Here is a 253,628-nt window from a genome sequence, read left to right on the forward strand (position 1 = left end):
GGTCATGTTGCCCTGCGACCAGGGACAATTGTGTGGACTCTAGCCAGTAGGCTGTGCTGCCCTGTAATGAGGGCTTATTCTATGGACTCTGGCCACTAGGCCATGCTGCCCTGTAACCAGGGGCAAGTTTATGGACTCTGGCCACTAGGCCGTGCTGCCCTGCAACGAGGGCTTATTCTATGGACTCTGGCCATTAGGCCGTGTTGACCTGTAATGAGGGGCGTAAACCCTCACAGTGCCATTCCCCAAATGAGAGAGACTAGTATTTAGTTGTGATGCTCTCATTTAATGCAAGTTGGGACAGATGGTTAAACAGAGTCTTATGGTTAACTTGTATTAACTTGTATTTAGCTGTGACATCCTGGTTACCTTCTCCAGACTTAAAGAGGAACTCTGCAGCTCAAAAGCTTGTGCTTTCCACCAACAGAAGTTGTTCCAGTAAAAGATATTCCCTCACCCCATCTTGTCTCTGTAATATCATGGGACCAACATGGTTACCACAACACTGCAAACAATATTCGCCAAATATCAACATTTCTACAAATTCTAAACTTGTATTAAGCAATAGCCATGAAGACAACAGGCGAAGCACTACTGGGCTATTATAGGTAGGTACAGGCAAATGGAGGAGTTAAAATAAGAACAAGACTGAACTTTTTCCTGTCTCTCAAACCAGTTGTCTGCCTGACTTTGTTTCATTTTAGGTAATGAACCTAATCTTCCCCCACGTCATGATCCTCTAATAGACCTTACCACTTTTTTTAAGTCATATCCTTTAGCCTGATCCATGCACAATATTCTCATAAAACCCCAGACCATGTTAAATAAGGAACCCCAGGAGCGGCTTCCACTGATGCTAGGCTCAATGTTGTTGATATTCTCTTGAGAAGGAAGGGGGAGAAAAGTAACTGATTTGCTTTAGAAGATGAACTAGTAGAAGAAGCATTCAGCCAACTACGTGGCCTCCCACCACAGAGGAGATCCTGGGTGGATGCGGGACAAGGAGAGATTTGAGTCAACCTCTAAGTCATCATAATTAAAGGACATTGAGATAGTGGCATCTCCATTTGCTTCGGGAGGAGGCATTTATTTTAACCAATATGATTTATACTCTGTAGTGACCATAGGCCAATTGGTGTTGCCCTTATGGCCATTACATACTCTTATTTATAAAAATCTAAAGATCTGTTATGCTATTTTTATTTTCTTCCTTCTGAATAGTGTTTTCCTCTCACCTTCATTTCATTAAGAAAAAAATCAGGATTATGAAGACTTCTTATCAGTTATTTTTTAAATGAGTGCTCTATTTCTCTTTCAAAATCTTACAAGTGGCTAAGAAAATTTTAGCCCTAACTTAAGGGAGCGGAATTCCAAGTCCCCTAGGAGAATTTTGAAAATCTCAGAGGAGAGAAGCAGTGGAAGATCTGATCAGTCCTAAAAAGGGAAGGAGTTGAGTGGGAAAATGTTATTAAGTAATGGGGTTTGAAGTGTAACAATGTGGAGAATGGAGAGCTCTTAAAAGGTTAACCAGGAAAAGGTGGGGCAGGAGCAAAGGTGGTTCACTTTGGCCACCAGTCTGGGGTGTTTATTTGGCCTATGATCCAGTACCCCTACTCACATGGAGTAGTACCTTATCCCATGAGTAGCCCACTTAATTTTAAATGGGACCACTTGGTGAGAAAGGTACTACTCAACACAATTAAGAGTATCACAATCTGGCCCTAGGTAATTAAATAAAATAATTGGACTAGATGTTAAATGATAGATAGCTTCATTAACAATACTAGCACTTGAAGCTATGCAAGCATTCAAATCTCATTACTTTGGGAGCATGCTTAGTCACTGAAAAGCTTGGGAAGGCATTTTTTACCTTCAGTGATTTCTTTTAAGCTGGTAACTTTACGCTCCTGCTTCAATTTTTGGTCAGTAAATCTAATTCTGCCTGTTTCTAGAGCTCTCTTCCTCCCTTGGCCAGAATAATGAATTTATGACTCCTTTCGTCCCTGTACCCAGACTAATGCATTTATTAATCTGCTCTTATGGTATTTTACAACACCAATTTCCTGGGAATGCTGTTACTTACACTGCCTTCCTGAGGTGTGGGTTGTTTTTGTTTTGTTTTTTGGTGCTTTAAAGTTTATAACATTGGATCTTCTGAAAATTCATTATTAGTTTTCCATTTTCTAAATACCCTGACCACTGTGTTATCTGGCCATATTATTGTTAGTGGTATATAGGAGAACCTTGTTCCTATTCTTAAATGGTTCTCAAACAATGGTAAATTGATGGGGTTAAAACACAATGATTTAGTCTATTTTTGCTTATATTTGTGAATAAAAGCAAAAGAACAAAACAATCCCTGAAAGAGGGATTTAGTACTTTCTAGGCATCTAAACACCTATTCTGAAAAATACTTATGTATATATTTAATTTGAAACATCCTTACATGTAATAGAAGTCAACATTAATCACAAGCGTAAGGGCTTCACTGAACTGGGGCCCAAGTGAACAGATATCTGGGAGTGTTTTGCCTGAATTAAGATCACTGCCCTGTTTACTATTCGATGTGGGTGTTTGTTTTTAAATGGTTTAATATACAGCTGGAGTCCCATCCAGACAACATTACCAGAAGTAACATTTTTTTTTCTTTCCTCACTGCACATGGATGAAGCTTTTTGTAACTTTCTGCCATTGCAGATAGACATAGGTCTCATCCTCCTCTAGTCTTAAGAATTTCTTCTACTGTACAAGTGAGATTTCCCAACCAGAAGGGCCATCACCATCTTTCTTTGGCCCTGAAGATACCTAAAATACCTGTTGATACAAACAGTTGGTATAAAAAGAACCAGTAAAATAAACTCAAGTTTCTTGCCTAAACACAATGAGCCTGATTATCCCCTCCACCTCCACGCACAAAGATGATGAGCACTGGGTAGATCCAGATCAGGAGGGCATGGAAGGATGTATGCTGGCTCCTGGAATTGTTCCCCATTCCACTGACCCCAGGTAGCCCCTTTGCAAGGACTGTGTTGTCCGCCCCCAAGGTCTACTGAACTGTTTTAAGCAATGCAATGCTGAGGCTCATAGCATTAATATAATCATTATCCTCCTTTGCACTGTGAAATGCCACCTGAGACATCTGGGAGCAGCAGCCATGTTGCCAATAGGCTGGAGGGAGACAAATGGGAGCTGGAAGCCAGAACAAAGGCGGATCCTGGGAATATCCTGGTATCGGGCCCAATTCCTTTGCTGATTCTAAGGATAATAGAGCATGATCCTCTTCCAGAATCTCCTTATCTTCTCTGCAGGAGTAGCTCCGTCTCAGCCCTAGTCAAGCTTCCTGTGCTGGACGCTCACCAGATTACTATGTTTGGATCCCATCGCACTGGACCCGTGTGCTCTTAAGTTTCTTGAGTCTTAATAGAGTCCAGGACTGCCCTGGCTAGGGTCTCCAAGGCACATTATCAGGGTACAGATCGTCTGTCTAGCACCTCCCTGTGAGCACTAAGACCCTGCAGTCCAACTGCCTATGCCCAGCAACTAGTGTCATCTTTCCCAGCCTCCCTACTAAGCTAGCATACCCTGTCCTAGCCCTCCAACTGTGCAGGCACTCTGGTTTACAGTTTACCTCTTTAGGGACAAATGATAGTTGAAACCAACAGACACAGGTGTTGCACAGTTTCTAATAGAGCTGGACAGAAAATTTCATTCAAATCATTTTTTTCCGGTAAAAAAATGCAGCTTTGGGTTGACTGAAACAGCCTGAAAATGTAAGTCAATTTTGGCAAATTGTTTCAGTCAAAAGAAAATGGTTTGACTTTTCATTTCAGAAAAACATTTTGTTTTGGAATGTCCCTCAATTTATGTTGAAGCCATCTTAAAAAAAAACAAAACAAAACAAAAGCCACACACTGCACCTCAACCAAAATAGTTAATATGGACTGACCAAAAAATTTCAGACAACACAAAATGAAATGTCGACATTTTGTTTCTCCAAAAAAAGTGAAATAGTTTCTTTTAGGGTCAACCTGAAAAAAATGTTTTCAATTGTTTTGGACCTGAACTGAATATTTCGTTATTCTCACAGCCCTCATTTCTAACACAGTTACTCTTTACTTCAGAAAGCACAAGAGACAGACAGAGCTAGGCAAAAGCCATAAAAAACCCTGTCTCAGTTTCTCACTTTTTAGACATACCATAGGACTGATGTCCAGGATCACCCTACTATAGCTCATGGTGTCGCTTCTGAATCAGGACGTTTACTCTCTCCCTCCTCCAGACAGCATCCTTTGTCTTTGGCTGGCCTCATGTCAAAATAGTTTTTCCCCCCACCCCAAAAAAAAAAGCCTGTGTCTTTTTCTTTTGAAGTTCCTGCTCTGACACCTGTCCCCCACCTTTGTTCTCCTACATGGGGATTTCCCACTTGCCATAGATAGCCATTTCTATCACGTTTATCTTCCAACTCAGGCATCATCTGTGGCATATCCTTTGTCCTGCCAGAGCACTATCATTAAGGGCAACAGCTTTTTTTGTTTGTTCTGTAGCTTTTTCTAGACAAGGAGGGTGATATGTGACAGGGATCTTGTCAGCCCATAACTGACTCACTACACACTGAAGCATTCAATGCTACAGCTACTCTGGTTAATTTTATGAATTTGTAGGTTGTAGAGTCATTCACAGAAGGCAATGGGGATAAGTGTTTGGGTGCTCTTTTAAACTAATCATAGCAATGCCTTTTTCATTTCAATGGGTGATTTAGGTCTAAATAATAATGGATATACATTACATATAGAGCCACATGGTATCATGGAAATAAGCAATCTTGTTTCTATTCCCATTTACCTATTCTACATTTTTCTTGTCTCCGAGTGCTTGCAGGAGGTTGGGGGGGGGGTAGGAGGAGGGCACTCCTGACTGTGTGTCAAAAACGAATATTTTTGTCAGTCAAAAACATTTTGTTCATTCCCTTCCCCATCAATAAGACATACATTTGATTTTACATCCCCTACAAATAAAATTAATACATGTATTGTGTTCTGCCCTTTCTAGGTGTAACTTACTAAAACAAGTACACAACACCCCAGTTCCTCTGTGTCCTTTTATTTCCTCTGTTTGAAAGTGGTAAGCCATTTCCCTTCTGTGCATTTTGCCTTTTCTTGATTGAAGTTAATGTACCTCACATTCCATTCTGCCTCTCCATGACTCAAGTTATGAAACACTTTATTCCCTTTCCTTTAAAAAAAGCAACCAACAAAACAATACACAATAAGCGTCATTCCCCAGAGTTTCCCTTCCTGGGATTTAAGATTATAAACTTGGGATCTCTTCTGCCTTTCCTGGGCTTAACATAAGATTCAAATGACATCTTATATTTTTTTTAACAAAATAATGGCACAGGAAAAATGACATCCAAGCTTTGTTTTTCCCTCGTAAGCCCATTGCCCTAAACAAATGTAGACTATAATCTTCAAAAAAAATTCTTCTTGGTCTTAAGCCAAAACAGGGCTACCCCCGATACTAGATTAGATAGTATCCTTGGTATTTAAGTAGCTAAATCTTTGTTTCTAAAGCCAGTTGATGTTTTTAGTTGTCATTTGAAAAACAAAGCTTTTCAAATAAGTCTTTTCCCCCAAAGTTTTCATTTTTTTCAATAGACGGGGGAGTTAGGGGGGAGAACTGGTTTTCTCTCCACCACCACCCTTTTTAGTGACAAAATAGAAAAAGGAAAAAAGTGGGAAAGGGAATAAAGTTGGGGAAAAACTTCCATACACCTTTTCCATGTGAAGATTTGAATTAAACATTTTCAAAATTGGTTACATTTTTCAAATATTTCCTGTTTTTGGCCTGCTCAAATAACTTCTATTAAAGAGATGTGGTGAATTACAAAGCATTAGTTAATTGTTGTGAACTAATTCTAGGCACGCTAACTACATGCATGTCCTTGAGCTTTTCTAAGCTTAAAGATCTAAATCTTATTTTAGTTACTCATTCAAAACTCTTATTGAAGTCAGAACCACCCTGGAGATAGGCCTGTGCTTATTAAAATGTTGCTCCATTTTCACTGGAAAATGAGTCTTGGTTATGCTTACAAAATAGACAGCAAAATGTCTCACGAAAACTGGCCCATTTTTAAGTTTACAACAACTTTTATTGTTATTTTTAGGTGGGGGTGGGGTGAATAGTGTGCACACACATCCCAACCCCAAATGCCATGCTCAGGGAAGAAAGTCCAGAAGAAAAAGATAGCAATCAAATGAAACAGTTGAAAGTCACTGAGTTCCATATCTATGGGGTGTGGGTGTGGGATAGGGACACACACACACACACACATACACACAGAAGGTCTATTGCACATTAATGTAAAGAATATAATAAATTCTTACTTAGCAAAGTTGTCCTCACTAGCACTTTTCTTGTCCAAATTGTCTGATTAAAATTTCATCCTTAGACAAAAAGGAAAAAGGAAATCTCCCTAGCTTAAAATGAGAATTATCTAGCTTCTGTTTAGCCCTCATCACTGCACATATAGACTGTACTGCGGAATGCCTTGCAAAGATCATAGGGCCCCAATTCTTTATTCCACTAGTCGTATGTTAGTGTAGCTCCATTAAAATTAAGTTACACTTGTGTAAAACTAGTATACAGAATGGAGAATCAGGTCTCTATTGGCTTTATTTATTGCAAAGCTAAATCTTTTGCTAGTTTAGTTATAAAGCATCCAGAATTCATTACTTCCAGATATCTTTCCAAATGATTCTGTTTAACCAAGAGTCTGCCTTCTGAAATACCAATGCAATTTATCCTGTATACAGTTCTTCCACTTCAACTATAGTATTTTAGTGGAGTGCTACAGTACATCACTCCAGCATCCAGAAAAGCCTTTGGACAGGTAAATGTGGCGCTGCGGACACTGAAGAGGTTTGTTTTTGTTTTTGCTAAAGATGAAGCAACGTAATAGGATGTGGAAGGACAGAAATACTGCAGTCATGGTTAAACTATCTAAAACCTCAGTTGATAGTCACCCATTTACTTGAGATTCCCTTAAATATCTACTTTTATTTGGCCCCAGAGAAACTGTCAGAGATGAATTAGAGGCTCAAAAGAGATTCCTGTTAATTAACTCTTCATCAAGGTACACATCACATAAATATCATGGAAGGAAATGACTTGTGTGTTCCATTAGATGTTGAAGTATTTCTAGGGGGACTGGCAGGAAAACCCATGAGTAAATAAACTCAAACTGATATAAACTGTGCCTCATTGTAAAAAGTGATTTACTTGTGGTTTTTCTCTGCCGATTCCACCTGCTAAGAGCCATTAGAAAACCTCAGAGCTGTTCACACTGACATTGCTTCAAATATACATTATGCTTATGGCACTGGGTGAGAATTTTGGCAGTTAAGAGAATTCAGTGTGTGATCTTCCATACTAACTCCCCTATAGCCATTTCTAACAACTGCAGAAATACCCATCAGGGATTCATTTTCTTTAGCTGTATTTCCAGCTCTACTGCCATCAGCCGATTTCCAGTACTGCACGACAGAGCTTCTTCAGAGATTTTCAGATGAAAGAGGTTCAAGATAAATTTTACATAAGAACCCACACTTTGAGGCTAAGTGGCGATTATCCCTAAATTGAACTGAATCTAGGTGGAGTACACCTAAAATGGCTTCCATATTTTTATGAAGGCAATGGAACTTAAGCTTGTGCTTAAGTGCTTTGCTGCATAGGAATGAATTTAAGCATGCACTGGTCTGCTTTGCTGAATTTGGGACCATAGTGATTGGGGGGAGGGGAAAGATAAGGCTCCACTGTATATAGTATTATATATAGTTATATTTGTTCGTTTCCTTCAACAGGAAATTTTAAGGACGCATTTGTCAGTATTGGCTTATGTTATTTTTATACAAATAATGTCACAGAAAAACAGTAATTTTAATGGCTGTGTATTTACTAATTCAAATAAATACCAACTGATTCAAATCCACATTGAAACAGTTTCAAATACATACACAGCATAAAACCCACCCATCCCAGAATGTCATGAATGGTGCCAATAATGGCACTGCTATCATGTGAGAAGGGGGGAATGGAGAACTTTAAGAGCTGCCCAAGGCAGCTCAGGTTATTATATAAACAAGCTCCTGGATGGGGATCAAAATGGTGCAACAGAAAAGAGACAATTGTCAGGAAAATTTCAATAAAGAGCATGAAAGGTTGCCTGGGGAACAACCCCCCCATTTCAAACCCTACAAATCAGAAACAACTTCAAATATTTTCAAAGTCATTTCCCCAGTTTCTGATCAGCTCTAATATATTCTGCACTTAGATGGAACAACAAGGTTGCTAACACTTTCTATATGAAAGCAAAGATTTCTGATTAACTTTGAGCCAAAGCAACATTTTTTTTGTAAGTGTTCATAAAACATTAGGTGAAAGCAACCTGGGAGACACAGTCTGCTTGAATTTCCAAACAGTTTTTGATATGATCCCAAATAAGACTATTAAAGGATATAACTAAACGTTAAAGGGTTAAAGTATGGATTTAAAAATGACTAAATAAACAGAAGGCAAAGAGGAATAATGAATGTCTGCTCCTCAGAATGTAGAGGGAAGTACCCAGTGGTCCATTATTAGGACCAATATTACTTAATATCTATTTATTTTGAGGAGAAAGTGAACAGTAAACTGATGAAGTTTGCTGTTGACAATGTTAATGGGGGCAAAAAAACTGATGTGAGACTCTCTAGATAGATTTACACGCATTAACAGTGTGATGGGGCACCTGCCCCACACTTGGCTTTAAGGGGTTAATAGAGCCCTTGGGAGGCTGTGCAGGAGGCAGCCAATCAGAGAGGGGCTGATAGGCTGGGTTGGCCCAGCCTATATAAGAAGGGCTGCAGAACAGAGCAGCTTCAGCCACTCCCTGAAGCTTGAGGAGGGAGGTGGACTGGCTGCCTTGCAAGCAGTGGTGTATTATCTCCTAGGCCGACAAGGCCTAGATCAAGGGCGGCAAATTTATAATAGCAGCATTTTTGTAATGCCACAGTTCTACCACGCATAGGCACCAACTTTTCCCGGCGCTGGTGGGTGCTCGCCCCCACCCCCATTCCAACCCCTTCCCCAAAGTCTCTGCCCCAACTTTGCCCCTATTGGACTCCTTCTCCAAATCCCCAGCCCCGCCTCTTCCTGGAGCGCGCCACGTTTCCCCTCCTCCCCCTCTCTCCCAGCACTTGCTGCCATGAAACAGCTGTTTCGAAGCCAAGCGCTGGGAGCTAGGGGGAGAAACGGGGATGCAGCGCGCTCAGGAGAGGAGGTGGAGCGGAGGTGAGCTGGGGCAGAGGGGGTGGGAAGCTGCCAGTGGGTGCAGAGCACCCACCAATTTTTCCCCAAGGGTGCTCCAGCCCCGGAGCACCCACGGAGTTGGCACCTATGATGGGGGGGAGGGATAGCTCAGTGATTTGAGCATTGGCCTGCTAAACCCAGGGTTGTGAGTTCAATCCTTGAGGGGGCCATTTAGGGATGTGGGACAAAAATCTGTCTGGGGATTGGTCCTGCTTTGAGCAGGGGGTTGGACTAGATGATCTCCTGAGGTCCCTTCCTACCCTGATATCCTATGATTCTATGACTGAAACCACCAATGACGGCGTTATGCCATTTAGTAAACATACTCATGAGAATTTGTAAAAAAAAACCACTAAAACAAATTCATATGTGGCCGGGGGCAGCAAATATTTCAGGGCCTAGGAGTGGCAAAATCATTAATCTGCCACTGCTTGCAAGCTGAAGGCAGCAAGTTCGGTGGACACAGCAGTGTTGCTGGCAGAGACCTGGGGAGCTAAAGGCAGCTCCTGATGGACTGCTGGGATCTACAGGCTGAGGCCCTGAGGCAAGGGCAAAGAGGGTGCAGGAGTCATGAGAAGTCAGAGGGGATGCCACAAGCAGTGGCCATCTACAGGGTCCCTGGGCTGGGACCCAGAGTAGTGGGTGGCCCCGGGTTCCTGCCCCCACTCACCACTGAGGAAGCAGCTGGACTAAGGGACTGCGACATTCCCCCGGAAGGGGGAAGCACTGCATGAGGCACAGCTGGTGGGCTGGGCCACCAGAGAAGATGCCACGGTCCTGAGAGTGAGGTGGGTCCCAGAACAGAAGTGATGGTGATAAGGCATCACCAGAAGAGGGCACACTGGCAAGAAGAGCTAATTCCCATGGCCGCTGGCAGGAAGCGCCAGAATGATTAGTTCCACATTGTCACAAGCAGACTGGACACCATAACAGATGAAATTTAACTCTGATATATGCAGCGTCAAAAGTGAACGAAACTCACATGCATCGATGGGCTTTGAGCTTGAAGGCCTTGCCAAGGAAAAGATCTGGAGCTTTATCCTGCTCAGAAATGGGAATTTTGGCACAGACTTCAATGGGAGCCAGAGCAGACCCTAAAGAGACATTATGAGTATCCTCAGTGACAGTCTGTTCAGCACACCCCTGTGAGTTTAAAGAAAAACTAAGAGAAGCCACATACACAGAACAAGATGCTTGGGTGAAATAAAGAACAGGCACATTTCATCACAGAGCCTGTTGGCATCAACCCCCCAGACGTAGCGTGTTAGTTAGGGATGTATTACATAATATATTTGAAGCTAAGCGCACCTAAACCACATTTTAAAACAAAAAAAGAAAGAAAGACGGTACAAGGAATTTCATGACATGCATATTTATACTAAGGGGGTCTCAGCCACAGGAAACTGACAATACACTTTACAAATACAGCTTCTGGTATTGAATTACAGTCATTCTCAAAGGGAATCATTTTTCCTCTGATGGCAAAAAAAATTCTGGACATCTTTCAGTGTCTTCAATCAAATTTGCATAATTATATAATTGTTACATCTATCGTGAGTCAGCTATTTAAATCTTGGATGTTAATTTTTCTCCCTTATGGCTCAAGCCTTCATTCAGTGGAATTTTTGCCTGAATAAGGACAGGGTATTTAATAGTCAGGATGCAGACTACAAACACTGGTTACAGAGCAGCAGATCTCACTCTGCTGCAAAACAGAGGCTAAGCCTGCAGTCCTATTTTATGTCTAGAAAAGTAGTTGTAATATAAACAGAAGCTTACGAAGAAAAAGTAGCTAAAGATTTATGCCATGGTGGCATAAAGCATGGCATTGGTTAAGCTGGAGAAGAGTACAGACTACAAAGGGGTGACAGGGAAAGGCCATGACTGACAAATTCTGAAATCACATTGTCTATTTGGTCTTAATGGGAGACATCTGAATTTATTGTACCTTGCAAGTTCTTGCTTATTCTTATACTCTTTCCCCTTTCAAGTCCCTTAGATTATGGATTACATTGGGAAGAAATCCTCAGTACAAATAAAATCATCCTTTCTTCAATTGCACAATTAGGGCAGAGACTGCTCTTAGCGATCCCACCACTCCCCCAGTGATCTCTCAACCTGGCCTTAGCAGTATTTAATCTTTTCCTTCCGCTTTGTCTCAACTCAGATTACCTCACGCTCGAAAGGCTACCTATATGATCTGGTTGCTTAGAAACCACTTTGTAGTGGATATCTAGGAATGAGGAAAACTTGTCTTCATAACCACCACATTTTTATTCTCTCACCCCTTTTCTCACATCATGCAACTGTTTTGTGAACTACAGGTAATTTATTTTCCTCTCCCTTAATTTTCTTTAACACCACAGTTAGTGTGTTAGTTTTCCTCCACTGTTAGATTAATCATATCCACTCTGTGGCTGTTTTTTCCCCTTCCAGCTCAGAAGGTCAATGGATCTTTAATCATATCCTGTAATAGTGTTTCCAATGGGCTATACTGCCTCATAGCTGTGGCTTTACAGCACCCGGTGCATGCACTACCCTGCATGAAGCCACAAAGGCATCAGACATGAGCCAGGCAAAATACCTCTGGAAATGCTGGGCTAGAACCAGCTTGACTATATCCTTCTGAAGGCTTGTCTTTAATGCAGAGTTCACTTGGGCTCTTACTCTGATGTTTCTCCTAACTCAGCTCCTGTACATACATCAAAACCTCTCAGAGTGTAATGGTGCTTTACACACAAGCTAGCTAGCCTATGTGGAGCTATAGGCTAATACCTGAGAGAGTATCAGAGGTCAGATTCAGTTCATTTAAGGCCTTGTCTACACTTGCAGGAGCGTGTAGGGTACATGTAGCTATACAGAGCAGTGAAAGACAGGCTGTGTCCACACTGCAGTGTCTAGCTACATGCAGCAGTAAAAATGCTGACATGGAGGAAGAGGAAGCAGCAGGGACGCTACAGTACTAAAACTAGCAGTGTAGATGGGGGAGCACTGCATGGGCTGGTAGAGAGGCATGTAGGGTATACACTCTAGGCTTCTAGAGTATCTTTACTCCACTTGCATAAGTAGTGTCTCACTATCTACACTGCTATACTGTGCTAGCTGGGTGTGCAGCATCTGGTTGCCCACCACTGGTCTGTAGTCAACACGCCGCCCTAAGCGTAGACCTATCCTAAGAATCCAAGTTTGGAAGCTGTTATTATAGCATCCAAAATTGTGCTTCTTGTTTCACAGTGCAATTGAAGAGACAATCTCTTCCCTGAAGAGCTTACAGCCTAGAGCAGGGGTCAGCAACCTCTGGCACGCAGCTCGCCAGGGTAAGCACACTGGCGGGCCGGGCCAGTTTGTTTACCTGCCACGTCGGCAGGTTCAGCCGATTGCAGCTCCCACTGGCCACAGTTCACCGCTCCAGGCCAATGGGGGCGGCGGGAAGCCACGGCCAGCACATCCCTCAGCCTGCGCCACTTCCCGCCGCCCCCATTGGCCTGGAGCGGCGAACTGCGACCAGTGGGAGCCGCGATCGGCCAAACCTGCGGACGTGGCAGGTAAACAAACTGGCCCAGCCCACCAGGGTGCTTACCCTGGCGGGCTGCGTGCCAGATGTTGCCGACCCCTGGCCTAGAGTATAGACAAGGAACAATGAGCAAGGGTGATGAATGGTGGAAGTGAATTTATTTTTAAACATTTGTCCTCATCTGGTAATTTAGGTTTGTGTCTTGAAGGCCTTAGTGGGCGGGCAAGAACATGTGCACACACATTTGCCAATTTTGACCATAAGAAGTGTGCAATCTTGGGTGTCTAAGTTAAGCTACTAAATCTAAATGTAGGCATGTGAATAGAAGTGGCCTGATTTTCAAAGGTGCTGAATAGCTTCAACTGCCACTGACTTAATTTGGGAACTGAGATTGCCCATAGATTCAGAAACATGGGGCTGAAAGGGACCTTGAGAGATCACCTAGTCTATCTCCACGCACTGAGGCAGGACCAAGTATACATAGACCCAGGATATGGGAACTAAGCAGCACTCCCTAGCTTGAAGTAATAAAATCCATGGCTTCCCTCATATGCAGGATTTCCAGTTTCTCGAATTGTTCCAGATCCCCTGCCTAGACCCTCCGTGAGATATGTTTGTCTAACCTGTTCTTAAAAACCTCCAATGATGGAGATTCTACAACTTCTCTTGGAAGCCTATTCCAAAGCTTAACTACCCTTCTAGGTAGAACATTTTTCCTAATATCTAACCTACATCTCCCTTGCTGCAGTTTACACCCATTACTACTTGTCCTACCCATAGCCCTTCACATATTGTGTAGAAAGAATAGTAAATATGGCAGGCGACCAGCTTGGCTAAACAGTGAAATCCTTGCTGATCTTAAACGCAAAAAAGAGGCTTATAAGAAGTGGAAGATTGGACAAATGACCAGGGAGGAGTATAAAGATATTGCTCAGGCGTGCAGGAGTGAAATCAGGAAGGCCAAATCACACTTGGAGTTGCAGTTAGCAAGAGATGTTAAGAGTAACAAGAAGAGTTTCTTCAGGTATGTTAGCAACAAGAAGAAAATCAAGGAAAGTGTGGGCCCCTTACTGAACGAGGGAGGCAACCTAGTGACCGAGGATGTGGAAAAAGCTAATGTACTCAATGATTTTTTTGCCTCTGTCTTCACGCACAAGGTCAGCTCCCAGATTGCTGCACTGGGCAGTACAGCATGGGGAGAAGGTGAACAGCCCTCTGTGGAGAAAGAAGTGGTTCGGGACTATTTAGAAAAACTGGACGTGCACAAGTCCATGGGGCCGGATGCGCTGCATCCGAGGGTGCTAAAGGAGTTGGCGGGTGAGATTGCAGAGCCATTAGCCATTATTTTTGAAAACTCATGGCGATCGGGGGAGGTCCCAGATGACTGGAAAAAGGCTAATGTAGTGCCCATCTTTAAAAAAGGGAAGAAGGAGGATCCGGGGAACTACAGGCCAGTCAGCCTCACCTCAGTCCCTGGAAAAATTATGGAGCAGGTCCTCAAGGAATCAATTATGAAACATTTAGAGGAAAGGAAAGTGATCAGGAACAGTCAGCATGGATTCACGAAGGGGAAGTCGTGCCTGACTAACCTAATTGCCTTCTATGATGAGATAACTGGCTCTGTGGATGAGGGGAAAGCAGTGGATGTGTTATTTCTTGACTTTAGCAAAGCTTTTGATACTGTCTCCCACAGTATTCTTGCCACCAAGTTAAAGAAGTATGGGCTGGATGAATGGACTGTAAGGTGGATAGAAAGCTGGCTAGATCGTCGGGCTCAACGGGTAGTGATCAATGGCTCCATGTCTAGTTGGCAGCCGGTTTCAAGTGGAGTGCCCCAAGGGTCGGTCCTGGGGCCGGTTTTGTTTAATATCTTTATTAATGATCTGGAGGATGGTGTGGACTGCACTCTCAGCAAGTTTGCAGATGACACTAAACTAGGAGGCGTGGTAGATACACTAGAGGGTAGGGATCGGATACAGAGGGACCTAGACAAATTAGAGGATTGGGCAGAAAAAAACCTGATGAGGTTCAACAAGGACAAGTGCAGAGTCCTGCACTTAGGACAGAAGAATCCCATGCACTGCTACAGACTAGGGACCGAATGGCTAGGTAGCAGTTCTGCTGAAAAGGACCTAGGGGTCACAGTGGACGAGAAGCTGGATATGAGTCAACAGTGTGCTCTTGTTGCCAAGAAGGCTAACGGCATTTTGGGCTGTATAAGTAGGGGCATTGCCAGCAGATCGAGGAACGTGATCGTTCCCCTTTATTCGACATTGGTGAGGCCTCATCTGGAATACTGTGTCCAGTTTTGGGCCCCACACTACAAGAAGGATGTGGAAAAATTGGAAAGAGTCCAGCGGAGGGCAACAAAAATGATTAGGGGTCTGGAGCACATGACTTATGAGGAGAGGCTGAGAGAACTGGGATTGTTTAGTCTCCAGAAGAGAAGAATGAGGGGGGATTTGATAGCAGCCTTCAACTACCTGAAGGGGGGTTCCAAAGAGGATGGAGCTCGGCTGTTCTCAGTGGTGGCAGATGACAGAACAAGGAGCAATGGTCTCAAGTTGCGGTGGGGGAGGTCCAGGTTGGATATCAGGAAAAACTATTTCACTAGGAGGGTGGTGAAACACTGGAATGCGTTACCTAGGGAGGTGGTGGAGTCTCCTTCCTTGGAGGTTTTTAAGGCCCGGCTTGACAAAGCCCTGGCTGGGATGATTTAGCTGGGAATTGGTCCTGCTTTGAGCAGGGGGTTGGACTAGATGACCTCTTGAGGTCCCTTCCAACTCTGATATTCTATGATTCTATGATTCTATTTGAAGACTCATCAGACCCACCATCCCTCAATCTTCTTTGTAACGGGGCACACTCACCTCTTGTGAACACCCCCTTGGCCAAGTGCGTGTGCCTGCACGCTCTCAGATTGTCCCTGCCCTGGGATAGAACAGTGACTCAGGGCTCCCTCCCTTCGCTCTCTGGGGCTTCCTGGCTACAGGCCTCCAGATGGGCCACTACAGTTCAGTTACCTCTCTGGGGTGCCTCCGTGTCCAGGCCACTTCCCCTCAGTGGCCAATGGGGGGTGGGAAGGACCTGGGCCAACCCACTACTCTGGGTCCCAGCCCTGGGACCCAGTAGGTAGCAGCCATCTGCTATGTCCCTTTAACTATGTAGCACAGCTTCTCTAATTCCCTGTGCCACTTCCCCGTGGCCCCGCACCGGCTTCACCCTTACTTCAGGGCTTTGTCCTAATGAAGTCCCAGCAACCAGTTCAGGGCTCCTTCTCGCCCTCCCCAGCTTCTGGGGGCGCTGCCCTGTCTGGGGTTCTGTAACTCCATCAGCCAGCCAGCCAGCCAGCCAGCCAGCCAGCCAGCCAGCCAGCCAGCCAGCCACACCTCATCCATACTCCTACAGCTCCAGCAAGGAACTGAACTCCCTCTGGCCCTGCAGCTCTTCTTATACTAGACTGCTGGGACCTGATTGGCTGTGTTCCACACAGCCACTCTAGGCAGCTTGGAGCACCCTCTCCACTGCCCTTTTTTGGGGCAGGTTGTGGCAGGGCCATGAGGCCTCCAGTAGGGGGCCTCAGAGGGTCTGGTATACCCCATCACAATTCCTCATGTGAAGTTACTGATCATGTAGGAATGGAGGGGCAAATTTTGCTAGGCATGTACAGTACATATATGATCTGCATACCATACTCAAGTCTGATGAAACCTAGAGTATTTCCATGTCTCCAGAATATTATTTCAAAACTAAATTTATTCAAAACAAGGAAAAGGCACCATTCCTCACACATGCCAACTTACAAGTTTAAACATATATTTCAGTCTTTTTTTAAAAATAACCCAGTGACAAAAAGCTTCTCTTTGAGTCGTATTAGCTGATAAACTAATATTTTTGCCCATTACAAAGATCATGATTTCTGGCATCCTGTGAAAATACTATGAAACTGCAAGTTGTTATTGAAAGAATTTCCTCTGCATTGGCCTTAGTGCAAAAATAAACAGTTTCACAGCAGTTTTGTGATCAGCTCCAAAGAGAACAACACAATAGCTACACCCAATGGCAACTAAGTTAATTGCTCCTTTCCAAAAGAAAGCTGCCAACATTTTCTGAACCACACTAGAACAATCAAGGTCAAACACAAGTACTCAATGAAAAAACAGCTATAAAAATGACTTAAGATGCATTTATTTTTGAAGGTCCCCTTGTGCATTCTTTCCTTTTCCCAACTCAACTTTTCATTGCAATTAATCTTTTAATACACAGGAAAGTTATTCTTTTGAATGATTTATTATCCATTCCCAATGGTGGCATTGGACCAGCACAAAGCATCTTGTCAAGGCAGAACTTTTTCCTGGGACTGCCATTTTGTGCTGTAGGCTTTTATTTAATTACGGTTGCATACAATTCCTTGTCTGAAGGTTACTTTTGCAACTAGTTGTAGTGACACATACCTGCATCTGCAGAGACGCTGAAATAGAAGCTCAGATAAAAATGCAAGCTGCTTCTGTTTGTATAAATGCAGCATTAACTCTGAAGACTATATATAGTGCTCTTAACAATGGCCATTGTTTTTCCACAGGATAATTTAAAAAAAAAATGTATCTGAAATTTTGATTTTTTTTGCAACAAAAATAGTCAGACATGGTTTGTTTATAAAAAAACAACCTGAATTATTCTTGATTAAAAAAATAAAGACCTAAAAAAAACCTGGAAAAAACTTTGAAAGAAACGTTTATTTGCAGAAAAATGTCATTTTGTTCAAAAAGTCATTTTTTCTTTGGAAAGAAGTTGTAATGAAAATATCTTCAGCCAGCTCCACCTATATGATTAGAATTTAAGTGTCTACACTGATGAGAGTTTCACTGCTGATCAAAGCAGGCCAGGAAGCAGAGAAGGACAATTATGTTATGAAGGTCTGCAGATTCTACTGTGAATGACAACTGATTTTGACATCACAAGTGGGTGGAGCTTGGGAGAACAATAATCTCTTACACAATGTTTTTCATCCATAGATCTCAAAGTATTTTACAAGAGAGATCAGTACCATTCCCATTTTACAGAGGGGGAGTGACTTATCCAAGGTTACCCAACAAGCCAGTGGTAGCGTCAAGAAGTGAACCCAAATCTCCCAAGTCCCAATCCAAATTCCCCATTCACTAGGCTGCACCAAGTCCACTTACCACTGCCATGGATATTTTCCATGCTGACCTCTTTCCAGTCTTATAAAAAAATATAGTTCATTCTAAGGGAGTTGACTATATTATGTCAGCCCTGGAAGCACTTCTATTTAAGGATCTGAACACATTACCCATAATAAGCCTGAAGTCTCATATCTTTATAAATGCTAGAATAGTAGCTATTTTCCAAGATGTGCAGCATGTGTGGATATGCAGCATGCACTAATGTGAGGCTAGAACGGACCTTTTCCCACAGGAAAAAGAGGTCTGGCTCTCAAAGCAAAGGTAACAACGCAAAGAAAGACAAAGAGCAAATAGACCTGCCACAGGTACATTGGGGGAAATTGAAGGTCTTTGCTACAGTTTTTGATGTCTGACATGTCAGATGAATGATTGGTGGATTCACCTCAGGTAATGTAGCAGAATTTCAATTCCCAGGTAACTATACTTACGGGGAATTTGGGATATATTCCTAAGACAAAAAGAAATTGAAGAAAAAGAATGTACAGCTCTTTCTATTCCTTCATGGTATCTCCAACTAGGATTTTACTTTCTTGGTATGAATTGATTGTATAGCTTTTGAAACATCATATAGTTACGTTATGCAGTGTTGTTGTAGCTATGTCAGTCCCAGGATATTAGAGAGAAGGGGGGTGCGGCAATACCTCTTATTGGACCAACTTCCGTTGTTGAGAGAAAACAAGTTCTTGAAAAAGATCTCTGGGTAGCTCAAAAGCTTGTCTCGCTCACCAACAGAAGTTGGTCCAATAAGAGGTATTACCTCATCCACCTTGTCTCTCTAATAGTTATATTTTTAGCAGTGGCATATAGTAATGATACAGTAGTGCTGCAGATTATAAATTTCACCAGCAGGGTGCCAAAATAACTTGTGATATACTTGCTTGGTTTAAAAGGCAGAAATAACTATGTACTGGTGAACCTCAGAAGGACATCCTGAGGAAAATAAAATTGAATTGAATAGAGATCTCCACTTCCTCTCCATGGGAACACCCATCAGGTAGAGTGGGGAATGGTTGTAGAACATTAACAGTGGTAAAAGCACGAGACAGCAAAAGTCTTTTGAGACGTGGAGAATAACACAATCTGGGGGAGACAGTTTTACTGTTATTGAATATGAGATATTACAAAGACTGTTCCACAGCTAGTTCTTGAGATGACAGAAAAGAGCAAAGCTTCCAGAGGGAAATCCGGGGCATGCCAGTGCCCTATATGCCAAGAAGCATTGCTGCCTGCCTAGCTACTTCTTGGTGGGGATATGAAATTAGAATGCACACAGGAAATAATATAATTCATAACATTTATGAGGAATTACAAAAATCACAATGAGTGGATGTGATTCATAGTGAAGAAGATTAAAAGCAAATGCTTAAAAGCATGTGAAGATAAGAGGGATTCCTCTTAGACTAGATTGGAAACATGAATCCCTGCCCGAGGCAAGTGAGAACTTCTCTGGCATATGGGTCAGTTCAGGTCTAAGGGCACGTCTTCACTACCCACCGGATCAGCGGGTAGCAATCAATCTATTGGGGATCGACTTATCGCGTCTAGTGAAGACGCGATAAAATCGATCCCTGATCGCTCTGCCGTCGACTCCAGAAATCCATTGCAGCAAGAGGCGGAAGCGGAGTCAATGGTGGAGTGGCAGCGGTCAACTCGCCGCCATCCTCACAGCCAGGTAAGTCGACCTAAAATACACAACTTCAGCTATGCTATTCACGTAGCTGAAATTGCGTATCTTAGCTCGACGCCCCAGCCCCCCGTAGTGTAGACCTAGCCTAAGCAGCAAGGGAGATCCAATGCTGGATTGCTCTGCGGTGGGGGTAGGACTTTAATTGAGAAGAAAAAGAAAAAAAATCTTTAGTCTAAAAGCAGATACTGAAAGAATGCACCCACAGAACAGATAGGGACACTAGCATAGATGCGCTGTATCATCATCACACCTCAACAAGACGTCTACACTACAGCCTATATCAGCAGAACTTGTTGCTCAGGCGTGTGAATAAACCACCTCCCTGAGCGACATCAATTACGCTGACATAAGTGCTCCTATGCACAGCGCTATGTCGGCGGGAGAGTTTCACGGAGCTCTCTCCTGTCGGCATAGAGCATCTTCCCCAGACACGCTGCAGCTGAATCGGTACTGCTGCAGCACTGTACGTGTAGACATGCCCTAAGGATGTTGGAAACCTAACTTTGAAAGATACCAGCTGTTGTATTTGTATTTGTTTTATTGCATATGTTTACATGTATGCCATGACGCAGTGAGAAAGCTGAAGATGAATATCACTAGCCTCTATGTTTGATGTGGACAGGAAAATAAAACACTCACTGCAGATCCTCAGCCCTCCATGCATTTTCTCCTGCACTCCCTAAACAAGCACTTTCCTAGCCAACACTTGCCTTCCTGTTGCAGCCCTCCCCACCTGCACCAAACAATGGGCACCTCCTTTACACCACATACTACCTACCCATCACTCAAGTCAGGAACCAGCACCAGAGAGCAGAGCTGCATGGCGATGAGCATGTCTATTGGATCAGGATGGGTTTCTGGCAGAGGGGGAAGATAGATTCCCTCCAGGAAAGAGTTTCCTGCATCAGCCATAATTAAGGTCACTGCCACCACACTACAAAAAAGGTCAGGAAACGAGAATCAAAGTTTGAGAATCGCTACATCAATAATGCGAAGGAAGAGGAAAGGAGTTAACTCAAATCTTGATCCTATGCCATTCAGGTTTTACACTCCTTACCAGCAGCAGGCATTCCCTGACAAAGCAAGCATGTCTGTACCAGCACTAGAATCAGGTGCCTTTGTGCCTGTACCTCTCATTCTTCTTTAATGACTGTAACTGCTTTATCGTTTTTCATAGCACTACGAGTAAGGACAGCTCAAAACCCGCTAGGTGGAAAACAAAAATCCACCTCCAATTGCCTGTTAGTAAAGATCCTCGCTGTCTGGAGGCCCTGAATGTTGGATTACACATAGCTCGTGGTTGTGACTCTTTTCCAAGTTGAGGTTTTGCTATGACTAGTCACACTAGTGGTAAGCTGCTTAAAGGAGATCATAGATGCCTTCCTGGATATTGCTGAATCAGATTTAAAGACCCATCATAAAATAGGGAATAAAGCAACTAGAAAGATCCCATCACACAAGGTATTTAAACCCAAATAGGTCACTAAACTCCCAAAGCAGCATACAGAGTTTGTATAGAGCAGGGTTTACGTCTCCATTCCCACATAGCAAGGCAGGCTGATCCCAGAAAAGGCAGATTTTCCATGAGATCTCGCGATTTCTATATCAGGACCATTAGGAATCTTGGTGAGGGGGACTGCTCTTTACAAAGTGATATTACCACAAGCAGCAAAAGAAAGATCAGAAGCGGCTGTGTTTGGCTGAAAGTTTATTCTTCATCTTCAGAATAGATCTTTTTTTTGTAATTTAGTTATAAAAACCTATACCAACATAGTGGCCAAATAGTGCTCTTTTACATCAGTTTTACAATCCAGAGTAGTATAAAGTTTCTCTGGATTCATGGCAGGGAAATGGAGAGCAGAATTTAGCTCAATGGTCTATCATTTTTTATATCCTTAGAACCAGGTTCGTGGAAAGGACTAGAAAACTTTTTTGGCTCATTACGTATCTAGGCTGAAGTTTTCCAGACCACCTGAGCATGGTTAAAATGAATGGGAATTGGGATCTGAATCTCCAAAGCGGCTCGGAAAAATCTCATTCTGCCTGAATGGCTAATATCTTACACTTTACAAGTGTTCTAGGTTTGAGAAAACCCTATTTAACCAATACAGACAGGAAGAAAAATGGAGATTGAAGGGGAAGAAGTGAAAGTCGGATAGAAAGTTTAAAAAAAATAAAGATGGGTGAGGAGGACAGAACTGAGAGAATATGTAAGAATAAGGCTCCAGATGAAATAACATATGAACCCTGTCATAGTCACCTTGTCTCTGAAGTTATGAATTGTTAATTAAATGCTGGCTTCATAATATCCCCATAAACCATTCTACATTATTTCCTTTGTCATGTAGCTAAACAAAGTGTCAAGGAATATTTTGTTATACTCTGCAGTATGCACTTGGCTTGTGTCAGGACAACCAAGTGCATGAGGAAAGACAGACATCCAAGCAATAGTAGTATAGATAACTGGAGGCTTGGTTTTAATCTTCTAGGAATATATACAGTATGACGGTGTGGTGCGTGACTATCCTGACATCATCACCATTTAACTTAACAAATATAATTTCATCTTTAATATGCGAAAACATCTGAATGGTTATTCTGTACTCATTTCATTTTAAAGGTGTATTCATTTTAATGACTCGTTGAGACAGTTCTTTATACTCCCAGCATCTTGAAATCTTGTCAGTCAAATGAGCATGTCAACAAGTCAGTTGTTCATCTTGCTTATCCAAATTATCCCTGAGCCACTAAGTGATGAGTCTGACACATACAGCAGGGCATTTTCACAACTTCGTGAATTAATTCACAGAATTAGGGAGTTAATTTATATACACCAAAAAAGCCCAATACTGCGCTTCTTGCAGTCCAGGTCAAAAACCACCATTAACATCAACACCGGTAGAATCTGCCCCTTAGAGACCATGTGATACATTAGGTCTGTAGTTCTCAACCAGAGGTATGTGTATCCCTGGGGGTACGCAGAGGTCTTCCAGGGGGTACATCAACTCATCTATATATTTGCCTAGTTTTACAACAGGCTACATAAAAAGCACTAGCTAAGTCAGTACAAACTAAAATTTCATATGGACAATGACCTGTTTATACTGCTCTATATACTATACACTGAAATGTAAGTACAATATTTATATTCCAAATGATTTATTTTATAATGATACGTAAAAATGAGAACATAAGCAATTTTTCATTAATTATGTGCTGTGACACTTTTGTACATTTATGTCTGATTTTGTAAGCAAGTAACTTTTAAGTGAGGTATAACCTGGGGTACCCAAGACAAATCAGACTCCTGAAAAGGGGTACAGTAGTCTGGAAAGGTTGAGAGCCACTGTGTTAGGTCATAAAAGGATTGTATTTAAGTAATCCTATCATTATAGTATCTTTATTTTTTAAGTACATTTATCCTATGATATAAGGAAATGCTATTTTACAAACAAGATTCTGAGGCACAGACAGACAAACAAAGATTTTAAGGCATTGAGGCATGTCATGTCTATTGAGTTCAGTATCAAAACAACAAATTGAACCTGGGTCTCCTGCAATGCAAGTCTAGCACCCTAACCTCTTGGCCATCCTTACATCTTAGGATTGGTTAAGACGCAGTGCACCCATATGCTAGTCCCCTGGGCATGGGATCTTTTGTTAGCTATTTAAGTATCTCCCTGTCTCTCATTTATATACACCAGATCATTTTGTTCATATGTTGCTTCAACTTTCCACACACACATCCCCGCCCCCTAGTTTTTTAGATCGGAAGATTTTCAGGACACGGTTTGTGCCCTCCATGTCGGCATGCACTGGAAGCTATTTTGATAGTAGGTCAGCCTAGGCAAGAACATGATTTTCTAAATACTGTTCCGGGGTGCTGGAAGAATTTGTATAGTGGGGGGCGCTGAGAGCCATTGAACTAAACTGTAAACCGTGTCTATAACAGAAACCACTTCAAGCCAGGGGGTGCCGCAGCACACACGCACACCCCCGCAAGCCTAGTTCCAGCACCTATGCACTGTTCTCATATGGTCAGCCCCTCAGTGCTGGCTAGTGAAACCATGTAAGAATTCTTTGGCTATGAATGAGTGCTTTCTCTTTATTCGCTGAGCTCCGTGGGCACACATGGTTCTTTACAAACACATCAAATGACAACTCCACACTCTGGAGGCCTGACAATTAAGCTAGGCTTTATATAGCAAGAATGACAGACACTTGCAGGAGTAGGGAGAGCAGGAGAGGACCAGGGTTACAACAGTGAAAGATAATCAGATGGGCCCGGTATTGCGTGCAGGAGTTCAGGAAGAGAACACACCGAAACTTACACCTGTGCTTAAGGTGGCATCAAGGATTCTTTCAGACACAGACTACATTTGCAGTGCTAATCCTTCAAGGTACATCTAACATTTCCTCAGTTAAAAATGCAAAGGGTTTGTGATGGGTTGGATTACGGAAACCCCCTTGGGAGCTGCCACCTGACATACCAAGACTACCCCTGCTTCTGTTTTCCCTGGCAGCTCAGGACTCCAGCACCCTGTCTTGCTGAGCCAGACACTCCCATCTGCTCCAACACAGACCCAGGGTCTGAATCACTTGTCCCAAAGCTGCAAGTTTACCTGAAAACAGCTCACAGAAGTGTCCTTGTCTTTAGCACTCAGATGCCCAACTTCCAATGGGGTCTAAACCCAGACAAATCCGTTTTACCCTGCATAAAGCTTATGCAGGGCAAACTCATAAAGTGTTCGCCCTCTATAACACTTATAGAGAGATATGCACAGTTGTTTGCTCCCCCAGGTATTAATACATACTCTGAGTGAATTACTAAATAGAAAGTGATTTTATTAAATACAGAAAATAGGATTTAAGTGGTTCCAAGCAGTAACAGACAGAACAAAGTAAGTCATCAAGCAATATAAAATAAAATGCGCAAATCTATGTCTAATCAAACTGAATACAGATAATCTCACCCTCAGAGATGCTTCAGTAAGCTTTTTCTCAGACTGGACACCTTCCAGGCCTGGGCACAATTCTTTCCCCTGGTACAGCTCTTGTTGCAGCTCAGGTGATATCTAGGGGATTCTTCATGATGGTTCCTCCCCTCCTGTTCTCTTCCACCCCTTTATATATCTTTTGCATAAGGCGGGAACCCTTTGTCCCTCTGGGTTTCCACTCCACCTCACTGGAAAAGCACCAGGTTAAAGATGGATTCCAGTTCAGGTGACATGATCACATGTCACTGCAAGACTTCATTGCCCACTTGCCAGCACACACATATACAGGAAGGCTAACAGGTAAACACAGCCATCTGCAGACAATGGTCCTTGTTAATGGGAGTCATCAAGATTCCAAACCATCCTTAATGGCCCACACTTTACATAATTACAATAGGCCCTCAGAGTTATATTTCATATTTCTAGTTTTAGATACAAGAGTGGTACATTTATACAAATGGGATGAACATACTCAGTAGATTATAAGCTTTGTAATGATACCTTACAAGAGACCTTTTGCATGAAGCATATTCCAGTTACATTATATTCACTTATCATATTTTTATAAAACTATTCCAGTTACATTATATTCACTTCTTATTATGTTTTTATAAAACCATATAGACTGCACAACATCACAGGGTTAACATGTTAGCCATTTAATTCAGTCACTGAAAAGGGTAATTAATTCATATATTATACTACCATTTGCCCCAGGCTATTCGTTAGCATGCAAATAATATGTTTGGTGTAGTTGAATAAGCAAGATATTTTCTCTGAACTGTATTTAAAGAAAAAAAACTGAGTCAGCCACATGTATCACTGCCAACTTCATTGGATTATTTTGGTTTTTGTGCATGTTTGCTGCGGGAAGTAACATCCTCCTTTGTTTAAAAAGCATTCAGAATAGATTACTCAAAAGCAGGTGCTCCTGGCAAAGTCACCTTCATGCCTTGTAACCCACACTGCACAAGTGCTACAATTCAAGAGGGGGGGGGGGGGGGGAATTTTCTAGCCTGGAAGCTTGTTATTGCATCATAGTATAGGTTTATAGGGCTAGATCCTCAGCTGGTGTAAATCGGCTAGCTCATTGGGGAACTAGTGGATTGTGGTTCAGATTTTAAAGGCAAGAGAGACAATTATGACCATCTAATCTGACCTCATGAATACCACAGGTCGCAGAACTTTGGGCAACAATATCTATATCAAGCCCAATAAACTTGTGATTGAATGAAATCTCTTTTAGAAAGATGTCAAGTCTTGATTTGAAGACTCCACGTGATGGAAATGTATCACCACCCCAAAAATAGGAAGTTTGCTTTCAGAGTGGCATCAATCCAGCCTTCACTTTCTACCTGAAGGCTTCTGAACAATACAGTTTAGGCTAACTGCATTTTTGCTTCCCTCACATTAGTTCCATATTTTTTGGTGAAGGCTGTGGCATGGCTGAAGTCCAACCTGCCTGCATTTGAGCCTGCAGCACATAGCAGAACAAAATGAAAGCAGAGGTTTTTCAGATCCATATGATTCCCAGAACAACGAATAGCAGAAAGAAAAAAAAAAAAAAGAAAAAAAACAGGGAAACACTTGGCTACATGTTTGCACATGTTTGTTTTTTCTGGCCCCAGTTCTGGGAATCATATGGATCTGAACAACCTCAGCTTTCATTTTAAAAAAGCTTTTATCTCTCCCGGTTGTGGAGAAAAGCTTGGAACCATGAACAGAGGAGCAATCCTGAAGCTTCAGAAACCTGAAAGCAAATAAAATAAACTCCAAATTTAATATTTTAAACACTCTCATGATTTTGGGGGGCCTAACTCATCTTTGAATACCTGGGGTCGACAATCATGTAAGTTGACATTTCTGGGCTAGAGTCATGGGCATTTGTTGTTGCTGAAGTCCGAGAGATACAGCACATATTTAAGGAGGATTCTAGAACCTTTGTTAAGAAAGTTCAAAACCAAAATGAGTTGTTTAAGAGAGAGATGTCAAATTTGAAGTTTGTGTGTATGTCATACTAAAACTTTGCATCTTTTATTGCAGGTCTGAAAGCATTTTACAGTGGCATTATCCATCCCAATTTCACAGATGGGAAAACCGAGGAACACAGTAGTTAGTGTCAACATATTCAGAAGTGGCCTTTGATATGGGATCCCTATAGAAGAATGGACTTACTGCTGGAGCTCCCTCTCCTGGCTGAGCTTGGCATAGCAGGCTCTCATCTCAAGCCTCCTACTGATAGCAACTACAGCCCTGTAGTGGGCCCATCTTCTTCTGACTCAGCCCTCTGGCCAGATCACTTTAACATCTCTCCCCTGCCAAGTTAGTGTCCCAAAAAGTCTCCAACCACTGGTCATCAATCTGACATCCTCTGCCCCTCCAGGGCTCCTCTTCCATTCCATTCTGCTGCTAGAGTAGAGGCCCCCAGGCTTCTCCTTGGAGGCTGAACCACATTCAAAAGTGACACACAACCCACAGTGAAAGCAGCTTCTGGCCTCTCCCTCAGGCTTAAACTTGTAAACCATCCTGAATCTTTCCTGGCTCTCCATTCTTCTGCAGGACACTGACTCTCAAGAGTTACCTCCCTGGAGTCTTGCCCCTAGTCTGGCTCCTCCACTTCCACCTGTAGTTGGCCTTCTTTCAGGTCCATTCCCAGAGGTCTTCTCCCAGGCTGCCTTCTCCCATCAGGGCTAGTCCCAGAGTGGGAATTCCCTCCTGATGTTCCTCTTCAGCTGAATGCCTCCCTGGGCAGTCCAGGTCCTGCCTTTTAAAGTTGCTTCTCTATATATCTCTGGGATACTCTCTCTACTTTCCCTCTCCCCTTGTAGCTCGCTTCCCCAATTAGCTCCTTTCCTACTTGGGCTTCATCTTTAATCAGGCCTGGCCCATGCTCCAGGTGCAGCCAGGTGGGTTAATTGGCCTCTCAGGAGCAGTAATGGACCAGGATTGCACCACAATTCCCCCCACAAGACACCTTAGGACTGTTTTTTGGGGGGCAGGGGGGATACTTAGCTCCCAGTTATACATGGAATGACCTCCCTATGCCTGTCCCCCTCTTCACTCACTTTTGCTCTGTCACCTATGAGAAGAGAGATGGTGTACAGCCTGCCCCTCTCCCCTCCCGCACACTCTTAATGGAAAGGGACCAGACCATGTACATGCCTGTGACCAATTACATGATCTTTCCCAGTTCTCCCCCTTCTCAACGTTCATTTGTCATGTGCAAATTACACTGCATAGACAGAGCCATGCACTGCCTCACTGAAGTCAGTGGAGCTCCCTGTAGACTCAGGGGTCTTCTTACACAGAGTAACCTGCAGGATGGAGGCATTCAGTCGTAAGCTCACAAAAGTCAGTCATTCTGTAAAGAAAACTCTACCAATCTTCAAAGTAAATTTAAATATAGATCAGCTGAAAGTGTAATGAGAGAAAGTACAGACAACCCCAAGCACTCAAAATATCACGAGTCAGCACCCCCTTTCCCCCCCCCCCCAAAAGCAGCCATGAGATTTACAAAGAAATAACAGTTGGGGCTGTTTGTATTTGGCACCTACTTTTTCAGCTTTGAGGTTGCACTTAAGTCACATTTCAAACTCTAATCCACAAACATGAGCACTAGAAACACTTTTCTTTAAATGAAAGCTGAGATTCTCACGTAATCATCTCCTTCCAGAAGCTGGGGCTTAAGACAGACACTAAAGACCATGAGCCTCACAATAAAATCATGAGAGTTGGTAAGGTTGAGTTTACCTACCCAATCACGGGCTTCAGAAGTAAGTTACGCTGAGAAGGTTTTTCCAGCGTGAACACCCAATTCAGTTCTGTCAAAAGTTTTCCTTTTGGCCTGGAACATCACACCCACGGCCTCAACCCAAATATGAGTTAGATTCTAAATGTGAGCATCTTTTTGAGTCAAGAAGTTATGAAAAAATCCTGTAGTTCAAGAGTGACTTTTTTACCCTCAAATAACACAGGATAAACATGAAAGAGTTTTGTTTTGTGCATATACATAGTTCTCCTGAGTGAGGAACACAATCATGACTCACTGAGAGGGTGGGGGAGGAGATCAGAAATCATGGATTTGTGCATGCACAGTATGTTGTTTACTCTCAGTCCACTACAGTAGAACCTCAGAGTTATGAACACCAGAGTTATGAACTGACCAGTCAACCACACCTCATTTGGAACCAGAAGTACACAATCAGGCAGCAGCAGAGGGAAAAAAAGCAAATACATACAGTACTGTGTTAAACATAAACTACTAAAAACAAATTAGCAGCATTTTTCTTCTGCATAGTAAAGTTTCAAAGCTGTATTAAGTCACTGTTCAGTTGTAAACTTTAAAAGAACCATAATGTTTTGTTCAGAGTTAAGAACTTTCTGAGTTATGAACAACCTCCATTGCCACAGTCTTTGTAACTCTGAGGTTCTACTGTACCCTAAAGTATCATTGTAAGGTACCAACTGCACACATGCAAGTGCTGGCATAGAAAGTTGGAGGGATGAAGCATTCTAGTCATTGTGCAAGTGCCATTATCTACACTATAGACTAATACTGACATACTATTGCTATAGTAAGTTACGAAGCAAAATCCTATCCTACTCCCATTTCAATTAACATGATCATATGCTGCCAGTGACACAGGGCTAGCAGTGAAGTGACTATTACAAATGCAAATATCCACTTGTGAACTTATAAAAAAAGCTTTGTTAAATTAATCAAGGTAAATGCGTAGTTATTACCATTATACAGTGGGCTCTAGTTGTAGTCAGAGCAGCAAATCAGTTCAACTCATAATATTCTGTAGCTTTGAGGCAGCATGGTGTAATAAATAAAGCACTGCATGGGAAGTCTAGATACTTGGGTTCTATTCCTGATTCTGCCCATGGCCGATTTGGTGACCTTAAGCAAGTCAGCATCACCTCGCTGTCTCAGTTTCCCTATCTGTAAACAGGAGATAATGATACTGATATCCCTTGTAAAGCACTTTCATATCTACGGGCAAAGAAAGCTAGGATATAACTACAGAAAAGTACGTCAATCACTAAAGTAGTTACTTCTATAAGGCTATGTCAACACTATGTCGACCTACGCTATGCAACTCCAGCTACGTTATAGTCGATGTACCTTAGGTCAAGTTACCACTGGGCCTACACCTGTCGACTTACCTTACTCTTCTTGTCAGGGGTAGAATACAGGGGTTGACTGGAGAGTGAGCTGCTGTCGATTTGGCGGGTCTTTACTAGACCTGCTAAATCGACCGCCAGTGGATCGATCTCAGAGTGTCGATCTCTGCCGTAGTGTAGACCTGCCATAAGTATAAGCAAGTAACAGTTTTATCTGAGCTTCCAGTACTTCTTTGCAAGACATTATATACCAATGCCTATCTTGTAAAAACCTACAGCAGACTACTATCAAGAGCCACATATGATTAATTCCTAGATAATCCCTTCTTTCACACTACCAAAAATTTCCTACTAACCAAAGACATATCAAGTGCAAGGGATGGATACTGGAATGTCAGTGGCAAGAGAATCATCGCAGTCAACTACCGCAAAAGGAAAAGCCCATCTGACCCCATGAAGTAAAGAGTCTTCTTCTCCCACACCTTAGGATCAATCAAGTCCTGCCCAGTGGACATGCCTTCTGTGGTGGGCAGCACAGCCAACCCAGAATACCTCCTACAATGATCCAAATAGCTGCCTGACACAAAGAAGTTCTATTCTGCAAATATTATTGTATTTGGTGAAGTGATGGGTTGGTGAGTTAGGTGGGGTGAGGCTTAGGTGGGAATTTTGTGCAACAAATTAGTTAATATATTAGATTTTTTGTATTTATCATTATATTAAATTTTGTGAAATGCCAAGAGACAGATTGCTGCTATAAAAATCCAAACAAATAAAGTAATAGATGAAACCAGACAGTCACTTCAATGCTGATGAAAGCAACATCAGATGGAAGAGAAACAGCCAGGCCCTCATACTGAGGGAACATGACCCCAGCCTAACAGGCACTTCTGTGGCAATTGCTACTGATTTGCTATAAATTGTTCACACAGCTAGCCTATGCTAATCGACGCTGGTACCTTTAATTGCCCCATCCCTGCACCCACTTGCTTCACCCATCTCTTAGCACTTGTCTGTAGATCTCAAACCTGCAAGCACTTAAGCAAGTGTTTGACTTTATGCACTGCAAGCAGCCCTATGGAACGGTTTGTCACCTGTCAAGTTAAACAGCGGCATAAACCCGGCCAAGCTCAGGGTCTCAGACTGTAACAAACTCTTTGGGGCAGGGATGATTTGTTTGTACCACTCCTAGCATGATAGGGTCTAGGGTTACCAACCCTCCAGGATTGTCCTGGAATCTCCAGGAATTAAAAGATTAATCTTTAATTAAAGATCATGTCATATGACGAAACCTCCAGGAACCAAAATTGGCAACCCTGGTCTGGTTACTGCTAAATAATAATAAAAGCTCCAGAGATGGTGACTCTTACAAATGGAGGCATGCACTAAACAAGAGGATTGTGGGATGTAAGTCTGCTACCTTCCATACATATATCCTGGCCAAAGTTTGAACAATAAATGCATGTTCACTCCCACAAAACACACAGGAAAGTTTCACCGTTGGCTCTTACAGTGGTTTTATCTTGATCCTCATTAATATTTGAAAGCACACTGCATAACATTTTTAGCTGTCATCACAGGACTTTATTATGTAGTTCTCACCAGCATTTATATACATAATGAAAGCGACTAGTTCAACTGTATAACAAGAATATAACAATAGTGACACCTACTGGCAAATGAGATAACTGTCTGTTTAATAGGACAAGTAAATTCAAACAAGTGCTCACAAAAATGGAAAGAAACAGCAAAAATTGAGGAAGATTAATTCATTATAAAGAGTTACCTAATATTGTGCATATTTTGCAATATTAGCTGATCTTTGCTTTTACGTTTTTTTTTTTTTTTTTACATTTTTCATGGTGGCATGTGCACCCTCTGTTGAGGGCATCTAGCCCCACCCCTTCCACCCAAAGCCTCACCCCATTCCTCCCCTTCCAACCCCCCAAACCCTGGCCTGCTCACCAGAGCCCAGAGCAGCCCCAAGCCCCGACTGGCCCGCCAGCACCCGGAACAGTCCAGAGAAGCCCCGAGCCCGGGCCAAGCCCTGAGCCCAGGCCACACAGAGGAGCTCTGAACCCTGCCACAGCCCAGCCCGGGCCCAGGGCTGCAGCAGGGAGCAGTAGCAGAGGTTTGGGGAGGCTGAGTCTCCACCAGCCTCCTTTACCCACTGCCCAGGACATATTTTTCTTTTTGTTCACAGCAATTAGATTCCTTTTTACTGGTCCATCTTTTTAATACTAGCTCATTGAAAAGTGCTAGCTGGTGTTCTGTTGTGTTATACCAGCCTCAGTAACACTTCTGTCCTTTAACACTTGCCTGCACTTCCAGTGATAATTCCCAATATGCAGGGCTGTATACGTGCGAGAGCACTGGCGCTGGTTTTCCAAATAAATTGTGTACTTACTTATATTTCTGTTAGGTGCCCAAGAGACAGATAGCATGATGCCCTCTAAATGAAAGAGAGAGATCTAGTAAATACATGTCCAGGCATGACATACCAAATGGACATGGATCTTTACACAGGGTGGGTCTGGCTGAACGGAGGCAGTAGGGATAGTGTGAACTAAAAGGAGAATGGACTTGCCACATTTTTTTTTTTAATACCGCTGAACAGAGGATGATTCTGAACTCCGAAGTGTGGCCCCAAATCAAACATTCCAAAGGAAATTCAGTGCAGTCCATAAGTCTAAATAAGCTGTTCAGTATAAGTAGCTACAGCCAGGAGGCCAGCTGAGAATACTACTACTGTTTGGCTTATTCTACCTTTGCGTTGCACATCCAGCTAGTCTATGGCATAGCCAGGAACTGTGCCCCGCTCTCCTGAGGCCTGGTCTACACTGGGAGAGGGGGAACGATCTAAGATATGCAACTTCAGCTACGAGAATAGCATAGCTGAAGTCGACATATCTTAGATCGAATTAAAATTACTTACTTCGTGTCCTCGCGGCCCGCCACGGCTCCCCCATCAACTTTGCTTCCGCCTCTTGCTGGGGTGGAGTTCAGCAGTTGACGGAAGAGTGATCAGGAATCGATTTATCGTGTCTACACTACACGTGATAAATCGATCCCTGATAGATAGATCGCTACCCGCCGATCCAGCGGGTAGTGTAGACATACCCTGAGTCTCAGTACAGTCCCTTAGCCATAGGAACTTCTGCTTACTGCTTTATTTCTGTCTCTCTTCTCCATTTGTCTTTCCCTCTTTGATATTACCAACAAAGGAAGTATGAGAGGTAGAAGGGGAAAAAACAGGGGCTTGGAAGAGGCATGAAATCCACACTCCCAGGAGGAAGATAAAAGGAGTAGAAGAGACAATGGATGGGTTGAGCTCAGTGCTTAATTTGTAATAAAAGAGATTCTGGGGCTCTAGCAATTTTTCTACTTTCATAACTGACACAGCAAGCCCAGAAATGCCAGAGCTATGAACTCCCAAGCCTGGACATGCCAGAAATCAGCCCTGGCACAAATTAAGCACTGGTTGAGCTACATATAGCAGCTGGACGCAGTGCAAAGAAAGCAGAGATATCTTTGTCTATCTCTATGAAGGATGAGGACAGAGAGGAAAAACAAAAACTCTGAGGCCTGGTCTACACTAGTCGGTTATTTTGGAATTAGCCGACTTAATTCGGAAAAAAAAAGGATTCCGTCCACACAACCAAACCATTTTTTTTTTATTTAAAGGGCTCTTTAATACAATTTCTATAATCCACCTCGGCAAGTGGAGTAGTGCTTAAATCGAGATCGCAATCCCAGGTTAAAGGTATTGTGGACACAATTTGACATTATTGGCCTCCGGGAGCTATCCCAGAATGCTCCCTTGTAACCACTCTGCACAACACTCTCAACTCTGATGCACTAGCCAGGTGGGCAAGAAAAGCCACAAGAACTTTTGAATTTCATTTCCTGTTTGGTCACCATCAGCACAGTCCACCATCACAAGAGATCACGCAGTCCTGGATTCGCAGACGAGCTCCAGCATGGTCCGAATGGGAGGTACTGGATCTCATCGCATGTTGGGGGAGATTAATCTGTTATGGCAGAACTACGTTCCAAAAAAAGGAACGTAAATACGTATGCTAAAGTCTCCAGGGCCATGATGGAAAAAGGCTACTCCAGGGACACAGAGCAGTGTCGTAAAAAATGCAGGAGCTCAGGCAAGTGTACCAAAAAGCCAGGGAGGCAAATGGGCACTCTGGGTCACAGCCCCATACATTCTGTTTCTACCATGAGCTGCATGCAATTATGGGGGGTGACGCCACCACTACCCCACCACTGTCCATGGACACCTGCAAGGGGGGAGTTGCATGGAGCAAGGAGGATGAGTCATTGGAGGACAAAGAGGAGGAGGAGGAGGAGGACAGTGCACGGGCGGCAAGTGGGGAATCCGTTTTCCCCCTATCCAGGAACTATTCTTAATGCTGGAGCCAATAGCCTCCCCTCACTCCCAAGGTGGGCTCCCGGACCATGACCCTGGGGAAGGTACTTCTGGTGAGCGAGAGCCTGATTGGTGTCATGCGTTGGGGGTTGGGGGGAAACCCAGCCACGCTGGGCTGTTTGCGTTTAGTTTAAAGGGCTCATCCCTGCTCAGAGCCTCATTGGAGCCACGCGGTGGGGGCGGGGAGTGGGTGGGTGGGTGTTGTGTGCAGCGATCATCCCAGAGAGCCTGCAAGCCCTCCTTTTGTATGGCAAACCCACCAGGCATTGCTTGCTATGGGAAAGGGGGTCTAGCAGTTTGAAAGCATTTAAATGAACGTGGAAGAAGCAGAATCCCGCGTGCCCTTAGGCTGCCTGCAAGCTGATTTATGTTGCCCATGTGTGATGGCTCCAGGTGCTGCTCTGAGGACAGCATGTTGTCTGCTGGGTAGAGAACTTCAGTATAATTCTCTCTATACAACTATGGGCTGCATGTGTTTTATGATTCAATGTGCATAGCTATAAACTTTAGATGGACTTTCCTGATTGCTAATTTTATGATTTAAATGGTATATATTGTATAGTGCTGAGAGCCCCAAGTCACATTTTTTGTCTGCTAGGCACTTTACAGTCACAAAGGTAAAAATGTCCCCTCTTACAGAATGGAAAATACAGTGTAAAACATTATGGTGTTATATATGAATTACATGGCTTGCTAGAAATACTTCTCTTGTGAATCAATGGCTTTCTGAACTCATCAGTGTACGAATTACAAGCTCCACCCGAGCTGGGAAGGTCCTTTTGGTTTTATGACAGTAAATATTTAGTCAGAAGTGATCATGCAGACTAAAGTAATGGTAGGTTTGTGCGTCCGTTTGCAGTGTGCTTTTAAATGCTGGCAAAGCAAGATCATTTCCCACTTGCATCTCATGGGTAAGAAAGGGGGAGGAATCAATGCAACATTCTGCACTACTATGTTATGAGGCTTGGCAATAGCCTTGCTAGGTGCTGTTGTGTTGTGAGTAATGTGCTCTGCTCTCATTTGTGTCTTCATAAACAACTATCGATACTGTCTTCAGTGAACATGAACACAATCACACAGAGAAAGGGATGTTGAAGACTGGGAGAGGTGACAATGATGAGTTGATTCAGGGTATGTCTACAGTACGAAATTAATTTGAACTTATTCTATTCGAATTTTCAGAAGCGATTTTATACATTCTGTGTTGTGTCCCCACTAAAGCGTGTGAATTCGGCAGAGTGCATCCACAGTACCGAGGCTAGCATCGCATGTCGGAGTGGTGCACTGTGGGAAGCTATCTCACAGTTCCCACAGTCCCCGCCGCCCATTGGAATTCTGGGTTAAGCTCCCAGTCCATGATGGGGCAAAAACATTCTCGCGGGTGTTTCTGAGTGTGTGTCGTCACTCGCTCCTCCCTCTGTGAAAGCTACGGCAGATGCCATACTGCAAGCAGATGGTGCAGTACGGTGCACTGCCTGTCTCCTGGTACTATGAATTGCCACCTCGCCTATCCTCTCGTCTTTCTATCTACTCTTTTATCTAACCATTTCCCACCTTTTTTCGGCCACCATGAACCGAGCAGCACAGCTTCCGCACACAAATTCTGCTCTCCCGCTCTTGCAGCTCTAGCGAGCTTCCTGCCTCCGTGAAAGCTACAGAAGACAACCGTTTACCGCCTTTTATCGGCCATCTTGAATCGAACAGCTCTCCTACGTTTTGCGCCCTTTTTCCATAATTACCCATGCAGGCGCCATAGCGCAGCAAGCATGAAGCCCACTCAGATCTCCTCTGCAGTTTTGACTATTATAAATACCTCACGCATTATCCTGCAAAACCGGGAGTCAGCGCTATTTAACTTTATTTCCAGCTCCTTAATCACCTTAAGACAGTTCAGAGTAAATGAAATGTTTTTCCATTGTAAGCGACTGCTACAGTAGCCACAGGAGTGTTACATGATCACAAATGAGAAAGAGAATGGGGCATGTGATTCTGAATGAGAGGGGTCCACAAAACAACCTGTGAATTAAAAAGTGGCCTACACTGTGAAAGAGTTTAGGAATGCCTGGCCCACGCTTTTTGCAAATTTCATTGAAATGTGCTTTTATAGTGACCTCTTCATATGCAACCAACCTAGACCGCCTCCTTATTAGCCCTTTCCTGGCTAGGTCTTACTCATTAATGAAACACTTAGACCCACAGCTAGTTTCTCTGCAATCTCTCTCTTGACTAAACCCAGGTTGCCCTTATACCTCCCAGCAGGCCTGGTTCTTAGTCACATGATCCCCAACACATGACTTCTGTACTCATTGCCTTCATCTGGGGAGGCAGACTAAAGTGCCAAACCCCACCCTGACCCACCCCACCCCACCCAAAAGGGTTAACTCAGCCCAGGCCAAGATATTTGAGGGATGACATCCTTCCAGAAAAATTATCCTCCTAACTTTCAATACTCAAGATCAGTTGATACTCAGCTGGAATAAGAGTTTTTATTTCTTCCAAAACTCCTTTCCCCCCACCCCTTGTTAATGCTTACTACAGCAACTTTAGTTAGTATAATTATCAGTCCTGACAGCACCTCCACCAACATATGGTGCTGTATTTCTGTTTTAGGGTGAAGCTGTAGTCTTGTATGTTATGTGTTGTGTCTGATCGGGGGGTTAATGGGCAGTCAAGTCCTGCCTGTATGTGCTAGAGTTGTTACTTTCAGTGTTCCAGGAATTCCTTTGCTTTGTATAAGTGAGTATTACAATACTCTTATCTATATAAAAGTCAACTCCTTTTCTGGATCCTGCTAAGCTCCTGGCCTCAGTGGTATCCTGTAGAAATGAGTCCCACAGGCAGTGTGCGGGAAAGTACTTCAGGTGATTAATTTTGAATTTGATACCTTTCGTTATACTGACTGTCTTCTTGTTGCTGTGGTTTGAGACTGAATTAAGAAACATTTGAAGAAACTGAAAGATGGCAAATCCTGACATGAGAGTTCACTTCCTTTACACTGTAGAAACTTTCATAGAATCACAGTGCATCCAACAGTGATGTGCAGTTTATATTTGCAAGAAGAAAGCTGAGTACAAACCAGACCAGTCAGACATTATGTTAAACATGCAAAGAATGGAAAAGTACAAAGTCTGACAGCATAGAAACAATGTATAATGCAAGGAGTATAAGATTTCCACATGCTATTTCTTGTGAAATGTGTGTTAATTACTTTAGTCCCCCATTTACAGTCAAGAGCCAAACAAGAGTCACATTCAAAATAGCAGATCGTCAGTCCCTGCAGCAGTCGTGACCAAACGTACTGACCCTCTGAGCCACATAACACAATCTTCAGACGTTCGAGAGCCAGGGTTCACAAGCCGGGCCTTGGAGCTTCAGCCCTGTGGGATGCGAGGTCTCAGGGCTTCTGCCTCGGAGGAGGCGCCTGCCAGGGCTTCAGGCCGACTCCTGTTGAAGTGCTGAGCCCCAGCAAGCACACCCCTGGGGCTGCAGCCCCGAGACCTCCCTCCCTGCTGGGCAGAAGTCAGAGTCAATGCATGGGAGGGGCACCGGGGGGTCATATGCCCACCCAAATTTTTGCCAGGGTTTGCTGGCCCCACGCAGTCACATGATGTCACCAGGGCTCCTCCCTGCATGGCAGCTGATGGAGCCAGCAAGCTGGAAGCTGCAGCCATGGGAGAGGCAGCAGCGAACAGCTGGGAGCTGCAGGGAGAGTGCTGCTTTTGCTGCTTTCTCTCCCTGCAGAGCTAAAGCAGCGGCCCCTCCCTGTTATCACCTGGGAGTTGCAGGTGGGTATGGTAGGTGGAGAATGGGCATGGGGGCTAGGGTGACCAGACAGCAAGTGTGAAAAATCAGGACGCGGGTGGGGGGTAATAGGAGACTATATAAGAAAAAGATCAAAAAATCGGGACTGTCCCTATAAAATCGGGACATCTGTCACCCTAGGGGGGGCCCACATGAGCCGCACTTTACTGTAAAAGAGCTGCATGTGGCCTGCATGTAGGCTCAACATACATAATGAGTGAATGTTCTAGCAGTGTATTGTTGTACAAAGAAAGTGACAAGGTAAACTATGAGCGGGGTTCATTGATGCAGTCTAGTAAAACCTGATCTCTTCACTGCATGTACACATCTAACAACAGGCAAGAAAGAAGAGACAGAATTATTTTCTTCCTAAAATGGCATAATAGAGCTTTCCTGTTTTCTTGACCTGAATCTCTCTGAAACCAGCTGCAGTGAAGAGCTTGCTGTACTCGGCTGGCGTTCGTTCTTTTCCTTCAGTTTGAACCAACATCATCAGATTGAAGAGCTGGGCTTCAACAGGCCCAGTTTTGTCTTCATTCAAAAGTGTTTCAACCAACAGCACGCCGCCCCCTGGTGGGATAAAGAGATTTAAAAACATGTTGATTTGTCAGAGAAGGACACTAAAGCTGATTTTTCAACAGCATTTTCAGGTATTTCCATAACCTTGGAGATCCCCTTTATATTAAAAGAAAAATCATGTTATATTGCTTCAGTAGTTAATGAAATAGCAAGAGGGATTCTATGCATCAATTAGCTATTATTTCCTGTACTTCAAAGTAGAGAGTGAAGGGGAACCTAGTAGCTGTGATTGAAACATTTATTTACTCCAGCGGAAATGCACCAGAGATGTGGCTGCTCGGCATCTCTGAAAATCAAGCCCCATGGCTAGAGTTTTAAAATAATTTAGGCATCTAAAACTGCACATTGGCAATTTTCAAAAAATTGAATGGGTGCCTACCAACATCATAGGCACCTGAATAACTTTAAAAATGTGGCCTTGCATGTCTAAAGTGTATGCCCAAACCTAGAAGCTAGAGTTGCCAAATTTGGATGGATGTATTCATGGAGGTTTTGTCAGATGTCATAATCTTTAATAAAGATGAATCTTTAATTCCTGGAGATGCCAGGACAATTCTAGAAACTCAGCAATATTGCTAGAAGCAAATTTTCAAGTTGGCCATTCTTACTGATGGGGTCTGGATGCAAATCACTAATGTAAAAGGAGAAAGTCTTTCATTGAAATGGCCCTTTAAAAAAACCCTGTCCAAACCAAATGATATCTATAAGTCTGTATTTTGCAAAGAGGAAAACATACCAGGCTTGCAAGCCTTGTGGATTTTTGCTAGTAGCTGCATACACTTGTCATCTGCCCAGTCATGCAGGACCCTCGCCAGAATGTACAGGTCAGCTTCTGGTATTGGATCTTTAAAAAAATCTCCTGTAACAAAAAGAAAAAGAATGCAAAAAACAGGCCTGAATAAGCAAACATTTCCAATCTGGTACTGGGAAAAGTACATGCTAGCTCCAAAACTGTTTGAGAGACTTGCTGGCAAGCTACACTCTTCTGGCTTGTCATGCTGCGTATTCACAGCCCACTTAGGGGGCAAATCTCCCAGTATTGGATAATTGGTGATGTGCTCTTTATCCATCCACTTGTATGCCGATTTCATTTCTCTCTCTCTCTCTTTCTCTCCGTTTCCTCTCTGCTTCAGCCATATAAACCAGCTGTCACACTTCTCTGTCTTTGCTTTTAGGTCATCCCCCGTCCCCTCCACTTCTTCCCCTGCTTCACTGCTGGGTCCCCTTTCTCTATCTCTCCCCTCCTCTCCTGACCCCCACCCTCCAAAATTGACCCTTTATTTCTATTTAAATAGTAAAACTAAACACCTAAAATCAACATACTCCAACACTGGTGTGATGGATGATGCTATATGATTGAGGATAACTATATTTATCATAGCTGGTATCACTATTATACAATTGCAACAAACTTTGTACAAAGTATGTCATGTAAGATAACAATGGAAAATGCTAACAAATCCTGTTTAAATCTATGTATCATCACTGTATGTGAAGTTATGATATTGGCTATGTATTTGTATCTCAAATGTGTTTGTTCTTGGAGTGACGCCCACAAGGATGTTTACATCCGGTCTCAACAACCCATTGTGAATGTACTATCCAAGTGTGGAAGGGCTATTAGAAAGAATCATCTTTCCAGATAGCCTCTTCCTGAGGATGCCTCAGATAGCAAGGAGCCAATGGCGTCTAATGTGATTCAGCAAAACATGTATGGACATGTGGTGGGGACATGTGGCCTAAGAATCCATGTTGGCCAGTAACTCTCCATGTACCTGTATGATGGCCTTGGCTTGGGACAGTAAATTTCCAGGCACATGGCAGAGGGTATAAATTACAGCGGAGAAAACTCCATCTTGCCTCATTCCTGCTCCAAACTTCTCTGCACTGTAGATTTATAACAAAAGAAGTATTCTAAGCTAGGGACTGAGGCCCTTCCAAGCTTTTGGAAGTTTGCCAGAGAGACTTCTGCAAATCAACAGACTATTACATCAAAGCTACAAACCTGATCTCAGGACTTAGCAATTTTTTTTTGTAATGTACATATCTTTTGCCTATTTTAGAACTTTCTTCTTTATTTTTAATACATTCTTAGTTAGTTTACTAAACATTGACTGGCAGCGTGATTTTGGTAAGATCTGAAATATTTATTGACCTGGGACCTGTGGCTAATCCTTTGAGATTGAGAAACCTTAATGTACAGGTTTCAGAGTAGCAGCCGTGTTAGTCTGTATCAGCAAAAAGAACAGGAGTACTTGTGGCACCTTAGAGACTAACAAATTTATTAGAGCATAAGCTTTCGTGGACTACAGCCCACTTCTTCGGATGCATATAGAATGGAACATATATTGAGGAGATATATATACACACATACAGAGAGCATAAACAGGTGGGAGTTGTCTTACCAACTCTGAGAGGCCAATTAATTAAGAGAAAAAAAAACTTTTGAAGTGATAATCAAGATAGCCCAGTACAGACAGTTTGATAAGAAGTGTGAGTTTGTTTTTCTTTTTACATTGCTGTTTAATAGGGATTATGCTCAAGGACATGGAATATATTTGCATCCTCGGCACCTAATAGCTCAGCTTCATCAGATGAGTAAACAAGTTCAAAGGGTATACATTGCTCATGAGATTCTGTTATAATGAAACACGGTCCCTTCAGCACATTTTTCTTTGCATATGAGCACACACAAAATGAACCAAGTTTACCTTCATGGAAAGTGATCCGACGTTCTTCTGGGGGTACAAAACGCTCCTTTGCCACTTGCACTACTTTAGGTAGGTCATAAATTGTGACGGTAGAGTTTGGGTACAAAGAAATACATTCCTGGGCCAAACCACCTGCACATCCTTATAGTGAAAGTGAAATACAGGGTAAATGCTCAAATATAACAATATTGGTCATTTTTATAACATCTTGCATCTAAGAAACTTTCATAGATTCTAGGACTGGAAGGGACCTCGAGAGGTCATCGAGTCCAGTCCCCTGCCCGCATGGCAGGACCAAATACTGTCTAGACCATCCCTGATAGACATTTATCTAACCTACTCTTAAATATCTCCAGAGATGGAGATTCCACAACCTCCCTAGGCAATTTATTCCAGTGTTTAACCACCCTGACAGTTAAGAACTTTTTCCTAATGTCCAACCTAGACCTCCCTTGCTGCAGTTTAAACCCATTGTTTCTGGTTCTATCCTTAGAGGCTAAGGTGAATAAGTTTTCTCCCTCCTCCTTATGACACCCTTTTAAATACCTGAAAACTGCAATCATGTCCCCTCTCAGTCTTCTCTTTTCCAAACTAAACAAACCCAATTCTTTCAGCCTTCCTTCATAGGTCATGTTCTCAAGACCTTTAATCATTCTTGTTGCTCTTCTCTGGACCCTTTCCAATTTCTCCACATCTTTTTTAAAATGCGGTGCCCAGAACTGGACACAATACTCCAGCTGAGGCCTAACCAGAGCAGAGTAGAGCGGAAGAATGACTTCTTGTGTCTTGCTCACAACACACCTGTTAATGCATCCCAGAATCATGTTTGCTTTTTTTGCAACAGCATCACACTGTTGACCTATATTTAGCTTGTGGTCCCCTATAACCCCTAGATCCCTTTCTGCCGTACTCCTTCCTAGACAGTCTCTTCCCATTCTGTATGTGTGAAACTGATTTTTTAACTTAGACTGCAATGAACTCAGATTCATGCCGCCTTGCGAGATAGGTTAATGTTAGTATCCATTTTTACAGAAGGAGACACTGAAGTACAAAAAAGGTAAGTGATTTGTTCATGGTCTCCCAGCCTATCTCCGAAATAAGACCCAATTCTTCTGTTTCCCAATCCTGTGATCTAATCACTGGACCATAAAGGGTATTGCTTTAAAACAACATAGTATGATGCAACTACAGCCGGCTGGAAATTTTCAAAGGAAGAGTGTTTTCTTTCAAAGAAATGGCCATTCTGAATATGAAATTTTTGTGCAATATTGATTTTATCTAAATTTTAATTTTCATGAAATGTTTATGACTTTTTTTTAAATAAAATATATAACTAGAAGTATTTTTCACTGAAAGCCTGTATTTTGGTAAAGAGGAAATGGAGATCACCATTTTATTGTTTTCCATCAAACATGAGAATTTAAACAAATAAAATTGGGTCTGTTTTGAACACTGGAAAACAAAAAGGTCAATTTTTTGGTGAAAATATTCTGAAATTTTTTCCACCCGCATTAGATTAAACTAAAAGCCAAAGTACAAGTGACCTACTACAACAGATAGTCCCCTTAGCTAAAACTGACGGACCATTCCTCTGTTTTAAAGCTCCCATCTTCAGTCATTAGGATGGCATGTAGCATAATAATAATACTTAGCCTCTTATATAGTGTTATTAAATTAGCACCTGGCCTTAAAGTCTATAGTGCTATTAATCTACAAATATCAAAGCACTTTAGAAAGGAGGCACATTTTGTTATCTCCATTGTTCAGATGGGACAACAGAGGCCCACAGAGGGGAAATGACTTGCCTATGGTCATCCAGCAGGCCAGGGGCAGAGCTGGGATAGAACACAAGTCTCCTGTGTCCCAGCATAGTCACAATCAGCACAGTCGCTGCAGCAATGCATTAGAACTCAAGGCACCCTTCCCTACAAGCTGGATTTCAAAAGCCCTTACCTCCTCCCATTAGGGTTACACCAAAGCCAGGTCTTGGTATATAGAAAATGCCACACTGAGACATGAGCAAAATAACTGAATTGTTAAAAATGGAAAAGATTCACATCCAGCATCCAGTATTCACCATTCAAAACATTACCATACAGTTAATGTCCAGGATGGGTTTTGTTTCTATTGTAAAAAAAAACAAAGCCCAGAGGGGGAAAGAAACTGGTGAGGAGCGTGACTTGAGTTATTTTACATTAAAAGGAAAGCATATGTTAAGGTGATTTTTACCATGATATTAAATTCATGTTTTTCTCACTGTTTAAAACAACAAACTGAAACTGACCTGGTTTCTCTGCATAAGATTGCAGGCAGTGAGCATTCAACAATGGCCTGCTCCAAAGATCAGTGGAGTCAATGGGACAATTCCCATCAACTATTTTAGGGTTTGGATTCAGACCAAAAAGGGCACCAAAAGATTTTCTGTACATAGACTTTGCAAACAGAAAGAAGGATGGGAGGGAAGCAAGTGGTCCAAATTTTGAGACTACCAAAGTGAATAGTGGCTCTTCAGTATTAATTCTATACAAACAGCCACCAAGAACACTTTTAAATCCCTTGTAATAAAAACACTGATTCCAGTCTGAGAAGCACAGAAGAAATCTCAAGACAACCAGTACATTGGTCTTGGGGAGAAGGCAGGAGAGGGGGAAAGGGACTTAAGTTGTGTTCAAGTGACGAGTGGGGCCTGGGACAATCTGGAAAGATTCCATGGCTATGAATACATTAACCTTCAGGATAACTTACTTACTTCCAGCTTGCCTGCCCTACCTTGCCAGCAACGCATCTGGTGAAAAGTTTTCTGGGATACCCCAGCACCCTGGCTCCTCAGGAGCTCCTGTGGTGGGGTTGCTACAGAGCAGAGCTCCCTCCAAGAAGCATTTTTCATTTGGGAAACTTTGAAATATTCCGTCTCCAGGAACACTTTGGTGTTTCCAAGATGAAGTATTGAAGAATTTCTCTTCTGCAAAAATGTTTGAAATTTTGGCTTTTCATCCCAATTTCGGATACAGTTTATTTCTAAAATCTTGAAACAATTGCAGTGTGAGATTCATTTTCCCAGCCAAATCTACTTAAAATTAAATAGTTGGAGGGCAGAACAGAGCATGCTTACGGACCCTGATTCACCCAGGTGTTTAAGCACAGGCCAATCCTTAAATACATGATAATTCCAATTGAGGCTGAATCAGGGCCGTGGACATGGAAATAACCCAACAAATGCAGTCAAGAAAACCTTGAAATAATAATACACAACGCTGAAAACATTACTATCATATGTAGCAGATTTTAATACATCACTTGGCTCGCAGAAGTGATTGTGGTGTGACTGCAGAATTTTGACATCCAAACTGTAGGGCTATATTTGCTGCCATCAAGGACATACAATGGCAGAGGCTGTTCTAAGGCTATGAATGGCTCCAGCGGAAAATTGTCATCAATATTTGTCAGAAAATCATAGGTAAGGCCATTGCAAAGAAGAATAAGACACAGCTGAGGCATACTGAATGCCCTTAGGGGATGAGAAGTGAAAATGGCCAGAGCAGATTAGCCAGACTTCATTTCTGCTTTCTGTGTTTTAGAAACTTGGGAGAGCAAAACAGCAGGGGAGATGTAGTAATGGAGATTGCATGGTGCTATAAATCCTGACAGGATTGAAATACAGAGACAACGGTAAAGCTGTTTAGGGGTAAGAAGTATGCAGGCAATTCACCAACCTAAAGTCACAGAATGAAGTGAAGAGTAGCCTGGAAGCTGTTCTGGTAGAATTTCTTAAGCAATGGCAGAAGAAAAACCTACCAAACCAGTGAGAAGGAAAATAAGCAGCTACTTAGATCTATGGGGTTCTTTAGACTCAGGAAAACATTCTGCATTCTAATGCTTTTATCATTTTCAAATTTGTATACGACTTTGGCTCAAAATGTAAAATGCTTCCTTTGTGATTGATCCTGGCCAGGTACTCTGCCCTGTTTTTCCATTACTCACACAGGTCGTAGAACAAGTGCAGTATTTATCCATAGCTTACCAAAGAAAACAGTTCAACGTTCTGATGACACTTACCTCCCAGATCATAAATGACAGTGAAAGGTGAAAGGTCAAATGCAGCAATCACATCTCTGCCATACATCTTCCAAAAATCATTCAAGAAATACATAAATTTGATCATCTCTTCTTCTGATCTAGTGATTTGAAAGAACATTATTTGTAGCACAAGGAAATTATGACACATTCATTGATGGCTAGCATCATATAACTCTTGTGCTTTTAGCTGAAATACTATATTAAACCCTGTTTCTCTGCCAGCATGCACAATCGTCTCTTTTGATCACTATTAAAATAAACGTACATTAGCAGACATTCAAAATATTAAGAATAAATCCACCCTGTTTCATATCCTACATTTTAATGAGACTTATTGTAAGTTACACTTATCATCTAGCAGTGCGCTATGATGCTAGGCCTAAAGGTCGCCAGCTGTTTTTCATTGAACAGAATTTTCCATTCTACCAAATATTCTACATAGCAAATTGTTCATGATAGGCTGCCAGTAAGAACTTGATGCTTAGATACCAAGGTGATGAGCACCTTAGACATACCAGAGACTCAGCACTGGATGCCATTGAAATGACGGGGTTATCATGTGAATAGGACTAATCACCGTATTTCACAGTAGAAAATAGAAAAGTCATCCACATAAAAGAAAAGCATAAAACTCCCAACACTAAATTGATTATTACCTGTAGAGAGCCCCAAAGAGGTCTTCTGATGAAATACCAAATGCTCGATCATACTGGTTTTTCCCATCCCTTAAAGAAAAATAAATATGGGATATTTCTGCTTTAGCACCTTACTGCATTGGTGACAATTTTGGCTTATTAAGGTACTCATTTTATTCTACTTATTAAGGTATAAGTGTTACCCTTTGTATTATTGCTTTGATCAGGGATTCTGAAATGCGGCCACCAACCGCTTTTCCTCCAGCCATGGGGATGCCTGCAGCAGGTACTTCGGCCCTGGGGTGGCAGGGCTTCAGAGGCCCCAGCGCTTCAGGAGTCAGGGCACAGGGTCCCCTGGGGCAGCCAAGCTCCCAAACCACATCCATGGGGAAGCGAGGCCCCCCGGACAGTGGCAGCTGCAAGATTCCCATCCCCCATCTGGTGGCAGCGGGGTCCCCTCGGGTAGCCGGGCTTCCAGCCCCTGGCCCTCAGGCTATCGGACTCCAGCCCCCATTACTGGGACAGTGGGGCTCTCAGGGCAATGGGGCTTCAGGGGCCCAATGCTTCGGCAGGTGGTGCAGTACAACCCCTTTGGGGCAGCCTAGGTCCTGGCCCCTATCCATGGGGGAAGTGGAGCCCCCAAGGGTAGAGAGGGCAGCTGGGCTCCCAGTCCCAGGGCACCTGGGATCCCAGTCCAGGGCCCCCAGTGGGACTTCAGGCCCCTGGTGGCCATGGAGCTCCTGGCCCACAGGGCAGCATGGCCACCATCATGAGTTGGCTGCATCCAGAGGCCTCAAATAAAACTGGGTGTGGGGAGAACCCCTGGCTTGTTCATTCTGAACGCTGTTTGTGCCACACCAGAAGATTCAGAAAGGAAATCAGTCTCTTCTTTGTTATTATTTTATGTTCATTATTGGACACCACAAAGAGGAAGGAAACACAACTGCTATTTGATGTACCAGAGACAGGGCTCAGATCCTCAGCTGGTGTAAATTGACACAGCTCCATAAAGAGCTGTGCTGACTTGTACAGGCTGAGATTCTGGCCCAATATACACTGACTTCCTTCCTCACTTTCTTCTGCCTTTGGCAACAGAACCAGTTAGGATCCCTGCAAGCATCCCTCAGTCACTATTCATCATCATTTGCCTGGCCGACGGCTTCCCTCCACAGAAACTATTATCATGATTAAATGTTCCCCGTGAGACACACCAAATAAGCATAGTATAGAAGTCTGTTTCCTGACTCTGCAGTGAATTCATCCACTGAAGCACTAGCAAACATAAGTTCGTGTAGTAGTAGTTCAACATGCTTCCTAAACAATTACCAGTCAGTGTCACCCAGGAGGTGTGTGGGTTACATATCTCATCATTTTCTATTGTTTCCCCGGAGACACGCCTCTTCCTGAGCAGCTTCATAAATGTAGCAAAGTGCTTTATTGCAATAGATGTTGGCACATGAATTTTGTACAAACGACATAAGATTTCATCTCCTTACCTCACAGCATCTGTCAGGTAGTGCCAGCAAAAATAGATGGTTTTGGAGTAGTACATCAAACAATGATACTGAGACTTGGGACTTGATTTTGTAAGGTAGAGGTTGGAAAGCTCTGTGTTCCTGTAAAAGGCTAAAGGGAAAAAGAAGGTAAGTTAACATTTACAAACTTGTCATTGTGCAAAGCCTGTTTTACAGCATAATCCGTGTAACAAGAACAAGCTGTAGGAATGCAACCAAAGCAACAAGGAAACTGCAGGAGATTCCCCACTCTAGATAGACCAGAGATAGAGGAAGGTGTGGGAGCACGCATGCATAGCATACCATAGCTACCCATCAGATTCTGCAAGATCTGGAATGAAGGATTCCAGGATATAAAAAGCACACCCCAGCACCCTCACCATTTCTTTGTGAAAGTGTATAAGCCAAACGCCTGTAGTGTCATCTCTTTCCACTATGCTTTTTAGTGTAGGTGCTCAAAAGCATCTTATTTCAGCAATAATACCTAACATACCAGTCTTTTTTCACCTGATGAGGAAACCAAGAGGGAGAGTTAAGTCCCCAGGACATAAAACCACCCATTATCCCTAACTTGAGTAGCTCACACACTTCTGAGGCCATCTACTGCTACTGAATTTCAACATTCTCACTGGCTGATTATGGGAGTCATCTGACAGATGCAAAGTTTTGGGCTCTTACTATGCTTAATATATGTCTTTCATGGACAGATATATGGGCTGGTATAGAATGTGTTCTCTCTCTTACAGCACAGGCAAACTGCCACTGAATTCAATGAGAGTCAGATTAGGCTTTAAATCTGTTTCTCAACTGTGTGTGATGGGAAGACTGGGGTCTGGGCAGTTCCAGGAGAGTCGCTGTGTGGGCTCTACACCCAGGCAGCTGCCACAGCGGAGAAAAGTTCCTCTGAAGCATCCAGCTGAACTTCTATTAGCAGGGTGGATGCTGCCTCATTTGTGCTCCTGCAGCTGGCCTGGTTGCCATGGAAAGGGTGTAGGTGTTTTCAGAAGAGGCCACAGATTTCTAAATGCTTGTCTACATGGTGAAATGGACTGGAATAGCTGTTTGGTAAAAGCTCCCCATGTTGACAGCTTAGTTTAATCCACCTTGGAAGTGGATCAAGCTAAACTGGAACAAGCCAACTGTTATTCCACTGTGGAATGGCTATAGCACTTTAAATTCCCCCATCCTTATTCCAAAATAACTTCCCCTTATAGATGTGGCCTAAGAGAAGAGAAGGTATGTGTAAAAAGGCCACTCTTCTTGGATGTGGAGTACCTTAGAGACTAACAAACGTATTTGAGCATAAGCTTTTGTGTGCTAAAACCCACTTCATCGGATGCATGCAGTGGAAAACACAGTAGTGTCACCGAAACATCGGGTCCACCTAGCTGAGAGCCAATTACAGCCAGACAGGGATAAGGAAGAGTTGCTTTATTCTGCAGAAGAAAGGAGAACCTTGCACCTTGGTACAAAGACTCTGTCTTACACACATTTTACCATTCCTTTATACACATTCAGACAAAGGCCCTTGCCGTGTTAACATTTGATTGGTGGTTGTCAGACCCGTGCTTTTGCTATCTGGTCAGTGAAAACCGGCTTGGGACCAGCTTCAACTACCTTAAGGCCTTGAAAGGGAAGACAGTTGAAAAGTTCAGGCTACTGTGTATTTAAGGTGTTTGCTTTTATCTAATGGCCGCTGGCTGACATAAGGGCAATTCGGGCCTGACAAGTTTAAAACTTGTTTAAAACTTGTCAGGCCCGTTATGCAATTTGCGATTAAGCTGGAGGGACAGATACTGGGTTTTTTTATGGACAGCAGAGCTTTTGATTATAGCATTACACAGGCATTTGGCACATTGTATTATTATTTAAATAACACATAGAAAGAAAAGAAAGAAAAGAATTTATTTAACAATTGTTTGAAAGAGCCCCATAAACCATGACCTAAGGTTTGGAAGGAGGTTTTTAAAATTAAAGGTGTGATTAAGAGATACAGCATGGAAAATAACAGCAGCATTTTTAATGGTGTGTAAATTTTGCTTAATTAAGCTGGAATGATTAAGATAGAAATAACATTTTTTTTTATGTGAGCATAAGCGCCCCCCCAATTGGTTTATATGCTTGGAAGGAGCATTGAGAACGTCTGCATTTTTACTTAGAAAGTTTTTAAGTATGTTTTTATGGCCACAGATTAAATAGTATTTTTGATGTGTTTGTAAGGGCAGTGGGCCAAGCCTGAATATGCTAGATTTTATTGCAATGCTTTTTTAGCTTTAGTGATATTTAACACCATTTTTGTTAGCAATTTTGGGGTTATAGAACTAAGGGCGAAGATAACATGTGACTTACTAATTTTAGCTTGTACTTGGGTTAGCTGTGCTCCAATTTTTTATTATGTTTTTGGTTTTTAAAAATATTTTAAACTGCTGCTGCATTATTGGCCCCATCCCAAAGGGATTCGGTTAAGTTTTTTTTTTTTTTTTTTTTTTAGAGGAAATAACCTAAGCTTTTTGTTGTGCTAATTTAATGGCAGCCCCTTGTGAGCAATTTGGGTATGTAGAGGTGATCTGGAAACTGGATAAGGGTAATAAAAATTTAACAGTTTTTAGTGTAGTGTTAATTACAGTCTATTGATATTTTAATACATTTTTTGGTGTAGTATTATACCATATTTTTAAGCGTGGGTTTTATAAGGTTTTTTTTGCTAGTGTATAATTTTTTGTTTTTTTATTAGGGTTAGTTTTTAATGTTTTTTGTAGGCAGGAATTTCTGGATTTTGGTGGTTTTAATGAAGCAAGTGTTTTTTTTTCTTTTGTTTGTTTTTTGAAATAGTTATGGTTTAGTATTATATAGGGGAGAGGTTACTAGCACATTATTCTAATGGTTTTGCGTTTTTTAAAAAAATTTAAAGGCACAGTAGGTTTGTCAGTGGACAAGGGAGAAGTTACTAGCACTTTACCTTGTTTTTTTTTGTTTGTTTGTTTGTTTGTTTGTTTTTTGCTGTTTAAAAGGCACAGCAGAGCTAGGAGGAGAAATAGGCTTATTAGTTGGAGAGTTTTTTTGAGGTGGAGGGGTCTTTTTACAGTGAGAAGCATGGGTTTAGGTAGGCAGTTTTTGGCACTTTACAGCGGTGTTGGTGGTTAACAGGACTTGGAAAGGGCCTTTTTAGCATAGAGCCAAAGCAGGTTTTTGTTGGTGGATTTTTACATAGATTTAGGTGTTTTGTTTTAATGAATGGCAGGGCTGCTAGGGTTTTTGGGTAGCACTTCTTTTATTTGTGAGAAAAAAAACCTAACTATTTTATTAATGCCTGGCAGTGTTTTGCAGATTTTATAGTTGCTTGGGCACATTTAGGCCCCCCTTTTCTTGGCAGTTAGCCAAGTTTTAGCTGTGGGCAGTGTTTTTGAATGGGGCCAGCATTTTATTTTTGGACTCAGCTTGCTAGCGATTTTTTTTTAATTTGTTTTTTTGTTTGTTTGTTTTGGGTTTTTTTGGCTTTTTTTAATTTACAAAGGAAATTTTTATTTTTTACTTATATACTTTTTTTAATAATGAACACATACATATTGCTATTATACAGTACATTAGTTTTATTACTTAATGTATGCTATGTATACCCTTTTAGTAAAATTACTTTATTATAGAGCTTTGGAGCAACAAACCAGGACAAGCACACCCACTTTTGAGGAGTCCACTCGGTACAACCTTTGGTGTTTAATAGCTTTTTTTTTTTTTTTTAGCCCTTTGGCTAGAAATTTGAGGTAGCCAGAAGGATCCCATGGGCAATATGGGGAGTGGGTTAATTTTTTATGTTTTTGCATTTAAAGACTGTTGGTATGCAAATGTTAACAATAATTTTGGCCATGGAACACAAAAATAATTTTTATTGCGCCAGTAAATGCATGGTATGTTGAATGCTATTTAGCTGGCATTTGTTTTTGTTTTTTGATGATTTGAAAGACAAAAGAACAGAGGTTTACTGTTTTGGGGCAGTTAAAATATTTTTTTTATATACATATATTTTTGTTGATTTTAGACAAAACAGAGGAATTACTTTATATTTTTTTGTATTTGTTTTATAGGCAGCCCAGGTTTTAGTGGCTTTTGCCTTATTAGTTAGAAAATTCCATTAATATAGATGCTTTTTGGCTTGCTTTTAGATTTAAAGCTATTTATAGCTTAACAAATTTTACTTAAAAAGGGACACAATTAACTTTTTTAGATTTTTTATTGCCTTTTACAGTTGAAGACAGTTGAAAAGTTCAGGCTACTGTGTATTTAAGGTGTTTGCTTTTTTCTAATGGCCGCTGGCTGACATAACGGCTACTAGCTATTAAGGGGGGTCACTAGTAACTTTCACAGTAGGAAGATATATATATATACAGAGGACATGAAAAAATGGGTGTTGCCATACTAACTATAATGAGAGTAATCAGTTAAGGTGGGCTATTATCAGCAGAAGGAAAAAACCTTTTGTAGCGATAATCAGGATGGCTCATTTCCAACCGTTGACAAGAAGGTGTGAGTAACAGTAGGGGGAAAATTAACATGGACAAATAGTTTTTACTTTGTATAATGACCCATCCACTCCCAGTCTTTATTCAAGCCTAATTTAATGGTGTCCAGTTTGCAAATTAATTCCAATTCTGCAGTTTCTCGTTGGAGTCTGTTTTTGAAACTTCAAACACTGCTTGATTTCCATGGAAGGACTGGGGAGAGGATCTCCTGAGAGCTTGATAGCTGGGAGGGCGTGTACGTGTGTGTGATCTATGAGGAGCAATCTGAGGTTGCAAGTAAGTAGAACAACTGTAAAGAGGTTTGTATGCACGGGGCCTGGCATGAACGCTGAATACATTTGTCATTCACTAATTTAAACTGCTCATTTGGAACTGTGGATTTTTGAAATTATCCAAAGACAATGTTACAAGTTATGTATTGTTTGAAAACCCCTCTCACAACAACATTTGTATGCTTCCTGTGTTTAATTCAAAATTAAAAAAAAAAAAAACAACAATGTTCTTGTTTGTTTAAAGCATGCTACTGCTGCTTCCGTCAGCAAAATGTGTGAGTGGAATTTACAGAAAGATCTACCAGCGTTTGCTGCATATGGAATACAACAGATTAGGAAGAGTAGATGTATCTGGTACAGTCTTTTCCTGCTGTCTGTGGGCTTTTCTCCTCATTTGTGCCTGCTAAATAGTGTACTGAGGGCACAAATGAGGCATAGCTCTGTCAATTTCAATGGAGTTCCACCCATTTATACCAGCTGAGGATCTGACCTCTTATCTTTAGCTCAGGAAATCTGAAACTGCACTTTATGTAATAAAGATAATTAATATAAAGATATAAAGACAATTGGCCAAGTTAGCGGGAGATCTTAAAGAAGTCTAAATTAGTTTAACTAATACCATCTTCTGGCCTCCAGACTATATATTCATTACACATCTTACAATATGCTCTTAGATTCCCTTACAGCTGCTTAGACTCAAATTCCCTTACACATGGGTAATTACTATTGCTTGTGAATTTGGTCCAATGAGTTAAATAGGTTCTTAGGAGAAGTGGAAAAGTATCTGTTTTACTCTCTTACTCCTATCCAGGTTCAGTTTTTGTAAATCTGATGCTTTGAGATTTCTCAAATCACATTGTACCTCTTCCCTCATTCTGGCATTTTTGCTTTTAATATTATAATTCAGTCACACACATACTATTTAATGAGGCCTTAAAACCAACAGTGATTTAATTGTTAGTCTTCTCCCTTCCTGACAACATTACCTCCTTCACTTTTCATTTCGACTCCCAGGAGCTTTAATCCCACACAGGCATCAAGCAACCGTTCCATTCCGCTGGCGCTGGTGCCCAACCGTTCAGCAATGGCATCTGAAGACAGGGGCCCTTCTGACTCCAGCAATAGATCAAACACTCCCAATTCACAGGCAGTAAACATAATCTGAAAGCAAACAGGGATGGAGCAGTGGAGTAAGAGAAAGTGCAGATGCTCCCTGATGAGTTTTAATATAATTTCCAGGCATTATTTGTAATCTTACCTTTGAGACTAAAAACCCATTCTTGTATTGAAATAAGAGCTGAGGATAGTCAAGGTCTTGTGTGGAGCTCATTTTCCTTCAGCGCACTGTGAGAGATCCTCTTGCCTTTCTTGTTCAAATAACCTTCGTTTCTACTAGATACAGATCACACTGGGCAGTTCACTTAATCTGATTGGTCAGGAGTGTCCCTAGCCTCTTCCCCAGGGGAGTTGGGATGGAGGTGTGTTGTTCTGTCCCATCTAGTGGCACAGAGAGCACTTAAAGGGAGAGAGAAAATTAGTCCACGCTACAGCCTTATCTATTAGGCAGTTGGCTTTTAACTCATGCAGTAGAGGCTCATGCACTAAACCAGGGGTCAGCAATGTTTGGCACGCGGCTCGCCAGGGTCAGCAGATGTTGACTGGGTACCCAGCTCTGAAGGTGGCGCCCAGCAGCAGTACAGAAGTACAGGTGGCAATACCATAATATGCCATTCTTACTTCTGCACTGTTGACTTCAGAGCTGGGTGGCTGGAGAGTGGCAGCTGCTAACTGAGGACCCAGCCCTGTAGGCAGCAGTGCAGAAGTAAAGATGGCAATACCATATCATGCTGGAACACCCCCACAATAACCTTGCGACCCTCCTCCCCACAAGCAGTGTTCCCTCTAATTGTTGACATCCATTTGCGGAATGAATTTTGTTATGTGAACCAATATGGAGGTGATGAGTGACACAAAATGGAGGTGATGACTGTGGCTGGGGGTGTGATCTCTGGGGTGGGGCTTGGGATGAGGTGTTTGGGGTGCAGGAGGGGGCTCAGGGCTGGAGCAGAGGGTTTGGTGTAGGGGGTGAGGGCTCTGGCTAGGGGTGAAGGCTCTGGGGTGGGGCCAGGGATGTGGGGTTTGGGGTATGGGAGGGGGCTCAGGGCTGGGGCAGAGGGTTGGGGTGCAGGGCGGGTGCAATTGGACCCACATCTGCTTTCCCTGAAGTCTCTCTCTTGACTAAACCCAGGCTGCCCTTATATCTCCCAGTAAGCCTGGTTCTTAGTCACATGGTCTCCAACACATGACTTCTGTACTCATTGCCTTCAGCTGGTGAGGCAAACTGATGAGTGCCACAGATGAGGCTGAGTCCCAAACCCACTCCGCTTACCTCACCTCAAAAAGTCAACTCAGTCCAGGTTAAGGTGTCTGAGGGATGACTTGCTTCCAGAAAAATTATCCTCCTATCTCCCAATACCCAGGGATCAGTGTTAATATATAGGTCGGTTTGTTAGCCTGGAATAGAATTTTGGGGTTGACTTTTTGATACTTATACTAATCTGTGTAAACAAGGGACAAGGACACTGTGATGTTGCTTCTGTCTAGTCAGCTGGATTTGTTAGTACAATGGGAACAGAATAGAGCAGTTAAAGTGTTACTCAGAGCACACTTTAAGATTGCCTCAACCACTATCTCAAGGCAAAATCAAGCAACCGGTTGGGAGGGGCAAAGGTGTGGAGGACGGGGAGGTATAAAACACTAAAAGACCAAAGAAATACTGACAAGAGCACAACCTCACTCCTTACCCCACCCATGGGGTACAAAAGGGGTGGGATGAAGACCCCAGGCCCAAAATGGAACATGACCCTAAGCTGTAAGGGGTGGGACTGTGGGAGTGCATTGCAGGCATATTTGGGCCTGCTAAGAAGGAGGAGGGAACAGGAGGAATAGTCTTATCTATATAAAAGTTGACTACTTTTCTGGATCCAGCTAAGCTCCTGGCCTCAGTGGTATCCTGTAGCAATGAGTGCCACAGACAGTGTGGGGGAAAACACTTCATTTGGTTAGTTTTGAATCTCATACTTTTCATTATACTGACTGTCCTCTTGTTGTTCTCACGTGAGACTGAATTAAGAAACATTTGAAGAAACTGAAAGATGGCAAATCCTGACAAGAGAGAGTTCACTCCCTTTACACTGCATCCAACAGTAATCAGTAAAGTGATGTACAGTTTATATTTACAAGAAGAAAGCTGAGTACAAACCCAGACGGGTCAGACATTATGTTAAATATGCAAAAAGTGAGGAAAGTACAAAGTCTGACAGAATAGAAAAAATGTATAATGCAAAGAGTATAAGCTTTCCATAGTGTTGCTTTCACATGCTATTTCTTGTTAAACATGTGTTAATTACTTTATTCCCACAGTTAGAGTCCAGAACCAAACAGGAATCACATTCAAGCTGGCACTGTCAATCCCTGTAGGCTCAACATACATAATGAATGAATGTTCTAGCAGTGTATTGTTGTACAAACAAAGTGACAAGGTTAACTATGAGCAGGGTTCACTGCTGCAGTCTAGTAAAAGCTGGTCACTTCACTGCATTTACACATCTAGCAATAGGCAAGAAAGAAGAGACAGAATTATTTTCTTCCTAAAATGGCATCATAGAGCTTTCCTGTTTTCTTGACCTGAATCTCTCTGAAACCAGCTGCAGCGAGGAGCTTGCTGTACTCGGCTGGCGTTCGTTCTTTTCCTTCAGCTTGAACCAACATGTTCATAGAGTAAAGCTGGGTTTCCAAAGGCCCAGTTTTGTCTTCATTCAAAAGTGTTTCAACCAGCAGCACTCCTCCCCCTGATGGGATAAAGAGATTTAAAAACAAACACGTTAATTTGTCAGAGGAGGACGCTAAAGCTTATTTTTCAACTGCATTTTTAGGTATTTCCAAAACCTTAGTGATCTCCCTTAAATGAAAAGAAAAATCATGTTATATTGCTACAGTATTTAATGAAATAGGAAGAGGGATTCTGTGCATCAATTAACTTATTTCCTGTACTTCAAAAGTAGAGAGTGAAGGGGAACCTATTAGCTGGGATTGAAACATTTATTTACACCAGCAGAAATGAACCCCAGAGGTGTGGTTGCTCAGCCTCTCTGAAAATCAAACCCCATGGCACCTAGAAACGCAGATTAACAATTTTCAGAAATTGAAGAGGTGCCTGTCAACATCATTAGGCACCTAAATAACTTTAAATATCTGGCCTTCCATGTCTAAAGTGAAGTGCCCAAACCTAGAAACCAATTGTGAAAAATGTCACATTGGCCATTATTACTCACATGGCCTGGATGCAAATCACTGACTGAAAAGGAGAAAGGTTTTCAGTGTATGTTTCTTTACTTAATCTTTCATTCAAATGGACCTTTTAAAAAAAGCACAAAAACCCTGTCCAAACCAAATGATATCTATAAGTCTGTATTTTGCAAAGAGGAAAACATACCAGGCTTGCAAGCCTTGTGGATTTTTGCTAGTAGCTGCATACACTTGTCATCTGCCCAGTCATGCAGGACCCTCGCCAGAATGTACAGGTCAGCTTCTGGTATTGGATCTTTAAAAAAATCTCCTGTAACAAAAAAGAAAAAAGAATGCAAAAAACAGGCCTAAATAAGCAAACATTTTAAATTTGGTGTTGCAAAAAGCACAAGCTAGCTCCAAAACTACTCAAAAGACTTGCTGGGAAACTACACTCTTCTGGCTCGTCATGCTCACGGCTAATGCTAAGCAGTGACTAAGAGTGTATGGCAAAAATTCTCAGTGCTGTGTGGCAGTGTGAAGGGGGTTTGTTCGTGTTAAGTGTGGAAGAGGCCTGAAAAATGTAAGCAGCCAAACATTTAAGAGACATATCTGATTCTTTGGAAAAATTTTAGTGCTTCACAATTTCTCCGAAGAGACAGAAATGAACGTACACGTAAAAGAAAGGGATGGCGAGAGTTCTCTAAACAAACCAAAAAAAGTTACTTTTCACCTTCTTCTACACCAATTACATTTAAAAAACCTCCTCCAATCTAGGTGAGACCACAATACAAGTAAAGAAGATTCACAGCCCACTTAGGGGGCAAATCTCCCAGTATTGAATAATTGCTGGTGTGCTCTTTATCCATCCACTTGAATGCCAATTTTGTTTCTCTCTCTCTTTCTCTTTCCTGTCTGCTTCACCCATATAAACCGTCTGTCACACTTCTCTGTCTTTGCTTTTAGGTCATCTCCCCCCTCCACTTTTTCCCCTTCTTCACTGCTGGATCCCCTTTCTCTGTCTCTCCCCTCCTCCTCCGACCCCCACTTCCCCAAAACTGACCATTTATTTTTATTTAAACGGTAAAAATAGACATCTAAAAGCAAGATGTCTCAACACTCAATTTATATCGTAACAGGACCCCAACAGCATTTATCCCTTCTAATGTAACATGGGCTTCCTTAGGGGCCTTTGTTGCTAGTCACATTGCACTAATCTACACAACCTACTGTTTTCAACAATTTTGCACACTTTGGACCTCCCCACAATTGTTCAGTAAAGCCGCATCCCCACCGCGTGACACCGAAGGGCTAGGAGGCACACAGCATGGAGTTTGGTTTTTAATTTTTACGTTGCTGTTTAATTGGGATGATGTTCAAGGCCTTGGAATATATTTGCATCCTTGGCAATTAATAGCTCAGCTTCTCCCTGGTCAGTAACCAAGCTCAAATGGCGTACATTGCTCATTACACTTATTATAATGAAACATGGTCCCTTCAGCACATTTTTCTTTGCATATGAGCACACACAAAATGAACCAAGTTTACCTTCATGGAAAGTGATCCGACGTTCTTCTGGGGGTACAAAACGCTCCTTTGCCACTTGCACTACTTTAGGTAGGTCATAAATTGTGACTGTAGAATTTGGGTACAAAGAAATACATTCCTGGGCCAAACCACCTGCACATCCTTATAGTGAAAGTGAAATACAGGGTAAATGCTCAAATATAACAATATTGGTCATTTTTATATCTTCCATCTAAGAAACTTAGACTGCAATGAACTCAGACACATGATGCCTTGTGAGGTAGGTTAATGTTACTATCCATTTTTACAGAAGTAGAAACTGAAGTACAAAAGAGATAAGTGATTTGTTCATGGTCCGCCATCCTATCTGTCATCTCTGAAATAGGACCCAATTTTCCCTGCTCCCAGTCCTGTAATCTAACCACCAGCCTGTAAAGGACATTGTTTTAACAACACAGTGTGATGCAGCTGTAGCTGGCTGGAAATTTTCAAATGAAGAGTTTTCTCTTTCAAAAAATGACCAGTTTGATTATGAAAACTTTATGAAATATTGACTTTTTCTAAGTTTTAGTTTTCATTAACTTTTTAGGACTTTTTTTTTTAATGGAAGTTTATTTCACTGAAACCCTCTATTTTGTTAAACAGGAATGGAGATAACCATTTCAGTGTTTGCCATAAAACATGAGGTGTTAAACCAATAAAATTGGGTCTGTTTTGAACACTGGAAAACAGAAACCTCAATTTTTTATGAAAACATTCTGAAAAAATTTCAACCAGCATTGCATGAAACTACAAGCTTCCCCTTATCTAAAATCGATGAACCATTCTTCTGTTTTAAAGCTCCCATCTTCAATATTTAGGAATGCATATAGCAAATAATAATACTTAGCCACTTACATAGTGCTATTAAACTAGATGATCACAGTGGTCCCTTCCAGCCTTAAAGTCTATGAGTCTATAGTGCTTTTAATCTATGAATATCAAAGCACTTCACAAAGAAGGCACATATCATAATCTCCATTGTACAGATGGGACAACAGAGGCCCACAGAGGGGAAATGACTTGCCTAAGGTCATCCAGCAGGCCAGGGGCAGAGCTGGGATAGAACACAAGTCTCCTGTGTCCCAGCATAGTCACAATGAGCACAGTCACTGCAGCAATGCATTAGAAATCTAGACACCCTTCCCTACAAGCTGGATTTCAAAAGCCCTTACCTCCTCCCATTAGGTTTACACCAAAGCCAGGTCTTGGTATATAGAAAATGCCACACTGAGACATGAGCAAAATAACTGAATTGTTAAAAAATGTGAAAGATTCACATCCAGTATTCACCATTCAAAACATTACCATACAGTTAATGTCCAGGATGGGTTTTGTTTGTATTGTAAAAACAAAGCCCAGAGAGGGAAAGAAACTGGTGAGGAGCATGAGTTGAGTTAGTTTACCTTAAAAGGACAGCATATGTTGAGGTTATTTTTCCCATGATATTTAAATTCATGTTTTTCTCACTGTTTACATCAGTGAACTGAAAACTGATCTGGTTTCTCTGCTTCGGCTGCTTTTGCTCCATCCCACAAACACATGGATTTGTTCCTGCAGAGCTAATCATTTGCATAAGACTGCAGGCAGTGAGCATTCAACAATGGCCTTCTCCAAAGATCAGTGGAGTCAATGGGACAATTCCCATCAACTATTTTAGGGTTTGGATTCAAACCGAAAAAGGGCACCAAAAGATTTTCTGTACATAGACTTTGCAAACAGAAAGAAGGATGGGAGGGAAGCAAGTGGTCCAAATTTTGAGACTACCAAATTGTATAGTGGCTCTTCAGTATTAATTCTATACAAACAGCCACCAAGAACACTGATTCCAGTCTGGGAAGCAGAGGACTGAAATTGCAAGACAACCAGTACATTTGTCTTGGGGAGAAGGCAGGAGAGGGGAAAAGGAACTATAAGTTGTGTTCAAGTGATGGGTGGGGCATGGGACATTTTGGAAAGATTCCATGGCTCTGAACACATTGAGCTTCAGGATAACATACTTAAAATAGAGCTGGTGATCAATTTTCCACAACACATTTTTTCCATCAGAAAATGCTACTTCGTCGAATGCAAAATATTCCATGGGAATATGTCATTTTCAACAAATCTTTCAAAAGGAAACCAGACGAGTTTTCAATAGAAGCCTGCCTGGTTTCCTGCCAGCTTGCCTACTCTGCCTCACCAGCAGCCCATCTGGTGAGCAGTTTTCCGGGATCCCCCAGCTCTCTGGCTCCTCTGCAGCTCCTGTGGTGAGGTTGCCTCAGAGCAGGGCTCCCAAGAAGCATCTTTCATTTGGGAAACAGTGAAACACTTTGGTGTTTCTAAAATGAAGTATTTCAGAATTTCTCTTCTGCAAAAATGTTTGAGATTTTGGCTTTTCATCCCAAGTTGGGATACAGTTTATTTCTAAAACCTTGAAACTTTTGCAGTGTGAGATTCATTTTCCCAGCCAGATCTACTTAAAATGAAATAGTCGGAGGGCAGAACAAATCATGTTTACGGACCCTGATTCACCCAGGTGCTTAAGTACAGGTCTATTCCTAAATACATGATCATTCCCATTGATGCTGAATCAGGGCTATGGGCATGCAAGTAACCCAACAAATGTAGCCAAGAAAAATTTGAAATAATAATACACAACACTGAAAACATCATCATCATCATAATCTGCAGCAGACCTTAATCCATCAGTCGCATCACGAAAAGCACAGACGTGATTGCTGTGTGACTGAAGATATCTGCAGAATTTTTACAGCCAAATTACAGGGTAGGGGTCGGCAACCTTTCAGAAGTGGTGTGCCGAGTCTTCATTTATTCACTCTAATTTAAGGTTTCGCGTGCCAGTAATACATTTTACCGGTTTTAGAAGGTCTCTTTCTATAAGTCTATAATATATAACTAAACTAGTGCTGTATGTAAAGTAAATAAGGTTTTTAAAATGTTTAAGAAGCTTTATTTAAAATTACATTAAAATGCAGAACTCCCCAGACCGGTGGCCAGGACCCGGGCAGTGTGAGTGCCACTGAAAATCAGCTCACGTGCTGCCTTCAGCACGTGTGCCATAGGTTGCCTATATTTGCTGCCATAAGAGAACTACATTGGCAGAGGCTGGTCTAATGCTATGAATGGCTCCAGGAAAAATTTGTCATCAATATTAGTCAGAAAATCATAGGTAAGGCCACTGCAAAGAAGAATAAGACACAGCTGACGCATACTGAATGGCTTTAGAGGATGAGAAGTGAAAATGGCCAGAGCAGATTAGCCAGACTTCATTTCTGCTTTCTGTGTTTTAGAAACTTGGGAGAGCAAAACAGCAGGGGAGACGTAGTAATGGAGATTGCATGGTGCTATAAATCCTGACAGGATTGAAACACAGAGACAACTGTAAAGCTGTTTGGGGGTAAGAAGTATGCAGGCAATTCATCAACCTAAAGTCACAGAATGAAGTGAAGAGTAGCCTGGAAGCTATTTTGGTAGAATTTCTTAAGCAATGGCAGAAGAAAAACCTACCCAATCAATGAGAAGGAAAATAAGCTGCTGCTTAGATCTATGGGGTTCCTTAGACTGAGAAAAACATTCCACTTTCTAATGCTTTTATCATTTTCATAATTTTATATGACTTTGGCTCAAAATGTAAAATGCTTCCCTTGTGATTGATCCTGGCCTTGAAGTCTGTCCTGTTTTTCTATTGCTCACACAGGTCATAGTATAAGTGCTACTTATCCACAGCTTACAAAAGAAGGCAGTTAAAAGTTCTGATGACACTTACCTCCCAGATCGTAAATGACGGTGAAAGGTGAAAGGTCAAATGCACCAATCACATCTCTGCCACATATACTCCAAATTGCATTTAAACCATACATGAATTTGATCATCTCTTCTTCTGATCTAGTGATTTCAAAGAACATTATTTGTAGCACAAGTAAATTATGACACATTCATTGATGGCTAGCATAATATTACTCTTTCACTAACCTTTATCTCAAATACTATATTATTAATTATTATTAATACTTCTCAGCCAGCATGCACAATAGACTAGACCACTAGTAAAAAGAACTTACACTAGTAGCTATACAAAACATTAAAAATATATCCACCCTGTTTCCTACACTTTTATGAGACTTACTGGAAGAAAAACATGTTACACTTATCATCTAGCAGTGTGTTATGAAGCTAAACCTAAGGGTCCCCAGATGTTTCTCATTTAACAGAATTTTCCATTATACCAACTATGGTACATAACAAACTTTTCATGATAGGTTGCAAGTAAGAATTTTTTGCTTTGATACCAAATGACAAGCATATTTGAAATACCAGATATTTCTCAACACTGGATACCATTGAAATGACAGGGTTTTCATGTGACTAGGACTAATCATCATATTTCACCATTGAAGTAGTAATACAAAATAGAAAAGTCATCCCAACACTAAATTGATTATTACCTGTAGAGAGCCTCAAAGAGGTCTTTTGATGAAACGCCAAATGCTCGCTCATACTGGTTTTTCCCATCTCTTAAAAAAAATTACAAAATTGTGAGCATATTTTTGGTTTAACGCCTTGCTGCATTGGTGGCAATTTTATTAAGGTACCTATTGAATTAAACTTATTCAGGAAAAAGGGAATCACCTTTGGCATTACAAGGGTTACTCTTTGATTGCTTGAATCATTCTGAAAACTGTCTGTGCCACACCAGAAGATTCAGAATGGAAATCAGTCTCTACTTTGTTATTATTTAAAGTTCATTATTGGACACCACTAAGAGGAAGGAAACGCAACTGCTATTTGATGTACCAGAGACAGGGCTCAGATCCTCAGCTGGTGTAAATTGACACAGCTCCATAAAGAGCTGTGCTGAGTTGTACAGGCTGAGATTCTGGCCCAATATACACTGACTTCCTTCCTCACTTTCTTCTGCCTTTGGCAACAGAACCAGTTAGGATCCCTGCAAGCATCCCTCAGTCACTATTCATCACCATTTGCCTGGCCGACGGCTTCCCTCCACAGAAACTATTAGCATGATTAAATGTTCCCCTTGGGATACAACAAAGAAGCATAGTATAAAAGTCTGTTTCCTGACTCTGCAGTGAATTCATTCACTGAAGCACTAGCAAACATAAGCTCATGTAATAATAGTGATACTTTGCACTTCAACATGCTTCTGAAACAATTACCAGTCAATGATATAACGCTGTCCTTGGGAGCCAAAAAATCTTACTGCGTTATAGGTGAAACTGCGTTATATCAAACTTGCTTTGATCCACCAGAGTGTGCAGCCCCCCCCCACCCCCCCCCGGAGCACTGCTTTACCATGTTATATCCAAATTCATGTTATATCAGGTCACGTTATATCGGGGTAGAGGCGTATGTATCATCAGCAGGCAGGATTGAACCTGGGACCTCTGGAGCTAAATGCATGCCCCTCAAGTCACATGGCTGTTAGCTAACACTGTAGCACATTCATTAATCTCCAAGTGGTCTCAGTGCTACTACATGGGACAGAGCACCACACCCATGAGGTGTGTGGGTTACATATGTCTTCATTTTCTATAGTTTCTCCAAAGACACATAACCTTCCTGAGCAGGTTCACAAATATAGCAAAGTGCTTTATTGTAATGCATCTTGGCACATGAGTTTTGTACAAATGACATAAGTTTTCATCTCCTTACCTCACAGCATCTGTCAGGTAGTGCCAGCACAAATAGACAGTTTTGGAGTAGTACATCAAATTATGATACTGAGACTTGGGACTTGATTTTGTAAGGTAGAGGTTGGAAAGCTCTGTGTTCCTGTAAAAGGCTAAAGGGAAAAAGAAGGTAAGTTAACATTTACAAACTTGTCATTGTGCAAAGCCTGTTTTACAGCATAATCCGTGTAACAAGAACAAGCTGTAGGAATGCAACCAAAGCAACAAGGAAACTGCAGGAGATTCCCCACTCTAGATAGACCAGAGATGGAGGAAGGTCTGGGAGCATGAATGCATAGCATACCATAGCTACCCATCAGATTCTGCAAGATCTGGAATGAAGGATTCCAGGATATAAAAAGCACACCCCAGCATCATCACCATTTCTTTGTGAAAGTGTATAAGCCAAACACCTGTGGTGACATCTCTTTCCACTATGCTTTTTAGTGTAGGTGCTCAAAAGCATCTTATTTCAGCAATAATACCTAACATACCAGTCTTTTTTCGTCTGGTGAGAAAACCAATAGGGAGAGTTAAGTCCCCAGGACATAATACCACCCATAATCCCTAACTTGAAAAGCTCAGACACTTCTGAGGTCATCTAGTGCTACAGAATTTCAATATTCTCACTGGCTGATTATGGGAGTCATCTGACAGATGCAAAGCTTTGGGCTCTTACCATGCTTACAATATGTCTTTCGTTGACAGATATATGGGCTGGTATAGAATGTCTTCTCTCTCTTACAGCACAGGCAAACTCCCACTGAATTCAATGAGAGCCAGGTTAGGCTTTAAATCTATTCTTCAACTCTGTGTGATGGGAAGACTGGGGTCTGGGCAGCTCCAGGAGAGTCGCTGTGTGTGGTCTACACCCAGGCGGCTGCCATGGAGGTGAAAAGTTCCTCTGAAGCATCCACCTGAACTTCTATTAGCAGGGTGGATGCTGCCTCATTTATGCTCCTGCAGCTGGCCTGGTTGCCATGGAAAGGGTGTAGGTGGCTTCTGAAGTGGCCACAGATTTCTAAGGGCTTGTCTACATGGTGAAATGTACTGGAATAGCTGTTTGGTAAGAGCTCCCCATGCTGACACTATTATTGTGGAAGATCAGTATCTTCTTCCAATTTAGATTAATCCATTTTGGAAGTGGATCAAGCAAAACTGGAACAAGCCAACTCTTATTCCAGAATAAGAGTATCCACACGGGGAGCTACTGTGGAATGGCTATAGCGCTTTAAATTCCCCCTTCCTTACTCCAAAATAACTTCCCCATGTAGACGTGGCCTAAGAGCAGAGAACGTACTTGTAAAAAGGCCACTCTTCTGGATGTTTATTATAGCAGTATCTATGTACCAATGGGTTTATATTAATCCTTAGAACACTGCTTGATTCCCAAGGGGAGAACACCTACTGCAGCTTCTGTCAGCAAAATGTGTGAGTGGCATTTACAGAGAGATCCACCAATGTTTGCTGCATATGGAATACAACAGATTAGGAAGAGTAGATAGATATTGTATCTGGTACAGTCTTTTCCTGCTCTCTGTGGGCTTTTCTCCTCATTTCTGCCGGCTAAATTGTGTACTGAGAGAACAATTCAGGCTGAAAGCAGAGAACACACAGTAAAGAAGTTTCTTTGTATACATAGGATTTTCGATCAGGGTTACTTTGTCTGAACACATCTCTTTCTAAGCTCTCTCTAAATATTTCTAAAGTACACTTCACACTGCAGAGGTTCAGACCTTCAGACAGGGTAAAGAGGCATAGCTCTGTCAATTTCAATGGAGTGCCACCCATTTATACCAGCTCAGGATCTGACCTCTTGTCTTTAGCTCAGGAAGTCTGAAACTGCACTTTATGTAATAAAGATAATTAATATAAAGATATAAAGACAATTGGCCAAGTTAGCGGGAGATCTTAAAGAAGTCTAAATTAGTGTAACTAATACCATCCTCTGGCCTCCAGACTATATTCGTTACACATCTTACAACATTCTCTTAGAGATTCCCTTACAGCTGCTTAAATTCAAATTCCCTTACACATGGGTAATTATTATTGCTTGTGAATGTGAGTTAAATAGGTTCTTAGGAGAAGTAGAAAAGTGACTATGCATCTGTTTTACTCTCTTACTTCTACCCACGTTCAGTTTTTGTAAATCTGATGCATTGAGATTTCTCAAACCACATTGTACCTCTTCCCTCATTCTGGCATTTTTGATTTTAATATTATAACTCAGTCACACACATACTATTTAATGAGGCCTTAAAACCAACAGTGATTTAATTGTTAGTCTTCTCCCTTCCCGACAACATTACCTCCTTCACTTTTCATTTCGACTCCCAGGAGCTTTAATCCCACACAGGCATCAAGCAACCGTTCCATTCCGCTGGCGCTGGTGCCCAAACGTTCAGCAATGGCATCTGAAGACAGGGGCCCTTCTGACTCCAGCAATAGATCAAACACTCCCAATTCACAGGCAGTAAACATAATCTGAAAGCAAATGGCGGTGGATACAGTGGAGTAAGAAAAAGTGCAGATGCCCCCTGATGAGCAGCTCCTTAGGTGAAAATTTTTTACAAGAATTGTAAAAACCACCATTAAAGTGTTTTTCAACCATCAAAACGCTGCAGTTGCTTTTAGCACTGAGACCGTTGCTTAAGATTGCACTGCTTTTTTCATTTCTGTTCCCTGCTGAATTACCCATTAAATGATCACATATTAAGGCCAGGTATTGTGTATGCATTTTTTTTTGCCTTTATAGTTTTAGAACAGACCCTTACAATACCACATTTTAAAGGCACTGTGCTATGATTAAGGGACTGATGATGTGACATATTGTTTAAAAAAACAATAAAAGTCTCATGCATCAAAGCCAGAAACAATCCTAAAAGCTTTGGAGCCCTTAGATAGATCTGATAGCCTATCCCCAAATTGTAACAAATGTCTTTTTATTTATGTCTTTCTATCTAGCATGGAACGCATAATTCTAGATTGCATATTTTATTGTTGTCATAGAAAAAGTTCACGAAAATGCCAAATGTGGCAGTTCTAATCTCCTTCTTGCCATGATCCTTTGTAAACCTTCACAGAGTTCCCCCTCTCCCTCTCGGAGATAAGATAACACTATCCAGCAGAATAAAAATTATCTTCAGATTATCTTTCAAAAATATATTTTAAGAGTGCGAATTTGAAAAATGTTGGCCATCCACTGCGTCTCGGAGTGCTTAAAAAACTGTTATTTTTTGAACTACCCTATATTCTCTCCACAGTGGAAAGGAGACTCATTGGGCATTTAATCCCCCCCCCCCCCCCCCCACCCTCCACACACACCTATGAATGGTATTTCTTGTTTTGCTGTGTTGGATTTTGACAGAGCAGGAATATTAAATACTAATTGGAACACATGGTTTGTAAAAAAAATCTTCAAAGAGGGAAATGAAATCTCTGGGTTTCCACCTTGCCTTACTACCACTACTACTGTTTCTTGAAAGACAGTCATTAAACTAGATCTGTTCCCCCCCGCCAACAGATATAAATTTGCCAAAATAAAACTAAGCCACTGTGTTCTCTTTTGCAGCACAAGGTAAGTACAGATATGTAAAATTCACTGCATTTGAGAATATTTTTGCAAAACTGTGTTATCTGGGTTTGGATTTTTCAAAATCAAAACCAAGGATCATTTGGATCTGTGGTCTGTTTATCTGAAAAACCCAAAATGTAGAGGTATGTGGAGATATTCTATTAGCAAAACAGACTGGCATGATTGTGGGTGATTTTAATTTAGCAAAGCATCATTTGGAAGACTTTATAATAATACAACTTGGTTCAGATCTGGGTTCCCTTTACCCAAAGCCCCTAAATTCCAGGAGTTGGATAAATTATCTCAGAGTTGGCCCATCCTTGAAGGTCTCTTACGGGGTTTTTTTCCTGCAAACTTTCATCATGCCTATTTCAAGTTAAAATCTGACAAATTACTAGGAGATTGAGATTAAAATTGGGACCTCTTGTATTGAGTCTGTTCCTTTCTCGAGATTTAAAATAACCATCTAAATTGAGTTTGGAAATTTCTACCTACCTAGTTTTAATATAATTTCCAGGCATTATTTGTAATTCTTACCTTTGAGACTAAAAACCCATTGTTGTATTGAAATAAGAGCTGAGGATAGTCAAGGTCTTCTGTGGAGCTCATTTTCCTTCTGCGCACTGTGAGAGATCCTCTTGCCTTCGTCATTTAAATAAGCCTCTTTTCCACTAGATACAGATCACAGTGGGTAGTTCACTTAACCTTATTAGTTGTGAGAAAGACGTTATTAAAAACACACACATATTGGTTGAAGAATTTGAATCAGCTAGTTACTTCTATTAGGTTTCTTGCTGTGCTTTGGCTCTCTGTCCATAAAGTACAGGCTGGAGAATTACTATGAATTTATGTATTTCATCAGCCAAAATGGCATTTAAAAAGCTAATGAGAAATTATAGAAAGCAAAATAAAAATGTTTAGATGATAGTGTTTACAATGTCGAAAACCTGAACAGGGGATGTTACAGTTTATAAAGACATAATAAATCAGTTACATTAATTCAAGGTCTAATCATAACCATGGTACAACGACAAACTTTTATCCTAGTTCTATGCTATTCTGAGCGGTGATTTTGGCACCAGTGTGGAACTATAGGATCCTTAAATATAGATCCTTATTTATCTCCAAGCAAGTTTATCAGACAGTGGAATTATGGAATTGCTTGTGTCAGTTCAACCATACAATTCTAAAGTAGAGTTTAAAAATTCGGGAAAATGAATTATCAAACGATCCCCAAACAGCTCGAAATTACCTTTTCCAGGTATATATAGCCAAGCTTTGCCACCTATACCAGCACAAGACTATCTCCCATTATACACAAAATACAATATGCAGGTGTCATTTTGAAACTTTTTTAATTTTTCTGGAATTTCACCAGTATTGTAAGCCTTATTTTAAGTAAAGGTACAAGTGATGGGAAAATCTTTAGTTTACAAGCCAGTTCAAAGCTTCTTCCTTTTTGCTTTTTTTCTCTCTAAGAACTATCAATTCTCTTGACCATGAAAAAGATATGTGATTTCTAAGCTAAACTCTTTGAAACACTCAGGGTTTTTCATTGTTCACTTTTGCTGTGGATAAGCACAGTTTCCTATAACAAATAGTAGTAGCAGGCTTAGTTAATGTAATTAGTTTCTCCAGCCTCAGTACTCTCAACTACTTACTGATTTAACATAATTTCTAGACAAGACTAAACTTGTAAGTGAAATACAGCTCACAAAACATCATGCATTTTAGTCACTTGGGCCTTGTCTACACAGGGAAATTGACCAGCATAGCTATTGCAGAATAAGCGTTTCCTCAATAGTGCCTTATGTGGAGAACTCTGTTCCAAAATAAAAGTATACCCCAATTATCCAAAGGTTGTTGGAGACACTCGGCCTAAATTTAGGCCTAAATTATTACAAGCATTCTGGCCTATGTATGGATGTACAGAATGTTATTATTTAAAATGCCATATTTTCTCTGTCTTCACTACATAGTGCCACTACAAACATGTTACATGCACTTACATTACCAGTGTACTGTATTCTCTGAGCACGTCTGCCATGAAACAGAGAAACCGTCCACCAGCATGGAAAGGGTTAAGGAGAGCCTTTGGGCCCAGCTAGACCTGCCCCATTATACCTGCAGCCAGTGTCAGGCCCAGAGGAGAGAGAAAAAGAGAGAACCTGGCTCAGTTTGGGGCTGATTGGCAAAGAGGCAGGAGCTGGCTGCCTCCCTACCTGAGGGGAAGGGTCACTATCCTGGCAGCGAAGGCAGACACCAGGAAAGAATCAAGGGAGTCTGAGGAAGAGGCTGAGGATCACCCAGCCTAAGAGAAACCCAGCTGACCGACGCACAGAGACCTTGTGGGGGTCTGACCCTGCCAAACTTATGACTGCCCTGCCCAGAGGAACCTGGGACCATGGCAGGGTGCCACTCATGGTCCATGAGGGGGCACTACTAGAGACAAGCCGCCACAGTGGCTTGGACTATAGGGGTCACACCCCAAATTGAAGGGACAGTGGTAGGAAGTAGCCCTGGGCAGTGGATGTAGGGAGGTCCCCTACTCAGGAGTTGACTTACACAGGGCCCTGGGCTGGGACCCAGTGGAGTGGGAAGGGCTGGAATCCCCTGTCCCACCCCCGCACCTCCACCCCGCCTTAAAGACTGAGGCACCTCGACCAAGTAGGATGCTGGAAATCAAGAGCCCCAATCAAGAACTCCAAGCAGCCCAGCCCTCCAGTGTCTGTCTTTACAGGCATGTGCTGCCTCTTTGGCTGAAGTCTAAGGAGAGTAGATGAACCCCCTGAAAAGGTCAAAGCCAGAAGTCAGCATTGAGAGAGGGGGGTTTACATTGCACTGTCCTTCTTTAAGAGAATGCTATGCTTGACCATTCAGAAGTCATGGTATGACTATTGCAGATGCACTCACAACCTTAAGGCTGCTCATTGTGTGTATGTACAACGCAAACTCTAATTACATACACCTCTAGCCCGATATAACGCGACCCGATATAACACAAATTTGGATATAACGCGGTAAAGCAGTGCTCTGGGGGGGGGGGGCTGCGCACTTCGGTGGATCAAAGCAAGTTCGATATAACACGGTTTCACCTATAACGCGGTAAGATTTTTTGGCTCCCGAGGACAGCGTTATATCAAGGTAGAGGTGTAATTAGCTGTTATTTCTCAGTAGCACAGTATATCATACATTTTTTTACAGTGTTAGATACACATATCATCTTCTGCACAGTGTACCACACTGTGTATGCCAGATTCCCTACAAGTTATTTATGTCCAAGATATTGTAGAATCTTTCCCTCAATCATAGAGTGATAAAGTTTAAATCCAGACGGGACCATTAAACCATCTACTGTGACCCATGTATACCACAGGCCACCAGCATCACTTAGCACACTTACACACTAAACACAACCACTGAAGTTAGATCAAAGTATTACAGCCCAACAGAAACTACACTATTATGCATCACAGGCAGAAACTAGGAGGGATCTCCCATTTAATGAGCCAGGTTTCTATGGTGCACTGCCCACATTCAGTCCACACTATTATAGATGACAAACCTGGACAATATTTTTAATCAAGGGCAGAGCACAGCCTACTTGCCTTTGCAAGATTGGGTGATTATAACTTAAAGAAACAAACGTTGGCATGTGCAGCAAGTGTGATTTGGAAAGACATAACTTGCCAAATGGCTTCTTTAATAAGTTATTTCCTTCCCAAATGTCATTCAATTCTGTCACCACCTGTCAAGTGTCATTCATTCCATTGGTATTAGAGTTGTTCAAAAGAAGTCATTTTTTTTCAGTGGGGAAAAGGATTTACTCCTTCCCCCTACTCTCTGTCTATTCAAATCAGATCCACCATTGTTGCTCAAATTGCATTTCCTCCCCATCAAAAAAAAATAATTGAGAGAGACAAACAGATGCCCACCATAGAACAGCCAGCAGCCCACTGATTACGACTTGGAAGATCAAGTCCCTGCGCTAAATTACCTATTGAAGGCATGGGAAGGTGGGGGGGGGGGCGCAAGCCCACCCACAACTGAAGGCTCCTCCCCTAGCCCAAAGGGAGAAGCCACTAAGCCCAGGGTTCAACTAAATTTGGGGGACAACAAATGATCAAACAGGAATGGGAGTGAGCGTTACAGGGCCAAAAACAGGGATCCTGAAGGGGACATCGAGCAGAGAACTCCGGACAGCACCTACTGCTCCTCAAAAATGTCTAAGGACCCAGCACATGCGCAGCCCAGAGGAACTCTGCCTGGATGTGTGATTGAAGGGAGGGATGGAAATAAGCCCCACAGTCGCAGAGTGCCTCTCTGTCCAACATCCTCCTCCTGATTTTATGGATGGCCACTTTGGCCAGTGCCGGGAGGAGGTTGATGAGGAGATCTTGTGAATTCATGGGGCCATGGACAGGGTGTGGGTGGAAATCAGGAGGTGCAGGGGGAAAGTGCAGCCAGAACCTTAGGCGAAGGTTCTGGAGGAGCTGAAAAGGGGGCTGCAATCTGGTGCACTTGAGATAAGTGTGCGCCAGAGTCTCCCTCATGCCACAAAAAGGACAAGTGTTGCAGGGATGGGGTGAACCGCGCCAAGTACACGCCCATGCTCACAGCTCCATGAAGGAGCAGCCAGCTGATATCCCTGGCAGGCCATGGAACCAAGGTGGAATACAGGCTGGCCCACCGGGGTTCCTCACCCTCCACAAATGGCAGAAGGTCCTGCCACTGCATATCAGGGCGGGACACAAGGGTGAAGAAATAGAACATGTTCCTGAGCAGGAACTTCAACCGGAATCTCCCACTTCCTGGATGAGTGCCTTAAAACTGAGCTAGTGGCTATTCTAGGGTGGATCATTGTAGTGAGTCGGTGTGGCGCCCCTCCGTCCCGCATAGGGCCGAACTTCCCCTAACCCCAACATGGGCGGAGCCATCGGGTCCGGCGCCCGCTCCTCTGAGGTCACGGCCCCGACCCGGAAGTATAAAAGCCCGCCTGCAGAGCTCAGTGGAGCCCAGGCCGGCAGAGAGAACAGACGTCCCGCTTGGGAGACAGCCACAGGCTGCGAGCCGCCTGCTACCCCACCGCGCCGGTCGAGCCTATCTCTCACCAGGTACCCCGAGGAGGACTGGACAAGCCTGCCCCGGGCCCGCTACCCTGGTGGAGAGCTGCCGGACCTGCCCCCAAGCCCTGCACCAGAAGAACCGATGCTGCTGGACTGGCCCGAACCCGGCGTCACCAACGAGGTAGGCCCCGAGGGGGAACATGGAAGTAGCCCGGGGGTAGCCGACCCCGGTCAGGCTGCAGAGACATGTGAGCCGATGTCAGTGTGTTTCGGTCAGGACACCCCACTGACCAGCAGCGGCAGTAACCGCTGCTATGGCCCCGGGCTGGAACGCAGTGGAGTGGGTGGGCCTGCGTCCGTCCCCCCCCGCCACCCCCGCTCACGGGTGGCAGGCTTCTCCCTCACCCAACGCTCAGTTAGGAACCTGGGCCTCGCCCAAGTCTATTGTTGCTCAGCCCCTGCACCAGAGGGCCTGAGCCCCTTAGCTGAGTGTTTGCTCAGCACTGCCTGAGGGCCTGAGCTCCCAGAACTGTGGGTCGCTCAGCCCCTGCGTAAAGTGGCCTGAGCTTTGACTGTCTGTGCTGTAGTGAGTTGGTGTGGTGCCCCTCCGTCCCGGAGGGTAGAGCCCCGGCGCGAACCTACTACAATCATGCTCTCAAAATTCCATCCTGGTGTTGAGATTACTAGGCCTGCCTAAGCCAAAGTTCTTCCATGTTTAAACTCTGTCCTTCCATAAAAACAACAAGGAGTCTGGTGGCACCTTAAAGACTAACAGATTTATTTGGGCATAAGCTTTCGTGAGTAAAAACCTCACTTCTGTCCTTCCATGTTTAACAATAATCGACCTCAAAAGCCAAGGACAGGAATTGGAATGTGTAAACAGCCATTTAGCAATTACGACCTTGCTCAAACCAGGTACCAAACGATAATGATGAGGTTTGCATGTTTCTAGCTGGGGAAGGGGTAATAAACTAAGGGTAAACAGAACCAAATAACAGTTTAGGGAGAAGTTACTAACAAGCTAGATTTATACCACTATTGCTGTCCTCGGGCCCCTGTGCCGGCAACACTGGACCTGAGAAACTGAACATTTAAACTGAGTTGTTCCACAGAAGGTTTTGGTTTTGATGAATTTGCATTTTCTGATAAAAAAACCATTTGGGCTAAAATTTCCCAACCTGCTCTACTTCCAGCATTGCGGCACAGACTTCTGCCACTTGAACTAAAAACAATAATTCCATTAGCTGGCAGCTATTATCCTCCAGCTTGCAGGCTGCTTGCCTCCATCCGGGTAGAGCAGTCTCTAGAGGTGAATGACACCTTAGTATGAATTACACTTTGGTTAAAGGTTCACCACTGTGAAAATGTTTTTTGATGTTTTATTCTTGCTGTAGCTTTGGCTGCATAGCCAGACATTTAAGGGCATAATAACTAACTAAACTGCTGTGTTGCCACAAGACTGACTGACATTTTATTTCAGTCCCAGCAAAGGACAGAAAAGACCTGGGTAATAAAAAGGCCATACAGTTGATTAAACCCACTTGGAGAGCTTTTGTACCATGGCTACCAAGATTATTTTGAAGGACACCAGAGATAATCATCTTAGAAGATTACTAGAAGCAAGGAGACCGAGGAGTGATGATGAGGTTTGCAGATAACTGCACTAGCCTGATAGTGTTTTAAACTCTAAGCTCCTGTTAAGATATGAAGGAACTCTAAAAAATAAAATTAAGGATGCTTTCGTTCTCTGGAAGCACCATCAGACATATTAGCACAATGCCAAAGAACATGTGCTATGTAAAGCTGTTACTTTGTTAAATCTGCAAGGAGTTGTCCATGCGCTTTTGATTAATGAACCTCTCTTTCCACAAATCACTTGCTGTAGACAAAGATTACAACACAAAATAATTACAGCCACAAAAATGTCATACAGAATAGGAGAGATTTTAAAAAAAAGATATGACTGAATCAGATTTGAGAATAAAATGTGATTACATATGAAAAAACAACAAAGCCGCCCATGAAAAATGAGGACTGATACCAATTTACCATGTAATATATACACTTGATAAGGATAGATATGTTACTAGTATGGAAGTGACTAGGCTAGTGAGATGATGTAATGCTAGTATGGCAGTAACTATGCAACTGTTGGTATGAAGGTACAGAGCACACTCAATATAAAATAGATGTCTTTAGAAGCCTGAGCAGACGCAGAGTGAGCTGAGGGCTTATGAAGATAACACAGTGCTGTGCTTTTTTTGCCTGACTCCTGAGTGCTTATTGAACATTGCAGTATATGTCTGTTTGAAGGAATATGCAATATTGATATGCAACAAGCTTTTTTTCCTTGTGTATTGTCTTTAGCTTCTAGACACTGCAAAATAAATCCAGTTCCCATCTGCATTTAGCAAACTTTTTGCACAACACACCAGAAATGGTGACCAAAATGAGTTTCCCTGCTTATGTTAGATTAACTATTAGCAGACACTTGGAGTATATGGAGTTCCAGAGATTCCCACCACCTCCATCTCCAAACAAAAAATCCACAGTTTCAATCTTCCTCACAGCTCTAGGAGGTCTTTAAGAAATAAGCCTTTTAAGAAGAGAGCTGGGGACCAGAAGCCATTGTTGCTCCATTCAGTTTTGCAGAGACACTGTCTGTCAATAACCCACTTGAACTCAGACCTTGCTACCAAAATGAAGCCCCAGAAAAAAAAAATTGCTTTGTGAGGCCTGACAGATTCAGAGCATGAAGCAGTGCGGCTGAAACTGAAACAAAGGAGAGAGTCAAAAAGGGGAAATAAAGGGGATAGTGACTGGTGCAGGCGTGGCTGTAGGGAATGGCTTGCTCCAACCCTCATCACAAATGTAATAGGTGAACACATGCCTACTGGCTACCCTATGCAGATCTTGCCATTACCTGACCTTCTCTCTCCCTGTCTGCTGTACAAACTAATCTTCAGCAAAAACTCTAGCTACAGCTTCATCATGATGTTGTAGAACCACTGGAGTCTTCTGTTTTGGGGTCCTTCACTCTGTGTGAGTGGGGAAATTGTATATAGAGGGGAAAAGACTCAGAATGGTGGACCTTGAACGCCTGTACTCACTCTCTCGGGAGAAGCACCTCTTCTTGCTGAGAACTGCTTTCCATGTCACCTGTTGAGAGTTAAGGCAAGCAGGCATAAATGAAGTTATAGATTGAAATAAAGATGGTCTCTATCTACAACAAGACTTGTGGTAGCACCTCCTAGGGTGGTCATTTTTTTGACAGGTGGGAGGAGGAGGAGAAGAAAGGGGCACTGTTCCTCCCTCAGCTATCTGGTTGGAAGGGGTTGGGGGAAGAACCATTCCCAGTCCCCCAAAGAGTGTTGAAGAGACTGATGGTGAGGTTGGAAGGGAGAAGAGACAGATGGAAGTATAGCAGGCTTCACTTCATGAAGAGCAAGCGGAAACTCAGTCAGCTGGCTCCACCGCACATGACTAGCCCTTCTGTTCTGATTACCCCTCCCAGCACCAGATGCCCTAGATGGTTGGAGCTGGAGCAGAGAAACTCCTCTCTCATCACTCTGCTCCAGTAGAATTATGCTACCCTGTGCCACTGATAACTCTGCCTAGTTTTACTAGACACACTACATTCAAGCACCCTCATATTTCTGGATTCTGCAGGAGCTGAAGAAGTGTGTCCGTCCCCTGTTCGCATGTTCCTATTCTCATTGGAGGACTTTCTCTATCATAATTTTCAGAGGAATCAGAGAATTTTTTTTTAATGGTCGATGTGAAGTATTTGCCCTGAGGTATCAAGAGCTGTATTTCGGGAGTGGAGAAAGGCAGTGCCTGACTTTGTAAAATCTCAGCTCCTTTGCCTGTATTGGCTCTAATGACTATATTTCCCAAAGGGAAAATGGGACACCATGTGGGGCTTACCCAACCTTCCCTGGAGCTGGCCTGAACTGCTCACCTGAAACCCCCCATCTTGCACAGGGCTGGCCTTAAAGGGTCCCCCTTCCCATGTGTGGGGCAGGCCTGAGTTGCCTGATGTCACTGCTCGCTTGAGCCCCACTGCATGGGGCATTGCTGCTCACTCACCCCTCACCGCAAGAAAGGGACAATACTGTTGTACCATGGATTCTTCTAACACTGTATCTTACCTGCTCTGTTCTTTTTTTAGATGACTTTTCTTAAGAGGAGCATATCACATAGGCACACTTTAACTGAGTTTTCCCGGCAATAAGAATGGTTGTCATTAGCCTTTCTGTGTATTTTTACTAATTTTGCTTCTTGCTGCTGTAGGTATGCTTCACACACAACATACAGTTTGGAGACTAAATTAGTCTGTTACCCTCAAATTAGGTAAAACCTCCAGAGAAAGTCTGCAACTGTTAGTCACAAGATTTTTGGCAGGGGATGAGGGCAGGGGAGTACAGTGAGAGATCAAACAGCATTCCTGAACTGGAGTCAGTTATCTGGGCATGTGGCCAGGAATACCTCAATTACTCAGGATCCCCTTGTCTTTAAGTGTAAAGGGTGCTTTTCCCCACCTCTACCCAGTACATCCAACATTGTTGTGAATTAACTGAGATATATATGCTAGCATCCAGGCAACCTCAACTATTCCAAATACCAGGAAAAGATACAGTTCTTTGTCTAGCTGGATCCTTCATTCTCCAGCTACTTATCTTCTATATAGACATTGCTAGCTATTTACAAATGGATGACAGATGGAAACAGGGAGACAAATAAGTCCTGGAAAGTGGGTTCAGGGTACAAACTAAGGCCATGTCCACACTGGCATATGTACAGGCATACATGAGCTTTGTTGTGCCATACCCCTCCCTCTCCCCCTCCCACTGTCAACATCTGAACCCCTGAAACACGTGTGAAGGAGACCGCCTGGTGAGAAAGCTAGCATGCCTGAGGGGTGTGAGTATGTACACGCCTCTGCTGTGGCATGGGTCTGTACCCATGTTACCATGCAGTGTGGACGGGGGCAAGGAACATGCACTAGGTCCTGAGTTTCAATAGTCCTCCAGGCCCATTCCCACAATGCATTGAAGCCTTTCCTATCTGACCCTTACCCATTGTATGTCCCTGCCCCCCCCCCCCCCCCCCCCCCCGCCCCATCGTCAGTGGTAGTAGCAAGCTGCACTGCCCACTTCAGAACACTTTTCTGCTATCCTCTGGCCAGTACAGGTTAACATGAATCATGTTCCAAGAGCCGCTACCTGATCCACCAAACACATCCAGGTACTCTTCAGTGGGTTCGGAGTACACCATCCTCCACAACTTCACCCAGGTCAGCAGGAACATTCAGCGGTACTGGGAGATTTCCTGGAGGCTGGAGGAGGCATGCATTTACTGAACTCCATCCCAGTGCTGGGAACCTGAGGCTCCTATGCTGGAGGGTGAAGGCCTCCAACAGTTGCTCTCCAGCAGTCCCAGACCCTGAAGTGATGCATGACTCCTCTTCATCCTCAACCCTGCTGGCCTCATTATACAACAGAATGCTGATGAGGGCCAAGAAGAGCATATAATTTTGCACCACTACCTAGCACAGCTGGTTCAGCAGCATTCTCTCTCTCTGCCCCCGAGGAGGACTCTGACTCATGGCAGGAACCAGAATCTAAGGCTGGAAAGTTTTACAATTTATCCTCTCTGTCCCCACCAGTACCCCTTCCTGCTTTGTTGTTACATGCCTGAAGCCCCGCCCTCCTGCCACTCCATCCCAAAATGCTCCAGCAGCAAGATACATCTACAGAACAATTTTATTGAAAACCCATGAACCACTGTTACACATTCTGTGGAAGCAATAACACAGATCATTAATGAACTATCATTGTGACCCTGTGTCTGTGTATTTCCCAGTGAGCATGTTGGATGTGGTAGTCCCAAGGCCATACAGGAGGTGGGGATGGATTTGGCCAGGGACTGGTTTTGGGGATAGGACAGGTTTAGAAAATGTAGTTGTTCAAAGACCCCACAGCCTTGCCTTCCCCCCTTTTCCCCATCCCCTTATAAATGGGAGCCACACAGAAGTTAGGGGAGGAGGGTACATGAGTGGGTTAGGAATGGGCCCACTTAGGTTTGGGAAGGGAAAAGGAACCCTTTGCTCACATCAGCTCTTTCATTGGAAGTATTTTATACCATTCCCAATCCCTGGTGTCTGACCGCTCCCTGTTCTGTGGTCCATAGCTGTAGACTTTGGCTACAGGGGATCAAAACCCAAAGATACACAGGCACACAAGTAAGACCCAATGTCAGCCCACGCTTTTCTTGCAGCAGCATAGGGGGATATGTCCCTTGGCATGGAATCAGAAGTTACCTCCTGTTCCAGGATGCATGAGCATATGGCATCCCAGATTTCTCTTGCCCACTGAGAACTAGGACAGGGTGCACACAGCTGAGCTCCAGCTGTCTGTACAAGCTTTGCAAACCCATTCTGTCCAGTGCCCACTTGGTACAGAAGTACTCTGCTTTTTCTTCACAAACATTGTGGATGGCACAGTAAGCCACTATAAGCTGAACCACACTGACCCCAGTGGAAGCTAGATGGGTGCGCAGGCATTGCCAATGAGCGTTAAGCCATCCAAACATGTACTCAACAACCATTCTGAAGCTACTCAGGGTATGTCTACACTACCCGCTGGATCAGCAGGCAGTGATCGATCCAACGGGGGTCAATTTATCATGTCTAGTCTAGATGCGATAAATTGACCCAAGTGCTCTCCCATCGACTCCTGTACTCCACCACCGTGAGGGGGCAGATGGAGTCAACGGGGGGGCAGCAGCAGTCAACTCACCGCAGTAAAGGCGCCACGGTAAGTCGATCTAAGTATGTCGACTTCAGCTACTTTATTCACATAGCTGAAGTTGCGTAACTTAGATCGATCCCCCCGCCCGCAGTGTAGACCAGGCCTTAGTCTGTAGTTGAATTTTTGTCTGGGTCACTGCTGTCAGGGTACAGCTTCATAAGCCAAGTTAGAATCGGGTAGGCAAGGTCCCCTACAATAATTGTTGCCCTGAGACGCTGTGCAGAGCTATGTTGTTTCTTGGGGAATATAGAATCATAGAATGTCAGGGTTGGAAGGGACCTCAGGAGGTCATCTAGTCCAACTCCCTGCTCAAAGCAGGGCCAATCCCCAGACAGATTTTTGCCCCCGATTCCCTAAATGGCCCCCTCAAGGATTGAACTGACAACCCTGGGTTGAGCAGGCCAATGCTCAAACCACTGAGCTATCCCTCCCAGAGTCCCTTTTTCCTTCTGCGAGTACAATCCCAATCTCCTGAGCACCCTGGCGTCATGAACCTTTCTTGTGTGTCGGAACAGAACCATATCATTCATGACCTGGTCCATGTCTTCGGGCAGAAGGGAGAGGTGAGTGGGAGCTGCCATCACTGATGTGTGAAGGCAGAGACCAATTCCAACCATATGAATCAAAGCTATTCCTAGAACATCTCCTGTGATGCACGAAACTCTGGGATATGGATACCACTCTTGAAAACGCAGTGTTAACATCTCATACCAACAAGGAGCAGTGACCTACAGGCCATGTCCTGTATATTAAGCTAAGGCTATATTAGCAAATCTATGTCTGGAACCTTTCACCCAGATAGACATAAGTGTGGGTGCTGACTTTGCTAAGACCTTTCACCTAGATAGATAGATAATGGTAGAATGGCATAGGGGGTTTCCAAGTCTGTACCCTCAGACTTAACAGGTACACCACAAAAAAAGAACCAAAATAACCGGGAGAACAAAAATAACACCTGTGTATAATCTAATGTCATTAATATGTATGTACATGTAATCAATACATACAAACATACTAGCCTATGAAGTAAGTGTAACCTAACATTTTTGTGGGTGAAAAATAAAGTTTGGTTATAGAAAAAAAGATTTCAGGCACCTGTGCCCTATAAAAGAGGTAACCCATCTTGCTAGAGTAAATTAGGAGGCTGTACTTGTTTTTCTTAAACTTTCTAAGTTCCAAGGGAACTAGGCTAAGCTTGGTTTCCCTAAGCTTTTCTTAGTTTTATTAGGTTTTAATTTTAAGGTTAAGTTAGTTAAGTAAACTCTAAGTTACCTTTGGTAGCTCTTAGCTCTAGCTTCTTCTAAGCTTTGCACCTCTCACTCAAAAATTAAGCAACCTAAATCACCAAAGGCGAGGCCAGTCCTGTCTCTCTCACCAGCGGGTTATCAAGGAAGGGTGTGAGTATATTAACCAAAGCTTTGTATCATATAATTCTATAATATCATATGTATCTTTTAAATAGCAGCAATACAATTGTAACTTTGTAATGCTAATTATTTTACCATTTAATTACTACTTCATTTATCTTAATAAAAAGTCTTTAACGCTATATCTGTCTCAGTATAAGCTTCCTGTCATACCCCGTAGGGTCCTTTCTGTGAAGGAAAAGGTAAATTCTGTGAAGCCTAATTCGGAACAAAAAGCTCATCTTCCAATCAAACAAATTGGCAAGCCCCCCATACTATCCAAATTAATATGATTAACATCCTAAATCAGACAACAGTTTACAGTTTGCTTTATTGCAGTAATGCATCTCTTTGACATTGAAACTCCCTGTCCCAAAGTAGTAAGTTATTTATATTTTAAATTTAAATTGTTTCAAAACTGATTTGCAACTACTTGTTAATTTACAGACATACCTGTAGTGAAAGCTAAAAAGATCCATTACTCTTGGCATTCTTGACATACCAGTACCTCCCCCAGCAATGTTCATTTCACATTTTAAATGGAAAAAAACTACAACAGTGCTTTGGAGTGTAAGCAGTACATGTTAATTAGGCTAAGAGCCTGTTGATCAGAGAGATTAAACCTCAGTGAACAGGAGTATCTGTTTTAAAGCCACTACAGATGGCAAAGGATAATAGATTAAACAAATATCTTTCTGATTATATGACCATGAAGTCACTCGCCAAGGCTACTTTAATTCAGTAGAAAATCATAGAAATAGTACCAGATTTTAATCAGACTGCTCTTGGAAGTCAGTCTTGCCTGTTAAAGTGATGAGATTGTCAGTGATTTATTTTTAAAAAAATCTGTAAGATTTCACATAGAACAACTTATCTATTGCCACCAAAACACTTTTAGTGGATGCAAAAAATTAGTCAAGTTTTTAAAATTCAGGTACATGATTTCCAGAACCTGTTTTAGTTTCCATTGGGATCCAATGACATCTGATTTGAAAGCTAAAGACACTACGTCACCAACAAACATGTTGTGATACACAACTGATTCTGAGCAAAGAAGAGTTACTTATCCTCTAGTAAATGTGTTTATTCAAGATGTTATAGTCAATGTGGATTCCAATGTAGATGTGCATGTGCCTTATGCGCATGAGATTGGCATCTTTTGAAAAGCAGTCTCCTCAGGACCACACATTTACCCCGTCTCCTCATACGCTTGTAAGAGGGTATAATGGGGAAGCTGCAACACTTACAGGGACCACAGGAGTAGTTTGGCAAGCGGTGTCACGGATATACACATTGACCTGTTGCCTAGTAGACGGAGGCAAGTATTCAACATCATAGTCAGACTTGACTTTAGGTCATTTTTTAGTGGCTGGAGAGACTGGAACTTGTCCTCTGGAAGGTAGGCTTTCACTGACAGAGTTGATCATGGTCCCTCTGAACTCTTATTTGTGATGGGGTGAGAATTTTTCACAGCACACAAGGAGACCTAGCTGGTGAACAAGGAGAGGACATACTCTAGGGCTGTCTGTCTCCTGCTGGGACCTGCCTCAGATCAACCAATCATCTACGTATGGGTAAACAGTGCTACCAATGCTAGGCCTTTTGTGAAAACGCTTGCTGATGTGGAGAATCTGAATGGCTTGCATCCTGTACTCGTCATGACTACCTCAGGTACTGTGAATCTCAGATACTTCCTGCGGCTAGATGGATGGTTATATGGAAGTACGCATCCTGGAAGTCGAGAGCCATGAAACCGTCCTGAGCTTGAAGTGACAGAATAATGGGAGGGAAGGGGTACCATCCTGAACCTGAGAAGTTGTATGTAGTTTGCTCAGATCTAGAATAAGATGAAGACATAAGGAAATCAGAAAGTAGAAGCCTCTTTCCTTGTATTCAATTGGCATCCCTTTTATGGCTCCTAGATGAAGCAACAAAGCTTCAGACAGATTACTTCAGACAATGGGGCAATGCTTTTGTTTCTACTCATGTCTTTGCCAAGCATCAACTATTGTTATCTTTCACTAGTGCTAATCAGGAGTTGGATAGTAGTTAATCTGACAAGAACTGCAACATTTACTTTGATAGCTGGGGAAGCGAAAAAGCTAACCAGAGCTGAGCATATATTTTTTGGACAAAACTTCTTTCACCAAAATATGCAGATTTGGGTCAACTGAAACATTTTGGGAATCTGTATCTATTTTGGTGAATTGTTTCAGATAAAACCTTTTTTTTTTTTTTTTTTTGAGATGTCAAAATTAATCTTTTTTTTTTTAAGATAGCCTCACAAGGGGATGTAGGCATCGGTCACAAAACCACTGGTAATAGTAGCAGCACCACTGCCCCCCTTTTAACCTTTAGCCCACGCATCTGCAATGTTGAAGATTCAGGCTCGAATTTCTGCTTAGGAGCAGGCACTTGAATCCAAATCTCCCCTGACACTACCACCACCACCACCCACATAGATTAACCTAATCCCCACCCATCCACCCACTCTTTTGAGTACCCTACTCACCAGGCTATAAGAGATTCTGGAAGGGTCTTTCTCGACCTCCTGTTGAAGCTGTTCCACTCTGTATAAATAAACATTCTTTGGCACAGGAACTGGAACCCAGGTGTTCCCCTTCCCACCTAAGTGACCTAACCACCAGACTATAGAATCATACACACACACACTCTCTCTCTCTGCTCCTATCACTATTGAAGTATTTTATGCAAAGTGGAACTGCTTCAACAGGAGAGATCGAGAGACTCACCCCAGAATAACCAATAGCCTGGAAGTCAAGGTGCTCATCTGGGAGAGGGAGACTTGGGTTCAAATCCTGCTCCGGAGCAGGGATTCCAATCTCCCCCAACATCCTTGGTGAGTGCCCTATCCACTGGGCTATAGGTTATAAGGGGGGCACCACTGCTACCACTGTTTTTGAATCTAGGCCATTTTTTTTTTTTTTTTTTGCTTTAAAAAAAAACACACCTTTTTAAAATGCCCCAAAACAAAATGTTTCATTCAACCTATGTGAAATTTTTTCGATCCACCCAAAATTTAAAAAAAAAAAATCCGTTTCCATTGAGTCTGAACTATTTTTTATTTTATTTTTCAGAACTCCCAGAGAATGAAAAATAAAATCAGTTATTTTCCCAGCTCTAAAAACAGATGACGAAGGTACAGGAGCTATTCAGAGGGAAGGAAGTCTTAAAAAGCCTAGGGGTGGGGTACAGTAGCCACATGCAGAGGGTTGGGGAAATGCTCCTTTTTCAGCAGCTAGAACTGAGGGGAAGGTGAAAAGTTTTCAGCAGACTCAGGCTATAAGAAAATCTTACCCCTTACACAGAGATCGGCAACAGCAGGTTGGTAGAAACCACCAGTTGGGGGAAGTCACTGGGCTGCACACCAGTGTCCTCATTTTTTGTACTGACTTCAGGAAGTAGCCATATATCATAAATTCTGACCCAAAACGAACACTACAAAGTTAGTGATCTCATATTCAATATAGTGGGGAATTACAGGGATATCTCAAAAGATGGGTCAATTTCATTAATGAACCACGACTTCAAATATTTTTTTCAAAACAAATGTCACAAACAAAGCAAGTTTTAATATAGTACTTTTGCAAATTTTTAATGTACTGACATATGAAAACAGCAATTTGGGTTCTCTGGAAATAGATTTTTCAAGTTTACCATAAAAATGAAAACTACACTGTTCTTTCACCTTCATGTTACAAGCTGTTTAAGATTCCTGAGCTTCAGTTTTAGAAGCAACATGTTATAAAAAATTATTTAACTAGATAAATTGCATCCTTGAATCTGAACATTGCAAGTAAAATATAATTTAGCAAGAAGGCCCCTTTTCAAAAAACAACATATCTGTATGTACTTGAAACATAAATTTAACTGTTTCCATACCATTTTAAATAATTAGAAACAGCCAAAACATTTTAAAGACATGACAGAGCAGCTTTGTGGTCATTTTTGAATATTTCCTGGTGTTCTAAAAGCACAACAGTGCACCTATTCTGAAATAGAAAAGAATTCTGAAATATATAAGTGGCATTAGATGCCATGATCATTTGAGCCCTGTGGTTTTCCACAAAGTAAATACACCTCAAAGAACAATGGAGGCATTGCAGCACAGTTTAAAAGATATTCTGTAAATGTTCTGGTCACTTCCAAATTTCATACAAAAATACTGCCCCCTGGCTCAATTAGCAAAAATTCTGCTTTGCTACATGTTTTTTCATTGAGTGCATAAGGAAAGGTTTGTAGTCAAATATTTTGTACACAATAACTTGCCAAGACTGGAATCCTGATAACTGACACCTATATCTCTCCTAATTCAGAGGATGTTATGATTGCAGACATTAGAAACTAAGTGATCTAATCAAAAGATTCAGAAAATGGAAACTAATGAAAACCAAGTTAGGCTGGTTATCAGCACTGTAGAAACTCAAGCACGTACGGTTATATCTACAGCACTGTCGTAATGTAAAAAAGGAGACAAAACAGATCATAAAGAAACCTTAAAATCTAGTTATCCGTATCTTGGGTCCATGAACTAGATTCAAGTTAGATAATTCACCAAACAGCAACTTCATTTTTCCCCCACAGTAGTCACACAGATGAGACCTACTTCAGAACTTTCTGGCCTTGATCTGTCCTGTAACAGCCTTTTTTGAAGGCAAATTCCTTTATTACCTACTCCGAGGACTTCTTTGCTTATTCAACGATCTCTTTCGGTGCTTTCGTTTCTTGCCCAAGCTTTTGTGACCATGACTTCTCTCTTTCTTATCTTGTCTGCTCTCAACACTCAAGGCCCGCTTATGCTGGGTGCGATCTGGGCTTAAGCTTCTTCGGTGAGGGCTGCGACTTTTGCTAGGGTATTTATGGAGTCTGCTTTCTTTCCTATACTTTTCATCTTGACTACTCAAGTCTCTTCTGTGTTTGCTCCTTTCCTTTTTATCTTTGCTATTATCAATACTTGTGTCACTACATGAATGGCTCCTCCCCTTACTTGGCTCTCTGTTACACTTGCCTTGCTCAGAGGATAAGTCCTTCCTGCACACATTCTGGTCATAGCTTGGCGTACTCTTGTGTTGCTGGTTATTGGCAGGAATACAAGAAAGCACACCTGAACTCCTTTTATCAGAAGAACTTTCAGTGCTATTGAAATTAAGTGTCTTGCTTTCCTTAACATTAGCTTCCTTGTGAAGGTTTCCATTTAAATATTTGGATTGAGAGTTCACACTTTCAGTGGATATTACTTCCCTCTGATAGACCTGATTTGGTTTACCCATCATGGACTGTACCGAGGTAGATGTTATACAGCTGGATGACACAATCTGTGGACCAGCCACAATAGTTTTCAACAGGCCAGACTGAGATGCCTTAGTTTCCTCCTTACTCTGATGTGTGTCATCTGTTTTCTTGCTCAGGAGATTGCTTAATAGCTTCTCCCTTAGCTCCTTCTCTTTTCTTTGCAGTCCAAGTGCTCTCTCTTTTTCCTCCTCTACACGTCTGAGTTCAGCCTCTTGCAGCCTTCGTCTCTCCTCCAATTCCTGAAGACGGACTCTTTCTTCATTATGTTCCTGCTCCAGAAGCTTTACTGCCTGAAAGACATTGAGGGGGAGGGAGGAAATGGATGAGAAAGAAAGTTTATAGATGTGCTTATGTCTCCCAAAAATCTCTCTGTTAAAGAAATCAGAATTTGTCATATACAAGGGAAGCCTGTAAAAAAGGAAACCATTTCCAAAAAATAATTTACATAACTCTGTGCGCTAAGACTATTGGTCAACAAATAATGCTGAAATGAAAAAGCAGCCAGCTCAGTTTAAGGAACTGGTAATGGGAGTTGGTACGTTTCGTCTCCAAGTTACTCATCAGAACCCAATAGGAGCAAAAATCATTACTAGCCAACAATTATTCAGGAATCTATATCAAATAAGTTGAGCTCAGTCCAGTTCCCAGTGGACAGGTGTCAACGTTATAGTAACCAGCATTAGGATTAGTGTTTTTGTTGGCAATCAAAACTCCATGATTGAATGGGTTTAAGATACTTCAGGTAAGTTAAAAAAAAATTGAAGTTTTTATTCTGTTAAGTATGTAAAATGTCTAATACAATCAGCAAACTATTGTGTTATATTTAAATATTACATTTACCTTGCTTTGCCGCTAAACAAAAGAGGCTTAGTTCAGTCCTTTGAAAGTTTTACCCTAGGCGTGAAGGGAAAGACAGCTATCCACAGAAAATGGTGCAATAATTGATATTCTCAGGTATTGCTTCAATGCACAACACAGTAGTATCTAAACAACTTTTTATACCACAATGATGAACATACTATAAGAATCTAGATTTATTTATTTTTTTAAAAGGAAAATCTTATAAAAATTCTCTAAGCATTATTTTCCTTGGAGTGAGAGTATTTAATTAGACTCTACTCAATGGGGATCAAGAACTCAGGAATTACTAGGGTGATGCACATATGACGATGTGATGGATAGAAAGGCATGCTGTGTTAAAATGTTATCACTACATTTATGCTAATATACAGATTAAAACACCCCGATGCACGATGGCAGCAAGAGACAAAGCTGTGCATTGCCACGGACGGTTGCAATACTGCTTACTTAAAACAGTTACTAAACATTAGCCATTAATCCAAAATACCTGCGATTACGACTTTTTCAAGAAACAAGAAAATATTGTGTCCTGTTTAGGGAACATATGGAAACAATGTTGACGACTGTAGACTTAGACATGATTTGACACGTCACCATCACTGTCAGTGGATAACAGATATTTGTATTTTTGTAATATTGTTACACCTGCTTTTTCAAAAGTACTTTTCAAACATTAGCAAAAGAAACCACAATAATCCCCACTTCATAAATGGGAAAGAGAACAGTTAAGTGAACTGCTCAAGGCCACAAGTGATGCAGTGGCAAGCCAAAATTCAAACTTGGCATCCTCTGTCTTAGTCCCTTGCTCAGTTCTCTATGCCATGTTTTCCGCACATTTCTTTCTTGGATCTCAAAGTAGTGGGCAGGCCTCTTTTCTCAACTCATGCATAATGTTATTCAGGTCAATAATTTCAGGCTCTCTTTTTACTCCACTCCTGCCTTCCTAGGGAACAGATGCCTAGGCAAACATCCTATGGCTTCAAGACAGGCTCTTATGAGTTCACAATCCATACTATTCAGAGGGCTGACTGTTGGCACATGTAACAGCTAAGTGGTCTGGCTTATGAACACATAAGTCACTTAAAATTTTACTCTACCAGTTTTCATTTTTGTTAGCTCTTGAAATAATACGAAAAAGACAGCTTTCCAAAGTTACCTTTGCTCTGCTAAGCAGTTCTGCAATTAGTCTAATGGACTGAAGATTTCTTTGCGCTAACAGGAGCTTCCTCTCTTCTAGTCTTATTTTCTCTTGCAGTTTTTTCTGCTCTTCTGCTTGCATTTTTTCAAGTTTCTTTTTGTTTCTACGAACTTCACGATCCTTCTGTTTCTGTTCTCTTTTGCGTAACTTCTCTTCTCTTTTTCTCTCTCTCTCAAGTTCTTCAAGTTCTTTCTGTTTCCTAAGAGCAATTAATTTGTACATTAGCCATGACAGGAACAATTTTGGATTTTGACTTGTATTACAATTTAAGTTAAAAATACAGGATTTTGTTATTTTTTTCAAGAAAGACAGGTCTTATTGATTGCTGACATAGACAGAAGCAGGAAACATCACATATGCATTCAGTGAACACCTTTAAACATTTCCCTTCCCACACAAAACTAAACTGACATCAGATAGACTGTTCTAGGGATAAGCAAAAATTTAAATATGAGATGTTTTAGGAACCAACACAAGTAAGATCATAGAGCATTTTACTGATCAAATTAGAAATACAGTCATTCTGAGTCAGTTGGCTGGGCAATCCATCCTTCAGAAGAAAAACGTTGAGCAGATATTAATTTAAGAATGTGCAGATAGTAGCAAAGGCCAAGATTTTCAAGAGAATACGTGCCTAAACAGTGGCATGATTTTCAGAAATACTGAACAGGCAGCAGCTTCCACTGAAGAATTCCACTTTAACCACACAAAAGTAAATGGATCTAGACAACCTAGCTTCCTTACTCAGGAAAAATTTCTGTTCAAGTCAATAGTTTTGCTTCATTAAGGAGTGAAGAACAGTGCTCTTGGAGAGTTATTTATCATCTAAATGATAAAAGAAGATCACTGATGCACGGGCTCCAGTTTCCTTAACATACAATTACTGAAATGATTTGCTATCCTCAGATTTATGTTCCATATATACCTGGCATCCCTGAGATATTGTATGTATACACATACTTTTTTCCTAGTAATACATTCTAAAACTTATAGCCCATCCCTGAAAAAAACCTATCTTTGTTAAAGCAGAACCATTTCAATAAAATGATTTACTTGTACAATTAGCACATGGTCTTCCAATTTTCTATCTAGAAAACAGATTTTAAAAACTTCATGATCCAAGCTAAACCAAATCATTGTAGTTTAAACATTTCAACTATCCAGTTCTAGGAAGCACATTTCCACCAAAATATCAAACTAGCTCACTTTATTTTTGTGTCGCTCACTGCCTGAACCTGCCTTCCTCAGAACTAATGCATAATTATCATTCTGGTCAGCTATCTTCTAGGAACAACAACAGCACAACAACTGGGGCTTAGAGGAATGACTGCGTCTAGCACGAACATGTAAAATCCACCACAACTGAAAATCTTGTTGGTGGCCTCAAAAGCACTAAGGACTGGATTGGCCATGGAAACTGAACTACTCTCACCCCTAGAGGTGGTCCCTCCAGGTCAGAGTTGAGGCACCTTGGTGGGACGATGTGGGGAAACTTGCCCAGGCTGTACTTTTCTGTGGATAGAAGACTTAAGTCTTCACTGCTGTTAATCCGGAACAAGCAGCACTAACCTCACTTAAAAAAAAAAAAAAAAGAAAAAAAAAAGAAAAAGAAAAAGAAAAGAAAATCGTATCAAACTATATACAAGTGTCATGATATTTTGTCATTTAGAGCCAACAAGTTTCTGTGAGATCTGTGTCATCAGAACAGTTAGTTTGCTTTCTAATACTGTCAGTAGTTGGGAAACATTGAAGTCTGAACTAGCTGGGCACTAGAGTAACGAAAACCACAGCTTCTATCATCTTGTTTGTAAAGAATCTCAAAGCAAGGGAAAATAAGCAGACTGAACACGCAACACAAATCAAGAAAGTCATTTCCACTCTATGTAAGACTGCAGTAATACAGTTTATAAGCAAAACGGAAATTCACAAAAGAAGTCTAACAAATTAGCTGGTTCTTGTAATAAACACTGGACAGAAATTAAGTTAGCTGAATTTAAAGTGAAGAGATGCTCTAATGGGATCAACCATGCAAAGCAAAAATCAAACATAACACATTACCTTATCACTGTTAATTGCCCATGTAGTACTTTTGATGTGAATGAGGATTTTCAAAGGTGAAGATGTTTACCCACTATCTTTAATAGTAAAAGCTTATATGTCTGTTACCAGCATTGGTATACATTTTACCAAAATCATCCATTTTAGTTTAAACGCTTTTTAAAAATAGTCCAGAAGCAATAATTTTGTGCAGAATTATAAGAAATTATAGGTATTATAATAAATTTACCAAACTTTCAACTTCAGTGATGGTCATCTCAGCTCCAGATTGCATTGCACAGGATCAAAAATTAAAATCTGCAAGTAGAGTAAGGATCTGCCATAGTTTCTACCAGTTGAAGATAATTTATAGGGAAACTGGTCTTAAAACAAAAGATTTGCAAAACATAACTAACTCTTGAAACAACTGAAAAACTCTGCCTTTTATTACTAAGGTATTTCAAAATTAGAAGAGCATTAAGAATTTGGAATCTGATTTGCTCACACCACTAATGTAAGTGATCAAAATATATTTAATAGAGAGTTGCATGATAAAAAAAAAATCTAGAGAGAGAGAGAGAGAGAGAGAGAGAGAGAGAGAGACCGATCTCATAGAACTGGAAGGGATCCCAAAGGGTCATCAAGTCCAGGCCCCTGCCTTCACTAGCAGGACCAAGTACTGGCCCCCTCAAGGATTGAACTCACAACTCTGGGTTTAGCAGGCCAATGCTCAAACCACTGAGCTATCCCTCCCCCAAAAGGGGATTTTAATACTATGTTTGGAGAATTCTGTGAAAAATAGGATTCTGATTTAGAAGACTGAATAGGCTTAAAGCTAACAATATATTTTGAGTCAATTAATAACAGACTTAAAGACCATTTAATATCTTCACTGAACTAGTTAAAACACTTTGTAACTGACTGCGTATGTCAGTTTTAATATAAGATTGGATTTTTGTTTCTATATGTGGAAAGAACTTGCCCATAAAATTAACTTTTTCTTGGTTAGAAATATGATTGCTAGTGCATGAGGGGGAAAAAAAAGTACAGTAAAACCTCAGAGTTACGAACACCGTGAAAAAATGGAGGTTGTTCGTAACTCTGAACAAAATGTTATGGTGGTTCTTTCAAAAGTTTACAACTGCACATTGACTTAATACAGCTTTGAAACTTTATTATGCACAAGAAAAATGCTGCTTTCCCTTTATTTTTGTAGTAGTTTACATTTAACATAGTATTGTACTGTATTTGCCTTTTTGGGGGAGGTAGGTGAGGGGGAGGAGGGGGAACTGCTGCTGCCTGATTGTGTACTTCTGGTTCCAAATGAGGTGTGTGTTTGATTGGTCAGTTTGTAACTCTGAAGTTCTACTGTATATGAAAGTGAAGTTACAATATGATCAAATTAAACATTGCTAATTTTGAATGGAATGAAGAAATGTGGGGACCCAAAATTTTAGCCCTGCAAGAGACTGAGATTTAGTCAAATTGCTCATTCATTCCTAATGTGAGGGAGATAAGGGGAAGGAAATGCAGTTTTCTTGTATTTTATCATCGTTATTAAAATTAAAAAAATGTAGATATAAGTTAGATCTACCTTTCCTCCTCCTTTTTTTTCTCTTCTGCTTCTTTCTCTCTGCGTTTTTGTTCCTCTCTTTGTTGTTCAAGCTCTTGAAGTTTTTGACGTTCAAGCTGCCGTTTCTTAATTGATGCATCACTCAGGTGTTTTGTTGAGTCAAAGGAAACCTTTACAGAGCACAGTTAAGAAACAATGAGTTTAAGAGGTCAAAAAACAATTCTAATCTAGTACATTTAAGTGGCAGCTTTGCATTCACTTCATCCCGACTTTTGGATTTTTTTATGCTTGCTCTTGCAAGTCTTGTCATGTGAGAAAAAGTAAAATTATTTTACTCATGAGTCCGGGGATTTATCCAGTAACAAGTATATAAACAATTTAATGTGTAGCTCCAACACATTCAAACTTTTCCCCTGAACCTTAAAGGATACTTTCTGAACTGCACAGTGTTGACTGACTTCCTTTTCATAACAAAGCCCACGTCGTACTCAATTAACAAATCGTAAGTGCATGACTTAAAACATGTCAAAGCAAATCTTACTAAGCCAAATTAAAAAAAAGAAAACTAAATAATATTTTCTTGTGCTCCACGAATTTAGATTCTGTCTGAAATTGAACTTATTCATGTTTTTCTATTCAAAAGTAGTACTGGTATTTGTGATTTGAAAAAGTGAATCCTAGAGAGCTTAGCCTAAAATAATAAATTTTAGGTACTCCTACATGATTTTCAATTTTAAATACTCTTATGAACATAAATCCCCAATAACTGCAAAGTAGGAGAATATTATACTTCATTATATAGCCAGCAGATTAATGTTTAAAACACTGGCCCTAGTCTCTATAGACTTCATACACCCATGATACAACTGTTATCTGATATTGTGGCCTATCAAATTTGTTATAATAGACTTGTTATTCTAACTGAGGAGCAGTGGCTGCAAAAACTTAAGCCCTTTATCATGACAGAAGCAGTAAGATACGTATGCCAGATTTTCAGGTATTATGGAAATGTATTTTTATTAAATTTTCAAGTACAGTTTAAAAACGGGTTGAGATCACACAATGCAACAAATTTATCATAAATTTTGGTTATATCTGCACTTCAAATACAATTCAGATGTCTGCTCAGTTGTATAAATTGAATTTATTTTCATTCTACAGGTGTTTGCTGATTTTTTTTTAATATTAATGTTGTATCTTGTTACCCCTCTTTAAAAAAGGAACTCTCTCTTAAAAGTTTAATTTTGTTTAGTTTTCTTATGAATGTGTTGAACAAATATATAGTCTAGGTTCAGCATGGGACTTATATTCGTAAATATATACACACACACAAATATACTGGCGGTGTGGGCTTAAAAAGTTTTATCAGTAAATCTGTGATGTACAGGCAGCACAGACACAAAGAAATTAGATGATCAGAGCTAATCTGGAGAAGAGAAAGGTGTTCTGTCTTGTGATGGGGTATGCTCCCCACACTCATGTTGAATAGGTTAACGTAGGCCAGAGGGGACAATTAATCTATTAGGCTGCAAGATGGGGGAATTCAGGCTGAGCGGAAACTCAGTTGTGGAGGAACAGGCAGGGCATTTATAATGCCAGGGAGTTGATAGCAGAAAGAGGCTGCAGGAAAATTGTCTGCAGTCACTCCCTGGGACAAGGGAGGTGTGTTTGGGACTACAGAAATTAGTTTGCATTTACTCAGTGGAAGAAGGGAGAGTGTGCTAGCAAATCCAGAGATGGGGGAGCTGTTAGGATATACATATAGAGGCCGGTCTGTAAAGGCCTATACTTTAAAAATTTAGGTGTATTCTTATCACTTAGCTAGTTATAGAGGTATAAAAGAAAGAATCAAAATCACTTTCTGTCTGTGTAAGGGACAGTCTGAGGCTCTGTTCTTAGGCTAAGTAAGGCCTTTGGCTAAGCAGCAGAGGCAGCCATAAACTGAGAAGTGAATGGTCACATCCTCACATCCCAAACTAGTCACATGGAAATAAGGGGCTATTGGGCTGTTAGGAATACAATCCTGTCCTGATATTCCTATCACCTCCAGAGAAAGAAAAGAGCCTAGAACACGTAAAAGGAAATTTAGTTTAATCAATAAACACAGCTGGAAAACCCTTAGTCTGTATAAATGTAGTTGTAAAATCCTCACTTCTGTATTGTTTTGTATGTTTAGTTGCATGGTCTCTGTCTGGTTCTGTAATTGTTTCTGTCTCCTGTATAATTAATTTTGCTGGGTGTAAACTAATTAAAGGTGGTAAAATATAATTGGTTAAATAACCATGTTACAGTATGTTAGAATTGGTTAGTTAAATTTCAATAAAATGATTGGTTAAGGTACAGCTAAGCAAAACTCAAGTTTTACTATGTAATCTGCAGTCAATCAGGAAGGAAGGGGGGAATGGGAGTGGGGAAATTAAAATCATGTTTTGCTAAGGGGGGAATGGGAACATGGAATGGGAACAAGGATGGCTCTGTGGTGTCAAAGCTGGGAAGGGAAACACTATTAAAAAAAGCTAAAATCATGCTTGCTAAAAGTTCACCCCAATAAACATCAAATTGTTTGCGCCTTTGAACTTCGGGTATTGTTGCTCTCTGTTCATGCAAGGAGGACGAGGGAAGTAAAAGGGTAAAAGAATAAGCCCCCTAACATCTTGGTGCCATGACTCGGATGCATCACATTAAATAGGTAAGTGGCAGCCTGTAAGTCCCCCTCCCCAACAGTCCACGCAGCTGCTTGGAGGGGGTATAGTAAACTCTCGTAATGGTAGTTGCGGGTTCTGGCAAGCCAGGGTAAAAAATTTTTACAATAAATAAATAAATAAAAACCAGTGCCCATACCAGGTGCAGGGTCAGCCTGGGATGAAATTAAAAAAGGAAATGGAGGAAGTGTTAGGAAACCCAGAAGGATGAGGGGTGGCTGAGAAGCCCACTCTCCTTTAGTATATGGGTAGTAAAAAAAGGTCCCTGCCCAATAAAACTAAATGCCTTCCAGGAAAAGGAGGCACTTCAGTCCACTTGTGAAAAGTTTGAAGTAAGGGCAGCATTATGGAAAGCTGCCAGTAATCTTTCAAGTTTGGTGCTGTTTCAGCAAGGGCTGCTGAAGGGTTGTAAATTAGTTAGGGGTGGTTAAAAATAATTTGGCACAACAGGGTTTAGAGTCAAAAGCAAAGTTAACAAACCACTTTTAGAGACAGGAGCTGGGACTTGGTCCTGGGGAAGTAAAGAAAAAAAAAGGTTTCAAAGTGACAGGGTTTGCAGGAGCAGGTAACAACCCCCACTCTTCTCCCAGAGCCAGGATAAAAACCTGGGGGTAAGGGTTCCCAACTTTTCAACCCAAAGAGCCTACTTTTGGTTCAAAGCTAACTATATCCTTTTCTTCTTTTCCTTCTTCTTTCTCTCAGTTTACTTAATTTGCTGCTGGTAGCCTGTACTTTAAACTAACCTGACAGGCTTAATTGGTTTCTTTCCACCTCTTTCCCCACCTCTCCCCCTGCCTTTCCACACTTTTGTTTTTCTAAAGTTTTAATAAAGGGTACTTTAAATACTTATGTAAAATGTTTTTGGTGTTTTGTTTAAAACAAAGTATAATAAAGGTCTGCTAAATTCCACTGGAATTTTTAAAGTAAAAGATCCATGGGCAACCACGAAAACAAAAGTTTTACTGCCTTTTAAACAGTCTCAAGGTAAAAACAGCACAGGTTAAGGCAGCTGTGTGGCAATAATTGTACTTCGTGGCTAAGTTATTAAAAACAAAGTGCACTACCTTAAAAAAACTAAATGTAGAAGTAAGTAATTTTAAAAAAGTAAGTAAAAAGGTATAAATACCTTTTGCAAAAATTAATACTACGGGGTTTGGAGGAAAGTAAACATTTTAAAGTTGTAAAAATGGTAAAAATAACAGTTGTAAAAATGTTAAAGTTAACAGTTGTGGTGTTACAAAAGCAAGTTTTTGGTTTAATAATAAAACCCAGTTATATAAATGTACCTGTATGTGCAACTCTGTGCAGTCACATTAAATAAAAGCTTGGTAATTAAATTATACCAGGGGGTCAGGAAGAGTGGCTACTACCACCACTATGCTTCTGTCCCCAGAAGCCTTTACAGCTATTCTTAAAAAAGGGCCCTTTTCCCAAAAAAAAAATGGTCTATAGGAGCCTGCTGCAGGCAGCAGGCGAAAAAATAATCTAATCAAAATTATTTCACTATTGGGTAATGTAATCAAAATCGCTAAAGAAATGTCAGGGGTTTCTATTAAAACTTAACTGCCCCTGGCTGTCTCTGGTTGTACAAAATGAAAGTGTAATCAGAGTACAGTTGTGTAAAAAAAATAATCACAGTGCAAAAAACATTAGGCAAAAAATAATTGTGTGTGCACACGCACAGGGAAAGGAAAAGGGGAGCAATAATAAAAACATTAAGCCTTGTGGTGGCTCTAAAAAAATCAAACTGTCACTTTGGGGGTGCATAAAAACTCTGTGGGCATAAAAAGGCAGTTACACCTTGTGTAAAATTAATATGGCTAATATAATGTTATAAAGGTTAAACTATTTCCCAGAACATATGCAGTGTACATTAAAAAAGGGGTAAAAAAATGCAAATAAAACATGATATTTAATTAAAATCCTGTTAGGGCTCCAAAAGGAGCCACAATAAATTGTGCTTTCTTTTTCAAATCTCTGTGTTTTAAAGCAAAAAATAAAAGTAAAAAGTAATCAAAACTCTGGTAAAAGTAAAATGTGTCCCTTTTAAAACAGTCTCTAAGCTGCTAATAGCTTTAAATTCAGAGGCAAGCCAAAAAAGCCTCTGTGTAAATGCAAATTACCTAGCTGATGGGAAAAGGAGGAAACTACCCATAAGTAGCAGCACAAAAAATCTAAAAATAATAAATACATCTGGTCAGCAAACAAGCTACTAGAAAACTCAAATTATGGCCCTCCAAAAAAAAAAAAAAGAGAGATAAAAAAACAAGTCAAGCCTAAAAGTAAGGAAAATAGGTTACCCTGTGGGGAGGGGTGTGTGTGTGTGTGGCAAAAATCTAAAGCTGTCTCTCAGCTATTACCTAAAAATAAACTTAAAGCTTGGTACAGCAAAAAAACTATTAAAAACCTGATCTGTTGTACAAAAGGAAAAACTAAGGCATACCACCTCATAAATTTCATAAATAACCAATAAGTGGGGTAATTCACTAACCTAACTATAAAACAAAATAAAAACAGTCTAAAGGTAATTCTTCTGTTTTTCCTGCAATTAGCAAGAAAATTTGTAAAAAAAAAAATTGGTATTATTATTAAGCAATAATCTGTCCCCACTTGGGGGGGGGGGGGTGAAAATTGTTTTTTTTGTTATGTTTTTCAAACACTCTACAAGCACGCTGGCGCCAGCAAAAAAATAACCCAAAATACCATACATCTAGGTTTTATGTGTTTGTCTGTGGTGTTTGTCTTGTTGTTAGCATGATGTGGGTGGGGAATGGCTTCAAAAGGCTAACCTTAAAAAAAAAAAAAAAAAAAGTATAAAAATGCAAAATGCTCAACTAAAAGGCCAGCACCTGTGTAATAGCTACCATGGTGCCTAAAAATAAAACAGCAGCTAAGGTGGGCCCCACAAGCCCTATAAAAATAATAAAAAGGGAAGAAGCTCACCTTCCACCTTGATGCCTGGCCCTGGAATCCCCCCCCCCCCCCCCCCCCCCAAAAAAAAAAAAAAAGGGGTGGAGTGTTAGGATATACATATTCAGGCCGGTCTGTAAAGGCCTAGATTTTAAAGATTTAGGTGTATTCTTATCACTTAGCTAGTTATAGAGGTATAAAAGAAAGAATCAAAATCACTCTCTGTCTGTGTAAGGGACAGTCTGAGGCTCTGTTCTTAGGCTAAGTAAGGCCTTTGGCTAAGCAGCAGAGGAAGCCATAAACTGAGAAGTGAACGGTCACATCCTCACATCCCAAACTAGTCACATGGAGATAAGGGGTTATTGGGCTGTTAGAAATACAATCCTGTCCTGATATTCCTATCACCTCCAGAGAAAGAAAAGAGCCTAGAACACGTAAAAGGAAATTTAGTTTAATAGTTTTCTATCTGGTAAAAACTTACTTATCAATAAACACAGCTAGAAAACCTTTATGTCTGTATAAATGTAGTTGTAAAATCCTCACTTCTGTATTGTTTTGTATGTTTAGTTGCATGGTCTCTGTCTGGTTCTGTAATTGTTTCTGTCTGCTGTATAATTAATTTTGCTGGGTGTAAACTAATTAAGGTGGTAAAATATAATTGGTTAAATAACCCTGTTACAGTATGTTAGAATTGGTTAGTTAAATTTCAATAAAATAATTAGTTAAGGTATAGCTAAGCAAAACTCAAGTTTTACTATATAGTCTGCAGTCAATCAGGAAGTAAGGGGGGAATGGGAGCAGGAAATGGGAACTGGGATGGCTCTGTGGTGTCAAAGCTGGGAAGGGAAACAAACAAATGCTAAAATCATGCTTGCTAAAAGTTCACCCCAATAAACATCAATTTGTTTGCGCCTTTGAACTTTGGGTATTGTTGCTCTCTGTTCATGCAAAAAGAACCAGGAAAGTAAAAGGGTAAAAAAATAAGCCCCCTAACAGGAGCCAGGATTAGGAAAAGTTCAGGGAAAAAGCAGAAAGGTTCAGGAAGATGCAGACTTTGGCTGTTGATTAGAGGATCCTTCAGCTGGAACCCAGAGTAGAGGATGTACCTGGGTTCCCCTACCAGCCACATGGAAGTGGCACCATAGGGGCACTGAAAAAGAAGACTGCCTAAAACTGCTGGTAAGGAAAGTGATATTCCAGAGGGGAAAACATGCATAGTGATCTGGCCAGAGACCCACGTCACAAAAAGGGAGCACCCTGGGTTGCACAGAGTGAGAGAGAGCAAAAGAGCGGCAGCAGGGCAGGCAGCGAGCAGCAGAAGGGGGCCTCAGACCTGGAAAGAGCTAATCCGCACAGCAGCCAGAAAGAGGCACCATATGTGGTGAGCTGACCCCAGCACATATCTCTGGTTGCTAAGATACGGGATGTGGACCTTAGGCTAAAAGGGATCATAATGGGAGCAGGAAAGAATCCACTCATTGTCCTTCACCTGGGAACAAATTATAATGCTAGATTCTCATTGGAATGCATCAAAGGAGACTACGATAGGCTGGGGGAAGACTATGATAGACTTAAAGAAATGGAGGCTGAGGTGATCTTCAGTAGGATTCTGCCTGTCCCTAGAAGAGGAGAACGAAGGCAAGACAAGATTATGATGATCAACAGATGGCTCAGGCCGTGCTATAAGGAGGGCTTTGGAATGTTGAACCACTGGGAGTCATTCACGGAGAGAGGACTGTTCTCGTGGAACGCCCTCTACTTGACTAGGCAGGGAAATGGATTTCTGGGGTGGAGGCTGGCACAACTGATTAAAAGATTTAAACTAGGAATCTGGGGATATAGTTGGGAGATGCTCATGTAATATCCATGCCTAATACTAATATTGAGCAGGAGGAAAATCAATAAAGAAGATACAGCAATGGAGAGAGAGTAGGAGAACGGACATCAAGAGAAAAGATAATGCCAATACCAATGACGATAGTATCGCCTATCTATCTGCTGACAGTAGAATGACTGTACCCAATCGGGTGAGGAATCTGGGCGTAGACAAGCAGAAACAACTTAAGATGTTTGTACACCAATGCAAGGAGCCTGGGTAACAAAATGGAGGTATTAGAATTAATGGTGCAGGAAGTGAAACCAGATATTATAGGGATAATAGAAACATGGTAGAATTGTAGTTATGACTGGAGTACAGAAATTGAAGGGAATGTGCTGTTTAGGAAAGACGGAAATAAAGATAAAGGTGGTGAAGTAGCATTGTATATTACTTATGAGTAGACTGTAAAGAAATTAGAAATGATGGAATGGATAAAACAAGAGTCCGTTTGAGCCAAAACCACTTTGGGGAAGAAAGTGACCAGATGGTTCCCGGGGACAGCACTTGGGGTATGCTACACACCCCCAGGATCCAATTTGGATATGAATAGAGACCTCCTTAATATTTTTAATGAAATGAATACTACTGGGAATTGTGTGATTATGGGAGACTAATTTCCCAGATATATATTGGAGGACAAATGCTACTAATAATGGTGGAGCCCACGTTTTCCTGGATGTGATAGCTGACAGATTTCTTCACCAAATAGTCACCAAACCAACAAGAGGTAATTCCATTTTAGATTTGCTAATGGTGAATAGTGAAAAGAACCGGTTGCAGGGGACAACCCTGGTTTGAGTGATCATGAGCTACTTCAGTTTAAACTAAACGGAAGGATAAAAGAAACAGGTCTGCAACTAAGGTCCTTCATTTCAAAAGGGCAAACTTAAAAAAATAAAGGGAAGTTAGGGAAGTGGACTTGGCTGAAGAACTCAAGGATCTGAATGTGGAGGAGGCTTGGAAAAGTTGCAGAAGCTATCTGAAGCCAGCATCACAAGCAAGGGGGGCTGGGAGGGATTGCAGTGAAGAGCGGCAGACCAAACAGGATGAACAAGCGTCTCAAACAGGTTATTAAGAAAAAGCAGAAAGCCTACAAGGAATAGAAGATGGGCTGGATCAGGAAGGAAAGCTAAGTATTGGAGATCAGAATGTATAGGGGGAAAGTGATAACTGACAAAATCCAAGCAGAGTTGGACACTGCAAAGGAAATTAAAACTAGTAGTAAAAGGTTCTATGGTCATATAAATAAGAAAACAAGGAAAAAAGAATTGGGACCACTAAACACTGAGGATTTGGGGGGGGATTAAAGGTAATATAGGCATGGCCCAACACCTAAATGAATACTTTGTCTCAGTTTTTAAATAAGTGTAATGAAGAGTTTAGGGGTAGTGGTGGGGTGGCTAATGGAAATGAGGATATGGAATTAGAAATTAATGAAGCCAAGCTCAAACAGCTTAATGAGACCAAATGGAGGGGCCTGGATAGTCTCCATCCAAGAATACTGAAGGAACTGGCACATGAAATTGAAAGCCCAATGGCAGGGATTTTTAATGAAGCCATACACTCAGGGATCATATCCTATGCCTGGAGAATTGAAATATAGTACCTATTTTTAAGAAAGAGAAAAAAAAGTGAGGAAGGAAATTACAGGCCAGGTATTTTGATCTCAATTATATGCAAGGTGTTAGAATACATTTTAAAAGAGAAAGTAGTAAAGGACCTAGAGGTAAACTTCAATTGGGATAAAATACAACATGATTTTACAAAAGGTAAACTGGACCTTGAAAACTGGAGTAATAGAGACTGTTTTTATGCTGTCACTTCATCAACAATCTGACTTGATATCAGTATAAAATGCAGCTGTAGAGTTTAACATGTTAAACTCACACATGGAAAGGACATTCAACAGTATTTTTTCCCCTTAAGGTCTATTACAGAATAACTCTGCAGTTCCTCACCTTTACATTGCAAGCCACTGCTTTGCCATCATCACCTTTGTACATCAGTTTCATCCCTCGCAGGGCATTCATGGCCTTGATGAAACCTGCATACTCATGATATTGAATGTAAGCTTCAAAATTCAAATGGCCTCCAAAACTGAAGGTGTGAAAGTTTCTACCAGTCATTTCTTCTCTATATGGGTCCAGCATGGGTATGTCCACATTACGTATTTCCCCAAATTTCTTAAATACTTTTATAAGGACTTCTTCACTTGGTTTTTCTGAGCCAGAGTCCTTCAGTGCAAACCATTTGCAAGGTAACCCCTCTAAGTGAATGGTGTCTGGTCTCTCCCCTGGCAAACTTTCGTTCATATCTTTGGCATCACGAAAAAAGGAGTCCCAGTCATGTCTAGTAGGAAAGTCAATTTTATATTCTGCAGCACGAACTTTTAAAATGTCAGAGAAACCACTAAGTTTTATTGTTTTGCCATCAAGGCATGCTAGAAAGGACTTAACCAAACTCTTGTTTTCAACTTCTCCTTCAAAACGGATGAAATCCATGGTGCTTTTGGAAATCCGTAGTGTGGAAAACTGATGAGTTTGCACCATTCCCTTTAGTCTTTCCATCACTTCCCAGTTGGAAATGGATTTTCCTGGTTGCTTGAGCTGAGGAAGTGCCACACTGATAGACATTTTTGTAATGGGTTTAAGGTACAAGCCATAGGAAGCACAGAGCTCTACTGCTTCTGATGCATCATGAACTATTGTAGCAGCCGCCATAGCACAAAAAAAGAAGTATAAAACCACTAAGAAAAATGTATACTCAACTAACTTGTAGGCGACACTAACTGAGGAAAGTGGTCCTTATCTGTAAATAATTGACTGGTTCTGAGATTTAAACATTACCAAGTAAAACCATTGATTCTTGGCATGAGAGTCAATTAGGAAATTTAAAATTAACAGCATTGCCATTATAAACTGTTTTCTAACCATCACAATATATAAATTCAGTTCCAAGACTTAAATACTACAGTCATAAGCAGTACAATTACGTCCACAGGGAAACTGAAAAGCTGATGATATGAATAAGTGTGGTTTGCTACTCAATGGCTCAACAGAAAGCTATGCTTCGTGAGGAAACACTGTGGAAGTTATGTCGTCACCCAATGTTAACATGAGCAGAATTACTAGAGTGCCAACTAGCAACAGTTATACTGCAGCAGCTTCAACTGGACGACTTTATTCTGGAAGGGAAATAAAACAGATGTCAATTTAAAGGAAAGAATTAGTCTTATAACTCTTGCTCAGACCTGAACAAACTACACAAGGTGTATCATCAATATTGTGAGATCCCCTCTACATGATGGTAAACATCAACTGCAAATCCCCATTTGATTACTAGGGCCATAAATGGGGGAGGTGAAAGGGCTGGTAGAATTAATAGGCAACAGAACATACTTCCTAAAATCACATTTGTGAGTTTTAGCCATAACATAAGATAATTTTAAAGCTAGAGCTCATACATATAACCATCCACAGATTTGCCATTGATTTACAAACACAACCATTATAATTCATAACATATAAACAGACTTGGAAAAAGTTGCTTTTTATCAGTAAATGTCAAACACCTATTTCACCTTGCACACACATACTTATGAAAAAAAATATTTCCATCGATGATAAAACAAATTTTCAGACAGGCAAAAGAAGAAAAATGCTAACTGAAAACCTATTAGGTTAGTCCCCAGTGGGACTAGCACACATGTGACACAGGCCAGGTTAAATAAAATGAAGGGGATTTGGAGCAGTAATATTACATCGGGCCCCTTACAGCTGGCATCACTGACTGGGCCGTTAAAAGTCCTGTCGGAGGAGCAGTGGGGCTAAGGCAGGCTCCTTATTAGAGTTTGTTTCACAACTAATTACTTCGTATATTTTGACATATGATATTGAAAATGTCTTTTAACCATGATAGAAGCTTTAACTTTTTGAATCAACAGCTACTATGGTCAGTAGATAATTATTGTGTGATTCTCTTCCTCCCCACCCCTGAATTCTGCACAAAGGTGAAATAACCACGGAGTGTTTCCTTCCACAGGACACGCAACAGCCGCGCACAGGCGAGTGATGCGACACTAGGGTGACCGGATGAGAGGAAGAAAATATCGGGACACGGGGGTGTCCGCCAGCGGAGCAAAAAAACAAAACACCTCGCCCCCCCCATCCCCCGCCCCTACGGGCTACGCAGCCTCGGCCACCAACTGCTACTCCCTTCCCAGCCGCCTGGGGAGCCCCCGCCCGCGCAGCGCCGGGCACCGAGCAGGGGGCTCTCGCCTGACTCTGCCCCCCCCCCCCCGAGCCCCGACCGCGCGGGCGGCGGGAGCCACAGAAGGAGCTGGGGAGGGGAGGGTTGCGAATATTTACGGGGTCAAAGGTCACATTTATCCCCTGTGTTCCCCGCCCCCATACGAACGGAGGGTCACGAGCCGCGGCCCCCGCCCCCTGGACTGACTCACCCGCCACGTCGGTCTCTGGCCTCCAAACCGCGGCCGCTACCACCGCCGGCGGCTACGTCTGACCCAAAAGAAAACAGAACAGCCGTCCTGCTCCCCGGCGTCCCAGAAACCCCTGCGGGGGGAACTTCCGCTTCCGGGTTGGCTTAACCAGAGGGAAGGGGGGCGAGGGATTCCAGAGCGTCCTGGAAGTGGCCGGGCTGGGCCGCTCCTCCGAGTCTATGGTTCCAGCAGGGGAAAAGAATCACACGGGCCCGGCGTGGATTGCGGCCGCGCGCCCCCTGGCGGGGGGAGAGGAAATGGCAGCGCCGCAGAGGCCCGGCGGGCAGGCGGGGCTCGCGCACTGCGGGATGTTGGGTCCCCAGTGGGGCTAGCACGGGTGTGACCAGGGCCGGCTCCAGGGTTTTTGCTGCCCCAAGCGGCGGGGAAAAAAAAAAAAGCCACGATCGGCAGCAGCTCCAGGGCGCCGCTTTCTTCTTCGGCGGCAGGTCCTTTCCGCTGAGAAGGAGCGAGGGACCCGCCCCCGAAAAGCCCAACATGCCGCCCCTTCCCCTTGGCTGCCCCAAGCACCTGCTTGCTGGGCTGGTGCCTGGAGCAGGCCGGCCCTGGGTGTGACACAGGCCTGGCCCAATCCAGTGAAGGAGTTTGGAGGCAGTACTATTACAGCAGGGCCTATAGGGTTGCCAGGTGTCTGGTTTGCGCCCAGTTGATAAGGGACCCTGGCAGCTCCGGTCAGCACTGCCGACAGGGCCATTAAAAGTCCAGTCGGTGGCGCAGCGGGGGCCCGAAGCTAAAGCAGACTCCCTGTGGTTCCGGGAAGCAGCAGCATGTCCCCTCTCCAGCTCCTACGCGTAGGGGTAGCCAGGGGCTCCATATGCTGCCCCCACCCCAAGCGCCGGCTTCACAGCTCCCATTGGCTGGGGACCGTGGTCAATGGGAGCTGTGGGGGCGGCGTGGGCAGCATAGGGTTACCATATTTCAACAATCAAAAAAGCGGACGGGAGGAGCCCCGCCCCTGCCCCTTCCACTCCCTCCCACTTCCTGCCCCCTCAGAACCCCCAACCCTCCCCCCCATGCCTTGTCCCCTGACTGCCCCCTCCTGGGACCCCTGCCCTTAACTGCCCCCCAGGACTCCACCCCTACCTAAGCCTCCCTGCTCCTTGTCCCCTGACTGCCCCTTCCTGAGACCTTCCCCACATCCTAACTGGCCCCCTAGGACCCTACCCCCCTACCTGTCCCCTGACTGCCCCAACCCTTATCCACACCCCCACCCCCTGACAGCCCCCCCCCCCAGAACTCCTGACCCATCTAAACCCCTCTGCTCCCTGTCCCCTGACTGCCCCCTCCTGGGACCCCTGCTCCTAACTGCCCTCCAGAACCCCACCCCCTACCTAAGCCTCCCTGTTCCTTGTTCTCTAACTGCCCCCTCCTGAGACCCCCCACCTGTACTCTGCCCAAAATCTTACACCCCCAACCCCCAGACAGCCCCCCCCGAACTCCTGACCCATCCAACCCTGCTCCCTGTCTCTTGACTACCCTCCCCCCCCCAGAACCTCCCTGCCGCTTCTCTGACCCCCTGGCCCCCTTACTGTGCTGCAGAGCAGCGCGCTCGGCAGCGGGGGAGGGGAGCAGGGTCGGAGCTCCAGACTGCCGGAGGCCCGAGGCGAACAGCCGGCCGGCGATCTGCGAATGCAGGGCGGGGGGAGGGAGGGAGAGAGAGGAGGGGAGTGGTCTCAAGTTGCAGGGGAGAGGAGGGGGAAATGGAGGAGGGGCTCTGGCGGCTGGAGCCCCGTGTGAGTGGCACGATCCGGCCGGCTGCCCTGTAAGCCGCGCACGCTCTGCATGGGGGCGGAAATCCAGACATTTACAAATTCCCCCCGGATGCTATTTTTAACTCAAAAAAGCCGGACATGTCCGGGGGAATCCGGACGAATGGTAACCCTAGGGCAGCACACACAGCTACCTGGCTGCCCCTGAGCCTAGGAACCAGACATGCCGGCTGCTTCCGGAAGCTGCCTGAGATAAGCGCCACCCAGCCAGAGCCTGCACCCCGTATCCCCTCCTCCACCCCAATCCTCTGACCCAGCACCCTGTCCTGCACCCTCAACCACTCATTTATGGCCCCATCCCAAAGCCTGCACCCCCAGCCCGAGTCCTCACTCCCTCCTACACCCCAATTCCCTGCCCCAGCCTGGTAATAGTGAGTGAGGGTGGGGGAGAGCGAGTGACAGAGGGAGGGGCGGTTGGAACTCAGAGAAGGGGCAGGTTGGGGAGGGGCAAGGATTTCAGTTTTGTGCAATTAAAAAGTTGGCAACACTAGGTCTCCTTGATCTCTGTGGGGCCTTGCTAATTGCTCAGTCTCTTTATGCCGAGTGCCACCACTGATAACGTGACTCCAGGTGCTAGGGCTTTGACAAACCCCTCTACGTATCACAGAAATTATTGCAAGAATTGCCTGTGCTGTCTCCTGTACTGCCCCCACTCCCAACCTCCAGCAGTGGAGAAGCACCATGATCCTCACCCCCCATAGCATGGGGTGCTGCTAGGGTTGCCAACCCTCCCGGATTGGATAGGAATCTCCCAGAATGGGCCTCGATCTCCCAGTGGCTATTGAAGCCAATCTGGGAGATTTTAGGCCCCTAAAAATTCAATCAGCAGTGTAAAGGGACTAAGGCAGGCTCCCTACAAGCCCTGGGTCTGCACAGCTCCCAGAAGCGGCCGGCATGTCCCTCTAGCTCCTAGGTGCGGGGACTGCCAGGGGGTCTCTGCGCACTGCCTCCGCCCCGAGCGCCAGCTCCACAGCTCCCATTGGCCGGGAACCCTGGCCAATGAGAGCTGCAGGGGCAGTGCCTGCAGGCAGAGCAGCACACCGAGCCACCTGGCTGCCCATGAGTCTAGGAGCCAGATACACCGGGAGCCGCCCAAGGTAACCGCCGCCTAGCTGGAGCCTGCACCCCAAAACACCTCCTGTGCCCCAACTCCCTGCCCCAGGCTCAGCCCAGAGCCCCCTCCCACACAACAGACATAGTCAACTTGGGCCCCAATCCTGCAACATGGAGCGGGTGAGTGGACCCTTATGCTTATGTGGCACACCATTGATTTCAGAATTCAATAATACAATAGTAGATATCATGTTTTCAGACAGGTATATAATTTTTAAAGCCATGATTCTACAATATAATTTGCATGGTGAGCAGGGTTCCACTTGGATGCAGTGATCCACCTGGTAGAGATAATTTCAGGTTTGGAGCCTTAATAATGCACATGGCAGCCAGGTGAGAATATTACACACACCAGAAAGGGAAGGACAGAAGAACAAGCAACAATAAACATAAGTAACAGCTGTATAACAATGTGTCTTGTCCATTTAGTGACTTCAATTACATGGCTGTTCTTGTCTTGCTCCTCTAAGCTGAATAGTAAGCCCAGTGTTTTTTTGCAAATGCTAAATAACATGAAATAAAATAAAAAAGAACATAAAAATGACAAAAAATGAAAAACTCACCCTGCAGTGGTGGTGGTCCCTGTGGCTCCTGTCCCAAGGGGCTGTATCTAGGTGTCTGGTCTGAGCATTGTGACCTGGCACCTGAGGTTGCAGTGTCACTCACTCAAATTTGGCTCACCTGCCCCTGTGTCATGATGATGGAGGGTTGGCAGGGCCAAACCTGAGCAGCACTACAACCCTGAGCACCAGATTGCCACACCTAGAGCAGGGAGATGGCCCCAAACCTATGGGACAGGAGTCACCACTGCAAGGTAAGTGCAAGGTACCACCCGTCCTTTGGGCAGGATCCAACAACCTCCCAGGGCCTTTCACCCCTTTGGGGGAGGAGGGAAGCTAGCGGGGGAGTTGGAATACAGTGCAGGAGGGAAGGGGTTTCTGGGGCTAATGGGGGCTTGGAGGGTGAGTCTCAGTGGAAGAGGGGGAATAAATAAGCGGGGGGGGGGCGGTCCCTGAGGATATAGAGGGAGAGGTAGTGGTGAGGGTGGAGGGCTGGAGAAGGAAACAGTAGGGGTTGGAAAGATCCATGGTGCCCTATGGTGTTTGTGTCACTGAATGGGGATGGAGAAGCGGGGGTTATTTGAGGGCTGCAGTAATGGGTAAGTGTCAGTGGAGAACATCTAAGGAGCTGTTTGTAAGCAACAGTGGACAAACCATGAAAAAAGAAAATGAAGTGTACTGCTGTATGCTTGTTTTTAATTCATAAAACCGTTCAATTCCATAGAATAATGCTTAATAAAGTGAGGCAGTATAGATAAATTAGGGTAAACTGGGATGTTTATAATCTTTTTATTTATATACAGTCTTTTGAAGTATTTTATTAATGTAAATGTAATAAAAACATTTTGAATGGATAACACAAAATAAGAAATTCCCACAAAATAAAATGAAAAATTATTTAAAAAATAATAATTTCTTGAGGTTCTACATATATGTTTAGTGCAAACGAACTCAATTTTCTCTGTAATGTATTGCAGTTCAAAACAGAGAGAAAAATCATGTAATACTATGGAAGCCCACTAGGAGACTAATAAAAGCCTGCAGTAGCTAGTCCGTTGTTTGCACAAGGATCTAACTTTTTCTTTGACTCTAAAACTGATGTTGAAACTGATGTCACTGAAGAACTTCCTACAGTATTTGGACAGTTATTTCTAAAGAAAGATCTGAACCAGTTGACAAAAAAAACTTGTAGTATGCAGTGTTGTAGCCATGTCGGTCCTAGAGTTGAGGAAAAGCTCTCTGTAAGCTCCAAAGCTTGTCTCTCTCACCAACAGAAGTTGGTCCAATGAAAGCTATTACCTCGCCCACCTTGTCTCTCTAAAAAAATCTTTATTACTTTATTTTAAAAACCATTATACTGATTAGCAATCTGATTTCATAGCATTAGGATATGGTGATGAGAATGGGATATCATTATAGTGAGTGGTCAATTAAATCACAAAATGATCTGAGAACAGAAGGATGGAACCCCAATCTGAATACGTTGTTTGGTGGGGATCTGCCCTTACTACTCTATAACCATGGTGGTACACAGATGTTTTCTGGCACAGTTTGGGATGCTCATATTCTCCAACTTTGTGTGTGTGTGTGTGTGTGTGTGTGTGTGTGTGTGTGAGAGAGAGAGAGAGAGAGAGAGAGAGAGAGAGAGATGGATAACATACATATAGAACAAAATTGTCCCATCCACAATTAGCACTCACACAAACACAAAAATGTTCCAAGAGAAATGTAACTATGCCAGACAGGTGTACACGATCATGGTTAGGGCTGTATATTAGTTTGTCCCATTTTAAGGGTCTAAGTTCTGAAAAGTCATATGGAGAGAACCATCTTAGTTTAACATTTAGGACTAGATGACCCAATGGGTCTTTTCCATCCAGTTTCTTTGGTTCTGTATTGCAGTTTTAGCTTTTGATGAAGCATAAGCAATCTCTGTCCAGCATCATATATAATTTAACATATAATGTTGTAGTACATTACACTTTATCATAGTTGTATCTGAACAGACAGAAATTTAAAAGAAAAAAACATGATAGTGTGACAATCAGAGTCCATTCGCCCCAAGGGGAGGACAGGGGGTCTGAACTCCAAAGAGTAAGCAATTGAATCAGCTGGTTGTATACAATATTATTGTGTATAAAAAATATGACAGGTAAGGTCTTTTATGAAACCTTGTAATGTTCTGAACTTGATAGTCATTATGAGATATGTATACAGACAGTGGTTATGAATTATGCATTCATGTATATAGAATACTATGCTTATGACCTGTACTAAATTTCAAATATACCTCACAGCAGGGAGGGCTCCTCCCAAGCCAGATGGGTACACAAAACTGAATGCAACTAATGGCCCATGGTATGACCCAGGAAAAGAAAAATGATGGCCCATTATAGTTAGTGGGAAGACAACGAGTCATCCCAACTACTGAGTTGAGAGGGAATTTCCCCCACCATGAATCTGAGAGAAACAAAAAGAGAACTGCAAACCCTTAAAAGAGAAGTGGTTTGAAGTGAAGGGTATTGTGACACTCTGTATCTCAGGGGAACACCCTACATCCCCATGTTCATCCTTATAATACGATTGTGTGGTATCCAATGCAAAGTTTGTCATGTTGTGCGTCTTCAGAAGGCTCATGATGCACTGAGCATTGTTGTTATAGTAATGTTATAGGTTGTAATTTCATGTATATAGTTATGAGGCTGAAAATGTGTCCTCATGGCTTAAAACAAGCCCAGGCAAAACTCTCCAGGAACAAAGGGGCAGTTCACACCTCATCAGGGCATGTATGGGACAAACCCAGCCCAACCTTACAGGAACAAAGGACACTGGCCTAGGCAGCAACAAATGATTTGTTGGACTCTCTAGTGAGTCACCCCCCTTCCTTTGGTAAGTTTGGGACTGCGATGAGGTAATGCTCACCTGACTCTGAAGGGGGGGAGGGGGCAAAGCCAAGAAGGAAGAAAGAACTGTGGTGAGAAGCATCTAAGTTTGGAAGGGCATTGAAAGTGTTAAGATCATCTTAGAATATGTTTTGCTTTTATTTCATTTGACCAAATCTGACTTGTTGCGCTTTGACTTATAATCACTTAAAATCTATCTTTTGTAGTTAATAAATTTGTTTGTTTATTCTACCTGAAGCAGTGTGTTTGGTCTGAAGCGTGTCAGAGACTCTCCTTGGGATAACAAGCCTGGTGCATATCAATTTCTTTGTTAAAATGATGAATTCATATAAGCTTGCAGCGACCAGCAGGCATAACTGGACACTGCAAGATGGAAGTTCCTAGGGTTGTGTCTGGGACCGAAGTTATTGGCTAGCATCATTTGCTTGCACAATCCAAGCAGCGGCTGGCCAAAAGTGCTCATTCACGTAGCTGGGAGCAGCTTACATGCCAGAGGCTGTGCGGGAACAAACGAGGAGTGGGGGTTCTCACAGCAGAGCAGGGTAAGGCTGGCTCCCAGAGTCGAGGATTGGAGTGACCTAGCAGATCACCAGTCCAGATAACACTAGGGGAACGTCACAGGTATCCAGAACCGAGGGACAATCTCAAAGGTGGTGGAGGGGGCTATCTGTGAACCCTGGGTCCCCTCAATGGCTGTAGGGTACATTGGGAAACTGTTCAAAGGCAGTAGGTAACTAGTATTAAAAAAGGAATCTATCTAATGCAGAAGTGTGAAGACTGAAGTTGCGTCTTTGTGTATTTTCTGTGTAACTTGTCTGTGTTCACTTTTCCTTATTATTTCATCTTTGAATCTGTGATTTCTCCATTAAATACACTTTTTGTTTATTTTTATCCCAAGCAGGATTCTGGTGCCCAAACTGTGTGGAGTCTGCATGCCAAAATGAACTGATAACTGGGGGGCAGGTTTCATACCTTCAGAGGTGATGAACCAGAAGAGAAAATTCTGAGCGTCTGGCAGTTAAGATCTTGGGGTAGATGGATTTGGGGAGACCCAGTACTATTAGGGCTGTTGGGATCACCCTGCCAGCGGTAACTAGGTTGGTAGAAGCCAGGGTGAGAGCTTTATATTAGTGGGCTGGTTACTGGGATCAAGGTTCCGAGCAGGATACAGGGCAGGCAATGACAGAACCCCTTACTGGTGTTGGTGAGCTCTAAAACATGACAGATAGCACTGTTTTTTGTGTCTCCTAGTGCAGAGGTTCCCAAACTGTGGTCCGTGGACCACCAGTGGTCCACGAGCTCCATTCAGGTGGTCTGCGGATAGTTCCCTCTAAGGTGTGCACCTGGGCAGCCACACACAAGAGAATGAAGGGCCCACCACCTAATTAGTGGAGCTGCGCAGGCATGGCTCCACTAAATAGATGCCTGGATCCTGGAGAAGATGCAAGGTGAGGTGGTGGCTTTGGGGGGAATAGGGTTAGCTGGGAGGGGGCAGTGGGGTGAGAAGAAGGGGTGGGGGGAATTTGGGATGTGCAGGGCTGTGGCTGCCAGAGAAAGAGGCGACTTTCCCCAGCTCCAGGGCTGCGGCTGGAGATGGCCCTCCTTCCCAGCCTCAGCTCTGTGGCTGTTGTGGGGGGAAAGATCCCCCTCCTTCCCAGCCTCAGCTCAGGGGCTGCCGCGGCAGGGGAGAGAGGGCACATCCATTGCATTAGATAGGTAAGACTACTGATATTAAAATATGAGTTGTGTGCTTTTATTTGTAAAACAAAAAAATGTTAATTTTTTTTATAGCACTTTTATCCAAAGTGCTTTACAATAGTTAGCTAATGGTACAAATAACATTTGGAAAGATCATTAAGTGGTCCGCTGAGACCCTCACCAATTTTCAAGTGGTCCATGAAAAAAAAAGTTTGAGAACCACTGTGCTAGTGCATTCTGTGTTGTATGTCTATTTAGACTCTAAGCTCCTCGGAACAGGGACCATGTTTTCTTTTGTGTACAATTACGCATACTATTGGTACTTGTAACAGACTGGCAAGCTTCTCCTGCACGGAGAGGCTGATTGGTTCCTGTGGATTCACAGAGGCAGGTATGGCGCCTTACATTTTGCTATCAATATAGAGGAGATAAGAACAGCTATACTGGGTCAGACCAATGATTCATCTAGCCAGTATCCTGTCTTCCGACAGTGGCTGCTGCCAGGTAATTCAGAGGGGATGAACAGAACAGGCAATTATTGGGTGAGCCGTCCCTTGTTGTCCACTCCCAGCCTCTGGCAGTCACAGGCTTAGGGATACCCAAGGCATGGGGTTGCATTCCTGACCAGCTTAGCTAATAGCAATTGATGGACCTATCCTCCATGAACTTACCTATTTTTTTTTTATTCCAGTTATACTTTTGGCCTTCACAACTTCCCCTGGCAACAAGTTCCATAGGTTGACTGTGTGTTGTGTGAAGAAGAACTTCCTCATGTTTGTTTTAAATCTGCTGCCCAGTAAATCATTGAGTGACCCCTGGTTCTTGTGTTATGTGAAGGAGTAAATAACACTTTCTTATTCACTTTCTCTACACCATTCATGATTTTATAGACCACTATCATGTCCCTACTTAGTTGTCTCTTTTCCAAACTGAAAAGTCCCAGTCTTTTTAATCTCTCCTCATATGGAAACTATTCCATACCCTTATCACCTAAGCCCTTAGGTTTACGCTATACTTAATATGAGTTACTTAGAAATAAAGACAATGCCCAGGGACTGGATAACTCTGGAATTTGTACGAAGTGTGTGTAGCCAGATTTGCTGGAACCTAGTGGACTCCATCAGTTTACAGTGCTTAACTAATAATAATATATCACTGTGACAGAATGTACCTCTGTATTCACACCCTATACACTATTGTAATAATCTTTGTACAAAATATGTCTTCTGAAGTATCATTTGAAAACTAATAACTTACTGGTCAGTAGTGTATGGTAGAATGTATGTAGTAACATTATATATAAAGTTATGAATTCCTTTAAATGACATTGGTAGCGCATGTTCGAACCCATGTAGCCCCTATTAGGGAGGACTTGTCAAGCAGGCCTTACACAACAGGAGTGTGTTTACATCAGTTTACAGATAAGTTGTAAACAGTGTCTTCAGACAGTGAGAGGGGGGAAATAGAAGACAAGGAAAATCAGCAAACTTCATCATGCAACTCTTCACCACTAGACACCATGTCACCACGTTTACTTTTTGAATAAACATTGCTCTGAGACAGAGATGGGCAAACTACAGCCCACAGGCCACATCCGGCCCGCGGGACCATCCTGCACAGCCCTTGAGCTCCCAGCCAGGCAGGCTAGCTCCCAGCCCCTCCCCTGCTGTCCCCCCTTCCCCACAGCCTCAGCTCGCTGTGCTGCCAGCGCTATGGGCGGCGGGGCTGCAAGCTCCTGCCTGGCAGTGTGGTGGCATGGTTGGCTCCGGAAAAGCGGCATGGTAAGGGGGCGGGGACCAGGGGGGGGGAGTTAGATAAGGGGCAGAGGGTCCCAGATGGCAGTCAGGAGACAGGGAGCAGAGGGCGGTTGGATGGGGCAGAGGTTCTGGGGGAGGGCGGTCAGGGAACAGTGGGGTTGGATAGGCATGGGAGTCCCGGGGGGCCTGTCAAGGGGCAAGGATGTGGATAGGTGTCCGGGCAGTCAGGAGACAAGGAGCAGAGGGCGTTGGATAGGGGGTGGGATCCCGGCGGGGCAGTTAGGGGTGGGGGGTCCCAGGAGGGGATGGTCAATGGACAAGGAGGGGGGTTGGATGGGTTAGTGGTTCTGAGGGAGGCAGTCAGGGGGCGGGAAGTGGGAGGGGCAGGGGCCAGGCTGTTTGGGGAGGCACAGCCTTCCCTACCCAGCCCTCCATACAGTTTTGGAACCCCGATGTGGCCCTCGGGCCAAAAAGTTTGCCCACCCCTCCTCTGAGGGGTAACCTTCAGGAAAATGCAGCTCCAAGGGGGACTGGACTATAAAAGTGAGGGGCAAAACCAGCCCACGTTATCTGTCCCTATCCATCTCTCCCTTTTTCACCTAAGAAGAAAAAGAAACAGCCTATGGACTTTGGGAGCAAATCCTGATGGGAAAAAACCTGGTCAGTAATATTACTGGAAACCTGTCGAAAGAACTTCACGTTAAACCAAGTCTATCTTGTTAAGTTTAGAAAGTGATTTATTTTTATTTATTTTTGTAACCATTTTTTACTTTAATGCCTCATACTTGTAACCACTTAACATCTCTCTCTTTGTAAGTAAATAAACTTGTTTTATTCTTTAATTAAAACTAATCCAAATGGATTAGGAATTGTTTGGCTAATTCCATTTAAAGTAGCAGACTGTTGTATGTTGAACCCCTGAGAGGAGCAATGGGCCTAATATATCTGGACTGTTCAGGAGAGGGCTGGACAATACAGAACACACATTTTGGGGGGGAAATCCAGGACTGGAGTGTGTTGGGGTCACCCTGCAAGTAATAACCAAGACTTCTAGAAGCCATAGTATGGCTGGTGTTTGCTGACAGGCTGCTGGGGTCAAAGCTGTTGGACCAGGGCTGTGGCTATACCCACAGACACTCAGGGCATGACCTGCATGCTGTTTGGGAGAATCCCAGGTTGGGAGCTACAGCAGCAAAGCATTGTGAGGAACCTCGGGGTGCATGGCTAGTGTTGACACAACTCCTCACTGGCTTGAATTACACCCTGGAATGTCCCATCACATGATCATATTCAGTCTGAGAACGGTAAAGCTGACTTCAAGCAATTACATGGCAAACAGTAGAATTTTCTCATGTGATTTTTATTCCTTTTTATATAGGACATGAGTTATAAACAGCAGGTGTGAAGGTTGTGTTAATACTTGAACACATGTGTAGCACAGATAATTCTGCATTTTGTGTGATATTTGTGACATGTGGCCCAGCCACTAGGAGTCTTGCATAGAGAGAGGTCTTCTTACAACTCTCAGCCCCTGCTCAGAACCCTGACAGGTCACATGGCTTAGTACTGGAAGCCACCATGACTGGTAGATGGGAAGGGGGAAATGAGATATTTTGTCCTCTTTTATACAGGATGTGGAATTAGTTGCAGAGCAGCACAATATGCATTAACATTTTCATAGAATTGGGCAGCCTTGGACTCCTTACATTACTTTTCCAAAGACTATTCCTTTTCCAAAGAACCAGAGCATGCAAGGGGCTTGATAAAGCAAGGTACAAAATCCCTTAACTCCCATTGAAGTTTTGGTCTGATTTACGTAGGTCTGAGATTAGAATTAGGCCTGTTATCTCTTTTCTCTTCCTTTCCCAAAGTCCAAGAGCAGCCAGTAGAACTAGGCAATAGAGCATGACTAGGGATGTAGGAACTGCCATGTCAGATCAGACGAGTGCTGTTCTAGTCCATTATCCTGTCTGTAACAGGGGCACACTCACCTCTCACAAATGCCTGCCCTTGGCCAAGTGCCTGGGCCTGCATTCTCTCTCTCTGTTTGTCCCTGCTCCAGAATAGAGCACTGCCCCAGGGCTCCCTCCCTGGAGACAATGTCTCCTTGAGCCCTTTCTGGTCACAGCTCTCCAGCTGGGCCGCCACAGTTCAGTTCCCTCTCTGAGGTGCCTCAATGTCCAGGCCACTTCTCCCAGTGACTTATAGGGGGAGAGGGGGGAAAAGAGAGGCAAGGGGGATCCAGGCCCACCCCTACTCCAGGTCCTAACCTAGGGACCCTGTAGAAAACAGCCATCCACTGTGGTCCTTTTTTATATGTCACACAGCTTCTCTAATTCCCTGGTCTGCTTCCCCAAGGCCCTGTACCATCTTCACCCTTACCTCAGGGCCTTGTCCTAATGGAGTCCCAGCAACCAACTCAGGACACCTTCTCACCCTCCCCGACTTCTAGCAGCACCGCCCTTTCGGAGATTCTGCAGCTCTGCCTGCCTGCCACACAACATCCATGCTCCCCCAGCTCCAGCAAGGAACTACAACTTACTCTGGCCCTGCTGCAGCTCTTATAAAGACCTGCTGGACCCTGATTGGCTGTGTCCCACACAGCCACTCTAGGCAGCTTGGAGGACCCTCGCCACTGCCCTTTTCTGGGGCGGGGTGTGGCAGGGCCAGAAGGCCTCCAGCAAGGGGTCTCAGAGGATTTGATATACCCCATCACAATAATAGTGGTGGTATTCTTCAGAGAAAGGTGCAATAAGCCCTGTAGTGGACAATCATGGGAACATCTGCCAGCATATTTCTTCCTAACCCCCATTAGCTATTGATTAGCTTCTGCCTGAAATATGAGGATTTGTTTTATTTAAATTTTGCAACTATCTATATAGCTATAGTTGCAGAGCAGCACAATATGCATTAACATTTTCATAGAATTGGGCAGCATTGGACTCCTTACATTAAGTCAGTGATAAAATTGAGTAATTTCACCCCTCTCTCGTCACTGCCTCAGATAGCAGGTGCACCAGACACACTGTACCAGCTGGTGCCTGTTGAGTCAGTAACTCACTTCCTTCCCCAGGAGGTGGGGTTGGGGCAGAAACTAATTTCAGTCAGTTTCTGTCCAGTCCTTTTTTTTTACTATTCCTTTTCCAAAGAACCAGAGCATGCAAGCTATACATAGCTATAGCTAGATAGATAGATAGATAAATGGGCAGAGACTAATTTGTATGTCTACATGTTTTTTCTGAATCCTACTAAGCTCTTGATCTTAAAGGTGTCTTTTGGCAATAAATTAAATATGTACTATATTAAAAAACCCCTATGCTTGTTTTTATCATTTATCTACATCTACCTTTAATTATTGTTTCACCCAGTTTACCAAGAAGTAAGGCTACTATCTTGTAGACAATAGAATCATAGAAATGTAGGACTGGAAGGAATCTTGATAGGTCATCTAGTCCAGCCCGCTGCACTGATGCTGGACTAAGTATCCTCTAGACCAGTGGTTTTCAAACTTTTTTTCATTTGAGGGCCCCTAAAGAATTTCTAATGGAGGAGCGGACCCCTTTGTAAATCTTAGTCATAGTCTGCAGACCCCCAGGGGCCTGCGGACCCTAGGTTGAAAACCATTGCTCTAGACCATCCCTGATAGGTGTTTCTCTAACGTGTTCTTAAAAACCTTACTATGGAGATTCCACAACCTCCCTAGGTAATTTGTTCTAGTGCTTAACTACCCTTACAGTTAGGAAATGTTTCTTAATGTCTAATCTAAAGTTCCCATAATTAAGTCCACTGTTTCTTGTCCTGTTGTCAGTGGATAAGGAGAACAATTTATCACTTTCCTCTTTATAACAATCTGTTACATAATTGAAGATTATCATGCCTTGCTTAGTCTTCTCTTTTCCAGACTAAATAAACACAGGTTTTTTCAATCTTTCCGTATAAGTCATGTTTACTAGACCTTTAATCACTTTTTGTTGGTCTCCTCTGGATTTTATCCAATTTGTCCACATCTTTCCTAAAGTGTGGTGCCCACAACTGGACACAGTACTCCAGTTGATGCCTTATTAGTGCTGAGTAGAGTGGAAGAATTATTTCTTAGGTTTTGTTTACACCACTCATGCTAATACATCCCAGAATGTTGTTTGCAATAGTATTACATTGCTGACTCATATTTAGTGTTCATTATAACCCCCAGATCCTTTTCTGCAGTGCTCCTTCCTAGGCAATCATTTCCCATTTTGTATGTGTGCAATTGATTATTCTATCCTAAGTGCAGAACTTTGCATTTGTCCTTATTGAATTTCATCCTGTTTATTTCAGACCATGTCTCCATTTGGTCAAGATCATTTTGAATTTTAATCCTGTCCTCCAAAGTGTTTGCAACCCCTCCCAGCTTGCTATTGTCTGCAAACTTTGTAAGTTTGCTCTCTATACCAGTCATTTATGAAGTTATTGACTAGAACCAGACCCGACTACAACATTTGCTGCCCCCCAGTTCTCTAGTATAGTAGCTGATTTCCGTGAGACTTTTTTCCCCATTTCCAGTTCACCCACTTCATTCTTTAGTTCTTACACACACACACAAAACTGATTGACTAAATAATTCACCATGCCAGTCTATTTTATATGGAAGGTGCTCAGATACTAAAGAGGTCTGCAACAGTACAAAATCCTAAAATACATAGATTTCACCACAACTGAAATTTGAGTTGCAAATTGGTTTTCACCTAGCTCTACAGATGGTTTCTACTAACAAACGGAAACCAGAGTTCTAAAGTAGGCATCTGTAGATAGGAATATGCCATGCGGAATACAGTTTATTTCCTATGGGCTCTTTTGCTTTTTGGCAATGAGAAGTTTTATTTGTTTTCATCAGGCCTTTTATTAACATTCCGCTAGATATATTTATCTAATTGCACATTCTATGTCAGTAAATATGGCAGGTACAATGGGAAATTATGGATATGCAGGAAGATCTACTGGTAGGAGTAAGGGTGTGGCCTGTGTACGTGCAAATTTCACTTTATTGGCTGCACTCTGTGAGGCAGATCCCCAGCGGGTGTAAGTTGTTGTAACTCTGTGGAGTAAATGGAACTATGATGGTTTAGACCAGCCGCGGATCTCCCCCTGTCCCTAATCCATTCTTAAATCTGTGGGTTCAGCTTGTTAGTACAATCTGCTATGTGTCCTTGGGCTATTACTAATAAGGGTATCACACTTCACACACTATGCTTTTTGCCACCTTCAATACATTGTCCATTAGTTACCCACTTCTGCTTTCTGCTTGTTGGGATGAATATATTTTTCTTACCACTTGCAGCTGAATATAGTTATGAACTGTCTGGCTGAAGTATATAGTACACTTCATCCCATAAAACAACAACATTAGAATTAAGTACAAGCAGTCACTGTGTTAGACTCTTTAGCAAAATTTATGTTTTCAAAAGTTCTACTATTAGGAAGTCAAACAGATCATAGAGTAATTATCTTCATTCTTACACAAAGACTGACTTAAAATATTTTTATATACTATTACTTCAGACTTCTGTGGCTATAGATTCAATTATATGACTCTATTCATTTAGTGGAATATAGTCAGTTATGGATCACAGCAAGTGTTTTCTTTTGTACTAAATATTACATTTTATTTCAGTTAATAAAAAAAATATTATACTTATGTAGCACTTTTTATCCCAGAGGGGTTTTTTTTAAAGCAATTTATAAACTAATATGCAGGAAACATTCATACATCCTGAAATGCAGCCACTTCTGGAGTGGAATATGACAACAGTTTAACAGCTCATTGTAACACTGCACAACAATTCAGAAAAGGAAGACGATAATATCATAATAATATATTCTGTAATACCACAACCAGCTGAAACTATGAATGTGTTATGCAGGAAGTCAGAGTAGATGAACTTCTGAAATTAAAATTTTTGAATCTGCAAGAGAGCTTTAGGTAGGCAAAATTCCCACTAGAAATTTGGCCAGGACACTAAGGTAAATATTCCTTCTCTTTCATATAATCTATAATAACCACAAACAGTTCAGTGGATCTAAATGGCCAGGACATCAGTTTCATGTTGCAGCAAAAAGACACACCCTCCAGCAGCAAAGTTTCCTAACACTGTGCAAGAACATTGGTTCAATACAGACTTTCAGGAAAGAGGACTACCAAGTGAATCAACAATATTTCCTGTAGAATGCTATTTTTCTTCCGATGGTCCCTGTCCTTCCGCATTTCCCAGAGGTCCACAGCAGCTTAGCTTGTGAAATCTGGTAAGATAGACTTCAGAGGGATAGTTGCACTATGTGATATTTTATTTATGAACATAGGAGCTTTTAAGGAAACTTTATAGCTTTACCATTGTGAAGAGCATCAGCTAACAGGAGTTTCAGAGGGCACTGTTGCAGACTCTGTGCATGAAGATAGCTGGACTTGGTGAGTGGTGCATTTGATCCATCTGTGGGTTGCTTGTTTAAATGTTGGTTCTCTATGTATGAGCAGTAGCTGGGCTGTGGTCCCCACAGTAAGCAGCTGAGACAGGTCTGTTTTTTGGTGCCTTGGTAGGGGCCTCAAGGCTCGTACCCTTGGAACTTTTATCTGCTCTGCCATTTGAAGCCTCTGAATGGTTAATTGCTTCCTGGTGGTGAGGTTTGAACCAGGCAAAGGGTGTGGGTGTCAAAGCCCAGAATCCAGTCTGAACGGGAACGTCTATACTGCCTGTTTTTAGCCTGGTAGTGTGAGCCCCGCAAGCCTGAGTCAGTTGACCCAGGTTCTGAGACACACTGCTATGGGTTTCAGAGTAGCAGCCGTGTTAGTCTGTATCCGCAAAAAGAAGAACAGGAGTACTTGTGGCACCTTAGAGACTAACAAATTTATTAGAGCATAAGCTTTCGTGGACTACAGCCCACTTCTTCGGATGCATATATAGCTATATATGCATCCGAAGAAGTGGGCTGTAGTCCACGAAAGCTTATGCTCTAATAAATTTGTTAGTCTCTAAGGTGCCACAAGTACTCCTGTTCTTCTTCTTACTGCTATGTGGGTTTTATTGCTGTATAAATATTCCCTCAGAAAACTTTCCACCAGTTATGTCTATGACAAGGAAATGCTTTTCCATCTGATCATTGCCATCTTTCCATTGCCTTTATTCTGGACTACCCACTTCAGCTAATATTGAGCTGGAGGAATATTAAATGAGAGGATACAGTAATGGAGAAAGCAACAGCAGAGAGTAGGGGAATGGATATCAAGAAGAAAGATAGTGCCAATACCAATTACACTAACGGGTAGGCAATACTGGCACTAGAATGACTGTACCTAATTGGGTGAGGAATCTGGGCATAAACAAGCAGAAACAACTAAGATGTTTGTACACCAATGCAAGGAGCCTGGGTAACAAAATGGAGGAACTAGAACTAATGGTGCAGGAAGTGAAACCAGATATTATAGGGATAATAGAAACATAGTTGACTTGTAGTCATGACTGGAGTACAGGGATTGAAGGGAATGTGCTGTTCAGGAGAGACAGAAATAAAGATAAAGATGGTGAAGTAGCATTGAATATTATGAATGAGATAGACTGTAAAGAAATTAGAAGTGATGGAATGGATAAGACAGTCTGTTTGGGGCATAATCACTTTGGGGAAGAAAGCTCCCAGAGGCTCCCCTGGGATAGCGCTAGGGCTATGTTACACACTCCCAGGATCTGATGTGGATATGAATAGAGACCTCTTTAACATTTTTAATGAAATAAATATTACTGAGAATTCTGTGATTACGAGATACTTTAATGGAGAATATATGCTACTAATAATGGTAGGGCCCACGTTTTCCTGGATGTGATAGCTGGCAGCTTACTTCACTAAAGAGTCACCAAACAAACAAGAGGTGATGTCATTTTAGATTTAGTGCTGCGAGGACCTCACAGAAGAATTGGTTGTAGGGGACAACCTTGGTTCGAGTGATCATGAGCTAATTCAATTTAAACTAAATGGAAGGATTAACAAAAATCGGTCCGCAGCTAGGGTTCATAGATTCTAGGACTGGAAGGGACCTCGAGAGGTCATCGAATTCAGTCCCCTGCCCGCATGGCAGGACCAAATACTGTCTAGACCATCCCTGATAGACATTTATCTAACCTACTCTTAAATATCTCCAGAGATGGAGATTCCACAACCTCCCTAGGCAATTTATTCCAGTGTTTAACCACGCTGACAGTTAGGAACTTTTTCCTAACGTCCAACCTAGACCTCCCTTGATGCAGTTTAAGCCCATTGCTTCTTGTTCTATCCTTAGAGGCTAAGGTGAACAAGTTTTCTCCCTCCTCCTTATGACACCCTTTTAGATACCTGAAAACTGCTATCATGTCCCCTCTCAGTCTTCTCTTTTCCAAACTAAACAAACCCAATTCTTTCAGCCTTCCTTCATAGGTCATGTTCTCAAGACCTTTAAATCATTCTTGTTGCTCTTCTCTGGACCCTTTCCAATTTCTCCACATCTTTCTTGAAATGCGGTGCCCAGAACTGTACACAATACTCCAGCTGAGGCCTAACCAGAGCAGAGTAGAGCAGAAGAATGACTTCTTGTGTCTTGCTCACAACACACCTGTTAATACATCCCAGAATCATGTTTGCTTTTTTTGCAACAGCATCACACTGTTGACTCATATTTAGCTTGTGGTCCACTATAACCCCTAGATTCCTTTCTGCCGTACTCCTTCCTAGACAGTCTCTTCCCTTCTGTATGTGTGAAACTGATTTTTTCTTCCTAAGTGGAGCACTTTGCATTTGTCTTTGTTAAACTTCATCCTGTTTAACTCAGACCATTTCTCTAATTTGTCCAGATCATTTTGAATTATGACCCTGTCCTCCAAAGCAGTTGCAATCCCTCCCAGTTTGGTATCATCCACAAACTTAATAAGCATACTTTCTATGCCAATATCTAAGTCGTTAATGAAGATATTGAACAGAGCCGGTCCCAAAAAAGACCTCTGCAGAACCCCACTCGTTATGCCTTTCCAGCAGGATTGGGAACCATTAATAACTCTCTGAGTACGGTTATCCAGCCAGTTATGCACCCACCTTATAGTAGCCCCATCTAAATTGTATTTGCCTAGTTTATTGATAAGAATATTATGCAAGAGCATATCAAATGCCTTACTAAAGTCTAGGTATACCACATCCACAGCTTCTCCCTTATCCACAAGACTCGTTATCCTATCAAAGAAAGCTATCAGATTGGTTTGACATGATTTATTCTTTACAAATCCATGCTGGCTGTTCCCTGTCACCTTACCACCTTCCAAGTGTTTGCAGATGATTTCCTTAATTACTTGCTCCATTATCTTCCCTGGCACAGAAGTTAAACTAACTGGTCTGTAGTTTCCTGGGTTGTTTTTATTTCCCTTTTTAGATGGGCACTATATTTGCCCTTTTCCAGTCTTCTGGAATCTCTCCTGTCTCCCATGATTTTCCAAAGATAATAGCTAGAGGCTCAGATACCTCCTCTATTAGCTCCTTGAGTATTCTAGGATGCATTTCATCAGGCCCCGGTGACTTGCAGGCATTTAACTTTTCTAAGTGATTTTTAACTTGTTCTTTTTTTATTTTATCTACTAAACCTACCCCCTTTCCATTAACATTCACTATGTTAGGCATTCCTTCAGACTTCTTGGTGAAGACCGAAACAAAGAAGTCATTAAGCATCTCTGCCATTTCCAACTTTCCTGTTACTGTTTCTCCCTCTTCACTAAGCAGTGGGCCTACCCTGTCTTTGGTCTTCCTCTTGCTTCTAATGTATTGATAAAAAGTCTTCTTGTTTCCCTTTATTCCTGTAGCTAATTTGAGCTCATTTTGTGCCTTTGCCTTTCTAATCTTGCCCCTGCATTCCTGTGTTGTTTGCCTATATTCATCCTTTGTAAGGGTCCTTGATTTCAAAAGGGCAGACTTAAAAAAATTAAAAGAATTAGTTAGGGAAGCGCACTGGACTGAAGAACTCAAGGATCTGAATGTGGAGGAGCCTTGGAAATACTTTAAATCAAAGTTGCAGAAGCTACCTGAAGCCTGCATCCCAAGCAAGGGTGGGGGGGATTGTAGGGAAGAGTTGCAGACCAAACTGGATGAGCAAGCATCTCAAAGGGGTTATTAAGTAAAAGCAGGAAGACTACAAGGAATAGAAGATGGGATGGATCAGGAAGGAAAGCTACTTCTTGAAGGGAAGAAAATGTAGGGGGGGGGGGGGAGTGAGAACTGCCAAAATTCAAGCAGAGTTGGACATTGCAAAGGAAATTAAAACCCATAGTAAAATGTTCTATAGCCATATAAATAAAAAGAAAACAAGGAAAAAAGAAGTGGGACCACTGAGGATGGGGGAGATTAAAGATAATCTAGGTATTGCCCAACACCTACATGAATAATTTGCCTCAGTTTTTAATAAGGCTAATGAAGATCTTAGTGGTAGTGAAAGGGTGGCTAATGGAAATGAGGATCTGGAAGTAGAAATTACCACAACCGAGATGGAAGTCAAACTCAACATCTTAATGGGACCAAACTGAGGGGTCCAGATAATCTCTATCCAAGAATATTAAAGGAACTGGCAAATTGCAAGTCCAATAGCAAGGATTTTTAATGAATCCATAAATTCAGAGGTCCTACCCTATGACTGGAGAATTGCCAAGAAACTACAGGCCTGTTAGTTTGACCTCAATTGTATGCAAGATCTTGGAACAAATTTTGAAAGAGAAAGTAGTTAAAGACATAGAGGTAAACGGTAATTGGGATAAAATACAACATAGTTTTACAGACCAACTTGATATCTTTCTTAACTGATGTTTTAGACAAAGGAAACAAAGTAGATCTAATTTACCTGGATTTCAGTAAGCCATTTGATAGAGTTCCACATGGGAAATTATTAGTTAAACTGGAGAAGATGGAGATTAATAAAAGGATTGAAAGGTGGATAAGAAACTGGTTAAAGAGGAGACTACAAAGGATCATACTGAAATGTGAACTGTCAGGCTGGAGGGAGGTTACTAGTGGAGTTCCTCAGGGATTGGTGTTGGGACCAACCTTAATTAACATTTTTATTACTGACCTTGGCACAAAAAGTGGGAATGTGCTAATAACATTTGTAGCTGACATAAAGTTGGGAGGTATTGCCAATACGGAGGAGGACCAGAATATCATACAGGAAGATCTGGATGACCTTGTAAACTGGAGTAATGGAAATGGGATGAAATTGAATAGTGTAAAGTGCAAGGTCATGAATTTAGGGACTAAGAACATTTTTTTTTTACCATAACCTGGGGATTTATCAGTTGGAAGCTACAGAGCAGGAGAAAGACCTGTGTGTATTGGTTGATCCCAGGATGATTATGAACCGCCAATGTGATGTGGCTGTGAAAAAAGGCTAATGCAATCCTAGGATGCATCAGGTGAGGTATTACCAGTAGAGATAGAGAAGTGTTAGTACCATTATACAAGGCACTGGTGAGACCTGATCTGGAATGCTGTGTGTAACTCCGGTCTCCTGTGTTTAAGAAAGATGAATTCAAACTGGAACAAGGGTAAAGAAGGGCTACTAGATGATCAGAGGAACGGAAAACCTGTCTTATGAGAAGAGACTCAAAGAGCTTGGCTTGTTTAGCCCAACCAAATGAAGGCTGAGGGGAGATAGGATTGCTCTCTATAAATACATCAGAGGGATAAGTACCAGGGAAGGAGAGGAGTTATTTAAGTTAAGCACCAATGTTAACACAAGAACAAATGGATATAAACTGGCCATCAACAAGTTTGTTTGAAATTAGGTGAAGGTTTCTAACCATCAGAGGAGAGAAGTTCTGAAACAGCCATCCAAGGGAAGCAGTGGGGGGAAAAAATCTAACTGGCTTCAAGACTGATCTTGATAACTTTACAGAGGAGATGGTATGATGAGACTGCGTACAATGGCATGGAGCCAATCTGCAACTGCTAGCAGCAAATATGTCCAACAATTAGTGATGGGACACTAGATGGGGAGGGCTCTGACTTACTACAGATAATTCCTTCCCAGGTGTCTGGCTGGTGGGTCTTGCCCACATGCTCAGGGTTCACCTGGATAGCCATATTTGGGGTCAGGATGAATTGCTCCCCAGGTCAGACGGACAGAGATGCTGGGGGTTTTCACCTTCCTCTGCAGCATGAGGCACGGGTCACTTGAAGATTTAAACTAGTGTAAATGGTGGATTCTGTTGAAATCTTTAAATCATGATTTAAGGACTTCAGTAACTCAGCCAAAGGTTAGGAGTTTATTACAGAAGTGCAATGTGCAGAAGGTCAGACTAGATGATCATGATGGTCCCTTCTGGCTTTAAAGTCTATGAGTCTATAAGTCAGTGAGCTCAAAAATTTCAGTCTTTCCCTCATCCCTATACAAGTGCACCTGGCTGTTATTTTGACCTCTCACTCACCAGGCGGGACTCTGTGTTCTCTCATCCTACAGAAATGAGATATTGAAAAGGCTTAATTCACATTTTTCCCTGCTCAGAAGCCTTCCTTAAATATGTCAACTTGATAGAATCACTACCTGAACTGTTTTCTGAATGCTTTTTCCACCATCTCTCATTGAAGGCTGCATTCCTAGTGCTGATCACATCAGCTCAGAAATGTTATATTGTTCCATAGTGTAGTACGGCGACAACTCACCGGCATGGTGCCTCCTGCTGGTCATCCTGGGAATTAGCTCTTCCAGCCCAGAACGCCCTCTGCAGGCCACTGTCTCACCTGCCGCTGGCCCCCCCGTGTCCCTCCCAGACCCCTTTACCTTGGGTGCTGCCCCCTGGCAGTACCCCCACACTCTGGGTCTCCCCACCCAGGGGAACTCCCAACCCTCTACCTCCACCTCGCCTCAGTAGCTACTGCCAGTCACCATCTAGCCCCCACTCACTGGGACAGACTGCAGTCTATACCACTGATCATCAGCAAGGGGGGTTTGGACCTGCTGCCTTTGCATACCCTGGGCTGCACCTCTGCAACCCAGTACCCTTCCTGGCCTTTACTAAGGCCTGCAGCCTGGGGGTTTTCCAGCCTGGAGCTTCCCAGTTCCTCTGGCCTTTCCCCAACCCTGCTCCATTCTAGGTACCCTGCTGATCTCCCAAGCAGCCAGGCCTATCTCTCTCCACAGCTAAAGATAGACTGCTTGAGTTCCTGGCCCACAGCCTTTTATAGGGCCAGCTATGGCCTGATTGGGGCATGGCCTCACCTGTGGCTGCTTCTCCCAATCAGCCTTGCTGGTGGCTCCCTGGGGCAGCCCTTTCCCAGGGCTGTTTTAACCCCTTCAGGGCTGGAACAAGTGACCACCCCGCTACACATAGCAATAAGATGATTCTCACTGTGATGGATTGTATCCCCTGCGATGCAGTCTGGGAGCTGCTGGAACCACTGTGCCACCTAACAATTCTGCTGGGTTAGCTGGGTTGGCCTCTCCCACACTGCTCTGATGGTGATTTACAGCTAGGCTCTCCATGCCCTGTTATCACCCAACATGACAACAGGTAGCACCACACACCCAACTGAGTTACCTGAGTACTTTACCTAAGCCACTCAAGGATCAACTATGCAAGTACCAGCCAGTTTTCCAGCTCCCCAGCATTGCACCCCTACTGGAATATAAGCCCAGAATTGTTATACCATCTTGTACTGCACAGGGATCTGTATGGTGCAAGCTCATTAATTAATTCGCTCCCCTCTCAGTGTGGGGAAGCTATGCAACAAGCCTGTGTTAATCAAGCTGAGATTTTCTCAAACCTTCACTCAAAAACACAATGGTTAAGATAAACATAAAATGAGTTTATAAACTACAGAAAAATAGATTTTAAGTGATTATAAGTGATAGCAAATAGATCAAACCAGATTACCTAGCAAATAAACAAAACCACAAACTAAGCCTAATATGCTAGGTGGATAGAATCTGAATTAGCAATATCTCACCCTGACTGATGATATAAGCAGTTCACCAAGCTTCCATACACAGGCTAGAAATCCCTTTGGCCTGGGACCAGCACTTCCCCCAGTTCAGTCTTTGATCCTCAGGAGTTTCCAGGTTTTCTCTTGTGTGGGGAGTGAGGCCAAGAGATGATGTCACTCCCCACATAATATAGTTTCTCCAAATGGCAGGAACCCTTTGTTCCAAGCTAAGTTCGCAGCCCAGTTTGTGGAAAAATACAGGTACCAAAATGGAGTTCAGTGTCAGGTGGTCTGGTCACATGCCCTGGCATGCCTTGCTGAGTCATAGCAGCCATTATCCATAGTCTGCCTGAAGAATTCCCAGGAAGGCTCACATGGTGGGGGATTAACTTCTCCTAAGGCCTATCGTTTCCCTTAATGGCCCTTTACCTTGAATAGGCCCTTCACAATCAGCTGTCTAGGCTGGAAGCATCTTGCCTAGTGAGTGTCACCCAGATGCAACCACAAATACAGATGCATAGTCAGTATTCATAACTCCAGATACAAATATGATACATGCACACAAATAGGATAATCGTATCCAGGAAATCATAACTTTTCCAATGACACCTCAGATGACACATTCTGTACAAAGTGCATCATAATTACATTATAATAATACCACTATGGTGAATATGGGGTGCAGAGCATCAGAGGGGTAGCCGTGTTAGTCTGAATCTGTAAAAAGCGACAAAGAGTCCTGTGGCACCTTATAGACTAACAGATGTATTGGAGCATAAGCTTTTGTGGGTGAATACCCACTTCGTCGGATGCATGCAGAGTGTCACATTTACCCCAGATTCTTATTAAAGGTGATCTCTGGTTTACATCTAAACCAACCAATCCACTTACCAATGTTTCCCCTGCTGTCTCCCAAGAGCTATTCACTTCTAGACAGACTAGCCTACATCATTTAGATGTGAAAAAGGCACTTAGTTGCTATCTAAACAGAATTAAGATGTTTTCTAATTCATCTAGGTTGTTCATTGCACATGGGGATAATATTAGGGGGACAGTCAATTTCCATCCAGAGCTTATCCAGATGAATTAGGCTAGGTCTACACTTGGGGGGGGAGGGGAATCGATTTAAGATACGCAAATTCAGCTACGCAAATAGCATAGCTGAATTCGACGTATCCGAGCCGACTTACCCCGCTGTGAGGACGGCGGCAAATCGACAGCGCTTAATCCTACCTGGGCTGGTGGAGTACGCGCGTCGATTCGGGGATCGATTGTTGCGTCCCGACGAGATGCGATAATTCGATCCCCGAGAGATTGATTTCTACCCGCCGATCCAGGCGGGTATTGAAGACAAGCCCTTAGACTCTCTTGCTAGGCGTGATTGGAGATTTCAATACCATCACTGGAGCACATTCCACAAGATACAAAGCAACCTTTACTGCCTGTCTCAGAAATGTTTCCATCACAGCAATATGTGCAGGGTGCAAGCTAGAGTTCTCTCCATACTTCATCATGCAGCATTACTCCCTGGATTTAGCTTCTTGAACAGTCACTCAGTTCAGGAGAGCAATCCAGCAATGATTGTTCAATTCAGACTCCTGGAGCCTACCTCCTTTGGTTTCAGAGACTGCCGTCACATGCTGGTGAATGTGACCCTAGGAGTGTGGGTCTATGAAGGCAATATGCAAAGAAGTAAGGATAATAAATCTGCTGCTAGGCAGCGACTGCCTTCCCAAATGTTTTTGAATTTTTACATTAGATTAGTGGAAGGAACTGGGTGGCCACTGGGGCTTTGTCCCCATATATATTTTCAGAATAGGGCACAGAGAGATAACTAGAGGGTGCATATCGTCCCATTTGACATCGCTAGCAAGAAAATTCCAAGCTCATGTGCTGAGGGTGTGCATGTCACCTAAACTCTAATCTTGTCCCATTGACATCAATGGCAACACTCCCACTGGCTTCACTGATAAAGGATCAGGCCCCTAAAGCATGGGTCCAATGCAGGGAATGATCTGTTAGTATGGTAAGTAATTTTTTTTCCCTTTATTAAGAGTATCTTTTTATACAGTTCACAACAGTCAGCGTAAACTAACTCTCTGCTAATAGGGGAAGTGACTAATGCTATGCCCCGGAAGTCTTCTTGCATATTTTTTACGTTTATAATGGGTGTATTTCTTCACGTGAACTTGTCAGCATTTCCCTTTGTCAATTAAAAATGTGGCCAATGTTGCGATGAAGGTTTTGAATAGAAGTGTTGCAACTTTGGTCTTCAAGCTCAATCTCTTACACAAGAACTCAGCAAATTATGAAAATAATTCATAGCATGGCCATAACCAACCGTTTCTGAAGTTTTTCAATATTGGCCCATATTTCTTCTTATCCTGAAACAAAAGAAATAAATTATTGTTTCACTAAAAAGAGTGGAATAATGCAAAACCAGCAGCAGACTATTATATTGAAACATCATATCAGCCACTGGAAAAAACTGTCCCAGGACACCAAAGAATGCCACCAAAGCACTCCAAGAATAAATGTTACAGCTTAGTGGGACATTGAATTGACTTTGGTTTCAACAAGAAAGATTCCAGTATTCTTCTTTCTGGATTAATTCTTCAGGTGGGTGTGACAGCTTTGCTTAGGAATTTACATAGATCTGTATTGTCAGTACTGGTGAAGCATTTCAAGTAATACATGGCACAGTATATATTCGTTACAAGCTATTTACAACAGGTTGATTATAGATGCTGCTGTAAATCATGGGCCCAATTCTGCCACGTTTATGCATGTGGAGTGGCATTTAGGTGAAAATTCCAAGGGTCTGCAGAGAAGACTAACACTGAATATCATTTTAACATATTTTTCTGATTCCACTCTTACACCTAGTCCTATTCTCTCTTCAGCCTTAGCTTATTTTCTTCTAGAAAGCAGAATCATCTTCAGTTCCTTTTCTGAATCTTCAAACTTCTTTCCCTCTTTCTATGGCTGATCCTTAATCAAGAACAGGAAAAAGTGTCTCATCTATCAACCTCATGTAAAAGATGTCCAGTAAGTTTACAGAGAAGACCTCATTTAACATACTTAAAATCTGCCAGAACTTCTTAATAAATCCCCATTTTCAGGGTCTTATAACTTAGGAAGTAAAAATTCCTTAGTGCTGAAGCATAGCCCATAAATATTGCAGAAGGCCAAGAGCTGATTTCTTAATTATCCTTAGCTGGATCTAGGGCAGGGGAGGGCAAACTATGGCCCGTGGGCCAGATCCGACCCATCAGGGCTTTCAATTGGGCCCATGGGATTGCCAGCCCCATGGCACAGAGGGGCTAAAGCATGCGCCCTGCCTGTCCTGGCCCCGTGCCGCTCCCAGAAGCGGCCAGCACCACACCCCTACGGCCCCTGGGGGCAGGGGCAGAGGGCTCCTTGCGCTGCCCTCGCCTGCAGGCACCGCCCCCCACAGCTCCCATTGGCCAGGAACGGGGAACCGCGGCCAATGGGAGCATCAGGGGAGGTACCCGCAGGCAAGGGCAGCGCGCAGCAGAGTCGCCTGCTCCCCCTTCCCCCTCCCCCCGCCAGGAGCCACTACCGGCCACTTCCAGGAGTAGCACAGGGAAGTAGCACAAGGAACCTGCCTTACCCTTCCTGGGTGATGTTGCCACCCCAGAGCAGCATCGGGCCAGAGCCCGCATCCCGAACCCCTCCTGCACCCTGCACCTCAACCTCCTGCCTTGAGCCCCCTGCCACACCCCTCCTGCACCCCAACCCCCTGCCCTGAACCCCCTCCTGCACTCCACACCCCCTCCTGCACCCTAACCCTCTGCCCTGAGCCCCCTCCTGCACCCCTCCTGCATCCTAATCCCTTGCTCCAAGCCCCTTCCTGCACACCGCACCCCCTCCCATACCCCAAACTCCCTCCCACACCCCAACCTCCTGTCCCAGCCCTACATTCATGGCGCTGAATGCAATTTTCCCACTCAGATGTGGCCCTCGGGCCAAAAAGTTTGCCCACCCCTGATCTAGGGTGACCAGATAGCTCATGTGAAAATTTGGGATGGGGGTAGGGCAGTAATAGGGTCTTATGTAAGACAAAGCCCCTAATATCAGGACAGTCCCTATAAAATCAGTACATCTGGTCACCCTAGCTGGATCATACTTTCAGTTTCTTCTGTTACTACTTCTGATTCAAGCCTTTTCAATATTCATTGATGACTGATACATAGGAGCTGCATTGTAATGTACATTCACATTCTTGTGGTTAAAGCACTAGGATGGGTCCTAGTCTTGACCCTATCACAGATTTCCTTTCTGATCTTGGGCAAATTATCTAACCCAGTCGTTCTCAAACTTGGGCTGCCACTTGTTCAGGGAAAGCCCCTGGCGGGCCGGGCCAGTTTGTTTAACTGCCATGTCTGCAGGTTGGGCCAATCACGGCTCCCACTGGCTGCGGTTTGCCGCTCCAGGCCAATGAGGGCTGCAGGAAGGGCGGTCAGCATGTCGCTCGGCCCGCGCCACTTCCCGCAGCCCCCATTGGCTTGGAGCGGCGAACCGCGGCCAGTGGGAGCCACGATCAGCCGAACCTGCGGACGCAGCAGGTAAACAAACCGACCCGGCCCGCCAGGGGCTTTCCCTGAACAAGTGGCGGCCCTAGTTTGAGAACCACTGATCTAACCAGTCTGTACCTCCATTGTCCTGTTTGCAAAGAAGTCACGTAATACTTGCTTTCTTCTCAGGAATGTGGCAAAGTATTATTTTTTAAAGTAGTCAGAGAGCCACAGAAAAAAGGCACTATATGTAATGCAAAGAATTGTTATTATAGAAAGTTCTAAAAAAGGAAGTTAATGTTATATTTGGGTCATACAATCTGAATATTCACCTAACATCTCAAGAGCTCAGTGTACAGAGTTTTGTTTTCACTTATGATCTTTCGCTTGCTGTAGGGTCAAATTCTGTTTCCAGCCATTCTTTGTCTCCTTGCAAAACCTAATAAAACAACAAAGGAGCAAAAATTAATTTAGTTCCTCCCCATACCCAAACAAATATGTGCTTTATTATCTTGCATTACATTCTGCTGATATAACTAAAATTCCTTTGATGGTAAAGTCATTGCAAGTACTTCACCTGGATTGTGGTTTTATACCTTGTGTAAATAATTTCAGTCAGCAATAACTAAGATTAATTCAGCTTCACCAGCAAAGACTCATTGGGCCAATATCTACTGCTTTTCTATGAACCAAAGGCATTTAATGATACAGCTGGAAACTAAGGCAAAGAACTAAGTAAGTTAGTATTTGTGTAAGGTGAGATGGGAGATACTTGCAGATTAGTGGAGGCTACTATCTGCAGATAAAACAATTTTTCCCCCAGCCTCATTTGTGTGGGGGCACTGCAAAGTAGTAGTAGGCATAGGTGTATGGTTTATTTCAAAACAAATAAAATTTATTGTCCATATCCTAGGGAGAAAGCAAAGCAAATCCAGGTGGCAGAGTGAGATCTAGCCTGTTCAGCACAGAATCACACTCTATGAAGTACAAAGGAAACCAGTGGCTGTGCATAACGATACTTATTTCTGCAGCAGAGAGGAACCTTCTGAAAACCACAGAACCAGTGACTTTATTAGATCTGATATGAGCCAGGAAGAGAGACAAGATTGTGCTGTGAGAACAAGCCTGAACGGAGAACAACACATTGCTGTGGGCATGTGACGGAAAAGACAGAGCCATGGGAAAATTAGGGTAATAATTGACTTGCACCAGGGGAAAAAGCTGACCTTTTCTGAAGTCAGATCAGAATCAAAATGTATTGTGGGGACCAAAGCTGAACTGGCAGGGGAATCCTACGTAAAGCTGGTTTGGAATGTCTTGACAAAATGCTTTCTCATCAGAAGAGTTTCTCAGTTCCAGATTAGAACTTCTGGTGAGATGAAAGAGAAGAGAGAGATACCAGAATAGCCAATACTCCAAAGATTAGGGCACTCTGCCTGATTCAGAACAGAGACCCTACAGCCTATATGAGCACCCTAATTACCAGGCTATCGGCTATTCTAGAGTAGGTCACTCACTCACTCTGCCTCGTGGCTTTTTTCCCCCCACAAAATATTTCTAAAGGTCTCATTCTAAAACCTCAAAATGTTTCCAAACATAATTCTTGGTTTCTGGACAGCCCTGCTTATTAGGTCTATTCTGTCTGTGATTTCTATTGTTCCATGAGAGCTTATGCAGATAAATGGAGATGGTATGTAACATGTTGAAAAGTTAGCCCTTAATATCTCTATTAGCTTTTGGTGAGCTCTCCTTGGCTTCACATACTCAGTAGGCTTTATATCTCTTTTTTTAAAAGGTGCTTGCGCGCCAAGAAGATTTATTTTTCGTATTTACTTCATTGTGATAATTTATTAATGTCTTCAGGAGTATAGCTCCAGAGTAGCTACAGATACTTTTGTCTGTATAGTGGAAGTGCTGTGTAGTCTGAGGCAAGACAACTGAGGTGCTACAACTCTTCACATATTGTTATAGTTGAGTTCTCTGACTCACCCCCTGATGGTCCTATGGTCTACTAGTTCTCTTCTGGAAGGACAGACATTATTCCAATGGATTCACTAAAACATCAGGGGGCATATTGTCTGGCTTGCAAGCTGTGCTGAGCACAAGCCCAGTGGATGAGGGAGAAAGGGTGGCTTTAGGCAATCATTGTAGTGCCCCTGAGCATCAGTCAGATCATCACAGGCTATACTCCCCAGATAGTTTAGAGCAGCATGAGGGTTGTCTCTATGGTGCCAGCAACTAGTGGCTCTCAGGCGCCATTCCAGTAACTGGGGATTCCTATGGCATTGGGCTGCCCTGCCCATACCTGTTTTCCCCTAGATATACTTGGAGGCCAGGAGAGGAGAGGGTGCAGGAACTACTACAAAGGTCCATTGCCACCAGAGAATTCCACTGTGTGGAGAAAATGCTCCACTGACTGCAACTGCAGGCTTTGGGGATGCTTTGTTTGGGAGACCAGCACAAAGCTGCCTTAACAGCCCAGAAAATCTGACCCCTGATATATTGTAAATAGATATTGCAAAATAATTTGCTTATGGTGAAAAAAGAGATGGTAGGTTTCTTCTCAATCCTTACTTTAAAATCCTATATACTGAAGCTTTCAACTTTTTTGACTCCATCAATGGGTTTTACCCTCTAATACACTCAGAGAAACCACCACTAAACTTTTCTATTCATTTAGTGACCACCTCCAGTTACAAGAATATGCTAAGTCAATCCATGCATATATGTCATTACCATGCCTAGTGAATACGTCCACTCATCACATAAAGATCAATGGAGTTCAGCCTAAAACAGAGGTTAAAGTATGGACTATTGCATCCACTGCCTCGGTTCTGCATAGCAAAGACTGGAACATATGCACAGAGATCCTTTCATCAATCTAAATCAGCTACACTAGATCATTTATACAGGTACTAGATATATTCATTGATAAAATAATTATGGGTAAAGACAGTAATATATCTCTCCCTAAAGGATACATTTAAATAGGCACTCGAATACCAACATGATAAGTGCCGTAGAATAACCTTGATAGATAGAAAGAAAATTGAACTTGTGTGAGCTCAGAGTTGTTATGCGTGCAGCATTCAAAGTTCAGATGAGCAAAAACAACATCTGTTAAGTGCCTCTTAACACCTTCTGTCTGTGTGAATTATTTTCTTCTTATTAAATTTAGCTTGCGGTGTACCTTGTAGCCAAACGTTACTTAGCTAAACAGGTGATGAACACAGTATATATGAGCCAGACAACTTTATTTTGGTAATGTTAGTTTGTAACTGGAAAGTGTGATCTTTTGTGACCTTTAATACTATTGTGGGCAAAGTGAGAAAAGGGGAAAAAAACACACCAAAATTTATGAAACTAAATGAACTGCTTATATTCTTGGCTCACCTATAAAAAAACCCTTCATAGCTGTTGGACCACCTAAGTTCTGTAGTCTTCCTAGGCTCTATCAGTATTAAGCTGAGGCTGGTACAAGGGGGCATAATTGCGTAATGTGATGATTTCAGATAATCACCTCATTCTTCAGCACTCCTGGAATATTTAATAAGGCAATGTGTGCTGCACCCTCTTTGAAAATGAACTTCTTGATTCCTACCTTTGTGAATATCTCAGAGGGCAAACTCATGCATAACAACTTTGCAAGATTGTGTGAGCATGTCAGAAAATAAATCACATTGCATTAAGAAGTCATTACCCTGAAACACAAGTTCATAGTGTGATAGACTCCAAGAGTCATTCCTGGGTCCAGGAATCTCCTATTAGCATTGGTTGAGTATGAAAGATCACATCATTACAAGAATATCCAGGATGGCAGGCAACACTAAAGCCTTGAGATTAATAATGGAGATGTCTCTGAGTTTTCTCACTGACTGCCTGAGAGCAAGGTTAGGCCCTTGTAGAAATAAGTTATGCAGGAATTTCCAATTTGGTACACTCTGATGCACCCCAGAACAGCCATCACAAAACACAGGGACATTGAAGCAAGACACGCAGATAGATGGAATCAACACATGTAACAACCATGAACCATTAAGTCAGCAACGGTCTGAACAAAACATCATCACAGTCCAAATGGCAGGTGTGTAGCAGCAGGTCCTGAGTAACTGCACACACCCAGCGCTATGGGCACATACACACAGGAACTGGAACTCTGAGTTCAGGGAGCAGGGCCCAGGAAACGAACAGGGAGCAGGAAGCAATAAGCAGGGGAAGCAGGACGGCAACACTCCCCCGCCCCCCCCCCATCATCACAACTTCTTTCTCTTTTCCCCAAAAGTTCAGCTGTATTTTACTGGGGGCACCTGGTGATCCTGGGACTGTCGGTTACGTCTCTGATTCAGATCAGGGGGTGGATGACGTTGCTGTAGCGCAACGCTCCCAATTAGCCACATGACATCACCATATGCAGAAAGAGTGTCCTCTTCCTTCCCTGTTCCCCTCCCAGTAGGCAAGATATCTCGCTGGCTAACAACACATTCTCCGCATGGTACTCGCATTCGCCACACTCCAGACCCTAACATATCACTAGCAAGATTTGAAGATAGGAAACTACAGCCCAACACAGCTACAGCTTTTTCAGAATCAGCAGCCCTTGTCTCACTGGTTACTTTCTTGTACTGTGGTAAGAAGCAAGAACCTCTGGATAAATGTGTGCTATGAGTCATTTGCCAAGAAGAACAAAACAAGTGAGAAACTGCAACCAACAATGGCCTCCTTCAGGCAGCTCCTGAAACATGCAAATTATCAGTCACCCATATGGACTCATGCAACAGGCCAGTATCTTTAAGTACCCTCTGCCAGCAATGGATGGGTGATAGGACAACTTGTTCCTAAAACAATGTTGCTGTCACCTGCTCCAGAAGCCATCCTCACATTTGTGCTGTGTGGCTGCGAGTGTACCTGTGCAACAAAGAGATTCAAATGCCACAGGGAAGATTTGGCGTGTTGTGATGCATGCAACTGTGACAGTCAGGAGTGTAGCAACAGCGTATTGAACACATCAAATTCTGAGGGGGAGTAGAAATGTTTCAACTATCTGCTAATTACTGTGACTGTTTTTCTGCAATATAGCTCAAAGGAGAGCTGCATTAGAAATTCAGTAATTCATAGTTATATGTTGGTGTTACATGAGAGTACGTGGCTGTACTTTGTTATTCACATGATATATTCATACAAGACATTCTACGGCCCTCCTACTAGGAGTCATTACTGTTATAAATACCTTACATGTATTGTCACCATATTCAGTGATAGTAAGAAGATATTTCCAGTTGTGTGAAGTGTGCTTAGACTTATGTCTTCCGCTGAGCAGATAACATAAAAAATGGTTTATAATTAGGGGTAGGCAGCCTTGTTATCTGCATGACTTCATACAAATAGCAGATAGAAAAACTTTTTTTAAATCAGTTCATTCTACAAATAATGACAAACACACTGATGTATTACATGGTACTAACAAGCTCATACTGTTGTGTGACTACAGACTTTTGCTTTAACTGAAGACAACACACACCAGTCATCACACAATTAAAGGGTGAAAAAGCTCCCTACACCACTGCATTCCACACAATAGAAGGCTCTGCCACATCCAGTAGTTAGGGTGCTAGTCTGAGACCCATGTTCGAGTCCCTACTCTGCCAAAGACTTCCCATGTGACCTTGAGCAAGATACTAAGTCTCTCTGTGCCTCAGTTCCCTGTCTGCAAAATGGGGATAGTAATACTTCTCTGTCTTAGGAGGGTGTTGTGAGGATGAATATATTAAAGATTGTAAGGTGCTCAGCTACTTTTGTAATGGGAAGAGTGCCTTTGTTAGATATTTGTTTTATGCTGTTCACTTTTTATTGTTTTGTCTTTTTACCCAAGTACATTATAAAGTACCTTGATGCCTCGGTTTCCCCATCTATAAAATGAGGATAGTGATACTTACCTCCTTTGTAAAAGGCTTTGAGATCTGCTGATGAAAAGTACTGTGTAAGAGTGAGGAATTATTATTACTATTGATTAAGTGCTTTAAATGTATAGTTATTGTGAATGCATAATGTGCTCTCAATATATATATTTTATAGTATACAACAAAAAATCTCAGCTGTACACTATTTTGCGGCACACCAAAATGGAGACCCCTAACTGGAATCATAGAATCATAGAATATCAGGGTTGGAAGGGACCTCAGGAGGTCATCTAGTCTAACCCCCTGCTCAAAGCAGGACCAATTCCCAACTAAATCATCCCAGCCAGGGCTTTGTCAAACCTGACCTTAAAAACCTCTAAGGAAGGAGATTCCACCACCTCCCTAGGTAACGCATTCCAGTGCTTCACCACCCTCCTAGTGAAAAAGTTTTTCCTAATATCCAACCTAAACCTCCCCACAGATATACAGTGTCTGATTTTCATGGTGCTGAGTACCACAGCTTCTAGCGATTTTGATTGGAATTGCGTGTTCTCAGTTCCTCTGAAAAATCAATCCCCAGGTGTCTTGACTTAGGCATCCAAAATTAGAGGCAACATTAAAAAAATTGACTTATATGTCTGTAACATCAGGTGCAAAGCTCTATAAAGACTAACAAAGTACTTCGCTGTAGTAGTGGTCAGACATGTGACCATTATAGAAAACATTCTGGATCAGGCTGCGCCTAATTCTACATGGTTGCACAGGGCAGGACAGGACACAAAAAGGCTCTTCCCCTCCTCAGATCCTTGCTTAGAAGGAGAGCATACACTAGGTATGTGTACACTGCAATTAGACACCTGTGACTGGCCTGTGCCAGCTGACTCGGGCACACGGGATTCAGACTCAGGGGCTGTTTAATTGTGGTGTAGGCCTTGGCCACACTTGCGAGTTACAGCACTGTAAAGGCTCCCCTAGCGCTGTAACTCACTCCCCGTCCACACTGGCAAGGCATTTGCAGCGCTGCATGTATTCCACCTCTCCGAGAGGAATAGCGAGTATTGCGCTGCCGCTGCAGTGCTGCGGCACCAGTGTGGCCGTCCAATACGCTGTGAATGGCCTCCAGAATTATTCGGCAGTATCCCACAATGCATGTTCTAGCCACTCTGGTCATCAATTCAAACTCTACTGCCCTGGCCTCAGGTAACCAACGATGTGACCGACCCTTTACATTCCCCGGGAATTTTAAAAATCCCCTTCCTGTTTGCTCAGCCCAGTATGGTGTGGAGTGCTATCAGCGAATCTTTCCAGGTGACCATGCCTCCACGCGAGCCCCAGCGTGGAGCAATGGCGAGTTGCTGGACCTCATCAGTGTTTGGGGGGAGGAAGCTGTACAGTCCCAGCTGCGCTCCAGCCGTAGGAATTACGATACCTTCGGGAAGGTATCAAAGGGCATGATGGAAAGGGGCCATGACCGGGACGCCCTGCAGTGCAGGATTAAAGTGAAGGAGCTGCGGAGTGCCTACCGCAAAGCCCGCGACGCAAACGGCCGCTCGGGTGCTCCCCCCGCGACCTGCTGATTCTACAAAGAGCTGGATGCGATACTTGGGGTTAACCCCACCTCCACTCCGAGCACCACCATGGACACTTCAGAGCCAGTGGGGGTGGGGGAGGAGGAGAAGGAGGAAAACGGGAGTGATGGTGGTGGGCCAGATGGAGACACCTCGGAATCCCTTGAGCCATGCAGCCAGGAGCTCTTCTCGAGCCAAGAGGAAGGTAGCCAGTTGCAGCGGCCGGTACTTGGTGGAGGACAAACAGAAGAGCAGGTTCCTGGTAAGCGGTTGTTTTTTTGGGGGAAAGGAATTTTTTCGGTGCGGGCTCTTTGGGAGAAGAGGGTTAGGCATGCATGCCTAGATGCGGAATAGTGCATTGATGTGGTTTATCACATCGCGGTAATCGGCCTCGGTAATCTCCTCGAATGTCTCATCCAGAACGTGTGCAATGCGCTTGCGCAGGTTTATCAGGAGAGCCACTGTGGTCCTTGTCCCAGCCAGGCTAACGTGTCCGCGCCACTGTGCCGCGAGGGGACCATTGCTGCACACAGGCAAGCTGCATATGGGCCAGGGCGGAAGCCGCATTGCAGTAGAAGACCCTCCCTTGCTTCCCAGGTCACTCTCAGCAGCGAGATATCGTCCAGGACGAACTCCTGTGGAAAATGTTGGGACAGTGTTCAGTGTAGGTGCCCCCTGAAGCTGTTGCCTCTCCCCAAGGCACAGAAACCCAGAGGACAGTGCAGCCCTGAAACAATCAGTCCCCCTTACTCACCATTTTGAGGCTCCCGTGGGATATGTGTGCTCTGTTTCTGACGGGAAAATTATGCTATTGTGTAGACCCTGTGTGTTTTCTACTCCTTAAGTGTGGGGGAATCATTACTCTGTCTGGTATAAACAATGCTGCCTCTGTTAAATGTTGCATTTTGCCTATACAGCTGCATCAACCTTGAGACCTCAGCCGTCCCTCTTATCGCCTGCTCAGAAACTGCAAAGACTCAGGAAGAGACCGCGAAAAAGCAAAGAAGACATGCTGCAAGAAGTGATGCGGCAATCTATTAAAGAGAATGAGAAAGCACAGGACTGGAGGGAGAGAGAAAGCAGGATCCGCCAGGAAAACGCAGCGCACCAGCGGCAAAGCACCACGCACCGGCAGCAAAGCACTGATAGGCTCATAAGCATCCTGGAGCGCCAAGCAGATGCTATCCAGGAGCTGGTAGCCATGCAGAAAGAGGAGCAGTACCGCAAACGCCACCCCCCCCCACAGCCCTTATCCCAAAACTCTTTCTGTTGTGCCCCACTGTCACCTCCAACCCACTTTCCCCAACTTCCGTGTTCTTCATGCCACCCGCTGCCTCCAACACCAGTATCTTCACCACCTAGCCCTGAAAACCAGGACCCTTACCCTCTGCACTTAACCCCCATCACCATGCAGTATAGCTGTCCTGAAGTGCAGCACTCACTGCACAGCACACCAGACAGGACACACGCGAATCTGTGATTGTACTGTTCCCCACTCCACCCCCTTGTTTCTTTTCAATAATTTTTTTTTCTTTTCAATAAATGGATTCTTTGGCTTTGAAAACATTCTTTATTATTGCATAAAGTAAAAGACCCCTTAGCCCAGGAAATAAACAGGCACTGCAAGTCTGCTTGTCTGCTAAGCAGACACTGATTCCTAAAGATCGGAACTACTGCACTTCACTCCCATGCAGGGCACCAGCTATCACTGCTGGTTTTCAGCCTCAAATTGCTCCCTCAAGGCATCCCTAATCCTTGCAGCCCCGCGCTGGGACCCTGTAATAGCCCTGCTCTCTGGCTGTGCAAATTCAGCCTCCAGGTGTTGAACCTCGGAGGTCCATGCCCGTATGAAGCTTTCACCCTTCCTTTCACAAATATTATGGAGGGCACAACATGCGGATATAACCGCGGGGGATGCTGTTTTCGGCCAAGTCCAGCTTCCCATACAGAGATCGCCAGTGGCCCTTTAAACAGCCAAAGGCACACTCCACAGTCATTCGGCACCGGCTCAGCCTGTAGTTGAACCGTTCCTTGCTTGTCAAGGCTTTCTGTGTAGGGTTTCATGAGCCACAGATTAACGGGTAAGCGGGATCTCCAAGGATCACAATGGGCATTTCAACTTCTCCTACCATGATCTTCTGCTCTGGGAAAAAAGTCCTTGCCTGCATCTTCCTGAACAACCAAGTGTTCCGAAAGATGCGTGCGTCATGCACCTTTCTGGACCAGCCTGTGTTAATGTCAATGAAACGCTCACGGTGATCCACAAGCGCCTGGAGAACCATAGAGAAATACCCCTTCCGATTAACGTACTCGGATCCTAGGTGGAGTGGTGCCAGAATAGGAATGTGCGTCCCATCTATCGCCCCTCCACAGTTAGGGAACCCCATTTGTGCAAAGCCATCCACTATTTCCTGCACGTTACCCAGAGTCACGGTTCTTCTGAGTAGGATGCGATTAATGGCCTTGCAAACTTGCATCAACACGATTCCAACGGTCGACTTTCCTACTCCAAACTGATTTGCGATCGACCGGTAGCTGTCTGGAGTTGCCAGCTTCCAGATTGCAATAGCCACCCGCTTCTCCACTGGCAGGGCAGCTCTCAATCTCGTGTCCTTGCGCCGCAGGGTGGGGGCGAGCTCCTCACACAGTCCCATGAAAGTGGCTTTTCTCATCCGAAAGTTCTGCAGCCACTGCTCGTCATCCCAGACTTCCATGACGATGTGATCCCACCACTCGGTGCTTGTTTCCCGAGCCCAAAAGTGGCATTCCACGGTGCTGAGCATGTCCGTGAATGCCACAAGCAATTTCGTGTCGTACGCGTTACGTGGCTCGATAGCATCGTTGGACTCCTCAACCTCACTCTCACTGTCACTTTGGATCTTAAGGAATAGTTCGACAGCCAAACGTGACATGCTGGCGAGACTCGTCAGCATACGCCTCAGCAGTTCGGACTCCATTTCCCGCAGACAGACCGCACTGCACAGAAACCGTTGAAAGATGGCGCCAAAGGTGGATGAAAACAAAGGGATTTCTGGGATGCGAAGTGATGCATCACGGGGCATTGGGAATCCCCTGCACCCACGCCTCCTTCCCACAACCCACGGCACCAGAATGGGAAAAGGTGCTCTGTGGGATAGCTGCCCATAATGCACCGCTCCCAATAGCGCTGCCATTGCCGCAAATGTGGCCAAGACAGTGCGCTGGGCAGCTGTCAGTGTGGACAGACTGCAGTGCTTTCCCTACTCAGCTGCACGAAGTCAGGTTTAACTCAAACTGTACATCTGCAAGTGTAGCCAAGGCCGTAGATGTTACGGGTTGGGTTGAAGCCTGGAGGACCCTGTGAGGTGGGAAGGTCCCAGAGCATGGGCTCCAGTCTGTGCCTGAATGTCTATACTGCAATTAACAGCCCCACAGCCTGAGCCCTGCAAGCGTGAGTCAGGTGGCACAGGCCATACACAGGTGTCTAATTGCAGTGTAGACATACCCCCTAGAGTCCTTGTTCTCAGAATGCAAAGTCCCAGCCAGGCTAGGGCTTCTGCTGTTTATAGCTTCTTCAGAGGGAGCAGCTAAAGGTGGGGCTATGCTTCACAATGACCTGTCTGGGTGCAGACTATATCTTCTCTGAGAGAGGCTCAGCAGTCACACTCCCAGGAGAGTTTGAAGGTATTATGTTTGCTTGAGGTACAACGCATCCTGGAGACCTAGTTGACAGCGTGCATTTTCACACACACACACCCAATGTGGTCTGATGGCAATAGGCCACAATCAGTTCCTCTCTGTTTTCTCTGTGCTGATTGCATCTTTCATCCAGAGGTCTCTTAGCACCTATTTCTTTTAGAAGGTTGTTGTTTCTTTTTAGAAACATATCCCCCTCATCTCATCAAGACAGTGAATTGTTATGGGGCAAATATATGGATCAGAATTTTTGTTTCAGATGTTCTTCTGAATAAACATAATAACCTGGATGGTCTACAGCTATCAATAGGCAACATTTTGCTTTTAGATCCACACAGCAGATCTCATTGCTCATGCTCTGCCCTTCCAAGGGGACAGCAATATATGTAGTAAGGGAACATTTTGAAGCCCATTATCCACCACACTTACATGACATACAAATTCCACTTGTATCGCAAACAATGACTACTGAGAGTGTGACTCCCCATAAATGGCTTCCCGTGTGTATTCTGAGTACAGCTGAGTTTTCCTTATATACTGACATTGGGACCAAAACTAATTAATTCTTCCCCTTAAGTATCTCAGATCAGTGGTTTATCTCTTGCTATCTCTTGTAGCAATGCTGATTTTTCTCCTGATTTTCCTTTTATGGAATTATATAACCATTTTAAACAAGCCCCTACAGACTCAGGGCCCCCTTTCTTCTGCTTCTACAAACTTATTTCCTTCTGTTTCTTGAGAGGAAGAGTCTTTAATGAGCCAGAACAAACACAATTTAAAAAACCAACAATGCCAAATACTTACGTAGGAAGAAAAATGCTTACATTTAAATAAGCACACACAGAGGTATGTGACAAGCTGTCAAGAAGTTAAGGTTACCCCTCTGTTTTCGAGAAGAGTGAATATGATCAAATTAAAACTGAAGACGTATTTGGAGCTTCAGCCGAAGGTAGGAAATAGAGGCTACTCAGTTTCACCCACCAGTGAAAATTATCCAAAACTAGAATGATGATTCACAGAATGGTTGTATCAGTACTGGTTTTCTCTCAGACATGACCACCGCAGGGACAGTACAAATGCTGTTCCATCTCTAAGCCCCACCAGTACACATATTTTAAATAATCAAATTTGATACCTGGCTTTTTTTTTACTAACCAAAACTCTCCAGTCTGAGGCATATAGAACAAAAAATAAATGACATGGAGTAATTTTCATGAAAAGCATCCTCCAAGTACCGTACTTACTAATAGAAAGCATGAGAATGGAACTGAGTACAAAGAATAAAATCATGAACAGGGAAACAAGTCACTGCTCATTGCAGGACCTGCCTATACAAAAACTTGAGAACTGTTAGGCTGGTTGTGTGCTGAGACCTCCACCTGACCAATATGGTCTCATTGTTTCCTTGTCCTCCCTCATCTGTCTGTATCCATCTGTGGTCTCTTGTTTTATAGTCAGATTATAAAGTCTTGGGGGCAGTGGCTGTCTTTTTTGTTTAGTGTTTGTACAGTGCCTAGCACAACTGGGTCCTGGTCTATGACTAGAGTTCCTAGATGCTACCATAATAAAAATAATAACTAATGAGTCAGATTCATTTGTTGCTAGCTGCAAAAATCTATCATTTGGACTAATGTCATTGTAACTAGTTCTGCTTCTCAGAGACATTAATTGGGTTCTGCATAGCAGACATGTTGTGGTATTTACTGCTGTTCAAACTAACAAGTATGATGGGCAAAGGAAAAAGGGTTTTGCATCTGACTGGCCCGTTCTACTGCAAGCTGACTGCTGCATAGAACCTTTCCTAGCCAGTTCTACAGAGACTCCATGCTGAAGACAATAGAGCAAGAAGAGCCATTACTAATGTCTTTCTAAAAGATGTGCTCTAGCTCATCCAGAAGTTATGGACTCAAAGCAGGAATTACTGCATAAAATTCTATGAGCTGTGTTATACAGGAGGTCAGGCTACATCATAAAGGTTCCATCTGGCCTTCAGCTATGAATCTATAATGCTCTGACCTCTCCCTGCACATCACTAAATCCTGTTCTTTGTTATTAAAATGCTGTTTTTATAAGACAGCAGGAAGTACTTGATCTTTTACAGGAGGAATTGCTTTCAGCATAGCTCAGTTTAATCTGTTATTTTGACACTTGGTCACTCTAGGCAAAGGTGTGTGGAATAGGTAGGCTAAGAAACAAACAACTTACGTAGCTCTTCCGTGAAGTTAAAGTTAGCAACTGCTGGAACAGAACTTCCTGCAAAGATGAATAATGAATATGGGGTGGAGGGGAAGTCAGATAAACAGCCTCTCTTTTGATGTTTTTCTGGGGTTTCTCTGGCATAGTCTATTTTTTAAAAAGTTCACCAGTTTAACTAAATGGATTTTATGTCGGCCAGCAATGCAAACCCCTAATACAGACACACTTAAGCAAAGTTAAACATGCACTTCAACCAACCTAAACCAGTGTAGCTTGCATCGGTAAATTACCAACTTAACCAAATTGATTTAAGCAAGGTTTAAATGGTTTAAGTGCATCTACATTAGAGGAGTCCGTCAGTTTAACTAGATCAATTTAGTTAGTCTGTTATAATTTTTCTAATATAGGCAAAGCCTCTGGCTTAACCAGACAGAGAAATGGGTAAATATTAGCTTCCCATGCCATCCCTCACTTCATTGAAATCCCCCCTGAAACCCACTTCTTCTACAACCTTTAACCTATATCAATATAACTCTATCACCACTCCATACTATAGTCTTAAAAAGTTATCCTTAGAGCCAGTCAAAAGCCAAAATTTTCTTCAACAACAAATTCCAAAAATTCTGGAAAAAAAAAAGTTGTTAAAAAAAAAGTTGAATTATCAAAACTTGCAAGGAAGGGAAAAATCTGGAAAAAAAATAAAGGTGTGTATGTATTAGAAATAATAGAAATGTTTTGTTTCTGGCAGCCAAAGCACTGAGGCCTCCTGGCTCAGCTGTGGCTCCCAGGGTTTTCAGGCTCCCACCTCTGTGGTAGGGAAGTCCCCAGAGATTTTAGCTTAAGCTGGGATTCTTAGGGATTCCGTTTCCTGCTGCAGAACTGGGAGTGAGCTGCTCTGCTCCCCGTTTAGGCTTCTCCTCCAGCTTGTACATGCCTGGCACTTGTGGTGGGGTGGAGAGGCATGGGCCCAGAGCATCTGCTTAATCCCTTCCTCTGCTGTGTGAGGTTTGTACACTCTATGACAGAAGGTAAAAAGTACCATCCCTGAGACAAAGGCCACCCCCGGCCAAATTTCAAGTCCATACTCCACAGCAGGGGTCAACAACGTTCGGCATGCGGCTCGCCAGGGTAAGCACCCTGGCGGGCTGGGCCGGGCCAGTTTATTTACCTGCTGACGCGGCAGGTTCAGCCAATCGTGGCCCCCACTGGCCGCGGTTCGCCATCCCGGGCCAATGGAGGCGGCGGGAAGCAGCGCAGGCCGAGGGATGTGCTGGTCACAGCTTCCCACCGGCCCCATTGGCCCGGGATGGCGAACCAAGGCCAGTGGGGGCTGCGATCGGCCGAACCTGCTGCGTCAGCAGTTAAATAAACTGGCTCGGCCCGCCAGGGTGCTTACCCTGGCAAGCCGCATGCCAAACGTTGCCGACCCCTGCTCCACAGCATGGGGGTGCTAGAGCTTCTCAAAGAATAAGTTGCCAGAGAGTATTTAACATGAGGAAAACAATGTATTTTTCCCTAGCCTCATTCTCAGAAATTGCTGAATTCCTTTGACTGAAATTAAAACACACACTACAAACCCAAACAAAATAATCAGCCTGAGGCAGACACCCAATATGGAAAACTTCAGTCCAAATGATTAAAATTTGGCAAAGTTATACCCAACAGAAAACAGGGTCTCGTAATGTGAAGTGTCACGCAATCTGAATAATATGTGGTATATATTAATTCACACACACAGATAATCTCTTGTTCATGCAGACTTCCTGTCTGACCTTAGGCAAATCACATAATCTCCCGGTGCCTCCGTTCATCTGTTCAACAGAGAAAATACTTTCCTACTTAACAGAGGAGTTGTGAAGATAAAATTCAGTAATGATTATGACATGCTCAGAAGTTATCATAAAGAAGGGCATAGAAGTGCCTATAAAGATATTCAAATCACCAACAGGAAGATAACACATTATGGCACAGTGCTGCTGGGGATACCAATCTCTCTCTACACCAAACCCTGCTGTGTAGGAGTTAGAGAAAATGTTATAGACTATCTATAGCTTCCATCAACTTTCTCATGAATATTGGAATTACTACTCTGTGACAATTCTCTGCCTTTTACAGTAACAGCATCTAGAAAAAGAAGAGATGTATGTGTTGGCAGTAAGAGGGGTGAGTTAATCTAGAAACATTACACGCAGTTTGGAGATCTGAAGTGGAACATGCATTCTTTCTTGCACGCTCAGTTGGAGGTTGTAGAGTGCCAGGCTCTTTTGGGACAGCTGTATTAGTGTGGTGGTTTGTTTACCATGTCAGCTGATTGCACCTCACAATGTATGGCAGACTTGAACATGACTGGTTTAAATGAGATTGAATTTCTTCCCCAGTTGTACCCCCTAGCTCCAGCTGTTTGAGTCTGGACAGGTTCTTTATCCAGCCCTTGTTGTCAGTAAGATTCTTTAGGCTGATTTGTGGAAAGATAAAGAGGCTATAGGAAAAACAAAACAGACCAATGTGAAATGAGTTTTAGACAAAATTAAAATATTTGACATTTATGTCGATCCTTTCATTATAGAGGTTCAAAAGCACTTTACAACACATATATATATACTCTAAAGAGGAGATTTCCAAAGGTACGAAAAACAGGTGCCTAACTCCCACTGACTCTAAAATAATAGTAATACCTAGCTCTCATATAACACTTTTTCATCAGTAGATCTCAAAATGCTCTACCAAGGAGGTCAGTATCATTATCCCCATTTTACAGATGGGGGAATTTAGGCATGGGAGATGAAATGACAGATCTAAAGTCTGCCAGCAGGCCAGTGATTAAAGTGTGATTAGAACCCAGATCTCCTGAGTTAAAACCAACGTGCTAGCCACCAAGACAAAATGCAGACAGCCAGAGGGCAGCAGACAACTCGTACACAGACTACCACACAGCTATGGGGGCATGGGACGTTTTTAGCCAAGGACATAAAAGAAACCCCTTATCTCATAAAACAATGGCATCATTAGGGCAAGATTATGATTTATGGGCACTGTTCTGCATTAGGGACAGAGTGAAAGCTTTAATGCCTCAGCAGTAGCTCCTGGAGGAATTGTACCCCACAACAATCCCCAGATCAATATATCACACCAAGGGAGCACATGTTGCCCCATCCTTTAAGAGAAAACAGTGAAGCAAATCAGTTTCCTAATTAGAGCTAGTCAAAAATATTCCACTGGAATGTTTTTCCAGGAGGAAACACTGTTTGACTGAAATCAAAAATTTCTGAGGGAATGTATCAATTTTGGCAAAGTTTTGTTTTTAAAAAATCGAAACCAGATGTCCCATTTTGAGGTTATTGGAGCAGCAGATTTCAATTTTTCATTTTGAAATGACTTTTTGGTAATTTGAAAAATATATATCTTATAAAGTAAAAATTAGAAAAACTTTCAGTTTTATCAAAACAAAATATTCTGATTGAAACAAAACCACTTTTTAGAAAATTCTGTTTTGTAGAAAAAAATGATTTTTTGGGGGGTTTGTTCTGATTTGAATGAAAAAAAATCAAAATCTTGGCATATTTTGAAGAATAGAAATTCCATTTTCCAACCAGCTCTACATATAACAAGCACAATACTTAGTGCTCCACTTGCCTAGTTGTTGTCAGTAGCTATTGCTTTGTGTGTACTGTAGTAAAAATGAGTCTTGAGGAACAATTTGAAGGAGAAGATGGTAGCAACTTTGCAGATTTTTTCATGGAGTTTTTCACCGCACAAAAAGGCCAGTTTAGGAGAATGATAGAAACATATCTGAACACAGAAAGATATTTCAAAAGCAGAAATATGTGGTTCCTTTTCTGATTTGACTACACCCAGTACACTAAAACCTCTTCACAGTTCACAGGTTTCATACAAGATAAAAAAACAATGGGAGAACCTCGGTATTACAAAATCCACAGAGTAGAAAGATATCTTTCACAATGAATCAAGCATTTCTCATACACCAGAGCAAGTATTGGCATCCCACTGCACCACAAAGTGATGAATATATTTACTTTAGAAAAAAGATTTTTCATTTTATGTCTGAGGAGAAAACAATTTTTATCCTTTTAGGACATATTATTGAGTTGTTGTGATCTATGTGTCAAAAAGTCAAAAATATGAAGAAGGAAGTAGGTGTTGCAATACAGTGTGCACGTTTACTATTGAACCACTTGCAGAAAATTTGTGGTCAGTCAGACGGCACAGCTTCAGATTATCGGATGTGGATGAGGAATCAGGTAAGATATATAAATCTTTTGGCTATAAGTCACTTGAAGAAGAAGTTCCTACTAGAGTCAAACAACAAATCCCTAGAACAGCTGAGTTGCGGAGATATATTGTAACCGTTCAGAATACTGCTTTGTTATGTGCTTTATTTTTAATTATGCAAGGCTAAAACCTGGGGTTTGTGCCCAGTTTTTACTCAGTCCTTGATCAGGCAAACCGCCCTCAAAGTCAGTGGAAGTTTGCTTGAGTAAACACTTATTAAGGATGTTGGACCTTCGCATTTGGTCCATTGAATTTAAGGGAGTTGTTTTTACTCTTCTAATATAATTCTTGTAAATGCACATGCTTGATTTTACATTGAGTATTGTAACATGGGCATAAGTACTCACAGTATTTTAAGTATCAGAGGGGTAGCCGTGTTAGTCTGAATCTGTAAAAAGCAACAGAGGGTCCTGTGGCACCTTTGAGACAGTATTTTAAGTGATAGATGGCGCATTATGATTCTGTTGGCTGTCTAAGGTTTTTTTATTAACTTTACAGATCAGAGGGTCTATTTTGTTGTATAGGTCTGCAAAGAATTCCCATTTGTTCTGAGTTATGTGCATGCATGAAAGGTGGGATTTATGCTAAAAAAAATAAAGCAAAACCTTTGGTTCTTTTCTATTTCTAACTGAACAAATCATTGGGGAAACAACATGATTTCACTCACCCAGTTAATTACAAAATACATGTTATTTCTGAGAAATGTACATAACTCTGCTGCAATATTACCCCATTATGCATGTCCATGCTTTGATTGGTCAGTATTAATTTATTAATAACTATTTTACAGTGCCCAAAAGTGACATAAATCCTTATATATATATATATATATATATATATATATATATATATATATATATATATATATATATATATACACATTGTTTTAAAAGACATGAGGTAGAATTAATAAGAAACCTTATGTTACTTAGGTGCTAAAGTCACTTAAACACTTTAAAAAAAAATACTCCTAGTCCCTCTCCAAAGGCCTTCTGACCTAAAATTTAGACAAGATACAAGTGATAGGAACAAACAATAGGGTGAGGACTAGAACCTACAAAGGAAGGTCAAACCGTTACTTAGATTTGTTATGTGTTATGTCATTGTTGAATTGAGCTGTAGGAGTGAGAAAAGAGGGGGGTAAAGCTGTGCAAATAACAGATTTTTCAATTCTCTGGCAATTTTGAAAAATCCCAAAATGTTTGTTTTTTAATGTTTTAAAATGTGTATTTTTTCATGTTTTAAACTACTTTAAATACAATTGAAGAAAACTTTGAAATAAAAATTCATTACATTTCCTTTCAAAACCATCAAAACAAAACATTTTAGATGGTCTTTTTGAATTTGATTTTTTTTTCAAAACAAACGGATTAAATTGATGCGAATTCGTGAAAATGTTCAGTGTCATCAAATCTGTGTTTTTTGCCAAAAAAAAAAAAAAAAAAAAGTTTTGGTTAAAAATTATGTCCAGCTCTAGATGGGAGTATTAGAAGTAGGAGGAAGGGGGAGGTGATGAGGCGGAGAGTAGTGGCATAGGGACATAGCAGGAGGGAAAGGGGAAAGACTAGGCATTAACTCCATGTTATGGGTTACACTCCACCTCCCGTCCTGTGGCATTAATCCTGCCTTGAGCACAATGGGCCTAGGTTGCAGATGGATGTTAATTTGGCTCAGTATAGTTCCACTTAAAGTTATTGCAAGAATAATGCTGCTATTATCTCAAACACTGTAGAGTTTCTCTTGGCTTTCCAGCCTCTTTGGAGCTTTGTCAGGGAGTTTGAGCAGCTCTGCTTGTTGGCCTACTTCAGAAAACCTAGTGACACAAACCTTATTAGAACCTGAGAAAGTATAACACTAGGGCCTGATCCTGTTCTCAGTGACACTGATTGATGGAAAAAATCCTATTGACTGGCAGGGGCGGCTCTATGTTTTTTGCCGCCCCAAGCATGGCAGTCAGGCGGCTTTCGGCAGCACACCTGCGGGCGGTCCGCTGGTCATGCAGATTCGGCAGCATGCCTGCAGGAGGTCAGCCGGTGCCGCACCTTCAGTGTCCCCTCTGCTGAATTGCCAAAGCCGCGGGATCGGTGGACCTCCCGCAGGCATGCTGCCGAAGGCAGTCTTACTGCTGCCCTCACAGCGACTGGCAGGCCACCACCCATGGCTTGCCGCCCCAGGCACGTGCTTGCTGCGCTGGTGCCTGAAGCCACCCCTGTTGACTGGATCGGGAGCAGGATCAGACAGCTCATTTCTGATTGGCACTGGGTCACTTCTCCCCGTTCCTTTAGAAAGTGATGTCTTTTTCTGTTACATTTAAAAACAAGTTAGTTTTAGGGCATATTGTATGACTTTGAATTTAATCATTTTTAAAGATACAGGGGGAAATTCTTTATTTTCTTTTGGCCTACTGTGGTTTACTCTAAATTAGACCATAATTCCCCATACGGGAAAACAGCGCAAGAAGGCCAGAAAACAGATTCACACACTATCTGGTCTGCTCATTTATAACAGTTTCTCACCCTATAGAATCATGTATTCTGCTTAAGGATAATTGGCGAGCTCTATCTGATGTAGCTGTATTTGTGTTGGTCGCAGGGTATGAAAGAAACTAGGTGAATAAGATAATATCTATTGGACCAACTTCTGCTGGTGAGAGAGAGAGAGAGGCAAGCTTTCTACCACACAGAGCTCTTCTTCCTGTCTGGGAAAGAAACTCCCAGCCTCACAGCAAAATGCAAGGTGGAACAGATTGTTTAGCATAAGTAGTGAGCATATATTGTAAGGGATCATTCAAGATAGAGGGGGCTGTTAACATTCCTGCAGTTATAGGACAAAAAGAGGGGGTTAGTGGGTTACAGATTGTTGCAATGATAAGCCATAGATCCAGTGTCTCAGTTCAGTCCATGATTTGTAGGTATATTACAACAATCTGTAACCCACTAACCTTGAATGGTCCCTTTCAGTATGTGCTAATTACTTACGCTAAACAATCTGTTCCACCTTGCATTTTGCTATGGTGCTGGGAGTTCCTTTCCCAGACCTGAGGGAGAGCTCCATGTGGCTCGAAAGCTTCTCTCTCTCACCAACAGAAGTTGGTCTAATAACATTTTTATTAAAGTTAATGTTAAAAAAATTATACAATACAGAGGTTGGGAAAAGAGTGTCTGTACATCTGGGTATAGTGCTTAGATTATTCACAAATACAAAGTTTATTTTTAAAGTCATATGACACATAGAGTACATAATCAGCAATAACCCAAATTTAGGTGAATAGATTTAACAATACAGTTTAGATATTAGAATTTAAATACTTGGGTCCATCACTCATGAAAAGTTGTACAGAGATTTGGTTGTGGAAAGCAAAATATATCAATGAATGGAGATTGTCCCTCAGGGCACGTCTTCACCGGCAGCGCTTTAACGTGGCTTGTGTAGTCGTGGCACCAGCGCTGGGAGAGAGAAATTCTTTCTCTCAGATGTAAATGACTATTCACAGCAGTGGAGAATCTAGCCCCTAGTCTTTCAGGAAATGCTGAAGAGTTTGCAGTAGCTTTCTCCACATGGTACATTGGGTTGTGCAGAGTTCCTTGGTTCCTACTGAACCCTGGAAACCCCTTCCTTGCTAAACAGGGGAGAAAGTGTGTTTGAGTGTAGAGCCAGTATGTGACGTTGAGCAGAACAGAAATAATGTGCACGATGACTCCAAAATGGGTTGTTATGTAGCTCACTTGGAGTCTAGAATTCACTTTAACTCCAACCCCAGTTGTGTTATTACTGATGGGTGACTGAAGTCAGGGGATGAAACATACTAGTCTACATGTCCCAGGTCAAAGGGCAGGACTGAGGCCCCAGAGTGGGTGACCGGAATCTATCTGAATCATGCTGTTTTGTTTTTAAAATGAAAAAAAGGTTTCACTTCAGTTAAGTCACTTTGAGATACAGGCTGTTCTCCTGGGGTTTTGGGAAATGCCTTTTCTGTGGCTGAACTTGGCTGGACAGACATATTGACATTTTGCATCATCAAAACCACAGAAGTAGGATTTTCATAAGAGAAAGAAGAGGAACAGCAGCTGAAATGAATTTAGAAATGGACAGGTTGTAATGACATATATTAATGATATTACCTATTTTCGTTTATTTCAGAGACTCTCATACACTCTGGAGATATTGCTATCCATATGGAACACATTCTGGGTTCTGACAAAAGCAGTGAAGTTTGTCCCTATAAGGGCACATTTTAGACCAATACAAATGTTATTTTATAGTATTATGATTACATCTGTAGTTAGGCATGGCATCCTAATATCCTGTACACTTTGTTCAGTGTGCTGAATAGCTTTATAACCCATTACAGATACTGCACTGTGCTGCTAAACTTTGTGTAGCTTATTCAAAGATAAAAATGTCTCTGCAGGTAATTTTAGGGGAAGAATTCTAGACATTCAGGCTATGTCATCAGTGCAAAAAAGGTGTGTTTTTACCTAGGTAGTTAACTCCTAGGTATCGCGATGTAAAATCCCAGTGGATACAAGGCACTGTAGTTTTTATCTCAATGTAACAAGTCGAAGTCAACCCCTAGTGGGAGGTATAGGGTTGACCTCAACTAGCTATATCCAACTAAAAACTATTAGTGCCTTATGCCACACAGCCCTAGCTGGATACTCACCGGGCTGCTGTGTTTGAGTCCCAATACACAAGACCCATGTACTCTTAAGCTTCCCTTGCTCTAAGTGCCCTGTCTTTCTCCCCTTGGCCTGCCTGGCATAGTTTCTAGGTATAGACTCCCTGTCTGTTACTCCTTCATGGAAATGGGACTGCAGGACCAGTGCTGACATCCAAACTCCCCAGTAGCTTAATCATACCCTTACCAGAGCTCTAACCTTGTGGGTGCTCTGGGTTTACAGTTCATCTCTTCAGGGACACTTGATAGTGGAAGCACATAACAGACACATAGGTTTTGTAAGGGCTCCTTCAAACCAGTCCCTTTTTACATTGGCTAGCATAAGAAATACACAGATCCAGATAAAACAATAACACCTGTAGGCATTTCCCTGCCTCATTTTCTTTACTGCTCTTGAGCATTCTTGGGGCTTAAGTCAGAGTCCTCTAAGGATTCCAGGATCCCACCTCCTGCACATGATTTCTGCACATGAAAGCATGCCCCTCTGTTCCTCTCTTCTGCCTTCCTGCACATGGCTTCTCCTCTGGAACATCCAATCTTTCTGGTCACTTCTCCCTGTATTTCTGTCTAAAATAGCTGGTGACAGAGCCTTTCTTTTATAACCTCCTGACCTCTTTGTCAGGTGACTCACAGATCAGCCCCGGCAGGTGATCAGAGTCCCCCACCAAATGTTCTCTTGCTTAATTGCCATCCCCTAATAGTTCAGACTTGAAAAACTGGTTTGCCCTGGACAATAGCCATCTCTTTATCCAGGGGGGCTCTATTTGAATGGACAGTCATCAAAATTTAACAACCCTATTCTGTTAGTTCTGTGCCAGGTGGAAGAATTTATCCTGGCCCCTCCTGTGGGTTTTATCTCAATATGGAGACAAAAGACAGCAGAGAAGGTAACCAAGTCTCATATTCAAAATGGAATTTGTAGTCGGACACAGACACATTTCCAGAGTTCCCAGGATCACCCTGAATTCGTAAATTGTACATAAATTCCCCTAATCATCACACCTTGTTTCCACTCAGATTTTATGTTGCGAAACCACACCTCTTTGTCAGTGAAGACATAGCCTCAACTGTGGGTTGAAGAGGTGGGGTTTGACTCATACCACAGTATGGAAGTGAATGGACCTGATTTTCCATCACCTCACATCTTACCCAGTTATTTACATCTGACACATGGGGTGAAAATGCTACCACTGTGCTGTAGTGATGTGTGACATCCACTTCACATGGTGTGAGAGACTTGTCTATACTAGAAAAGTAGAACTGATTTAACAAAATTGATTTCAAATTGATCTAGTCAAACTGCTGCAAACCTCTAATGTGAGACATACTTAAACCTGTTTAATCATTATTGAAATAGTTCAACCCAAGCCAAACTAGTTTGGGGGTGGCTGTGTTAGGGGCTGACACCAGTTTAAATTGTTCAGTTTTAAATATTTTAGATGACTAGTTGAAGTCCATCTACAGTTGGCCTGATTATGACCAACATAGGACTAAAGCTTATTTAGTAGACCCAGGCATACAGACCAGGCTCTGTGCTGGTGTAATAGCTGTGCTATGATCTGTTTTTAGCCTTCTCTTCCCTTATTTCTTCCTCCGTGTTTTAAGGAGAAATATTCTCTTACAATCAATGGTCTATTTGATGAGCAGTAATTGAGAAGTCTGTTTGCTTTATTTGATGGTTGCTATTAGTTAAGATGTAGGGACATTTTTACTGAGCTCGTTGTGTCTGTTTTTGCCTGACTGCTAATTACTGAAGAAATTTTGTTGCAGTATTAAAACCTAATATCGCTAAACATCTTAAAATTAAATGTATAAAATACACCTGTCATGAACATATCTTTAAAATGATACACAAACCTTTGCCAATATTCTTGCCTGATTGTAACACAAAGCTTTTCGCACAGCAGATCAGGTGAAAGAGAAAAGAAACCTCTGTAGCCTAGAAGAACTGACATCCTCCCTCTGACTAGTGCTGCCCCCAGCAGATGGGCAACTGCTTTGTGCAACAGGTCTTCCATAGAGCACACTGCATTCATTCATTCAAAGAGTCACAAAGGCATAGGGAGTAGGGTCAGTATCCCAGGAAAACAGTCACAGTCATTTTACAGAGACAGAAAAAAACCAAAGCATGTGGTCATTAGCACCAGCTGGGAATCCAGAAGCAGCTGGGGATGAAAATCACTCTTACTTTGAGACCTTCATCTATAAAGGGGGAAAGACCGAAGAATGGGAGAGACAACACCCGCAACGTAACTTCAAGATGTTTCCACCAACCTATCTGCAGCCCCTCTCTCATCAGGATTGAGAAGTGTGTTATTAAAATGTAGTGTTAATCCCTAGCTCCACATTTACCTGGTGGGAAGTTTTGAATAATGGGGGACTTTTATTTTAAGAAAAAACATTGCTTTTTAAATTTTTATTCCCTGCTAGTTGGCCCTACTTCCACACTTCAAACCACTCATGCTGTCGATGTAGGAGTGAGATCCTTTCAGGACAAGAAGTGGGAGGGAACAGCCCTGCTGTTGGGGATACCAAGATGATTTCCCACCTCCTTTTAGGAGGGGGTTCCAGGCTCTGGAGGTAGCTGACAGAGTGGTGGAGAGGAGGGGATGAATCTGTTTTGGGGGGGCAGGTAGTGCAATGAAGAGATGCGGGGAGGATGTTCTTGTAATAAAGGGTATTTTGCAATAAACTTGTTCCCCCTTTTCACTATCTTACGCAGGCAATGTACACAGAGAAAAGACATTTCCTAACTCCTTGATGTCAGAATCAGGTGGTACAAAGCAGAACCACCATGCTCTTGCCAACAAGGAACACGTGCAAAGGGAGACCGATTACACTCTTTGCCCTGCATTTCCCCACATGCAGTGAGCAATGTTTCCCCTAATTTTTCCCATGCATGTGCAGAATGAATTTTGCTACATGCACCCATATGGAGGTGATGTGTGGTGGGGGTGGAGCTGAGAAGTTCAGAGTGCGGGAGGGGGCTCAGGGCTGGGGCAGAGGGTTGGGGTGCCGGGGGGGTGGGGGCTCTGGTTGGGGGTGAGAGCTCTGGCATGGGGCAGGTGATCAGGGGTTCAGGGTGTGGGAGGGGGCTCAGGGCTGGGGCAGAGGGTTGGGGTAGGGCTGGAGATGAGGGGTTTGGGGTGCAGGCTGCCCCCGGGCTCCTCCCTGTGCTCCCTCCCCGCAGCAGCTCTGGGCCAGGCTGGCACCATGGGAGAGGCACCTCTCCCCACCGCAGCCCTGAGCACCTGCGCAGCCCTTGATAGGCTGCTGCGCTTAAAGGGAACTGAGGCAGTGAGTTAAGGTTTGAACATAGGATCAGCATAAAATCATGGACATTAAATATCAAAAGCCCTATCACATGTGGGTTCCATCTAGCCCGTTTCCTAGGGTTATTCCATGGCTATTCCGTACAGTGTATTTTCTAGTGCTTTGTTATTGACCCATTTTAGTAAACCCATGGGTAGGGCTATGACTATTTTTCTATTAAAAGCCCAATTTTGACCAGAGGGTTGCACCCAGCAGGTTCTTCGCTGTCCAACTGTTGGCACAGTTCACCCAGCAAAGGCATGACCACAGTTCTAGTCATTAAACAGGACTCCCTTCCCAGCCCCTGCAGAGGTTAACTGCAAACAAATGTCTGGGGATTTCCAGCAGACATCACTCCATTAGTCCTGTGAGTCCAAAGCAGATTCAGCCCAGTCTCTCATTCATGACACTACCAGCCCTAGGCAGAAGTCTTCTCAATTCAGGCTGGCGTGTTTCTCCCTGGAGCCTATATCCCCAAACATTTCCTTTTAAAGGTCTCTTTCTACAGAAGACTGACTTGTCAGCACCAACCTGTAGGCCTGACAGATTGTAAACTTCCTGCATTGCAAAGCAGTTTTTTTCCCCTCGTGTATAAGGAAACCCCGTAATCCTTTACTGATCTTTCTAGAGGCAGGGTACATACACCTCATCACAGGCACTTCCTACCCTTGATCCACCCCTGACTTCTAAAAAACAAACCTTGTTTTCTGTCTAACCTTCCTCTAACCAGAGATTAGGTACACACGTTGTTTTGGAAGATCTAAAAGTTACTCAGTCTGAGTTTTTAACATAACACTTCAAAAATGGCTTGGTCTGAAAACTCTACATTTGTTTCATTCCATTGTCCATTGATTTAATTTAGCCCAGGGGTTCTCAAATTTCATTGCACCGCGACCCCCTTCTGACAACAAAAATTACGACACGACCCCAAGATGGGGGACAGAAGCCTGAGCTTGCCTGAGCCCCTGCACCCCAGGCAGGGGACCAAAACCCAAAGGCTTCAGCCCCAGGCAGGGGGCCTGTAACCTGAGCCCTTCCACTCAGGGCTGAAGCCCTGGGGATTCTGTTTCAGCACCGAGCAGTGGGGTTCGGGCTTCAGCCCTGGGCCCCAGCAAGTCTAAATCAGCCCTAGTGAACCCATTAAAATGGGGTTGCGATCCAATTTGGGGTCTCGACCCACAGTTTGAGACCCGCTGATTTAGCCCTTTTCATTGCCCAGATATCCTTGAAAGTCATCACTAGGACAGAAAGTTCCTCACAAATATCCCCTCCCCCCCAAAAAAAAGATGCCTAGGTGTTGAGAATCCTCCCCAACATTCCGCTTTTTACCTTTGTCCTGCTCCCAAAAGCTGCTGGGTTCCCTAGCCACTGGCAAGTTCTCATAAACACACCCCTCATCTGGACAGAAATGCAGATGGGCTCTAACTGCCCAGGGCAGAGAGTCATTGGGTATCAGACAGCTTGGGAAGGGCGAGCAAGAGCAAAAATGAAGGAAGAGAGGCTGAGTGCTCAGGATAAACTGGTAGAGTGACCAGACTAGGGGAAAGAGCCTGGAAGGAAAAGGAGCAGAGATGAGTTTCTTTTCAATTAATCATGGCCCAAAAAGGAAACTAGCAGTGGAGGTGCTGGGATATTACAAAATGGCTGAGTTCATGCCCCATCTCACTCTCCTTCCCATTCATGACCCAGCTGGTGTAAACTTTTCTGTCCTACAGTGCATGCAACTATCCGCCTCATCCTCTAGCCCAGGGGTCGGCAACCTCTGGCACGCGGCTCACCAGGGTAAGCACCCTGACGGTCCGGACCAGTTTGTTTACCTGCCACCTCTGCAGGTTCGGCCGACTGTGGCTCCCACTGGCCGCAGTTCACTGCTTTGGGCCAATGGGGGTGGAGGGAAGCCGTGGCCAGCACATCCCTCAGCCCGCACTGCTTACCCTGGCGAGCCGCGTGCCAGAGGTAGCCGACCTCTGGGCTAGACAAAACTTGTAATCCTTTCATTGCCAAAACGCATCCACCTACTGTTCCAATAGGTGTAACCCATTCAGTACTGGAGTGCAAACAATACTTCCATCTCAACACTGAGGGCGAGAGAGCAAGTGCGAGACATATTCAAGGGCTTATTAAGCTATTAAATGGTTAACTCAGAAAGACATATTAATTATCTCAAAAGCCCTTCTTGAAAAATAGTACAATGCTCCAAAGGGAAATGCAGCAAAAGAGAAACTGGAGGATGCACCCTGCAGAGCTGGTTTCCTCCTTCCTTCTGCCTTTACTACAAAAAGAACAGAACTAGGCTTATATCAGGAGAGGTTTGGGCTTGTTATGGGTTTTCTCTGCAACCAGGAGAAGCTAGTAGTATTTGCCAGGTATGCTATACTTACATTCATAGCACCACCTGGTTTTAGAAATGCAGCATTACAGCTACCCATTGATAAAAATGGAAAAATCACCAAACACTAATTTGGTTGTTCTAATTTTTGCATGATGGCATTTCCTAAATTTGAGTGTTTCACTTTGCAAACGCAATGTTCTTTTAGCACAGTTTTTAATGTAATTTTATATATAATGGACTCCTGATCTCTTTCTTTTCTCTTCCTGCTGAATTTAAACAAGTTAGTTGGTGGCCCACAATTCTGTGCCACCTCTGTAGAGTGACATCCTCCCAAGAAGGTTTCATACATAACATACACCAACTCAGTGCACTCACTCTGAAGCCAGTGTAACTGTTTGAGGATCTGCCATCTTATTACTTATTTCAGAGTAGCAGCCGTGTTAGTCTGTATCTGCAAAAAGAAGAACAGGAGTACTTGTGGCACCTTAGAGACTAACAAATTTATTAGAGCATAAGCTTTCGTGGACTACAGCCCACTTCTTCGGATGCATATAGAATGGAACATATATTGAGGAGATATATATACATACATACAGAGAGCATAAACAGGTGGGAGTTGTCTTACCAACTCTGAGAGGCCAATTAATTAAGAGAAAAAAAAAAAACTTTTGAAGTGATAATCAAGATAGCCCAGTACAGACCTAGTTTGATAAGAAGTGTGAGCATCCTTACAAGGGGAGATAGATTCAATGTTTGTAATGGCTCAGCCATTCCCAGTCCTTATTCAAACCGGAATTGATTGTGTCTAGTTTGCATATCAATTCCAGCTCAGCAGTCTCTCGTTGGAGTCTGTTTTTGAAGTTTTTCTGTTGTAATATAGCCACCCGCAGGTCTGTCACTGAATGACCAGACAGGTTAAAATGTTCTCCCACTGGTTTTTGAGTATTTTGATTCCTGATGTCAGATTTGTGTCCATTAATTCTTTTGCGTAGAGACTGTTCGGTTTGGCCAATGTACAGGGCAGAGGGGCATTGCTGGCACATGATGGCATATATCACATTGGTAGATGTGCAGGTGAACGAGCCCCTGATGGTATGGCTGATGTGATTAGGTCCTATGATGATGTCACTTGAATAGATATGTGGACAGAGTTGGCATCGGGGTTTGTTACAAGGATAGGTTCCTGGGTTAGTGGTTTTGTTCAGTGATGTGTGGTTGCTGGTGAGTATTTGCTTTAGGTTGGGGGGTTGTCTGTAAGCGAGGACAGGTCTGTCTCCCAAGATCTGTGAGAGTAAAGGATCATCTTTCAGGATAGGTTGTAGATCTCTGATGATGCGCTGGAGAGGTTTTAGTTGGGGGCTGAAGGTGACAGCTAGTGGTGTTCTGTTATTTTCTTTGTTGGGCCTGTCTTGTAGGAGGTGACTTCTGGATACTCGTCTGGCTCTGTCAATCTGTTTTTTCACTTCAGCAGGTGGGTATTGTAGTTTTAAGAATGCTTGATAGAGATCTTGTAGGTGCTTGTCTCTATCCGAGGGATTGGAGCAAATGCGGTTATATCTTAGAGCTTGGCTGTAGACAATGGATCGTGTGGTGAAACCTACTGACCGCTACACTTACCTACATGCCTCCAGCTTCCATCCAGGACACACCACACGTCCTTGGCAAACTGACGTGGGGTAATCCTGAGTGCAGATCCCTTGAGATAAATGTTGCAGTGAAGACAAGCCCATGGAGACACACCTCTGAACACTTCCAAGTAAAATTCCCCCTTGTCCCTTGGAGTAGTAGTAAATCTACTGCTTTGATATACCTAGACTCTGGCCAATGGTGGAGGGGAGGCATGTGTGTGGAGACACATTATCACCCATTATCTGTCCATTATCACACGTTTCCATTCCCTTGTTCAGGTGGGTAACCTCATTTACTCAAAGTCTGGGTAGGGCAGGTAGGGGCTTAAGGAGCCCCTCTCTTGCTCCCCACATGAGCGTGTAGTCCAAGTCATAGTCTCACCACTCTTAACCCCTGTGTGCATCATTTTCTCATCTGTAGAATGGGATAATATTATCACAGCAGTGTTATGAGGATCTATTTGTTAGGGCTGCATTCGTCATTGTACAGAGCTTGAATGCAGTGAGGGGGTGAAGGAAGGGAATGATAGGGAGCCAGTTGCAGTTCCCTGAGTCAGCTTACTGATTTTGCTCTAAAGAAAAGCTGCAGGGGGGCAGCTTTAATTTATACAGACTTGGAAGGATTAGATTTGTATTGGTAAATGTCCATAAACATCAATTTTACTGTACACACACAATCCAAAGAAAAATATTTCCTTCAATAATAATCAACATTTACAGATAGAGTAAGAAAAATGTCACATGAGAACTTAATAGAGTCAAACTCAGAGTGATTTAGACCTCTGAATTAGGCTGGTTACAAATGGACTAGCAAATGAATAGTAAAAACAGGTGTGATTTGTTGACTGAGGTATATTATTTTGTATATTTTGACACGTAAACAATTTGTGTTTTAATGGTTTATACAGCTTTAACATTTTGAATCTGAAAGTCTACTGCCATTCAATAATTGTCTGACATCCCTTCCCTCCATAATTTCATGCAACTGTGAACATTTAAATCAATAAAAACAGAAAAAATGCTTAAAAATAAACATTGGTATTATCCATCAAAATTATTTTAAAAATCGAATTCTGCCAGGTATAAATTTATACCAGCAGAGAATGCAACAAAGTGAACTAAGTAGACTGAGGATCCACCCCATTAAATGTTTGTGAGGTGCTCAGACACTGTGGTTATTGGAACCACAAAAGTAACTAGATAGAGCTACTATGTATTTACCATCAATATACTAGAAATGTAGCAATTTTTGCTCTGCTAATCTAGAAACATCCGGTGGTCTCACTTTATTTCTCAACAAATAATAAAGAGCATAGTACTATAAGGAGGGGGCATATTATTAAATCTTCCTTACTTGTACACTTATCCACAGAAACTTTGTTAATATATTATGAAGAATTAAAACTGAACTGCACTTGTCAACGTAAGAATATAAGAACGGCCATACTGGGTCAGACCAAAGGTCCATCTAGCCCAGTATCCTGTCTTCCAACAGTGGCCAATGCCAGATGCTCCAGAGGGAATGAACAGAACAGGCAATCCTCAAGTGATCCATCCCCTGTCACCCATTCCTAGCCTCTGGCAAACAGAGGCTAGGGGCACCACATAAGTGAACAAGGTACATTCGGTGACATATTAGCCTTCATTTTAAAAAATTCATGTTTGTTAAAATGCTTATTCACAAACCCTTAATGGGTCTCCACTCATGCCAGGTAGTGAGGTTCTAACTTTTTGTTATTAGTGGGAAGGGAAAATTGCTGCTTTAGCAAACGTGATTTTTTGTATGCCATTGTATCTGTATATTGGTTCATATGCTATCTATTTAATTTAGTAGAAACCATCACAGTGAGTAAAAAACTACAGCACATACATCTTACCATTTCCATTTCCTTCCAAAGTGGGATTAATTAAAAAGTCAGCTTTTAACTTTTGATTTATTTTTCTAAAGTCAGAAGTTCCTGCCCAGCTTATTGCGTTACAATAAGTGTGAAACTGTCACACCCTCTCCACATTCTGTGTGGGCTTAGGGTTGCCACCTGTCTGGATTTTACCCAGACAGTCCAGTTTTTGGCTTCTGTGTCTAGGTGCCATTTAGGGTTCCAGGTGTCCAGTTTTCAATGGGAAAGTCTGGGCAAAAATGGCACCCAAACCAAAAGTCTGGTTACGGTGGGGCCAGGGAAGGTGTCAGGTCATTAACTTACACCAGCCTCTGCTTAGCCAGGGCCACCTCATACCTGCAGGCAAGCTCCTTGAGACACCAGCGAGTAATGGGGGGTGGGAGGGAGAGCAGCAAGTGATGAGGGGAGAGCCTTGGGGGGGGGGGAGAGACAGAGCAGGGGCAGGGTCTTGGGGGAAGAGGCAGAAAAAGGGCAAGGCCTGTGGGAAGAGCCAGAGAAGGGGTGGGGCCTCGAGGGAAGAGGTGGAGCAGGGATGGAGAAGAGGCAAGGCTGGGGGCAGGGCCTCAGGGCTAGTTACCAGCAATTAGAAAGGTGGCAACCCTATGTGGGCTACCTATATCCAGCTATCCACAACACCCCCTCCTGTGCTGGTGCATGGGGAATGGGCAGACAGGGGTAGGAACTCTGCCCTGCCAATGTTCTAGCCAGCACAGCCAGCTGGCATAAAGGGGAAAGTAATCTGTGCCAGATACAGGGCTGATGCAAATGATTCCCCACCCTGGGAAGAGGGGAAACCATGAACCAGCTTGTTCCTCTCTGAGTCACAATATGGTCGTTGGTCTGTTCCTGGGTAATACAACTATTCAGAGAACATAGGAACTTCCAAACTGGATCAGACCTAAGATCCATCTAGTCCAGCAACCTGTCTCAGAAAGTGGTTACTACTAGATGCCTCAGAGGAAGGTATGGGAACCCCACAGAAGACAGATGTGGAATAACCTGCTCCCCACATAGGTCTTATGCTGGTATCTAATAGTTATTGACTGGTTTAAGCCCTAAAGCACTAGGCTTAATATCCCTTTCAAAAACTGTGTTGACATTAAGTATGATAATATTTTTATACTATATAAATGTCCAAACCCTTTTGGAATCTTGTGTGGAAAAGGATTTCTTGTATTGGTTTACAATTTCCCACCTTTTAATTTCACTGATTGTCTCCTGAGGGCTTGTGGCCCTCAGTGCTTTGGGCTTGTTCAAACAACGGTAGTAGTTAACATTAGGAAAGAAGACCGAATTGAAGGCTGCCTAACCAGAGTAGCATTGAGAAAGATACAATGCTATACAAAGCTGTGGTTAATTCAGAAGTCATTTTAGCAATCGGGTAAACATAACAAGGAAAAATACAAAATACATTTTATGTGGGTGTACTTAGAAAAATACTCCAGGCTAGGTGTAAAATACTTAAGAATATGAGGAAATTCAGAAGCCTCCTCACCTACATACAAACATGAACATCATGATTGCCAAGGTTATCACTTTTAGAAATACCATTCCAAAATCACCTCCTGGTAACAACAGAGTGGTTAACTGAAACACTGATAGGCTGACTTCTGTGCCATCAATTTAGGAAGCAGTACTTCCTAGACTAAATCAAAAGTACAGAATCTTCACTTGACTTGGGGTCCTGTGAAGAAATCCATTTATTATTCATTATTATTAATAATATTTGGCTACCAGTATTTTTTCATTCCATCCCATTTTCATTCAATATTGTCTTAGTCACTTTTATTCAATAAGCACCAAGATCCTGCATTTGATGCATTGCACATAATTTGGTTGGTGTCAATCAACAAAACAGATTTGTAGTATTGAGCCTTGTTGTTCCTCCATCAATGTGCTCTGTTCTGTTCTAATTCAATCCATGTCATTTGGAAGAAGAACAGGACCCAAAAAGAACCAAAGGAAAATCCTCATCTGATGTAAACTGTCAAAACTTCAATGATTTCACTGGAGCTATAATAATATACACTCACAGAGGATCTTTTCCCAAATCTTTTGACATTCATTTGCTCACTCATTCATGCATTTTATTAAGGATATATTAAGCACTATAACTTTCAGTCAGTCTGTTCCCAGATTCCAAAATATCAAGAGTTCTATATACAATACCTGTTCCTGCTTCCACTGACTTTAGTAGGAGCAGAATTATTAATTAATCATATTTGAACGCTGAAGCCTGGCCTACAACATTTGAGGATAATTGCATAGGAGTCACATGACAATTGCAACAGCCTTTAGAAGCTGTTAATTGCTCAAAACTCTATATTTACTAAAAAGATATCTGAGATCCAGTTTAGTATTGAAAAAATCACCAGGTGGTGCTGTTACACAACCTCACAAATTATTTTATATAACATTGGACCATGTTATATAATTCTGTTATATAATTATGCATTGGCAGGGAGGGCTAGCTCAGTGGTTTGCACATTGGCTTGCTAAACCCAGCATTGTGAGTTCAGTCCTTGAGGGGGCCATCTGGGGCAAAAATCACTACTTGGTTCTGTTAGTAAAGGCAGGGGGCTGGACTCAGTGACCTTTCAAGGTCCTTCCAGTTCTATGAGATAGGTATATCTCCATACATTAGCATGGTTCAGTCTTTGAAGAAATGTTTTTATTGTGTTACTTTAGTGATGTAGTTTCTTTATGCGGGATCTGTGGTGAATGGCAAGGAAATTTTCTTTCTCCCTTAATCTCTCTAATCAGGGTCAATTCTTGAGGCACAGTTGCTCCCTGGAAACAAGGAATTGGTTTTTGTCCTAAGATTCCTAAAAGAGGAGATTATCTGCATGCTGTTTGTCCACCTCCATTCCAAGACAGGTGTAGCTAGTGTTAAATAAATAAGCTGAACTAAGAATATATGTCACTGATTTGTTTTCCAACCGGAAGTTGACCTACAAGGCTCTAGAATATGTTACCACTAGGCAGAGGGGCTACAGAGGGGCCTGACCCTGCAAGGTGCTGAGCAGTTTCAAACCCATTGACTTCAATATGAGTTGAGGATACGTACCACCTCTGTGGATCACGCCCGCATTCATATTTCTACAAGAACGGGGCAAATTTTACTTTACTTTACATGGGACACAGATATTATAAGTAGGATTAATAAACGCAGCATCCTAGAAGCATTCCATAACTGTAAACTAGGGATCGGCAACCTTTGGCACGCGGCCCATTGGGGAAATCTGCTGGCGGGCCAGGCCAGTTTGTTTACCTGCAGTGTCTGCAGCTCCCACTTGCCGCAGTTCACCACTCCAGGCCAATGGGAGCTGCGGGAAGCGGCGCAGGCCAAGGGATGTGCTGGCCGCTGCTTCCCGCAGCCCCCATTGGCCTGGAATAGTGAACCACGGCCAGTGGGAGCTGTGATCGGCCAAATCTGCGGACGCTGCAGGTAAACAAACCGTCCCAGCCTGCCAGCAGATTTCCCTGACGGGCCGCATGCCAAAGGTTGCCGATCCCTGCTCTAAACACTAAACACATTCTTATAATACTAATATCTACTTTAACTAACCCACAGGTGAGCCAGACTGGTTTCCAGCTATTCATTTGTCAGTGTTCAGCGAGGCCCTGGGCCTTCACATGAGCTAGCACAGGGATTGGCAATCTCTGGCACGTAGCTCGCCAGGGTAAGCCCCCTGGTGGGCCAGGCCACTTTGTTTACCTGCCACTTCCACAGGTTCAGCCGATCGCGGCTCCCACTGGCCACGGTTCACCGCTCCAGGCCAATGGGGACTGCGGGAAGGGCAGCCAGCACATCCCTCGGCCCGCGCCGCTTCCCGCAGCCCCCATTGACCTGGAATGGCGAACCGCGGCCAGTGGGAGCCGCGATCGGCTGAACCGGCGGATGCGGCAGGTAAACAAACTGGCCAGGCCCACCAGGGTGCTTACCCTGGTAAGCCGCATGCCAGAGGTTGCCGTACCCTGAGCTAGCACCTTGTGTGCCACTGTCACACCTCCCTCTAAAAATGTTAACTATTAACCCAATTGAAAGGGCCTGAATAAAGGGAAGGGGAGAGGTGGAGTGGAGAAGGAGGAGGAGGTGGAGAAGATAATAAATGGATCACAAATGGGCATACTAAAACATCTTTGGAGGAAAAAGCTTTAAGCCTATTTAAGATACAGCATCCATTCTTGGTGATGTATGCTCAGGTGGTTGGATCTTGCATCTTGCTATTGCAACTATAAACAAAACTCATTAAGCACTTTAGAAAATAGCTAAAAACTATTCTTTGGTCCAAAGGGCAGAGTGAATATGATTTAATGTGGTGGGAATGAACAAATTAAAAGTTTTATCATGTGTTAGATTAACTTGCTCTTAAAAAAAAAATTCACCAAAACATACATTTTTTAACCAGGTCTAATCTCTACCATCTCAAGATTCTTCTTTTGTGGGAAAAGGTACCTGAAGCTTTTCCATTTGTCCCAGCCCAGAAGAAACCACTGAATCTATCTCACTATCATGGGAAAACTGCCAAACAGCACCATAGAGATGCTTAAGAACCAAATGCTCCAGACCACTTTGCCTGCCCTCTACTTGTTCATCTTCACCATCAGCATTCCCCTCAATTCTATCTCTTTGTGGTTCCTTTGCCGTCACTCAAGGCCTTGGACTCCCACCATTGTGTTTTCAATTAACCTGACAATCACGGACTTGCTCTACAGCATGCTCCTCCCTTTTCAAGTTGTCTACCACTTACGGGGAAATGACTGGCCCTTTGGACAGGTTCTGTGCCGCATCATAACTGTGCTATTCTATGCAAACATGCACTGTTCTGTTTTAACGATGACGAGCATCTGCATAGAGCGCTACCTGAGAATTGTTCACCCGCTGAAGCACAGGACCATAAGACCCATTAGAACAGCTCTCCTGACATGCATCGTCATTTGGATATTTGTTTTACTGCTGCACTTCCCACTCATGAAGACAGACCTAACCTTCCATGTAGAGGAGCTGCAGATAACCACTTGTTTTGATATATTGCCCAAAGCTATGTTTCCTTCAAGAAATCATTTCATTGCCTATTTTGGCTCTCAAGTTCTTCTGTGCTTTCTCCTACCTTTGCTAATAATGGCATTCTGCTACACCTTAGTTATTCGGACTCTTCTCAATTCCCCTCCCACACAACTAAGGGAAATTAAGAAGCAGACAATGTATTTGATAATAGTGTTGCTTATAGTCTTTGTAGTATGTTACGTGCCCAATATTGTGATATCAATCATCCATTTTGTGTATACTACCCAAAATAAGACTGCTTATGTGGAATATAAGCTGTCTCTGGCTTTGAATAGCCTTAATTGCTGCTTCGATCCACTTGTTTATTATTTTGGTTCCAAAGAGTTTCGACAAAAGATACAGAAGAAGCTCTGCAAATGCATGCTTGATATATTCAGTGAAACCGTCAACACCTTTTCGGAACAAGATGTGCCAATAACATGCAGAGAACACGCGCCAAATAATTAAAAAATGTATTTGATCTGGAACAGATTATATTAGTCATTGCACCGAATCATCATCCAGAGATTTTAGAAATTGTTCTATTTTAAAACATAGACTATCAAGAGATACAGAAAAGTACACCAGGCAATATATTGCCACAACTTATTCTGGAAACAAACCAGGTACTCAGGAAGGCTCAACGTCCATGGAAAAAGGCACATCTCTTAACTTGCCAAGAACAATGCATTATGGGACATAAATTACTATAAATTAGCAACACAAGAAATGTGTCAGTGCCAGGCAGGGGCGGCTCCAGGCACCAGCGCAGCAAGCGCGTGCCTGGGGCAGCAAGACACAGGGGGCGGCCTGCCGGTCACTGTGAGGGCGGCAGGCAGGCGGCTTTCAGCGGCGCACCTGCCGGAGGTCCGCCGGTCCCACGGCTTTTGCGACAATTCGGTGGCAGGGACGCCGATGGTGCGGCACCGGCGGACCTCCTGCAGGCGCGCCGCTGAATCCACATGACCAGCGGACCGCCTGCAGGCGCGCCGCTGAAAGCTACCTGCCTGCCATGCTTGGGGCGGCAAAAAACATAGAGCTGCCCCTGGTGCCAGGTACCTGCATTCCCTTGGAATGTGTTTCTGGAACATTTTCTAAAACCTGTTTCCCAGTTCAGCATTTCTAAAATAAATAATTGACAGCAATAAAATAAACACCACGTTTGTGAGGGGCAGAGGAATAGCTGAGCCTAAAATGATTCACATCCCTTGACTTAGGAGTAAGCAAAGACTGGTGATTAGCATCTGTAATGGGGAAAAGCCAAAAGACATGCAGACAAGGTTTAATCTGGTCATGCAAATTTTATTTCCTCCTTATCAGTATTTACTTGACTGGCATATTCAGTCTGAAAGCATAAAGTTTATGCTCCTTTTTCACTGACACTGCTTTGACAGGCCATTTATAGACAAGGCCCGTTTTATTATGCAATGTATTATACCTCACTTATGTGGCAAGACCCAGCAAAGAAGAGAACCCACCAGCAGCAGCCTACTGGTCCAAACCTTTCTGGTTTCAGAGACTGGTCTAGTGCAGCCTAACCCAAACCCATGGTGCTCATGGATTGGCTCTAAGGGTATGTCTACACTGCAGTTAGACCCCTGTGACTGGCCTATGCCAGCTGATTCAGGTTCACTAGGCTCAAGCTAAGGGGCTATTTAATTGTGGTATAGACATTCCGGCTCAGGTTGCAACCCAGACTCCAGGACCCTGTGAGGTTGGATGGTCCCAGAGCGTGGGCTGCAGCCTGAGCCTGAACATCACCACCACATTTAAACTGCCCCTTAGTCTGAGCCCCGTAGCCTGAGTAACAGGCCAACTATGGATTTTTAATTGCAGTGTAGTCATATCCTAAATTCCCCCTCCCTTGGTGTTATGCTGCAGAAACAACAGCAGCTCAGGGTCGGTGTGGGGAAGGTCTCTTGTCAGGCAGAGCTTGGTCTCAGGGGAGTTCTGAGCAGTGGTCTGCAGCTGAAGTGCTGTTAAAATTCAAAGGAAGCAGATTTGCAAGTGCGACTTCTCTCCTTAGAAGCTCTGCAGCTGAGGAAGGCACCTGTCATGCAGGGTTCCCGAACTCTTCCTATGCAGCCTGTCTGCCCTGAAAGGTTGAGTGCCTCCTGCTCCTACCACTTCTCCATATATTTTATTTTATCTCCTCAGCTATTTTCTGCCCCTCCCCACCACTATTCCATCAGGCTCACTGGCTGTCCATATAAATTATACAAAAAGGAAATTATGCAGCAGTGTAGTCCTGTAGGCTAATGCACTGTCCCGTGCACCAAAGAATACTTTCCATTCACAGGATTTTGGTCCTTTTTTTCTCCTGGGGTATGGTTTTATTTCTTCAAAAATAAAGCTGTTTAACGAACGTTCAACATATCAGTTGTGTCTTTTCCCTGTCCCAGTGTCCTCTTCAGAAGCCTATCTGTTCCCCTCAGCTCTTATGCTCATTCCTAGCCTGATTCCTGCAGAATTACACTCCACAGGCCATCAACTTGGAAGCTGCATATGAACTAGGTTCTCACTGATTAGACATCTAACTATCTGATTGGTAAGTGCACATTTAGAATTTTGCATGTACACTTGCGCACACAAGCTTATAGATCCAAACACATTTCGAGACCGAGAGCCAAGTGTTGCTCTCATTTACATTGCAGTAAATATGGAATAATTCCACAAACTTCAAAGGTATTATTCTAGTTTTACACCAGCATAACCAAGAGCAGAATTCAGCCACAGGTTGAGACCCCTTTGACATCAAATCCAGTTACTTTATGATCTCAGGGAATAGTTATAAGAAAAGGAACTGTAGCCTAGTGTTTAGAGTATGCAACTGGGAACAAGGATTCTAATCCAAGTGCATTGATATTATCAGGCAAATCACCTAACCTCTCTGACTCAATTTCTCCGTCAGTAAAATGAGGATAATAAATTTTTGGTACCCATGAAGGGTGTTGAAAAGGTTAATCAATAAATATGTTTTTCAGCACTTTGAAAAAAATCAAAAGCTTTATTGTATATATGTGCTAAAATGTGTATTAACATTCTGTACATTTTTTTTTAACAAAACCACTTGCAATTTAACTGTGCTAATGACACCTTTAAGAGATGGAGCACGATAGCCTGAGACTGGGTGGGGTACTTCCTTCCTGACACACTTTCTCAATAAATGAGTAGTAAGAAACAAGTAGGCTGTTTATTGAAAAGGGGGAGGGGAAAACCTTTTCAAAAGAAATGTATAAAATCTGACACCCAAGCTATGTCCTCGAGTCACAACATTTGATCAGTCTGTGGATGATCAGAAGTACTCAGATACTACAACAAGGAGCATCACAGATTTAAAAATAGCTAGGGCTGCGTACAACTGAATGGTTGTGGTCAGATATACAAGGAGCGGGTATGACATGAAAGTGCGAAAGCTGTGAATCCCAACACCACGGCCTTTGCCGAGCTCAGGTGCTTGTCAGAGACAAGGCAGCCAGTTTGAGTCACAAGACATTGAGCCTGGGGAGCCTGCCTGGTTTTCACTGAAAGTTCTGACAGAATTGACACATTCCCATGAAATATTTCAATTCCCTCAAATCGTCATTTTCCAATAGAAAACTTTCATTGGAAAAATGTTAACCAGCTGTACTTCATATTAGATAGCACTTCACATTGACTTCATTTGCTGCTGTGAGCACTCAGACGTTCAGCAAATCGGATCCCAGGTGTCTGAAGAAAATGAGGAATATGATTAGTGGCCATCTGTGAAAAGTCCGGTCCTTGGATTACTGCTGCAGAGACACCTTATCACAAGCACACGTGAGAGCACGTGCTCCCTCGGACTCTTCCCCACCACTCCGTTTGCATTGGGTTGGTGAGCCTCCTCCTCCTTGTCCATTCCCCCCCTGTATGCATGGTCACCCTTCCCCTTGCAGTTCGCTGCTCCCTGCCCATCCGGCGTGGTCCTCCTCTCCTAGCATTTTGCTGCCCCACCCCCCAGTTTTGTTACCTGCCTTTTCTGCCCTGCCCAGAGCTCCTCCTCACTTTGCTGTTTGATAAATTCACCGCCCTGCCCCCCCCCACACACACACTGTTTGGTACTCTCCTTCCCTGCCCAGCCCAGATCTCCCCCATCCCTGTTTGTTTTGTGTCTAGGCCCCTGCCTATTACTGTTTGTTCCCTGCATCCATTGCCCCACTCATTCCAGGCACCTGCACATTCACAGCACTTGTGATTCCCTCCCTCCACTGCACCCTCTCACACCTACATCTGCCCCTCACTCCCAGAGCAGCTGGTATTCCCAAAACTGCCTTCTAGGACCCCTATCTTCTTTGTTTGTTTAATTCACCCCCTCCCACTCCTCATTTCTGATTACACCCTCTCCCACACACATGTAGGCTAATGGGTAGGAGGAGTAACCCTCCATTTTCCCTACCCCTACCTTTCCCTTTATCATTTCTAGCCTCCCCTCAGGTATCTGTCCCATCACCTGCCCTCAATGGCAGAGCCCAACTTGGCCACACACAAGGCTTCTGCTCTTGCGGCTTCATCCGTGGATGGAAGGTGGCAGACCAAGGGAGAGGAACCTTTGTTGCCCCACCTCAGTTTTCTTCCCCAACCCCACTTCTGGCACCAACAGCACCCCTACTGGTGCGGCAGCAGGCACAGGCAGGGACTTCACTGCCAAGCTCCTACCACCACCACAGAAACCCCCTTTGGTTGGCAAAAAGAGCCCAGGGTAGGAAAAAGGGCAAGACCCCCATGTAGAAGGCTCTTTCCATGGTGGCAGCTATCACTGGCATAGCCCAGCCATCGGCCATGGCTCCCCCTGCCCTCCCTTCCACCAGCTCCAAGGACGCTCATTCCTCAGCCCCTAAAGCGTAAGCTCAGGTGGCTGCGACCCCACCTGCCGCCCCGTCATCATCTGTCACACCCCTCTGCCCATTTCCCCACTGTGGAATTGGCTCAATCTAGCGCCCAGGGTGTCTGACCAGTTGTGGAGGTGGACGGGGCTGCTATAGCCCCTTTCCCCATGGGTAGGGTGACCAGATGTCCTGATAAAATAGGGACTGTCCCGATACTTAGGCGTTTGTCCCGCGTCCCGACCTATGTTTGGCTGGGATGCAATTTGTCCTGATATTTTGCACTTCTGTTTTTTTGGCGGGGTTTTTTCCACACCACCAGCAGGACTCTGCTTTTTTTTTTTCCCCCTCCCACCTCCCCCACATGTGTCCCGATGTTTTCTTCATCCCATCTGGTCACCCTGCCCATGGGGGAGAGTGTTGATTATCAACCAACTAATCCTGTCTGTGTTCTGGCACCAGTTCAACTTCCTGAGCTCTCCCCCTGGGACCCTGGCCAGCCTCCTTGTGTCTTCCCCTGGGGGACAGTGAACAGGTCTAGTATGCATCCAGAGCCAGGCCCCTGCCTTCCACCTTCAGGCCCTGCAGAAACTCCTTCACAGTGTAGGTAGTCTGCTATGGAGCATGCTGGCACATGCCTTCCTCTGCCGGGACTCATACAACTGGCAGCTCTTTTACCTGCATCGAAGAGGTCTCTCATGAGACCCCCTCTGTGCTGCTGGTCTTTTACCAGGACCTATTCAGAACCCAGAATCTAGTTTCCGTAAACAGGTCTGTAGTGGCCCCCAATGGGGAGGCCCTCCTGACAGAACCCTCATACTTAATTCACATCTTTATGTGCAGGTGGTAGAGTTCCTCTTGGTGCACCAGAGGAGGGCTGGTGCCACAAGAACTGGAGACCTCCTGGACTGCGATCAGAGTGATTGGGTGGACTCTGCAATGCTCAGCTAGCTCATGGGGCTGCCCATCCTGTGTGTTCCCTGTCACATGCTCCAGGAGGTGAAGGTCTTGCCTCCTGCTTCTTTCACTTGCCTCCTGCTTCTCCCACTTTTCTTGAGCAGGTCCCTCACCTTGGCCCATAGGCACCGACTCCAAGGGTGCTCTGGGGCTGGAGCACCCACAGGGAAAAATTGGTGAGTGCTCAACACCTAATGGCAGCTCCCCGCCCCCCTGCCCAGCTCACCTCTGCCACCACTCCACCTCCGCCTCCTCCCCTGAGCCCACCACATGCCCACTTCCCCCCCAGTTCCCAGCTCTTGCACCTATTTCGTGTGGCTGGGAGGGAGGGGGAAGGAAGGGGAAGAGGCGGGGCCAGGGCAGGGATTTGGGGAAAGGGTCCAATAGGGGCAGGGAGGGGGCAGAGACTTTGGGGAATGAGTTGGAATGGGGGCGGAGCAGGGGCGGGGAAAGGGTGGAGTCAGGGCAGGGGCGGGGGGGGGACGAGCACCCACCAGTGCCGGGGAAAGTTGGCGCCTATGCCTGGCCCCCGTCATCAGGCTCCTACCCCACAAGCCTCCCTGGCCACCCCAACATGCCACCTGGGCCAATTGCATGATATCCAGCCCAGTCCGCCTCTGAACCAGGATCAAAGAACATCATATCCACTTCCATGCCCTCATGTCCCATCCTGACACCATGTGGCGGGACCTGTTGCCACCTGCAGAGCCTGAGGAACCCCAGTGAGACAGTCTGTACTCTTGTTCCAGGGATATTAGTTGGCAGTTCCTCCAGGGAGCCATGAGCACAGGTTTGTATCTGGTTTGGTTCACAAACTTCACCAACACTTCTGCGGCAAGAGGAAAGCCCTGCTTCACCCTACATAGATGTGCACCAGGTTGCAATGGCTCTTCCAGTTCCTCCCGAATCTCTTATTGAGGTTCTGGCTACAATTCTCCCCCTGCTTCCTGATCAATGCACATCCTATCACTGGCCCCACAAAGTGATGGAACCTCCTCCTGGCACCAGCCAAGATGGCTATCCATCACTCCAGGAGGAGGAAGCTGGAGGAGGAGGATACTCACCTATTTCTCATCCCTTATCCAATCATGCTTCCAGGCAGAGTTCCTCTGAGCAGTGTTCACTGCCTTTTAGGAGCAGGGGCGCTGTCCAGATTTTCTGCTCAGTGTCCCTTTTTGGCTCCCTCATTTTTAACCTTTGACCTCTCTCCCATTCCTGTTTTCTCCTTCATTGTCCCACATACTCAACTGTGGCCTGGGCTTAACGGTTTCCCCCCCTTAGCTGAGGGCAGGGTTGTGGGGACACTTTAGTCTAGTGCAGACCTAGACATGCCTGTCCCAGAGCTTCCAACTTCTGCAACAAATGAGGCAGGGGGCCTACAGACAACAGTCTCCATTACTACACAGCCCTGACTCATGCCCAAAGCAAGTTCATTCTGTGCCCTGAATGAGATAAATAGGATCTGATCATGTCATTAAAGACTTATCATAATACAGATACACAAATGGACCAAATTAAGATTGCAGAGGCAGAAAGCCCCGGGCTCCTCTGTAACCAATGGGAAATTTTAAAGCCAGCATCCCCTGGCATAAATCCCTGAGGATGTGATGGCAATGCTGCCTGTCCTCCTCTGGGAGTGCATCCCCCTTAGAGTGCAACAATCCCCAGAGCTCAGGGAAGTGCAATTTTGAACTCCCTACAATGGGCAGGCTCATTATGTCCATCACCTAGGACTTATTGCCTTTTCTGCAGAGTACAGTGTCTCTAGGGTGGAGCTTAAATAGCCCCTTCCCTGAGAACTGTACATTATTATGGACAAAGCCTCTACAAAGTTAAACATAAAGGGAGACATTTTGAGCCCCATTTTATTACATTTATGTCCACTGAATGGCTCCCTTACACTGCCAGAGTAGTGTAAAGAGGTCTCAGTGTAAATGAGAATCAGCCCCATAAAATGTACACTTCCAAATAAGGGCAAAGAAAGATGCTGTTAAAGCTTCCAATTGCATGTCAGAATTATCAAACTGAAATCTACTTAGCACTAGTTACCCAAGCTAGCAATTACTCAGCAAAAGACATCAGCTCTTAAAAACAACTTCAAAAGCAGTTGAGTATACTGATGTTTAGGCAATGCAAACTAGGAGTCTAATCGGTAAGTATTCTCAGACTTCTTATCGAACTGTCTGTACTGGGCTATCTTGATTATCACTTCAAAAGTTTTTTTCTCTTACTTAATTGGCCTCTCAGAGTTGGTAAGACAACTCCCACCTGTTTATGCTCTCTGTATGTGTGTATATATATCTCCTCAATATTTATTCCACTCTATATGCATCCGAAGAAGTGGGCTGTAGTCCACGAAAGCTTATGCTCTAATAAATTTGTTAGTCTCTAAGGTGCCACAAGTACTCCTGTTCTTTTTGCGGATTCAGACTAACACGGCTGCTACTCTGAAACCCATAATCGGTTAGTGTTGTGCAGCTTAAGTGCTAAGTGTTATCTCATTATTAATACATCTTCACTATGTATTCCAATTTAGAGCTTTTCCAAAGCCTAATCAAGTCAGTGGACAGATTCCCATTGATTTCAGTGGGCTTTGGATCAGACCTTTCTCTACTAAATGTAAGAAGCTAATCAGAAAGACATTAAGGATGGGAAAGCTGATTTGGCTAAAGTGAGAATCCTTCTAGCCTTTCATCTGAAGCAAATCTAAATAGAAGCAAACATCCTTTGAGGTTCTGAAATGTATACATCTAGTATGAATCTATGAATGTATGAATCTTTGAACTTCTAGTTTCTGGCTGGTTGAAAATGGCATGTGCTCAATTAATTAAGTTATATTCTTCTTCCCCTCCCAGTAACAGTTTTGGGGGTGGGGTCAAACCATGTCCTGCCCCTCCTCTATGACTCAGCTAGCCGGATCCCAGACACCACCTGCCCACAGACCCTGGACTCCTCCTTCCCTGCATACAGAATGCCCTGCCCCCCATCCACACACACACACACACCAAAAATCCAGGCTCCTCCATCTACCTTGAGTTTTTTCTGAGATGGGGAAGTCAAGTGCTCTTTGCCCTTTCCTCTCTTTCGTCATGTGGGGACATGTCTACTTGGGACCACTCAGGAAAGTTATGCTGAATCAGCTGAAGATGTGAATTTAAAGTGCACTAGTTAAAGTGCATGAATCCCCTGTGAGGAGGCTCTAATTCAGAAGTAAAATAGCCTTAGATCCCTTTACTTTAAAATGTGACTGGAGCATCCACATGGAGGTTTAGCGTGTTTTAAATTCACGTTTTCTGTTAATTCAGCTTAATTGTCCCCATACCTGCTCTGGAACTGGCAGTGAGTTGGCCCTTTCCCTTTCACTCCTGTGGCTCTCTGGGGAATCCAGAACCATTTGAAGATACCCATCTTAGGTTCTCTATAGCATCCCTCATTGTAGTATTTAAGTGGTGCCAATGTAAATTGGCTCTGAATGCAAAGTGAACTTTGTCACGAGTTCTGTTCTTCATTCTTCCATGATTCTAGGAACTACTATAAGATTTTTGGGTTGTTTGAGGATTTGGGTAGGTGTCCTTTTCCAATTTTTTTTTTATGATGGATTTTTTGTTTTGCTTTTTACACTAAGGGTATTGTGGGAAGGCTTTATCAACTAAACTGGTCTTGCACTCACTCTAAAATTGGTGAGACTTTTAATCAGTCTAATTTCCTCTGGTACCTCATTCTACAAATCAACCTCTCCCACTGAGAATACCTTATCTCCAGCTCTCATGTGCTTTATTTTCACATTTTAGCAGCTTTGTCCCAACAGTGCACAGCTATCTTGGCAGGTGGCAACACAGGGTGATACCACTGAAATTGATGGGAGTTTTTCCATTGACTTCAGTGAAGCCAAGATTTAACCGCTGGCATCTGATGTAGCTGGGTCCTCATCTACTGCTGACTTTGAAAATCAGCACCAAGGCTTTGAATTGGCATCTGAAGCAAACTGAGAGGCAGTGGATAGAGAGGAACACAGGTGTGATGTCCTAGAAGCTTGACTCACTTGAGGAGATGGGTCACTGCTTTCTGCACAAGCTAGAGTTTTAGTGCTGCTTCTACCTTGCACCCTGAGTTCACCATTCCAGCCAGTAAGACTACCAGGGTATCATGGGACTTAATCTAGTCTAGGAAATAGCTTGCTAACATCGTATTTATAGTTCTACACACAATTGAAAGACTCTGTGCTTGGACTTGGTGAGTGGTGCATTTGGTCCATCTGTGGGTTGTGTTTGTTTGTTCTCTGTATGGGCTGAATACCTGGGTCTTGGGTCCCTGAGTAAGTAACTGAGACAAGTCTGTTTGTGGATGTCTTGGTAAGGACTATGTGGTACTGACTGTTGGAACTTTGATCAGCCCACTATTTGAGGTCTGAGGTTTGAGGTGAAAGGTAGAGCTGAGCTGAGCTAAGTAGGAAGACTTGCTATTAAAAAAATCACGTGCTATACAAACCCAAGTGCTATAAAAAAATCACTTGCTAGACAAACCCAAATAGAGGCAGCTAACAGGAGAGTTTCAGAGGGCGTTTAGAGAAGGTGTGTGAAATGCTTTTCTTCCAGATTATGCTCTAAGTGCAATTCTACATTGGCCAGTGATGAAATAGTGGTGGTGATCTGCAATGGATGTGCTATGTTTTCTTTCCTGCCTGAAGCCAGAAAGGACTTCCTGTGCATGAAATGCAAGTTGATGGCTGTGCTGGAGGAAAAGATTCTTGGATTGGATGGGCAAGTATAGATGCTACTAGAATCAAAGAAGCTGAGGAGTTCCTAGCCAGATTTGGTAAGCATCAGTATCCCAGATTCAAGGAAGAAAGGAGCTGATCACCAAGGAATCAGAGAGCGAGGAAGTTAGAGAGGAGCTTGGCAGCTTGTAACCACTGGAGGCAAGAGGCCCTGGTGGCATTCTATGTGATTGGAGACAGACAAGGATAGGCAGACCAGGGGGAAGAGGACCAGGTAGAGGGCCACATATCTAGAATTTTCCAATTGATATCAGGTCCTCAGAGTGAAAACTGTGGAAGATATCTCTCAAGAACCAGCTGGACCAAGGAACAGAAAGCTGTATGGAACATACACATGGATGGCAGAGCAGCCCAACCTGTAAGAAAATCAAGCTTGCCCAGAAAGTGTCTGCAACCATCCAAAGAATACAGGGAATCCTTGTTGGGCAGTGAATACTCAGAAGCATCAAAAGAAAATTCTGCAAGGGACAGATGGACAATGGGTTGGTGTGCTGTCTTCCCAGAGTCAAGATACAAGAGGCCATCCTAAAATTGGATAGCTGCTGAACTCAACAAGCGAAGATCCACTGGTGTTGGTTCATATCACCGCTAATGGCATGGTGTTCCAGGATATTTCACAGATAGATTACCTCAGGGAACTTGGAAGCGCTCTGAAAAAGAATATACCAGTGATCTTCTCTGAGATCCTTTCTGCCATGAGAGTGAAGGAGGTCAGAAGGCAGAAGATTTTGGAAATGATTCACTCCACCCTATATCACTTACCTAACCAGTGGTTCGGTAAGTGATATAGGGTGGAGGGGATCAGTTTCATGGAACAGTTGTCCACCTTCTATAGAGAGAGAGCTGTATAGTTTGGATGATCTCTACCTCAGCAGAAGGGGAACCAATCTCCTCAGGGATAGTTTAATGCCCTCCTGACTACTCTAGTCAGCCTAATAACAAAAGGGGAGGGTAAAAAGAGGGAAGACATGAGAGCTTATTTAGCACATAATCAAGATGTTGAGAACAATATTAGTCAAGGAAGCAAAGGACCTGAAGAGGAGAAATTCTTTAATTGCCGCTACACCAATGGTAGACGCTTGGGCAACAAACATGAGGAATTGGAATTGTTCATTTATGAACATAAATTTGATCTAGTTGGTATTACTGAAACCTGGTGAGATTATTTACATGATTGGAATGTTAAAATCATTGGTTATCATTTAGGAAGGATTGAGTGTGCAAGAGGGGTGGGGACTCTATGTCAAAAATGGCATTACCTGTTTCAAAGTCACTGATAACTTGGAAGAAAATAGTCTTGAACGCTTATGGATCGATGCCCTAACAGAGAAAGCACAAGATGGGGTATTAGTTGATATCTGCTACAGACAACCAAATCACACTAGGGAACAGGATGACCAGTTCCTTAAGCATCTCCTTGTAATGTGTAGGGAAAAAAACCTGTATTATCATAGGGACTTCAGTTTGAGTGACATACGCTGGAAGTTTCTTGCTGCCAGAACTAAAACATCCGTGGAATTTCTAAACATTATAGATGGCAATTTACTAATTTAAAAAGTGTTGCATCCAACACTATATTACACCTTCTCTTGACACATAAAGAGGAACTCAGCACAGAACTAAAAATTAATGGTATACACACACACACGGAGTTTTAAAGGGGACAATTTCACAAAGCTGAAAATAGTTATGTGCCAAATTTTCTGGGAGGAAGAATTTAATCAGAAAAATGTGAATGATAATTGGGAATTGTTTCAGAACACTTCACTAGATGCTTGAAAAGTCACAATCACACAATTGATAAAGAAGGGTGTATTGGTTTAAAAAAAAAAAAACCTGGCTTAGAGGAGAAGGGAAAGCAGCTATAAAAATTAAAATATAATAAATGGAACAAAAGGGGAGTCAACAATAATAAATATAAATTAGAAACTAGGAATTGTAGAAAATTGATAAGGGAAGCAAAGGGACATAAGAATTGCTCTATGGCCAGCAAAGTTGAGGACAATAAAAAGGAATTTTAGAGTATATTAGGGAGAAAAAGAACCGTAACAATGGTACTTGTCCATTACTAGATGAAAATGGTAGAATTATCAATAAAAATACAGAGAAAGGCAGAAGTGTTCAATAAATATTTCTGTTCTGTATTTGGGGGAAACAGCTGGTGTAGTTATATCATATGATGATTACTCTTTCTATTCCACCTGTCCTCAGGAGGTTGTTAAAGAGAAACAACTAAAGTTACACATTTTTAAATCAGCAGTCCAGAAAACTTGCATGCAAGACTTTTAAAAGAGGTGGCTGAGGAGCTCACTACACTATTAATGTTGTTTTTCAATAAGTCTTGGAACACTGGTGAAGTTCCAGAAGAAAGTTAATGTTGTGCCAATATTTTTAAAGGGTAAACAGAATGACGCAGTGTAAGGGAAATACTCACCTCTTGATCACTAATTTGTGACTGGGTGTAGCATTGCAATCCTTTTCCTGCTCCTGGCATTCCCTGCAGGTTGTCGACACGTTGTTGGTAGTTCTTCAGTGGCTTGAGCCTCTGGCCAATTCACAAAGACTGAATGAGCCCCTTCCAGGGTATTAAAGAATCCCACCAATAAGCAGTCTATTTCCCCTCACTAGGGTCTTCAGTCCTGGCTCTGGGCCCTTTAAATTCAGCCCTTTGTTCTTACTACCAAATAAACCCTGTCCCCTTCTCAGGGTTTATGCCACTTTACCTGTGGCTGTGGGGGAACCCAGGTCTCCCTGCTACTCCAGGTTCCAACCCAAGGATGCTACCATGCCCTATTTACCTCAGTCCTTCACTACTATTTCCTACCAGGCCCCTTTAAGTCCACCCTTATCTCAGGGCCAACATTCTCAAATTCTTCTCTCTGCTATCCCAGCTGTGTAAGTTCACCAAACCATGATCTTTCCTGATTGTCAGGCTCCTTTGGCCAGAGAGGAGCACCCTTCTCTGGCTCGGCCCCTGCAGCTCCTTTTATAGGGCCATCAAGGCCTAGATTGGCTGTTGCTGGCCCCTCTAGTACTTGGAGGACCGGGTCTTGGTAGTTTTCTCTAGGCAAGCTTGGAGGACCCACCTTTGCTGCTCTTTTCCTGTCAGTTTGCTGCTTCTTGGGTTGAGGTGTAGTAGGACGGGGGGCCCCTAGCAGTTGGTGCAAAGGCCAAATACATCCCATCACACCGGGTAATTAAAGGCCTATCAGTCGGACATAAATCCTGGGCAAAATAATGGAGCAGCTGATATGGGACTCAACTGATTAAAGGAGAATAATATAATTAATGCCAATCAACATGGGTTTATGGGAAAATAGATCCTGTCAAACTAATTTGATACTTTTTTTTGCTGATATTACAAGTTTGTCTGACAAAGGTAATAGTTCTGATATAATATATACTTAGACTTCTGTAAGGTGCCTGACTTGGTACCACAGAACATTTTGATTAAAAAACTAGGATGATATAAAATTTGCATAGCACATATTAAATAGATTAAAAGCTGGCTAACTGATAGTTCTCAAAAAGTATTAAGCAGGTGTGTTTGTAGTAAGGTCCTGCAGGGATAGGTTCCTGGCCTTATGCTGTTTGACATTTTTATCAATGACCTGGAAGAAAACAAAATCATCATTGATAAAGTTTACAGAGGACACAAAAATTGAGGGAATGGAAAATAAATAAGATGACAAGTTACTGATCTGGATCATGTGGTAAACTGGGTGCAAGCAAAAATATGCATTTTAATTCAGCTAAATGTATACATCTGCAAAAGAATGTAGGGAACTCTATCCTGGGAAGCAGTGACTCTGAAAAGATTTTGAGGTTGTGGTGGATAATCAGCATATAACACTGTGGCCAAACGGGCTAATGCAATCCTTGGATGCACAAATAGGGGAATCTCAAGTAGTAGTAGAGAGGTTATAATATATCACCACTGGCGTGACTACTGCTGGAATACTGTGTCCAGTGTTGGTGCCTACAATTCAAGAAGGATGTTGATAAACTGGGGAGAATTCAGAGAAAACCCAGGAGAATGATTAAAGTATTAAAAACATGCCTTATAGTGACAGACTCAAGGAGCTTAATCTTAACAAAGAGAAAGTTAAGGGGTGACTTGATTACAGTCTATATGTATCTATATGGGGAACTAATATTTAATAATGGGCTCTTCAAGCGAGTGGAGAAATGTATAACATGATCCAATGCCTGGATCCAATGCCTGGAAGCTAAACAAATTCAGACTGGGAATAAGATATAAATTTTTAACAGTGAGGGTAATTAACCACTGGTACAATTTACCAGTGCAACCACAATTATATTAAGGATGAGGCCTAGGTCCAATGTTCCTACCTTCTCCCCAGTCAAAGCTGAGGTGCCGAGGCAGCTGGTCCAGTCTCTTGGAGTCCCACTTTCACCTCTCTCCCTTCCCCTCCCCATATGCAGTTTACTGGGAACGACATGTAGGGCCAGGGTGGCGGAAACATGACAATATTACCATTGTCAGATCATTAGCATTCGCCATCCCCAATTCTGCCACCACTGGAAACAGTGGCCTCTTGGCATGTCTGAGCCCCGCAGTGAGCAGGAACTGGGCACCTAATGGGGTCTCCCCAAGAGCCATGAGCCCAGCTGCAGCTGCTGCATGACCTGCTAGCTCCAGCCCCACCAGGGCCCAAGCTGGCCAGCTCAAGGAATCATGGCCCTGGGGCTTCCCCTCCCCAGGAGCTCCCGAGCAGCACAGGGCAGGGGGAGCCAGCCTGGGCCCTGCTCAGCCTTCCCCAGCTCCAGGAATGACAGCTCTGGGGCAATCTCTCCCTTGGGGGAGGCTGAGCAGGGACCAGGCCAGCTCTCCTTGCCCCTCAAAGCTAAGGGAGCTCCTGGGGAGACGAAGCACTGGGGCCATGATTCCAGGAGCTGGGTGACTCAGACCCTCGCTGTCTCAGTGGGGTGGAGATTGGCAGGCTCTGCAGTGTCTGCAGTTGGGCTCCTGGAGGTTTACTCCACATCCCAGTAGCCAGGCCCACTCCTTGCAGGCTGCCAGGCTCAGACATGCTGAGAGGGATCACCACTTGCAGCTGCTGCCCCTGACATCTATGGGCATGGATTAGAGGAGGCTGGACCTTGGCCTACTGTATCTCTCTCTTCCCCCACTTTTGCATCCCTGCAATTTGCCCAGGGTTGTGGTGGATTCTCCATCACTGCAAATTTTTCAATCAAGATGGGATGTTTTTGTAAAAGATCTGCACTAGGAATTATTTCAAGGAAATTCTATGGCCTGTGTTATACAGGAGGTGAGGCTAGATGACCACAATGGTCCCGTCTGGCCTTAGAGTCTATGGAGCTATGAATCAAGGCAATTATCAGACCTGGAATCATTTTGGGAGAGTTCAGCTGTTCTTGAGGACTATCCCACTTATTCTGGTATAGCAGCATTTAAAGTAAAGGGAGCTAATCAGCTGACTTGGTCAGTCTAAATCAATGAGAACTGTGAGTTTACCAAAATGTGTAACAATAAGGAAAGTGTCACATTATAACCGTATCTTAAATGTGCACAGTAAAATCTATGGAGGATTAATAGTAATCTAGGGTCAACTCCCTAGCCCAGCTCCCAGTTTAGCTGGAATGCAAGCATGGGTAGCTGCACAGGGGAAATAAAGGGAAGAAATTTCTCCACTCGGGCCTGCAAAGTGGCTGTAGAGTTGTTCCTAGGAGGATAGTTCAGCACAATGGTTGAAGTAGCTCAGGGTTTCCCTTCACAGTCTACACACAGTGAGAGAAAGAAGAGCAGAAAGCTCTGTGGCTCCCTTCATAAATAAGCAGGTCTTAAAACTGACCTCTCCACACTGCACCAGTATCTATTTGACCAGTTACCCTAGTCCAAGTTATAATTAAGGAATGTAGATTCAATAACCTCATGAACAGCCTCCAGACAGGTCATCTTGCCAGGAGGGTCACCCTCAGAACTAGGGCTATCACTAAACAAGCATTGTATCTTTAGTGTAGTCCTTTAAGGCAAAGGCCCAATTTTCAGTTTCTCCATTCTTGGGTAATGCAATGGGCTGGGGCAAAGGGGTGGTCCCTACATTTTTGGGGCCATGCAGGGGTCTGCTGGTCCCAGTCTAAGTTAGAGCAGCCTCCATACTCTGTTTCCCTTGGACAGTGAGAAGTAAAGAATAGTGATAATAAAGTGCACTCTGGTCACACATCTATTCCACCTGCTATCCAGGGAGCCAGCAGGAACTGGGCTGGTGCAGACACCATTGCAGTAGCTCTATGCTATCCAGGGAAGCCCTGTGCACAACGGGTAGAATCAGGGGGACCTGCATCTGTAACTTTCACTCCATGCATCTGAAGAAGTGGGTTTTTTACCCACAAAAGCTTATGCCCAAATAAATCTGTTAGTCTTTCAGGTGCCACTGGACTCCTTGTTGTTTTTGCGGCTACAGACTAACATGGCTACCCCCTGATACTTGACAGTAGTGTAATACACTATCCAGCCCAGGTTTCCTAGGAAGGTGTGACATTTTTAAATGCAAATTAATTTTTAAAAGCACTCACTGGCTGCTTGTTTCAATATGACTTCACGGCAAGACTCATTAGAGTCAGTGGGAGTTTAGCTATTGACTACCGTAGAGCCAGGGTTTCACCCATGCTGAAGGGCTTTAGAGAAAATCAAAGCTTTATCGTGAAAATCAATAGCACTCCTAAACAATATTTCTACACAAGAGCAGCACTGATGTATTTACCCAAGGATTTGCATTCAGTAGAATGAATGCAACCAACTGATTCCCTTGGAACTGTTAACAGTGTTCCCAACTCCCGCAATTTTACCATGAGTCTTGTAATATTTGGTGTTTTCTTAAAGACCCAGCTTCAGAAGACAGATAAAAACATGATTATCTAGCCCTCACAGTTGCAGAAAAAAAACTTGAAAACCTGCAGTGAGTGCACCCTAAAGGCTCAGAAACCAGACGGCAAAGAAAAAGAACCCCAATGTAGTATATTTTTCATAATAATCTCATGATTTTAAGCCAATCTTATGATTTTTGAATGCTTGCAGCTGGCAACATTGAGTCAGTCACTTCTGTTTACCTTTAGACTCAGCATGAAAAGCCAGTCTGGCACCTGACAGTTGATTCAGTTTTTGTATGCAAAAGTGAGAGCAGCCAAGGAGAGAGAAACACTTGAGACCATATACAGCCATCCTGTTGTATGCAAAGCTCCCTTAAGATTTCTGCATGTGAAACAACGTAGCACATGGCCCCTCAAGACCGGAGGATAAAAATAACTGACTTAGGGTTTGATCCTGCAAGATGCTGAGCACGCTGACCTCCATCTAGCTAAGCATGAGCTTAACTTCATGCGTATGGGTATTCCTAGTGATTTCCCTAAAGACAATAGGATTAGGAATGTGTTACAGTTAAGCACATGCCTAAGTGTTTTTGTGGCTAGAAACCAGAGTGCCTTGCTGGATTTAGCCCGTGGTGCATTTGTTTTTTTGTTGGTTTGTTTATTCTTGGAAACGTATCCCTGGGGTGAAACCTTGGCCCCACTGAAGTCAATGGCAAAACTCCTATTCACTTCAGTTGGGTCAGGATTTTACCGCTGGCCTTTAATTATGCTTTTCTATATTAAAATCCAACCAAACATGTAACAAAGGGAACTTGCTCACTAAGTGGCAAGTGGAAATTTTAACAATTCTTCTAGAAACTAAATTTGCTCTGCATAGTTGTTGTCTTGTTTATAAAGACACAGGGCTTGATCCTGGGAGATGCCAATGACCTACAGCACAGTGGGCACTAAGGGCACTTAACACCATGCTGGAAATACTGGTCTTCTCCCGGGACGAGGCCTAAAGCTTGCAACAGCAAGAGCTTGCTCCAAAGCTCATTGAAGTCAGGGGAGTCTGTCTCCTGATTTCAGTGTTCTTTGGGGAAAGCCCCAAATGAGGGAGTTGAGTCTAGAGCTAGGTGAAATTTTTCATCCAAAACTTTTTTTCACTAAAAATGCAGATTTGGGTCGACCAAGACACTTCACAAATTTGTGTTGATTTTCATGAATTGTTTTGGTAAAAATATATATATATATTTGAAAATGCCAGGTTAGGTTCACAAGAAGGAGGTGGTGAGGACATTGATCTCAGCTGTGGGAGACCCACATTTGAATCCCCACCTCTGGAGCAGGGACTTTGCACTGAGATCTTCCATATACCCGGAAAGTGCTCTAACCAGCAGGCTATTGGGTAATTGTAGCATAGGACAAGCTCTTGACCTCTTCTGTTGAAGCAGTTCTACTTGGTATAAATAACTAAATATTCATTGGAGCAGGGACTGGAATCTGGGTGTCCCACCTCCCAGGAGGATGCCCCATCCCCCACAGCCTATAGAGTCACTTTCTTTCCCTCTGGCCCAATAAACATTGAAGGATTTCAGACAAAGTGGAGCAGCTTCAATAGAAGAGATTAAGCAGACCCACCACCACCACCGAATAGTCAATAGCTTGCAAGGGAGGGGGATTAGGATTTGGGAGACCTGGCTTCAATTTGTTGCTCCAGAGTAAGGATTTGAACCTGGATCTTCTACAGCCTAGCTGACTGTGCTAACCACTGGGCTATTGGGCATAAAAGGAAAGGCACCTCCTGCTCAATTTTGTAAAGTTAGGTTTTTCTTTTAAAAACAGTAAAAAATGCCCCAAATCAAAACAAAACATTTTGTTGGACGCAAAATGATTCTTTTTCTGATTTTTCAATTCACTGAAAATTTCTAAAAAAAATTTGGTTTGGGGTTGACCTGAAACTAATGTTATTTTTGATTTTTCAGAACTGCCTATGAACCAAAAATCAGTTATTCACACAGCACTAGCCGAGTCACCAACTAGTGGCATTGGTCAACCTGGAAGGTTATTAAAAATTGTTATCTGAAGCTTCCAGATAATAACAATTTACTCCAAAGAAACTAGGAATGTAATGGATTCTAAACATACCCTTGCCGCAATAAAACTTAAATGTACAATTAATGCAACTTCAAATACTTATAACAATGAAATCTGTCTTCAGCAAGCACCAAAGGAACAAGCAAGTATTGATTCTATAGAGGAAGTGGACTAACTAGAAATTGAACAAAACAGTACTGGAAATGTATAGTGACCACTTGAAAATATCCCTATGACAGCAGTTTGCTACTAGACCAAGACCCAGATTTTTAAAGATATTTGGCATTTCTGTGCTCAGCATTGCAACATAACTGATTTAGGAGCCTAAATCACATTTTCAAAAGGAATTTAGGCACTTAGGATGGAATTTTGGCTCCTAAGTACCCAAGTCTCTTTTGAAAATGAGATTCAGGAGCCTAAATCACTTAGGTGCTTCTGAAAATTTTACTCTACTGTTTTCCCTCTACGGTTTGTGCACTTGCTACTCTAGGGCAGAAACATCTTAGAAGCTCCATTTCCTTTTACTACATGAAAATATTGTCAGGCTCACCATTTCCCTTGCAAGCTTTACATTCTCATTGTGAAACAAGTCAGCTGGAGAGCACAGACATCAGACAGATTTACTGGGAGATGAAGAAAGATTTTCTGAACTTAAAAAAAACAAACCTGAGGGGTGTATCAAAACAGTTAACTTACAGAGTGAGGAAATTAACCGTTGCAGAAATATATGGTCATTTCCTGAGCCCGATGATCTGAGGAGTAACCAACATAAGACGTTTTCTAACAGCCAATCTATCATTTATGGGCTTTTCATGCTACGCCATACACACTGGAGCAGGTAAGGACAACTTTTCACTTCTTTTTTCATGCTCTTTTTTTAGAGTAGTTTTTCAGTAGGTGAAATAAAGATTGGCTCATTTCCCTCCTCCCCCCATATTCTTTTCTCATGGAAAGAGCCCAAAATGGTCACTGAAAAGCAACAAGTTATATATGTCTGCATCACTGATGACTGGGCAATTTAGAAATAAAATGATTATTTTATGGGTTAAAGTGACTGCATATTATAAAAAGGTAACTTTGCAATCAGTCAGAATTACAGCAGGTACTGTAGTAGGACAAACAGTTAAAATGTTCAAATAATCTATTAGAATAAAGGGGCAACAGGTGTAAATTTTGCTTTTGGTAAGAAGAACAGTAGAAGATGTAATGCACTCCAAGTGACATCATAAAAGCGGAGAATCAGCTTCTAGTCTTTGATAGAAACCCAAATGAATAAACTTTGTACCCAATTTCTTTGTAAATCTGGACTAGATGTGTATCTTTAACCTTTGCAGTGTTGCGATTTATAGTCATTCTGAGATTGCGCCGATAAAACATGTGCAGTGAAGTTTACAGCATGCGCACTTGCACACAATAAGAATCATAAATATGCAGTCACACCATAAAAATATATAATTTCACATGGGCTTTGGGTAACTGCCTCACAGCATAAAAGCAGAACTCTACAGACTAGCACCAGACGGAAGTCTTGTAGCACAGTGCACTTTTGCATGTTTGTTGTCTTTCGCAATATACTATTTCTATATGAAAGATTTTCCATATTTCAAAAAAGTCATTTGTAGGGCAGTTATAATAATAGCATGATGCCACCAGCCCATCACTATTCAATGATCCCTGGAAATGTTCAGCTATTGTAGGCCAATGTTTTAAAAGGAACTTCTCTGCCCACAATCAGTTGTAACATTAGACATTGGCTACCTGACTGTTTCTGCCTTTTCGAATGAACACCTTCTGGATTTTATAAATGGAAAAAATACCTACATAGATTCTAGATAAGAGTTTCAAAAGCCCCAGTGTGAATTAGGAATATAAGTCCCATCAACTTCCAATGGGGTTTCTAAGACACTTCTGTCTTAGGTACTTATACAACCCCCACTATTGTAGAATCTGAGCACCTCACAATCTTTAATGTATTAACCTCACAGCATCCCAGTGAGGAAGGGAAGTGCTATTATCCTCATCATTCAGACAGGAAACAGAGTTCAGAGGGTATGTCTACACCCAAATTTTTTACCTCATCCCCCTCTTTACCCCTGAAGCCAGGGCTGGGAGCAGGGCTGCGGCTCCGGGAGGCAGACATGAGTAAGGGGGGGGCAAGACTGGGGCCACAGCTGGGGGCAGGACCAGGACCGGGAGTGGAGCCTCAACTGGGGACCAAGGCCATCAGCCCAGACCCCGGGCATGGGGGCAGCAATCGAGGCCGGAGGCAGAGCCTTGGGCGGGGGACTAATGGTGGGGCCCAAACTCGGGGCCAGCAGCCAGGATCCCAGGTGTGGGGCCAGAAGCGGGGCCATGGGCATGGGGCCGGCAGCCAGGGCCAGCAGCTAAGGCCAGGGCCAGGAACAGAGCTGGGTGGCGCTCCCTCCCCACCACCCCAACCCCCCCAAAGTTTCTCTGTGCATCCCTAGTGGGGTACGCCCCACAGTTTGGGGACCTCTGGTCTACACTGCAGCTAGGAGCAAACCTCCCAGCTCAAGCTCAACCTGACCCCTGGGTCTGAGCTCGGGTAGCTAGCTTAAGCCTCTGCCATTGCCACAACATCCGCACTGCTATTTTTGGCATGCAAGCATGAGGCCTCGCCCACCACAAATCTGTCTACCTGGTCTAGGAGGCTCACTACCAGCTACAGTGTCAACACACCGAGAGAGGCTCAGTGACTTGCTTAAGGTCACACAGCAAGTTGGTGGGAAGCCTGGAACTGAACCCACGTCTCCAGCTAGCACCCTGCACCTTTCTGCAGCCTTTTTCAGGATACATCCAAGTATTTGTGACAATTTTACCCAGTATCATCTACACTTGCAATTAACTGTGCAGGCAATTTTGCTCTCAGCAAAGCTTCTAAGTGCAAAAATGAGAGGCCAAGTTGAGGGTCTTTAAAAATTGTGCCCGGTATATTCTTGGTCAGAATAAGTATTCTTGTTTGGTGCAGGGATATAGGTTGGAAACAGGGGCGTGCACACGAAATTTAAATTCCACTCCTTTGAGGGGCATGTTCTGTGCTCCCACTGCAGCCCCAGGCCACAGGAGCTCGTTCTCCCTGCTGCGGCCCCAGGACTGGAGGAGCTCACTCTCAACGCTGGGGCCTCAGAGCCAGAGGAACTTGCTCTCGCAGTCGATTATTGGGGCATGCCTCTTTTCCCCTCCTTCCCCCCACCCCCCGTGCATGCCCCTGATTGGAAAGAGTACCAAAAGGAGAAAGGGGTAGGTTAGCCATAGCGACAAAAATGGAAAGAGAAATTTACAAGAGAAATTGCCAGTGTGGTCTGCCACCACTAATAAACCATGTGTGGGCAGGAGGGTGGGGAATCATAGAACCATAGGGTTAGAAGGGACCACAAGGGTCATTTAGTCTAACCTCCTGCCAAGATGCAAGATTTGTTGTGTCTAAGCCATCCAAGACAGATGGCTACACAGCCTTCTTTTGAAAACCTCCAGTGAAGGAGCTTCCATGACTTCTCTAGGCAGTTTTTTCCATTGTCCTACTGTTCTTACAGATAGAACGTTTTCCCTTAGATTTAATTTAAATCTGCTAGGCTGTAGTTTGAACCCATTGCCTCTTGTCCTGCCCTCTGTGGCAAGACAGAATAATTTTTATCCATCTTTTTTATGGCAGCCTTTCCGGTATTTGTAGATGGCTATCATGTCTCCCCCTTAATCTTCTTTTTCCAAACTAAACATACCCAGCCACCAGGCCCCAAAACATCTCTTTAAGAAACTCTGTTGTTAGGCTCATTAAGCAGGCCTCCTGTGGTCTCTCTCTGGAGAACTTCCACTGGAACATGGGGAGCAGGGCTCCTATGGCCTCTCAGTGAGGATCTGCACACTATGGTAGGCAAGAAGGGCTGTTAAAATAGCATAGTGGAGTTCCATGGCTATTATCTCTCAGTCATTCTGTATTGTTTGCTTTGCTTACAAATAAAAGGATGGTTTTAAACTAAAACTGAGGAGGCCAGGTTCCGTTTCCTAGTACTACAGTTCTGATTCAATTTCCGGGCCTTCAGATTTGTTGCCATATTTTTTGTCTCCTGTTCTTTTGTCTTTGTCAAAAATGTTTCATTCTGTTTAAGTACAGTTTTAAAATGCAGTTCTACTCCGAGAAGTGACTCTGTAAAAATGGCATCATGGGGTTCCAGGTTTATTGTGCCACAACGAGCTCCAGATCAAACATGCTGGATTTACACGTAAAAAGAAGCTTGTTTGTTTGTTCTGACTGCCAGCCCTGAAAACTGCTTGGATTCTGACAGTCAAGCTGGCTTTCTTTCTGGGTTACGTATTACACGAAGGAAGCCTGGTAGTAGCTTCATAGTTAGGACTGTGTTCTAAAAATGGACGTAAAATGAACAATACACTCCAGTTTTTTGCTCAAAGAAATTTCTCACAGGGTTAGATTTGATGCCTTTTGAATTATCTGTAGTTTTTGTTGGGTTTCTTATACATTTTTAATGGGAAGCCTTTGAGGGCTCTGGCTGAAAAACCTTCTTTTCATTGTTGATGAATATTTCTTTAAAAAAAGCCATCATCTACTGCCACAAAACTTGGTAATGGGGTGGATACTGAGCAGGTCTGGTACAATAGCTCGTTTAAAAAAAAAAAAGTTGGGTGAGCCATTATTTATGTCATAACTGAAAGCTTATGTCCTATGCACATTGCTGATGGATTGGAGTAGAGTGCCTGGAAGCTTAATGTATGGGGGCTAGGCACATAAACCCTTTTTGCATAAAAGGCTACATTTTTCTATCATATTTTATCCTGTAACTGCTATGGGTACATGTTCAGCTGCTGATGGACTCTTGATACTTCTGCCACCACAGGTCCCCTTACAGAATCCCCAATTACATATTGAAATAATTAGAAAATTAATACACAAAAAATCTTCACTGTGAAGCATTTAGAATTGCTATATGCACAAAGCCACAAAAAAGCAGGCGAGTGAAATGTGAAGCTATCTAATAGTACATACCATGTAGGCCACTGTCACAGATCGGATACGGCACTCCCTCCAGGCCACCCAGCAGATTGCCGTGAAGGACTCAGCCCCTAGGTCCCCAGGGTGTATTAAGCCTCTGGAGCCTGAATGAAGCTCAGACACCACCCCAATCTTGGGGTCCCTAGGCACACCCTCAGAGTACAACCCAGCATCCAACACCCCCTTCTGAGAGCTAGAACCCACTGTCCAGCTGACTAGCTCCTGGGTTCATTGCTGACCCTTCAGATTTCCCCCTACTTAAAAATATCCTCTCCCAGAACTCTTCTCCAAGATGTGAGTCTTCTCATTTACAGTTCCCTCTTTCCGGAGGCATGTGGCAGTTGTGACAAATATAACACAGACAGGTTTCAGAGTAGCAGCCGTGTTAGTCTGTACCTGCAAAAAGAACAGGAGTACTTGTGGTACCTTAGAGACTAACAAATTTATTTGAGCATAAGCTTTCGTGGGTTACAGCCCACTTCTTCAGATGCCTAGAATGGAACACACAGAAAGAAGATATTTATACATACTGTGACAGATCCAGACCAGTGGGGTACAGGAGTCTGGTAGAGGGCAAATATGCTGGTCACTGGATGAGTAGTTTTCTGTTCCCTGAGTGACTAGAGCAGGGGCTCCACTAGAGTAATCAGAAACCTGCTAGAACCAGTTAAGGCAGGCAGGCTAATTAGGACACCGGGAGCCAATTAAGAAGAAGCTGCTAGAATCAATTAAGGCAGGCTAATCAGGGCACCTGGGTTTTAAAAGGAGCTCACTTTAGTTTGTGGTGTGAGTGTGAGGAGCTGGGAGCAAGAGGGGCAAGGAGCTGAGAGGGTCTGCTGCTGTAGGACTGAGGAGCACATGTGTTCTCAGACACCAGGAGGAAGGTCCTGTGGTGAGAATAAGGAAGGTGTTTGGAGGAGGCCATGGGGAAGTAGCCTAGGGAGTTGTAGCTGTCATGCAGCTGTTACAGGAGGTACTATAGATAGCTGCAGTCCACAGGGCCCTGGGCTGGAACCTGGAGTAGAGGGTGGGCCTGGGTTCCCCCCAAACCTCCTAATTGACCTGGACTGTGGGTTCTTCCAGAGGGGAAGGTCTCTGGGCTGTTCCCCAACCCACATGGTGAATCTCTGAGGAAAGAAAATCTGTCGATAAGTGCAGGACCCTCCAAGATAGAGGAACTTTGTCACAATACAGAGAATGTGAAAAATTGGGAGTAGCCATACCAACTGTAAGAGGCCAATCAATTGAGATGAGCTATCATCAGCAGGAGGAAAAAAAACCACACAGACACTTTGCTCAGCATTTAACACGTTCTTGCTTTTGTACTTAAAACACAAGGGAGTATAGATCATTTAAAAAACAACAAACACCCAAACTGCAATGCCCCTATTAGTTCACCATTCCCTTGGGTGTCCTTGAGGGACCCTCAGGGCTCAGGAAGTCAGACAAGCAGCATTTTCCCTACCTCATAAGACTATATCCTCTCCCATCACCTTGAGCTGCTGAAAGTGCCCAAAGATCCCAAATACATCCACTGACCTCTCCTTAGACAAACCAGTTTTCCTGGGGAGGCACTGCCCTATTCTCTAGAGTTATAACTTTTCAGAGAGAAGCAAGTTAATTCAACTAACCTCTATTGTTACTCTTTTGCCATCAGCCTTTGGAATTTCTGTCCAATATGGAGTCAAAGAGACAACAGAGAAGGCAAAAGATTTCACTGTAGCCTATAGAGCTAGCGTACTTGCTTGCATATATATCTTTTCTTATGAGTTGATCATTTGTCATATTATAGGTTTGCTATTTGTTTTATAATAGGTTTATCAATTTGTATTAGAGTATTTTAACAGTAATGCAAGTACACTCTACATTAGCTTCTGTAGTCTTTCTACAGCTTTTAGCTCTAGCTTCTTCTAAGTTCTTCACCTCTCATTCAAGACTTGAGGAACCTGGACCATTGACCTCTCTTGGCATGCCAGGGGCAAGGCTGGTCCTTTGTCTCTTATCACCAGGTTTTCAAAGAAGGGTGTGAATATATGAATCGAGAAATCTTTATAGTATATAATACCACCTGTACTGCTAGAACAATATTACTGATTTTGTAATTAGTTGATTATTTGATTGCTATTCCATTACTGTTCCATTTATCTCAGGAAAAGGCTTAAAGCTGCCTTTTGTTCTCAGTGTGAGTTTCCTAGTCAGACATTCCGATGGTCCCTGCAAATTCTGGGTAGCCTGACTCTGGGGCAAGAACCTTATTATCTTCTAATCAGATTAATTGGTGAGCCTATAACCCATATTATCTAAACAATATTATTAATCTCCCATTAAATCAGGCAACAGTTGTAGTTTGCAGTTTGGTAACGATACACAGAGAGTTCATAATCTCACACAGAATTTATATATTGTACAGACAGATTCCCAAAATGTCACATCCTCTATACAGAAACACACACTTTACCCTTGCCACAAGTACTGTGCACCGCAGACCACATACCACAACCTTCCATCTGCCCACCTTGGGATGCCAACCTTCCATCACTCTCTTCAACTCCCCTCCTGCACACACACAACCCTTGACTAAACACTTTGAACACAAACAACTACTGCAATGAAAACCCACAACTAGTAGCATTGGGGGGAAGTAATCTGGAAAAAGGGTAGGTGCAAAAGAACAAGAGAGGGGCGTGCTTCTAAAAATTGGGCTCAGTTGTGGGTGCTGAATAAGGACTTTTGGAAATCTGGCCCATAAATGCTTTTGAGCTAGCTAGCCCATTTGAAAACTATGATCGTGTTATCTGTGCTTGTGTGAACCTGATAAATATCTTGATATCTGATCATTTTGAAATGATATTCTTAAAGTTGTTGTTTTTTGGCTCTTTTTTGCAGCTCATACGTGTACGGAAAGTAAAATCTGTTACAGTGTGGAAGCACCAGCACTGATCAGATGAAAATTCCCTAGGGAACTGCCTGTAAGTCTGACCAACATTTTGCACTCATGTGGTTGTGTTTTAAGATGAAAAGTGTTGAGTTTTGTAGCAGTCTGTTATTACCTAGATTGGGCAGATCCAGTGACAGATGGAGTGAGAAAATGTTCAAGAGAACCTGATAGGTATATTGGGATGAAATTAAGAAAGGGCTCATTTAGGTTGAATGTTAGAAATAATTTCTAAATAATTAGTTTAATAAGACTGAAGAATAATTGCCCAGGCACAAAGGAGGAAGCTCCATTGTTTGAAAGTAAACATTTAACACTCAACTGGACACGATCCTGTTGTCCCTGAGTCTACAATGGTGAAAAATGTACTCAAATGAACCAGCACCAATCCTCGCCAAGAGATGTGGAAAAACCTGACAATTCTCATAAGTATAGGCTGCAATAGTAGTGGAAGCTATAGTTAATGTTGCCCATCACGTCCCATTATAAGATGCAGTATTCAGTTGCTTATAACTTTGCCAAATGCCAACCATTCAGGCTGAAATCTTCCATGCCAGGTGGCTGCCTCTTGGGGAATATATTTTAGAAAATTTCAGTAGAAATGTTTCAGCCATATCTCAGAATGAGGTTAGGGGAAAATACGTAGGTTAACATGTTAGAAAATGTTTAGTTATTTTGCCGAGATATTCTAGCACCTTTAAGCTTTGGAGCGGGGGCTTGAAATTTGCCAAGATGTTCACCATCGTGTCAGGAGTGTGCCTTTTTGCCAGTCCCATGAAAATCTGCCTGAATCTACCCAAGTTATGTGCTTCCAAAAAGCACATTTCACACAAGCCCAGTAGAAGTTTGGCAGCTAAATTCTCCAGAGTCTGTCTACACTGAGCACGCTCCATTCCAGGCTTCAGGGGACTCTGTGGCATTAGGCACAGACACATTTTGGGAGGGCACTAGAAATCTGAGATATGGCTGATTGGACTCAGATCTCTGCAGTGTAGATGCTGAAGCCCTAGGTTGCAACCCAGCTTCAAAAATTCTCAGCCTACGGTAACCAATCAGTGTAGATGCTCAAGCCCTCTGTTCTCTAACCCAGGGTCCACCAGCTTGAGTTCCACTAATCCTGGGCTTACACTGCAGAGTAGACATACCCTGAGAGCACAGGAGAGAGAATCTTCTAGCTGTCCTGGTATGTCTACATTGTAATAAAACACCCGCAGCTGGCCTGTGTCAGCTGACTCGGGTTCGCGGGGCTCAGACTGCGGGGCTATAAAACTGCAGTGTAGATATTTAGGCTCATGCCCAGGGAACTAGGCAGCCATTCTGTGACAAATTCCAAGATTTGTTTTTCCCGCTCCACTATGGAACGATATTTTTTTTCCAAATCTTGGATTTTTTTTATGGCATGGAAAAATCTTGTTCCTTCTCAGCACTAATTAAAAGAAATACTGAATACGGATAGAATTCAAGTTTCAAGGGACCCACATAAAATGTCCCGATGCACAGCACAGCCCTAATTTATTATCTGACACCATCCAGAAATATGCACTGAATGAGACAGCAGTCATGTGGAAAAAATAGTAAATGGATCATAATTTGGCTCCTTTGTGTATGTGCATTAGAAGTTTCATGGGCAACCCTAAACCTGGCATTTAATAACTTCTGAGCACTTGACTCTGCAAACTTAATTTTCATTAAATATAGTTTTTTATATGTAATAGTTATAGAAGACAAGTGGACAGACAACACAGATCCCAACCCTCACATGCCAATCTAGTGGAAAGCCAAGAGCCCTGGCCCATGTTCACAATTTCCCACCACAATGATACATTACAGAGGCACAGGGATCTGCTTCCAAAAGTGCACCAAGGGCAACAAAGGGGAGTGACAGCAGACAACTGCAAAGAATACTGCGGTTTTCCAGGCTGATTGTAAAGTACTCAGAGAGCCATAGCACAGCTCGCATTGCAAGACACAGATAATACTATGGACAGGGAATGGTAAGGGAATGGTTAGTAGTGGATGAATGAAACTGTGCGAGGTTCCAAAAGTAATTGAGAACATTTCAGACAGTCTGTATGGTCAGTAATGTTACAATACTTAAATCTGTCACTCTAGATTCGTTAGAGCCCACCAGTGGTATCTCAGTGTGGCATTTTGCCAACACAGAAGGAAAGGAAATAAAGAATCTACATTTTTAGAAGCAACCTCATTGAAGTGACCTATAAGGTTGATGACCACAAATGAGTAGTTGGTAACAATTTTACAGTCCATAGCTCTTCAAAATCCTTTTTGCAGATCAATCACCGTTCGAGTGAGCAAAAGCTGATGGGTGCTATAACAAAGCAAAATTACCATTGACTTCAATGGGTGTAAGATCCAGGCCATAAAAAGTGAACTAAACTGCTTTATATATACATTAGACAAAAAACCCTTGATGAGCCAAAATCATTGATTGAATACATGTCTAGGCTTAAGCAATGACAACTAAATACATTTTCAAACAAAATAGCTGAAAGCCAGTTCCTCCTTTAATTCCATGTAAAGACCTGACTTCTGGGTCATGTGTTTTAACTCCAGGAGCTAATGGCATCACCTAACACCTCTAGCAGGACAAACTAGCAACTCCCTGCTCCGCAGTGGGCATTAGTGATCTCATCAGCTTCTGCACTAGAAGCCTGGAACCCTGAACTCAGGTTTGGTAAGTAAAAAAGCCGGACAAATTCCCACTTGAAATGAGTCACGGTGCAGGGTGTGTCCCTTGAGAGATTCGGGGTCAAACAGTGAATTTTTTAAAAAGCATTTTCATTTCATTAAATTAAATCAAATGTATCCTGTGGACACTAAAATATTTTCTAGTGAACAATCAGTACCCAGTGCAATTTCACATGCTGTTTTGGCCCAATACCTGCTTGTTTTACTCACATGATTATTTCTTTCGATGTCAGTGGGATTACTTGTTTGAGTAAAGGTGGGAGCCATAAAGGTAGTTAGGAGCCTAAGACCTGTTTATAGACACCACTGTGATCTATAACCTCCCATTTGGTGCCTAAAGTCACTGAGCACTTAAGTTTTTGCAGTAAAAATTCCCTAGGTACCTACGTTTCTGCCTCTGGGCATGTGCCCTGCTGATTCATTCTAAGTGTCCAGGCATCTATTCCCACCTAAGCCCTGGAACAAGCTACAAACCTGGGGGAAGCTAGATGCTCCTCTGCCTAAGTTGCCTGTGGAGCCCGATCTTGTAGGTTTGCTCAGAAGCCACTTAACTCCACCTTAAAATCTTTAGCTCAATGCTTAGGATGCTCACCGGGATCTGAGAGATTCCCAGTTAAGTGCCCCCTGCAGCTGATGAAGAGAGAGGATTTGAACAGGGAGCTGCTACCTCTCAGTGAGTACCCTAACTACTGGGATATAGAGTTGTTCTAACTTTCACTGGCCCAATGAATATTTAACTATTTAATTAAAGAGGAACAACTTCAATAGGCAAGGCTGAGGGAGACCCACATCAGATGATTCCATAGGCTACACTCAGAAGTGCTCTCAATGTGGTACCCGCCTGCCATTGCCAACCACTATATATATGGACTGGACTAGCAGCAAGGCTAGCCACCATGCAGGGCTGGCGCAACCCATTAGGTGACCTAGATACAACATACACTAGAATTTGGGGGGTGGCGACCGCAGCGGCTGGATCTTCGGCCGCCCCAGTCATCGTCAGTATTTTGGGGGCGGGACCTTCTGCCGCCTCTGTGAGGGGCGACATTTCGGGGCAGGACCGTCCGCCGCCTAGGGCAGCAGAAAAGCTGGCGGCGCTCCTGCCACCATGTAGAGCCTTCCTCCCCCTACAACCAAATCAGTTACTACCAATATTTTTGTCAGCTTCAACTTTGCCTTGTAAATCTGAAAGAAGTCGTAAATAAATGTCACATTTTCTCATGTAGAACAGACCAGAAACATACAAGCTGTATAAGTGCTAGAAATAGAAGTCACAGGTCTACAGAAAGTGTATTTTTGCAGCCAGTTATGAGCCTGATTGTACAATATGGTGCACCCTCACTTCCTGTTAACTTCAATGGGAGCTAGGCATGTTCAGCAGTGGGTATTCACAAAATGGAGCTGCTGTGTGCAAGGAATGCAGTGTGTCAAGCTGCATTTGACTCTTCATTTGCAGATGGATTTTGTAGTGGCATCTAATAGTCTCTCATTAATTCTGACCATATTTTACAGCCCCTTGTCCCCAGGCTGCAAAGACTTCCAGCCCCACATTTCTACGATTCTGTGACCTGATGAACTTGTTGCCTGCAACAAACTGGCTTTCTGTAAAATGCCTAGAGAAAAAATAAAAGCAGCTTTGCGGGGTGGTTGGCTAATTGCCCTTTGATATCATTTTTATTTAAAAAATGACAGTGAAAATATCCAAATTATCCTGATGATAAACTGACAGCTTTAGCTCTTTGTGACATCAGCTAGGGCCCAATACTGCAAACCTGTAGCTCTGGGGAAGGACAAGTGTTATCCTGTGGAGAGTCCCTTATGGTGGACCTTCCCCTTGCAAAATAGGTCATAGGGCCCACCCCCAAACCTCCAAATAATACCTCAAAATAATTCTAAATGGCCAAGGTTGTTATAATGAGCAATGAGCCTCTCCCCTCTAAGTCCAGTCCAGGTTGTCAGAGAACAAATGTTATCACCTGACAGTGTTTGATGGCTTAGGTGAAGCATCAAAAAAACTAGCATCTCAATTAGCATTTTTAGTTTCAGCCCTAGGAGTGAGGGTAAGTTTACTATGACTGTCCTTTCCTGCTGGTCCTTGCCTTTTAGGTGCCCCGTGGACCCCTTCGGGTATGTCTGCACAATTAGACACCCGTGGCTGGTCTGTGCCAACTGACTCAGGCTCCCAGGGCTCAGGCTGTGGGGCTGTTTCATTGCAGTGTAGGGCTGCAGCCCGAGCTCTGACCCTCCCACTCCACAGGGTCCTAGAGCCTCAGCTCCAGCCCGAGCCTAGAACCCTACACTGCAATGAAACAGCCCCTTTGCCTGAGCCCCATGAGTCTGAGTCAGCTGGCACAGACCAGCCACGGGTGTCTAATTGCTGGGTAGACATACCCTTAGACATTGCTGTGTAGACATGCACCTAGCATGAAGGAGGCCCCATCTGGTTGGCCTCTAGGACCATTGCAATATAAATGTTAAATAATAATCATAAAGCATAACCGTCAGATTGATAAAATATAACAATTGATTTCAGGTACAATAGAGAGAACCTGCAGGGAAATAAAAAATAGTATAACTACCCAACTAGCTTGGCTAATTAGTTGTGTAATACCTAAGATTTCTGTTAAGAAATTAGAATCTTGCATTTAAGGGCACAACCCTGTTCCATCCAAGTCAGCGGCAAAGCTCTCTCTGAGTCCACTGGGGAAATCATTCAGCCCTTACCTCTCTCTTTTCTCTGACCATCACCATGTCACCGAGGGTCTGTATACTATGCAATCAGAGATGTGACTGCAGCTTGGGTAGCTCTATATCTGCTAGCTTTAATGTTGCTAGGATGGCTAAAAATAGCAGTGCAGATGCACCAGAGCAGACTTCAGAGCGAGCTGTGGAAGCCCACCTGAAACATTGGGTACCGACGTGCATTGCCAGCCCACACTGGAGTCCACCCCGCAGTGTCTTCACTGAAGTTTTTAGTGAGCTAGCTACATTAAAGCTAGCACGGGAATTCCTGCTCAAGCGGCAGTCACCCCTCAGCGCGAAGTGTAAATGTACCCTTGGTGTTCTGCTGCTGTTTGACATCCTCCGCAGTGTGCATTTCCTTTCATTATAGCTAAACCACTTACCATTAACTCTCCTTTTGAAGTGGTAGGAATGCAAAGCTAGAATGTAGCACAGGAGTCATAGTGACTTCTGATTAAAAGACATGTTTCCTTGATAATGCAAGTTAAAATATTCATTGCAATAGCCCCCAGAGGCCTTAACCGGGTCCAGGCTCCGTTGTGCTAGGTGCTACACAAACACATGACACTCCCTGTCTCAAAGAGTTTACAGTCTAAATATTTTTCTTTTGCCTTGTCTCTATCAAACACAAACGGTTAGGATTGACATCAATCACTGTCTGTGCCCTTTTATACCATGATTTTGCAAAAAACTTATGCATGTGCTTACAGTTATGTACCTAAATAACTCGATGGGATTGAACATGTGCATAAGTTAAGTAGGTGCCTAAGTGTTTGCATGATCGGGGCCTTCCTTCTGTTACCCATCAGCCCTGTTTTTCTCTGTTGTCCTTAGAGCCTTGTCTAACTGAGGCAAATTTCCTACAGCTTTCCCATTGTTGTTAACACTGGTACCGCTGCATTGCCATTAGCAATTTTGGAAGCTCTGCGTACAGACAAGGTAAAAATGAACAAGGTGTGGATTAGATTTGCTCTGAAAGTCTAATACGCTTAACATAGTGTTAAAAGCAGGCTATCTAGATTAGGGCTCCCGACATTACTAACACTGCGGCTGCCGAGCCACTCTCACCACTGGTGAGCATTTACTAGACAATCTCTCTGGCAGAGACAAGGCCACATATCGCATGGTTTTGCTAAAGAGAAAATATGACCTCTTTGTAATAGCAACATGCAAAGACACCTTTAAAAGTGCTTCACATTTTGTCTCTTTGACAATGCTCATCTGTCTTAGATGGCTAGTGCTTAGGTCAGTTATACAGCATCTTAACAATCCTAACTGGTTCATTATTATATCTAACAGCAAAATGCATAAATGCAAATACAAGTAAGAATAATTTCCATACCAATACTGAAAGACCATACAAACTGAACCATCCCTTTGCTGCTAGAAATGGTCCCTTCAGTTAAGGGCTGAGGGATGGGTGGGAAGCTGGCACCTGTTCTTTGAATAAACAAGAGGGCTTCAGGTTCAAAAGTGGCCATCACAACTTTCACTAATATGACAAAATCAACTTACTTTTTTTGTATACTTTCCCCGGTTGTTTGTGCACTTTGTTTTAAATGGGACTGACCCCCTCCTCTGCCTTACGGATTGTTTCAACCACTACTTCCTTCTTTCTCCTCCCTTCCGTTTAACTTTTTGGTTTGTTGTTTCTCAGGCTCCATAATTGAGCCGTTTAGTCTCACTTTTCTTCCCTGACTTTGGTCTATGAATAGATCATTTGTATTTCTCCACCATTAATGGGTGTGTGGGGACTGTGCTACTTTTTTCAGCTGGTTTCATAGTTGACAGGAAGAAGGTGTGTGAAGACTTAATAAAAATGGTTTGGTGGGGAAGGTGGTTTTCTCTCCCTCTTATCCAAAAGTCACCTTGCATTCTCTTTCAGAGGGTGATCTTTTCCTGATCATTCATTTTCTAATGCTATCATAGGAAGCATTACAGGTATATCACCAAATGCCTTTAACAGTGATTTGATTCTCCAATACCTTCCTTACACCTTGTGTAGCCACATACCAGTTTGCTCCTCCTGTGCATTTGTATGGTGTCAAGTATCAGGGGGTAACCGTGTTAGTCTGTATCTACAAAAACAACAAGGAGTCTGGTGGCACCTTAAAGACGAAAGCTTATGCCCAAATAAATCTGTTAGTCTTTAAGGTGCCACCAGACTCCTTGTTGTTTTTGTGCATTTGTGGTGTGGGTAATGACAGGAAGTTGCAAGAGACAGCTGAGGTCTTGTTGGGGTTGGTGTGTGCGCACAGCTACTGCTCTGTGTGCCTTTCATACATCTAATTTTTTTTTAGCAGATGACGCTTGAGGCTCACAGTTGTCTCATTGATCCATCCTACAGTATGATTCTATGGGTCTGATTTTCATTTGTACTAAGGCCCCTTTAGCACTGGAATGGGTTACCTAGGGAGGTGGTGGAATCTCCATCCTTAGAGGTTTTTAAGGTCAGGCTTAACAAAGCCCTGGCTGGAATGATTTAGTTGGGATTAGGTCCTGCTTTGAGCAGGGGGTTAGACTAGATGACCTCCTGAGGTCCCTTCCAACCCTGATATTCTAGGATTCTATGTTCATCTGGCAGCATAAATAGGCCCTGAAGGGGTAGAAATAGCCCCCCTGAAATATGCCCTATACAGATAATCTCCTTAACTGGTGTAAGCACTTTATACTGGCCCTGCTCCCAGTATGTCAGGGTAGGGAGGGGACAGGGCCGGCTCCAGGCACCAGCCTGGCAAGCAGGTGCTTGGGGCGGCTGCTCCGGAGAGGGGTGGCATGTCCAGGTATTCGGCGGAGGGTACCTCACTCCCGCTGGAAGCAAAGGACCTCCCGCCGAATTGCCGCCGCAGATCGCGATTGCGGCTTTTTTTTTTTTTTTTTTTTTTTGGGCTGCTTGGGGCGGCTAAAACCCGGGAGCCGGCCCTGGGAGGGGACAACCAGTGCTTACTTTGTAAAGAAACAGGTGCTGGGGCTCAAGCAATTTTTTTTACATTCATAACTGATGTGGCAAGCGCAAAGGTGCTGGGGCTGTGAACTGCCAACCCTAGAGGTGCCGGGGCACAGCCCTGACAAGCCCTGATACAAATTAAATACTGGGCAAGCCAGGGATGGAGCAGGGATATAACTGCAAAGCACTGTACTACAGTTATTTTCTGCTCCCCATCAGGCTGCTTTAAATTACATGGGAGGCTGAGCAAGCCCCTGCAGGCCTAAAAATATGAGGAGTTCAAATCAGCTTCTCCACCTGCCTCCTTCCAAAACGTAGGGGCAGGAGAACAGAGACCTCTGATTCTAAGTAGAGGGCATCATCCAGCTGTTCTGTGACTTCTTCTGCCATTACGGGCAAAATTCTGCCCAGTCTTGCCAAAGTGCAATTGAGAGAGAGTGGAATCAGACAGTGTTCCTCCCCAGCCCATCCCCTCCGTGTACCCGTTGGGCTGGCTATACACCTGTAAGCACTTGGCAGCAGATGCAGCCAAAATGTTTGAGGCACCATTGCCTGGGAGGATTGGTCAGCTGGCTTGGGGTGATCTTCACCTGTCAGAGAACTTTAACTTAAAAGGAGAAGAGACTGAGACAAAGCAGTTACAGAAAAAAACAGTCAATTTCACAGATTATTGATCAACAACACATGAAGGGGACAGTGTGGGAGACAGAAGACAGCTCACCAAGTATCACTCTGGCTGCGCATGCTGCAAAGAAAGTACAAAATGTTCTTTCGGCACAAAGAGTGGGAGTCTTAAAGGTGCAGTACCCTTGCAAAGACAGGCTCTTTGGCTCATGTTGTGTCTCCAAGATCCATGTGCTGAGAGGGGCCTTTATGTGTAGATCTGCCTTGCCACATGTGGAAGGGTGAGGCACAGCTGCCTCCATGGCCCTGGCCTCCCCTTCCTGGGACCCCTGAGTAGGGTGACCAGATGTCCCGATTTTATAGGGACAGTCCCAATTTTGGGGTCTTTTTCTTATATAAGCTCCTATTACCGCCCTGTCCCAATTTTTCACACTTGCTGTCTGGTCACCCTACCCCTGAGGTTCTCACAGGAGTTGTGAGTGGGGCAAGCCATGGAGGACGGCACACTATAGAGTTGCTCAGGGAAAGATAATACAGCACAGCTCGACTCCACTGCTTTAAGGGGATGCAGTAGCATCTCCTTCTGGGGAAGCCCTGATAGCACAGCTGCAATGGAGCCATGCTGCCAGGAAACAGAAGGAGATTCCTAGGCTCCAGAGGCACTAGGCCTCCATCCAATGGCCTTGGCCTCTTGTGGACCCCACAGGGTCCTTAGTTCTTTGAGGGAAAACTGACAGCTGCTTCCTTGGATGTTCCCTGATAGAAATGTTTGGAGAGGAACTCTACGAACTCCTAATGGAGTTTTCCCTCTCCTCAACCCTGTACATAAGGTTTTACCATGATTCAATGACTTAAGGCCAGAAGGAACCATCATTACCATCTAGTCTGACCACCTGCACATCACAGACCACAGAACCTCACCCACCCACTCCATAATCCCTGGCTGAGTTACTGATGTCTGGAAATCTTGAGAGACAGTAATGAGGCCCGTAACTATTATTTATTATTGCATGTCTCAGTAGGTGTAATAGCTGCTATCTTGGCTGACACCAAGGACTGAACTGGAGACCTCCAGAACTAAAAGTGTACGTCTTGGTAGCTTGAGCTAAAGATTCAACAACTGTAGGTGGGAGCTGTAACAGACTCTTACACAGTGGGGAGAAAGATAACACATATTGACCAGTGGGTTACATAAGTATGCCAAGATTTGGCTGTAAGTGGCATAGCAGACGTGGGTTTAGCATGTGCTTTCTATAGGAGGGTGCATTCTAACCAAATTAACAGTCTTTAAAAATGTTGGTGGCTTTCTGTGCTGCTTGTCTGATTGAGCTGCCCCTGCCCACAATCACTTTATACACCCAAGTTTCCAAAGAACCAAAAGCTCTTGTCAGTTGAACTTGTGCGGTATGAGGTTAGGTGGCTTTTTGCAATTGCTGAAAGAGTTCTGAATAATCTATTAAACCAAAAATCCCCACCCAGCATACAACGAGAACAGAAACTGGGCTGCAGTACGTTGTGTAGTAGTAGGCACTTGATTCCTATAGAAATGCAGCCAGAAAATCTCACTGTACCCTGAAGTTTCTTGACAACGAAGAAACCTGAGAGAAAAATATTTTGGGAAATGTTTGTAGACATTCCCCCTTTCCTTTCTCTCGGGAAGTGATTTATTACACTCCAGGCAGTTGAGAACCCCTCTCCAAATGCCACATTTGATGTCCCTAGCCTCTGTTTGCCAGAAGCTGAGAATGAGCGACAGAGGATGGATCGCTTGATGATTACCTATTCTGTTCATTCCCTCTGGGGCACTTGGAATTGGCCACTGTCCAAAGACAGGATACTGGGCTCGCTGGACCTTTGGTTTGACCCAGTGTGGCTGTTTTTATGTTCACATGGAGAATGATTTTCTAAAGTGACTAGTGATTTTGGGTACCTCTGTTTTTGGGTGCCCAACTTGAACTGCCTTAAAGAGGCCTAATTTTCAGAAAATACTGAGCACACACCCCTGAAAAGCAGTCCCCTTACTGTGTCTCAAGTAGGGCATCCAGAAAATCACTAGTCATGTTGAAAAACCTTGGCCTTTACTTTTGAATTATTTCCTTGGCCTTGTTTCTTCATGGTTGCCTCATGGAGTTACTCAATATACTTCCGTGGGTCTGCACAGATTATGTTGCAGGGGAGCGGCCCTAGGCTCTGTCCTGCAAAACTATGACACATGCTTAGCTTTACAATGTTAGCAGTCCCACTGAAGATAACAGGACTATCCAAATGCTTAAAGTTATGCATATATGTTAGAGTTTGAAGCATGAATGTTTAGTTTCTACAAGGGGCTTCACAGGAGCACATTCGCCTCATGTATCGGCCATCACACTTTCCCAGCCCACTGCTGCTTACTTTTGGGGTTGTTCCTAGCACCCCTGGCAAAAATTGGCATAAACAAGAGTGAATCCAGTCAATGATATTTACAATTTTATGAGGTAGTTTTAAAATTCAGATACAACATTATCTATCAGAGAAAAAATTAAATGACTAGAGGGTTGCCCAGAACTCATAAAAGAACAGAAGCAGCTTCTGAAGCAAAGGAGCTAATGCATTATAGCAAAAGGCTTCAACTTATGACAAGCAATAAATGCTTCTAGGCCAAATCAGATTAGTAATATAGGCTGCTTATCTAGGTGGGTATTGGCAATTTCCAAAGACTTACTGTTCTCTTTATAATAATAATAATTAATAATACTTAGCACTTCTACAGTGATGTACATGTCCAAAGCGATAGAGAAAAATGGACTAATTAATCCTCACCTAACCCTGAAAAGTAAATAAACAAGTATTATCATCCCCCTGGTTTAGATGGGGAAACTGAATCAGAGAGGAGAAGTGACTTGCCCAAAATCACATAGCAAGACAGTGATGGAGCCAGCACTAAAAGTCAGGATTATCTGAGTGCCAAAGTCATTCACTCTCCTCCAGTGTCAGGGCACCAGCTGCAGCAGGGTCAGTCTCCTAGCAACACACTGGACACAGCTAATCCTGGAAGAGGCTGCCTAATTGATTGCATTTCCTGATTGATGGAGGGATAGATTCAGCAGCGCCCAGAGCTTGCTGGCTACTCAATGTGTTCACCATCCTTGATTCTCCCCCTGATCTCACTTCCTGACTGCATTTCTGGCTCACTCCTGGGCTCTGGCATTTGGCTTCTGATCCCTGACTCTGACACTTGGCTTTGCTCTTAACTGTGCCCCTGAATGTCACATGGTCCTGACTCTTGAATCTAACTTGGCTCTGCTCTAACCTCCAGACATGGCCCACTCCTGTGCCTCTCACCTTCAGTCATCAGGGTGGCCCACAACATTTTGGCACCTGAGGCGGGGAGCTCAAATGACGCCCTCACCCCCCCTCGCTTGGGCCAAAATTTTGAAAGCTCTCAATTCTGCCTTCTTCTTGTTCTACTCCTCTGATGGTACTGCTCTGCTACCTACCCCAATAAAAGAGAACTAACAATTTAAAATGCCTTGTTCACAAATTTTAAGTAACACTTAAGTTACTTTTGCTGTTCAGGCGTTTGAAAGTTTTCTTGTCTGCAAAGTAAACACTGGCATTTTTATCTGTTTGAATAATCGAAGTGGTGCTTTCTGTGCCTTCTTGGTGGCAAAGATTTGAACTGCTTCCTGAAGGTCCACCGTCTGAGCCAGCTCATGCTCTATTGAGACGGTCGCAAGGCCGACCAGCCTCTCCTGTGTCATTGAGGAGCGTAGATGTGTTTTTATTAACTTCATGTTGGAGAAGCTGCATTCTCCACTGGCAACTATTACAGGAAGTGTTAGAAGTATGCACAGAGCAACAAAAGCATTTGGAAAGAGGGTGGTCATCATATTTGTGCACTTATATTCCAGAACAGCCTTTGGAGTTGATCCTGCCGAAATGTATCTTGAAAGGGCTTTCAGTTCATCACCTAAATCACTCGCATGAATATCATGCATATCATCATGTGTCAACATTGTCTCTAGTGCCCTACATTGCTGGTGTAGGTCTTCTTCAGGTATAGTGAGGAGTTTTAGAATATCATACAATATCCCAAATATACTGCTGTGTTCCTTGAGCTGCATGAAACCTTCTTCAACTGACTGTATTGTACAATCTAGCACCTGGTTAAAGAATTCAACTTTGAATTGTTGTTTGGGGTCTCTTATGGGATTATCCCGTGCCTCGTAATCAAAATGTTTTTTTCTTCAGTGACTCTTGTATTCTTGAATGGGTGGGAAATAGCTTCAGTGTGAAGTTCCTCTGACAACTTCTTATCTGACCGGTAAGACTGTAGGTATGACTTTGCTTTGTCCAGTTGTTCCATTGCTCCAGATATATCAAGGTCGACATCTTGGAGTCTCTTGCTTACAACATTTATTTCAAACAGTATGTCATGCCACAACACTAAGCCACACTGAAATTTGAAGTTATGTATGTTTCTGGTGATTCCATTTCCCTCTGCCACTGTTCTCCCATGAACAGTTCCTGTCATAGCATTATCCTCCATAATGGTAACTATGGCATCATCTATCTTCCCAATTTGGTGTTTGATAGGTTTTATCTCCTCCACTCGACTTTCACATCATGTGGCACTCAGTGGTTTCAGTGTCAGAGAGGATGATCCCAGATGTTGCTTTAAAATTTGCCGTTGATGCAGAGAAAAATACATAGATACTTTGAATTACATTTAAAAAATTCAGCAGCCTCACTAGAAGCTGATGCTGCATCACTGACCACCAAGTTCAATGAATGAGTACGGCCTGGGACAAAAAAAGCTTGAGGGTTTAACTCCCAGATCCGTGTCTGCACTCCTCTGCTCTTTCCTCTCATGTTGGCACCATTATCGTAGCCCTGACCTCTCATGTCAGCTATTGCAATTCCCGTATCTTTCAGCTTTTTAAGAAGCACATTTGTCATACCAGCTCCTGTAGTATCAACAATGTCAATAAATTCTAGAAAATGCTCTCTGACAGTCACCATTGCAGGGACATTTTCACTAGGTTCTTTTGTTGTTACAAAACGCACCATTAAAGTCATTTGTTCCTTATGGCTGATGTCAGGTGTGCAGTCCAGAATAACAGAGTAATATCTTGCTGACTTCAGATCTGCCACAATCTTCTGTTTGACTTTTGTTGCCAGTAACTGTATGGTCTCATTTTGAACTGTTTTTCCAAGGTAGTGGTGTGTGCACATTTCTTAGGTGGTGACTCTTCTTAGATGCTCCTGGAGTACAGCATCAAACTCAGCCATCAGCTCCACAATTTTAAGTAAGTTTTCATTTTTTGGCATATACAGCTGATTTGAAGTGCTACGCAGTGCTAGGTTTTGGGTAGCAAGCATTCTCACAATGGCAATGCCAGTAAAGAGACTCTGATGCAATCTTCTCTTGATGCTGATCATCTATGGTGGCCTTTAACCTTAGTCTCATCTCAAGCTCTTTCCACCTATGGAATGCTCTCTGGTGATTTGCTGCCTTCTCATGGCATGCCAGATTTCTAGCCAGATTTTTCCAGTCCTTTGTTCCTGTAGAACCCAATGTGGCTGGAACATTAGACTGGAAGAGTTTGCAGCAAAAACAGTATGCAGCATTCTGGGTTTTTGAGTACATAAGCCATGGCCTCTCCACTTTATCACCATTGGGAATTTCACACCAGTAATGTGTTGGATGGAAACTTCTATTTTCATTGTCTTCGGGGAACATGACGTTTTTCACTTGTTGTGGCCCATGCAGTACAAGGAAGTCCCTCGGGCTACTGCTCAAGTGGGTTCACAGTCCTGGATCATCTAGACTTAAGGAACTAAACTCAGCAACAGCTGTTTCTTGCGCCTCCACCACACTCTTCTCTGATCTACACTTTTCTTCAGGAATGTGCATGGTTACATCCATTTGAGATGGAGATATGGATGCTGCAGTAGCTGCCAGGTCACCAGCACTCTGACTAACTGGAAGATCAGGCATCTCCTCACCACTCACATCCTCACTGGGGCCGGAAGGCTCACCGTGAACATTTGTGTCTATGTATCTCAGGAGAGCTCCTTCCTTCTTAGATAGAAAAGCCTCCTTTTGCTTTCTTTCTTTTTCTGAATGCTGCCCCAGAGGGGCGTTTTCTTCTTTCACTCATGACTGCTGTTCTGTGCCAGCAATAGTGGCTCTCAACACTCAGTTAAAGGGGACAAATAAGCAGGCTGGTAGCAGGGCCTGAGTGAGGGAGGATATCAGCATCTTAAGGGCCTAACTGGCTCTTACTACTTCAGTTGACTGCCTGTTCTCCTCAAGTGGGTTCAGGGAAGCAGCAGGAAACAGGAAGCTCTCTGAGAAGCTGGTGTTAATCAGTCCAGGCTCCTGGGGGTGCTAGAGAGGTACATAAAAGGCTCCTCCTCCTCTCTGTCCCTGCAGCTCCTGCTGCTTTCTGTTATACCCTTTCACCTTTTTCTCCTGCCTGTCTGTTATGTCTCTTGTGCCCTCCTTCCTCAAGCACAGCACTCCACCATTCTGTGCATCTAGAGCAGAGAGAATACATATGCACCAGCAGCACACACAATTTTCCACACTCTGAGTCCTAGTGGCACCCCCCCACAGTCTGGCACCTGAGGTGGCCACCTCAGTTTGCCTCATGGTAAGGCCAGCCCTGTTCAGGCATGACCACTCTCATCCCAGTTGTGTCCTTGTCATTCACGCCATACTAGCTCTCAACTGATTCCTGGCTCTTCCAATTGAATGATACTGACTTGGGTGAGAGGTATTTCCACAAAAAGCTTTGGGAAGGCCTGTAATGATTTCGCCTAATTCCCAACCATGCCTTTAGAACAAGCGATAATGAAGATACATCCAAGGTTTTAGTCTGAGCCCAGTGCATGCTGGGACAGCACTTGGGAAGTTTTGGTTAGTGCTTCATAGATGCCCATGCACTGTAGGCATGTTCAACAAGATGACTAATTGATTTAATGCTTAGTCATCATGCATGAATTATTCAGCCTCTACAGCAACTTCATACTCGTGCAAAGTTGTCTGCTAACATCACTGCTACTCGCATGGTTATACATGGAAAAAGGAGGGAAACATGGTGGGGGGCGGGGGTTTGGTTAGGTTTGTGTATGTTTTTGTTTGTTTTGCCTTTGCCAGGGGATGGAAGCCAGGCTTGAACTCTGCTGCTAAATGACTCTTCTCCAAAACACTGTACTGAATTACATTTTATTGCTGAGGGTGCTAAGCCAAAGAAATCTCTGGTCATAAGTCTCTAACCAGTTTTTATCCTCCACTTCCCACAAATGATGAAATTTAGTATGGCAAATCAGGATTTATACAGACATGAGATAAAATCCTGTTCCCAATGGTGCTAGCACTAGATTATTGTTTTGCTCGTAATAAAATACTAACAGTGTCGGCAGCAAGTTTGCGCATGATGTGACCTAAAAATAGAAGATTAGAACGAACACAGTTCGGAATGTGGTTGGTTTGTCTTGTGATTCACATGGCCATTTAAAAATATTTCCTGTTGTGAAGGTATAAACTCTTTTTAAAAAAATACATTTTGGTGGATGAGTTTCTAAGTGTCTTCTTTTCCCAGTTGGCCTTGGTAGAGGAGAATAATTTGCTACTGCAATATAGTGCAACTGGTAAATAAAATAAAGCATATTTTTGTGTGGTGTCATCATCCATATATTGGTATGATGGAATGCTTCAAAATCTATTGTAATCTATACAGTGTAAAAGTAAACAATGCTACACCATAACCTATGATACGTGCATAGAGGTAACAGCTGTAGAGATGTATGGGAGTGGTGGAAGAGTTGACGTGAGTAAACCACATTCACATTTGTTTTTGATATTTTTCTAAAGAGTTTCGCAGAAGTGAAAGAGGAAGTAAGAGGGACTGGTCTGAGCAGAAAGTACTAACAAAAAAAATCCCTCATCGTGCGAGGAGCAGCTTTTTATCATTGTACCTTATCTTTAGCGTCTAAGACGTCTGAATGTTCTGTCTTTGCTCACCTGCACTGCTGGCAAAGTAGTTCTAGAAAAGATTTCAACAAACAACATGCCCTTCCTAGATTTGTTCACAAAAACAGAATTAATAACCTTACCTTTTTAAAAAAAAAAGATATTTTAAGCCTGAAATTCTGCTTTTCTACTGGGGTAGGGGAGTCAGAGAAAGAGTGAAGAATATTCTAAATTTACTTTCCTGAAATTCACATTGACTGTTTATTTTCTTTGAGATTGATTTTCTTTTGAGATTTGGCTGAGATTATCAAAAGCAGTGAAGGGGATTTAGCCATACATTTTCCATTAAACATAATCCCCTTTTACCATTATATCTGAATACTATTTTCTTTACTTTGGGGATGTACGTACTATATAATTTCTAGTACTGGACAGCCTGATCAGCCCATATTTTCATTATTTCAGCAGTCCCAAATAATGACACTGGAATAGCTATGGAAATTTCCAAATGCTGCTTCATTCCTTCTTTTCCATTAGCAAAATCCATATATGCATGATCTCTCACATCTATTTGTATCTGGTAGCATAGCTACCGCCTCCTCTTTTGGTATTCCTATTCCCTTTGAGCTATGAGGTCTGAGCTATTCCCTTTTTCAGTAGATTGCCACCAAAGAAGTGTTCTGCCAATTCTTTACCACACAAGATAGTAAATCTTGGATCTTCTTACTCCCGTTAGTGCAGCATTCCTCCTGGTTGTCAGATTAAATAACAATCTCTCATGATTCACACACGCACACACTTTAGATAGCAGATAAACTGTATGCTTCATTCTAGTAGTGAGTTATTTTACTAAAAAAAAGGCTAGTATTAAGAGTTTAAAATTTTAAAAATATGTTTTCAGAAAGAATACTCATTTCCTTATGCTTCACCTACTGCATGATAGAACTATCAGCTAGCTCTGCTCCCATCAAAATTCCCATTGGCTACTAAGGAAGTAAGAGTGGGCCCTAAAACAGAAACGAGAATTAAACACCAGGAAAGATAAAATCCCCAAAGAAAGAAGATAGAGACTCACTAAACAGTTGTGATCTTTCTGAATACAGTCATAGCAGGTAGACACAAGAGTAGGATTTTCAGAAGTGCTCAGCACTGGCCTAGCTCTGTTTCCATTGAAGTCAAGAACAGAATCTGGCTTTTGGAGGCTGGTTAGATGGATGCATCAGAGTTCTGGTTACAGGGCAACCATTGCCTTTGAAACAGGCCCCTGACAACAAAGAGACTTCCACAGCAAAGTCTCCTTATGATCCAGTAACTATACGGGACAATGGCGGGGAGAAAAGAGGGTGGGGGAGAACCCAAACCATTTATGTAGAGAAGGCCTCAGGAAGAACTAGAATTCAACCTTTGGATATTCTCAGAGGTCTTTGATGTCTCATTTTACATAGACTTCCACTTACTTTGCACAAGTTTCAGGGCAGCAGTGAATCATCCTATTAGAGTATTACTTAAAGGCTCCCTCTAACCTGGATCACAACAATCATTGTAACTCCTCTTTGGAGGACAGGGGAGAGGACATTTTAAAAAGAAAAAAAATTCTACAAATGATATCATAACCTGCATTGTCATCATAATGACCCTTGCGATACTTTCTCAGCACCTGACTCAATATAAGATACATCTAACGCACTTTCCACCCCACAGAAGTCATTCTGAGATTTCTCTGGCCTTGTGTTGGCGTCTGTAATTGGAAACTTGGACACATTTTTCTAGACACATTTTGTATTTCTTTACGGTAATTGTCACTTTAAAATAAAAGTAGCCAACTGATACATCAGAATTCAGCCTGAGAAAGGAGAGTCAGGACCACAGATTGTATCTGTGAGCAGCTGGAAACACTGCAGCAAGCTAAAAATGTGGGTTTGCTCTTCATGACCTGACTGAGGCATAAGAATTCTTTTGTTTGATACCCCATTAGCTGCAAAATACAAAGGTCAGAAAACTCAAACTGCCTACTATTTTTTTAAATAAAGAGATAAATTAATTACACTCTTCAAATCATAACATATAACATTTAAAATCCCTCTTTTTAACTTTCCTGGGATTGCAAACAAACAAACAAAAAGAAGAAAGAAAGAAGCATTACTAATCACTTAGATGCTCAAGTCCTGTTTTTAGGCACAATGTGACCCACAAAACTCCCACTCAGCTGCTGCCTAATCCTGTTGGCACCTAAACTCACTTGGCACCTAAGTTTTTGCCTCTGAGAATATAAACTGCTGCCTAGCTCTAGGCATCTGGGTGTCTATCTCCTGCTTCAGCCTCAGAGCAATCTATGTACCAGGGGAAAGATAGGTGTTCCTCCACCTAAGTCATGTGGTGCCTGATCCAGTAGGCATGGTCAAAGGCCACCTAACTCCACACAAAACAGCCAGGAAAGAGGGGAGGGGCTTTATTATAACTTTTAGCCCAGTGGCCAAGACACTCACCCAGGATGTGGGAGACCCCCAGTTCAAGTCTCCCGTCTGCCTGATGAGGAGAAGAGATTTGAACAGTGATCTACCAATTCTTAGGTAAGTGCCCTAACTGCCGGGGTATGGAATATTCTGATGCGGGGGTTCCCTCAATCACGCCTATTCAAGTTGTTCCACCTTAATTACACAATTGAATAATTAAATATTCATCGGGACAGATAAAAAATTAGAATGACTCTATAACCTACTGAGAGGTAACAGGTTCCTGTTCACATCCCTTCTGTTCATCAGGCAGACGGGGGGAGTTAAACTGTTCCTCTCTTATATCTGAGGGGAGTACCCTGACCACTGGGCTAAAGGTTATAAGGGAGCTCCTCTGCCCCCCCAAGCTGTTTTGTGTGGAGTTAGGCAGCCCCTGAGCACACCTACTGAACTGGGCCCCAACCGTGTCTTAAGTGGTCAAACGCCTATCCTTCTCCAGTTTGTGAATCACAAGCAGAGATAGGTGCCTCCCTGCAGCCTGAACTTGCCTCTGAGAGGGAACAGGGCTTTGCACACATCCCTCGGGTCAGTGTCTCCCATTGGCTAGCTTTAGGCGGCTTCCTCCCTGGCATGCAGGTTCTGTGGATCCCATTCTAAGGTTCCAGTGTCTCCTCATTCATTGTTTAGGGAGCCTAGTGTGGCTAACTCAGGCATTGTGGATTGCAGTGTGTTCGTCTAGGCACCTAAAAGTTAGGTGCTGTGACACTCATCACAACACCTAAGTCACTTTTGTGGATCCAGGCTTTATAAAGCACCTGTCATCCAAGAAACTCAGGGCACATTCCAGACATCAATATTAACTCTAGTAAAATTAATGACATAACATTGGGGTAATAGTGAAGTAAGTGAGAGCACAATCATCCCTATTAATTCAACTAACCACAAAGCACTATTGTGCTCTGCCTATGACTACTGAATTTATATTATAGTTAAGAGAAATATGTAATTTTTCACTAAGAGAAGAAATAGGGAAATTTTAGAAGGGTGATAGAATCACTTGTTGATCTGTAGGGGATTTATATGCATAATTTATCTGAGCATGATGGGGAATACTGAGGAACAGTTTGCACTTTAATATTAGGAAACTTTATGTCCTTTAGTTAGCTTTCAACAGAAGGGAACTTTGGCCTGTATAACTCTGCATACCATCTAAAACACATTTGCAAGGGAATGGAACAACTATTACTGAGTGGATTGTTGTGTTATTTTTATGAATCCTTGTGGTCTACTTATTGGTGCGCTAGCACCAGTAGGCATAAAAGGTCAAAAAGCAAGAAGAGCTTTTGTTAAAAGCCCTTCTCTCTCCTCCCTTTCCACATTCTCTGCCTCTCATGTGCTATAGCGTGCACCTCTAGGAGTATGGCTACAGAGTGCACAAAAGTGAGCCTCCCAGCCTGGGTTGACAGAGCTCATGCTATAAGAAATATCTGTGCAGACAACACTTTGAAGTTGTGCCTTGGGCTAGAGCTTGGGCTCTGAAGCCTTGGGAGGGGAGGATGTATGCTCAGAGCATTCTGCTGGCTGGGTAGACTTACCCTAGAAGGTAATGCATTAACAAACTTGAGGGAATTCAGAGAAGAGCAACAAAAATAACAAAGGGGCTAGAAGAACTCACTTGGTTTTCTCAGTTGGTGTAGATGGGCTAGCTATTGCAATTAACTGTTTTTAAGGTGCCTCTCACCTTTGTACCTTATATATGAGTAGTCATGCACACAAAAATGCCATTGGATTCAGTGCGAGTTACATAACTGTAAGAGTTGCAGCCCCTAAGATTATTGAGCCCTAGTCATCCCCATGATTACTTTAGAGTGTTCAGTGGCAATGCACGTGCCCTGAATTGCTCAGATGTAGAAAGATGGAAGCAGCACATGACTGTCCTGGAGATCTGTGTACCAAACACCACGGGGGAAAGGGGGGGCATGGCCAGAGGGCAGTCAGCCATTGGGTCCCATGACCGCAGTCTGTATCCTGTTGACTGCCCTATTAAAAAACTGCAACATTAATGGTACAACATAGCAACTTCCCCTAGATACAGGACTTTTACCAGATATAAAACCCATATGTAATTGACCAACATTCAAAGAAAATACAGTGCCAGGAACATGGCCCTAACTTAGGCTTCACACTGGGCGGGGTGACAAACAAAAGGAGAAGCTATGGCATGATGAGGGCTACAACAGTGAAAGATCCCTTGGGAAAAACAGCAATTATATAGCCTGGGAGGATCACATAAGATGAGCAGAGTGAGCACACACCACTGGTCTGTAGGAATAAGGTGGGGGAGCATTGTCCAAAATGATAGTTAGGGACATTAGCATCACAGAGCACGCACTCTTCCAAGTGCCTGAAGTGGCATCACCTCAAAATCCCTATGTGGGTCTAGCTGTTACAGCAATACTTCTCCAATGTACACGTTTACCTGTTCCCAATAGGGCAGTGACTTCAATGGGGTTGTACACATGTCACTGAGAGATTATCACACATTCTGTGGAAATAACAAATAGGCACCAGAGTTAGGATGACACTGTTTGGTTTGTAAAAAGCAGCAAAGAGTCCTGTGGCACCTTATAGACTTACATCTGTTAGTCTATAAGGTGCCACAGGACTCTTTGTCGCTTTTTACAGATCCAGACTAACATGGCTACCCCTCTGATACTTGACACTGTTTGGTTTATTTTTCTTTATCTCTGCTGTCTGTGTTTCTCCCTTACCTGTCCCGACTGCTTAGATCTCGGCTCCTTTCTTTTCTGTACATTTATCTTTCTTCTTTTTTTTCTTTTTAAGTATCCACTCATTCTTTTCAGTCCTCTTAATTCTGCCATTTTCCCTCTTTTTTATGTGCTCTTTTTTCTTTTCCTTCCGCTGTTGCATTTTTCATCACTTTCTCCTCCATTTTTGTGCCTCCCCCTCATCCCCCCACTTTCTCCAGGATTGGTCAGAATATTGCCTCTGAAGTGCTCCCTGTGTAAGAGACTGCAGAAGGTGAATATTCTAATAAATTTCTCTCAGAGGTCTTTTTACCTCATCCATAGGGAGTCTGACTAGGAATAGGCAGATTCCTTCTGCATGCGGCAAAGCTCTTATGGAAGGAGCCTGATCAATTTTCCTTTCCAGCAGCAAAGAGTTAGATATAGAAGAAAATTAACTAGTCCAGGTCACTTTATATCTCACCAAGCTCACAGGATCCTGCACAGGAGCTGTAGTAATTGTACTTTGTAGCCTGTTCGAGGGCAGAGGGGTTGGCATATCCTGATGATTGACCAAACAGCAGAATAATTTTTAATTCATGTGTGAGCCAGATGCATACATTGATTGAACACATTTGGCCCGTATGCCAGGAGTTTGCCTTGAGGAAAATAAAGAGGAGGCATTTTTGGATTATGTAAAGCAGTCAGTCTCACAGGTAAACTGTGAGTGAATGATAAGAAATATGTGCTGGACAATTACTAACAGCTGGACAAAAAGCATGTCTTTTACATGCTTTGTTACATTTTCTTTTGAGTTTTATGTACAGCATTTTCATTACAGAACCAAAAGATGTACTTTACAAAAATGGGTAAAACTGGTTAAAAAATATGGAGAGAGAGAGAGAGAGAGAGAGAGAGAGAAAGTGATCAACCCTTTTTGGGACTCCAATTTTGTGTCTGCTTGTTTTCACATGCAACCATTCTACTATGCCTTGGATCCGCAAGAAACAAATCATGTTTTATTTGACTGATTTATATTCAAATGAGGTGCTCAGTGCTTCCCCCATTTCAGGTGGCGGCAAAACAGTTATGGGCTTTGAGCAAACCTGGATCAGGCCTATACTCAGAACTCAGATAGATGCTTCTCTTTGATTGTATACACTGATTGTGGTATATAACGGCAAACTATTCTTTTCCTGATGCTTAATATTCTCTTGTTTTCTTGTCAGAATAAATTCTGGGCTAAAGACAACTGTTCTATTCTCATGACCCAGCTACAGTTTTTGCAGCAACCTGTGAAATATTCTAGAGAATACACAGAAGAAGGGAAACCCTGTGAAAGATCTAAACCCAGACTAACATAATGAAGGGCCCAGTCCTGACAAAAGTTATGTGCATGCTTATCTTTTGCACATGAGTAATCCATTGGGGCAGATCCTCAGCTGGTGTAAACTGTCCTAGACACATAGCTTCGATGGAGCTATCACCATTTACACCACCTGAGAATCTGCCCCATTAACGTCACTGGGATTACTCACATGCTTAAAGTTTAGCCCATGTGAACATCTTTGCAGGATCAGGGCCTAATTGCTAAAGTGACACATAAAACCTTAGGGTGAGAAGCTAGGTGAGATAATATCTTTTACTGGACCAAATTCTGTTTGTGAGAGAGAGAAGCTTTCCAGCTTACGCAGAGCTCTTCTTCAAGTGTGGGAAACTAATTCAGAGTGTTCCCTGTGTAACCTCAAAAGTTTGTCTCTCACCCACCTTGTCTCTGTAATATCCTGGCACCAACATGTCTACAACAACACTGCATACATAAAAACCTTGTTTCTCAGTCAAATTACAACAGCTGTGTTTTAAAAACAAAGAGCTAAACCATGTGGTTGTAGTACAGAAAATTGTCACACACAAAGCAAAACATAAACATGTTTTTTGTTGACACATGTCAGCCTTTAGAAGGATTTATACATAGTTGTAAATCAAGTATAGTTCTATACAAATTGATACAGTGTACCAACAATTATAGCAACTCTATCACTGAATATGTAAATATAAACCTGCACTGGGTCCAGGGTTAAATACAGGTGGAAAGTATGAAACAGGTCTGCTGATGCTTATTTTTAGTTAGAAACAAGGCCTTAAAGCTTTTAATATTATTAATGAGCTGAAACCTGTCTTAAAAGCTCCCTCAAGGAACTGAAAACAATTGGTTATTTAACTGAAATAATCCTCTAATAACTACAAAGTAGAATTTTACTCGTGTTTGTGGATACATTGGAGAGAACTCTTAAGATGGTAGGTTCCCTAATAACCTTGTTATTGTTATCCTTGTACCACTTAAAGGCCCCAACCCCACTGTGTTGAGCTCTGTATAAACATGATGAAAAGATGGTCCTGGCCCTGAGGAATCTAATGTATAGATTTCACTGTAATAAAAATAATAGTAAAGCAATGTGTATCCACTCAATGGGGATCATACACAGGCCCTTCCGCTCACAGGTCTCTACCACTAGATCTAAAAAAACTCTCTTTTATAGGTGAGATAGTAGGAAGTTGTAAAGTCACTGGGACCAGCAACTTGGGGGAAGACCTAATTATATACACACTAGGTCACTGTATTACATATTCTCCCATATTCTCCTAAGGTTCACAGGAGTTCAAGTCCTACCCATCAGGGCATTTTGTAATGAACTATCATTGCATACACAGCCAGCAAAGTCATCAGTGGACACTAAACCTGGAGCCTTCAGCACTAAACATGCTGACAGACTCCATCATGTCTTAAACTGAACAGCAACAGCGACATACTGCCATATCCTTAATACACAGAAAAGAGAAAAAGAAAGCAAATGTCTTTTACATGTGAGTTTTCTATTTGTGAAGATAAACTTTTAAAGTGCATGTACAGGTCTGACTAGATTCTTCAGTGGGCTGAATAGGTGAGGAAATGCTTGGCCAGAATTTCATAGAACAGTTAGAGAGAAAAAATAAGCTATGCATTTAAACTGGGAAAAGTACACATTACAATACTACTTATAATCTACAGAGTAAATATACAATTGTGGGCAGGATTTTTCCTGATTTTTGAGGAGTTTGTAAAAATATCTCCTTATATTAGCAACAGGCAGCCCCGGTGTACAAACTGTCACTTATTTCCTGGCCGAGGCAGGTCAGGTCATAAGGGAAATGAGCAACTGTACATCTTCCGCTTAGTTTCACCACAATCATGTGATGCAATCACTAGTACTAGAGAACAATCACAGACCGGAAGCCATAGTCTGTTGATCTCTGGTATAGACAATACTCAAAAGATTTAATACAAATGGAAACCAGTTAGTATATTTATTAAACTTAGCACTGATACCGTGCATTGTCAAAGCACTGTCTAATCATTAACAGATTAATTCTTATAACAACTTTTGGGGATGGTTAATTCAGTATCATTCTAAATCTCTACTGGGGTTCCTTCTGGAACAGCATAGTTCTGCATTTCCCCTACCCCCTGTACAGGGCACAAATGAGCCTCTGGGGACTGGTTCCCCACTGCCATGCACTCTGTATGATCATTTGGGAGCACTAGACAGGGACTTAGGAATGCTGGCCTGTGGGCTGACCTGGGGCAAGTTACTTTCACTCTAGGTGCCTCATTTCCACTACTGTAAAATAGGGATAATGACAATTCCTTTGTAAACCAGTTTGAGATCTACAGATGAAAAACACAATATTAAAGTTAGATTTTAGTATTTAGACCAAAGTGTAAAGTGCGCCTTAACATAGAGCTGTTTGAAACACTAGGGAACTTTTAGTGCACACCAGCAGGGTCTACAGGGACCAGTTAGTGTGCAACACATTAGTGTGCTTTAGAAATCACACCCCCTTAGTGCACATTGCTGGAGTGTGTAGACAAGCCTTATGTGACAACGGTGCAGCTTCTGTGTATGTGGACAAGGCCAAAAAGTGCAATTATAAACTGATTCACTGGAGCTGTGCAAAACCTTGTCTGGACACTTGATTTGACTGAAACCAATATCAATTTAGCTTAACTTGACAAATCAGTAAGTCAAGTTAAATCCATCTGAGTCAGGTTGCAATCAAATTAAGAGTGTGCCCACAGAGTTTTGCATTAATTTAACTGAGTGTTTATACCAAAAATCAAACTGGTGAACTCTTAAATACTGTCAAGGTCTAAGGCCATTTTCTAAAAATGTCCCCCTCCCGCAGCAACATTTGGAGTCCTAGAGCCAGATCCTCAGCAACTTCGCTCCATTGACATCAACATTTAAATCAGAGCTTTGCCTAATTACACCAGCTGAGGTTCTGGGCCTTAATGTAGAAAAGGCTCATTTTTAAGAACAACTTGATTGGACTTGTTCTGAGCAGATTTAATTGACATGATGTATAAGATGGGGTGGCCATGGGAACTCTTTCTAGATTGGGGCTTTCAATATTGCTAACATTGGTAGAGCTACCAGCATTGCTGACTTAGTGTTAGTAAAGGTAGAAATTTTAAAAAAATGTTCCCTTAGTATTGACAAGAACTCTGTGCAATAGTGTTCTGTGAAAACAGACTCATGAAGCATGTTAAGAAATCCAGGAAAGAGACAGGAAACTAAAAGCTATCTGTTTACAGTTAATAACACTCCTTAGCTAGTCTAACAGATTAACACAGCATTGCTTGTTTTTTTCTCCTTCTACATGGGTAGATTTCACACCTCAGACTTTTTTGGTTGGCATGTGCAAATCTGGTCATTTAGAGTTTCTCACATTGGAGTAAATAAGATAAATCAGCACCCCCTGATAACTGAAATGCTCTTTATTGATGGAAATAAAGTTCTCTTGCAAATGTGGGTGGTTGTGCTTGAACTGGCATATTCTCTGAGACAAGGCACAGGTAGTTTTATCTTGACTTAGCTAGTTGAGGTCAACCCGATAGCCTCACCTGTAGCTTACCCTAACTAGCTACCTCGAGGTAAAAACTATAGTGCCTTATCCATCTCCACTAGGATTTTACACTGAGAATGTAATGAAAAATAAGAACTATGGTTTTGTTTTCATCCTTCAAAGGCCAAAACATAGTAGGTAAGAAATGATATAACTATTTAGTGTTAAATTTTCAGAAGTGCAAATCTGAATCCACAGGCATGTGCACAGAAGGCAGAATTGGCAGGTGCCCATAATTTTTTTTTTTTTTTTTTTTTTTTAAAAGGAAGGGAGCTGAAAATTAAGAGTTATGCCCATATGATAATACGACCACCTGGATTGTTGGAGACATTTTCAAAAATACTCCGGGCATTAAGAAACAGTGTAAGGCAGATGGCAGCAGAGGTCCCAGTATAAAGCAGCATGATTAGTTCAGAAAAGGCTTGGGCCTAGATCCACAGAAGTAACAATTGCTGGTATGATCTGTTGGCTCTCTCCAACAAACATAGCAGAAGTTATCTGCACTGTTCACACAAGTACGAGGCATCTCTGCTCACTTTGGCTAAACAGAAATGTGTCCCTTTGCAAAAATCAAACACTGACAAATGAGAGCACGACACTGTATGATTTCTAGAGCTGATATAGGGCAATTTGTTCAGCAGAGTGATGTAAGCTTCGTTATGATTGCATCATCCATGACTTCTAGAAATAACATGATGCAATTCATATCATGTATGACGCAATACCAGCTTCAGATTGCATCATTCATTGTTTTGCCTAAAAAGCAAGTACTGTCCAAACCCAGTCAGATTTATTCATAGATCCAGTCAAAGATGTATTTTAATCATTTCTGGTTTAAATTGAGATCCCTTCCCTTTATAACTCACTTATCCTCTGCCATTCCCAAGTCAAGGGTCGTATATACTGACCCAATAGCATATCTTGAAAACTAGAGCCAATCAACAATTTTAAGCATAGTTTTCGTTCTCGGTGATCCAGAATTAGTAAAGTTTGACTACATTTATGTCAGATGCATTTTGGCTGTAGAGCAGTGTGATCAGTCAGAGATATTACAGGAAAAGTAAAGAATATCTTATGCTATCTTGTTATAAGAAAGACAAGGTTTCTCTAATACTCCAGTGCTCTTGGATTATCTCCACCTCAGAGGCATATTTGGTGAGACAGACCTGTAAGGATACCTAGCAGCAAGTTGCCTGGTCTCACTCCAGAGGAAATGTAGATTCCTTGGGAGTGAGGGAGAGATTGTGTCAGAACTCGTCAGTGTGAAATCTTATTAGTTTTAGATAGACTTAGTCTGAGGCATCTAGTCTAAACCTAAACTCAAAAACTTTGTAGATTCACCCAAGACTGAGTATTTATTGTGCCAGTCATAAATTTCACACATGCACTCGGTGATGTAGTAAGTAAAAAAGAACAAATGTGTGAGAGGAAAACCATCTGTTTTATTTAGCACTTTCATATGAGGAAAGTAGACATTTCTTTTGGTGTTACCCTACTGTGACAGAAAGCCCACAGTCCCATCTCCTTTCTATTTTTCCCATTTGGATAAGGGTATTGCTGTTATTGTGTGATTTACATTTGACTGCCAATTGGATGGGGGGAAATTACAGAAATTCATCAGAACTGACATGCAGGTGTTCATCTTTACTCACACATCAGAAGAAAAATCTGATTTTACTTAAGCTACAAAGAGCTATGGTATTGGGATGTGGCTGACCAGAGACAAGTATGATCAGAAGAAATCCCTTCTATGCTATAACTTCAGGGTGCTTATAAGGACTCAGGTCATCTTACCATCACAAGTTAACTGAAATAAATCAACCCATATAACCCTCCATAAAAGTCCATATTAAGACAAAAGGAAGCTTAACTGCTTAAAACCACTGTCTTTTGCTATCTGAGAACCCAGAAATTGAGAGGAGTGGCAATGAGACTTTTGCTCCCTTTTCTCTTCCACATTTGAAAACCCCTTAGTCAGTTGATCTGTCTAATTAGTGATCCTTCTAATGCACCTGTCAGCAAGGTACAAGCACAATCATGACATTTTAACATGAATATTTGTGGCTAAACTATGTGTAAAGTTTAAAATTTCAAATAGTTCTGGGACAAATTCTCCCCATTCAACCCAGGCAATTCCACTAATTTCAATTGTGTTGGAAGGATATAACTGAAGGAAAAGTCTTCAGCGGTAAGAAAAATATGCCATGAATAAACCCAACTCTAACCCAAATATGGTTTTAAACACAAAAATTACTACAATTATCTTTAACGTCATGTATTGAATTTAAGTTAGACAACAGGTGACAGAAAACACTGTGGTTGGTAGGAGGTCATAAAAATTGTACAGAAAAGCATGAATATACAGACTAAACAAAAACAGACAATATAGGGTTAATTAAACTAGATCAACCCACTTCAGGCAACTCCCTTTTTTGGTAGTTAGACCATTTAAATTTATCTATGTTAAGAAAAGTAATCAAAGAGGAAGGATCTGCTGGTTAGGGTAATTGCCAAAGACTTGAGAGACCTGGGTTTGGTTCTCAGATTTATCAAAGATTTCTGGTGTGGCCTTGTGCAAGTCATTTAGTTTCTCTGTGCCTCAATTCCCTTTCTGAAAGATGCTGCATGTGTTATGCAGAGGTCAGAGTAGATGATCATAATGCTACCTTCTAGATTTAAAGTCTATGAGAAAGCTGGTCAGACTTCTGCAATTTTTTTCTGATTCCAATCATTCTTGTCATCTGTTCTTCCAGTGCCTACTTATGTCATATGCCACTGTGGCCCTGATCCATCAGGACACTTAAGCACAGTGCCATTAGCTTATGCTCACATGCTTTAAGTTACACATCCATATAAAGATTTGCTGGATCAGAGCCTACAATAGATGTTTTTCTGTAAAAGCCACAGACAGACTGAGTGGGGAGAGAGACTTCTGCACGTGCTGCACTTCAACAGTTGTGTCAGGAAGTGACTTGGCAATTCCCTCTTAAAAACAGAGGGCCAGTTTCACTCCTGGTGTAACTCCACTGACACGAATGAAATTCATCTGTGATGAATTTTCTCCTAAGGGTTTTGTGCAATTGTGATCATGGGATACAGTTATTTCTTGGCATGTGTTAATTTCTTTTCATGTGAATTGCATATTAAAACTCATCTCTGGTTTCTTGTAGATTCTGCCTCTTAACTGCCTTGTTCTGTGTCTCAAATTGCTTAGCATGACTCAAAAACACTGTGGCTAGAAACCCCGAAAGGACAAATAACAATAACTGATGTTATCTGTTTGATACAGTCCCTTATTAGTATCAAATCTTTTTAGTGCATCTGAATTATTGTATGTTAAGAGTATTCCAAGACTGCTAACTCTAAAAAAATAAAGAAATAAGGGAATTTAAGGCTATACAGAGCTCATACTCTCAGCCCCCTCCCTCCTGTCTTTGTAGCCCCTCATAATTCCTTGTCTGATTTTAGTTTGTAAAGTCTCTGGGGCAACAGTCTATTTTGGCAGAAGTCTAGAAAGTTTTGGGGCACTATGAGAAATAACTAATAATTAAAACATTCATCAATAGTTGCCACCAGCTGCATGTAGCGGGTCCTACAGGCCTCTCTACACTACTATCACTCCCCACCGCTGTCAGGTGCATTAGCCTTGGCCTCATTCTGGGCCCCTCTTATGTCCACCATAAAGGCTCTTCCATTGTTGTATGCAGTGTTGTTGTAGCCGTATGAGTCCCAGGATATAAGAGAGACAAGGTTAGTGAGGTAATATCTTTTATTAGACCAATTTCTGTTGGTGAGAGAGAGAGAGAAGCTTTCAAACTTACACAGAGCTTTTCTTCAGGTCTGAGAAATATACGGAGTGTTTTCCAGACCTGAAGAAGAGCTCTGTGTGGCTCGAAAATTGCTCTCACCAACAGAAGTTGGTCCAATAAAAGATATTACCTTACCCACCTTGTCTCATCACAGAGTTAACTTTTGATCTGTCATTTCCCTTTCTCTTTGGCTGCAGTGCATTCACACCTTTGACCCCACACTGTTGTTGGACAAACACAGGAATATAAAGTGGGAATGGTAAAGGGCAGCCAGAATTTGGGAGTGAAATCCTGGCCCCATTGAAGTTAATGGCAGTTTTGCCATGACTTCAATAGGGCTAGGATTTCACACTTAATATTTTCCAGAGGATTGGAATGACAGTTCAATTCAAAACTAATTTGAAATGTGAGTGTAAATAATACTATTGTTTCACATGTAATTAACAGAGAAAATGTATTTTAACTATTGTTTTGACATCTCTTCTTTATATTTTCCCTTTAGATTTTAACTGAACTCTTATGATACAATCCAGAAGGCTTTTAAGAATCAACAACTTCCTTTTCCATAATGCCTGAAAATAAATCCCAACTAGATGATGAAACAATGACCATGCTTCAGAACAGAGCTATTACAATCACCCTCCCAGTTGTGTACTCCTTGGTGGCCCTCATCAGCATCCCTGGGAATGTGTTCTCCCTTTGGGTGCTCTGCTGCCACATCAAACCCAAGACACCCTCAGTTATCTTCATGATTAACCTTAGCATCACAGACCTCACCCTGGCTTGCTGCTTTCCCTTCCAGATTATCTATCACATCAAGAACAACAACTGGATCTTTGGTAAGAGTCTTTGCAGCTTAGTCACAGTGATGTTCTACTCAAACATGTATTCTTCCATACTCACCATGACCTGCATCAGCATAGAGCGGTTCTTGGGAGTGGTGTATCCCATGAAGTTAATCAAGTGGAGAAGAAAGAGATATGCACTTGCTGCCTGCTTGGGCATGTGGGCCTTTTTGCTATTGGCCCTATACCCACTGGCGAGCACAGATCTGACCTATGAAGTAGAACCACTAGGGATCATAACTTGTTTCGATGTGCTCAAATGGGACATGCTGCCCAATTTTATAGCATGGGTAACCTTTCTTCTGACACTGTTTGTTCTTCTCTTCCTGATCCCATTCATAGTGACAGTAGCCTGCTATATTGGCACTATTCGGAAGCTCATTCAGACCTCTGGCAAATACGGTAGCAAGCAGAAGACTAGGTCTATATTCCTGGCTGGAATTGTCCTCTTGGTATTCATCACTTGCTTCGCCCCTAATAACTTTATTCTACTTGTGCACATGATCAGCCGTCTCTTTTTCCAAAAGAGCTTCTACCCTGCTTACAAGCTCACCCTATGCCTCAGTTGCCTGAGCATCTGTATAGATCCATTCATTTACTATTTTGCATCCAAAGAATTTTATCAGAAATTCATGCAAGTAATAGGTCATAAGGTACTGCTCACTGACAGTCTGGAGACCAGAAGGGAAAGCTTATTCTCTGGCAGGACAATGTCGGCCAGGTCAATGTCAAGTGGGCCTATGGAAGGGTTAGATGGAGTTAAGGTATGTTTGCAAAGGCAGGAAAGTGTTTTTTAACTACAGATTTCAAATCCGATGTGGGAAGGAAGTAGAAAGTTCTCAGTGGAGAAAGAAAGGGATTTTTTTAAACGATATTCTGATAAACATCAATGCCCATAGCAATAATAGTCCAACCACATTGAACTGCAAGTATCTCACACATGTCAAAAATCAATAGCCACTTGCTGGGAAGAAATAGAGAAGGAGTAAGATGAACCAAATTTATCAAAGGAAGAAAGTGATCCAGTCCAAGTCCAGTGATCCAAGACAAAACTGACAAACAAGGATACAGACAGCATTAATTCTACTGAACATGTCTCAATATGATTGGAAAGCAAGGACAAACCAAAAGTACTTTCAGAATCTGAAATCTCAGTGCTTAACCAAATAGTTATGGATCTCACTTTTTATACTAAAGGAAAATAATGTTAAAGTGGGTTTGGGGGCAGGGAGTTGCCTTTGTAAATAATATGTTAATTGCTTATTGAGGTATGAATTTTTCTTGTGTTGTTGCAGAAAAAGAATGAATATATCTTGCCATTTTATCATGAATACATTATGTGTAGCCACTATGAACTCATCACAACACTTATGTATCACTCGCCTGATTTAAACACAGCCTAACCTAACCACATTAACCTTCAAAGAGGTTAGCTTGGTTAATAGTTATTTATTTCAATTTCGTCTATCGAAATCTCGTAAAATGAAGTAAAAAAGAAAGACCAATGTCAGTACCCTAAACCACATCAATGCCCCAGCTGCTGAGTGGGTTACATCACTGTTAGAGCTAGACACTTCTAAGGAGGGAGGTGAAGTGCAGATGGCTTACATGGCAATTTTCTCACAATGACCCACTACACTAATATTGTTGAGCTGGCATTCACTTAACTTAGTTTGTTTGTTTTACAATGGGCCAAACTCTGTGGTCCTGTACTGAATACAGTTCCCATTGCAGTCAGTTTGAGTATTGCTTTATGTAGTTGGACAGTGTTTTTGCTTTCCTCTAGGAGCTAGTTCAGATAATGGTCCAGATTCTCATCTGGTGTAAAGGGGAGTAATCCCATTTATCTCAATTGCATTACGCCAATATAAACAAGCTGAAGATTTGTCTCCTGAATATTGGCATTACCTCATTTGCTTTTGATACTTTACATGTCTGGACTACAGGTTTTACAGACAGACAGAAAGGCACTGGGCAGTTAAAATTTACCAACCTTCCTGCAGCTAGCTCATATATTAGTGCAGTGGCATGTTCAGACCCTCAGTATCCTGTCCCAAGGTATTGCATCACACCGTGCTTCTCCTCATCTCAGAAATTGAATGGTTGCTTAGAAATACAATAAAACAGCATCTATGTTTTTCTTTTTAATCTCAAAAGACTTTTTTCCTATTTTTTTACTTGAAATTGTGCATAATGTCAACAGTTATTAAAATGAGGAGCTAATGACACTTGTAGAGCCAAGCAAGCTTCCCCTCACCACTGGGCCAAAACTCCTCAACAATACTTCTAATATCCTAGAGCTTGATCTAACTCTCAGTGAGCTCAGCAGGAAACTTACCATTGACACAGATATGAGCATCGGATCAGGCCTCAAGTAATTGGCTAGCCTGGAGCAGTGATCACCAGCTATGTGAACTGTGTGATAGTTCCATAATGTGAACAAAAATATTTAAAAGGTACTAGATTAGACCACTAAAAATTTATCTGCCTTTTCATCTAAGGTATGATTCAAACTCAGCAATCCAAATGTTAATAGTTCCATACCTTAGCCTTGTTCACCATCTACCTTCTAGCCTGTGCTTTGTTATAGTAACTGGATAACCAAAAAACTTGTTTTAGAATTTATAAAGGATTTTTCCTACCTATTATCCTCCCTGTCAAATAGTCAAGTACTGATGGAGATTACAACCAAGATGAAAAGCAATGCATATTAGTGATTTACAGTATAACCTCAGAGTTAGGAAAACCTCAGGAATGGAAGTTTTTTGTAACTCTGAAATGTTTGTAACTGTAAACAAAACATTATGGTAGTTCTTTAGAAAGTTTACAACTAAACATTGACTTAATACAGCTTTGAAACTTTACTATGCAGAAGAAATATGCTGCTTTTAACCGTCTTAATTTAAATGAAACAAACACAGAAACAGTTTCCTTACCTTGTCAAATCTTTTTTTTTAAAAAACTTTCCCTTTATTTGTTAGTAGTTTATGTTTAGCACGGTACTGTACTCTGATTTTTTGTTTTTGTTTGTTATTGTTTTTTGTGTCTTTGCTGGTGCCTGATTGAGTACTTCCGGTTCCAAAGAAGGTGTGTGGTTGACTGATCAGTTCATAACTCTGGTGTTCGTAACTCTGAAGTTCTACTATAGTTCTAAAGTTACCTGAAGTGTTTTATGTCACTTCTCAGTAATATTTTTAAGCAGTCCATGAAAACTATGCTTATCTTTAAAAAATACACTGCACAATAACTTTCTTTAAGCACATGGGAAGTTATCTGGTATGGCACCCACAGAAAGAAAGAAAGAAAAAGTACTAATTTATACTAATAAGTACACAATGAAAGCACAATATTTTTTAAAAATTAAAACTCAAAAATGGGAGGATGCACATTATGTGAATTTGAGGCATTTGGATATGTACTCTATTTACTTACAGTGTCTGAGGAGATACTCAGAGCAGATTCTCTTGAACCCATCCCACATTCATCATCTAGAAATTCTGTGAGTTTATTTATGTCTTGCAAATGTGCTTATAGGTTTAGTAGCACATGGTTTCACTTTGCTATTTGAGCTATTCAGCCATCAGTTTTCAAGAATTCTTGCTACCAAATCGGTGTTCTACACTTATGATAGCAGCAATTTTGCTCTGGATTACATATTTAAATATCCAGGGTTTTTTTAAATGCAAATATTGTCCAATTAAAAATTGGTAATTTCCCCCAGCTCTAGTGCAGATTTTTTGATCTGCTTTAGTTAGGGCCCAATCCTGTCAGAGACTGAATGCTCTCAACTGTCACTCACTTCAAAAGGAGTTTGATGGTGCAGAAACTTTGCAGGATCAGACCCTCAGATTTATGGTTTCAGAAATGCTGAAATGGTCTTTCTGCAATAAAAACGGTCAGTCCCAAGTGACTGAAAATGCGCTGTCCCTCATCCCTACACAGCCCTTCAGACCATTCCATCTTTCTTCTGGTTCTACCTGACAATAATGTCTCAGTCAGGTGCCAGGACAGTTGATTGTTCACCACATTATCTATTAAATAACCACTATGGGCTAGATCTTGGAGTGCCTACTCAGGCGAAACTCCCATCAAAGTCAGTGGGGCTGTTGTCTGACTGAAGAATGTAGCATTTGGCTCTATGTACATAGTCTTTAGGACTTGTTAGTGCATGCTGTGAAGGTAATTTGATATGAAACGTATTTCTGTTTTCATAAAGAGCAGTCTGGGGAGATGTTCTTTGAACCATTGAAAATATTCTCTTGCCACAAAGTTTTACCTTGTCACCCTTCATGTTCAACATGCATACAGGGCCATTTAGAAGGTTTGTGAGGAGCCATGGGATACATCTACGTTTTGAGCTGTAAGAGGTGTAATTTCCAGCTCAGGTAAACATACACGTGCTAGCTTTGATTGAGCTAGCACACTAAAAACAGAAACACAGCTGTGGTGGCAAGGACAGCAGGATAAGCTAGGTATGCCAAGTACCATAACACCTGAGACCCTAGGTATGTGCTTGGGGTGACTAGCCCCTCCCACCTTAGCTACACGGATATTTTCAGCTTGCTAGCTCAATCACAGCTAGTGTGCATACATCCACATAAGCTCAACATGACACCTGTAGCTTGAAGTGCTGATACAGTTATTTCACTCTGGGGAAATGTAGACTTCTAACGAAGTTGGACCTTTTGTTTATTAATTGTTTGGATAGTTGATTACAATTTGGGATGATTTTATAGGCTTCTGATTTTTTTTGTATTTGCTGTATGATATTGCTGTGAAGATGCCTAGTGTAATTAATAAAATAAATATAAAGGCACATTTTAAGAATGATTCCTCTGTGTGTGTTTAAAAAGGTTGCTCCCAAACTTGTAACAGGGCAGGGCAGCTAAATACAAAGTAACAGAAGTTTGTTTTCCATTTCTATTATGTCTTTAGATTATTTTTTCCTTTAAGGACTCCTCTGTTTTCCCAAGCACCTTGAAGGCTGAATATTTTGCATTTCTGTTCACTTTTTTCCTTCTAGAAACCAGGGCCAGCATTAACATTCACACTTTCCTCAATCAAATTTGTAAAGCAGATTTTAAAAATACAACAAAACAAAACTTGAGCCTTGCAAAGGCCTAGGCAGTCCATGCACACCCTCAGTGTGGCACTCCAGGTGTGCCCTACCTTAATTTCCCCTAATTGGCAACACTGCATTCACTATAACAAACTGGGGCAAGGAAGAGCCAATGCACATGAACAAATAGCACACCCTCCTTTTTAATAAGGCTTCAGAACAGGAGCTATTAAAACAATTCATAAGGTCCTCACCTCAAGACCTTGGTTCAGAGCACCCAAGCTTAACATCCATAAAACAAAGTCTCTGAACCTGCTCTGCTAGAGCATGAGAGAAGCCACTCTCCCCAGCCTGCATAACTTCTACTCTCTTCTCCCTAACCTGGCTTCCTCGGCCTATTTATATAGCCCAGGCCTTCTTGATTATACCCCAGGCTGCCCCAGCTATAGGCTCCTGTGTTCCTTAAAGGGGCAGTATTCTCTTTCACAAACCTACATTCAGATTTTCCTCAGTTGCATGGAAGCAACACTCTGGTATATTTTTGCTTCATTTCATTGCAGTTTGCAAATAAATATTAATGCTCAGGATCTGTGAGTTTTTGGTGTTCCTTAGTGGTAAAGAATCATCAAAAATACATTCAGCTATATGTTAATTTATACTGTATACATTGTTCAATGTATCAAATGCAAAAAGCCTTTATAGATGAAACTATTACAACCGACCTAGTCCCATTCTCTGAACCAACACCAACCTTGTGAGTGAAACCATTCAATCCCTAAGCCCCCCAGGTCCGGGCAGTGACTGGTCACTCTTCCTAGCTGAGGCTCACGTGCCCACCACAGGTGCAGATTGCATGTCTGACACCCTTTTTGGCAGCAGGATCCTGCTGATCAGCCACCTAGATCCTGGAACCAGTGCCCCTCCTCCCCAGTTACTTAGACATGTGCCCCCTGGAGTCTACCTAGCTGGGCGATCCCTAGTTTCTCAAGTTACTCTGTTCAAGGACCACGTGGCAGGTAAAGTAAGGAACCCAGGCTTAGCAAAATAACTTCTTAAACACACATTTCACTCTTAGACTGCACAAAAAGCAGTACAGATCTAGGCAAAACAACAAACACTTGAATGCAGTCCCCCACCAGACTGATCTGATCTCTGCTCTTGGTCTAAGATCTGTTCATGTTCTGGCTAGGAGAGACTCCCTTTTCTCCCCTGCAGCAGTGGTCGGCTCCTTTGCTTTAATTTTAAAAGCAATTTCTGACACCTTTTCCTGCTTCTCTTCTTATCCTGGGATTTTCCATTCTCCAACACCACCGCTCTGGGCTGGTGTGCATAAACGTTGCTAACAGTTAATGGTTCCACTAGTAGCCCCCTATTGTTCCTCCAGAGTAGGGCTATTCAAGATAGATGGCACTGCTTCAGCTTCTCAGACATCAGCCTGGTCTACACATACATTTTGCTGGCATAGTTATCTTGGTCAGGGATGTGATTTCCCCCCGCCTCTGACTGATGTAATACACCAGAAAAAGCCCTGTTGTAGATGCAGTCATGCCAGTAAAAAAGTCAATTTTCTAGTATTGCTTATTCTTTGGGGAACTGGCATTAAAGAATTCTTTAGCCAGTATAAGTTAAATCTCCACTAGGGAGATTGGTTGGTTTAGCTCTATTGGCAAAGTCTTTCAAGTGTAGCCAATTCTATAATCTGTGTTCTGCCCCAAAATGGAAGTTCTAATTCACAGTGACTGTCACAGCTCCAACTAGTGTTCATAAAACCAAATGACATTCATAACTGGACACAGACATATTCCCCAAACAGTCACAGACACTCTTTGATAATTGATGTCAAAAAAGAGACTAAGCATTTTAAGGTTCTCAGACTTACTGAACAACCTCCCTCTTTCCCCCCCCAAAAAAAAAAATAAAAAAAATAAAAAAAAATAAAACTGATGGTAGCCCATGCAGTAATTTTGTGACGATACATTAAATGTGAAGTCATCTTTATAACGGTCAGGAAAGCATGGCTTCTGCAACTCTCAGAAAGTTCAGATTTAATGTCATCCTGCCATAATAAATATGACCACAGAGCTCCCATTTGTTGGACTTGCCACCTCAGAAAGCAAGATTTGGGTTAATATTTTAAAGAATCCAAGATGGAGTGGGAAAGGTTCTGAAAGCTAATTGGAACATTTTATGCACATCCACATCAATAAACAATAGGATGTTCTAATACCACAGTTATGCTGCAGATACCAGGCCTTCAAGGGGTGACTCTGGATTTATGCCAATGTAACCAAGAACAGAACATGACCCACACTATACACTCCCATGTATTCACACAGTGACAAAGTGGATTTTGAACTTCACCTTCCCAAATGCTGCCAAATTCTGCTGCCAAATCTAATTAACAAGTCTTTACACTATACATCAGTGAATACTTGATGAGTAAATATAGTTCCACTTTATATTGTGGCTGACATCAGGTGAACAAACACTAAAGCATATTAATTATTATCAGAGTCCCCTATCTGGTATTCCTCAATGTTGCCAAATGTTGTGATTTTATTATACCACAGCTGGGATTCAAAATGGGACCTTCATGGTCCACAAACAGTTCTGATAGGTTAGCCAAAGAAATCCTCCCTTTGGCTAATCTAATTAAAACTGTTCCAAGTTGTCTGGCCAGCCATTAGCATTAAGATTGGCTTTCTAAATTTGGGGGAAGAAAATTACGCTCTGGTTCAGAAGGAGCTGCTGGCAATTATGTTCAGTTGTCACATGACAGTTAGAAACAAGCCAATTGTGGTGAACCCACCAACATGGAAGGGGTTAAGAAGTCTTTGGGCCCAGCTGGCCCCGCTCCCTTATACCTGCAGCCAATGTCAGGCCTGGATGGGAGCTTGGGGCTGCCAGGTGAAAAGGCAGGAGCCATCTGCCACCCTACCTGAGGAAAGGATCACTAGCTTGTGGACTGAGGCAGCCACCAGGGATGAAACACTGTCTTCTTGGCTGAAAGACAGAGAAAGAGGCCTAGGAGCACCCGGCCTGAGAGGAACTCGGGTGACCGAAGCACAGATCTTGTGGGGAGTTCCGACCCCACCAAACTTATGGCTGCCCTGCCTGGAGAAACCTGGGGACCGCAGCAGGATACCACCCAGGGTCCATGAAGGGGCACTACTAAGAGACAAGCCACCACAGGAACTTGGATCATAAGGGCCATGCCCCAAACTAAAGGGAAACAGTAGGAAGTAGCCCTGGGCAGTGAATGTAGACTCCCTGCTGTAGACTCAGTACTCAGAGTGAAATAAACAGGGCCTTGGGCTGGGACCATAAGCATAGTCTGACTTCTGTATTTGGAGGGGCAGCTTCAGTCAGGCCAACTGCATGGGGTGGAGGGGGAGGGCACAAATTCTGCAGCTGCCTGATATTTGCAGTTTGGGGGAGCAAAGCCTCCCCTAACCCTCAAACTATGTCCATGGTTGGGACCTGGTAGAGTCCTTAAAGACTGAGGCACCTTGATGACAGAAGCAGGGGCAGGAAGCCAGGTACTCCAATCACTAGACCGGTTGGCTCTCCAACCCACATTATGCCACTGAAATGACTTGGTGTCTTAGACCCACTGAAAATCCAAAGTATGATCCAATAAAGCTGGTCCAACAATTCTGAACCCCAAGTTTTTCAAATAAACAAGGGAATATGGTTTTCATAAAAAGAATTTATGACAAGTTTTCTCGTTTTTGGAGCTGGTTAAAAATGTCAGACTGAAGTTTTTCAATGAAAAAAAGGGACATATTGTGGAAGTGCTGTCTCTTATTTCAACCATCCCAGTTCCTTTTATACCTACCCCGGCCCTATCTCTCTGGGACCCCAGCCACTCTGTCAGCCTCCATCCCTGATTCCCAGCCAGCCTCTGGCCAGCACATCATCCCAATTTCTGCTTAAGTGCCTCAGTCTGCTGCCACCTCCCACAAACCTGCCCAGGACTGCAAGACAAGGTCACCAGCCTGCCAGCTTTGCCAGTTTGAGAAGATTCTGGTCCAGTGATGCTAAGAATTCCACTGCCAACATAAATTTTGCCTCAGTTTTTTTCCTGGCCACTAACTGCTGTTGCTGGGCCAGAGATGAGTGAAGAGGTAGGATTCTGGGGTTAGTGAATGTCCTAAGACCAACTGGGAGGCCTGATCAGCCTGGCATTCTCTTCCTGTGCACATTAGCAGGATTGTGGAAGGAGAAGAGCAATGCACATGAGGGAGGTATGAAGGGATCCAAGGTGAAGGGCTGGAGCCATGGAGCAGGGCTAGCTGCGGAGTGGTCAATCAGGGAGCTGTGATCAGCTGAGGGGCTGGACATGGACATTGGAGACTGCCTGGGGCAAAGGAGCTAGATGGCGTTGCTTTATCTATTGGCTTCCTTTGCATAAGCAGAAAATTAAACAATACTGATGAATAATGCAATGTGTATATTTTCACCTTAAATACTAGTGTGCATGAGGTTTTGTGGGGAGATAAATGTATCTAAAATTTTCAAGGTCAAAACCAAGCCATGTATATCTGAGGCCTGGTCTACACTAACCCCCCAATTCGAACTAAGGTACGCAACTTCAGCTACATGAATAACGTAGCTAAAGTCGACGTACCTTAGTTCGAACTTACCGCGGTCCAGATGCGGCAGGCAGGCTCCCCCGTCGACTCCGCGTATTCCTCGTGCCGAGCAGGATTACCGGCGTCGACGGCGAGCACTTCTGGGTTCGATTTATCGCGTCCAGACAAGACGCAATAAATTGAACCCAGAAGTTCAATTGCCTGCTGCCGAACCAGCGCGTAAGTATAGACAAGCCCTTAGAGGGATACAGAAATAAAATGTTAGACGTCAGATGACATTTTTTTTAAAAGAATGTTTTTAACTCCTTCATATCCATAAGATACTGAACAGATTTACTACTAACTTTCTAGAAGATTGTCTGTGCACTAAGAGTACGTAGTATAAGTTGTGAAGATACACTTTAATCTTTATATTTAACAAAGGGATTTAGCCCTTAATATGGGACTACTCAGCTACTTAAAGTTATGAAAAATGCTTGAGTGCTTTGCTTGATCACGTCCTCAATCCTTGTTACAACTACAAATCTCAAAACAGCCTAAATATGAAGCTATTACCTATGCCCTTTTATGTCCTTCATCCTGCAAACACTTACATACATGCTTAACGTCTCATATGCTTAAAGTCAAGCACATGTATAAATGTTTGCAGGAATGGGGCCTTAAACTTTAAACAGAAATGAACAAGAAATTATAGTTATGCTATGGTTGTTACTTAAAAGCTAAGCAGCTTGGGGGATAGAGAGAAAACTGAAGTAATATACTGCCATCTTGTGGCTAATTGAATGAGCAGATATTTAGGGGGAAAAAGAACATACCGGTGGTATGCATAAGTGTAGGAAACTAATGAGTTAGGGCTAATAATTAATTTTACAGTAGTATTAATATTTTGCCTGAACTGACAAATGTTTCATCACCAATATCCTTTGCAGAAGACCTTTACTGGAGTTACACTATTTTTCTTCCTATGATCATCATAGTGTGCAAGGTAAAAGTCTGAGAAACAGACTTTAAAAAGTTAAATAACTTATTTGTTTCACAAAATACTGAATCTAAACTGTTTTATGGACTAACTGTTGTGCAAATTTTAAGTTTAAGCAATGTTTGTTTCATTGGTTGTATAGACAAACAATAGTTTGATTTTGCCAACTTATTAATTTAACTTGTTTCTGAGTAGGAGCTGTATTTTTTTCCCCTCAGTTTTCATTCCAGAAAACAAAGCTACATTTATAACAATTAATGTGATAAGAAAAGAAAAAAATCTGAGTCATTTTGTTTTAAGATTTACAATATTTTAGTGACTAATTCTGGAATTCTTTGACCTTGAAGACTAGAAAGATGAGTCACTAAAACAAGTAATATATTTAAAAACATTGGGGTAGTTTCAGCTCTTAGTTTTACCTGTGTAAAGCTATTAACTTCAGTGTGGTTGCAGAGGTGTAACTGAGAAAACAGAATTTGGCCTATTTACCTGATGTCTGCAGAATTAAAGGGTTGTTGATGTTTTGGTTTGGTTTTTGGTTTGAGGGTTTTTCTTTACAGAAATCAGTGTAACTCTGCAAGTACAGTTAAAGTATTACAACATTTGTGGTTACAAAATGTCAAACAAACTGCTTTGTAGTTTCATGAAAAAAAAATATCTCTAGCGCTTTAAAAAAAATATTTTTTAACATACTTTCTCCATTGTTCACAGTTTACATTCTCAGGCATATTGCAAAATGACCCCCTGAAGCCCTCCTGAGTACATTTTATAACATTAACAGGACAAACAGGAAAAAAGTATAGATTTATTAGCTTAGCTGCCACTCACAGATGCTATTTTCTCCTTACTATATTTCTCTGGCTAACCAGAATATTAACTGGACCTTCAGATAAAATGTATTTGGCCTGTCTCGCAAAAGACCCATAACGTGATTGAAACCCTGTCGGAATTAGCATGAGTGTAAGGGCTTATCTTCATTGCAGAGTTAACTGAGTTACTGTTAACTTAAGTGTTGTAGTCAAGCTTGAGTGAGAACAGTCACATCGCAAAGTATGTGAGCTACACACAGAGAGTGGATTAGCAGCATAGAGTGGCTTCATCTCCACTGCAATACTAGCTGGAGTATCAGCACCCTGCAAGCTTTAACCCATACAAATGCTAGAGATTTTGTGTGTGCGCAGCCGTCAGGTTGGGGCAACACTTGAGTTATTATATAATTCAAGCTAACAATGGAGGGAAGACAAGTCCTGAATGTGACTATCAAACAGACGTTGGGAGAAAAAAAAAATACAGGGGAGGGGGGGAATACAGATATATTTACATAAAGAAGAATTGAGGAATTTCCAAATAGGGGAGCTAAAACATTCCCACCAATAGGGATGAAAGTAGTGGAAACCAACTCTTTAAGGCCAAATGTCTGTCACAGAGAAGTGGGAGAGAGAGTTGAGATAATATTTCTCCTTCCCGCCAACCCATCAGCAGCCCATTGTGCACACAATATGCAGTTGAGCTTCCCTGTCAGTTTGGGAGGAGTGGATTGGTGGTGGGAGAGGGCAGAGAAAGAAGTGGTAGAGCTGAGGTAGAGTCCCTCACCGTAGCCTCTCAGCCCCTGGAAATCAGGGGGAATTTTCCCTAAGTAAGTTAATGTTGACAGTATGGCCCCAAGAAAGAAAATAGAACACACAGTCAACTTGTGGAACTCATTGCCAGGGGATATTGTAAAGGCCAAAACTATAACTGGGTTAAAAAAATTAAATAAGTTCATGAAGGATAGGCCCTTCAATGGCTATTAGCCAAGATGGTCGGGGATGCAACCCACCCCATTCTCTGGATGTCCATAAGTCACAGAGTACCAGAAGCTGGGACTGGATGACAGGGGATGGATCACTTGATAATTGCTCTATTCTGTTCATCCCCTCGGAAGACAGGATACTGGGCTAGATGGACCTTTGGTCTGACCCAGTATGGCCATTCTTATGTTATGTTCTAATATCATTGAGATAATGTGCTAGCCAAGGCAAGTCAGGTTTCCTGGCTACTTCCCACTCCAAGAAAGTGCTCACAGGTCTTGAAAGCTGTAAAGCACTGTGACAGGGCAGCTGCCCCTCACTGGTTGGCAAAGGGTTAATAGCAGCCCTTGGAGTGGCTGCGCAGAACCCAGCCAATTAGAGGAAGGCTTAGAAGCAGCCAATCAGGGCTAGGTAGGGTGACCAGACAGCAAGTGTGAAAAATCGGGACAGGGGTGGGGGGTAATAGGAGCCTATATAAGAAAAAGACCCCAAAATCGGGACTGTCCCTATAAAATCAGGACATCTGGTCACCCTAGGGCTAGGCTGGGCCCTATAAAGAGGGCTGCTGGGCAGAGAGGGCAGTCAGTCTCTTCCTGGAGCTTGAAGGAGAAGGACTGGCTGCCTGTAGAGAGAAGTACCTGGGACAAAGCAGTGCTGGACAGGGTCAGGGGAGCCAGCAGAGCTCCAGCCTGGCTAGCTCCCAGACTATGGCCTTGTGTAGCAAAGCAAAGACTCGCCAGTGTGGCACCTCCTACTGGTAGGCTTGGGAATTAGCTCTTCAGCATCAGAGCGCCTCCTTGTGGCTGGTGTCTTGCCTGCTTCAGGCTCCCTGTGTCCCTCCTGGATCCCGGTGCCTTTTACCTCAGGGTTCTGCTCACTGCAGTACCTCCACATGCTGGGTCTCCCCTCCCAGGGGAACCCCCAACCCTCTCACCCACCTTGCCTCAGTGGCTACTGCCAGTCAGCATCTAGCTCCCACTCACTGGGGCAGACTGCAGTCTGTAATGGAAACTCATCAATGGCAAGGGGTTAGGACCAGCTGCCTCTGCCTATTCCCAGGCTGCACCTCTGTAGCCCTAGTACCTTCATAGGCCTTCAACAATGCCTGCAGCCTTGGGGTTTACCAGGCTGGAGCTCCCCAGCACTGCTCCAGTTCAGTTACCTTCCTCTCAGGCAGCTAGCCCTTCTTCCTCCAGGGCTGGAGAGCAGGGCCAGCTTTAGGCCAATTCCACCAAATCGGGCCCCGCGCCTAAGAGGGCCCTGTGCCCAGTGGCAGGGCCACCGGGGTGGGGGCAAGTGGCCAAGAATCCCTTCCCTGGCTAGAGGCTCCTTTTTAATTTTTACTCACCCGGCAGCGCTCCGGGTCTTCGGCGGCACTTCAGCGGCGGGTCCTTCACTCGCTCTGGGTCTTTGGCAGCACTTCGGCAGCAGGTCCTTCAGTGCCACCAAAGACCCGGAGCGAGTGAAGGACAAACCGCCGAAGACTACGAGTGCCGTCCGGTGAGAACAAGCCCCACACGTTTTTTTACGTGTTTTTTTTAATTTTCAGTCATCCCTGCCGGGGCCCTGTCAAAACTGTTCGAATCGGGCCCCGCACTTCCTAAAGCAAGCTCTGCTGGAGAGAGACTCCCTGCCTTCTCCCTAGGAGCCCTTCTTATAGTGGCCCAGCCGGGCCCTGATTGGCTGCCTCAAGCCCGCCCATGATTGGCTCCCTGGGGCAGCCCTTTCCCAGGGCTGTTTTAACCCCTTCAGGTTCGGAGGGGGATGACTACCCCACTAAACCTTGATACAGGGGCCGAGTAGGAGCTGGAGCTACGGGGAAGTGGCCCAGGGAAAGCAGGTAGCAGCAGAGGGGAAGGAGAGGCAGTGAGTGGCTGCCAGCTATAGGGTCTCTGGGTTGGGGTCCAGAGTAGCGGGTGGGCGTTGCCCCCCACCCTTTGCCCCACTGGCTGCCAAGAGAAGTGGCCAGCCAAAGGACTGCAGTTTGCCCCTGAGTGAGGGGCTGGACTAGGGGCTGCAGTTCACCAGTGCGGCGAGAAGCTGGGCGAAGGACTGCTAGCTTCCCTGGAAGGGGGGAGACAACGGAGTTGGGGCACAGTCGGAAGGCCGTGCCCTGAAGAGGACACCGCGGTCCGGGAGTGATGCGGTCCCCACAGACAGTGGAGATGATGGAGAAGCAGTGACGGAGAGTGAGACACCACAAGAGGAGGGCACCCTGCTGATGGTCAGAGCTAATTCCCGGAGCAACCAGCAGGAGGCACCACAGTGGTGAGCACAACCCGTTACAAGGAAACTGAACAATTGTCACACACATAGAGCACTCTCCCTGGACATTCACCAGGCGGTTGTGTTTGGAGCCCGTATCACCAGGCTCCTGTGCACTCTTGAAGCTCAATAGAGTCCAGGCACTGCCCCTGGCTAGGGTCTCTAGGCATCTCTCAGGGTGCAGATCCTCTGTCTAGCACCTTCTGAGAACTGAGATCCAGCAGTCCAGCTGCCCAGGCCCTGTGATTAGTGCTGACTCCTCCAAACTCCCCAGAAGTTTAAGCACACCCTCTAGCAAATCTTCACCCTTGTTGGCACTCTGGGTTTACACTTTACCTCTTCAGGGGAATGTGACAGTGCAAGCCAGAAGATGCATAGTCAGACTTTGCACAGGATTCTAAAACAATTACTCTTTACATTAGCTAGCACAAGAAATACAGAGATCTAGATCTGCGGTTCTCAACCGGGGGTCCACCAAAATAAACCAGAGAGCGGGGCTGGTGTTAGACTTGCTGGGGCCCAGGGCAGAAAGCTGAAGCCTGAGTCCCGCCGCCTGGAGCTGAAGCTGAGCCAGGATGAACATTGATCATGACATACAGGTATGCTTGTTGAAGATGCCCTCCATGTCTTGGCAGAATTGCTGATCAGCACTAGCAAGAAGTTTCACACTAAGTAAAACAAAAATAATATTCAGTTTTTTATTTTTCTGCCTATATTATCTCTTTTTTTTTATATTATATGTGTGTGTTTAACTTTATAACTATCCATTTAATACAGCTTTTAATCTACTGGATATAAGGAAAGACAGTTGTTGTGGAAAAGGTTGGTCGTGGAGTTTTTATTATATGTTGGAGGAGGCCTCAGAAAGAAAAAGGTTGAGAATCCCTGATCTAGACCAAATAATAAACACACCTGTACATATTTTTCTGCCTCAGTTTCCTCATAGCTCTTAAGCATTCTTTGGGCTTAGGGTAGAAAGCTTTGAGGAGTCTGGGCGCCCCTTCTGTATGTGGCTCTCCTCTGAATCATGCACTCTCTCACTCTGTCCTCTGCAATCAGTGCCCTTCCACTCGCCTGCCCAAGCTTCCTCTAACTCAGGGGTCGGCAACCTTTCAGAAGTGGAATGCCGAGTCTTCATTTATTCACTCTAATTTAAGGTTTCGTGTGCCAGTAATACATTTTAACGTTTTTAGAAGGTCTCTTTCTATAAGTCTATAATATATAACTAAACTATTGTTGTACGTAAAGTAAATAAGGCTTTTAAAATGTTTAAGAAGCTTCATTTAAAATTAAATTAAAATGCAGAGCCCCCCGGGCTGGTGGCCAGGACCCGGGCAGTGTGAGTGCCTCTGAAAATCAGCTCGCATGCCGCCTTCAGCATGTGTGCCATAGGTTGCCTACCCCTGCTCTAACTCTTCACAGGCTGAGTGTGCAAGGGGGAGGAGAAGAAGGACCATCCCCATTGCTCACAGCAGGGTAGGTGAGAGGCAGGAACAGAGCCACCCTGAGCTGCTGGACTCTTTAGCTCCTTCCTCTCCTATCCCCTCCTGTGAGAATGGCTTCAGGTTGCTGAGGGGAGAGAGAGAGCTTTCTGTCGAAGCTCTAATTGGTTACTCTACCCCAGGAGGTGGGAAAGTGGGACAGGTAGCCAACAAGAGGGGATTTCCCCCTAGTAGCACTCAAATTCACTAGTAGGCCGGCCCTTATTGTGTCACAGTGAGGCTGGCTCCAGCCACAGCCAAAATCCTGTCACTTGCAAAAAAATCATGAGAGCTGGCAACATTGGCCCCATCAAGATTTAATGACCCTCTGTTGTTAGCCCTGTGCCACCATTCCTTGGAGGTAAAAGAATAACAGAGAAGGCAGCAAACCCCTCATTCAAAATGGAGTCTGCAGTCTGACACAGATACACGTAAAGAGCCCCCCAATGTCAAACAGAATTCAGAAGTTGTACATAGATTCCCCAAATTATTGCTGTATAGGAGATTGAACAGCCAATGCCCACGGCCCTGTCAAAATAAAATTTGCCTTCAAAGGCAAACCCAATGCTTAAAAGATCCTTAAAAGAGGTTGACTATATTACCTTTTGCGAACAGATCTATTCTGATGCAGAACCTCAACAGTTCAGCTGCATGGTTAAATGACTTGAGAGAAGACTGTATCAGATCATTCACAGAGAGTCACCTTTGGGATAAGAAAGGTAATAGATTAATCACTATTCACCCAGAGCCTTTGGGGAGTACTATTCTGAGCAGGGAAATCCAAGAAGAAAGGGCCTACAACTCTTCAGGCTGTAAGGTCATACGCAATGATTTCCTTGACTGTTTGGGAAATAGATTGTAGGCTATTAAAGGAACGATGGGCCCATCCATTGTAGTATGGGATTCTCAACCCTGTTTTTGAAACTTACCTTAGGTCAAAATATTCCAAATGTGGGTGCTTAAAGTTAGGTTCTCACATCCATACCCTCAAAGCTATTTAAGCACTTTACTCTCATTGGTCTCAATGGGAATTAGGCACCTAAATGCCTTTGAGGAGCTAGGCCCTAAATCCATATTTAGGTACCTATCTATGGCCCCCATTACCAAAGTATCTAAGCATTTCACAGTATCTACTGAAGGGAAGTGGTATTGTGCTCATTGTCCTCATTGTACAGATGGGGAATTCACACACAGAGAGAGACTTGGGGTATGTCTACACTACGGGATTAATCCGAATTTAAATAATTCGAATTTTGGAAACAGATTGTATACAGTCGAATGTATGCGGCCACACTAAGCACATTAATTCGGCGGTGTGCGTCCATGTACCGGGGCTAGCGTCGATTTCCGGAGCATTGCACTGTGGGTAGCTATCCCATAGTTCCCGCAGTCTCCTCCGCCCATTGGAATTCTGGGTTGAGATCCCAATGCCTGATGGGGCCAAAAACATTGTCGTGGGTGGTTCTGGGTACATCCTCCCCCCTCTCCAGGGAAGCAATGGCAGACAACCGTTTCGCGCCTTTTTCCTTGGTGTACAGTGCAGACACCATACCATGGCAAGCATGGAGCCCGCTCAGTTCAAGACAGCAGTCATGAACATTGTAAACACCTCGCGCGTTATCGTACAGTTTATGCTGAACCAGAACCTGCAAAACCAGGCGGTGAGGAGTAGGCTACGGCAGCACGGCGGCGAGAGTGATGAGGACATAGACATGGAATTCTATCAAACCGCGGGCCCCGGTGCTTTGGAGATCATGCTGTTAATGGGGCAGGTTATAGCTGTGGAATGCCGATTCTGGGCCCGGGAAACAAGCACAGACTGGTGGGACTGCATAGTATTGCAGGTGTGGGACGATTCCCAGTGGCTGCAAAACTTTCGCATGCGTAAGGGCACTTTCTTGGAACTTTTTGACTTGCTTTCCCCTGCCCTGAAGCACCAGAATACCAGGATGAGAGCAGCCCTCACAGTTGAGAAGCGAGTGGCGATAGCCCTGTGGAAGCTTGCAACGCCAGACAGCTACCAGTCAGTCGGGAATCAATTTGGAGTGGGCAAATTTACTGTGGGGGCTGCTGTGATGCAAGTAGCCAAAACAATCACTGAGCTGCTGCTACGAAAGGTAGTGACTCTGGGAAGTGTGCAGGTCATAGTGGATGGCTTTGCTGCAATGGGATTTCCTAACTGTGGTGGGGCGATAGATGGAACCCATATCCCTATCTTGGCACCGGAGCACCAGGGTACCCAGTACATAAACCGCAAGGGGTACTTTTCAATGATGCTGCAAGCACTTGTGGATCACAAGGGACGTTTCACCAACATCAGTGTGGGCTGGCCGGGAAGGGTTCATGATGCTCGCGTCTTCAGGAACACTAATCTGTTTAAACAGCTGCAGCAAGGGACTTACTTCCCGGACCAGAAAATAACCGTTGGGGATGTTGAAATGCCTATAGTTATCCTTGGGGACCCAGCCTACCCCTTAATGCCATGGCTCATGAAGCCATACACAGGCAGCCTGGACAGGAGTCAGGAGCTGTTCAACTACAGGCTGAGCAAGTGCAGAATGGTGGTAGAATGTGCATTTGGCTGTTTAAAAGGTCGCTGGCGCTCATTCCTGACTCGGTCAGACCTCAGCCAAATCATTGCTGCTTGCTGTGTGCTACACAATCTCTGTGAGAGTAAGGGGGAGACCTTTATGGCGGGGTGGGAGGCTGAGGCAAATCGCCTGGCTGCTGATTATGCGCAGCCGGACACCACGGCGATTAGAAGAGCACACCAGGAAGCGCTGTGCATCAGAGAAAGCTTTGAAAACCAGTTTCATGACTGGCCAGGCTACGGTGTGAAAGTTCTGTTTGTTGAAAACCCGCCCCCTTGATTGACTCATTCCCTGTAAGCAAACCACCCTCCCCCTTTAAATCGCAGCTTGCTTTTAAAGGAAATAAAGTCACTATCATTTAAAAATCATGTATTCTTTATTAATTGATTATAAACATAGGGGGAGAACCGACAAGGTAACCTGGGTGAGATTTGGGAGGAGGATAGGAGGGAACTAAAAGGCCACTGAAAAAATTCAATATAATGACAGCCTTTTGGTTGGGCTGTCCACTGGGGTGGAGTGGGAGGGTGCACGGAGCCTCTCCCCCCCCCCATGTTCTTACACGTCTGGGTGAGGAGGATATGGAACATGGTGAGGGGGGAGGGAGGTTATACAGCAGCTGCAGCAGCAGTCTGTTATCCTGCTGCCATTCCTGAAGCTCCACCAGACGCCGGAGCATGTCTGTTTGATCACACAGCAGCCCCAGCGCTGCAGCCTGCCACCTCTCATCTCGAGCGTCCCTCATGACCTCACGTTCACTGGCATCTTTCCTGTATTTAGATACCGTGTCCTTCCACTCATTCAAATGAGCTCTTTCATTGCGGGTGCATTCCATTATTTCCGAGAACATCTTGTCTCGCGTCCTCTTTCTCCGCCGCCTTATCTCAGATAGCCTTCGGGATGGAGGAGGGAGGCTTGAAAAATTTGCAGCTGCTGGAGGGAGGGATGAAAAAAAGGAGAGAAGTTTTTAAAATGATACATTTTACAGAACAATGCTTATACTTTTTCATGGTGAACAACACTATTCACATTACATAGCACATGTGATTTCAGAACAAGGTCGCATTTTCCATCTTAATATTGAGTGCCTGTGGCTTTGGTGTTAGAGATCACAGACGCAGGTCCAGGCAACAGAATTCAGCTTGCATGCGGCCATGGTAAGCCATTGTCTTTCGGATTCTGTGCCCTCCTTTCCCACATACCAAGCAAAGCCCGTTGACTGCTGCGGTTTTCCTGTTAACCTTCAGCAGCAGAAAACAAACTACCCCCCCATTCCAATTCTATGGGATGATCGCTGTACCCCTCCCCCCACCGCGTGGCTGGTAACAGGGAAGATCCCTGCTAGCCAAATGCGAAAAGCTGAGGGCCAATTCCGTGCACTCCCCTACACCCCCCCCCCCCCGCGCTTGGCTAATTGCAGGGAAGGATTTCTTTTCAGCCACAGGCAAACAGCCCAGTAGGAATGGCCACCTCTGTCCCCTTAATTAAATTCCCGTATTTCAACCAGTTTACCATGAGCGATATCACTCTCCTGAGGATTACACAGCGAGATAAAGAACGGATGTTGCTTGAATGCCAGCAAACACCAGGACCATACGCTGCCAGGCTTTGTCATGCAATGATACCAGATTACTTGCTATTAGCATGGCGTGGTCAAGTGTCCTACCATGGAAGACGGAATAAGGCTGCACTGCCCAGAAACCTTGTGGCAAGGCTTTTGGAGTACCTCCAGGAGAGCTTCATGGAGACGTCCCTGGATGATTTCCGCTCCATTCCCAGACATGTTAACAGACTTTTCCAGTAGCTGTACTGGCCGCGAATGCATCCCAAGTCCTCAGGGCAAAGTAATCATTAAAAAACGCTTGCTTTTAAAACAAGTTTTATATTTTAAAAGGTAAACTCACCTGAGGTCCTTTCCATTGGGTCATGGTCTTGGATACTGGCTTGGGAGGGTTGGGAGGGTACTTTAGTCAGGCTGAGAAAAAGATCCTGGCTGTTGGGGAGAACGGAGTGCTGGGTGCTCTCCGCAAGCTCATCCTCCTCCTCCTCTTCCCCGTCCACAGAATCCTCAGGTGTAGCTGATGAGATTACCCCCGCCTCGGAATCCACGGTCAGAGGTGGGGTAGTGGTGGCGGCCCCCCCTAGAACTGCATGCAGCTCGGCGTAGAAGCGGCATGTCCGCGGCTCTGACCCGGAGCGACCGTTTGCCTCCTTTGTTTTTTGATAGGCTTGTCTGAACTCCTTGACTTTCACACGGCACTGATCTGAGTCCCTATTGTGGCCTCTCTCCATCATGCCCTCGGAGATTTTTTCAAAAGTTTTGGCATTTTGTCTTTTCGAACGAAGTTCTGCTAGCACTGAATCCTCTCCCCATATAGCGATCAGATCCAGTACCTCCCGTACGGTCCATGCTGGTGCTCTTTTTCGATTATCGGCCTGCATGGTTACCTGTGCTGATAAGCTATCTGTGGTCCCCTGTGCTCTCCATGCCTGGCAAACAGGAAATAAAATTCAAATGTTCGTAGGGCTTTTCTTGTCTACCTGGCCAGTGCATCCGAGTTCAGATTGCTGTCCAGAGCGGTCACAATGGTGCACTATGGGATAGCTCCCGGAGGCCAATACCATCGAATTGCGGCCACACTAAACCTAATTCAAAATGACAATATCGATTTTGGCGCTACTCCGCTCGTTGGGGTGGAGTACAGAAATCGATTTTAAGAGCCCTTTATTTCGAAATAAATGGCTTTGTTGTGTGGACGGGTGCAGGGTTAATTCGATTTAACGCTGCTAAATCCGAATTAAAGTCATAGTGTAGACCAGGCCTAAGTCCACAGAGAGAGACTAAGTCCAAAATCACACAGGAAGTCTGTAGCAGAGTCTAAGGTTAACACCCTAAATACTGGACCATCCTTCCTCTCAGGGGCTTCTCCCCTAAATGTGGCATGACTTTCAAATGTACTAATTTTAGGCACCAATCTATTACTGCATTTCTATATATACACATGATACTACCATACATGTGATCAACTGCAGCAACTAGGCAGGAGACAATGCAGAGGGGCCTCCTGAGAGACACACATACCAAGTGAGCCTGGCTTGGAAACCTGCAAGCTTCTATTTGCTAGAATAGAGACTAGACTGGAGAGGGCACCCTAGGCACTAGGCATGAAGAGCCCTGATTCTTGACTGGACTCCCCCATGGACTCAAACAACAACCACTATTTTTCACCTTGAACTGTCACTGTTTAAATCTTTGTACCACGGTATTTGCAATCAGGGCCAGCTCCAGGCACCAGCCGAGCAAGCTGGTGCTTGGGGCGGCAGCTTGTAGGAGGCGGCATTCCGCCCAATCCTAGGGCAGCACGGACGCTTTTTTTTTTTTTGGTGGTGTTCCGCTCCGGCTGCCCTGTAGGGGCGGCAGTGCAGAGAACAGGAGCGCCCTGCAGCAAGCCCAGCAGGGCAGCCCGTGTCCTTCCCTCCCAGCCGACCGGAGCAGCGCAGAGCCGCCCCCCTTCTCTCTCTCTTCCCCCTGCTCTCTCCCCCTCCCCCCGCTAGCTGGGGCACATCTGCAGCGCAGGGAATCCCACTGCACCCTGGCCCCATTTTTTTTTTGCTTGGGGCGGCCAAAAAGCCAGAGCCGGCCCTGTTTGCAATCTTTCCCTTTCCAGCCAGCCCTAGTAAAATACGCTTTCCCTTAGCCCTGAATCTGAGTGGTTATGGGATCCACCAGGACTGGATCCTACAACAAGGCTTAACTGCCAAAGCACCTACAGTGCTTGCCTGCGGGTGATGGTACACCTGGCACACTACCGGTATCTTAGGGGTTTGGTGTACTCTAGCACAAAGCAGTATAATAATTCCAAGAGAAATGGGAGCTGCCCCTTTGAGAACGCAGTAGGGTGAGCTCTTAAAAGAAGATCTTACCAAGCAAACATTTGGATTCCCAGAATAAACAAAGTTCTCATTGCAAAGCTGAGTTTTGTGGCTAAGAGTGTAACACATACAGTAAAACCTCAGAGTTACGAGCACCTCAGGAATGGAAGTTGTTCAGAATTCTGAAATGTTCGTAACTCTGAACAAAATATTGTGGTTGTTCTTTCAAAGGTTTACAACTGAACATTGACTTAATACAGCTTTGAAACTTTACTATGCAGAAGAAAAATGTGGTTTTTAACCATTTTAATTTAAATGAAACAAGCGCAGAAACAGTTTCCTTACCTTGTCAAATCTTTTTTTTAAACTTTCCCTTTATTTTTTTACATTTTACAGCTTACATTTAACACAGTACTGGTACTGTAGTGGTTTTTTTTTTTTTTTTTTTTTTGTCTCTGCTGCTGCCTGATTGCATACTTCTGGATCCAAATGAGGCATGTGGTTGATCATCAATTCATAACTCTGGTGTCACAACTCCCACCTGTTTATGCTCTCTGTATGTGTGTATATATATCTCCTCAATATATGTTCCATTCTATATGCATCCGAAGAAGTGGGCTGTAGTCCACGAAAGCTTAGTCTTTAAGGTGCCACAAGTACTCCTGTTCTTCTTTTTGCATAACTCTGGTGTTTATATTGTACCTCTCCCTCCACCCCATAGCAGCTCCCCTGGCATCCTGCCATCTCGGTGTAGTGGAACTGCATAGTTCTTCTGATAAGGAAGTTTCAGCATTTGCAGAGACACTGTATCCAAGTAAAGTAAATCCAGTAAACCCAAATTTAAATCACTGAGGTTACTCTGAATTTACACAGGTGTAAATGAGAGTAGAATTTGGCCCTTAAAACATTCTCTGATATTTCACAGTTACCACGATGATGAGCATCGTGTAAGGACATAGGCAAAAAGAAGAGATCTAAAACTGGAATACCAATCTTACGATGTAGTAAAAGACTTTACAATACAGAGCTTTACATTCATCTCTAATTCTTACCTTGCTTTTTTCAAAATGTAGTAGGTATTTGAAAAAGTTGACAGTTTCACAACTAACCTTGGATGAGCTAATTTTTGACCAGCATATCCAGAGGAGGCAGCCACGTTTCCAATAACTACTGCTGTCAATGTTCTTCATCTCAGTCAACTCACTGGAATCTCACACTTATACTTTTAATTTCTGAAAATCTGCAACTGAGTGGTTTATAATGGTTACCTGTCAATAGTAAATTTTCAGAAATTGAAAGTATAAGCGTGAGACTCGTCTACTTCTCCTCTCTGCGTTAGCTTATTTGACATTGTTTAGCTTGTTCTCATAGGGATATTTGAACTTTGCCACATATGCACCATCATAAGTAACTATGGAGTCAGGTTGATTAGCAGGAGGGAGGAAAAAAGTCTTTCAAACTTTTGATTAATACAAGCACTATTTAAACAACTTGATCATTTCTTCTTACTTTACTTGAATAAACAGGTACAACTCTGCTCTCTAGAGCAACACATCACCAAAATACAGTATCATATCCTGAAATCATATGGGGTATTGTGTGAAATAATTACTTTGGATCTGTAATTCTTATGGTCCAAATCCCAAGAAGAACTGATTATTGAATTCCATTAACTTCAATGGAGAGTTGCAGCAGTTCAGCAGATGCTATGCACTTATTAGGATTTGGTCTGATATTAATACTCATGGTGAGAAACTGGTCAGACCAGATGATCATAATAATCCTTTCTGACTTCAAAAATCTGTGAAAGTACTCACCTGGACATTTCCATTCACTTTGGTGAGACTAAATGTATGAGGAATTGTTCATCAACAGGAGTGAAAAGCTCACAATCTGGCCCATAAAAAGATAGACGAGGGACTGGGATATCTGGACTCCATCATTTACAGATGTTTCAGTCTCATTTCTGGAAAACAATTGCTGCACATTTTATGGTTGCAGAAATTTTATCTTTTGTCTGAATTTCCTATAATTGTTGCCAAATGAAAATTCTACCACTTTTGTACTGATGCTTATTTTGAAAGGTATTTTCTCACTTACTTATGCATACCTACAAGTGGTCTTCATTTGTGATTTTGATTGGTTTCCACCTACATAAATCCTTTAATGATTTCCCACGATTATTTGTAACTGAGTTGGCATACGGCCAGATAATAAAAATATTAATCAGTTCCATGTCTAGAAATTTCTTGCAAATGTTTGTTTAGGGTTTTTATTTTCAAAAAAATATATAGGTAGGGTGACCAGATGTCCTGATAAAATCAGGACTGTCCCGATATTTAACCCTTCGTCCCACATCCCAATCAATGTACGATCGGGACGCCACTTGTCCCGATATTCAGGTAAGGAGGCGAGCGGGAGGGAGGTGCTGACCCCGGGGGTGCTCCAGGGCTGAGCACCCACGGGAAAAAACTGCAGCCAAGCTCCCCGCTCCTCGCCTCCTTCTCCCCCCAGTGCGCCACGTCCCCGCTCCTTCCCCCCTCCAATGCTTCCCACCGCCTAACAGCTGTTTGGCAGCGCTTAGCACTTTCCAGGAAGGAGGGGGGAGGAGCGGGTACGCGGCACGCTCAGGGGAGGAGGCGGGAAAGAAGCAGGGCAAGGGCGGGGATTTGGGTGAAGGGGGTGGAATGGGGGCGGGACAAGGGCGGTACAGGGGCGGGAAGAGGCAGGGGGTGGATGAACACCCACCCCAGGGGGGTGAAGCGGTGAGCGGCAGGCGAGTGAGCGGGTGGGGAGGCGAGCAGTGGGTGGGGGATTGAAGAGGGACGCAGCAAGCCAGTGGCAGGCCGGGGGATGAGGAAAGGCGTGGTGGAGGGGCCAAGTGGGGAGGGGGCAGGACCTGGGTGGACTGTGGGCGGGGCTGATGGCACCCCAATGTGTCCCGATATTTTACTGTGGTGATCTGGTCACCCTATATATAGGGTGTGCAAACCTCAATTCAGCATCATGTGACATGAGAGTCAAGGATGAAGATATTATCTAAAGATGTTAAAAAATTCTACACCTTCTAAAGTACTCAAACATTGGAAATAAGTCAGGAAATGAACAGTTAAAGGATCAAGCTA

At 43.1% G+C, this 253,628-nt stretch overlaps 5 protein-coding genes across 7 annotated transcripts; 2 read left to right on the forward strand and 3 right to left on the reverse strand.

The window, feature by feature from the left end:
* Positions 1-37,345: 37,345 nt before the first annotated feature.
* LOC128825760 (acetylserotonin O-methyltransferase-like) lies at positions 37,346-53,890 on the reverse strand. Its single transcript, XM_054008530.1, has 8 exons — positions 53,677-53,890; positions 53,405-53,579; positions 47,612-47,741; positions 46,137-46,205; positions 45,460-45,578; positions 41,404-41,544; positions 39,429-39,551; positions 37,346-38,683 (listed from the first exon to the last, which is right to left on the reverse strand). Exons 1-8 carry the CDS (start codon positions 53,746-53,748, stop codon positions 38,472-38,474), a joined length of 1,041 nt encoding a protein of 346 aa, XP_053864505.1. The 5' UTR covers positions 53,749-53,890; the 3' UTR covers positions 37,346-38,471.
* A 1,804-nt stretch (positions 53,891-55,694) lies between these two features.
* Positions 55,695-68,178, reverse strand: ASMT (acetylserotonin O-methyltransferase). The gene is made up of 8 exons (XM_054016517.1): positions 68,073-68,178; positions 66,271-66,445; positions 63,945-64,074; positions 62,720-62,788; positions 62,041-62,159; positions 58,254-58,394; positions 56,914-57,036; positions 55,695-56,269 (listed from the first exon to the last, which is right to left on the reverse strand). The coding sequence occupies exons 1-8, from the start codon at positions 68,142-68,144 to the stop codon at positions 56,058-56,060; spliced, it is 1,041 nt and encodes a 346-aa protein (XP_053872492.1). The 5' UTR covers positions 68,145-68,178; the 3' UTR covers positions 55,695-56,057.
* A 16,214-nt stretch (positions 68,179-84,392) lies between these two features.
* Positions 84,393-103,843, reverse strand: AKAP17A (A-kinase anchoring protein 17A). Its single transcript, XM_054008543.1, has 5 exons — positions 103,752-103,843; positions 101,251-102,476; positions 91,823-91,971; positions 88,150-88,390; positions 84,393-86,422 (listed from the first exon to the last, which is right to left on the reverse strand). Exons 2-5 carry the CDS (start codon positions 102,010-102,012, stop codon positions 85,508-85,510), a joined length of 2,067 nt encoding a protein of 688 aa, XP_053864518.1. The 5' UTR covers positions 102,013-102,476; positions 103,752-103,843; the 3' UTR covers positions 84,393-85,507.
* A 15,922-nt stretch (positions 103,844-119,765) lies between these two features.
* Positions 119,766-171,749, forward strand: LOC128830652 (P2Y purinoceptor 8-like). 2 transcript variants are annotated; one of them, XM_054016518.1, is made up of 2 exons: positions 119,766-120,050; positions 167,980-171,749. In XM_054016518.1, the coding sequence occupies exon 2, from the start codon at positions 168,084-168,086 to the stop codon at positions 169,083-169,085; it is 1,002 nt and encodes a 333-aa protein (XP_053872493.1). In that variant the 5' UTR covers positions 119,766-120,050; positions 167,980-168,083; the 3' UTR covers positions 169,086-171,749. The 2 variants fall into 2 exon arrangements, with proteins under 2 accessions (XP_053872493.1, XP_053872494.1); XM_054016519.1 differs by having other exon boundaries at positions 119,766-119,887.
* A 16,990-nt stretch (positions 171,750-188,739) lies between these two features.
* On the forward strand, positions 188,740-232,682 carry LOC128830653 (P2Y purinoceptor 8-like). Of its 2 annotated transcripts, XM_054016521.1 has the most exons (4): positions 188,740-188,967; positions 196,042-196,124; positions 198,665-198,785; positions 227,528-232,682. In XM_054016521.1, the coding sequence occupies exon 4, from the start codon at positions 227,594-227,596 to the stop codon at positions 228,665-228,667; it is 1,074 nt and encodes a 357-aa protein (XP_053872496.1). In that variant the 5' UTR covers positions 188,740-188,967; positions 196,042-196,124; positions 198,665-198,785; positions 227,528-227,593; the 3' UTR covers positions 228,668-232,682. The 2 variants fall into 2 exon arrangements, with proteins under 2 accessions (XP_053872496.1, XP_053872495.1); XM_054016520.1 differs by lacking the exon at positions 198,665-198,785.
* The last annotated feature ends 20,946 nt before the right edge of the window (positions 232,683-253,628 follow it).

Source organism: Malaclemys terrapin, chromosome 1 (genome assembly GCF_027887155.1).
Source record: "Malaclemys terrapin pileata isolate rMalTer1 chromosome 1, rMalTer1.hap1, whole genome shotgun sequence".
NCBI lineage: Eukaryota > Metazoa > Chordata > Testudines > Emydidae > Malaclemys > Malaclemys terrapin.

What these genes read in the sequence shown, in the direction of transcription:
- AKAP17A (XM_054008543.1), bottom strand. Translation starts at nt 102,012, where the DNA reads ATGGCGGCTGCTACAATAGTTCATGATGCATCAGAAGCAGTAGAGCTC. An exon ending in CAGTGGCTTGCAATGTAAAG is followed by an intron (nt 91,972 to 101,250) that starts GTGAGGAACTGC and finishes TGCTCTGTAAAG; the next exon opens with GTTTCCTTTGACTCAACAAA. An exon ending in AACTGCTTAGCAGAGCAAAG is followed by an intron (nt 86,423 to 88,149) that starts GTAACTTTGGAA and finishes AATGTCTTTCAG; the next exon opens with GCAGTAAAGCTTCTGGAGCA.
- LOC128830652 (XM_054016518.1), top strand. Translation starts at nt 168,084, where the DNA reads ATGGGAAAACTGCCAAACAGCACCATAGAGATGCTTAAGAACCAAATG.
- ASMT (XM_054016517.1), bottom strand. Translation starts at nt 68,144, where the DNA reads ATGAGCTCCACAGAAGACCTTGACTATCCTCAGCTCTTATTTCAATAC. An exon ending in ATGGGTTTTTAGTCTCAAAG is followed by an intron (nt 66,446 to 68,072) that starts GTAAGAATTACA and finishes ATTTGCTTTCAG; the next exon opens with ATTATGTTTACTGCCTGTGA. An exon ending in TCGGATCACTTTCCATGAAG is followed by an intron (nt 57,037 to 58,253) that starts GTAAACTTGGTT and finishes TTTTTGTTACAG; the next exon opens with GAGATTTTTTTAAAGATCCA.
- LOC128830653 (XM_054016521.1), top strand. Translation starts at nt 227,594, where the DNA reads ATGCCTGAAAATAAATCCCAACTAGATGATGAAACAATGACCATGCTT.
- LOC128825760 (XM_054008530.1), bottom strand. Translation starts at nt 53,748, where the DNA reads ATGAGCTCCACACAAGACCTTGACTATCCTCAGCTCTTATTTCAATAC. An exon ending in TCGGATCACTTTCCATGAAG is followed by an intron (nt 39,552 to 41,403) that starts GTAAACTTGGTT and finishes TTTTTGTTACAG; the next exon opens with GAGATTTTTTTAAAGATCCA. An exon ending in CCACAAGGCTTGCAAGCCTG is followed by an intron (nt 38,684 to 39,428) that starts GTATGTTTTCCT and finishes TTATCCCACCAG; the next exon opens with GGGGCGGCGTGCTGTTGGTT.